Genomic DNA, 286779 nt, shown 5'->3' with positions numbered 1-286779 from the left:
TTCACTAATGAGGGATATATAAGGTTGTTAGTAAAGGCAAGTCATTTTAATGTCTTCTTCAGAAGACATTGTAAATGATTACTATTGATATCATGTAACATGTCAGAATTTAATGGGCCTTGTTGACACTGTTTATGTTGTACATATAGGTCATCATAATTTATGGAAGCCACACTGTGATTATTCTAAAGAGTTAAATGGTTGCCCAACGGCAGAATGTGTTCTATATTCCTTTTTAATGCATCCCCTCCACTGGTAATTCTGACAGCTAGTAGCTCAAATTGGTTATATATAAGAAAAATACCTCTGTACTGTTGTTTATATTTAATAGTAAAACAAAAGTTTACTTACAACAAATTAAACATGAAGATTAAACAAGTAGCTTCTACGAATGAATGACCAAGGACAATTCTGAAGTCTGAAGCTAAAGATTTACCATATCCATGCACATATACGATCGATGGCAGGATTCTCCCCAGGATTTTCAAATAGTGCTGTATTCAGCGCGCATGACACAACATTATTGTCTCGTGTCGAAACATGCCACTTAGTATTTAATGGATTATATTAAGATTGATCAGTGTATTAAAAATGCACATTTGTACATTGCTGTTTATGTTTACATGAATTATTTGTAGGTAAATATTTTACATTTTTTCTTCTTTTGCTGTAATTATAACTTAAATACCATTCTTTATTTTTCCTTTTTAGATTAACAGAATAATTTAAGATATCCTATCAAATTATGATAAGAAATTCTTCATAAATATTTCCTTTAATTCATACACACCCAGTGTTCTTCAAATTTTTGCTGACAGCAGACCCTTGGAAATTACAATTTTTCATTTGTTTCGGTGCCTCAATGGCTCATTTAAATGTGATATTCATTTGATTAGGAGCAATCTCTATTAAACTCTCTTTCTAGTCTTAGTAACTTTCAATCAGGTAAAAGACTACTCTGGTCTTAATATTCATGTTTCCAAAAAATTTCAGAAGTAGTGTGGAGTTGACCTAGTTTTACCAGGAAAAAAACACTAGTTGTTTTGTTTTTCTTTTAAATATTAGGTAGTTTATCCACGACAAAAACCCCATATCATGATTTACAAAAAAAAAAAAAAAAAAATTCTCCCACACCTTTAATACGTTCCTTTATAAGGTAAATCAGCTTCTTAATGTTGAAAACATCAAGTGATAGTGCAATTATTCAACTTTGCATTTATAAATAGCCACGTGCTTTTGGCCAGGGTTGAGTTAATTTTTACCAGTCAGTTTTGATTGGTTCAGTATCAGATATTAATATCTGATCGACACCTTCATTAAAATTAATTTGTGGCCAGGTGTGGTGACTGATAAGTGACAGTCTCCAATGTCATAGGCTTCAAACACCTGTGCAGTCACGCAGTGATCAACTGAACATAGCGTGTTTACTGCTAATTACCTTGTAGGATGCCGTAAATGACCTTGGGGCACACACGTTTCCTGTCATAATTGATTTTTAATCCTCAAATTTAAGTTAATAGCACAGCGCTGGTAGCAAGATAGCACAGTACCGATCTCGATAGTGCAGCGCTCAATCTCGATAGCGCTGTAAAACGCAGCTCTTTAGGGACATGGGGAGAACACTTGATGGAAAGTAGGAGATAAACATGATCTCAACAGCCTCTTCAAAACAGGTCCTACCATACCTTCCTAGAAAAATCTGAACAAGCAACCAAACCACTTAGCCTTTCTTCTCACTGAAGAAAAGCCTTACGAACACTAGGTGAAGAAACAGGTAAGCCATTTCTAAAATCTAATTTTAGTATTAAAGTTGAACTTGTTAATTTTTACCATTTTTTTTCCTTAGTTCTTGGTGCCACAATTTTTGGGAGTTCCTTTACATTATATTAAGTGTTATCTGTCTAAAATTCATTGTGCAATCAATCAGTTGGATATCTACTTCAATCTGCAGAACACTTCATTTCCACAAATTAGCTTTTCTCCAAAGGAGAAAATTTTTTTGGTCAAGTGGAAATGGGAGAGTAGCTCAGATAGACGGATCTCGACTAATGACATGCAGATGTGACTTAATGAGTTTATGCTACTTTTAAATAGCCTGTAGTCAGCAGCTTAATAAAACAGAAGTTGAACGCGAAAAATAGGGCATCTACCAAAGGCACTTCAAATGCAATCCTGCCAATTGTGCTGTTTCAAAAATCCAGACATTTTAAATTACAATTCATCACATTAGTATAACAGATCCAACTTTAGAATCTTTTAAATGCATCTCAGAAGAACAAACTTTCACCTTTTTAGCATTCCATGAAAGATAGTGGAAAAAATAAATGAAAAGTAATTTAAACTTAGAACCCCAAAAAATAATCAAGTTTCACAATTCTTGAATATTCCAAGAGAGACAACTCTCATTCATCAAAACAATTTTTTTGTGTGTGTGTTGAGGGGGTGGGGTAAAAACAACTTAAAAATGGTTGTCACTTTTTTGTATATAAGATCATGAAGAAAACTAGACTTGATCTGTATTTTAAGATACACAGTAACTGCATTAAGTTTGAAAACGATTATTCTTAAGTTTTCACCTGGAAACTGTTGGGTGACAGACAGACACTCAACTACAATATTTTAAGAGAGTATCACATAATGCCTTGCCACTTCTTGCAGTTGAATAAAGAAGTTACAGACAAATGCCACTTAACAATAAAAAAGACACTGAAGTCTTGTTAATGATCATTATGTTTTACTGTTAAAAGCATGACACCATACAAATTTTATCACATATAAACGTTGTCTAGGGTAAACAATGCCTAGAAGTTGTCAAAAGTACAAGAAAGGAGAATAAGTTGATCACAACATCAGACAGATAATACAAATAGAAATATGAATGATATAAAATAATTTTTTTCTGAGTCATATACATTACAATTCTGTCATAAATTGTCAGATCATTTCAGCACTACATTCAGAAACTTAAAATAAAAACAAAGTAATTATGCTAAAGATTTTCTTTCAGAATACTGTATTTTTTTTCATTAACATGCTGTGTCACAGTAACTTAACGACAGAATGAACACAAGAACTGAATAATGGTTTGTTCAAATTTACATAATACCAACAAAAAAAATAGCCTTTTCTTTTCAAAGCATTTTTTGGTAAGTCTACTGGAGAAATTAGATTTATTCACACACCAAAGGATACGAAAATGACCATTCGGAAAATTATTTTCATGTTTTTTCTTTGAATAAAATATGACTTTTTCCATTGAGTGACAAAAATCAACTCAAAAATCATAACTCATTGATAAATTCTTCAACATTAATATATGTTGAATATATAAGGTACTGACTCCCAAGTGTAAACACAACATATGCTTTCACTGTTGGTGCAAATAAGAAACCGGTACATCAAACATGAAATACTGTCATATTAAAAGAAGATGAAAGAAAAAAGTTAACTTCATCAATAACATTCTACAATGAAACAAAACAATACATACTACTATCTATTGCAGGTAACAAGACAACTAAATTTGATGTTAATTCATATCTATGGGCTTTGTACTTTGTTGAAACATCCTTTTCCCCAAAGACTTAATTGGTAGTACAAGTGATAATTTAAACATTGTATATATTTTGGGGCAGTTCCTGAAATAAATGTATAGGAATGAATAGGCACTTTTTGTTTGACCCCACCATGCATATAATTCAGATTGGTTATTTCCTTTCATTTTTTTAGGCTATCTATCTAAAAATAACAACCACCACATTTTAATTGAGGTGCTTCTGACTCCACCTCGCTATTAATTCCGGAATAGCCCCAAGGCATACATGAAAAGGGAGCACAAGAGTTGTCAAAATTTACGTGTCTTCTTACCTGGAATTACTTCTCTGATAGTGTCAAAATAAATACATGGTCACATATATAGCATGCAGTTGACAATATTGCAAAATGTCACAAAAATCTGAAATCCATGAGTGCAAATCCTGAAATCTTGGCAGGGGAATTGGAATTATGAGCATGAATCTTATTTATGACCATTGGCACAGGAAGTATGGAATTAAAGAAAACTTTTCACCCATTTATTTACCAAACGTTATGTGTTCAAGACGACACAAGACTTAATGACAAAATGAGTCTAAAATGGAAAAGTTACTATGTTTGGTCCTTTAACATTAATTGAACTTCTTGTTATTAATCTACTCCTTCGGTATTTAATGGCTTGAATAAGTGAGGCAAGAAAACAGGACTAATGAAGCTCTAATTTGTTAACTTCAATTTTTAAATAAAAAAATACACTGTAAAAAAATTAATGAAGCTACTCTCTTGTGCAAAAAATACGAAAGATAATCACAGGATAACACCTTTAAACAAGGATTTTTCTATGCTTCCCCTATGCCTCATTTAGGTCAATGCAGCAGGATGTCGAGTAAAGTACAATAATATACTGGAACTAGTCAAATCACTCTACAACCTGCATTGATTGTGAACTAAATTTATTACTAATTTTAATGTCAGCAGGTGATCCTTTCACAATTAAATCTTCCACTACATATTTCATCGATCACACCATTTATCATAAAATTATTGACGGTACATTTTCTAGGTCACTGTATTCTTATGATCCATCTTCTCCTTCTATGTCTTGTACCTGGTCCTGTTTTTGTTCTCCATCTAAAATCAAATTAATAAAATTTTGCATTTAACTGGTTTAAGCCATGGAAACTTTTAAATTAGCCTTCAAGACTACCTCCATTTGAATTTTCAAGACATCATATTATGTACACTCTTACACATCACCAAGAAATTCCATCCCAACCCCTTTCCCTTGAAGTAACTAAAAAAGTACATCTATGTTTAGGATTGTATGATTTGAAGAACCAAGTATCTGAATTCTCAAAACTTACTAGTGACAGAAATTTCTACCTGAAATTGATAGGAAATAGATCAACTTCTGGAACATTTTTTCATGATTATCAGACAAACCACTTATTTCTGATCAAAATGTTGAATTATCACTATGATTTTTTACCTCTTTATGATATATACCAATTTACACGTCCTTAAACCAAACCACAAAAAATTAATACCAGAGTTAGAAATAGCAGCCTGCCCACCAGCCCAAGACAGGCTATTTTTTTGCAGGTCTGGCTAATTTTAGCAAAAATTTATATAGCCATATAGTAAATTTATTGAAAAATTGTATTCAGGACTGGCTAGAACTGGAGTGAGTTTCCTACCCTGTCAATACCCACTACACATGTCATCATATTTTAAAGAAATAGTATCTCACATACCGTCTCCTTGCATATCTGATGTCCATAGTGTTAAATTGTCTCTAAGCAACTGCATTATTAATGTTGAATCTTTATAACTCTCCTCACTTAAGGTATCCAATTCAGATATAGCTTCATCAAAAGCTGCTTTGGCTAACCTACAAGCTCTGTCAGGTGAATTCAGGATCTCATAATAGAACACAGAAAAGTTCAGGGCCAATCCCAGTCGAATAGGATGAGTGGGTGCAAGATCTGATTGTGCAGTATCACTAGCAGCTTTGTATGCAACTAAACTATTTTCTGCAGCATCTTTTCTCTCTTGTCCTGTAGCAAATTCAGCTAAGTACCTATGATAATCTCCTTTCCTGAAAACAAATGTAATAAAATACTAAGAGACCAAAATTATAACAATCATTGCATCTAAGTTCATAACAGATAACATTATCAAGCTTTGTTACAATCATGGACATTTAAATAGTCACAAGAAGACAATAATATTTTCTAAGTCCGATTAATTAGTAATGAGTAGATAATAACATTTTTAACTCTGATTTGGAAACCAACTAAAAAATGACATTTTATCATGTATCCATAACAAATCTTTTTGCATCTATCTACACTGTATTTGCATTGTGCAGTGCATTGTAAATCTCGTTTTTTCATTAGTGACCACCATATTACCATTGCTCAACAACTATATGGTACTTATCATTACCATGAATTTGATGAAAATATGTGAATCTTAATCCCATTACTTACATTTTGTAATAAAATACTTTGGACTCGCCACTTCCTGCCTGTGGAATCAGGTGGTCATCCAAAATCTTAAGGACATCACCACAGATATTTTTTAATTCATCCTCTATCTGTATGTAAAAAAAAATCAAAACTACTTAATGCTGCTAGAGCTATGCACAATAAATATTAATTATACATTAATTACTTACATATTATAGTATAATAAAATCATAGGCAATTGATAAGAAATAACTATTGTCCATCATAATTTATTATAAATTGAGACACTTGCAATGAACTCATAATAGGATATAGCAATACAATTAACATGTCCAATTAAATCTTATCATTAGCTACCTTTTGTTTGTACTGTTTCATTTGTTCTTTTTTCTCTGATTCTCCCTTAGACTCTTCTTTTTGTTCTAAACTGCTCATGATTCGCCATGATGCCCTTCTTGCTCCAATAACATTTTTGAAGGCTACTGACAGCAGGTTTCTCTCTTCAACAGTGAGATCAATGTCCAGACTTGCAACTTTAGTCATTGCTTCAACCATTTCTACAAAAAAGGGAATTTGGCACTTTTTGTAAAAATTGCTACATGCTTGTGAACACTACCATTGTCCTGAATTTAGATGATGTGAATCAAATATATCTTACAAATTAATTAAAACACAACTTTAATGCAAGAATGTACAGAAAAGGTAAAAAGGAGCTGTAAGTTCCATGCAGGTTGATATATAGTGATACAACTACAAGGCCTTGAACTTTGACCCAACACCATTAACAGTACAAATTGGAGAACTTAAATGTTTGTTGAAGTCTTCCACAAATGCTACATGTACCGGTATATCACTACCAGTGCAAAAATTACAGCCTGAACAGTCAATGTTTTGTAATACAAAATTTTGCATTGCCTTGCTAAAATCTTGGGTAAATGTTGATACATGTGCATTTTTTTTTATGCTAACAAGTACATAATTGGAGTAATTTTGTGACAGTAAGTACACTCACTATATGTACCAATTACAAAAAGTGGAACGAATTATCCACAAATCCAATTCTACTGCTAAAGCAGCTTCAAGCTAATGGCATTTCACCAGGCTTATATAAAATGAAAGAATTTGTGAAAGCAACTAATTCATGAAAAAAAATGCAAATGTTATTATAAGTTAAGCAATATGGCATCATGCTTTGGCCCTATGATTTTCTAATAGGTTACATATGAAAAATTAGTGTTGATACCTTATTCACAAAAATGGAAAGCATTTCCTCTTACTATCACAATTTCATGATCAGAGAGTAATTACAACTATTTCACAAAAATTATGAGTGGTTCTGACTACCTGAACAAGTTGAGCATGCATGCATGTAGTTATGCCTCCTTTTCAATTACTTATTTGATCTAAAATGTTCAGAAATTTTTTCATAATTCAATTTTGAATACCAAAATAGATTACAATTCAAGATTTCTCCAGCAGGATCATGTAACCAGGACCACACATGATATATTATTAAACCTACAAAAACTCAATGCATTACTTACTTGATACAATTGGTGTGGTCCTGCTACTGGATTCCACTGGAAGCCTTTGTCTTCATTGAAATTTGGCCGATTCTACCTTATGTTTGATCAACTCGTTATCTACTTTTCTTATTAACGAAATTCTTATTTTGTTTGCATTTAAGATTGCTTTTCCTATGCATTCTTATCAAAACTGGGATCACATGTACTTGCAATGTAAGAAATATTGGACACAAATTACATTTACATCCAAGTAACGCAATGTTAATGAAACTCATAATCACATGCCATTAAGATTTGAGAATTTAATTTAGACTACACCAAATGGTATATGACTTGCAAGGATTAACAACTTTCAATCATTAGCCCACCAAAGGTCAAAAGATGATCATGTTCAATCTATATGTACATACATGTATACGGTAGTATATTTTTTTATCTTACTATATAGTCTAGATTAATAACAATGATGAACTTCTACGAATATAGGTTTTTTTTGTCCTAATTACTGTTTCTTTGCAAGAAATTGTGTTCCACACTATACTTAAGGCAATTTGGGTTATTTAATGTGGTAAAGCATTACAAGATTTGGACCAACTTTGAATGTTGTTAAGGTCTAGGGAAGGTTTTCAACAAGTACCATTGTAAATTCTAGCACATGTTGAAAATTGAGAAGGAAAAGTTGGAACAGATCTAATAACATTAAAACAGGTGCCAGCTTATGATTAGCATTTTCTATCATATGTTCAGTGTAAAAAGGGATAATTATCTACAAGATCATTACACACATAAGGTCTGTCCCTTTTTAAGAACGATTGAAGTTAAATATACATCCCATCAAAGCTCTTCAGTAAGCAAAGAAACAGCACTGACAAGACATGCAAGTATAAGCAATAAGGATCTATATATATAAATCAAAAAATTAAGTTAACATAAAAATTAAAACTGTTCATAGCTCATTAGAATGGAATTTAAGGGTGCAGTCAATTGTCAGTTGAAGCCTAGAGAATTTCGTTATAGTGTGTGACAGTTCTTACGTTCAAAACGCGGCAATTAGAACAACAGACGTTCCTGTGTCCTAAATTGAAGTTAAAATCGCAAACGCTTCATGACAAGAAGATAATTTTTGTATTTCTATTGAAGGGAACATCGCTCAAAATGGCGACTGTCATAGTTGGTCGATATCCATGGACACAAGCTTTTGCAGGTTCGTGTTATGAAAGAAGAGGACATATTCGATAGCAGGAGAACAAAGACAAGCAGCGAAATGTGTAAAAAGCATGAAAATTGTAATATGCAGCGGTGAAACATGCTACACCGCAACTGCTTCCTCGTTAAATTATGCGAAAGGAAGTGAGTATACGAATCGCCGACATTGAGGGATTTGCAGACGTTTCGAATCACAAATGATAAATACCATCATATCTTTCGGCCTGTTCTGCCAATTTGGCCAAATATACATTCTCCTCTCTCTCGGCTGCCATGTTCGATGACCAAAATTTCTGGAAGATTTAGACGGATTGGAATTTCTCCAGAACGGATGTATCAAATATGGCCGATGCCGCCAATGAAAGTAGTTCCTTACTTACGCATTGTATTCATACGCGGGAACAAGCCCATTCATGATTAATATTCATTTTACGATGAAGTTCTATGTTGTATATTTAGTTTGCCCTTGCCTCGAGAAATATACTTATCAGTGTGTACTGTTGATTCAATGCATTGTGTTTTCTCATCAAAATTTGGAATTAATATTATAGATATTTGCTAATCATTTTCCTGAAAGTAGAATTACGTGTAAACGAATATCGGCACGATCCTCGCCAGAATAATATTACAAGTTCTACAAATCAAGGGTTTTAAAAACAAAGATAAAGATATCATATTGTTTGTCGGATATGTAGTCCCTGTGTATAACTGTTTAAGTAGCTGTCTTCATAAAAACCAGACAGTAGGCGATTCATGCATGTCAAAAACCCACCGAATTCAGTTTTATTTCAGAATTTTAAATTACAGATCATATAACCAGTCTGCGTTTTTCAATTATATATAGCATGTATAGATAGAAAAAAGGTATTGTTTGTTCAGCGGGTTTTCCTTCACCATGAATCACTTTAGTATGACAGTGTCTGAATTTTATACGCGCAGGTACTTAATAAGTTCTTGGAGCATATACACAGCACCTTTTTGTTACTTGTATTTCCCCAGACAGTATGCCTCCATTGGGCCAACGTTGGCTGATAGTCACAGTTGGAGTTGGCAAGACAACGTTGGCCCACTGTACCAGTGAGTGGTTACGGAAAATATCTTCCCTTGATTTATATTTCCACAGTGAGTTCTACTGGACAAGCCAATGGCAAAACGACATTTTGATTTTTTTTTTAAATATTTTCATTCTATTAAAAAATCTACGTTGGCCCAACGTTGGTCCTACTACATTCAGAATAACAATTGCATTTTACGTTTCTTTTCAGTAACTTGTTTTAGTAGCTACTTGTACCTAAGAGTATTGTAAAATTTTAATTATTAAATTAAAACTATGATTACATAATATGCATTTTTTCTACATTTGTCCAACCCAGAGCCAACGGTGAGCTAACATTGAACCGACATTGAACCAACCTCGAAACAAATTTGGTAAAACACATGTTAAAACAGACTTCATATAATTTTGGATGCGAAAATGTATATCGAAAAGAAAAGTAAAACAAGAAAGCAATTCTAGACATATGAAAGCAAATATTGTGTCGCATCTAAACTGAGATATTACGTTGGCCCAACGTTGAAACACAACAAATATATATTCTTTTACGAAAAAAAATCTTTTTTTTTTTGTTGGATCTTTTCACATATTCTGTTAACTGCATGTTTAATATTTATGTAACAAGTATTCGCGTTCAATATTTAGAACGTAATAACTCAAAAAACGTATTATGAATAACCAAATCTAAATTATGATAACAACAATAATATACCTGATTAACTCCCTCTTATGCAGTTTGTAACTGAGAGTATAGTACGTCTTTTTTTGGGGTTTTTTTTTTTCAAAACAAAAGTTGTCTTTAAAATTGAAAGAGCAATCAAGGGAACCAAGGTTATAGCGGTAATCAAACGAATGCAATCAAGGCACAAAGACCAGACATGGAAAACAGACAAACACAACAAAGAACATAAAGTAACTAAAATCATACATACAAAATAATAAAAGCAAATGACTCGGCAACTCGGACTCCACTAAAAACTGGGAGCATGGATCAGGTGCACCGGTAGGATAAGCGTCCTCTGCTTTTCTGAAAACACCCGCCGAGTTGCTCATAAAAAGTCAAGTCCGGGGTAGACAAACGAGGAAAGGAAATTTATGACCCGTTGAATAAATCAGCTTTCATGGTGCAGATGGATACACCATAACGATCCACGAGTTCATGATGAGGACCATAAAACTTCTGTAGTGATGACTTCAATCTTGTAGCAACATAACCCTGTTCCAAAAGCCTATTTGTTAGAGTTCTAGCGATACAAAAAGTCTGCGTAGTTTCGGCACGCTCTGGCATAACGTATGAGTTGTGATATGAATACTCCACACGCAGGTGCTGAAAATGTGTACATATTTTCAATGTAAATGCTACCTAAACACATAAAAGTGATAAGCATTATCATTTTTCTATTAAATGCAAAATTTTGCAAATTTTCAATATCTAATATATTAATGCGTGTAATATCTGCAAATTTTATAATATATTTTCTTTTTTTTTTAATTTTGTAAATTGCAATCAGCTTGTTATTAATATATTGTAACTGGAAGGAGTTTATATGATAAACTGAGTGGAAATTTTATTACTTACTCTATAAGAGAGCATAATATCAGCGCTCTGCAACATAATAAATTATAAAATTCTGTATTAATATCTTTAAGAATGCCATCGTCGGATCGTGGCCATTTGGTTGGATTAACGTTGGCATATACGTTGGGCCAACGTTGGCCCAACTAATGTTTGCCTCTGTTGCGCCAAAGTTAGCTCTCTTTTCACTTTTTGCTCAGCGTAAATGACTGTTGAACCAACATTGGCCCAACGTAGGAATGCTGTTTGGGGAAAAGCTGCATGAAATCGTAGGCTTTAATTTTTTTCTTCAATACTTACTACGTATACAGACCTGCTAATATTTTTGGCAGCGCTCTTAATTGCTCGGACACAATTTATAGTAGTTGATGTTGCACAGGAGAAACTACTCCACTATCGGGCATGCTTTTATTCACGTGAAAAGAAACTTAAGCCTATCAAAATACCCCCAAATTGTGTTTTTGTTTTCAAAATAAGTGACTTTATTATCAACTATATTTGAGCAAAAAAAAATGAGATGAATATCGATTTTGATTGCGTCCCTTTGTTCGCCGATCTCAAAAGTCAGACTTAAACGCACATCTAGTTCACACACTGAACATAAAACCAACACTAAGGAACTAAAAAGTACACACAAAATAGGAATCGTAGTAAAAACCGAGGATGATCTTACTTACTTTGGAGGGACTTAATAGTTTGAATGTTTGCGGGACAGGCTATTATTTTCGTTCTCATCTGCTATATATTAGCAACTTATGATTAGAATTGCAACCGAATTATCACATCTATACATAGTTAGTTTTTCCACAAACAATTGGGAAAGTTACTATATTGAATGAAAACACAACGATTTTGTCGCAGAGCTGAGAACTTTCTCTTTTAAATGGATAAGTTCCGATACAACGTTGATGAATATGACGAGTTCTGTTCAGGTTCGCAGTCGAGAGCATACTATGTGTCACGTCTGGATTTTAAATTGTGTGCTAGAACCGACCTGTAAGTGACTGTCTTTTAACATCGCTAATGAAACTTTTAACGATATGAACTGTCGTGGGAGCCCCTGTATAAAAAAAAAATACAGCTGATGAGTACCCTTGGCTGGGACGAAACATGAAACCTAACTGAAAGATTTTTTTTTCGGAAAAGCTGCAAAAGATTTTTGGAAATGGAAAAAAAGTTTCGGAAAAACAAACCTTCGTTTAAATGACATAGAATTCCGACAATTAGTGATGAAACGAGACTGAATTGATATAGTATGTCATTAAATTAATTGTTTTTTTTATATCAAGTTGGTTTGTTGATGTTTTTTTTTATGGAAGATGGAAGATGATTTGAAGATACCAAAAAACTCGGAGATCGTTCTAGTGCTGCCAATGCGTTGCCTTTGAATTGCAAAATGCAAAATTCTTGATGTGTGTATGTATCATATGGATGAGGTTATCTTTTTCCACTAGGAAATTGTGCCAACAAACCGTAACACTACAAAATAGTGAGTATGTACTTGGAGTTAGCAACTATGACCAACTATGCTACCCGATTTTCTTTGACCAGACAACAGAAACAATTAATGAGATAAAATTTTGCCGAACACATTGAAAAGTGTCACATGGAGTGGAAAAACCAAAGGTCTTGGTGTTGTCTTACTCATAAATCCCCATTTCATATATAATTGATATAAACTCCAAAACTAATTCTTATGTGCAAGGAGATTTTCTTATAAGTCTGTTTTTACTAGCATTCTTTAGATTAAGAATATCTATAATAAATGTATTATATTTTAGGTCATCATAAAAAAATCATAGATTTTCAACCAACATTTTTCAAAATTAGGTGCGGGCGAATATTATTTTTTTTATCAATTTAAGTGAACAAAGCCTAAAATGGGAACAATCAAAATAATTCGGAAAGGGTGAAAAAAAAAGGGTCGGAGGGCACGAGAATCTAGAATATTTTATATTTTGGCCTTAAATCAAACGTACTTGTAAAGAGATTTCTGATGTAAATGTGACTTTTAATTAATTAAATTCTATAGGATTTTATTGTAGTTACACATGATTAGTGTACTACAAAAAGATGGTAAAGCTCGATATAGCATAAAAGCATATACTTTTGTGGGAATCAAAAGTTGTATAACTTTTCATACTTATTGAGGAATTTTTCGTCCAGACAGGTCAATAATTGTCCAGTCTAACTTTCCATACTACACCTTCTAACAGCCAATCTGATTTCAGATTTCATGGTTTAACAGAAAAAGCCAGAGGATTAAGAAAAAGTCATTTGAACAGAAAGTAAAACAATGTCATATGATAGCACCATTGGACATGAAAATTTGAGAAACAATTTTAGATAAAATCAATAATTAAAACTGCTTTGCAAGGTGCAGCTTAATTGATATGTCGAACTGAACAATTGGGGCAAATATGGACACATCATGAAAGCTTGATAAAGCTTGAACTTGGATTGTGTTAAGTAGTACTCCAGCTAAGAATCATGCAAAATGTGATTTATGGGTAAAAAGCCTACATATTTTTATTTTCGATATTTTGTTTGAATAGCCATAGTAAACAGAAATTTACATTCAGTTCTTCATATAACCCGTGTCCTTAGGAGATAAAAATTATATAGAATACACTTTAGATTTCAAAATTAAGGGAGGTAACTCTGTAAATGCCACTCAAATACAATAGAATCTATTGAAATTTCAATGTTGATTATCTCCAAAGAGCAGGCAGATTTGAATGAATAATTACACATTTCATATTTTGCATGGTTCTTATGAAGACTGTTATTTAAATATTTGACATGTCAAAAGATTTTGACCAGAATAAAAGTGGTCAAAGAACTTAAAAAATTGTAATTAAAAAATTAATATATAAAACGAAATATCCAAAATTTGCATACAGGGGATATATGGGAACCACCTTGTCGATTCAACCCTCTTTATACCATTTAAGCAAAATGTCTTTTTGTGTCTTTTTCCTAAATATTTGTTCTTTATACAGATCCCTTTGGTCCATTGTCTTATCTTTTTGTTTACTTCCCAAAACAGTTTTGGTCGTTATTAGTGAATAATTTTTTTTTTTGGTCTAAGATCATTCTTTGCCTTATTTAGCTATCTGATACTTTTGACTTTGAAAAAAACTTCCTAGATGGTTTTCTTCTTGTTGAAATGTTCACAAACAAATATGTGCTAGTTAATGTTTAATATTACAAAAACAAAAAGTAAAACACATCTTATAAAATAAATATTTATTTTCTTTTTCCTTTTCCCCTTTGTTTCCCACCCTTTTTTCTATCCATCATTTTTTGTCTTCTATTGTCAGTTTTCATCCTTTTATCTACAACTTTGTATGGCCCCTTATGTCCAGGAGGGGGTCTCGCACTTTTCCCTTGTCCCTTCTTAGCAACAACATATTTCACTTCTTTTTTCTTTGTTGACAGAAGACCAGCTTTCTTGTAAATTCTGAAATTAAAAAAAAATATGACAGTGATAGTTTTTTATCCAGATTCAAGTAAATTAAAGAAAACATTTACAAAAATATACCTTTCCTGAGAAATGACATGTAACCTCTAATAAGGAAAGTCATATATTTAAACCATAAATTCTACAAAAATGAAAGTTAAATAAAGTGATAGCAGCCAGACACAAGAGGTTAATAATTTACTCATTTGTCCGAAAAACACAATAAAATCAAGTACCAATTTCAGATCCATTTTTTTTTTCATTATGCAGATTCAAAGCTCATAATATGCTGTTTTCTCTATAAAATTTGACCCCAAACACCAACGTAAAACATGCCTACAAACCTAGAAAATAAATTGAATATGTCAGATTTTCCCAATTCATTGAAGGATGCTGACATTTGTGGTGTTCACATGGATGTTCCACAATGATGGAGGCTCCATGTCAATAATTTTATGCCACTGGTATTAACTTACTGTTTGATTTGTTGCATTTTATCCCTTTCACTGATGTCCATTGTATCAGATATTGCTTCAGCCCTTTTCCTTGCTCTATCCAACCTCTTGGTTTCCTGGAAAATGTAAAAAAAAAAACACCATGCAGTACATATGCCAGTATATTGATTCCCTCTGTTTATGTACAATTTTTGGCAACATTTGTCAAATAACCATTATCTTTCATGGTTTCAGTTTTCAGCATACACATGAATGGAAATATCCTTTTTGTTGGGAACCAAATTTTGTGGTTTGGCGTACCGATGAAAACCATGAAATTTGATACCAAATGAAAAACAGAACTTTCATAGTTTAAAGAGCACGTTCAACATAATAGTAGAGACTACCAATTTTAAAGTTTTTTTCAAATGGAATGACAAGTTCTCTTGATATATTTTCAATGCACCACAATAAGTCTGCATTTTAAACCTTTAAATGGGTCCTGTGTGGCATGTAAGTACTGCAAGGCTCCTTTAAAGAAGGCATGAACATTTATGCTGAAACATGTGACTTTAAACTTCTAAATTAAACCACTCATCTTCAAACAGTATACACAGGAAAAATTACAACATGTTTTCATGTATTTTAAAACATATGGAAACATATGTTCAGGAAAATCTATATTTTTGCACCTAAAAATCAGATGGAAACACAAGTCTTTCTAAATCACATGAAAACCATACCATTTCATATATAAAGTCCAATAGAAGAATTTGATTTTTATTTACCTTTTTTTTTCATGAATTAATTTCGTAGTCATAAACATATGTTTTTCATATTTTTTTAATGGTGGTCCTAAACATATAAAAACATATGAGAAAAATATGTTTTTCAGGTGTTTTCAAAACAGAAAAACATAAGAACTTGTACATTGCAATTTTTTTTGTGTAAGTATGAAAGAATTATATTTCAATATTTTACCTTTCTTTTCTTTCTAGCTTTAGCTTCTGCTATCTTTTTAATGGGTCTGGCATCAATTTCTCTCATTTTAAGTTTATACTCTTGAATTTCATCCTAGGACAAAAGACAAAATGAAGTTAGCTATTGTTACAAAATGCTATATCATTGACATACATGTACAATCAAGTAAAAAGCAAGGGAAGCACGATAAAATTGAGGAAATGGATATTTATAATCCTTGGAAAAAGACAAGACTAAGAAAAACAGACAAACCACTACAAATACCACAAATCAAGTTAAGGAATACTCAGGAGTCGTAATAAACACCAAAACCTCCTGCTGGCTTGTGGCAACCAAAATTCATTATGGGCAAGTCAAAGTGAAAAATACATTAAGTTTTTACAAAAATAACTTAAATTTGGTACAAAATTAATCATTTTTTCAAATATGTGATACCCGTGCCAAAGTAGACCCAACAAATCGTCAAGAATTCTGATAAAATAAATATGTTTAAGAATATAAAAAAAATTACTTGGGTCTACATTGGCACAGACACTTGTATTTCAGGTGGAATAGGTAACTTACTTCCTAGTTTTGTAAAATTTAATAAAATCGGCTATTTTGACCAATGATTACGATTAAAATGTGCAGTGAAAAGTTTATAAGTATATAAGGCAATTAAACTTTAGGTTTAACTTTCTTTCGTTCAGCAAGTGCAAGTTTGCTGTGACTCAAACATCGATTTTCAGGAAAATAAAGGGCCAATTTCACCCATAAATGTACCTCAATCTTTAAGTGAAATCTTTGGGTTTTCACCATGTATCAATCACCTCCTGTCAGATCTTTATAAAGACTTACTTTTAATATCTAATTTATTCAGGCATTTGATTTGTTTCTTGAAATTAGAAGTAACCAGTACAATTACATTGTACTTTCTTACCTTAGTTACAGGTAAATCTCTTTTTGTGTGTTTGGACTCATCTTTCATGAACCATTCTGGCAAACCCTCATCATCAAACATGTACCTGTGAAAAAATAAAAAATTAAGCTAGATGATTAAAAGTCATACAAGATAGCCAAAATTATCCCGCTGAGAACTACATGTATGTATGCTTGTCATTCTATACTCGGCGTCACATAAATAACATACTGTTAAAATTTGAATAAAAATATTATCTACGACTTTATTGACACCTACCGTCGTTTAAATGGTCTTAAATGACTTGCTCATTCGTTTAGCCAAACGGCTTCTCCCTAAACATTGAATCGTTAAATTCCGGTCAGATTTTAATTCTAGGTGCCAATATTTACATTGTAAAAAGTCGGCCATGTTTACAGTGATCGGGTTGCTAGGAGATGTTGTTTACGTTTAAATGGTTTGTCCAAAAACCGAAGAACCCAGAATGCATTTCGGCGTTATTTCGGATATCTCGGATTTATTTTACGTGAACAACGTACAATACCGAGAAGTTAATCAAGCAGACGTTTGTCACCGGAGTTCGACGGGAACTTACGAACTTCGTTTGTAAACAAATCGCCCCGTAGAAACCAACATGGCGGATATTAGTATGGGATTTTCCCGTAAGGATTTGTTACGCATGATTTAAGCTAAAAGCGACTTGTTCAGGGAGAAGCCGTTTGGCTAAACGAATGAGCAAGTCATTTAAGACAATTTAAACGACGGTAGGTGTCAATAAAGTCGTAGAAAATATTTTTATTCAAATTTTAACAGTATGTTATTTATGTGACGCCGAGTATAGTAGCCTATTAAGTATTTCCAAAACTAAGAATGCTAACTAAATAAACGAAAAGGAAAAATTCCATATAAAAATGAACCAATCAATTAATTAACGTTGCTTCTTTGATATAAAAAAAAATCTGTCTCACTTCTTGTTGTGGTGATACATACATCTATATAAAAGTTGATGAAGTATCTGCACATAACAATAAATGTAATAAAGAAGATAAAGCATGACAAAAACTTCAAACTAGGCTTGATTTTACGGAGACAACAAAGAAGTCGATCTTTTGAAAACAAAAATAAATCATGTCTAACAAGGGAAGAGAAATCTTTGGTCAACACAGGTCCCACTAACCACTTCCGGGTCAAATGGCCACCCCCCTATGTAGTACCAAAAACACACTGAACCTAGACATATGCATTGTAAGTGCATTATTTGTGTGTATTATGATTAAAAGTAGTCAAAATAAAGCTGAGAATGTGTACTTTAAAATCATATATGTAATTAACTACAAAAGTGCATGAATATTGTTTACATGTGTGAGTAATTTTCCTCCATGCTGTCAGTTAGCAGAACAGGTAAAAATGTGGATTTTCAGCATTATTTATTCAAGTAAATTTTGTGAAGAATTTCTACTATCATCGTACCATTAGCATAATGATTTTGGAAGCCTTATTTTCCAAGCTTCGCAACGGTATGCAGCTTTAAGATGTCATTTGTCCTGGGAATTCACAGTGAGACTTTGAAAATTACTTTTTTAACATGTAAAGTAATGGAAACGTTAGAAGTGGTTAGTGAGACCACAATGATTGGAACACCAAAAGGATAATAAAAGAACGGATACTCACCTATGATACCCATCATCAATTATGTCCCTTTTCCTCTTCCGTGACGTCACCATGGCAGCACCAATGGCCATCCCTACTGCATTTAGTTTTGAAATATTTTCTTCTGAAAAAGTAAAACAGTAAACATCATTAAAAAAAAAAAAAAAATTAAGAAGCATCATAAAGGTCATGGGAGACATGGTATTTGTTCACATTAATAATAGCCTTAAATTAGAGCTTTGTGTCAACATTTTCTAATATACTGAACTGTCCATTCTTTCTTTAACTTGAAATAATTCTACTTATCAGGTAGTTTGAATACTTGATTTAATAAGGTAAACATGTCAAGAGTATCCTGTCTTATGAATTGTACAATACTAAATAACATTTCAAACCAGTAGTAGTATATATAGAGAATATCTCTAGTGCTTTTTTAAACTACTTGTTCCTGCAGTAGGGCTTTAACTTTAATTTGATATGAATTTAAAACCAATTGTTCCAAGGTCATGATATTTTCATACCCAACAGAAAGTTAAATAGTAGTAAATGAATTTTTGATGAAGAATGAGTATCAGTACTTATTTTTTAGAAACAGAAAATTAATCTATTCATTAAATACCTGAATTCACAGGAACAGTTTCAAATCCATCTTTTTTTGCCAGAGCCTTTTCTTTCTTTCTACTTTCCTTTTCTTTCCTATATAGTTCAGATGTGTCATAATCACTATCACTAGTGTCACTGTCACTGCTACTTTCACTTTCACTATCACTGTCATCAGAAACACCACTGTCATCTGAATCTATTTTTGTCTTACCCTTATTATTATAATCACTCAATATTTTACTTTCATTTTGAGTCAAGCTTGATTTTTTATTTGTTTTGTTTGTTTCTTCTGTTATTTTTTCATTTTCTTTTCTGTCCTTTATTTTTCCTCCTTTTTTAACATATTCATCTGCCATTTTCTTCAATTCAATATCTTCATGATCATCATCAAGCATACCAGCAAATGCATCCTAAGTATCAGGAAATATACAGGATTAAAGCTTAAGACATTTTAAATTATTAAAATTTTCCATTTTATCTCAAGTGGATATAGTTTTCACACTTTAATACAAATGTACTAAAGTTTACATTTTTGTCTGCCATTAAATATTTAGAAATAAACCTGCTTGAACATATGTATGCCCAATAAACAATCATTAACCAAAACTCTGAGTAAAAAAAATCTTCATTTAATGCCAGTATGACAAAAGAATAGGTAAATTACACCATTCCTAATCACAATACAAATGTTATACTTCAATTAGGCAAAGAAAAAAAAATACTCCTGTTTCTGCTAACAGGATTTAAACCACTACGGTGGGTAGGTAGGCAAAACATTTTATTTTTTGGTTTGTTATGGAAACACATACAGACTTTTGTAGTGCTTGTCAAGAAATTTCCAGATGACTTAAGGGTTAGCAGAAGAAAGAAGGGTTGGTAGGGTTAGCAGAAATACTGTTTTTTTTTATAGGCCTTATGGTGTTAAAGCACTTTTTTCAGTGATATCCATTATGTTTGTATGCTTGTTTTTTTTTAATATATAAAATTCAGTCACCTTAAGGAGCTAGACCTATAGTAATGGACATAACTCTTGAAATCAGTGATATGTTTGTATCATATTAAACTTCACCAAAGCCTATCAAGCTTTCATTTGAAACACAATGAAATCAATTCAAGTTACTTTTATGCTTACTCGAGACTGATGTAAAATGCAGAATACAAACATTCAAATGATTTGTAAGGGTTGTGTCCTTTACCCTAGATCTACCTCCTTCATAGACATCATATAAATATCAGCTATCACTGGAAGAAATTTTACAAAATTTAAAACTTGTTATTTAAAATCATCATTTGATTGAACATCAATTCTGTGTTAGCGGTAGAAAGTAGCCAAATACCCATATGCTAGTTGTGCTTGAATGTGGCTTGTCAACTGTTGAATAAAACCCAATAATATCCAATTATTTGTCTGTGCATCTATTGTAATAACAATTTGGCAAAAAAAAAAATGGTCAACTACTGCTAACACATAAATTACCAAGAAAATGACAGCATATGGAAATAAAAAATCCTTACCTTACTGAACCAGCTATTTAATTTTTTCTGTGTCCTTTGATCTTTATCTTCTAATTTGACTAGTAATGGGTTGTCTTCATCATCTACTTGTGCATCCCTATACAAATAAATGTTCTTTGTGATAAAATAATTGTAAAAAAAAAAATCACTATTTTTAAGTAAATCAATAGCACTAGCCCCCTTCCATAATGACACTTGAAATTCTGGTCACTTTTTTATTCATGATATGTAGCTTTGTTATTTAAAGCAATATTTTTTTTTCAGACCTGTTTGGCAGCATATACACTTTTAAAAATATCACTTTTACATGATTTTTTGCACACCTTTCTAATGTTCTACTTAGTTGAATGGTCCTATCTAAATACATATATTCAACATGATGGTTTGTATGGTGTTTTTGTTTTCAGGCCCTTGTTGACACCTTGTAATCAAGTTATGTCAAACAGGAGTTCACATTTACTTTCAAGGGTGAAATATCCTGGACTTTTCTGCATCCCACATTAAGGTGGTAGACCTAGGGTAAGGGACACAACTCTTAAAAATCACTGGAACGTTTGTATTTAGCATTTTACATCAACCACTTGAATGCATCTATGTAACTTGGGGTCATTTTATTCTGCTTCAAAAGAAAGCTTGAAAGGCTTTGATGAAATTGATTATGATACAAACATATCCCTGTTTTCTAGAGTTAAGTCCCTTACCCTAGGTCTACCTCCTTAAACATCTATCAGAAGAAAAGGATAGGTCCTCAATAAGAGTAAATTTAAGTCCTGGACCTAGTAAATGAAATTTCAATGGCCCTACATCAGAAATTGAGGGTCCCAAACCTTAGACCAGCATCAATTTGAACCCTTTGTAAAAAGCTCAATAAATGAACATGAAGTTCTAAAAAGATCTGAATTCTGAGAGGAAGTTGATACCAGAACAGAAAAACCCTTACAATGTATGCCCCATCTATATAAAGCAACACACCAAATTTAAAACCAATCAATTCATTCGGAACTGAAATTTTTGTGACAAATATTGTCTCTACCATTCCATATAGCGAAAAATGTCGAAGTCCCACTAAACAGAAAGCTGATATTAGATAACATCCAAAATTTTTATTGAGAAGAGTCAAAAACTTATATAATAGCAAAAAGACATACATGTATATTCTTCAAAAAGTGTTTCTATTTTCAACGAAAATTTATCATAAGCATCAACTAAATGTTTTACTTAGCTTACAAGATAATCAATTATATATACATATAACAAAAAGGAAAATCTGCCCTATATTTTTATTTTTTGGTTCTGATACATGTACATGTATAGGATTGGCAACAAAATGTTGGTCCCAAAAACTGAAAACTCCTACAATTTTATCTTAGTCTTACCCTTCATTTTCATCATCTTCAAATTCCATTTCATCAAAATCTGGTTCCTCCTCTCCCTCATCCTCTGATGAAAATCCATCTTCATCTAAATGTCCTTTGTCTTCCCTGTCAAATGTTACTCTTTTCTGGTGTACATTCAGATCATCAATTTCAGTGTCTTGTTCAGCAGCATATTCATCAGCCATCAAATTGTTGCCTTCTTCAACATTATCAAGTTGCTATAAAAAATAAATAGTTCTTTGAAATAGATATTTGAAAAAAAAAACAGACATTATTACAATTTTTGGTGAAATCAACTACTGGTCTTAATACTGAATCCCTTATAACAATATTTTCATCTTTTTTTGTAACAACAAATTTATTCCAAGGACATTGTGATAACATAATTGTCTAAATAAAGGTTGTTCCCACCTGGAAGGTACTTTTATTTCATATAAATGAGTGCTGAGGTTAAGTTTGTATGTAGCCAACCATGACTTCGTAAATCATTTAATGTTGTGGTGGATGGGGTGGTATACAAGTGTCATCCTAGAAGGAGAGGGACATAGTATTTTCATGAACAGAAAAGAGAAAAGAAAAAGTATTATTTGTTCTTCAACGTAAAATGTGTTTTTATTTGCTGTTAACCAGGATTCAATCTCATAACACAAATATTTTTTCTGATGACAAGTACATTTGCACAGGGTATGATGTTAACATTTTATGAACCTTGTCCTATTCGGCAAGTGGATGAAAATTCTACTTGCTCGAATTGAAACCTAGGTTGTCCTTCAGTATATGAATAAATATTGGTTGTCCTCTGGATAAGTATAAATTAACTTTTACTTGTCCCCAGCAATAGGACAACCTTTAACTTCACACCCTGTTGCACATTTAATTTAAACATATATTTAGTCAAATAAAGTAGACTAAGGGGCATAACTCTTACAAATCATTATAACCTTTGTGTTAAGCTTTTACTTCAATCTCGTGTAAGCATCTAAGTAACTTGGATTGATTTCATTATGTTTCAAATGAAAGCTTCAAAGGCTTTGATGAAATTGTATATGATACAAACATATCACTGATTTCAAGAGTTATTTCCCTTACTCTAGGTCTACTTCCTTAATCATCATCCTATTGTTTCTTTACTTACTGCCTTGTTCTTGATTTTCTTCAGGTTGAACAGTCCTACATCATCTACAAAGTCATGTTTATCTCCTGGTATTACCATTTTCATATCAATTTTCTTCTGTAACTTGATCTTTTCTCTTCTTATCTTCTTAATTTTTCTGTAATAATGAATACATGTGTAACAAAAGATTGGAGACAGTTTTTCTTAGTGTCACTGTCAAATGTGTTATATCAGGGTTAGATTTTGAGGTTTACCTGTCATCAAATACACTTAAAGAAAATAACATTTTCCCCACCACTCCTAAAATTCAAAGGAATATTGAACAGGAATTTGATCTTACAACATATGGAGAATTACACAAAATTGTATTATTTATACTGAAGCTTGTCAAGATCAAATTTTAAATAGATATAATAAATTATCTTATTAGAATTTCAAATAATTCCTATGAGGGTTAAGCCTTGAAATACAAATATTTACAGAACCCTAAAAAAAAAACCTTTTAGAAAGCAGGAAGTTTATTTTTCTTCAGAAAAGGTAGAGCTTGCACTACTTTGTAATGTCACTTGATCTCAAATGACAATTACACATTTTAACTTTACCAACCTTTTTAAAGTTTTTTTCTCATCTTCCTCAGCTTTGGCAATTTTTTCAAGTAATTCTTTCTCTTCATCTTCTTCTTCGTCACTTGCACTCTTCTCCTTTTTCCTTTAAAAAAAATTTGTTAAATTAGATTTAAACATAAAAATAAAAATTAAAGGCAATAAAACTGTTAGGTGTGAGATCTCAAAATAATATTGGCTGTGTCAAGAGCTTTCTTGTTAATTAAGGTAATGAAATCAAAATGTAAAACTCATGATGAGTCAAGGGACTATTATACTACTTTCTGCAGAACAATACCGTTAATTGAATACGAATAATACTGTAGTACAGGCCGATACTGTTAATTGAATACGAATAATACTGTAATACAGACCAATACTGTTAATTGAATACGAATAATACTGTAGTACAGACCAATACTGTTAATTGAATACGAATCTGTGCTTCAAATGGAATCTTCTGCACAATAAAAAGTACCTCATTTTGCAAGGTACAGTATGTTTCACCCAAATGTACCTTGTTCCTGATATGTTTGTACTTCAGATTTCTCATCAAGCTGTTTGCCTACTGCTGTGAAAGTACTAATGTTCATGGGGAACCAACTTTTGTGGTTTTCATGGATGAACCAGACCACGAAATTTGGTTCACAACCAAAAAGTGATTCCCATTATTATATATACTGAAAACCTCAAAACCACAAAATCTAGAATCCACGAACTAGTGTATCTTTCCAAATCCCCCAAAATTGGTATCCACATATTAAGGTACTTTCACAATAAAATTATCATCAACAGATTCCTAAACAACTGGTTTTATATCAAAAAGCCAACAAAGCAAAATTGGCAATATCAAATATTAATGTACAGTTGAGTACACTAAAGGCTCCTATGGCCTAAAGCACACATCTGGTTCACTTTTTGCCTTTCAAGGTCAATATAACTAATAAGGTGTCATCATACAACTTCGACTCAATGGATACTTTTGAAGGCATTATTGTACAGATCATTTATCAATTTAAAGTTTCAAATTTTCCATAATAGGTTTCAAGATATTGACGAAAAACTGCAAAAAATGTCATTTTCTGTGCCTTTCAAGGGCAATAGGTCTAATACGAAGTCATCCTACAACCTAAGACCCAATGAAGTCTTTTGTAGGCATTATCATAAAGATCATTTTCACTAACTATCATGGTTTTCGAGATATTGTTAAAAAATGCAGCATTAACTAATTTTTTTTACTTTCAAGGGCAATAACTCGAACAAGATGTAATCCTACAACTTTGACCCAGTGGAGAATATAGTTGAGCTCTTTGAGCCAAAGAAGGAAGGTAATCTTTATTTTTCTCTATCTGTTATAGTTACTGAGATATACGTTGAAATAAGTGACTTTACCCCAGTGTTCTATAACAAGGCATAAAAATGATGTTTTTAAATGAACCAAAAATTCAAATGCAAATTGTGCAAGATAACCTAAAGAAACATTCAGGTCAACTTTCATTAAAATCTGTCAAGTAGTTTCAGATAATAAGATATTTGAAGAAAAGTTTACAGAATATGCCAACATTGATGAACACTAAGTGATGGCACTAGATAAAAAGAAATTCAAAAACTGAAAGATTTAGCTCTGTAAGAAGCATATTTTTAACATCCCATCAAACAATATTCATTGTTTGCATCAACAGGCCTTACTTTCATGACAGAACAGAAGAGAATAGTTAAGTTTGGTAAATACTAATTCTGGCATTATTATAGCAACAGAATGTTCATTAAATACTTTCAATTGTACACATCCTTTTTCTGTAAATTTAATTGTACAAATAACTTACTCAGCTTTCTTAGTCTCTTCTTTCTCTTCCAATTTAAAATCTTTTCTCAGTCGTTTTCTCCAGTTGATTATATTTCTATAAAAAAGTGTAAACACAACATGTTTAACAGACATGTAAAGATGAAACATTCAATCTAAATTATTTATTCTGTCAGATTCTATTTCCCAATAAAACTTTGAAGTCTTATGTCCAAACATCATGATTGTAAAAAATCAAGTAAAACTTGAAAGAATGTGAAGAATGTCAAGAAGGTACTTTCCGCTCAATCATATTTTTTTCACTTGGACATTCAGTTCTAATATATTAGTTTTGACTTGTTCTATCTTCATAACCTAAAATATGATACAATTAACTTGAACCGTATACAAAGCTCACCGAAGGATATTCCCCAATGGCCACTTCAAAATATTTTAAAGATTGTCAAGCAGGATGTTGCTCAAGTCTGAAACCAAAACCCATAATATAGCATACATACACATTTATACAAAGCCTCTGCAAAATTATCAAGTGAATGTGATAAGTAGCTGCAGAGAAAACCAGCAGGAAAGGAGCGGATGAATAATTAGACAGACAAATGGATGGGCACCATGATCACTTCACACCTCCCCTCTACAAAGCGGTGGATAAAAGCTTACTTTATGTCTCTTTTTCCCAGTACTTTGATATCTTCCAAACATGTTTTCATTTCATCTATAGTGGCTTCATGATTAGCTATTCTATCTTCATCTAGTACAACCTATAGGTTAAAATGAAATAAAAATATTCTGTTACAGTTTGTTTTCAAATGATAAGTTAAAAAAAAACATTGATCTGTTCTCAAGTTATCAACTGGAAATTGCTTGGGGCGAACAGACAGATGGACATGCAACTTTCTGCAGGGTATCACTTAATACCTCCCCACTTAGTGTGGCTTGGTATAAAAATACAAAGAAACAGTGTTCTTGCTTACAAAAACTGCCTGATTTCCTAATGTAACAAACTTGCTATCCTATAACCAAATATTAATACCTGTGAAGCAGCAGCTAATAGTTCTAGGTAATTAGGGCTCTGTAGGAATTCTGATGCATTTAGTGTATGAAACAATGTATAGTCGCCTTCAGCATACCCATCTCTCTGTCTGAAATCAGATTAAATAGGAATTATAGTTCCCGTTGATCAAGAAGTGTATTTTGGTACCATCGATTTTTTTGGGGAAAGGGGAGTGAAACAGATCATGTTTTAAAAACAGACTTCATGGAGCAAAACTTACCCAGTACTGATTTTTTTCTTATTTGAGACTTTTTATTCTAAAAAATGTACTTTCAAATCCTTTTTATTTAAAACAAGAGGGAGAATACTATCTGTGTGTAAATCCAGCTGCAGAAAGTTTATGACAGACCTTTCTAATTCAGTTTTTACTTGTATATTTGGTCTAATTTATTTTCAATTAAAATAGTTCATATGTCTATGCAAGCAAAGAATGAAAAAAGACCAATATAATATCTGAAAAGCTACCTCCTCTTTTTCTCAGGATGAATAAGACTAATTGTTTGCTTTGGCTCACTTTCCAACTCCTGGAATACATATTTAGGATCCAGAAACTTGGGGTCAATCTTATCAGGAGCCAAGAATTTCTCACAAACAACAAATATTTCAGCTGACTCATTTCGAGAGGCCTGCGGCTTGGTGGCATGTACTTTCTTGAACAGCTGTTGCATGACCCATAGAAAGGCATTGTAGTCTTTGGATCTGAATACTTTTGTTACAAACCATCCTCCTGGTCTTAGGAACTCTGTTGCTAGTTTCAAAGCTTGCAAAGCCAGTTGAACTAAAACAAATTAAACAAGAAGTTGAACTAGTTAAAGAACAAGGCAAAAACGTCTATCTATCTATCTATCTATCTACCAATATATCTATCTATATCTATATTTCGAAAGTAAAAGCTGTGCTTTGCTCTCTTGAGATGCTCCTGCTCCACATCCCAACAACCATGTGGTCAAAATATAAACAAAGAAAATAGAAATAAAGCTTCAAGTTGCTGTGATAAGCAGTCACAGAAAAAATTTGTAACTGAAAAAAAGGTAAAAGTTACAAACACCATGATCAGAATATATCTCTGCAAAGTGAGCAATAAAATAAAACAATTATTCAACTCATTTATACAAAGATTTAAAGATACTAACCCTGTTGAAATGCATCATGCAACCAATTTTTACCAACATTAGGTGCTCCATCATTCAGCACAACATCAGCTTTCCACTGATGTAATTCCTTTGAAAGAGCCTGAAAAAAAGATAAGTCAAATGCTGACTTTTAAATTACATTTTTTTACAATTTTTTAAAACTTTAAATGTACATATAGATCAGGTAAAAGACAAAACACTTGAGAAATATAGTGAATCAGTTTTATGATGGGAAAATTAGAAACAGTCAACAAAAGGATCAAATAAAATAAAAATGACTTCATTTTCATTTCATGAAAACTGATTTATTCAACAGGTCATAGTTTTTCTTTCCTTGTTTGTCTACCCCGGACTTGACTTTTTATGAGCAACTCAGCGGGTTTTCTGGAAAAGCAGAGGACGCTTACCCTACCGGTGCACCTGGTCCATGCTCCCAGTTTTTAGTGGAGTCTGAGTTGCTCATTTGCTTTTGTTACTTTGTACGTATGATTTTAGTTACTTTATGTTCTTTGTTGTGTATGTCTGGTTTTTGTCCCTGGATTACATTCTTTTGATTACCGCTATAACCTTGGTTCCCTTGATTACTCTTGTACATGTCAAGTGATACAAATTTATTATTCATTACAATATAGGGTTATTGTATGAACATTGGACCAAACAGTATATCATATTGCACAAGTTTACCAGTACTAGTGCAATATAATATACTGCAAGGTCCAATATTCCCACAATATTCATGCAATAACCCTTTTATTATATAGCAATATTTTTCTGTGTTCCTTATACAATGTTTTTTTTTTTATAGAAGTGATTTTTCATATATTCCAATATTGCACTAGGTCAAATATTTTCATAATTGAACTAGTGCAATATATTTTTTTAACTGTCAGAGGTAAAAATTTTGGTTGTTCCTGTTACTCGTTTTTTTACCGATATATTTTCAATCGATCTCAATTCATTCTTGGCAACAAGCCACTTGTAGAAAGTCCTTTTTGTGCAATTAACAGTCAACTGTTTCTTCTGTTGATCAATGAAATCTTTCACAAGTTCATTTGCTTCTGATTCAATGGTTTCTGACATGTCTCGTTGCGGCATCTTTGATTGTTTACCAGATGACGAGAGTGCACTATGAAAATTGACATTCGGAATACACCATATTTTTACCGAAATTTATCTGCGAAGGCCAAGGTACAGAGTAAAATATGGAAATATACTGCACAATTTGTCAAAATGGACTAAAAAGCGAAAAAATTATTACCATATAATAATAAACAATAAATCAAAGATTAAACCAGTCTCTCAGGTCACTGAAACATTTTGACCTATGGATAGCCATCAGGGTCACAGACATAGAGATTGGATGAATACATTTCACATTTACATTTTTTGTTTCAGGAAATTTAATGGTTTCTTCTTCTTAAATTACTAATAAGTAAGATCATACTAAAGCAAAAACATAAGTAAATGATAATTTGATCTGAAAGAGTAATAGTATTGGGAAATCTCTATTTGTGTCATCTGTCACCATCTTTTACCTGTCTACAACTCTCTGTTGTAATATCTTCCTGAAGGGAGGTCACATTGGGTATGGGTCTGATGGAAACCAAGTCAACACCTGTAGAGTAACAGAAACAAAAAATATGGTAAAAAAAAATAAATAAAAGACTTCTTTTAGTTTTTACGCTATAAATCAATGAAGACTTTTATTTCTACAGGAAGTTTTTTTTAACACAAAAATATAAATTAACATTCATTTTATTTTTTTTTTAATTTAAAGGTTAGGAGCAAACAAACTTTTGTATCACTGAAATATCCTGAAGTACTGTTATGAAATAAACGAGATATAAAAAGAAACATGATTTAAAATATGCATGGTCTACAGACAATTATGAAATATAGCATCCACAAAACTTACCAACAATTACACTTGAAACAGGGGTATTCTCTGCACAAACTTGAAGCCAACCTCCTGGTGCAGCACATAGATCTATAATAACTCTAGACTTCTGAAGAAACTCAAATTTTCTGTTCAACTGGATGAGTTTAAAAGCAGATCTTGCTCTGTATCCTTTAAAAAGAAAATATCTTAAACATCTTAGTTTAAAAAAAATTATAATTAAGTGTAAAATTTCATTTATAGAACATACTTAATTATTGTAACTCAGTTATGTATATAATTTTCAGTTGAATGAAAAAGAAAGCTTCTAGCCTGAACAGTCAACTTCAGTAATTTTTCTTGAGAACACAAATGAAATTCTTAGATTTTTCACTAATCCAAATTGATTTTTACTAGTCTCAGGATTCCAGCTGAAGTGGCTAATGCACAGACTGTAGATTGTATGTAGTTATACATGAAAATAGCACTCTCAAGACCGGACAGTCATACTTCTGTGTCATCCATAGGACATGTGGACCATACATTGTAAAAACATATTATCCATACTTTTAATTATTTAATTGTGTTTTTAATTACACATCAAGAATATTTATTAAATGCATTTGTATACCATAAGAATGATCTTGTAGTATGTACAAATCAGTGATTTTTCTGTATAAGAATAAGAGTTGAAATAACACTGTTTGTCAATGCCAAAAGCAAACTACTTTCCCCAAATTCTTCCCTTAAAATCCCCAATGCCTGCTTTTAACATTTTTCAATATGACATGTCCAGTGAGGGCTCACCAAATCAGATATAGTACATGTTGTATGAATAAATTTAATCAATATGAAAGTAATAAAAAGTAATGATGAGCAGCTACACACTGAAAATACTTTAAACAGAATGTATCTATCAATTTTTCTAACAAAAAAAAAACAAAAAAAAAACCAAACAACTGATGCGTCTTCACAAACTGTGGAAGGTCTTATCTCATGATCATTAGGTACATATCATTTTCTTCCAGATGGGGGCCCAGGATTTTATGTTGAGTTAAATAATAATTTGATTTTCCTGTCCATGGGCATGGCTGATTAAATTATTTTTGTGCTAAAAAATTTTGAATGATTTCATTTTTTTTCTTCAAAATAATCCCAGCCCCCCAGTGTAAAAATGGAATGTGCATTATAACTTTTCAGAATATGGTCGATACGTTCTATGGACGATGTTTCAGTATAGCCTTTAAGCCATGTATCCAAAAAAGCATTAAACAAAAACACTCGCTGCAGCGCAGGGAAATGGTGATACACCTAACAAGAAAACAAGACGTTTACTAGCACAATCGTACACGTCATGATAACAAGACAACTACACACCTGTTTCTTTGGCAAGTTTATAAAATTTATCTTTTCGGGATTTTCCTGTTTTACTCTTTTTTCCCATTTTCAATTGGCAAAATAGTTCTGAAAAACGTGGTGCTCCTCTAACTGTGTACTACGTAATTTCCGGTTTATTCGTTGATTCTAAAAGTTAAAACAAAATACTGAAGTGGACATACTTGATTTCCGTGCAAAAAAAATCCGAACAAACAAGTTTCATGGTTTATTTCTTGCTATTGCAGTGTTACTCAATTGACATTAAGGAATATAGTAAAAAGACTTAAAAAAATATATTAAATACATTCACGAAAACCCAAAAATCCAACCCCACAGGAAAAGTTATCCCCCTTTATTGAACGCGCGTTGCAAAGAGAAAGCGGCATTTTTTTCTCAGGAAAATACCTTTTTTTTTTAATTTTCAAAGGTATGCTTTTTGTTTTGTATCGCCCACAGGGTAAATTCGACCATTAACGCCAAAAGCATCGGGAGTTGCAATGAAAAAAAGAAGGGGATTATACTATTTTTGAAATGTCTTATAAACCAGTTTAAAGGAGTTGGATTATTTATGTAAAATTTATTCTCTTATATATAAATGTTCATCGTGTTAAATCTACTGTTCTAAGTTTACTGATATAGAGGCTAATTTTGCTTGGTCCCCTCCCTTAGCTTATTGAGGCATAACAATGCATCAGCGAACGTCTGCATCGTGATTATCTAGACTGAGTGTTTTATTTTCTCGTTAGGGGGTCTAAGCCTATGGATTTTCTTGGACAAAATGTGTTTTAACTGTCAGTTTTCAATAGCTGTAACATTACAATTGGTCAATAACCCTTCCCGAAAGTCGTCACGAAAATCAAATGGTTGCAGTCTAAAAATATCGAAATATGTGTAGTTCAACCTATAACTTGAGTAAGCGTGCAATCCAAATACCTGTAAGACCACGAGCATTATAACCTAGCATTTAATCTACTAAGTTTTGCGAAAAAAATATTTTTTTGATGGGACAAATAATATAAGTCCATCTTTTTCACTTTCAGATGTCAAGACTTTGTTTATTTGCTCTCATTACCTTGTCATTGACGGCTGTTGTAACAAAAGTCACCGCAAGCTGTTCCTCCTGTTTAGTTCATGACCACGCCCATTACGGCAACATTTTGACCTTCACCGGTGGTCAACCTTTCACCCTGGATCTTCCATCGCAATGCCGTAGTTACACATGTCAATGTAGTTGTGGTGGACAATATGAATGTGATTATTCGAACCCAATAAATATGTTTGGCTGCCAACAATCTTCAAACTGGGACTGGTGATTCTTGTTGAAAGTGGCCCTTCAGACATGATTTAGATCAAGGTTTAGATATATCAACTATTATGAACATTCAACATATATATACTTGATTTTTCAATATAATTTGTAATAGTGTACTAGATTAAACTAAGACTAAAAATTAAAAAAAATGTATATGTGCTAAATATATGTATTTTCATGCATATACTGAATGCTTTGAACTATTCCAAGAAAAGATTAACCACTGAAATAACTGTAATCACAAGAATAAAGTTGTAGAGGTGTGTTCATAGTATCAGTATGTCACAATATTAGACTATGCCCAATTTGATAGGGAGTCCATTATTACCCCTTTTTTATGATATCTTGTAATTACTGGATTGTCTCGCACGCCTGGGAATCTCGCTAGTCTCAATAAAATGTCAAGGATTAAGAATTATTGATTTAGCGTTATGGAATTAGAAATTAGGGTTGAGAATTAAAGATTAAGTATTACGAATTTAGAATACACTCTTTTGTGCGAACTATGCGATAGACGATGGGGATGCGTGGATGCTCAATTTACACTTTTGCGAAGAAAATTCTTTTGTTCTACCCAAGACCTACCTCACGGAAGTGTATATTGAACTTGCTCACCAACTGACCACAAAAGGGTCTATTGCGAAACAGTAATCAAGGGAACCAAGATTCCTGCTGATATCAAAAGAATAGAGGAATAAGGATTCAGAGGTCCCCTCTGTGGCTTTTGTAGTATATATAAACCCGTTTTGTGTATATAAAAATAAGAGAAAAAGTAATCAATGCAACCTAGATTCGGACTGAAATCAAAAGAATAAATTCTAAGGAAAAATACTAGACAGCGAAAATAGACACGGACAAAAAGTACACGAAATAACCAATATAACATGCAAAGAAACTTAAGTAAATGAGCAACGCAGACTCAACTGAAAAAAAACTGGCAGCATGAACCAAGTGCACTGGTAGGTTGAGCGTCCACTGCTTTACTAGAAACGCCCGCTAAGTTGATAATGAAATATCAAGTCCAGGGTGGACGAAAGAGGAAACGAGAATTATGACAAGTTGAACTAATATGTTCTCGTGGTGCAGATGGATACAGCATAACGATCCACGAGTTCATGATGACGACCATAAAACTAACTTTTGTTACCACTTCTCATCATTCATCATTTATTACTACATCTTTTGATCTGTGCGTTGTTAATATTGTATTTATTGAAGAAGCTCCATTTTTGCATTGCAGATTAGAAATTATTGATTAAGAATTTCAAGGATTAGATATTAAGAATTTATGATTTAGAATTAAAGATTTAGCATTTTAAAAAATGATTAAGCATTAGGAATATCAGACTAAGTGTTAATACTGCTAATGATATGAGCGATGTCTCCCCATATATCTATTATGTATGATATCTACCTACCTTTCCTCTTCGTTTCCATTGGAGCATACTTTATGGGCGATGTCTCCCCATTTATCTATAATGTATGATATCTACCTACCTTTCCTCTTCGTTCCCATTGGAGCATACTCTATGAGCGATCTCTCCCCGTTTATCTATAATGTATATCTACCTACCTATCCTCTTCGTTCCCATTGGAGCATACTGTCCACTCAGCACTTTTCTTTGCCAAAAACTTAACCCATGTCATTTTCAACTCTTTTATCTCATTGTAACAGTCCTTTGCTATGTTGTTTTCGGTCGGCCTCTTGCTTTTTTTTTACCTTGCGACTATTTCAGGAGGTATGATCTTTGCATTCTCAAAACATATGCCATAACCACCGGAAGTACTTTTGTATGATTTGGTCTATTATGCAGGTGGATTATGTAGTTTTGAGTAAGTTGTTATATGGCCAAGATATTCTGCAAATCTGTCAGAGGCAGCTGTGGTAGAAACTGGAAAGTGATCTTCATGTCTGTTTTTAAGACTCTCTGACACAACTACCATATAGTAGAACTGATTTTACGTTGCTGTTATGTTGTGTTACTTTGGTTTTCTTGTTGTACTGTTTTTATTGCCAACTGTTTTATTGGCTCGTAAAATGCTGTTCTTGCTTTTGTCAGTCTGTTTTAATATCTTTCTGGGTGTTGTCTGAAGTTCTAATGAGTGTCCAGGGGTAAATGAATTCGTCTACTTGTTTAGTTTGAGTTTCCTACAAGATCAGATGTTAAACCTCATTTCTTCTGTTTTCTTTACATTGGGTTGGAGTCAAGCTTGACTTACAAAGTGGCTGAGGCTGTTCGTCTTTTCTTGTATCTGAGCATTCCTAGATGTCAGGGTCAGGTTTTATTGACAAAACCTTCCTCAACTCAAATTTCGACCAATCAGATCACTTGAAATTAAAGATTTAAGGAAAACACAGGATTATAGGAAATTCTCAACTTGAATTTTTTTTTTAATGATTTTATGAAACCTAGGTCAGGTCTCCTAGTGTTGTGAATTTGGATCATAAAATTCCTCTTTTCTCATCACTTATGGTCATCCTCATTACCCAATCTATGACAACTAGGAATAAGATCGGGAAGATAAGATTGTCTTACACAGTTATTCCGAAGTTTGATTGGTACTTAATACGATTTGTGTCTCTATGGATGCTGGCTGTCAAAAGCCTTCTAGAAGTTGATTTAATTTACTATTAGTGTTGTCATTCTACTGACTTCAATAATGTTATTAAGGGTAAAGATCTTGTCAGTGCATCCTTTCCAATTTTAAATCCCACTTTTCCATTTTTTAAGATGTAATCTAGTTCATTATCAATTCTGTTAAGAAGTACACAACAATTTTTAAGACCTTACTTGGAATTAAGAGTAAGGTAATGCCTCTCCAAGTCCACCTTTCAATGGAAGCTTCACTACGAGACCTTAAGCCCAAGCCCATGCTTTCGGAATATTATCTTCTTCCATAATTGTTACAAAGAGATTGTACATTGCCTCGATTGTTGTAGCGAGAATAGATTTGAATAGTTCTGCTTTTTCTGTCTAAGCCTACAACTTTTCCATTTTTTCGTTGACTTAATGGAAAGTGCTATTTCTTCTCTAGATAGACGATCACTACTTACTAGTATATAAAGTTTAAATGTCAATTTGCTCCTTCAAAAGCTATTATTGAGTCAGGCTTGTTTGGAACATTTATGAAATGTTCTACCCATCGTATAGACTGATCTTCTGATGTTATAGTTTTACTTTTGTCCTCAACTAGTACTTAGCTGACCTATCCACTAAATTATTTCGTAATTTTGTATGTTAATATGACCTCTCAAAGCTGTTTTCTCTGCTCCTCCAGCACGTGCCTCAATAAAATTTCTGTTGTCCTTTGTTGTCGATCTTTTGCATTATAATTATTCTTTCTTCAGCTATTCTTTGATTCTAGGTTATTTGGTGTTTATGGCATTTTCTTTGAGTTTTCTTCTTTCTTCAATAATTTTCAGGTGTCTTGTGTTACCTCCTATTTGTATTGTTTGCTGAGAAATCTAATGGTTTTCCCTTTTTATAACTATTTCCAAACTCAGTTGAAATCCCGAGTCAAAGGCATTAAACATAGTTGTTAAAAATATACTAAGAAAGACGGAACACCTATATACAAGTTTGTAGTACTTGGTATAGAGTATCCATACTTTATAAATAAAAAAAAGATTCCAAATCATCTTCCGAATACCCGGTATACCGAAGAAGATGTTATCAAAATGCTTGAATTATTTATCAGCGATATATTTGTCCAGCGTTTTTTTAACAGACAGTTGTCATTCCAATGGAAGCAAATTGTGCTCCGCTACTTTTTTTGACATTTTTTGTACCTTGTTAGGCTTCTTACAATGAGGCTTCTGAAACAGGGTTATGTTTCTACGAATTAGACCAGGAATTAGTGTATAAATCAAAGTCGTGGGTAAATGAATTGGAATATTTGAAAAAAAATCAAAGTTCATAGATACATCACAACGATTAACCAAAATAAAGTAATAGATAGTTCATGTATTCACACATTCATTGAAATTCAAAGTGGATACGATGCAGTCACATACATTCGACATATGTACTATAGAGGATTTATATCGAACAGCTTTGTTGCTGCAAAATCAAAGGTGGGTAGTTGACTTCTATTAGTATTTCACGATTTGAGCCGATGACTGCTATTTTGGGATTAACACTAGCGCTTTCCATCAGACGATGGACATTTCGCAAGAAATCAGTAACTATAAGGTCTATTATTCATGTAACTGATAATATATTTTATTTAAATCCATCAACATATTCGCGCTGAACAAGAATTTTACGTATTTGTAAGTAGGTCAATATATTACATGAGAACTCTAGACTTACAAAAAACTTGCAAAGAAAAGGAAATGTATCAAAAAGGATGAAATCCACGAATGCGAAGCACAGATAATTCGTGATGATTATAGGACGCTTACCCTACCGGTGCAACTGGTCCATGCTCCCAGTTTTTAGTGGAGACCGAGTTGCTCATTTATTTTGTTACTTTGTATGTATGATTTTAGTTACTTTATGTTCTTCGTTGTTTATGTCTGTTTTCCATGTCTGGTCTTTGTCCCTGGATTACATTCTTTTGATTACCGCTATAACCTTGGTTCCCTTGATTACTCATATCAAGGTTAAAGATAAACAGTTATCCACTAATAATTGACTGTCTAATTTTAATCCGTAACTATGGACATATGAGTTTTGATGGGTGACTTGCGTATCTAACGTATGATACGAATATATAACCCAGAAAAACCTATTTGAAAAGGGTTACAATATAAGTGGATTGGTGATGTCTGCAAAATTTTGGATTATTTCCGAACGAGAAGAAACAAGACATCGTGAGATTAAATGTAACGAGAGTCGAATGGAATGAGGAAAAACTGGACAGTAAGGTAGAAGAAATTAACAATCTAACTCCGCTGAAAATGCAAGGCAGGGAAATCTCTTAATTTTTTTTACCTTTTGACCTGCAAGTATTAAATTTCATACTTTTTGTAAATATCTTATCTATTTCAATTTGTTTTCTTTTATCCTGAAAGGCAGTGCATGTTAATCACAAAGTTAACAGAGAGTCGTAATACAAAAATGAATTTTCATTTATTAACACATTTGATTTCATTTTTACGTTTAAGGACTTAAACATTGATTTTATTTCTTCGTTTCAAAACTTTACTTCAAAAGTGTAATAGCACTTGCAGATTCTTAAATATAAATAGTATAGCCCCAGTTATTTTTAACGGAAATGTAATCTATAAAGTACATTTTTTCAACAACAAAAAATCAATGGAATTACCAAGTGCCCTTTATAGATATATTCTATTCTTGGAATCTTGTTTCCACAAATAGAGATATACAAACTCTAACTTACGATCCCTACGTAAAATTAAGTTATTTTTTAGTATTGCACTACACCCAATACTTGATGTTACTACTCCTAATCAAGTCAAATGTTGGTAGTTTTGATGTATTGTCATTCTTTAAATTGTTCTGAGCTAGCTTTCAGTAACTGTTAGCGTTCATCAAGTGGATGCCTGATTTTGTCTAAACGGTGTATGTTGAGGTATTCCATGGCGACAGTTGCTTTTTTCTGTTGAGTGAATTTTATGGTGTGTTTGTTTTTTGCATCAGTTCATTTTAACTAAAGGGGGTAGTTCAGACCTCTTAAAACTAGTCGAAGATCGAAGATTGCATGCACCTGTCCACTTTCAGCAGATTGTGGTAATTAATGTGTCTTCGTATTGTCATATTACTTTTTAGTTTTATTTTGAATTTAAAAAAAATATATTGCCATGCTATCGCGGATTTGATTACTTTTGTTGTTCGGACCTTTCAGTTGTTGAAGAGCTTTTCAGATCTCTAAAATTATTTAATATTTTGTAGGTTATACGCTGGTGCATTTGTTGCGTTTCAGCAAATCCGTTCTTTTTTTCTATTGTAACTTGCATATGCTCCATTGAATACCAGCTCCGTCTTACTTCCATAATGATTCGCATTCTTTAATGGTGTTAGTTTTGAATGTAGTCAAATCCAAGCTGATATTCGATGACTAAATTTTGCTAGAAGACATGCTAGTAGGATACTAGGCTGTCGTAAGCCTGGAGTTTCTGGCCTTTGTTTGTATTGTTTCGTTTTGTTTTTGTTTTTTTTTTTTCACTTTCAATTTATTTTATGTTGCTAGATTATATGGGGGAACTATTTCGCTTTACCTGTGTATATTGTTGTTTTGGGGCCAGCTGCAGCCTACCCTATGGTGCGTGGGTTTCCTATTTGATGTATTCACCATAACCATTCTTGTTATATCAAGAGAAAGAAATAAAAATTTCTATCTTTTGAATCTTAAAGATTTATTTTCAAAATGTATGAAGCTGTCAATTTTTCTGACGTCAGCTTGAACAGTAAAATTAAATTTCTCGATTATCATAAAATCGACAAAAAAAGTTGTAATATTCGATTAATTTTTTTTGGGTTAGCATCGTTGCAATTGTACACAGCTCACAAATCTGATTTTTGTAACTTTAAATAGATAGTTTTTGCTATTTTGCTATGAAGTTTATATTACAAAAAGAAAGAATAAAATTTGATTTACATTTGAATAACATATAAAAAGTCAAATCGACCATGAAAAGGAAATGCATATACATCTTTGTCACAGTACTGTTCATCGATTTTTTGTTATCATTCTTACGGAAAGGAAACCGCCTATGTGGTATAAACAAGTATTATTTTACATGTTTGCATCCTGTTCAGGCAGAATGAACCAATAGCTGGTGGTATATTTAATATGAAGGAAGTGGGTTTACCACAGGTAAATAAAAACTCAAATATTGTATAACATAATATGTTTATCTTAACTTGATGACGTCTATGTCAATATGAACATTGGTTTAACCAACCTCTTTGGACAGGAATGACAAATAATACCAATGGCGCATCCAGATAATCTGAGATAAGGCCTACATTGATTTTTATTTTTTACTAGTGTAGTCTGTTTAATAAGAAAGAGTAATCAAGGGAACCAAGATTCTAGCGGAAATCAAAAGAATGTAATCCAGGAATAAAGACCAGACATGGAAAACAGACATACACTACAAAGAATATAAAGTAACTAAAATCATACATACAAAGTTACAAGAGCAAATGAGCAACTCGGACTCCACTAAGAGATATTCGTTTCTCAGCAATGTTACCAATTTATTGTTAATATGTTTTTAAAATGCTTTATTTTTCTGTATACCTATGGGATACATGGGTTTTTCGGAATAAATTATATACTATATAATCAAACAAAATTTTGGAGCTTAAAGGGTTCCACGTTGATCCACCTCTGAATATATTTCAAGAGCGTAGGCATCGGATGACTTGTAGAATATCCACATGCTGGATGGCAGATACAAGAATGTTTCAAAGTGCCATGAAGTACACCAATAAGTGTTTATTAATTCTGTTGATGAGAATGGGATGCCGTATTTCATAAAGACAATTACGTCGTGTTTAGGAGAGTAATCAAGGGAACCAAGATTGTAGCGGAAATCAAAAGAATGTAATCCAGCGACAAAGACCAGATATAGAAAACACATCTTATGATTCAGATTCGACGAAACGATCTATAAATAGGCTGCCATTTATAAAAAACAACATGGAAATTGTGAAAGCAAAACAGTTTCAATGAAGTTATCAAAACGAAAGACAAATAATTTGATAAAAAAGAAAACAAGCAAAAAAAGCTGATTGTTTGGATTTTTTGTGAAAAAAATAAAAGAGTAATCAAGGGAACCCAGATAACATCGGAAATCAAAAGAATGTAATCCAAGGAAAAAGACCAGACATGGAAAACAGACACACACAACAAAGAACATAAAGTAAAATAACTAAAACAATACATACAAAGTAACAAAACTCAATGGACAACTCGGACTCCATTAAAAACTGGGAGCATGGACTAGGTGCAACGGTAGGGTAAGCGTCCTCTGCTTTAGCTCATTAATCGATGGTAATTAAAATGTCTAATAAAAACGTAACGTGCCAAAAAATAGAATTTATTACCATCATTTGTTTTTTTGGTTTGTTTAATCTGTTTGCTGATATCAACTATTCACATCACAATTTTCACATTATTAGATAGAACAAATGCCTGAAAAATGAAAATATCAAGATGTATAGTGTACGATATAAAAATATTTCTGAACTGAACTTCCTCGCGATTTATTTTATCGAACTTTCTATTAAAGCTATATATTAAACTGTTTCCTTCAAATATTTATCCCTATTTACGTGTTTTTCTTCCTCAGAAAATCAAAGCTCTATGCAGCAGCATGCTCTTTCACTATAATTGCTGAAGAAAGACCTTTCGGTGTTCTACGACATAACGTCGTTTAGCATTCCGTAACTTCGAGTAAAATCAAACTTTTTTTCTAATGTCCCCGTTTCTTGTGATTTCTGAAACGGTTGGAAGCTGCGAGTAAGTTTTGATCTTGAGACGACTCACTAAGGGCTACATTATAAGTTTCTTATGTTACTGTAGTTATTGGACGTGCCAAGGTGTTCTGATCGATATTAGCATGAAGTTAAATGCCAATTTTATACTAAAATTACGTAAAAGCTTTTGTTTTAACAGTTTTTCTTCTTTTACTTACCACGTTGCCCTATTGGTACCTCATTAACCCCGGTTCCGGTACAGACAAGATATTTTTGACATGGACATACTTCAACATACAGCCACGGGTGAATTTGAAAGGGATTGACAAAACAGGCTGAAAAATATATCCTTTTGTAATTGATGAATCTAAGGTATATCATCTATCATTGCACACTATGAGTTGAGGTAGTAATAAAACGATGTTCTAATTGATTTCAAGCTGAATCTTTTTTTCTTTTTCAGATAATGATATTTTTAGAACGAGACATCATTCGGTGCCAAAAAATATGATAGAAATATCGAGAGCAGACAAAGCATATGTCTCCCTTTTAATTGAGTTTAAATAGAAAATCCTATCTACTTTATCGGCTTGACTGTATAGAAATCAATTTCGCATCTACTTCCTTTTTTTTGCACTTAATTCTATTCTCCATCACCATTGACTAAATGTGGTTTTTTTTCACAAATCAAAATACCTGTTTTGTGGCCAACTTACCTGAACCTGCGGCACCATAGGGTTTGCATGTTCCTTCTTGTTCAGTTGACCGGCGTTTTCTGCCTTTAAATGTATTCGGGACAACGCAACATTTTCCACTTCCACATTGTTTGGAGTTCTTACAAGATCTTTCCTGTTAGCGTATAGAACTCGTATAAAATATTGACGCTCAAAATTTTTCTAATTGATAGATTTTGTTTTTGTTGTTGTTTGTTTGTTTGTTTATTTATTTATTTACTTCAAAGGGTAAAATACATATTATTTAAGAAACAAGGGGCTTGCCTTATACGAATGACTAATTACCTTCAGTCTGAGTGCGTCCACATCTACAAAACCAAATACAATTAGAAGTAATTGACATTTCTCGTTTGACTTGCAGATTATCTAGCCAACAATAATTTGTAAAAACTTTTCATGCAAAAATTTGGAAGATAACAAGCATGCTTTATCTTCCTCATTCGGGATAAAGAAAGCTTCATAGCTGTAATCTTGAGCAGAAAAATACGAATTAGTTTTAATAAAAATATATAGATAGGAGCTGTGGTATGATTGCCAATTAGACAGTCACCCATCAAAAGCCAGGCAACAAACTTCTATTGGTTACTAGACAGTCTTCAATGATGGGCAAAACCCATACCATAAAGCAAGCTTTAAAAGGCTCTAAAATAAATGAAGTGAAATGTCTCTCTACTATTGACATTAGTCCTATCTCTTCATTTGAAGCCTACAGAGCAAAGGTGGTCACTTCCTTGTTATATACTAAGTGGCTAGACAACCATGTTCTGAAGATCACATACTTCAATTTGAAAAAAAGGTATAAAAGGAGAATTAATGTAGTCTTTATGTATTTTTGAATCAATTTATGAAATAAAAAAATCTACACTAACCTGAAAATACTAGAACAACTATGCAAATACCGAGCAAAATAAGTGACGTCCGCATGTTTTCTGATGCAGTACCAAATACTACGAATGTCTGGATAAAATTTAAGGAAAGTTATTTTGCACACGAACACGATAAGGAAATAATTGTTCAGATGATTTTTCCGTCTGGCAATATGTTACACGTAATATTCATACGACATAGATGTAATCTGTACGGTGGTTATAGGGGTTTCCGATCATCTAACATCAGTTATTTATTTCATTATTTTGCATTACCACTTATTGTTTTCTGCTGATTAGTATTGATGCATGTGATTGTTGTTTTTTTTTTTGTATTCATACTACACAGACTTCCATCAAACGTGTTTGAATACTGCTGACAAGTGAATTTGATCACCCTGGAGAAGTTCCGATAAATAGTCACTTAGGCTTTAAAAACAGAATAATTTGTAGAAATGTTTTATGTTTTATTTTACATTATGAACTTGATGTTGCGTTAATTCATTTGAAATTGCAACGTATTTGTATTCAATATGCTTGATATGTACAAAATGTGAGTCTAGTAAATATCAAGATATATATGTGAAGTTGCCTTTTAATTCGTTTATACTGTTAGAAAGATTTTGTCTGAAGTTTTGGTATTTCTAATTTAAGATTTTTTATTGGTTAAGATAGGAACAAAGGAAATTTGAATGATATTAGGAAACTTCGCTAAAATAACGCAATGAACGTCAAAAATCAAGTTTGATTTAATATCAAATCCTACCTCTTTATATCCTCGTTGAATAAAGAAGAGTTACTGGTAAGAACGGTCACATAATGTTATGACCCAATTACCTAAGTAAGTTTGCAGACGAACAGAGGGTGAAAGTTCAGAGAATCAAGATATGGGTTTTCAGGGATCACAAATTTAAAAATAGAATCGGAATAGGTAAATTAGGGTAAAAACACCTTAACAGAATAAAAAGAAAGTGTTTTACTTGTTTAATTCTAAAATATTCTCTGGTATAAACATAAAGTACCTCTGCTGAATTACAGCGTTTTCAAATGTACGCAAGTTAGCGGAAGTAATTCAGCACGTGCTCTTCATGCATTCTTTTTATTAAATTCGTGATCGATTTTACAAGCCCATCGAAAACATATGCAAAAACAAAATGAAGAGAGTTGAATTTTGGGTCGACTCTTATTATTTATTCATTGTTCATTTGACATATATTTTTAAGCCACTTTTGTACAGTTGTTACTATAGTTCAGCAAGACAAAGTAAAATAATCGTCTATTGGGGATTTCGGGTAGGAAATGTGGAAAAGTCCAACCGGATCGATCAGCCTTTCTGTCGTCCGGTTCTAAATTCACTTTTGAGTATTCGATCGTGCATCGTTCTGTTGCCGACTCAATTGGAAATCCTCAGCTTGTCTCTTTACACAAAAGAAAAACGGTTATTATTTAGTGTCGTGGAAATGGCGGAAAAATTCCGATTATTTTGCCAGTGTGTTTCAAATATATAAAATTCAATCTACGGATGAATTTTGAGAACTCTACAAGGATTTGAAATAATAGTCTTTTTATATATTATTTCTTCCACCGCGGCTTGCTTAAAGCCTACCTTAGACAAAAAAAGGTCACCGAAGCTAAACCGCTTGACTTAAGTTCGGTCATACGAAGTGGCACTTGTTTGACAATCAATGGAGTTACTTCGTATAAAAATCTTTATTTACATCTAAATAAATCGCTCAAAAATTGTCATTGCGAAATTTGTCTGAGAAAATTAAAGAGCATGGCAGAAATTTCGGACAGTTTTTGTTTTATTTAAACCAAGGATTTATATATAGCTGTATTTAATTTCCAGCTTGAACATGAAGGATAAAAATCAATTTCGCCATAACTGTCCGACATCGTGTGTGTGTGTGTGTGTGTGTGTGTGTGTGTGTGTGTGAAAAATCAAAAGGGTGTCATTGGCTATATTGTAGTAAATAAATGTTTCGGGGTAAGATGATCCTCGAGATGAATTACAAAAATAACAAAACTAAACTAGAAATGCCTCGAGATGAATAAAAAAAAAAATAACAAAAATAAACTAGAAATGTGAACTACCACAATTCATTTAGGATGTCCACAGACGCACACGTACAAATGTAAATGATTACCCAAATATATTCATTTATGGACATATGGGTAAAGAAACCATATATTTATACCTTTAACATTCTTACACTCAATTACAACACATCAGGTTATGGGTGACTAACGAACTTTTTCTTGTATTTTTTTTATAATTATGCCGCACGACGTTGTACATTATCACACTTCGTAAAATGAACCGGTAACTAGTATCCTATGGTGAATAAATTTGGAACAAAATCGACTGAGTTGGGAATAGTTCGTTTTTTAGTAAAAAAAAAACCTCCAGTGATAAGAATAGGAAAATCGAATGTTCACAATAAAAAGAATCAAGTTCAAGAAAAGAGAAGAAATTTGTAGCATGCTTTATTTTTAATTGGTTTTTACATCAGGTTGACTTGTTATTTCAGTTTTGTGTTTATCTATTTCGAACGTGTGCAGATACCTGAAAACAAAATAAATTTAAACAATTAACAATGCTACAAACACTGTTTTACCGTCCATACAGTAACCACTAACCATGCTACAGAAACAAATGTTTCTATGTTCATACAGTAACCATTAACCATGCATGCTACAGACACTCATGTTTCAATGTTCATACAGTAACCATTAACCATGCATGCTACAGACACTCATATTTCCATGTTCATACAGTAACCATTAACCATGCATGCTACAGACACTAATGTTTCATTGTCCATACAGTAACCATTCACCATGCTACAGACACACGTTTCATTGTCCATACAGTAACCATTAACCATGCTACAGACACTCATATTTCTTTGTCTATACAATAACCATTCACCATGTACAGACACTAATGTTTCATTGTTCATACAGTTACAATTAACCATGCTACAGACACTCATGTTTCATTGTCGATACAGTAACCATTCACCATGCTACAGACACTCATGTTTCATTGTCGATACAATAACAATTCACCATGCTACAGACACTCATGTTTCATTGTCCATACAATAAGCATTAACCATGCTACAGACACTCATGTTTCCATGTCCATACAGTAACCATTAACCTTGCTACAGACACTCATGTTTCATTGTTCATACAGTAACCATTCACCATGCATGCTACAGACACTCATGTTTCCATGTTCATACAGTAACCATTAACCATGCATGCTACAGACACTCATGTTTCAATGTTCATACAGTAACCATTAACCATGCATGCTACAGACACTAATGTTTCCATGTCCATACAGTAACCATTAACCATGCTACAGACACTCATGTTTCATTGTTCATACAGTAACCATTAACCATGCTACAGACACTCATGTTTCAATGTTCATACAGTAACCATTAACCATGCATGCTACAGACACTAATGTTTCCATGTCCATACAGTAACCATTAACCTTGCTACAGACACTCATGTTTCCATGTTCATACAGTAACCATTAACCATGCATGCTACAGACACTCATGTTTCCATGTTCATACAGTAACCATTAACCATGCATGCTACAGACACTCATGTTTCAATGTTCATACAGTAACCATCAGCCATGAATGCTACAGACACTCATGTTTCCATGTCCATACAGTAATCATTAACCATGCATGCTAAAGACACTCATGTTTCCATGTCCATACAGTAACCATTAACTATGCATGCTACAGACACTCATGTTTCCATGTTCATACAGTAACCATTAACCAAACTACAGACACTCATGCACTATCGGTTTCAATGTCTCGATAAAGTGTCACATCTCTCACATTCGGTATCAATGTCTCGGTAGAGTGTCACTTTTTTTCACTACAGGGGTCAATGTCTCGATAGAATATCAAATCTCTTACTGTCAGGATCAATGTCTCGATAGAATATCTCATCTATTACTATCGGGATCAAAGACAATTAACATATATTTCAATATCCTACGTTTTTCCAGGTAGGTTTCATAAACAGCAAATATGGCAATGTTATTGTATATACATGGATTAGTTATTTGCAAGGTGCCATGCCAAAAACCGTATGCAAGGTCACTGTTTTTGTGTCAAATCATCGGTAAAACATACACACTAGAAACAAGATTTATCAAATAATAATGTAGAACTTGTTTTAGAAATGTTGTTTTCAGTCGCTTGACCAATCAAATATAAATCGGGAAAGTAGGCCATAGTCATTAAATGCCACTTTAATTGTGAAGTTGAAAGTCAATAAGATATTGTAAGAAGCTAAGAACATCAATAGAAACCGTCATGCACTTAATATACACCTATAGACGTGACAGACGCAAAGAAAAAGGTTGTCAATTGCTCTCAATTTTGTAGGTTTGGCATATGAATTTCATCAATGTACTTTAATTCGGTTTTTAACTATTTCTAATATTGTGGCGTAAACTTGGCCTTCAGGACAGCAAACTACTATTTAAAATGGGATATGACAGTAGCTAGATTGAAATGTAAAGAAATTAACCGTACAGAACTACTACATACCCATTTCTCCTAAAGGCTGATCATGCACATTAGTTCCCTTGCAAAAATATGAACGCGCACAATAACATTCAGCGACATTCAATCCATTGTCATACCAGGGCTCTACGAAGCAAGCTGCAAAAAGATTAAGACTACTATAAATGAATAAGCATAGTTATCAGATCTTACTGAAAACAACAGCAGCTGAAACACTTTAATATTAGGGGGAACCATTAAGGGATTCGGTAATCTAAAAGAACATAATCCTAAGATAACGTCTAGACAGGAGAAATAGGCACACAAAATAAACAACATATTAGAACCAAAATAACGTGCAGTTAGAAACAAATGTAAATAGGCTACCCAAAAAAACACTAAAACTGGGTGCATGGACCGGAACCGGTAGGGTCTTCTACTTTTCTAGAAACACTAGCCGAGTTGCTCCTTGTGGTTCACTCTTTGGACATATCATGAGAGTGTAATATCACATGGTACCTATTATACTTATATTAAAGTCATTAGAATACACTGAAAAAAAAACATAGATTAACTATAGCTACAAATGATGGAAGGTGTGGAAAATTCTCTCGTATATTTATCAAATAGATGGTGCTGGTTTTGATTATACTAAAAAATGAATCTAAATTATAAGAGAGAAAAAATGAGAGAAATAAATGACGGACTTAAACCAACCATAGCCAGTCGACTGCTAACCGGAACTAACGAAACTGCACTCAAAACCAAAATTAATATTGAATGCATACCTGATCCTTGAGTACCAAGTTTCTTACATATTCCTAAAGCAGCCTCTCTACGTTTCCTTCCTTTAGGTCTCCAACGACTCACGCAGCATTCCGCATCTGCTGTGCAATCTTTTTGAGAGTTACAAGGTTTCTCCTACATGCAGAATTATTCGTGGAGTATGGATATTATTAGAATATACTTTTTTCAAACTTTCGGAGCATGCTTAGTTGATACATGTACTTCCACGAGGTAGGTTCAACATTTTTCTGTACAAATTTGTTTTTAAACTGTTTCAATAAAGGTTTACCTCACCAATGTAGGGGTTTCTTTGTAAACCAATGCAAATTACTATTTTTTTTAAGAACTGGTTACGTATTATTCAGGAGACATTTAAATTTCCCCCTTCTGTTGACTTTTTCAATACTAATAACGAGAGCTATAAATCAAAGGTTGTAGCCCAAAATGTCTAATTCCAGAGAGTCTAAAGGTAAATTTTACCTAATTATCCCTTTATTCCAGCAACGGCTAATCACAAATTGAAGGTAATTCCCAAAATGTCTAAAGGTAAATTTTACCTAATTATCCCTTTATTCCCGGAACGTCTAATCACAAATTGAGGGTAATTCCCAAAATGTCTAAAGGTAATTTTGTACCCTGATTTAATGTAAATCATATAGAATTTATTACTTAATTGTGAAAGACTATGTTTTTACAACAATCTTTTCCCCATGTGTTTTATTCTTTTGCTCAATTCAACACTTTATTATTTGTTTGCACACCAATATCCCATTTGTCAATGTTGTCAGACATATTTAATTGGTTTATTCCGGATTGTTCATTTTAAAATTATGGAGTTCTGATTGTCCAACAACAAAAGTTCTGATTGTCCGACTTTCATTGTTTCCAATTAAATAAGTATGATCATCATTATAATTTGAGGGTAGCAAGGGGTTTCTATTGTAAATAAATAATAAATACATATTTATATAAATTAAATATTTTAAAAAATCTTAAAATATATGAAGATAATTTTAATTTGAAATACATATTTATTTTTTTATTATATTGTTTTGGATATATTAATCTGAAGCAAACAATAATATCGAAACAAATCATACTTTTTAAATATCCAATATTTTTAATGCTTTATGAATCAAATACTATATGAATTAATAATAATGATTTTGATTTGAGTATAAATTCCAGCCATGCAAATTATTTAATAAAATCATGATTAAAATATAATATATAAAGAGTACTCTTGTAATGAGTTGTAGCATTTCAAGCTAATTGCTTAATAATATGCTTCATTCAACAAAAATGACAAATGATTTACATGTATGATTTCATATCTATTTAATGAAACTAAAACATATGAATATTACATGTATAAAAATTAAAGTGCAAATATGATGCCATTTTTCCATAAAAAATATCTGAATACATGTACAAACATAAGCTATCGAAAACAGAAACAGAATTGATTGATTGTTGATGTTAACGCCCGAGAAATAGAAAGAGGTGGGTAGTGTCGGACAATTTAGCCTCCTGTGACAGAACACAGAGGTTCCTACTCCTAATGAATACCACAGAAGGATTCTTTAACGTGCAAGGAACGTGGCATCTTTCAAAACATTGCACTACTATGGTTTTCGGTCAGGTTTTCCTTATTACTGCCTGAAAACCCCAGTATGTAGAATTCCAGGGTTACCCATTCAACTACTTCGTGCACACAATCCAGTTGCTCTGGGCATATTGCCCTAGCCCCTGGTCAGGGTACTATTTAGCCGCCTTTCCCAAGCTTAGAGCTGCTACAGGTCTCCTCTTTGATACTTGGACCCGTACGGGGCAATACAGGAACAACAAACCAAAAGGACAATCGAGATAATCAGCCATTAGTTATAAAGCAATCAGCTAACAAATACTGATGCAAAAAACCAAAACAATAAAAACTAAGACAAATAGAGAACAAACTTCACAAAGCTAAAGTAACACACAAGTATTTTTTTTCTTTCAATGAACACCCCGTATAGAACCTCAAAACTCTCTTTATCGAAACATTTTCTAATTAACCAACATGTATATTCCTTATCAAAACATTCATAATTGTCAAATATTTTTTTAACTTTTTTTACCGGTAATTTTCAGATGTTGGACAGTCGGGAAGACACTATTTAATTATGAAAAAAAGGGTGTCAATTCGTAAGACCAACATGAAAATCTTATAAAAAATTTGTAATGGTGTATGGGTAATATATATATGAAAAAAATATAAATAAAAATTCATTATTTCAATAAAAAATCATTTATTTCTTTTATTATTTTTTTTTCTTTTTAGACATTTTGGGAATAAAACTGTTTTTTCATTAAACATTCTGGGCACAATTTCATTTGCCATCCTGGGATTAGATATTTTGGGAACATTCCAACATTCCAAATTAAGGTACAGTTGCTGAATACTTACTTTATCTCCCAATTAGACTTAAAATATGTGAAAGACTTACCGCTGCATCAACACCTACAACCGAATACATTTAAACGTTTTAAAGAAGTTTTAAACAAGCAAAAACAAAAAACAAAAAAAACGAATACATCTTCTTGAAATATAAAGGGCACAAAAAATTACAAATATAAGAAATGGAAACGAGAAAATAAATACCTGAAATAATGACAACGTTGACCAAAATCACAATACTGGAAAATATAAGAAATGTCTTCATGTTTTGACGACGAAAAAAGAACTAGCTTTGTCCCAATAGAAAGTTAAATGTTATTTTAAAAGAGATCCGGGACAGACTATATTATGCTCGGTATAAATGCTTCGTAACACTGATGCGTGTACAAATATGTAATTTGTCAGAGGTCATTATTGTCTTGTTTTGTACTGTACATTTAAGTTCCGGGAATTTTGCTGTTGACATGAATTTAAGTGTCTAATTTACTGTTGTGTAAATAACCTGATGAAATATATATGTTTATTTCATAGAAACATAAACATTTTTCGTCCGCGTCAAAGAAAAAAAATCAGTATTGGGAAAGAACAAGGCTGTATCTAAACACAAACTTATTGTTGTACATGGTTAATATTGAACTCCTTGATTTTATTTTTAAATTCATCATTCTGATCAAGGAGTTAAATATAGATAAATCCTTGTTCTGATTATGAAGGCTATTTAATAAACGCACAACAAAATTTGCGATGCATCGAAGCATGCTGTGCGCCATTTTGCGAAATATTCAGGTTCGACGTTGGTTTACATGGGGCAACTAGATGAATTAACACAAGACATCCAACATATTGCATAATTGAACTGCTGGTTGTCCTTTCCCAGTTTCTAAATTTTCAAGTCAAAATTCAATTTAAAGATCTCCAAGTCGAAACTGTCTGTAAAATCATTCAAACTTTAACCTAAATCATTGAAATAAAGCATGCCCTTACATACACGTCAATCTCAACAAGCAACATTTCTCAGTTGAAAAGCTATATGTAGTTCAAGTCCTACAAGTTATCGCATAGACACCTGCGATCGTCTATAAACAAAGTTTCATTTTTATTTGTCATCTCCGGGCTTCGGATATCACGAGGCGTAACCGTAATATAGGTTATGCTACCCTTTTGTTACAAGTTTAGCAAAGAGTGAGCGGCATATATTAGCCTGGAACAGGGAGTGTAGTCACTGCATGGAACCATTTTCTTTATATAAGTTTCCTGATCGGAAGCACTGTCCCTTTTTTGTAAATATAAGGATTCACCAGGCCCTGCATGAAATATCTGAAGACAACTCTTCTAATTGACACTCAGCATTGCTCTTTGTCATGTCTATGAACGATGACTATTTATAATCTCGAAGGCTTTTCATCTCTAGCTAAACATCAAATGGTTTATTATGCGTCTAAGAATATTGCATTTGTAGGCAACTTAAATATATCGACATAATGAATATAATATAATGAACTATTGGCTTATTCGAGTAAATGCATAGAAATAAACAGGTACTGATAAGAGAGTAGAAGTCAATTACATGTATTTTTAATTGGATCGTTGTTAATACAAATCAAATTAATCAGCATATTTAGTTCGCAGTGAAAGTTGTTTAATGGATTTGTTTATTGGTGTAAATAGCATAGAATTAAATATGATATATTAAAAACACCTATGAATTAGACCTAACTATCTGCATTAATAATTTTAATGGGGTATGCTTGTGGGACTATTTTCCAGCGGTAGTGAAAAACAATTTCAGATGCTAACAGGTTTTACAAATCTGAAAGTGCTGGCGACTGCTATATCGATTCTGATCTTCGATCTAAATTGATAAAAATGGTAATGATATGAACCACATCATTCTTACTACCACTTGATTTAAGATAAATCATGTAGCTGAAACCATAATTATTTTTATTTGCTAACAAGTATAGGAACAGTCAGCTGATGATCAGCGTCACTCATATTGTGCAGTTGATTGGCTAACACTGTGCTACGAAAGGGGATTTTAGTGGTTTATTTCCGAAAAGACTTACAAATTATCTGCTAGAAGCAACGATGTCCTAGCTTTATAATGCACGAAATGAAGGGTGTAACGGATATACGGAGAGTGCTATCTTTTTCAACTTTATTGTTATAGTGTTATTTAAATTTATTTCATATCAGTGAAAAATCAGTAATTTCAATTAGATAAAATCTTTTCACATCGCAGTAAAACGTTGAACCACTCAATACCATGCTGTGATAATGCGCGGTTTCGAGTTTGGAGTTACATCCCATTATTCAAAGACATTTATGATCAAGCAGTTGTCAATGTAAATATTGCGAGCTGCAAGTCTGCCCCTGGTGCAGAAACACGATTTGCATCGCTTTCTGAAACAAATAAATTTAAGGATATGGTTTCTCAATGAAATAAACATAATAGTTGTTGATAAACTTATCAATATCGTGATATTTAGACTGTCCGTAGACAGTCTATTACATTAATATTGAACCGTTATTTATATTTTGACCATTCAGTGAAACCTGTCTATACCGAACCATGTATAATATGAAAACCTGCCTTTACTTTACTCTTACTGAACAGCTGTCTAAACCGAGCAAAGTCCGAAAGGTTTCATTGTATAATCAAATTTGTTATTTTTTTAATTCTTTTTTTTTCATTTAGTTATGGTACATGTATGTTTCTGTTCCATCCAAGACTATCATTTTCTTCAAATAAACAGTGTTTAAAGTACAAAAATACCAATTATAAAATATTGCATATACGTATTTGAGGAACATTTAAAATTGGATATTGGTCATACTAATACTGACGAACATTCGAACTATAATACTTAAACATGCTTTACTTATGAACATTACATTCCTGTAGTAGTTTTATTGGAAAAAAAGATTGTTAAAACCCTTATTTATTCAAATGTTAAAAGCTTTTGATCTAAAAGTATTCATATTTCTATGGTCAAATCTATTTTTTTATTTAGCACTTAGCGATGTCTGATGAGCAGATAAGTCAATCATCGAAGAAATTATGATTTAAGGAGTTTTTTTTCATATCTATAAAGAGTGAATAAATTAGCCAGGGACGTATCTAGGCCTGTTTTAGTTGTACGCAAAATGACGGCGAGGGTCTTGGGGGGGGGGCGGTCGCTCAAGGCCCCCAGTGAGTCCGGCAAGGTAAAGCCTTGAGGGAAACTCCTGAATTTTAACGATTTTGGAGCCAGTTTTTCAGAGCCTATACTACGTTCATGGTATGCATATGTGATAAATTTTGGAATATGGAAAAGTACAAAATTTCCGGAATTGATGGTTTTGTTATCACGAATTACTTTATGGTGTATATTGGAGTATCATTATGTATTAAAAAGGATTTGTCATTGCATAAAACCTTTATTTCATCTTTAAAATTTGTGTTTTTATTTTTGTTACTTTTTCCGAAAGTACGCAACTGTGTATCCACATATAGGCAGCTACGCCCCTGTCAGCAAGCAGGTGACATGTAAAAGTTTTTAGAATTCATATTTTCATGAGATATATGAGCTTTCGTAGTCATTCTTGTTTATTGTTTTATATATTTTATTTCTTTAACATTTCAAGACCTTAAAAACTAAAATAAATCTTTGTATCGGAATATTTTTTTATCCGTCTTTGTATTTTACTCGAACTGTCCAACAAATTCCGTAAATATTTCGTAACTTATTCCGACTTAGTATTTGGTTTAAATTTTAGGATTCACCCACAAAATCTGATGACATAGCACACAACCCATGTGTGCATTTGCTGGAAGCCGCCATTCCAAGACCCGGCGAACATATTGCTCAAGTGTTAGGATAATTTCATTACATTGATTGCAGGTCCAATAAGTAAGACCCGTGTATTGATTATTAAAGAATATACCCTCAAGATTGTCTCTGTAAACGGACTTCGTATTCGCATTCCTCCGTTGAATTGGACTCTAAACCTGTATTCGTATGTTCCTGTTTCAATGACAGATTTCATTGTTGACAAATTTGATAATAAACGTAAATTTTTGGAATGTAGCATAACATGCAATTACAGAATCTGTAATTATTATTTAATTACAAGTATTTTATTGTAGAATAAGAACAGCCGTAGATACAAAATATTATTCTTTTAAATCTGTCATTAATATTAATAATAATGTAAAAACTTCATGATTTGTGCCAAATAAGACATTATATTTTCAATCTGACCAATAAGGCCCTTTATATTTTACACTGGAATAAACACTACTTTATTTGCACTTACAAAAAAGAAGGATCTGTCTTTATGAAATTACTTTGAAAGACTGTATGCTTAATCTCGTCTTTTTCTGCCTTTTCTGGTCTTAAATTATGTACTTCCATCTATGGAAATTAAAAGCAGCAGGAGGTCAACTTCAGCTTTAAAAGGGGCTGTAATGAATCGTCAGACATGTAGATAGTAAAGTGTGTGTGATAATATGGCAAAATTGAGGACATCTATTCCAGTGTATGAGGCCAGGTGCAAAAAAAAACCCCAAAAAAACAAAAAGCAAACAACTAAAAACTATATTGCCCTCCTGGTCACATCTATGCAAGAAAAGGTTTTCCTGATGATGAATGAAATTAATTTCTAAATGTATAAGAATGTCGGAAATGAAAACTTATTTTAAGCACAAATTAATATAGAAAATTCTTCATCAACTTAGATGAGGGTTTCTTTCAAAGCAGACAGTAGGCAGTATAAATGATTTTTGTATGTAAAATGGTATCTTATGCAAAATTTATGATTTCTTTTTTTTTTTTTTTTTGTAGATAAACCAAAATGTCGAGTAGGTTTTTTATGGCATCAGACTCTGATTCTGATGAATCATCAAGTGATAATGAAATCGCCCCAAAGGCGCCAACCAGACCAGCTGTGTAAGTATGATATGTACTAAATGATCCCTTTTGTTTTTCAATGTTTTAAAATACCAGGGCTTCAACAAAAAAAATTAAAGGGTAAGGAGACACAAATGTGGAAAAGACTACTCTACAGTCCATTTAACAAGACCAAAAAGGCACTCATTACATTTGGGTAAAATAATAACTATGCTACTGTAGTTTGAATATTTTATTTTGTTTAATCATAATAAGACCATTATGATTGAGGACATTTTTTGTGTTCTCTATATTTTTGCTACAAAATATAGCAAGACAGTTCTATCTTCATTCTTGTCCAGGAAAGGTCATTTTATGATTGAATGTTTCTTTAATATTTTTAGTGCATACCAATTCAGTGATGATGAAGAAGAAACTAAACGTGAGGTTCGCAGTGCCAAAGACAAAAGGTATATATTGTGTTTTATACCTCCACTCAACAAATGGTTGGTATTTTGGAATAACCTTGTCCTTCTGTCCCAATTTTGTTACAGTTATATGGACTCTCAGTAGATGTATGACTTTCAATTTTTATAATGTGGCTTTGTACAGATGGGACAAACATAAGCGATATTGGATATTAACTTACTTTACAAGTGGTGGTATACCTTGCATGATAACATGTAAAATATTGAATGTTTTATGTCTGTGTTCCAGGCGCTTGGGAAAACTGGAAAAAGTCTAATTTACATTATGGTGCTCCCAGGGAGGGCCAGTAAGAAAACGAAAATATGAAAGATTCTGGGGAAAATCCATGAAAATTTTCAAACCTGAAGTGTACAAGAAATTTAAGAACTTCCCTTGTGACATAGTTGATTAGTCCCTTAATGCTGACATAATTGTGAAGTCATAATAACATGAGCATGCATTTTCTGGGACGATATGCTAGGGACAATTTTGCAGAGTTGAATCTTAATCTTGAATAAAAACTTGATGTGAAGCTTCTAAATGTTAAGCAAAAGTTATTGATTAAGCTAAATTTTGCAAGAACCAAAAAAAAGCATGGGGACCATCACTTAATGCAATAAAGTAATGTAAAATGTTTGTACACACAAATGAGGGAAAAGAGAAAAAACTAAGTGCATAACCAAATGCATTTACATCTTGAACTCTGCATAAAATTGTGTAGAATTAATAATTAGTGTTAGCCAGAAGACAGAATAAACTGATGTAGAAATATATTAATGAACAGTTTTTTGAATGTGGTGGTTTTGCACAATTTCCACTGGAAAAATTACTGAAAATCCTGGGGGAAAAAAACCTGGAAAATTCTTGAATTTCATGTTAGAAGAAATTTTGACAACAGTGTGTCTTTCTTGTATTTAGAATGAGGTTTTGCACTTACCTATTAACACATGTCCTTTTTTTCAATATTTGTACATGTAAGCTTAAAAATATGAAATTACTCGAAAATTGAATGCATAGGTGTGGACTTAGGGACTTAAAAATAAGTTGTTTTTTTTTCTGAAATAAATTTCTAGCAGTCATCGATAGAATGTTATTACTTAAATCGATGAATATCCTGTTTTTTTGGTTGTTCACTGTTCATTGTATGTAGTACATGTACATGATAATTGTTGTTTTCAGATTTACACTATTATTTATGTGTATGTGTTTTTCAGATTTGATGAACTCAAAAATATTATGAAGAATATGACAAACCATAAAAAGATTAAAGATATGGCAAATGTGCTTACTGGTAAGTAACTTAATTTGACTTGATGAATGTAATTGTACATATTATTAAAATGTCCCTCTGCAGATTTTTAGCTCACCTGGCTGTAGGCCATGTGAGCTATTGCCATCACTTGGTGTCCGTCGTCGTTAACAATTTCTTCAAACATCTTCTCCTCTGAAACTACTGAATAGATTTACATGAAACTTATAATAACTGTTCCTTACAGTATCCTACACAAAATGACCATTTGGATTTTTGATCAGTTAAAAAAACATGGCTGCTGTTTTTAAAAATAGAACATAGGGGTCACTGCAGATTTTTGCATATACAGTCGACTCCACTTAATCGCATATCGCTTTATTGCATATTTCGGTTATTAGCATGATTTTCTCCTGCACAAAACCATTTCCTATTATTCTATTAGGGAAAAAATCGCTTATTTGCATAGGCCTTGGAGGTGCATTTCGGTTTATTGCATAGAGAATTTTGCCTCGTCCAGGTAAAGACAGGTTTTCCTAAATTCTATTTTAAGCCTTCGGGTCATAAATATGTCAATCATATTTATTGTTGTAAAAACTAGATTATCATCAATCAGGAGTTGTTAATAATGGATTAAAAAAATCATGGACATAAAAGACAATATAAATGATTTCTAATTACATTAAAATAAACAAGCACCTAGGTGAACAATGACTTCTGACGACATGCCGAACATCACCTTAGGTTCGGCTTGGGGTATTTTTTGTCCCTATTTAAATTCTTCCGACTACAAATGATTATCAATGTAAATTTAATTTTCTTTAATGAGCTGAACAGTTTTGAGTGAGCTTGGGTTACTAGGCATAAATATACGAAAATTAAAAGTCATTCATTCAGTACAATGTCTAATGAAATTCAACTACCCTAAGGTGCCCCATACTATCCACACTTCATAGGAATATATCGAGGTCAATGACGCGTATAAATTATAATACACAACTATCAGTGTACAATGAACAGAGGAATAAAAACACACAGACCATTTCAAAAGCCCACAAACTGCAAACATTGATGAATATTACACTGAATCCTGGCTGAAATATGAAATATGGGATTTGCTTTCGTAGAAAGGTCAGGAAATTACTTGACTATTTATAGATGAGAAACACATGGTTTTACTTATAAATACACACAACGTAAAGAAGGTCAATAAACAAGACAAACACAATATATATTATTATTTATTGATAAAAGAACAATACAATGAGAAGGTCTATAACAATTAAATACCAGATCAGAAATGTTGAACAGTGATATCCCTGGTTGATCCACAGTATCGTCGTCTTACCTGAACTCACACTTCCGGTAAAATCGTAATTTCGGTTATAAGAATAGCCCGGTTATTTGCATAATTTTTACTGGCAAATAGGCTATGCAATTAAGCGGAATCCACTGTATCTCCAAAACGGTTAGGTTTAGCCAAATTCTGACATTAGGGTAACAGCATGATGAGAGCTATCTGTGGTCAAATTTTGGTGAAAATCTGTCGACCCATGTTGGAGTTACTGCCCTTTTTGGTCATTTTTTTGCTGTTTTTGATGTTATTACTTACCAAAATCTTCTTCTCAATAATTACTGTACAGAATTCAATGAAAGTTGTAATATTTGTTTTTTGGGGTATCCTTAACAGAATGATTGTTTGGATTTTTGATCGGTTAAAAAATATGGCCACCGTTACTGAAAATAGAACATAGGGGTCAGAAAGCAGATTTTTGCATACATCTTCAAAACCCTTGAAAACTATAATAGATAAAATGAAACTTTCAATTGATGAAATGATCCTTATGATAAGTCCTACCAAAGTCTCCAGGGATCAAAGTTGTCAGATGACTCTATCTTGTTTTTCTACCCTTCAGAGTCATAGTTATACCCCTGCTCTGAAGCAGAGGGGGTATACTGTTTTACTCTTGCCTGTGTTTCCATCCGTATTGCCCCGTGCAGGTCCGGGTGTCAAAAGAATAGGCCTGCAGCAGCGCTAAGTTTGTTGTAATTTTAGAAAATTTTAGAAATTTGGAAAAACTAAGTTTTAAGATGGACATCAGATTGTTTTTGAAATACTTAAATTTTGAAACCTTTTGTTATCACTGAATTGGTCTATTTTAGATTTTGAAGACTTGACCAAAGCATATGTGAAAACCAGGAAAGTAATTGAACAGACAGGAATTCCCAGGTTTTACATTAAATGTTTGGTAGAGCTGGAAGATTTCATCAATGAAGTAGGTCGAACTCTATTTAGGAAAACTCAGCCACAGTAAACTGCAAATTTGAGTTAAAAATATCACATTCAAATGTTACACAATTTTAGATGATTTTTTTTTAACTGAAATTCAGGGATTTTACAAATGATGTGCAATAAATTACTATTTTACTCATTAAGATGTAATAAATTTAAACCATATGTATGCAAGTAAGATGATACCCTCATTTATGGTATTGTTAGTTAATACATGTATATGTGCTTATGGTATCAAACAAATTGATGTTTGATGATGTTCAAATTCCTTTGACTCTAGTGAGAATTCAGTATATTGTATTCATAGAAGAAAAATAACAAAATTTACACTCTCAGTTTAAAAGAGGAATGAAAATAGTGAAGCTAACAACATTATGATAATTTACAGATTGAGTAGATAGGATTCTGAAATACTCAGATGTTGAATTTATGTCTGACTTCAAAATCATGTGAGATTCTATCTTAGAAATACAGTTTACCAAATACTATTTGGATGCCCTAAGGGCAATTTTCTCCTCAAAACATGTAGAAGTTGACCTTTAGAACTGGGTAATGAACCCATTATGTATTAGTACAGTTTGGACATGTCTTTCCTATTGTAGATGTGGGAAGATAGAGATGGCAGAAAAGCAATGAGTAAAACCAACAGTAAAGGCTTAAGCTCACTCCGACAGAAACTTCGAAAATACAACAGAGATTTTGAAGATGATATAAAGGCATATAGAGAGGTATAAGTTAATTGGTTTTGATGGACATATTTGTTATTTATGTAGTAGTCTTCATAAGAAACATGCAAAGTCTATATGATGTGATACACCTAAAAAAGACATTTTTTTATTTTTGTTATTCCACATTGAAAATCCAACATTTTCTATTGGTCTCAGCCTTGTATTCTTTGCCCTATAGGCTTCTATAGTATACCATAAATTTTCATGATTTTTTAAAAAATAGATTAGGAGTTTCAATCTATTTTTAGACCATGTTTTTCAATTAGGGTAATATCAAAAATAATTTTTAGGTCCATTTTAGAAAAAAAAGGCACGAACTTTGGTAGACCAGGACAGGTCAAACTAAAAATAGACTTTTTCTATTTCTATTTTAAATTAAGAAAATAGACTCCTTTTATGAAGCATTTTTTAGCCTCCATGTTTTGACGTACACCCGCTCAGGAACATATCATACAAGACTGTGATACCTACTGTATTTTAGTGTCATTTACAGAGTTGTCTCCCTTAATTTTGAATTTTACTGTACTTTCTATATAATTTTTATTTCCTCAGAGCACAGGTTGTATGAAAAATCACATGTTAATCTCTGTTAACTATAACATTTTAAACAAAATATCAGAAATAAAAGTATGTAGGCTTTCTCCAACCATGAATCACATTTTGCATGATTCTTACCTAGAGTGCTACTTAAGTGAATTTTACTCACATTGTAAAGTAAATCAAAATCTTTTTGGGAAAATCTTGTATTTTGGGGGTTCAATTAATAATTAGGATTAAATTTAGCCTTGGCCATATTGAAATTCTGAGAAATCATTAAAAATGATCCACTCTACAAATTTTAATCCCAATGACTGGTTCAATGTTGGTCTTCGTGGATTGAATCTCTCTTTTTTCTGATTTACTTATTATTCTACTTTCCAATTAAAAATCATGATTCTACAAACTTTGATCCATTATTATTCATAATGCAAATAATTTTACCAATGGTTATTTCTATAACAGAATCCTGATGCTATAGATGAAGATGGTGCACCAGGTAAGATATCATCTATAAATGATAGTGATGAAGGGGGGAGAAACCAGACAGACAGATTGACAGATCATTTAAAAAGTACCCCTTGAAGGTGGTGGGACCATAATAATAATAATAATAATAATATACTGAAAATCTTCTGTGAGCTTAACTAAAATACATGAATAAAGAACATATTCATGCAAGAATCTGACAGCTATATTCTGTAGTAATACATGTAAGGATTTCTTTGATGCAGATCTTTCAAAATACATAAAATAAAATCATTTTTACTTTACCAGCTGAGAAATCAGATGATGAAGACAGCTCAGATGAACTACAGACATCCATCAAACCTAAAGCCGCTGATGGATTTCTTAAACCAATTGTAAGTAGAGATATACTCCAAATTTCTGATTACTTTCTACTTCAAGTGGAAGTTTCTCCTTTCTTTAGAATTTTTATTATTTTTATTTATTACACGTATATAGTTCCAGATTAGTCAACATATATTTTCCTCTCAATAAGCCCCTATACTAAATATTTGTCAGTTTCTTGAACCTGCAATGCAAATTCTATTACAAGTCTTCTTCCGTCATTTAATACTTGCAAGTCATGACTTGATTTGCCTTATTCTTAAACAAAATTATACTTTTATAAATCTTGAGGAAATTTTAACAAATCAGCTTTAATAAATGTTAATTTGAAGTTATGATATTTCTTGATGACTTATTTCTTACTTTGAAAGGACAAGGATGTTGGAGGTGCTCCAGATGATGATGACGACGATGATGATAGTTTGTTTGGCTCAGGTGATGAGAGTTCTTCCAGTAGTGACGATGATCTGCCTGCTCTTGGTGGACTCAGACAGTACACAGCTGCTATGTTCTTGAAGAAGTAAGTGTTCAGTATGATTGTGGCTTTTGAGGACCAGTAGCCTTAACCTTAGAAGGATATTGACAGATAAAATGGATGGTCTTCCATTTAAACATAAGTCTACATCATTTATAGGCACAAACTTCATCAAAAACAGATTTTGCATTTTGAATAAGTTATTAAGTGATTCATATAGAAAGTAATATTGAAGTGTTTGTTTATACCAGAGGGTATAGTTATATTTCACTCAGATGACTCAGTCATTGACACTAAATGGGCTCATGGATTAATTTATAGTGGGTCATACGCATGGATGATTTTTTTCTGCTTTTTAGTGAAATTCTGCTAATTGAAATACAGATTTACCATTACGATTCTTTTATTTACTGTTCATTTATTTCCAATTTTACCAATTTCCGTTTTGTTTGATGACCTCGTAAAATCATCCCTGCATACGTCAAATTCCTAAAAATATGCTCTGGTGTCTGTTTTATAAATTTATACATGATCATCCAAAATAAATAGTTGCCTGCCTATTAGTTGATGTAATATGTCAATGTTGTCTAGAAAAGTTTTCATTTTTGTAATGCAGACTTAGGAATGTCTGTTACATAAATGATTACATTAGTGAGACTGACTAAAGGAATGATTTTGTTGTTTAACTATAGGACTGGTGAGGAAGCTAAGAAAGAAGAAGAAGCCAAGAGATTGAGGAGAGAAGATAAAGAAAGAAAGAGGAAACTGAAGAAAGATGGGGAAGGAGAATGGACAGATGTGGTCAAAGGAGCTCCTCATGTTGTTGTAAGTTATGTGAATTTATAACTAGGCCAGCCTTATAAATGTATTTGGTTCTCATGCCATACTTTGCCTTTATTGAACAGGTTAATGATTTTAATGCTCTTGATATAGAAAGTACAATGTAAGTAAGAAATTGACTTCTATTTCTGTAGAAAATAAATCCATAATTTCAGGAGAAAAAACTGCAGGTCCTATTATAAATATGTATGTGTTAACAAAAACTTAACTGAAATCTTATTTGGAGATCGTATATGGTGGATTAGTTGAAATTCAAGGTTTTTAGGAGTTCCTTTTGGTGAATAGGGAAATTTTTTTCAGGCAGTTATTACAGAATTTGATATAAACAAAAAAATAAACAACCGTATATACTCGCATATAAGTCAGATTTTTGGGAGTAAATTTTGAGTTGCTAATAGGGGTTCCGACTTATAAGCGAGATCTTGACTGTGGGTTAAAAATTCTAGTTGGAGCAAGTGGGAGAATCAAGGTATTAAGAAGAAAATGACACCTACATTTAACAGTCAGATTGGTGCTGTACTTGTGTATTGTAAAAGTTGACCTATATATCATATTAGTTATAGTTTTGTATGCTTATAAAGTGATGAAATAAATGAATATTTGCAGTTTTATTTTTATTATGCCTTACAACTAAACTATCTTTAATAAAATTTGTATTTCCTGTATAGCTTCTTGTGTTTGTTATTTACACTTGCATGTCACATGGTTGTTGAATATATCCGAATACCAAAAAGATGGCATGAAATATGACTAAGCGATGTATCATAGTCTACAAGTAATATTAGCAATGCTAAGAAATAATTAAAATTTGATTTTAAATTGTAATAAAAAGACGTTATCATTATCTTGATTGGTAATTTCATTACAATATAACGATAATAGGTATAGTGTATATGTCAAAGAGAACTGTCTTGATGGACTTGATTGAAAAGAAAACAGTGAAAGATGATTACCGGGTAAACATTGAAGAATGATGGCAACTCAAATGGCTTATTATATTTATTATGTAAATAATTTCAAATATGTACAGAGCCATTTGCTTTATGAAACAAAACAAAAAAAACCTACACGTGTTTATGTTGATCCGACACAACGTACACCCTGGATGTAAAAACTTCACAGCACAAAAAAAAAAAAAAAAAACCACAAACACATTCTTCACATTTTCCACCAAAAATTGTGCCCTTCCTTACAATTTCACTGATTGTTGTACCTGTAAAAATTCAGTCCTAGTTCAGTCCGACTTATAAGCTAGATTCCAGAATTTTAGGTTTGAGAAGGGGGTTTGGACTTATACGCGGGTCGACTTATATGCAAGAATATACGATACTGATTTTTTTTGTTGAAAAATAAAGTGTTAAAAAATTAATTCTCAATTTTTAGGAGAAAACTGTGATGTTTGCTAAAGACACAGAGGTTAACCATGAAGCAGTAGTAAAGAAGTTAACAGAAATAATCTCAGCCAGAGGAAAGAAATCAACTGATAGGAATGAACAGATTGAACTTCTCCATGAACTGGCAACCATTGCCAATACTAATAATCTCGGTCCCGCTGTACAAGTGAAAATTATGTTTAACATTGTTGCTGCCATATTTGATTATAACCCTAATATTGCTACCTGTATGAGATCAGAAATGTGGGAGAAGTATGTACATGTTGAATCCGTGATCATTTTCAGTTTGATTAAATGGATATTAAATAATGGTATATTCTGATGAAAATATCATTGGCTAATTCAGACCTGATTTTTGTCTGCTTTAAAGAGGAATTTCACATCTTAAAATCAGGAATTTTACTATTTTGATTATTTTATTAAATGTATTATTTACCTCCAATTTGTTGGTTGAACTTGTGAAATTAGTTTTGTGCTATGTCCCTCACTTGCATGGTATAGTCGGTGATATTTGATGTTTAAAGGGGATAAAAAAGGGTAGATTGTGCATGATAAACCAAATTTTGCATTTGTGTAACAAAAGGGTGATGAGTTTTCTAGAAACTCAGAAAATCTTTAGTTAAAAAGAATTTTTCTCTTGCTGATACTGGAAGGTCATTGGTCAACAACGTTATTTAATTACTTTATTTACACAAGCAAAATATATTAGGAAGATAATTGTATATGTTGTGTTTCAGGTGTTTGAAGAATGTAACAGATTTGTTAGATCTGATCACCAGTAACCCTGATATAACTGTCAGTGAAAATATCATGGAAGACAGTGAAATTGTTGATGTAAGCTTCTTATTTCTATATCATTTTTAGGGATGATTTTCTTCTGTTTTTTAGAAGATTTCCACTATTTCAAATCCAGATTTTACCGTTACGATTCTTTTTTTTATTGTTTATTTATTCCGATTTGCCAATTTCTGCTTTGTGTTTTGACCTTGCAAAGCCAATTTCCACTTTGTTGACCTCTTAAAATCATCCCAGATTTTTACATACTGTAGTATTATTGTGATGAAAGTTAGGCTAGATAAAAAAATATTTCGGTATAGTTCAAGAATATGGTACATGTACATTTATAAAAAAAAATCTGTTACTTTTGTTGTAAAGCCAATTATTGTGTAGTTTGTGAATTTTTACTCGTACTAGACATTTAAGAACAAGAGAGAGAGATTTTATTTCATCAGGACAAAGTAACTCCTCAAGCCACTTTTCTTCAACATTACAAAAAAAAAAAACAAACAAAAAATCACTGTAGACCAATAAAATATGCCTGTGTGATTTTCTCCAGATCTACAGTGGTTTGATTTTAATTCTTCTGATAGTTAAACATTAGTTCTACCTAATATCTGGTGTGTAAATAATGAATACTGATATCTATAGGTTTATACTGGTTCATAAGATTCATGTAACACAATTTATTGCCTCAGCTATTGTACTGCTAGTCTGAAGGGCTAGTGAAATAGTTTCCTTTGTGACTATGGTATATTACTCTTCATTGTCCCTACCAATACACCGCTAGTCTGAAGGGCTAGTGAAATAGTTTCCTTTGTGACTATGGTATATTACTCTTCATTGTCCCTACCAATACACCGCTAGTCTAAAGCGCTAGTGAAATAGTTTTTTTTGTGACTATGATATATTACACTTCATTGTCTTGACTTATGCTTTGCCACTCTAAAGGGCTAGTGAAATAGTTTCTTCTGTGACTATAGTGTATAACATATTGCCTCTTCATTGTTTTACAGGCATCACCATACAGAGTGAGAGGTTGTATCCTAACTGTTGTAGAAAGACTTGATGAGGAATTTACCAAAATGTTACAGGCCTGTGATGCACATAGTACAGAATATGTAGATAGGTAAGAATACTGTTTATCGATATTTTCTGCAACTTTATTTTTTTTTCTATTGTTCTTACTGCCTGATAAATTCTAATTCATGCTACTGTTGTAATGCTGAAAAATATTGGTGATTTCCAGTGACAGTGTTATATCAAAACCAGGGGTATGAATTAGGAAATAAAAGCTGGTAGCCTGGACCATATTTTTGTTAAATATTTTCTATATATTCACCTAAGTTTTACCCAAAAGTTTGATTGCCCAGCTCAAAATATAGTAGCTACTGCTGGGCAACTCGAACTCGTACCGCTGTAACATCTATGGCAAAACCGCCTGCACTATAGTCCCAGTCACCTCAGATTGTTTGCGTTTTTTTGCGTGTATTTTTGTAATTACTCAACGGTTCCTTTCAAAAACTTGCCATTTTATTATTGTCGTTCTGTACTACGATTCCCTTACAATTATTTTTTGTTCTTACCTCCGAGATTGAAAAAATTCAAAATTTATTTTTCCTACGAGAATTTTGCATTGAATGTATTGTTTATCCGCCATCTTGTTTCTATGGATATTTTGAAATGTTCCCTATTATCTCACAATTGAAGAGGTGAAATAACATGATTTCCCGCCATATTTCTGGTTCCCTGCTAATTCATTACTTTATGTGGTAAGACTCTTATTAAGTACCAGTTGTAACATTTTCATTCGGAACTTCTGGTTTTGTCTTTTACTAAAGGTAAAGAACAGAAATATGGCAGGAAATCATGGTATTTCAGCTCTTCAATTGTGAGATAATAGGGAACATTTCAAAATATCCATAGAAACAAGATGGCGGATAAACAATACATTCAATGCAAAATTCTCGTAGGAAAAATAAATTTTGAATTTTTTCGATTTCGGAGGTAAGAACGAAAAATAATTGTAAGGGAATCGTAGTACAGAACGACATGAATAAAATGGCAGGTTTTTGAAAGGAACAGTCGAGTAATTACAAAAATAAACGCAAAAAACCGCAAACAATCTGAGGTGACTTGGACTATAAGTCCAGCGCCCTAGATCACTCGGCCAGCTATGCTATCAGCTGCTTATTTTTATCCCTGAAATTGACTGTTGATGCTGCTGATAAATAAACAGAATAACGTCAGTTTTGGATGTCACAACAAAGCGTTACATCTCGCCTAATGGGTTCACTGTGACATTTCTTGTCTCGATTAAAAAACTGTCATTATTCTGTATATAGCTTATTGGTGTGACATTGATAAGCCCATTGCATTGTGTATATGAAAACTAGTAGAACAGATTTGTTTTTGCCTCAGGCTGTGTTATATGGCTGAATCCATTTTTCAGACTTAAAGATGAAACAGTGCTGTGTGAATTGATAGAAAAGTTACAGAGTTATCTTGAGGAGAAAGATGTTACAACGGAAGAAATGTGTAGAGTCTTCTTAAAAAGAATTGAACATACTTACTACAAGGTATGCCAGTCACATTTAGATTTTAGTATTAGACTGTTGATCTGTTGACCATGACTAGTAGCATTTTGGCTCCTTTTTTTTCATTGTTGGTTCAAATATCTTACACTAACTTTACTGATGTCCTAAAGACAAAGTGTTCCTTAGGTGTTATCTAAATTTGTCTAAATGGAACATGTCTTCTCAGGAAGTTTCAGAAAGTATGATGTTCTCAGGTAGTTTCAGCAAATATGATGTTCTCAGGTAGTTTCAGCAAGTATGATGTTCTCAGGTAGTTTCAGCAAGTATGATGATATTCTGAACAGAAAGCTAAATATAATAAGTTATATAAACCTACCTGCAAAGTTAAGGGATTATTTTTATGAGGTTCAGGCAGGATTTTCTACTGCTTTATTAAAGCTGGATTTTACTGTATATGTACTGCTGATTTCACATATTTTCATATTTTTTGGTTGGGTTTGTAAAATCATGTTTAGGAGGTTTGGCTATTTGTTTAATTTTAAGCTTAGGTCTTATATAATTAGTCCAATTGAATACTTATCACTGATTTGGAATAATAGTAACAATTGTAAATCATAGAATATGATTGAAGTATTAAGTAATTTCACAAATTATGAATTTTATATTGTTATTTAATTATTTTCAGTTTGACCATAACATCCTAGATGGCAATGTTGAGGTTAGTAGGCTTTTTTTCATTAAACCCATTTTTCTGACATTTCATATCTTTGCAGGGAAATAGTTACTGCAATCCATGTGTAAAACCAAATTCTAGCCCTTTAGGGATTAGAGAAAAAATTAAAATAGTAAAGTTGATCATCAGAGATTTTAGAGATTGGAGAAAAAATTGAAAAAAAAAGAAAAGATGATCATCAGAAGTTTTAAGCTTTAGTGTTTATTACTTCTTACCAGGAATTGATTTATGACAAGAACAGTTTTTATTGTTGTGTATAAGAAGTTGATTGTCAGGGCATCTATGAAAAAAAGTATTAGCAAAAATTTCTATCCAAAGTGACAAGAGAACTACAGAAAGATAATATTAATGAACTTTGTAAACAAACATTGTTTTTGCCAATATTAGGCCTTACTTCTTCCTAACAAACAAATGCATTTGCAGTTTAATTTATATCTATAATGGTATTATAGGTTGACAAAACCCGAGCTATGATGGAAAAATTATGTAAATATATCCATGCCAAGGACAACAGTGATAGATTAAGGACTAGAGCAATGTTATGTCATATCTACCATCATGCTCTACACAATCGATGGTTCGATGCCAGAGATCTGATGCTGATGTCTCACTTGCAAGATACCATCCAACACTCTGATATCCCTACACAGGTTTGTTTTAAGTTGTTGTTGGAGAAAAGATACTTTTTCATTGTCTGTATTGATTCAGTCAGTGCTTGCCTTTAGCCACTTATCTGGAGCCTGGGTCTAGTAATAAAAATATTTTCTTGTGAAATGATGTATAGCTTTCAACGTTTTGGGCTAATGGAAGCCTTTATTTTTTCTTTACAGATATTATACAACAGAACTATGGTTCAGTTAGGTTTATGTGCCTTCAGAGAAGGAATGATCAGAGATGCACACAATGCCTTGGTTGACATACAGAGTGGTGGACGAGCTAAAGAACTCCTAGCTCAGGTATTTATTCCAGCAATTGTTGAGTATTAAAAATATAGAAGTTTTCACCATTGCAAGTTGTTGTGAGAAATATTGATAATGAGGTTGTCTTGAAACTTGCTTAAATAAGAATATTTTGTCATCTAGCCAAACCATGAAAGAATTAATTGGGTAGATTTTATCAGTATTTTTCTTTTGAAAGAAACCATATTCATGTTATAATAAGGAACAGATATACCCTTTATAAAAATAGTAAATGCTTACAGGGATCACCACAAGGTCTTCATTGAGTGTAAACACACTTTTAAGTAAGCTGTGAAAGGCCCAAACAGCCTAAGTAATAAAATCCATGGAAGGATGGAACTTCATCAATGTACATTTTAAGTAAATAAAACAAGAGTTCAAATTAAATAAAATATATTAACTGCAATGGCAGGGACTAAACCTCTCTAAAACCAGAATTAATAACCTAGACTGCAAGATTTGGTAGATTTGTAAATACAGTGTGTATATATGTACTTAATATTTTAATTAACTGTATGTAATTTTAGGGTCTCCTTTTACAAAGACAGCATGAGAGAACTCCAGAACAGGAGAAGATAGAGAAACGCCGTCTCCTGCCATACCACATGCATATTAACCTGGAATTATTGGAATGTGTCTATCTTGTCTCTGCTATGTTGATGGAGATACCATACATGGCTGGTAAGAGATTAGAAATGGTTTGAAAGTATCTACTCATGAAGAATTAAATGGGATTCTTATGAAGATTTTATCACAAGTACATTTTGTGGATATGTGTTATTCAAGGTTATATAGATTCTAGGAAGTGGTGAAAAAAACCTTAGTTTGTTCAATAGTTCAAGTGGAAGGAATAAAAAGATTTGCAGTGTTTTATGTTTTTCATAGTTACCTATGTAGTTGAAAGATTTAACCAACCATGCAGAATTTGTATAATTATTATACATGATTGATTGATTGTTGGGGTTTAACGCTCAAGCAGCAATATTTCAGCTATATTCAGGCAGTGAACATGAAATGAATGATAAAATTAACATGAAATGATGATAAAATGGGATAGGGCACAAGGATAATTGGGTCGAAAAAATTTTATTGCCACTGAAAAAAGGGGGAGGTAGGGTCGGGCAATTTAGCCTCCTGTGGCAGGGCGTAAAGGTTCCTACTCCTATCGATTACCACAGTAGGGTTCTTTAACATGCTATAAACGTGGCATCTTTCCCAACACGGTTTACCACTATGGTTTGTGGTCAGGTTTTCCGTACTATAGCCTGACAACCCCAGCATGTAACATGCCAGGGTTACCCCATTCCACCACATGGGGCACACAACCCAGTTGCTCTGTGGGCAGAGTTCCCTAGACCCCGGCTAAGGCTCTGAGCACTATTTAGTGGCCTTTTACGACAAGCTTAGCGCTGCTGCGGGCCTATTCTTTTGACAGCGGGCCTTCAAGGGGAGAATAATTATACAAGAGTAATTATATAGGTCTAAATTCAAACATTGATGGTATTATTTGTGTCTTTTAGCTCATGAGTTTGATGCTAGGAGGAGGATGATCAGTAAGAACTTCCACCATGTGCTCCGTCTGAGTGAAAGACAGACCCTGCCTGGCCCACCAGAAAGTATGAGAGAACATGTTGTTGCTGCATCTAAAGCGATGAAGAAAGGCAACTGGAAAGATTGTGAAAATTTTATTATCAATGACAAAATGAATGCAAAGGTATGGCTTATTCTCATTTGATTAACAGCAAAAAGGTCATTGTCTTAGAGTCGGTGTTTATGCTTTTTGATGTTCCAGTTTTATAACTGGAAAATAACTTTAGATGAACATTTCTAATTTTGAAATGTTGCATACATAGAACAGAAGAAGTTACTTGTTAGTTCTTTTATTAGTAATCAAATTTGACAACTGTTTTTATCATTGTGGGTTTGGGATTTGTTTTCTGAGATGGGAGTGAAAATGTTCAGCATGATGTGATCTGTCTAAGGTCAAATTTTTGTGTTAATCTGTTACACCATATTGTTATTGCCTTTATCAATGTTTTTTTTGCTATTTTTAATGTTATTTTTTCAAAAAATCTCCTCTGACGCTACTTGACTTATTGGACCCAAACTTGGTATGAGTGTTCCTTGGGGTATCCTGTATAGAACTGATGTGAGGATTTTTGATCCGGTGAAAAACATGGCCACTGTTACTAAATGTAGAACATAGGGGTCAGACAGTAGTTTTTCGCATATATCTCTTAAACTGTTAGGTTTAGCCAAATTCTGACATGGGGGTTAAAGTATTCAGCATGATGAGATCTATCTGAGGTCAAATTTTCATTTTAATCTGTTAAGCTATGTTGGAGTTATTGCCCTTTTTCAATATTTTTTTACTATTTTTTATGTTATTTCTTTAAAAAATCTTTTCCTCTGACACTTCTTGACCAGTTGGAAACAAATGTTAATGTACAATACTTTGATTTTAGACATTTATTTTATAATCCCCTTTGCAATAAAATTGCTACCATCTGTTTGACTCTTTTTCTGTCCTGAATCTCAGTGTTTTTGCTTTTTGATGTTCCAGTTTTATAACTAGAAAATAACTTCAAATGAACATTTCTAATTTTGAAATGTTGCATTCATAGAACAGAAGAAGTTACTTGTTAGTTCTTTTATTAGTAATCAAATTTGACAATTATTTTTATCATTGTAGGTTTGGGATTTGTTTTATCAAAAGGACAAGGTGCGGAATATGGTGACACGTAAGATCCAGGAGGAGAGTTTACGGACATATTTGTTTACATACAGTAGTGTATATGATTCTTTAAGTCTAGTCACTCTATCTGAGATGTTTGAACTGGAAAGGAGTGTGGTACATTCTATCATCAGTAAAATGATCATCAATGAAGAACTTATGGTAGGTTAATGGTTCTTATATGGAAATTCTTTAAACATTTGCCTTTGTTATCTATGACAGAAATGAACAGAAAAGATCGCTTGAAATCAACATACTAATGTTTACTTTATGTGTGATTGAAAAAAAAGGAAAAAGTAATATCCTTATACATCAGTCCCTGTTACAGTAATTAGGAATATTTTAAGAAACTATTAACACTTTGCTGTTGCAGAAAACTTAATTAAAGGACAGAAAGTATTGATATACTAATTCTATTTTCAGCACTGTGTATTTTTATGGTTCTTACACAATATTTAGCTTTTTTATTAAAGTTGTTCATGCAGAATTTTAACACATATTTGCATCTGAAATTTGCTCCAATTGCTTAATGGAAGCAAGGGCACTTTTTATAAGTTGAATAAGATCGCCCTTTGCTGCCTTCAGGAGAGTAGTAAATCTATCCTATCCATTCATGTCATATATTTTCCCTTTCTTTAAACTCTAGGCTTCATTAGATGAGCCTACCCATACTGTAGTTATGCACCGTACAGAACCAACACGTTTACAGTCACTTGCTCTACAACTGTCAGAAAAAGTTTCATCACTTGTCGATAATAATGAAAAGATCATGGAATTCAAACAAGGAAATTTCTTCCAGAAAAACAGTAAGTAGAAGTAATCATGGGTTATTACCTCTGTTGATAGTTGCACTTAATTGGAAAGTAATTCAGTATTGTGGTAGTTGAAACGTTTAGTTTATTTGGTTCTTTGCGCAATTAACTAAATAGATGATAGATTTGATAACACTCTGTTTTCTTGCCGTTAGATTTGTTTCCTATCCTTTCACAATTACCAAAACTATCATGTGATATTGTCACTCTAAAGGATTTCTTGTTGGTTCAAAGATAAGATTATTTTTTAATTAAATTAAAAGCAAGTTTTTAAGGCTGCAGAAATTTGCGAAATCAAGTACATGTAGGAAGAAAATTCAACATTAGTACATGTCTGGAAAATACTCAACATTAGAATGTAGGGAGAATACTGAACATTTGTACATGTAGGGAGAATATTCAACATAAGTACATGTAGGGAGAATACTCAACATTAGTAAATGTAGAAAGAATATTCAGCATTTTCAACTTGCATTTAGGAAAAATTAAGAATGATTTATAAGAGCTCAAATTTTTCATCTCATTTAAATAGTGGGTCCTGTGATAAGTAAGACTTCATTCTTTTTTTTAATTATTCTGCTAGATCACATTGTGGTCATCTTAGACACAGTCAATATACCTTCCTTCCTGCCTTTTACAATTTACATTTGCTTCACTATCTGTAAGTGCTGTAGGGCTACTTAGTCCATATAGTACGTGTATATGGACAAAAAATATAAAGCTACATGTAGGTTAAGGAGGTAGACCTAGGGTAAGGGACATAACTCTTGAAATCAGTGATGTTTGTATCACAATAAATTTCACCAAAGCCTTTCTAGCTTTCCTTTGAACCAGAATGAAATCGGTCCAAGTTACTTTGATGCTTACATGTGATTGATGTAAAATGGTGAATACAAACATTCCAATGATTTGTAAGAGTTATGTCCCTTACCCTAAGTCTACCTCCTTAAATGCTTTGCAAGATTCAATGTACTGTTACAGGAGTTTAAAGTGTTCATGGCCTGATGAAATGTTTTGAATTTACAAAATGTCCTTTAGCCCATTGTCATTTGAACTTGTCATTGCAGACAGATTATTTTCTCTTGTCTTGCATCCACTGACTAATTGCATCAAATATCTCACCTGTAAAGAAGAAAAGTGCATTTTTGATTAAAGTCCAGAGTATTTGTACTCAGAGAGCATGTTTTATATAACCAAGATTTCCATACTAAATTAATAATATAGTTTGCAAAAAAATCTTATGTTGTAATAACCATTCAGATATTGTGATAGTACCAGAGATGATTTTTAACAGATTTCTGCTGTTTAAATCTGGATTTTACTGTAACAGTTCTTTATTTTATATTTGTTTCTTGTTCTTTGGTAGATCGTCCCTGAGTAAATTAATTGTGGTTTTCTTATTTGCTCCAAATTGTATGGTTGGAAAGTTTCTAAGTTCTTGAAATTTTAGCTTTGCCATTTAGTATTTTGTAACATTTATTTTGCTACGATATTATTTTATTTTGCATTATCAGCTGCTTTTCTGCTTAATTGACTTAATATTATAGATTATTGTATGTTATATGTTGGAAAAACTAGTTGATTTTTTTGCTGAAATCATAAACAGAACATTTCTTCATGTATGTTTAAGTGAAAAATATATTGTTGAGCAGCAAAGTACAATAAGTTTTGAGTGTTAAGGTCTTTTGAATGGGGTTCCATTTATAAAATATTATCTGAAAGGTGGTTCAAAGTTAATTTCTTGATTTTCAGACCTTTTTTTTAATGAGGCACAAAAATAATGTCTGTTTCCAGCTACCCTACCTACCCAATTTTTTTTAGGGGGGAGGGGTTTGGTGCCTACCCTAAAGGTTTTATGGCCATTTTGGCTCAAACACTATTAAAGTCTATAGTGTTTCTCATGTAAAATATTTTGGAAAATAAAATAATTTCCCTGCCTACCTACCCTATTTTTTTCTTGCTGGTAGCAGGAAACAAGAGCATTATATTTTTTGGCCTGAGGGAGGAAATATAGCTTTTTATTGTTCCAAAAAGTGAAAAAGTGATTTTTATTGTGTCCAAATAGTTAGGAAGATTCTTATTTGTTTTCAATTGGTTTGTGTGATGATAAGAACTATCACGAGTGATTAAGGAGGGAAAATTGTTGTTGGTTGGCAAATGGGAGTTAATATTTTTTCTAAGCACCTCTTAATTCCACTGTTGAATGATGTTTAGAGGAGGCCTGTGCTTGTGGTTGCCACAATATTTCTAAAAATATGTGTCAGAGCATTGTTGATTTTTATGGTAACTCCAGTCAACGCCGTTGGAATTAGTGAATCACAAACCGTTTAAAATAATCTCAGGCATGTTGTTTTTCAAGTTTCATGGCACCAGGGCCTCAAAACAAAAATTCCTTGTATTGTTATGTTTTATCCTTAAATTAAGTAGAATATCCCATTGCTTTTTATTTTATTTTCAACCATTTTATTAATCTTAGCTGCACCTTTAATTTTTGTATACTCACATTAGGTTTGGGTTTAACAAATTAACACTGGTGAGTACTAAAGTTGGTGACAGACTTACCATGTTATGTTTATGTCAGGTGAATAGGAATGGTATTTAGGGGTGTATCCCAGCATGCTTTGTGATGGATTGGGGTGGTTAAGTTCATTTGTTTTTACAGGTTTGTGGATCATCTTAGTAAAGTGACAATTTTGGTAATATAATTGTATTACTGAACAAAACAAGATTTAGCAGTAGAAATGCACATGATGACTATTGTTGTGGAAATGATACCTAGTAACAAGCAACACTAAATTACCTTATCTTGTAGTGCATACAGTGTCTTGCAATGTTTTTTTTTTGTACAAATATACAATATTTTACTTTATCACTTTTTTTATCACCCTGAAGTGACTTATTTAAGGTAAGGGTACTCCTAATTAAAAAACTTGCACCATCAGTAACTATGAGTGAAAAATTCTATATTGTCTTAACAAAAGGACACCCTATCTTTAAAAACTCTTACTGGCTTCATATGAAATCATACTGAACAAGAAATTGTGTATTTTTCTCTTGGAAAAACTTAAAACTTATACAGGTTACTTGTACATGTATTAAAAGATTTTGAACATTTAAGATGTATATTTTTCTTTTAATCTTTGATATTCTCTTTTCAGCTCAAAATTACGGATATAACAGAGACAACCAAAACAAAGATACTTGGCAAGGTAATGTCCAGAGCTTTTAAGAAATTTCACAATATGATACCCATCATGTTTTCTAGAAGCAATACAATAGTATCATGATACGTATTGCCCTCTTAACACAGACAGCGTACAATCTTCTTTTTATCTTTTTTAGAAATCCAAACGACTTCTAGACATTTTATTTAAATGCTTAAGGGCATTTACAATCACTTTTTCTCAGACTCATGATCTTCAATGACCCTGGCACTACTAAAATGAATATCAGGATCAGAATCATACATTTATTTGTGGGTTACATCATATTTGATATGCTTGATTAACTTCCTACATGACCAGAATTAAAGCTCCCATTTGCATTGACACACATGTATATTGATTTTGCAGCAACAAATGTACGAAGACTATTCATTAAGTGCTTAGTCAAGAACAAAATTTTATCCATGTTTATCAAATGTATTTCGAGTCTTTTGTCAAACTTTCATATTATTTCGTATAATTGCTTCATAAATTTTAATGGTACATGATGAGGTCTTGTATGTAAATTTTTTTTTCATTTTCAGGTAGACGATTTCAGAATAAACAACAAAGAGCCTATTAATTAAAAGTTGGGTCAGCGTATATCAAATATCTCACTTTACTTTGTGCTGAAGAATAACATATTAGCAGCATGTGGGTTACCACACATGCGTATTTGTATATTATCTGTATGAAATTCTGTGTGTTGGGCCATTCCAATTGTTTTGAAGTTGTTTCATGACAAATCCTGTGATACTAAGTATAACAATTTGTTTAAAAAAAAAAAAAAATTATTCATGTCAAAGTAATATTGGTTTATTTTTTACTGAGGGATGTAAACATTTATATGCAGAATGCTATTGACAGGCCATTGTAAAAGGGGATTTCTTAAGAAGTTAAACAAAATTAAATCTGGATTTATTTGAAACTTCATTTTTTATTATATGTACACATGTAGTTAAGGGAAGGTAGTAATTCAAATATTGTGCCTTTTGTTTGTCATGTTTTAAACTTCAAAACAGTTGGAATGGCCAAACATAAACAAATCTGAACTAGGATAAGGAAATTCCACACAATAAAAGTGCTCAATTTGGATGGAAGTGCTTATTGGTTTTGACTATATACACTGTATATTTGTCTTTTAATAAGATTTATTATTTGTCAATATTTGTGTACTTGTGGGATTCAACAAATGTAAAATTGTTATTTATGAGTTATGATATATAATTTATGACATCATTGTGATAAACTTTTGGGAAATCATGAATAAATTTTGGCTTGATTTCTTTCACTTTATACTTTGGGAGGTTTATCTCCCTTGGAAATTGATTTTTTTTTTTAGAATACATGTGGTAAGCACTTTTCCCTGGACTTCTGATATAATTAATTCCAATAGTTTGAAAATGAACAATGACCAGATTATATTTTTAGAATCGGACAAATTAAAAACAAAAATTAGAAAATACTATTTCAATGACAAGCATGCCCTTTTACTTCATTTTTTTTATGGGGGAGGGGTTTTGATTTTATGCAAAAAGAGCAAATATTAGCTTGGAACCTCATTTTTCAAAATCTACAGATCTGTCCTAGATGTAACTTTACATGTATTTGGATGTATATAGTGCAGATGTGCATGTTTCACTGATAATATGATTCACTAAGCATAACATCTATAGCTTAGACAACAGTGGAACCATATGTTCACAAAATACTCCTTGTTAGAAATTATTGAGACCATTCTGTGAAAAAAAACTTGAACTTTTATTTGTAAGCTCTCATGTTATTACAATAGTGCAAGTACTAGGTGCATCAACAGCATCCATCTCAAGTCAGACAAGCAATAAAGAAATTGAAGTGATCATTTGTACATTGTATAGATCAGCTTTTCATTGAAATAATGCAATTAACTCCATATCTTGCAGCATAGAATAAGTTACACGTATATTAATAGATTTAATGCGATTGCCAGAGAGTTATTAGTTTGATCAACATCAACTCTTATCAGGATGAATTCTCCTATAAATGATTTCCGTCCTGCCTTCTTTCATTGCTGCATACCTTGCAGCCGTAAATAGAAAATCACTCAACCTGAAAAAAATAATTAACACTGATTGTAAAATTGGGCGAAACTAAATATCGGCAAAAAACAAAGTAACATCAGAAAACAGGAAACAGAGACGATCCACACGAAAATACAAAATAAATACAATAGAAACCTTGAAGTGTAAGATATTTATCATGGATTTGAATGAAATTTACAATGGGGGAAGTTTAGCCATTTTAAGCTCTAAAACCACTCTGTGAATTATTATCAAGCTGGGTCACCAGAATCCTGAGGGCATCATCTTTAATATTTATATCCATTATAAAAATCAAGCGTAATATGTGGCTATTGCTCTTTTTAGACATGGGTCAAGTCATTAATTTCTACCACAAACACTACAATTTTAATACTATAAGAAATATTGGAAAATAAATGACATTCATTCTTCAGATTAATTGAAGAGTTCCACAAAAATCTCCATTGGGTCAAAGTTGTTGGGCGACTTCTTCGAGTTATTGGCCTTGATGAAAGGCAAAAAAATTATGTTATTTGCAGTTTTCTGCTAATAGCTTACCAACTATAATGGATTTTGATAGAAGAATAATTAATTGATGAAATGATTCTTATGATAAGGCCTACTAAAGTCTCCATTGGGTCTAAGCTTGGCCCTTTTGTTGTATTAAAATTTGTGTGTTCTTTAAAATGCTTGGTTACTTTTTAACATACCTATTTAAATATTTTAAAGGTTCAGGTCCTATTTCTTCTGCTCTTATAAGTGGTGTAATGCTAAAGATAAAAGGAAAATTAATGTATTATTCCTTATACAAAGTTCTTCATAAATAAGAAAGAGTAATCAAGGGAACCAAGGTTACAGCAGTAATCAAAAGAACGTAATCCTGGTACAAAGACCAGACATGGAAAACAGACATGCACAACAAAGAACACAAAGTAACTAAAATCATACATACAAAGTAACAAAAGCAAATGAGCAACTCTTGACTCCACTAAAAACTGGGAGCATGGACCAGGTGCACCGGTAGGGTAAACGTCCTCTGCTTTTCTAGAAACACCCGCCGAGTTGCTCATAAATAGTCAAGTCCGGGGTAGCAACACAACCCTGCTCCAGAAGCCTATTTGTTAGAGTTCTAGTGCGATACAAAAAGTCTGCGTAGTTTCGGCACGCTATGGCATAACACATGAGTTGTGAAATGAACACTCCATATGCAGGAGCCGGAGGAATGTTGCTACAGATGAAAGGAAAGTTGACAATTCTGAATGAAAAGTCATCTTTTAAGACATATTTTACAATATTTTAATTTCTATGAAATTCTGTAGAATATTATTAACCAACTACCCAAAATACATTAAAATATGTCATAAACTGATCAGTTGATATGAATTCAACCCTGTCATATATTTGGGGCTAATATGAAAAAAAGAGGGCCAATATGGATCAAACCAGGGCCAAAATGGCCTTATAACTTCCAGTCGTTTGACACCGCCATATTTAGTCAGAATTGGATTTCATGAACTCTGATCACCAGGTCTAAACGTGCAGAAACACCAAAAAAATCACCCATTTTATACAAAAAGGATATTTAAGACGGATTAATGCAAAAAAACCTACATGTTCTTGGTAAAACTCGAAAATAACTGTTCTACAAATCATCTAGTTGAGTTGGTTAATAAAATTGTCAATATGTAATTTCTTATTGGCCCTGTGATAGGTTTCAGTCAATCATATTGGACTCAACAGCCATATTGGCCATCGGCGATGCCCTAGGACCAATACGACCGCCTTGACCAATATGACAGACCTCAAACCTACCACAGGGCCAATATGAAATTACACATTTATTAACATATAGCATAGTGTGTCCATTTCATATGACCTTGATATCATAGCAACGCCCTCTAAACATGGAACTATTTTACGGTATTCCAATACACAAAAGCATGCATGTAAATTACAAATTGAATGGAATTGAATGATGTTGACAGTATTAATCTGCATTATTGCTGTTATCATATTTTGCAGTTTATTCGGTGTCAACTACCCAAGGTTGTTTATATCCAATATTGTAACAAACAATGAAATCAATTTCTTAATTGTAAGAAAATTTCATTACAATTCTAATATCACCATTAACTAATATCATATCCAGAAAACATCTATTTTTAGAAATATGCAGTTTTGTCACTTTTGAATACATGAACAGAAGATAAAATTAAACAAGTACTATCTTTAAAAAAAGATAGCCGACGCAGTAAAATTTGTTCATTTTACTTATAATTTTCTACATTTCGTTCAGAAAATAACACATGGCATGCAATTTCAATTTTCAATAGTTTTTTTTAATGCCCCTAAGGTATCAGTATTTGGCCAATCAGGAAACAGAATTGTGATCAGATGACTTGCGTTTCCATGGGAGAGCGTCTTTAAGGTCAAAGGGTAGAAAGTGAAACTATACAGACTGCGTCAGAAAAAAAGACATTTTACACATTTTGGAATAAAGGAAATTTTAAACATTTTTTATACATGAATGGTTATTAATACATACCAATAAGAAGTATAGATTGTTTAGGTAAAGTAAGTTCTTTCACAAAAGTATAAATAGCATTAAATTTTATCATTTAAACCTACCTTCTCTCTGCCCTCCTACATATAGACCTAGCCAGGTGTAGATGTGTGGCTGATTTACCTCCAGACTATAAACAATAAGAGTCCAGGTAAATAATTTTTATATATTATTTGTAACATTAACACACTTTAAAATTTGTAACTGATTATTGATATATATCAGGCCCTTCAAAAGTTAAATTCTTGGTTCTTGGGCCATTTTTTCATGAAAATGTGGAAGGGGTGCATTATTATCATACCACATTTTTATAGCTTTATGTTTCTAGAAAAGCAGAGCTTGCTTACCCTACCGATGCACCTGGTCCATGCTCCCAGTTTTTAATGGAGTCCGAGTTGCTCATTTGCTTTTGTTACTTTGTATGTATGATTTTAGTTACTTTATGTTCTTTGTTGTGTATGTCTGTTATCCATGTCTGGTCTTTGTCCCTGGATTACATTCTTTTGATTACCACTATAACCTTGGTTCCCTTGATTACTCTTCCATATATGAAATAAGTTAAAAAGTGCTTTTTACCTTATTAAGTGTACATATTTGTAAGAATCAAAGTCATAAAAATCAGGAATATGCATGTCAAAAACACACTGATTTACAATATGATTTCACTCAAAGACACTTTTTCTATTTGAAAAGACCATTATTTGATCCATGCATCACTGGATTTCCTAAAAAGTATTTCAATAGATTGTTAGAAAAATGTTCATTTAACAGTGCATTTCAATGAAATTGTAACTAATTTTACCAAAATAATATAGAAAATCTTGTCTTTTTTCACTGCAAATAGTCAAATTAAACTTTCAAAATGGTGTTTTTTTTTTCATACTATTTTTCAAGTACTGCCTGATTCTTACAGAGACTGACACTTAATGTGAAAAAAAAAGAGATGAAGGTACTTTCATCATTGTTCATAGACCAAAAAATAAATATTAAATGAGATGCTTTTTGTATTTAAATAATATGGCAATATAAACTGATAATGAAGCAAAACAAGAAGCTCCCAGGGGCCTGAATTGCTCACCTGGTTCAATTTTGCCTTTCAAGGGCAATAAATTTAACAAGAAGTTGTCCAACAATTTTAACTCAAGAAAACTTAAGGACTTATCATAAGGATCATTTCACTAATTAAAAGTTTCTATCTTTCTATCATAGTTTTCAAGATATTGGCTGAAAACTAAGAAAAAAAGTCATTTTCCCCTTTCAAGGGCAACAACAAAGAGTCGCCTGACAACCTTTACCCCTGAAAACTTTTGTAGGCCTTATAATAAGGTTCATTTCAGCAATTAAAAGAATTTGGCTAGACCTAACCATTTTTGAGATACATGTATATGCAAAAAACTACTGTCTGACCCCTATGTTCTGTTTTCAGTAGCAGCGGCCATGTTTTTCGACACACCAATTCTATGCAGGATACCCCAAGGAACATTCACACCAAGTTTAATTCTAACTGAAAAAGTAGTGTCAAAAGAGAAGATTTTTTAAAGAAATTACATTAAAAATAGTAGAAAAACTCTCTGAAAAAGGGCCATAACTCCAAAACATTGTATTGGATTACAATGAAAATCTGACCACAGATAGATCTTGTCATGCTATACATGCTTTTACCCTGTAAGAAATTTGCTATACCTAACGATTTTGGAGATAAATGTGAAAAACTACTGTCTGACCTCTATGTTCTATTTTTAGTAACGGTGGCCATGTTTTTTTCGACAAATCAGTTCTATGCAGGATACCTCCTTAAGGAACACTCATACCAAGATTGGTTCTAATTGGTCAAGTAGTGTCAGAGGAGAAGAGTTTTGACGACGACAATGTATACCAAGTGATGGAAATAGCTCACATGGACTTCAGCCAGGTGAGCTAAAAAAAACAAGAAAGGCCTGAGAATTAAGTGAATGATTTAGTGACTTCTTATATTTGTGTATAAAATTTAATTTTAATACACTAAGGTCAAAGAATATAATAGTCTTGTTTCCTTCTACCAGCAAAAAAAAAAAGGATAGGGTAGGTAGGTAGGGAATTATTTTATTTTTCAAAATCGTTTTACATTGAGTTAATGGTGCTCGAGCCGAAATGGCTATAAAATGTTTATGATGTGCACAAAAAACTAGGGTAGGTAGGGTAGCAGGAAACAGACATAATTTTTTTTTTTGCTTAATAAGAAACACATATCAAAATAATTTTGAATAAAATACAGAAAATCTATAGCACCACTTAATTCCATGTAGAAGTTTAACTAATGTGTTAAATATGTCAGAACATGCTTGTTTTGTTATTGCAATATTTATACCGGTAAAATAAAGTTTTCTAGGGGAGGTAATTCTTCTGTATATTCATCTATCCATTTCTCAAGGTCTGTTACATATTCATCACTAAAAGTTGTGTTTTCTGAAAGTAAAACCATATCAAATGATGTCATGAGGTGTATGGTAAAATAACAAGCATGTGATTTTAAAAGCCTATTTTAAGAGGGAGATAATTGGCAGAAAATGTTCTATTGAAATGTGATGAGAATGTTAGTTTTCCGAATATCGCCAGAAAAAGGTTTGGTGACACAATTTTACAGTACATGTATGTTCATCCAATGTCGTCTTTAGAGAAAAAGTAGGAAAATTTATGAAAAAAAATATAAGGTATGATCTAACAATCTTCAAAAATAGGACTGCATATTGGTATTATGGAGAATGTTTTCCTTTTTTGGAAAAAAGAAATCCAACATTTTAGGAAAACACCACACTTGGAATATTCAAACTGATCCAATAGACACCATAGGCTAATATATAGCAACTGATGACTAAAACTAGTTTAACTAGTTCAAGAGTAGTAATAATTCCAATTGTTGGACTGTTTTGAATACGGCAAAGGAATGCAATCTGCAAAAAAAGTATAGAAATGCATATAAAGATTCTATCCTTATGACCATGACTTAATTATTTAAGCATGTATCAGTTATATATATACATGTACATTGAGGTGAAGTATACTTTTCTTGCTGATGTGTGAATACAGGTACTTACTAAGATGAGCCTCTCTAGCTGATGTGTGAGGTGTTGCTATTGCTGAGCCAACATCCTGCAAGGCACACTGAACCTGTCAATTAAAATAAGCCTTATTTTAAAAAAGAGAGAACTATGCTTAGACCTATCTACAATAAAAATCACAAGACTAAGATTTTGTTAAGTGTCCTTCACTTACAAAAATAGTTTTTTTAAAACACCTGCGATAAAGTACATGATGGGGTCACCTTCCTCACTTTCATGTTACAATTAAGAGGGTGTATGCAAAAACCAGGCAGTGGGTGGCACATAATTTTTTTTTTCAAAAAAATGTTGACCATTTCACATCACAATTGCATCGGTTTTGGATTAACTGCAATGATAAAGAAATAAACTACATAGAATGCATTGAAATTTATTTTATAAAAAGGGAGATAACTCCTAAATTTCAGCAAAATGTTTTGCTTTTTTAAGGAACTTTAAAATAATTTTCTCAGCCATCTATTGTCAATTCAAAACAAATTTTATACATTTTGTCATAAATATGGTATACACATGATATTGGAACAAAAAATTCAGTGGGATAAAATTTACCCTGTGCCACTCATCTCATAGGATCTTCCTGATTTTTACATGGACAGCCTCTTATCAACCAACAAGTGAAAAGTCCAAAAAGGAAGCTCCAATCAATAAAGAAAAGCATTGTACTTAAGATGATTAAAATCCTCCTCTAAAGAATATTTAACCACAGTATGACCTGTGGACAACAGACAGAGGTACATCATAATATGATGCTTTAGAAACAGATTTGAATGGCAGATACATTTGTTGAACAATGAGCAACACAGTTAGGGAATGTAGTTGGTTTTCACTTGATTGAATTACAATTACATGATGAACATCCTTAATTGACAAGAAAATTTATACTTTCTGTCATTCAATAGGTATTTAAATATGTGTCTGTTAGAAAGTATAAATCTCTTTGTCAATTGTCATGTTAACCACCTAAGACATTTCATTCAATCAAAGGAATATAAATTCTATTCACTGAAGTTAACTATGTTACTTGCTGTAAAACAAATGTACTAATACCATTGTGGTAGTTATAAGAAAAAAAAGCTCACATCTTTACCTCTTGCAGTCTCACTGTGACAGGAATATTAGCTTCATTACACATTTCTACAGCAACTCTAAAAGAGAAATTATTGTTCCATAATCAAATGTTTTTGTACAATGAATTGTTATAGAAGTTTATATTTAGTTTATATAATATAGTTTATATTCTTGTAAAGACAAAACTTAAATTATATCTTTAGAATGTACAATTTGCCTAAAAACAGAATAATATGTAAAATCAATAAAACAGAACCTGCTTTGAGCTATTCCAATATGCCGAGCCAGAGTTTTATTGTGCTAGCTCACAGAAGCAACAGCCCCAGGTAAACATTCTCCCAACCCAGAAACATTATTTTGACCCTGAGTCAACCAATTGTCAGTCTATTTCTGATATGCAGAGCACTTGGCAAAGAATTAGTGACCATCAATTTTAAAGCCGTTGGTTGGACTAGTTAACTGAGGATCAAACCCATGACCTTTGGCCATGCAGGTGAGTACACTATGAGACCATTGACGAATAAGAAAGTAAGGTGGATATCTGCAGTATGTACAACTCTGAATACATATCAGAAAGTAAGTTGCTTTGGATATGTACAATATTTTGTGACAATATAACATTATATAATTGAAGTGCAGTGAATTAACAGTAATTGGATAACTTCACCCTATTGCACTAGATAATTCATCTGTGGAACCCAGAGCATTGAAAATCATGTCATCTTTAGATCTTCTTTCTCCTGTGTATAGAGCAGATGTACCTGAAAATATAGATCTTAACTAAAAGTTACTTTTTTTTTATCATTAAAAATGTAAAACCTATAAAGTTAAAAGTTTTTAAAAAGCATTTGTATAAATAAAGAAAGTTCTCCAAGGTAGACGATGATTGATGTCACATCAAAGTAAAATGTTCAAGAGCAAAGAAAAAAGTAGTTCTGGTGTGACAAATCCAAGCATGAATAACAAAAACAGAAAATATAATACATCATCATAAAAAAGTACATAATAAGTACCTTTATCTCCTGTCTTTGTATATATCTTGGGGAACTTAGTCTTTGAATCTGTAGCACTAAACAGGATCAATTAGAAAACAAATCAATTAAATGTGAAAATAGGCTTTAATGCAATACATTTTGAAATTATTCTTACCTTTGTTGGTACAAATAGTAAAACTACATTTTCATAGTTGCGTTTTTTGTGACAAATCCAAGCCTCAATGATACTTAGGTGAACAAATAATTATGCTTGCAGATTAAAATAACAAAGCATGGCTTACTTCTTAATCCACCAGGAGCTGTTTCAATAAAAACAAACACAGTCTCTTCTATAGAAAGAAATCAATGTGGAACAAAGGATTGTTTTCATAATTTATCGGTAGGAGTTCAAATCTTTTCCTTTTAAGTTTCCAACATTGACTAACTCTAAATTTTGTATTAAATAACGTTGGAACATCTGATTGTGATTGTACATTATCATGTATGCATCAGTGCTCTAAACAACTACAAAACAAGCATTTTTTTCTTTCCCAATTACACTGAATTTTACTAGAAATGGTTAGTGGTTAAAGGGAAATTGGAATTGTGTAGCCCTGATTTAGCTAGTTTATATGACTATTTTAATCATGCAATGTAAACATCTTTATAAGACATAACTATTTTTTATTAGCTATGAAAAGCCCCGTACTTATTCTTATGAATTCACAAACAAGGGCATTCTTATTCAGTATAACTCCCAATTGCAGCTAATTAATATAATCGAATAAAATGAAAGTAGGATCTTCTACTTTCACTTTAAGGTCGACCTAACCTGGGTTTTGGATTATAAATGTTTCTCATGCAAAACATCTTATTTTTATGTGTCAAGTGCCTTCTTTGAAGAAATACTTCTCATATTACAACTTACAGTAATCTTAATACCGTATTATATCGAATTAAAGTAGTTAAATTGCGAAAGGTGACTGAAAACTTTGACATTTTCATCAACCGGAAATAAGCACAATTATTGCCTTCATCGCTGAAGACTTCATGTAAACAACAGCACGTGGGCAAACATCCTGATGATGAAAAATCGAAGGCAATGGAAGATATACTTATATCTGCTCCTGGGAAAATAATTATTCACGGGGAACATTCAGTTGTTTATGGAAAGGTAAAAAAAATCACAGTTTGAGTAATACCTTTGATGTTGACATATTAACACTATTTATTACAGTTCGTGCAAATTATATTATCAATATCATCTCTTCACACCGAACTTACAAGAGGGTTGTTTTATATATATATATATACACACACATATATATATAGAAGGGTCTGAAAAATTCCCAACGATGTTAGAACTGTCAAATTTGCGAAGCAAATTTTTGGTCGTTCCCTCCGCGGGACTCGAACTCGTACCGCTATGACATCTATGGCAACACCGCCTGCACTAAGTCCAGCGCCCTAGACCACTCGACCAGCTAGGCTATATAAAAATATAGCTTTCGCTGGCCGGGTCATTCCTCCTCGTAGGATTAATCTAGGGCTGTAACTTAGTACACGATGTATGGTAGTACGGGACAGTTCATCTAGGTGTTAATATGTAGGATAGAGGATCAAATTAATGATGCATGTCATAACAAATCAATATTATACAACGTCTCAGAATGTGACGACTATTCGCTATACTGCTCCATCGGATCAAATTGATACAGGGAAGATAACGTAAACTTATAGAAGGGTCTGAAAAATTCCCAACGATGTTAGAACTGCCAAATTTGCGAAGCAAATTTTTGGTCATTCCCTCCGCGGGACTCGAACTCGTACTGCTGTGACATCTATGGCAACATCGCCTGCACTCAATTTACTCAAATTACTCAATTTTAGGATTCAGTGTCTGGAGCTGTTTTCTGATTTGGTCGCCCACTGAGGGTGTGTGCCCAAATCAGAAAACAGCTACGGAAACTGAATCCCAAAAAGGATTACAGTAAAATATGCAACCATTTTCCTCTATCATCAGCTGATCATATGGGTAATACATGTAAACCATTCAGCTACAGTAAAACGGTATGTATGAAGACTTTGTAGGTATTGTCTGTTGTCAAGTTAGCTACAGGTTTCTGTAGGTGAGTTCTTCGTGATGTCATCATTTTCCTGTGATTTGATTTTGTTTGTCAAAAAATCCATGGAATGGCATGGAGTATCAACTTTTATCATCACTGTTTAATTTTTAAGATAATTGAAAAATTCCTTTGGTTCCATAAACTGCAAATGAAATTCTTTTTTTTTTAAATAACTATTCAGTAATTGACTATTTGAGCATAAAACTTAAAATTATAATTTTATATGAACATAGAGATCATTACTAATTTATTTTTTAAGTAAAAAAGTTATAAATTTGCATACAAATTAAGAATTATTTTATCTAAAGGAAACATTTTATAGAACTAAAATTGGATATAAAATAACAAAGTTATTTAAGTATTGGCCATAATAAAAATTTTTCAATAGACAAAATTTTTATTATTGCCAATTCTTATAAATTAATTTTAAAACATATTTTTATCTTTAAACATGAGAAAAGTAGCTCTGAATTTAACTGAATAGGGGCGTGTCAATATTTTTTTATCCATTGAGATATAACAAAATTATTCAACCAATCAGATTACAGTATTTATCTCAAATTAATTTATAAAGTTTTGTAAGTTGGAATTCTTATCGTTGAATTGTCAGTTGTTTACAATGTATTTAGTTGTGTTTTTTTTCCGCCAACTAATTTGACACTTAATGATATGCAAATTAGTGAATATGACATCACTAATGAGATTGGCAAACTCTCCTATATTTGTCTTTGTAATAATTTTCCATGTGTATACATATTTGAATTCTTCCTAACACATCTACATATATATCCTTATTCAAATAGTTATTATGGTTGTACAGATACAGTGGATTCCGCTTAATTGCATAGCCTATTTGCCAGTAAAAATTATGCAAATAACCGGGCTATTCTTATAACCGAAATTACGATTTTACCGGAAGTGTGAGTTCAGGTAAGACGATGATACTGTGGATCAACCAGGGATATCACTGTTCAACATTTCTGATCTGGTATTTAATTGTTATAGACAACTAATTCAATCTTTGAAATTGACCACTAGACCGACAGCCATGGCTGGTAAAAATGCTGGCGGGCTTGCAGAATTTGGCTAACATGCCAATAATTATAAAATACTATATAAGTTCATTAAAATTTTTGTGTTCATAGACTGCGAATTACAATATTAATTGTCATGCAGAACATTAAATAAAATGTATTGAAAAGGAACTTATTATGGCTGAGATAATTGTAAGCAACATGACCATGGTCATTGACAAAAAGAAAAAATAATATGTTGTTTCCAATTGTAACTCTAATAATAATAGGCAGAATATTTTATATGCTCTGTGGTTTGTATACACATAAATAGATAGCAAGCAAAATACTTTTTTTTACCCTACCGGTGCACCTGGTCCATGTTCCCAGTTTTTAGTGGAGTCCGAATTGCTCATTTACTTTTGTTACTTTGTATGTATGATTTTAGTTACTTTATGTTCTTTGTTGTGTATGTCAGTTTTCCATGTCTGGTCTTTGTCCCTGGATTACATTCTTTTGATTACCGCTATAACCTTGGTTCCCTTGATTACTCTTTATACAACAGACTGAACTGTTGTAAGTTGTAAGTCATACTCCCAAAACATTTCAAAGGTGTATGAAAATAAATATTACTTAATTTCATAAGTGCCAACTGTTTTTACTGACATAACTGTATATAAACATGATGTCCGATTCAAGCAATATCCAATAGAGAATTATGCCTCTCCTCTTCTATTGTGTCTTTTCTACATCTCATGTTCTGAAGCAGATTCTTCTTTATGTATCTTGTTTTTAATGTGATTTGAGTACTGGCATGACAGGTTTGTTGGTAAACTTATTGAAATGTACCTTAGTCATTTTGGTTAACATCCACTTTGCTGTAGTTAGCAATTAAATGTGCATATGCATGTGGTTACAATGTACCTTAATCTAATTTTATACATTTACAGTCTGCCATAGCATGTAGTTTAAACAGAAGAACTTACCTGAAATTGAAACAGACTGAGAACAAACATGTTACCATTATTTTGCCAGATATTAAGGTAGACAACTCGTGGAGTTTGGATGAAATAAACAAATTTGATCAACAGCAGGGTAAGAAACAAAAATTGAGTGCCGATCCAAATATTTTGAAAGCAGGGTCAGGGGGTTCCAGGGAAATAGGAAAAGAAGGGGAGGGGGTTACAGACGATTACTTTCTCATTTTTGTCTAAATTTGTAGACAAATTTCCTACAAAGGTTGGGGAATTCCAACCCCAGAGAACCCCCTCTAGATCTGCCATTGAGCAAGCAGATTATTTATTAGATAATATGTACAAAACAACAAGCCTTAACATTGTTGATGAAAGTTAAACCAAAAAATTGCTAATAACATAAAGCCTTCTATTTTAAATACATGAAACATCCCCATATTCACAAATGTTTTAAGTAGCACTCCAGCTTAGGATCATGCAAAATGTGATTCATGGGTGAAAAGCCTGCATATTTTTATTTTTGATATTTTGTTTGAAATGTCATAGTAAACAGAAATTAACATGCGGTTTTTCATATAACCTGTGCTCTTAGGAGATAAAAATTATATAGAATGCACTGTAGATTTCAAAATTAAGGGAGATAACTCTATAATTGGCACTCAAATACATTAGAATCTACTGGATTTTCAGTGTGGATTAACTTCTAACAGCAGATTTGAATAAAAAATTACATATTTTATAGTATAGACCCATAAAACAACTTAATTACAAAATAAAAATATGTAGCCTTTTTGGGGGTGTATCACATTTTTCAGATTTTGCATGATTCTTACAAAGACAGCTACTTAATATGACTGGCAAATTATCAAATATTTACAGTATATACATTGTAATAATGGTTTCTATCTGATTCTAAGGGTTTAACATTAATTAAATCAATTTGTTCTAAATCTCTTGTTTTCAGATGTAGATGTAAAAAATCCACAGCCTCCATCAGATGGCTCTCTTTGTAAACTGAGGACATTTTTGTCCATTGATGGTAACCACATTCAGCCTAAAGATACAGCTTTGGTAGCCTTTCTATTTGTATATCAATGTCTCTGTAAAAACAGGTAATTTTTATTAAGGATATTTATCACTGTGATCATGCTGGTGATGAAATAAGCAAGATATGATGTGTTATTAGCAGCTTGTTATTTTTTCTTTTGAACCCTAATTCCTAAACTATAGGGTGGTTGGAGGAAGGTTTAACTTTTTGAAGGTCAGTTTATTTTCTTTTGAACCCTAATTCCTAAACCATATGGGGATTGGAGGAAGGTTTAACTTTTTGAAGGTCAGTTTATTTTCTGTTGAACCCTAATTCCTAAACCATATGGGGATTGGAGGAAGGTTTAACTTTTTGAAGGTCAGTTTATTTTCTTTTGAACCCTAATTCCTAAACCAAAGGTGATTAGAGGAAGGTTTAACTTTTTGAAGGTCAGTTTATTTTCTTTAACTTGGGTTGGCAGTTGTTGTCTTTTCACCCTTGTTATTAGCCATAAGGCCAAAAATTTGGGCCCCTTTATTCCTGTAATCACATTTGGCTACTTTTCTCTTACTTATCATTCATATTTATGGTCACATTTTATATTATTATGTATAAAAAAGTCAATTCCTTAGTTATGTCAAATTTTCATGAATTCATACAGATCCATTCAAAATTCTTGAGTTATTGTCTAGAAACTATATATCTTTGGGTGATGATGACAAGTTTGGGAACATTGACTATGTCATTCCAGAGACAAAAAAATGTCTTTTACCCTAGAATAAGACAGATAGGAAAAGAGTGCTGGTTAGTTTTGAGTAAGAATAAGAAATGAATATTTGATTCATATTTTGATAATGTCCATCTTTGCATCTGTGCATCTTCCGAAGTTTGTGAACGCAACTACTCTGTAACCACTTGAAGGATTTTGTTCCAATTTTGTTGGATTGTTAGATACATTATGTAGTTGGTCATACCACTTTGCCATTTTGTTTCAAACAATTTTATGGGAGTTGTAGGACAACTCCTCTGTAACTGCAGGACAGATTTCCTTCAAATTTTGTAGCGTTGTTAGATACATTATGTAGTTGGTCATATCACTCCACCATTTTGTTTTGACCAGTTTTATGGGAGTTAATGGACTTTGACCCTTTTTTTTTGTTCATTGCTACATGAAGAAGATTTGTGAACACAACTCCCCTGTAACTGCTTGACGGATTTCTTTAAGGTTTTGTAGCATTGTTAGATACATTATGTAGTTGATCTTATCATACCACCATTTTGTATAGGAAAATTGACAAAAATATGAAATTCTTGGGCAAACCTGATTTTGAAGACGGTAATCCTTGGTTTTATGATTCAATATTTTAATATTCTAAATTTCTGCTGTGACTACATGTAGCAAATTTGTTTATGATTAAAATAATGCTTCAAGAATTCTGGATGCTTTAAATCTTTCATTAAATTACCAAAATTAATTTGATTAAATTTAACAGTTCCCTTCTTATTCAGAGAACAAGGTTTAGAGATCAAGTTGAAATCAGAACTTCCTGTTGGAGCTGGACTGGGATCCTCTGCTGGATTTTCTGTCTGTCTGTCTGCAGCTTTACTGTTATTAGCGAGGCTAGTATCACACCCATCCGAAGGTCAATGGAAATCTGATGACCTTGAACTCATCAACAAATGGGGCTTTGTCCTTGAGACATTAAATCATGGGAAGCCATCAGGAATAGATAACTCTGTAGCAACTTATGGTGAGGTTAATTGGAATGCTTTAATAGATTTAATGTAACTTAAAAAAAATATTAAGTGATTTAGCGCTGTCGTCATAAGTGTCTTCTTGTTTTCAACCTAGATACCTGTATATGATTTTAGGGCAATTTGAATTAAATTGATCCTACTTTTAACAAGAACGTAGGTAGGCTTTTGAATGATCTAATTAGCTCTCAAGATAGAATTGTGCTCTACATTATACTAGTATGTGATTTTTTAGACACATTCTTTCTAGTCTGAAAACACAAATCTGATGATGCTATTTTGATGATCACATGATTTATCCTATGATTTTCATTAATCATTTTGAATGTTTGCTATTTACAGGTAAAGCATTGAAGTTCAAGTCAGGATGTATTGAGAGACTTGACAAGTAAGTATGTTATAACTTTGTGTATAATGTACTAAATGGTTCGGTCTTATTGCCATGACCTCATGACCTCGTGAATCTTTATGGTATAGTCATAGGTATGCTGATAAACAGCAAACCCAAATTTTTTTAAGGTCAGCCTTAGGACTTGGATTTTTTCCTGTATACTGAATATCTGTTTGAGTTTTAATAATTTTATAATGTTAACTTAAACTTGGGAACTGTAGGAACGGCCAGAAAATTGGTATGCATTTTCAGCAGCATGAGTTATACAGTGTTATCTTTTCTTTTCTGTAGGTAGAATGTCCACTTTCTATTTATATGTTTAAAATTGCTTGCAGGTGTATATTTGCATCATGGCCAATATTCATCAAATTTTTTTCAAGTTTTTATATGTATGTAAAATTTGGTCATATAATGGTATCACACTGTTGATTTCATTGTTGTTGTCTGTTAATGTTCATTTACTTAATGTTCATTTACTTAATGTACAATTACATGAGCAAAACTCATCAAATATTTTTGAAATTTAAAAACATTGTTCCTAAGCACAAGGCTGAGGAAATTTTGGCCTATGATTTTCAATCAGATTTCAGATATGCCTTAGTGTTTTCAAGTTATGGAGAGCCAAAGTGTGCAACACCCTTAAAGAGATTGTAATAAAATGTTATTGATAATATTTTGGGCTCATCTCATTGTGTTGTGATTGATTAGGAAATTGCTTTTCTCAAGTGATAAGAATCTAACCTTAACTTATTTTCAAATTGTTTAAGAATGCCAGCACTACAGATTCTCCTTGTAAATACCAGCGTTCCACGCAGTACTAAAGATTTGGTTTCAAGTGTGAGAAGAAAATATGACAAGGTACTATGGCATTCAGTGATGAAGTCTTTACTTTATGCTTTTATATCTTTTCAAATGAAAAATAATCTAAATGTTTCATAATATTTTTCACAATCATGTGCATATATTTTTCTTTGTAAATTGAAGTAATGTAATTTACAGTCAATTTAAACAAAAGTAAACAATTGTTTTTATGTTATTATAAAAAATTGAGGTTTCACAGTTTTATCTCCCTTAATAATTTTGCAGTACCAGTCTGTTGTGGAACCAGTCTTAAACTCAATTGAAGCAATTGTGGAAAAAAGTAAAGAAATATTCTCAAAGATGTGTGACGAAGATTGTGATGCAAAATCTTGTTTTGACATATTACAGGTATCAGTTAAAATTAAAGTTAAATTAAAAAAAAACATAACTCCTCATTAGCTGTTTGAAGAATTATGATGAATGTTTACACACTAGTTTAACCCATGGTGGTATGCATGATAACAAATAGTTTTGGTGTGATGTTTTTGAGTAATATTACGGTACGATATTTATATTTATAATGTATAAGTGGTAAGTGCGACTTATCTCTCTTAAAATGAATGGTAAATGAAACTGAATGCAGTGTAGCTTGATCTGGACAGAAAATGCACATGTACATAAATTTCCAAATGAAATTTATGAAAATTAAGTCATCAAGAAAGAGTTTAAATCTTGTTTGTCATTGGAAAATATGGAAATATGGCCATAACTTACAGAAGGCCAGAGTTAGAAATAGTAGCCTGCCTGCCAGCCCGAGACTGGCTATTTTTTGGCAGGGCTGGCTAATTTTATCAAAAATCTATATAGCTATATAGTAAATATATTGAAAAATTGTATTTAGGACTGGCTAGAATTTGAGTGAGTTTCCTACCCTGGGAAGGCATCAAATTTACTTGCACTGGTAATGGTTTTGAATTAATTTTTTTTATTTATACCCTTCTTTTTGAGAGGGGGTATACAGTGATAGGGGTGTCCAATTTCTTCCTTCTGTAGAGGGTAAGTTATTTCTAAACTATATTGTTAGTGGATATCACTCACAGATCATCTAGTTTTCATCGTTTTTTTTTTATTTTTTCGAAACCAACTTGAGGGAAATTTACACTTCATGAATCATGAGGCTATTATGAAGAAGCATAAACAAACTTAGAAAATAGATTTTTGATCTTCCTGTCCGAATGTCACATATTTACTTTTTGTCCTATATTTTAAACAGGAAAATGTGAAAATTTATGCTAGATGGAATGAAATTCTACCTGACATTGCTTTCCATCAGACATATTTGCCATGCCTGCAAAGATGTCTCAAAGTTGGTTATGCAACAGTCCTAATAGATCCAAATTAGAAATAAGACTATTTGAACGACAGACTTTGAACCAATGAACACTAAAGTTGTCAAACACCAACTAGATTATATCAAATAATGTAGTTTACCCAAAAAGAAATAACAAATCAGAAAGTCAAATTTAATTCTTTAGTATTAGACTCTGTAGACCATGGCATGTTACTGATTTTGTGTGGAACCATGCTTTACAAAAAAAAAGCCTTGATTTTTATGCCTTAGATTTACCTGTGCTTTTCTTTGTTACTATGGCTTGATTTTATGCTTGATGTTATTTTTTTTTTTTTGCAGGACACAATGGATATGAACCAGGACCTCCTGCGGTTTTTAGGTGTTAGCCATCCATCTTTGGAGGAAGTTTGTAAACTTTGTCTTAGTCATGGTCTACATGCTAAACTAACAGGAGCTGGTGGTGGCGGCTGTGCATTCTGTTTAATAACACCAGGTAACTTTCTTGCTTTGAACCAGAGTTTTGAATACATGTGTATAAGGTCATTATATTTTTTTTGCAAAATGCTATCAAATATCATTATAGATCTAGGAATGTCAATGGAATATGTCACATTTTCAATTTGGAAATTTCTGACCTCACAATATTTTCTGAATACATAATATTTTTTTAGTAGCAGCAAAGTGCATGTAGAAAAAACACAAAAGCAACTTATTTTTGTCAATTTTAGATATTAATAGAGTAGATTTGGAAGCTGTGAAACAGAAGTTGAGAAAGTGTAACTTTGACTGCTGGGAGACAAGTATTGGTGGGAATGGGGTAATGTGCCATAAGTCAGATGACTACAACTTTGAGTGATGGTAATCTGTGTTTTGTTGGAATGGGGTAAAACATCATGTTGGTAGCCATTTTACAACAATTTATTCCTTAAAATATGACTTCTCAATAACTTATGTGATTAATTGCATGAAATGCCAAGTGTATTTTATATGCTAAGGAAAATATGAAGGCACAATTGGAATAGTTTATTGTAAAATGTTTTGTGATTGGTGACTGCAGCACTGTAGCTATGACTTCTGGGAAACATAGTTGATGAGATTCAGGTAATGTGCCACATAATTACTGGTATTGTGTTATATTAAGCAGAGCAGTGTACCTTGAAAAGAGTATTTGGGAATGTTGTTTGTCTAATTTTATACAAGAATGAAGTGTACCACTATTATAAATAAAAGACCTACATTGTTATCACAGGATGCTTTTTGTTGATCAACCAATATTGGAAGTGGTTTGGTTGTGTGAATGTGGACAAGATCACATTCTCTACCTGCATACATTGCACCAAACTGAGTTGTTGTCTGTGTAATAACCTGGAAAAAAACAAGATCTATTTACACTGAATCTAAAAATTTAACAATATTAAATGAAATGTGAACCATCTAATAATAATGTGAAGAAGCTACCATTAATTTTTAGTTGGGGGGGGGGGCTAGGATGGAAATTAAAAAAAAACAAAAAAAAACAAGCAGACCAATAGTTTTCGGTAAATCAAAATGCAGGATGAGCATCAGGGCCAAAAAATGGTTAATTTAACCTAGAAAATCAGTGAGTAAAGCTCACTAAAGGATACCTCCACTCTCTTACCAATTATTAGAAAGCTTGTAATTAAAATGTAAACAAAGTTGCTTCAGTCTGAAATCTGATCCCACTATATAGCATACATATTTATAATTTCTGTCAAAGTATCAAATGACTGCGATAAGTAGCTGCAGTTAAAAGCTTATTGAAATAGCTACCACATAAAGTCAAATGGTAGCCTCCTATTTACAGACATTATATTTAAGCAAATGAATAAAAACTTACAAGTAATAGCCTAATTGTAATCACTGGTAGGATATATGGAGATGGTTTTGGGAGCTGGAAATGCTTATCTAAAAACAACAGAAATCTTGTGACCAACTTGTTTGGTTTAACAGACTTAAAAAATGAATGATTTGTATAGATCATCCCTACATTTGGTAAATGTTACCTTCAATATATACACCAGAGCTCAAGATAAAGGAGACCAAAGAAACAGCTTGTTCTGCATCTTTTTGGACCTACATCTCGAATTTGACAGCAGTGGTCAGCACAAAGATTTTCCTTACCTGTGCAGCAATATATCTTCATCTCCTGCACATGGTGTTAATATTTCACAATTGATTTGCTATGCTAGATTAAGTACAAAATAATCTGATTTCCTTGAACAGCATACATATAAATATCTACATAACAGACTCTTGAGGAAATGCGTCTCAAAAGGTCTCTTACCAAATTCTTTTTTAGATATCAGTCCTTTGTTGAAAAATACTCAGTTTCTTCTAAAATAATAAGTAATAATTGTTTTTTGTAAATTGTTCTTTGTGATTTTGATTCATGTTGAGATACGTTTTTCATGGGTAGGGATGGCAATTTTTCACCTATTTGGACTTGGAAAAGTTCAAATATTTATTACTTGGGCACATTAAAAGGCTATGACACTATATAATTGTATTTGAATGTACAAAAGCTTGTTTAAAGTACGATATTTGAAAACAAAATTGTCAATTATAGGTGAAATGGAAGAAAATATGAAATTCCGAAAATTTCCCATTTGATGAAAAACTCATTATTGTCACATTGAAACTGACAAATATGGGCCCGAAATGAGAAGATATGTTGGATACATCGGTAATTAAACAATAGTACCCAACATGTCTATTGTACACCGTTTATATGCCAAAAATTAACATTTTAGTTCATGTTGAGGCATTTTTTTTCATGGGTAGGGGTGGCAATTTTCCACCTAACTTGACATGGAAAAATTTAAATATTTATTACTTGGGCTCATTTTGAAGCTAAGACGCTATATTTGTGTACCGTATCACACAAATGCTTTTCTAAACTACGGTATTTAAAAAAAAGACAATAACTGGTGATATAGAAGAAAATTGTGTAATTCTGAAAATACCGATTTTTTCCGATTTCATAGTAATTGTTACCCCAAGAAGAAAGTCTATCCGACTGAATTGATCAGATAGGTTTGGTACATCATTATCTTAATTATGAATGCCTAAAATATGACTTCTACACTGTCGGTTTGCTGTTAATGAGAAACCTGTTTGATGTTGAGACCAGTTTTCTAGGGGTAGGGGTAATATTTTTAACATTTTTGAAAATTCTTTCTTGAAAAATAGTTTTCGTGGTTTATTTAGGCGCTCAAACAACTGAGTCACAAAAATCTTGCCTTTCTGACCAAGTGGGGTACAAATATAGGCTTATACTGAACAAAGAATCCGAGAATATAGTTTGGCGACAAATTGAAACGGCAATGGGAAATATAAAGGTACCTAAAATCACCATGAAGTTGATGAGTGGGGGGGGGGGGGTGCACGGTGCACCCTCCCAGCCCGTGGACTACAAACTTGGCTTTCCAAATATGAACACGATATATGAACAAAATCTAAGGAGGAACCATTGATAAACGTTGTTAATCACTTTTGATACACACCACTCAAGTATTCCTTTAACTTCGAAACCTAGAGTAAGCACTGATATATAACATGGTCCCAAAAATGCTTCACTAATTGCAGTTATATGTAAATGTTCATGTTAAATAAATACAGGTCACTACGCAATATCTTGTCAATTGTCTTATCTTACATTAAGTAATTGTTCTATCGCCATGTTGATCCTTGTAGTAGCCTGTAAGTTTCTTCTCTCTGGTGCTCTAAATTTTTTACTTCAGGGCTACAAATTTATTCCGTTGTTCTGTTTTCTGAACATGCTAGTAGAGACATTTTATAGTTTTAACTTTCATAAATGAAGCCTGAACTAAAGATAAATTTTTTAACCGTTTAGTGAATGCAATATCTACAATAATGTAGGTCAGCTACATAAAAAGTAATTTTGGAATAAGGCCAGTTTTCACTGTTCCTTAATACTTGTGCTTAAAATTCAATTCTATTGTCCACAGATGTTCACTTTTACTTTTCACAGACGATGCAGTTTGCAAAAGTAAATGTTCTACCCGGTAAACCATCATGATAAAACATATTAAGATTGGCTCAAATGCTACATACAATTAGACTGTTATACTGAGATGTTTTTTACAATGTAGATAGAAAAAGTATTTTATACTCGATTACGAAATTTTTATTTCATTCGTACCTTGACCAAAATGTCAGGGACTGGACTATAAGAACAGATTGGTCGAATTACAATGTCTGTAAACATTCAGATATTTATAAGCAGGACCAGTCACCCCTTCATCTACCAACACAAAACGATGGGATATTGTTTATTTTGCATGGAATCTTGATTTCACACAAATTTTATCTACAAAACTTTTTTAAAAAAATATACATATATTTGCTTTAAATAGTGATTGTCCTCAAATTTATCTGAAATTATAAATGTCGCTTATGCTTATACCCCCTAACCTGAACAAGGGTCCGTTCTGAGGTCTTGTTACAAGACTAAGATAGTGGACTTTAAAGTCCTAGTTCGATATTTATGCTGATATTTATGCTGATATTTATCAGACGATTGAAAGAAGAAAGACTATATACAAAAAGTAATAAAAAAAAATGCTGACATCCATAATTGATATAATTTGAGTACTTTTTCAGTCGTATTAGTTCATAATGCGGTGAGCATACTACCGAATGGTTGCACTCCACTACAAGACAGACCACTTGACACAGCTGACCCGGGTAGCATCTTTGGCTTGAACGATGAGCTCCGAAACAAAGCACCTCCACAAAGAACCGGAAATCTAAGATCACAAAGACCACTCCCTACACATCACTTTGCAACAAACTCAATAAAGGGAGACCCCATCCCAATGGTTTTATTTCCATATGAAGGTAGGATAAACTTTTCCTTATTGGACGTTTTAACAACTATCAATAAAAGTCTCAAATGCGTGTAGTAAAGCAATCAATATGTGTTCGACGATGTTCATTTCATAAACCCACGGGTACAATATTGATTTATGCCTGTTCAAATACCGAAGGGAACTACGTTTCAGTCTTGTTTAATTATCTTCATGCAAATTAGTGCGATATAAATATATATATAATTATATCAGAATCTCATGAGTAAATCTACAAAGGAAGAAGGGTTTTTCGTAGGTTACTAATTTGTTGTTGTTTTTGTAGTTTGGTCGAACAAAGAATAAGCTTCTCTACAAAATGAAAAAATGTCGATTGAGAACTCTAATACTATAATGAAATCCAGTATATAATCCTGAAATTTGTGGTCATATCGTATTTTTTTGCTGTTATTAATGTTATTTCTTTCAAAAATATTTTTCTAAGAAGCTACTGTACAGAATTGATGAAAGTTGATATGTTTGTGTCTTGGGATATCCTGCACAAATTGATTTGAGATTTTTGATCAGAGAAAAAAATATGGCCACCATAACTAAAAGTAGAACATAGGAGAACAGACAACAGTTTTTGTCATATATTACAGAACCGTTAGATTTAATCTAAGTAAATAAATCCGACAACAGAGAAGTGTTCATCATGATAATAATTATCTGTGATCAAATTTTCGTGAAAATCCGTTAACCCATATTGGAGTTAAATGCCATTTTTTGGACGTTTTTTTCTATTTTTATTCCTATTACTTTCGAAATTCTCCTGTGAAACTACTAACCAGAATTCAACGAAAGTTGATGTGATTGTTCTAAGGTATGAGCCTGGGATTTTTATCCAAAAAATATCGTGACCACTTTTAACAAAAAATAGAATACAATGTAGCTAATCAAGCCAGGTGAGCGATTCAGGCTCATAAGAGCCTCTATTAACAAATGCCCATCCTCTGTCATAAGAAAGATGTTAAGGTAGGAATTGCTTAGCCTTCTGGAGAATCACAGTTCTTCCTTGGTACGCGTTTGTACTGATCGTATGCTGCGTACTTTTTTGTTCCGTTATTTCCATTCGGGACTTGTTTTCGTCTGCTATCTTTTGTGGGTTTCGAATGCTTTTATCTTTTTTGATACCATTCGATTTTTGGACTTCTTTAAAGCCATATTTGTGAACGGTGGAATCGTTTATGATGCCTACACAATGGACAGATGGTCAGATCCCGACAGATCAGACATGATGTTACAACAGTCAGCTACAGTCGCCGGACAGTCATGGAATAAGCTGTGGAGTCTTGGAACTAACATGAAGCAGATGACTTCCGGCCCAGATGGAAATAAAGGAGGGATATTCACGGGCAAGATTAGCATATGAATTTTTAAAAAGTCGAATGAGCTAAGTACTGTGCTGAAGAAAACATAAAATATATAACAGGTTAAGAGAGGTTTCGAAATAAGATAAAAATGAAAATAATGAATTAATCATTTGGAAAAAATTACAAACGTGCTCTTAAAAGCGTGAAAGATTCACTAATGGAGCTGAACTTCAAATCCTTGAAAGTTTGCTAGAATTTTCCATCCTAGCTAGCTCAACATGAAATTGATTTGGGTAAGAAATAAAGGGAACCACTTCTTTTTTTAAGTTTTTTTTTATCGAAATATGTTTTAAAGTATGAACTTTAACATTAAATTGGAACTGTGTTTTCAAGTTAGAAATCATGTGGTGACAAAATCTTTAACAACAGCTATAAAGATTTGGAGATGCTAATGATCATTTATATTTTATACTGAAATTGAATAAAAGAAAGCCACCGATAAGTCAATAAACGAACAATATGAAAATCATACGAAACATAAACACAACATTCATTTTTGATAACTTTGGAGGCTAATTCTTTTGTATAACGTACAGGCAGGTCAGGCGTGCGTATTGGTATGGATGGAATTTCTGATGCTGAAATGACTGACTTCGGAGATTTGTATGCGAACTTCGAATATCACGGAAATGGCGGCTCAATGGAGGTACGAGGACATAAAATTTGCATAAAATAGTAGTCTGTACATTTTTTATCTTTCAAGAATTTCCGATTTTTTTTCCAGTTATGCTACTCTTTTTAATAAAAGTTTTGGGCGTACCAATTGGTTCACGAAGTGTTAGATCGTTACATGCTAATTATTTAGTATTATAGAAGGCTTTTTTTGTTAAGTTATATACGTTGCCTTCCATGTCATACATTTTAAACTTCTACATCTTTATTCATTGTCTCTCTTTTACTATCTATAATACATTGGTATACAATAAAGGTTCCACTTGTGAGAGGCGCTGCTTTGCTGACCCACATTTTTACGAATGCGGACCCAGTTGTCAAACCATTTTGTTTAAGCAACTTCAATGGTCAACATGTGAACTTTGATTGCCCAAAGGAGCGGTCAGGTACTTAAATTTCATATTTTAATGTAATATTCCATGAAACAATGGAGATTTTTCTTAAAATTTTGAAAAAGTAGTTTTATCATTGTCCAGTAATATTATCTGTAAGTAATTTTAAATTATAAGTCAAAATTGTTAACGTTTTCAGAATACATATACGTGTAGTTATAATTATTACTTAGAAAAAAATATTCACTAATATCAATCTTCCAGTTACTTACAGAAAGAAAAAAATATAGAAAAAAATAGACTCAGAAGTAAAGTAGTCTTTTTAGTTGAAAGCCTTCTTATAACTGCAGCTGTAGAATTCGTTTACACGTTGGCCGGACGGTCAAACTTCACTTTTATTGGGTTTTAACGACCCCATTGCACGGACTGTGTTAAGAGTTGATAAATTAACGTTTGTTGAAGAAAAACGTTTGGGATACCATACCCTGTTAGTGACTGGACTGCTATGTCTACGCTCTGTCCTATTCAAAATTCACTACTACTGTGAGTGTTTTTTGGTCTTGATAGCTCTGTCGGTCTCCCACGATCGCCCAGTGCGCGGGATTTTGTTATTATCTGCGGGTGTTAGTGGATGACCAACAGATGTCGATGGGAGAGCCCAGCCTTTGGGATACCTGATCGAAGAACTCGGTCAGAGGATGTCCTACTAGCGGCTGGGATGCTGTATTGACGCACTGGCCTAGACCCCTCGTGGGCCTGGGAACGTTTTTCCACTCTATATGGGAGTACGTCCACTGACGTGTCTAACCCCAAACGCATGTTTTTACCCCGTCGTATCATAAATGAAAAAAAAATAATTACCACAAGCTGACCAGTTTTCATAAAAGGTCAAAGTAATGCAGATTATGTTTTCCTAATCATGGACCTCAATTAACTTATACTGGCTCCGCCGCTTTGGAAAAATGTTGAAAAATTGTTCAAGATACCCTCAGAATGCAGTATTTGAGGTTTGATATTTCAAAATTTTCTTCGGAGGCATGCCCCCACCCCCTAACTAATTCGGATCATGAAGGATCACTTCGTGATCCTCACCGGGGATCCTGTCAAGATTTATTTTTGCCCCCCCCCGGATAATACTCCGGATCCGCCACTGAACTGAGACTGAAGTATTGTGTTCAAACCAAAAACTGTCACACTGCCAATACTACATATTTCGTACAAACATTTTCCTGCTTAACCAATACAATCATGGTCACACCGCTCATTTGTCCATGTCCAATTTCTCTACATTTTTTTCTTCCACTCTAGATCTAACTCAAAATAAAGACTAACTTTTATATCGTCGAACGATGTAGGCTATATTGTAATCACCTTAGCCAAACGTCCGTAACGATTTTAAAAAGATTTCTCAACTTCAGCTCCCAAAAAACAATGTTTTGTCTGCGACATACTTTACATCCAATGTTTGTTATCTGAGGTAAACGTAAAAATATAATAGCAGTAATAAGTCTTATACTGATACCTCACTTTCCAAAAAGAGAAAGTGGAAACCTTAAATCCGTTCTATCCTATTTTTGTCTCTCTACTACAGACGATGATTGTGATTTCCGGTCAAGGTATTGCTTTCCTAAACTCCACAAATACCCAAACAAACAACGCTTCATAGTTCACTTCAAAGCCTTTTTTCGAAACCATTAACTTCTATACATAAAACTGTCAAGGAGGGTCTTGCCACGACACTTGTTACTTCTGTATTAGCATTCAATATGGATCCTGAAAAATTCGAAATGTCTTCTGGAAACCCTCAATGATAAATTATAATCGGAATGTAATAGCATCAAGACCTTTCATCCTTTTATACTACTATTTACCATTGTCAGTTGACTTGTTTTTCAACAGAATCACCATTCCAATGGGAACAAATTGTGCTCTGCTACTCCTTGACATTCCTTTACTCATATGAGGCTGACTTTATATCTAATACGATTGTTTACCGTGTCATAGTTTTTTGTCTGTTACTCGTTTGTCTACCCGAACGCGACACTTTATGAGCATTTTGGCGGGTGTTCCCGAAAGGCTGAGGACGCTTGCCCTACCGGTACACCTGGTCCAAGCTCCTAGATTTAGTGGAGTATGAGATGCTTATTTATTTTTGTTTCTTTTTATTTGTTAATTTTGTTCTTTGATTTGTGTGTCTATTTTCCTTGTCTAGTATTTATCCTTGGAATATATATTTTATATGTATAACTCACGAATCTTAGTTCCCTTGAATACTATTTCTATTGGAAGGAATGCTTAAATATTTGGTTTATTGCTTTTGCATAATGCCCGGTACCATGTCTTCCTTTTCCAAGTTCCTCGCTCATCTACTTTCTGTTTGAATTTTTTATGTGAATGAGGTACATTTCTTTGAATTTGGCAGTGATACATGCTTATATCTATTGGACGCACTTGCGTAATGACGTAACGTATGATAATTGTTTTGTTGTTGTTGCTTTTTTATTTTAATCAAATGGCCTTCCGCTTCAAGTCGTTCAAATAACTCAATTATGTTCCTGTACAGCAATGGATGGTGGTAGTGGTCACTTATCTGCAACATGTAGTGGTGGTACCATGACAATTACACTGGAAAGCACAAAACCAATCCATGACATCACTCGGTTACAGTACGCATACAACAGTCTTGCTGCATGGCGGTCAGGTTCACATGGTATGCGCAACTGCAATGCTCAAATATGCAAGCTTTCAAATGGGGATCGACGTGTCACTATCACAGTTCCAAACGCTCATGGTAAGTTGATCGTTTGTGAGTTGATTCATATGTATTTGCGCAAAAGTAGATAGAACATACTAAAATACAGCGCTGAAAAACTGCATCATTTGAATTCAACTCTATATTGAACGCAGAATTTCTTGAAGTTTACGTTGTAGACATCAGAATACCAATTTCTTCGACTGAGTAATCCAAGTTAAACCTGTCTCAGAAATACACAAGACTTCTTGTCTATTTGAGAAACAATATTTGTAGAAAAGTTTAACTTGCAACGGCTTCCAAAAATGTAAACGCCAATATCCAAAGTAGGTAAACGATTTTTAGTCAAGCAATGATAATGTAATGATTTCAGTGTTTATTGTTAAATCGTTAATTGATCTTGAATTTAAACAAAAAGAATTCTTAGAGTTTATATAAAAGACACGTATATCACTGAACAATTGTGCATAAATGCTAATAGTTGTTTGAGACCTGTATTCAGTAGTTAACACGAGGATCAGAGAGTTATTATAACTGGTTGGGAATATATATTTGAAAGGTCGAATGGCTTATGCGACTAATTACATCGGGTATTATATTGTACCTGGAAATTGGATTGACCACCCGGAAGAGGTTTCTTGTAGCGGAAGACGTGATACCGGCGAAGGTGAAGGTGCTAGAGATAGGATGGATAAGAGATTGGTCTGTCACCCTAACAGTCTTTCTTTGACTGGAAGTTGCGACGAAAATGGAAACATCGAACTTGTTGTAAATCTGGGTGCAAGTGATATTCCAATTGAAAAGGTAAGTTTCATTTACGCTTATTAAAAAATATTAAAAATCTTCTCTTTCCAATGGTACCTCCCCTGTTTCGCCTGCGTCCGCTTCTAATTAAAAATATTGGACAAGACGAAAAATATTTCTGCAAAACGATATTTAGACAACTCAATAAGTAACAAAACCTGAATCGATGTACCGATAATTCGTCGTGTTTAAAATTAACATGTCCAGGCGCAATGGCTGTTATAATTTACTTCATATCACCAATCATACTAAAAGCAAATTCGTCGCCTTAAAATGAAATGTTTGATAGACATAGAGCAATTCATATCAATGTTATGTTTGTCAAATGGTTGAAACATTCCAATACGTTGAGACAGGGAATGTCTTGTTTCTTGAACGTCGATGATAAATAAATATCAATTAGAAAACAAGTACACTATTCTTATTAAAAATGTAATTATTTTAATATTTTTAGTAATAAAATTCTGCAAGATTAATGGAAACGTCCTAAATCTTCCATTTTGTTCATTTTTTATATTAATCAAAGCACCGAAGGTGCTGAAACTCGGGAGTCGTTTGGCGTGCAACCTGCAAGATAGGTTCCTGATGTTTATTTTTTTAAGCAATGTGCTAGAGTGCCTGTCATGACATGGACCAAGGTTTAAGACTGTTTTGGTGTTGAACCCATATTTCTCTTGCAACATGAAGCAAAACAAAACGAAGATGTACACAGATATCGTGAAAATAAGATTGTTGCATTTGTTTACGTTTTTGAGATCTTAAACTTCAAAAAAGGAAGCTGATGATGTTGAATGTGATGCTTCTTGATAAAATGATTTTGATTATAATACCATCCACGGGCTATAGTTAAAATCCAACACCACCCAAAGAGAGATAACTCCAATTAAATTGGATAAGCTTTTAACTAGACTGGTTCCCGATCGCAATATTCAGTAGTCCCGGGGACCAGGATAGCTTTTAAATATCTTCTTTGAAATTACTACGCGGCCAAGCGGCAAAAAAATAGTTTGGCGTCTCGATTTACCAGTTCGACAATATTTAGCTGAAAATTAACGCTTAAAAATGTTTGAAATATCATTCATTTGGGATATCGGTGAAATATTTAAAGTTTAAAAGAGAATCACGCATTAATTTGAAGACAGCATTTCCGTCCGTGAAGTTATCGGCCGGAAGCCCTTTTGTTATTCTTATACTTACAATACTCGAAGCCACTCACGTGACTTCCGAGTAAAAATTAAAGAAACTTGCTCGAACATTGCACTTTAGTGTTGATTTGTCTAAATTAAGCAGTTTGTTATATGTCCGATGTCTTTAAATGAAACTGGAGTTTAACAAAATAATGATTTACTTTGCCACATTTTTTTTATCTTTCTCAATACAATAGAAGATTTCATAACTTTATATCGGTGTAAAGAAAAACACATTTAGTTGTTCAATTCAGTTGAATGCAAGCTGAACAATTAGATGTAGATCTACAAAAAAGACATGTTTATAACAACAAATGCAAATACTAATATTAACAAAAAGTATAAGAAGGCCAAAATGACACCATGAAGCTCCCATTAAAAAAGTGGCCATTGCTAAAAACAAATAATATATTAATATTATTTTATAATATATATAAAGCGCTTTGAGAACAAACATACAATTCCCAAAAAGTGATACGAACTCATATTTTTTATCTATGCCTTTTTGGTAATTTGCTGTTTGACAAAAGTATCAATCTTATCAAATTAGATCTATCAATCATTTGATCTAACAACACTCCAGTCTACTTTCTGTTCAGATGCCTTTTTCAGAATCCTCGGTTTTTTCCCTTTGGATAATGCTGTAAAAATCTTGAATGGTGAATTTTGATTGGCTAATCAGGAAGGTCATTTGAACAGAAAGTAGAATGGAGTGTTGTTATTTCCTGCATGCAGTGACGGAATGGAGCAATTGATAGGTCTATTTTTAATTAAATTGACAATAATATAATCTTACAAAGTAAGCGTCAAATGTCATATTACACTGGTAGAGGTCTTGGGTGCTTGATGCTTTTATCTTATTACAGATCCAGTATGCTGTTGAAGGGTCAAATGTGTGGCATAACCCGCCTGCCATGATAACCTGTAGAAGCAGTAATTGTCAGCGTATAGGTCAGAATGTTTATATACGGTTACATACTAGTAGTAGTCGCATTAAGTAAGTATAAACAACTTAAGCATAAAACTGAATATACATATATTTAATTCACCTAGCCCAAAGGGCCATGTGAGCTATTGCCATTATTTGGCATTCGTCCGACAATGTTCCTTAGGGTATTGAAAACAATATTATAATTGATGTGGGGATTTGCTATCCGTAGACAAACATGGCTGCTGTTACTGAAAATAGAACAAAAGGATCAGACAGTAGTTTTTTGCATATAACTCCAATACCGTTATGTTTAACCAAATTCTATTGTCCAGCGTGATAAGATTTATCAGTGGTCAAATTTTCATAAAAATCTGTTAAACAATGTTGAAGTTATTGCACATTTTCTTCTGCTATTTTTTATGTTATTACTTTTAAAAATCTTCTACTTAGAGACTAAAGGAAGGATTCCATGAAAGTTGAAATGAATGTTATTTAGGGTATCCTGCAATAATGCTTTATAAGCCCCATTTCATTATTGAAAAGCGGCCATATTTTTTTGACTTTGACAAAACTTCCTAACGTTTATACGTAAGTTACAGTTATATCAACTTTCATTGGTTTCTGTCTAGTAGTTTGCCACAATTATACACCATTAATTCATTGTTAAGACACGATAGTGGTGCCACAATTTTACACCATTTAACAAAAACTGCTTACAATTGTAAATTTTGTTGTTTTTTTTCTGACATATTTACATCTCATTCAAGAAAACTATGTCAACATCCAAGATTCACATATGATAAACTATTTAATATGAACCTATTCACTAAATATGAGGTTGTGTCATGGATGTGGAACAATTTCCTTGCCAAAAATAGTTTGTTTCACAGCAGAAGATTTTTTTTTAAAGTGATAACATAAAAATTAACCGTCGAAAAAAAAGCATTAACTCCTAGAATAGGTACACAAATGTTCATAAAAATTTGACCACACATCTAAAGAAGTCACCATGCTAAACACGTTTTCTTAAATGAGAATTTTGCATAACCTAATGGTTTTGGAAATATATTTCAAAATCTGCTGTCTAATTCTATGTTCGATTTCTAATAACAGCGGCCATTGTTTATTTTACACAGGTACAAAATCCCAATCCCAGTCACGAATATTGGATCACAGATATATCTTATCATGCTAAACTGGTCGGAATTTAGCTAAACTTAACGGTTTTGGAGATATGTGCAAAAACCAAAGCTGCTGTCTGACTACTAAGGAACATTCATGCCAAGTTCGGTTTTCATTCATGTAGTTGTGCCAGAGGAGAAATAATTTGAAAAAATTGTTAACGACGACGGCTACGATGATTTACAACGACAACGGACGCCAAGTGATGACAATTACCCACATAGCCCTTCGGGGCAGGTGGCTAACAAGTCGGGAGTAAACTTCATGAATTGTTTCGCAATTTGATGATTGAAAAAAGGAGAAATGATTCTGAACATTATCTCTTTTATTCATTTTAAAAGTAAAGTGCCATTTAGCTTTGACTAGGCCGTCTTTATCATCTTTTTATTTTCAATTGCATATTCTTTCCTGTAGAACTGAAATCAGAGTACCATTGCTTCATAGGTCATAGGTTAATTTCGCATTTATTACCGTTATAAGGACTTAGTCTTCTTTCCTCAAAAAAATAAAATCAGTTAATTTTTCAGTTATGCTATAAACTTTATCGGCTGTGCTGTCTTACCACACACACACTGGATCAGCCAACCGTATACAGCAACTTGTACAGGTTGGTAAAAATAAAATAATATTGGTGACTTTACAAGGTTCATCGTTTTAATGATCTTGTGCTTTTCATTAAGAAAGCAAAATCGGAGTATGCCCAATGTGTTCCACTGAGTAAAGGCATGTTTTTTCCCAAATAAGATCTTTACATAAATCTAAATGAGATAAACATTTTCTTAATAACGTTGTAACTTGCTTTAAGAACACACAAATACATGTACATACTTGTCTTACTGATGGATAAATAGAGAGTACTTGTTTTAATCCTTTTTTGTTGTCTTACCTGGTTCTATTTGACAGGATACTCACTGTTGTATTGACTTCAAACATTTACCCATCTTAGCTAATTATATTAAATCAAAGAATAAAAAAAAGAAGTACACCATACTTCTTTAAAATTAACTAAAATTGACTATTTTACTTCATTATATTCTTATTTCACCTTGTTTTAGGATTACCACAAACTCAAACCCCAACAACACAACCTCCGTCAAAGACTGATGCCCCTCAAACACAAACTCCACACGTGACACACAATACAGTGACAGATGCCCCTCACACTCAGTCTCCATCAAACACTGGACATAATGGCTCTAAGTTCATTATGGAACTCAATGAACCAGGGAACGACCTCCCAGGACAAACAAGAAAGTTCTTACTATTTTTCTCTCAACCAGTAACACCACATATCAATAATGGTGACAATACTATTAAATTTACTCCAAGAAACGGAGGGCGATACAACGGAATTGTACAATTAGCTTATCTAGGAGCTGGTCCGCGTGGTGACAAATCACATAATAACGACTTGGATGAGTTTCTCGGAGTTTATTCTTATAAGCCGTCTACAGCGTATTGTGTTTCCGAAGCGGCCGATAAAACTTTTGCAAGTTTTGACTGGAACCCCAACAACCAATATGCAGTTTCCGGTATGGGTAAACTGATGATGATTACGATACCACACCAGGTTGGTTAAGTAACATCTTTTCATATGCGCACCCATGGGTAGGAGACCCGACCGTCGTATGAAATTCAAATTGTTTTAGAAGTATCTTTTATCTGAAAAAAAGAGAAAAACAGTAAGCAATATTGTTACTGTTTGCATTGTAACGTAAACAAATGGCATATTTTTTTCACATATTTTGAAGGAGGCAGTTTTGGCCATTGGGTGAGGCTCTCAGTTTTTGTATATCGCTGGATCAACTGTCGGCTTTGAACCTTGTGTCAAACGATCCATGGTTTATTTTGATTTTTAATTTTTTCTTTCTAAAGTATTTTGATTTCATCCAATCTCCTCTGATTTTTCATTTTTTTAAATGAGACTGACTTTATTGCTGATCTGATCCGAAAGAAAGAATATCGTTTAGCTAGATTCTTTAATCTCAGTTTCCGCTATATGGATGATGTATTATCTTTAAACAATCCTAATATTGGGGATTTGATGTATTGCATCTACTCCAAAGAACTTCAGATAAAAAATACTACAGATACTGTGACGTCGGCCTCATATCTTGACCTTCACTTATAAATCGATGGTAAAGGAAATCTATTGACCAAACTTTACGACAAACGTGATAACTTTTCATTCAGAATTGTCAACTTTAATTTTATCTGTGGCAGCATACCTTCAGCAGCTGCGTATGGAGTGTTCATTTCACAACCCATACGTTACGCCAGAGGTTGCCGAAACTACACAGACTTTTTGTATCGCGCTAAAATTCTAACAAGTAGGCTTCTTGAGCAGGGTTATGTTTCTACAAGATTGAAGTCATCACTACAGAAGTTTTATGGTTATCATGACGAACTCGTGGATTGTTACGGTGTATCCATCTGCACCATGAAAACTGATTTGTTCAACGTGTCATAGTTTTTCTTTCCTCTTTCGTCTACCCTGAACTTGACTTTTTATGTGCAAGTCGGCGGTTGTTTCTACAAAAGCAGAGGACGCTTATCCTACCGGTGCACCTGGTTTATGCTCCCAATTTTTAGTGGAGTTCGAGTTGCTCATTTGATTTTGTTATTTTGTATGTATGATTTTAGTTACTTTATATTCTTTGTTGTGTATGTCTGTTTTCATGTCTGGTCTTTGTCCCTGGATTACATTTTTTTGATTACCGCTATAACCTTGGTTCCCTTGATTACTCTTAAAAAACTTTCTCCTTTAAGTAAGTTGTATTACTTCCATAAATTATATAAGATGCGCTTGTATGTGGGTATGAAATTTTGGAATGTCTTTGCAAGAAAAAAAACACGATTTTTATAACATCAAACCAGTATGAGTAATCTTCTAGAAAAATGTGGTGCATTTGATATGCTAATGCTGAATGCAAATACCCAAATTCTATTCTTTACAGGAATATATTCTAAAGAATAAGTTCAGCAGTCATTTGAGACCAACGGTATATGGGTTTAAAGGATATGTTGGCAGTAGTTGGTTGATGGAGATGTACATGCCAAGAGCAGCAATGGAACCAGAACAAGTAGCAGTGGACAAAATTAAAGCAAATACGCATCAATTTGAGGTTTCAAAACGATACTATCTGTTCATGTCAATAATTATTTAAGTAAAAATACTATAAACTAGCTCACAAGAGAAGTCTTAACCGCTTCAAATGGACTAATATCATATTTAACTTGTGCTTGGGTATTGTTTCCTTGGTAAAGGTAAGATTTTTCGTAATGCGCATCTGCATAAGATACCTAACTGTTCTTTTAATATTCATATTTTTAAAACATCCATTGAGAAATTCAGGGGGAGCGTTGCCAATACGGGTTTAAAACATGAAAAACCAACTACTAGAATAATTACAAGCATCAGAGAAACGTTATCATTCTCCACTTACATATACATATGGTGCATATACCCGATTAGGGATTTAGGTCTTGTGCTTACGAAAAATGAGGACAAACGTACAGTAAGATGGACAGGATATTTCATATATACCCAAAACGTTAATGAAAAAGAAAATTTGCGAATTGCCTCTTTGTATCATCCAAATATCTTAATACTGGAAATGGACATTCTTTCACGACCGTGTTTTGACAGATGTGCTGTGATATACTCGTCGAAAGATAGGTTGTTCACTCAAAATACTTTGAAAGATTCTCATATTTTCTCTGTTGCAAAGTTTGTATGGAAGAAAGCTCCTATTTGTGTTGTTTTTTTCTATTGTTTTTCAAAGTTGTAGTATTTAAAAAAGAAACTTAAAAGGAAGAATCAAATCATAAATACTAGTATTGAATGGATAATTTTGAAATGTGCTTTTGTAATGATTTATACGTTTACTACATCTGTTATGCTTGAGATTCCTTCTTCGTAGAAGAAGTTTAACGGCACTGACTGGTTCTTTGATGCAGTATATTCACATCGGAACTTCCATTACCTCTGCACACCTGAAACCGCTTATCGTCTATGCTACACAGAATGTGAAAAGTTTCACATAGCATGAGCACTAGGCATTACAAACTACTGTTACTATTAATACGCATAAATGACTGAGATTTGTAGACATTGTACCAGAGGCTTATACATTCTGGAATGACAAAACAGTATACACTCTTTACATGAGATTTTACACAACTAAACAAGCAAACAAACTCGATTTAAAGGCGGGATTAGCTTTATCTTCGACAGAAGGTTATGAACGCAATTGAAAGATTTAGCTTGATTATAGAGAGTAAACGCGGAGTGAAGTCTTAAATTGAACGGAGAGCGTGCAAGAATCCATCCACCAAATTTACAATTTGATATGTGTTTCAGGACATTAAGAATGCAATTAACAAAGACGCTTCTGAGACTATCCTAGATCAGATTTGTGGTCGGGTTGATAGTTACGGTGTAGGAAAGGAAATCGGAATGGTAGCCAGACTTGCTAGTATTTCTAGGGCATTTGGTACCAATCATTACCATCAGCTAGATGCAAGCATAAAGAGTTGTTTGGAAAAATGGCTTCGTGTTCAAGGTATGTTTACGGCATTGTACGAACACATGCGAAACCAGGAGTCCAAACATTGTGAGGATAGTCTTAAGAGTGAGATCTTGTAAGCAATGTTTTTTTAGAAGGTGCATTCGATGTAACTTTAAATTAAAATAACGATTTCATTATTATTGTGTTGTACAAACGATCCCTTTTAAATATTTGACATATGCATGAGTTCGAAACAAATACCTGTTTGATAATTTAATAAGCTAAAAAACGAATAACATTCGGGCGGGGCGATGTTACGAGGTAGTTTGCATGAACAAATTAAGCATGTACAAATGAATTGTTCATTATGAACAATGAGAATTTGTCATTTAGTATTTGTAACAGTGTTTTAATATTTTTTCTTTTCTTTTTCCTTACAAATGCGTTTTCAAACTTTAAGATCATAAACAGTAAACTACAAATTTATTGAAGATACTTTGTATGAAATGTGGAAGATAAGATACGACACAGTATGGGGAGGTTTGTTTATGAGAGCAACAAATAGGAGAGATTTAGATTTTGGCGCAGACTTTGGTTTCACTTTCTACAATGATCATCATTTCCATTTTGGATATTTCCTGTATGCGTTGGCATATTACGCACGGCACGATCCGACGTGGGCGCAACGTAAGTTTATGGATATTTCTTGAAGGGAGTTTTACAGATTTTTTGGCAACAAAGTGGCAAATGCAACAAAAACAGTAACCAGTAATAAAAGCAACCATCTACTTAGGAGCGAGCAAGAACATTAGGAAGAACAAAATTCCTGCAATGTTTTCTTCTAAAGTTGAAAGCTTATCGATTATATATTATATACAAATTTTGAGGCATTGCATTAAAAAAAATAAAGAAGTACCTAAGCAAGAATCTTGCTTTAAAAGATTTAAACCTTGATGATTAAAATTTATTTAATTGGGTTGTAAGGTGTCTTATTACCCTTTCCTTAATATCTAAATTAATGTCGTGCACAATAAATGTTTAAGAACATAAACACCGCATATATGCAATGGCTAGAGACGTTGGAAACCTTAGCTACAAGGACAAACACTTCCCAGTGGCAAGGCATAAGGATATTTATACTGGTTTCTCTTGGGCATCAGGTATTGCCCCTGGCCATAGACAAGAGGAATCGTCATCTGAGGTATGTATTTAAAGGTCGAAAATAATATAAGAACACGTATGTCGCAGGTTTTTGGTATACCTTAGCGGACTTGCTAAAAAGATATTTAACGAGATAAACCAGGCGTAAGAGGCATAACTATTAAGCTTGAAATCAGTGTTACGTTTGTATCATATTCAATTTCTTCAAAGTCTGTACATGTCGAGTATTCATTTGAGACAGAATGAAATCATAAATTAGATCTATGTAAAATGGCAATTACCCAAAATCTATGTTAATTTAGTAAGAAACCAAATTACAAATTAAAAATATTAAAAGGTTGAAAGTGTCTCCTATGATTCAGGTGAAATTGTAACTTTCACGGTTTAAAGCCACTAATCTGTAACGTGCTCGACATACAAATGTTAACCATTGATGTAAGTATGCATTAAAATGTAAATAAACGAGAAATCGCAAAACAGCATGCAAAAGTAAATAAAGTAACTAGCAAAAATATCACTGTATATCTCAACCACTTACACTGTTTAAATGCTGACTGGACCAATTTCATCTTCCCCCTCCAGAATTTTTTAAATCTTTTTACCTACATCAATTTCAGAGTTTGAACTGTTATCATGGCTTAGCAGCCCTGGGAGATGCCTTAAACGACGCCCAGCTTAGACGTACCGGTCAAGTCCTACTAGCAATGGAAATTTCATCGGTCAGAGAATACTGGCACGTCAGGGACCACAATTACAACAACTTCCCACCCCTGATCCAAGAGTCCGGCGCTGTAGGCATGATTGGCGAGGACAACTTTTACGCATACACCCTTAACTGGCCATGTGATCCGAACGTGTTCCCTCAGAGACATGCTTGTCTTATTGGAATACAGGTTATACCTATCACATCGGTGTCTAAATACTGGATGGATAAGGTATGTTTATAATCCAGAAGGCAGGTTTTAATGAGATTATTTCAACCTCCCATTTAAGGAGGTAGACCTAGTCTAAGGGACATTACTCTTGAAATCAGTGATATGTTTGTATCATATTAAATTTCAACAAATCCTCATAAGCTTTTATTTGAAACAGAATGAAATTAGTCCAAGTTGCTTTGATGCTTACATAAGATTGATGTAAAGTGTTGAAAACAAACGTTCCAATGATTTGTAAGAGTTGTGTCCCTTACCCTAGGTCTACTACCTTAACCCAAGGTAATGGTATGTATTTAAAGCATTTTTGGGTTGTTTTTTTAGTTATCTTCGTTCAATGTTTGTTGTTTATACTGCAAAAGACATATTGTTGTATATGAATGCAGTCATATTTCTATACCACAGGCGAATACTAAAAATGTCATCTAAATATAAGACAATATTCAGTAGCACAACTAAGTGTTCACTCGGCAGATTGTAAAACAACTTGTATAACTGTATAGCATTGGAAAGAAAGTTTGTGCTAGAAAATATGGACTAGATCACTACTAGAAAAATTCTCCTCATTGAGCTATGTCCAGAAGTAAAAACCAAATTTGTCAATCCTTAAGAATATACTTTTATACAACAGGACTGGGCAAAACATGTTTCTAAATCCTGCTCAGAAGCCATCACCCCTTCATTGGCCAGGGATTACTATCTGACTTCCGGCAGCCGAGATCTAGCTGCTGTAAGTTAAATTTTAGAACTTTTATGATCAAGTATTTCTTCCGATCAAATTGAATATTGACATATCACATTGAAATTGATTGATATTCACCGCAAGTATTTGCAGTTTTGAGCACTTCAAATCTTGCTTCCAAATATTGTTTTTGATTTCCAATACTAATTTAATAAATGTAAGAAAGACATTTGTCTCCTATCACAACACATTCTAAGAAATAGAATACTTAAAATAAATCATAAACGTCTTTTATTTTTCTCCAATGGCCAGAAAGGTTGTACTATTAAGTACAAGAAAACCATCGATTTTAGCATACTCCTTAACACTTTAAAATTAGTTATTAGATAAACTAGTGTAAATAACCGAATTGTCTCTATAAGAAAAAAATGATGACGAACTTATAAGGTTGAACTCTTTTGCATGAAAATAGTTCTGTCCTACGGTTTAATCAATGTTTATTAACACTCGTGTAAATATTTACGATATTTTCTATTACCTGAAGTTGAGCCAGCATTTTCATTAAATCACTTGTAAAAATACACTTAGTTCCGATTTTTGAATGAATTATTCTGTTCTCTATTGAATCAGGGATGGAAAGCATTTTGTTATGCAGCCATGGCACCTTATGACCAGGCACATGCAACTGAGGCAGCTAACTACATCAAACAACAATCCCCCCATTCACTGGTTGGAGGGACTAGTTCTTCCAGTACACTCTTGTTTATATATGGACAGACTTAGACCGAAAATGTGCATGCATTAATGAATTAATGTAACAATCATTTTTGCTTGGTTCAGGTTCATTATAACATTGATATTGGTGCAGATTTCTTACACTTGTTTTGAGTTGTGCATGTTGTGTTTTCGATTTTCATTTGTACGTATTTTTCTCTCCATTGTCCTGTTTTCAACACTAGTAACGCAATAATTCCAGCGATGGTAAATTTCCATTTTCTTCTGAGGTCTAAAATATAACGCAAAATACTTATATGTTATCTGTTAAGCCTTTTAATTCTGGAATCAAAGTTGATGAGAATGAGGTAACATGTCATGTGATTGGTGACTGTGATACTGTAGTTATGACTTCTGGAAAACATTATTGATGGCAGTGGGGTAATGTGTGGGTGGTTGCTGACTGCCAAATAAAACTAAACAAAGAAGAGCAGTATTTCTTGAGAAATGATGTACAGAGGGAGCCTTTTGGATTGTTGTCAATATAAATTTAAATCAGAATGAACTGTACCGTTGTTATAAACGAAACGCCTACACTGTTCACAGGATGTGTGTTGTGGAATTATCAATATTGAAAGCGTTTTGATTAAGTTTAACTTAATGAGCTTTTTTACAATTTTACAATTATTCTTGCTTTCATATGTAGGTTCAAAGACAGGAGTTTATCTTTAAAAATTGGCCAATCAAAAGCATAGCATACATTTTGATGGTTTTTACCCCCTTGTTAGAAAAGTGGGAGGTATATAATTATCCCACTTTCCGTCCGTCCATCCCAAGTTCTAATCTGTAACTTCTCTCAAACCACTAATAAGAATTCAATATCGAACTTTCACACATTTTTATCACATGATTCTACTGGACACCACCTATTTTTCCATCTGAATGACTTTTTGGGTTGGTTTGTAAGGAGGTATCACCAAGAGAGATTGCTCACATTTTTTTTTCGAGTTTGCATAAATAAGCAGAAAGTTTAGTGAGTCCTTTAAAAAGGGAACATATACATTTGTAATTGTAATTAAGGAACCTGAACAACTGTGTGTAAAAAAGTTTTTACCTGGAATACTATTTAAAACACTCAGGAACCTACCAAACTTTTCATTTAAGGTGGAATCAAATCAATTCAAGTTGCCATGATATCAAATCTACAAACAAAAAGACATGTATCACAAAATGAAACAAAACAACATCAAAATCAAATATAATAAATTAAAAAAAACATAAAGTTCTTAATCATAAATATAAAAAAGACAAAAAAATTAAGAAAAAGTGTGCATTGATATGCGATTTTTATCCGAATTTTATGGATTGAAATTTTTGGATATTAGAAAAAAAAAACAAATTAGATTGAATTATTTTAGTGATGATTTTGCGAATGAATAGTGTTAACTGTATAATTATAAAGGGAGAATATATATTGCAATTATAATTAAGGAACTTGAACAACTATATTCATTTTAAAATGTACATATGCATGTTTAAAAGTTTAATATCATCGCTCAAGTCATCTGTCAGTTTTTCAACTTCATGCACGTAGCGGAAAAGACTTTCTATTCTATTGTATTAACTTCATGATTAACTCTATCACCATACATTATAGTAATACAAGTGACGTATTAAACCATTTCATGCTTCTCGATAACTTTAGCTATTTTTTTGTGATCATTGGTTACATGAGAGAATGAGATTACCGGTAAAACACTTCAATCACAAACTGGACGTAATCGTAACTTTCTCATGACCATTGGTAAACCCCTCACTCACTCACTCACTCAAGCTTACTATTAAATATTTTAAATATCCTTTGTCCATATGTCCATCGGTATTACCCCTCAATCACGCAAACTTGCATGAACTGATTGTAACTCTCCCATTTCCACCGGTTTTTAAACATTTTCCACATTTTAAAAATTATTATCTAATTGATATAATATCTTTTAAACATTTTTAAAGAAAAGTTTAAATTATTTAAATCGCACGACATATTGATATATCTTTTCGTCTGTTTTCATGGCATTTGTATTGTGATCTAACAAAGAATTTATTTTTTCCGAAAGAAATAAAAAAAAAAATCCATTAAAATTACTATGCTCTAATGAAGTCCTTAAACAACCAAAATGTGGGTAAACAACGAAAATTGATACCCACCAATGAATGTATCTTCACATTATAGATCATTGATTTGGTTTAAATTAAACCAATAGACAATAGACAAACAATGTGATAGATAACGAGGACATCATATGTAATTGTGCATATTACAAGGAACTTTTTATCTCCGATGTTTTATGCCCTTTGAACTAAGAAATTTCCCAAGGAGCTTGTACAACTTAGCTGAATGTTTTTAAACTGCCAGTAGGGAGGTAGCAAGGACACAATACGTACAAGGAAGTCCCCACAATTTTGTGGGAGTTGTGCCTTTATGATTTTCCCATCAATTTGGTACTTAAGTAGCTTGTCGACGCATCACCTCTGACACAAAATTCAATTATAATAAGTTCCTGTAGAGTTGGCATTTTATACATTAATACAACTTGATATACGAACAATATCTATGGAGGAACCATTTATAAGTGTTGTTGATCCTTCTGATATATCACTCAAGTATTTTTTGAACTTCTTTGGAGACACGGTAGATTAAAAAGATATCTTTAAGCAAACCTAATCTATTATCTTTCAGTTCTGAAATATTCACATGACATGACCCAAATAATTTTACTAATGCATGCATGTGTACATGTTAACAAGTATAGGTCACCACTCAATATCTTGTCAATCTTCTTATCTTTTAAACTTTAAATAGGTGTTTCCTATCGCCATGCTGATCCTCTTTGTGGCCTGTAAGTTTCTTCTCTTTGGTTCAGCTCTATGAATTGTTTACTTCAGGGCTACAAATTTATTTTGTTCTTCCTTCTTCTTCTGTTTGTCAGACATTTCGTAGTGTAGTATTTTTTCACAAATGAAGCCTTCATAAAAATGTTTAAAAAATGTATTCGTTTATTTAGTGCAACACCAACAATAGTATAAATCGGTCATTAAATATAGAATTTTTGGATTTTAATATAGATTCTCCTTCAGTAATCAGTGGTTTATTTTTTTTCTCCACTTGAGATGGTAAAATATTAATTTTATCACAGAGAATGGAGAAAATTCTCGCAGAAATGTAACCCGGTGGTTACCTGAATTTTTAATCCCCGACTGAGGATGGGAGGAATCATTTTGCTGTCAACCAAGAAACAAATCTTAAATCTATTTCTAACGTTTAAACTGTTCATTACTTTTTGCAGACTATTCAATTTGCAAACTTTAGTATTCCAAAAAGATATAAAAGTTTTATTTTGGGAAATCGGGATAATAACATGTTTATTACTTAATTTTATACTCAAATAGAATTTTGTATGTTAAAATGAGTAATGGTTATTTTCACTAAATGGTAACTATTTTTTTTTATTGAATGTAAGAGTGTAGTAAATGACCATCGCTCTTCACACTTTACGAAACTGGAAAAAAACATTCCTGACTTGGTATACTTCGATTAAAAAATTATTTAACAAGCATCTTGGACCTCAAGAAAACAGATTGGTCGAATGACTGTTAGCATTTGTATTTGATGCTGATGGACAATTGAGACATCTCACAAAAGAAAAAAGGAAATATATACTTTTTTACATGAAATCAATTTCCGATAATTTTACTTTCAACAAGTCCTTATATTAAAAAACAGTATATTTTAGTTTTGCTTTGAAACCATAATTGGCAACAAAATTACTCCCCTTTCCCAGCCCAATAAAAACCTCGCTCCTCAGGCTAATGGTTATGTTTACACACTTTAACCTGAAATATTGGTTCCGCCTCTGAGGCTTTGGCTAAACGGCGGAGAGAAAAAAATATAAAGTTTAATAGTTACGCTCTGAAGTCAGGAGATTGAAAGAAGAATTGTGGTATATTAAGGTCAGGTCTACAAAAAAGGGAAGTTGACATCCATATTTCATTAGGTTGGGATACCTTTTCAGTCGTATTAGTTCATAATGCGGTGAGCACACTACCGAATGGCTGCACTCCACTTCAAGACAGACCACTTGACACAGCTGACCCGGGCAACATATTTGGCATAAACCATGAGCTCCGAAACAAAGCACCGCCACAAAGGACCGGGAATCTAAGATCACAACGACCACTTCCAACACATCACTTTGCAACAAACTCAATAAAGGGAGACCCTATCCCAATGGTCCTATTTCCATATGAAGGTAAAGTTATGTTTCCTTAACTGGACGTTTGAAATACGGTTGGCAATGACAGTTTCTATTGCTCCTAGTAAAACATCAATACATTAACTGTGTTTTATTTGTGGATAGGGGGAAAACTTTCTAGAATTATATAATTCGTGGTGTGACGACTACTTCATATCATTGTATTTGAAATGTCCTTTTAGTTTTTAACCATATTTCATGGTTTACCATACACACAAAAACCACGAAGATCGGTACTCCTCAAACAGTGCAAGTTTGATGATACATGTTCTCATTTTATAAACTTTTGTGAAATATTGACCAGTGCCTACTTATTACCATAGGTAGCTTGAGTTCAGTCCTATTAGATTATCTTCCAGTAGTTTTTTTACAGTGTAAGCATTGTCATTCATTGGAATTATGTGGAGTTAAACTACTGTTGAAAACCTTTATTCGTGGGGATCTGTTGTGGTTTTGTTGTTGGCTGAATACCGAATTAACATTCCAAACTAAATGAAAAAGTACATTCACAGGATATAATTCTCAATTTGGTGTTTGTAGCTTTTCTTTATCTCATTCTTGAAATAGATACTTGAGGAAAGCTTCAAATATATTAAATGTTAGAATATGATAAATATGATAGCTGCATCGGTTGAGGTGTTTAGTTATGGTCATTACGCTCGTCAACAAGTCTTAATTGACAAATTCCATTTTTACAAGTTCTTCATTTGTCAAAGGTGTATTGGTAGGAACTGCTAAAAATTCTAGAGCATGATAGTATTTCTCTAGGTATAGGTTCGAGTTGATCGCATTTTATGTACCCTCTGTTGAACATGTTCTTGATTTGTTTTATTCTCCCAATGGGTTACCCCATTTAGTTACTTTGATGTTTTGTCTTTTTCATTAAAGCCATATTGGTGAACGGGGGAATCGTTTATGATGCCTATACACTGGACAGATGGTCAGACCCTGACAGATCAGACATGATGTTACAACAGTCAGCCACAGCGGCCGGACAGTCATGGAACAAATTGTGGAGTCTTGGAACTAACATGAAGCAGATGACGTCCGGTCCAGACGGAAATAAAGGAGGGATATTCACGGGCAAGTTTCATATAAAAAAATGAATAATGAATTTCAAAAATATTTAAGCAAAATAAAGTGCAAAAGGGAACATGAAATATTACATAACGGGATAGTGGAGATATAAAAATACACGTGAGTTTTTTCGGAATAAACAATACGGAAAGAGTTTTAGAAAACATGTGGCTTTATTTTATTAAAGCGCAAAATTTCTAAATCCTTTAAAATTTGCAAGTTATTGTGATTGCGTAGCAACAATATAAAAATAGGAGATGTGGTATGATTGCCAATGAGAGTGTCATGCACCAAATACAAACAATTAAACTTCTACAGGGTAAGCCATTTTAAAAATTGAACTAAAAGGGTTCACTTTCGGCTGGATTTAAATATTTATTTTAGATAATAAATATTCTTCTTAATGAATATCTTTACCATCTTACTTTATACATTACATAAAATAACAGAAAGCCAAATTAAAAGGTTTTTACTAGTCGAGTTGATTATCTTGATAGTGACAATGTCTTGAACAACAACTATTTATCTGTAGAGAAGATGTTGATTATTTAAAACAAAATCAAACATAACCACCACTAAGGCTTATAATTCAAGGAACGATGCAAACTAAACTTATGTGAAAACTGATTTGTTTAACGTGTTATAGTTTCCCTTTCTTATTTCGTCTACTCCAGACTAAACTTCATATGAGCAACTCGACGGGTGTTTCTAGAAAAGCAGAGGACGCTTACCGTACCGGTACACCTTGTCCATGCTCCGATTTTTAGTGGAGTCCGAGTTGCTCATTTGCTTTTGTTACGTCGTATGTGTTATGTTAGTTACTTTGTGTTCTTTGCTGTGTTTGTCACTTTTCCATGTCTGGTCTTTGTCTCTTGATTGCATTCTTTTGATTTCCACTAGAATCTTGGTTCCTTTGATTACTCTTAGACAGAAGTGTATACATGATGGAAACTATATGATTGTAAATTTAAAAACTTCATTTTGACTATTCAGAGAGGCTTACTCATATATAATTGAGGACATTCGTATTTATTACAGGCAAGTCAGGCGTCCGTATTGGTATGGATGGAATTTCTGATGCCGAAATGACCGATTTTGGAGATTTGTATGCAAACTTCGAATATCAAGCAAATGGCGGCTCCATGGAGGTAAAAAACATAACTGTAGTCTTAGTAAAAATATATTTACATACTATTTCTAGTGTTGTAAGTGTTGCATCGTTATAAGAAAATTATCAAGTCTTTCAATGTTACTCATTTAATAGTACTACCATAGGAACGTATAACCGTTAAATACAATTCTTCTGTCCGTCCATACATAGGATGATACCTCAAAAATGCTTTGACGAAAGTTTATGATTGTTTTACAATGTAAATCATTATGGAAGGAATTTCCGACTTTCATTTCAGTGTGGGCGTATCGTTTCGCACGCGTAGTATTGCTACACGATAATTAATTAGAATTGCATTATTGCATTGTAACATCCTTTATTGGTAAGCGTTACATGCTACCTTTCTGCCTTATATTGTAACACTCTATTTTTTATTCATACATACTCTCTGTAATAGTATTATATGATTTATTTTATGTTGTTAAGGTTCCACTGGTGAGAGGCTCTGCTTTGCTAACCCATATTTTTAAGAATGCGGACCCGGTTGTCAAACCCTTTTGTTTAAGCAACTTCAATGGTCAACATGTGAACTTCAATTGTCCGAAGGAGAGCTCAGGTACTTATTTTTTAAATTTATTTTTTGAAATAATGTAGATTTCTATAACCTTATCTTAGAAGTTACCTTGGAATTAAATCGCGTTCTATCGTTGTCAATAAATACATAAATTGTCAATGCATTTTAGGTACTACTTCTAACTTTAAAATAAGTGAAGCATTTTTGCAATCTGAAATAGAGTTGACAACTTTTGTTTTAATCCATTGCACTACCACGTCTGACAGCGATCAATAACCTTTCGCATCAATGCTTCAAATGATTCATGTACTTTTCATCCACAGCTATGGATGGTGGAAGTGGTCATTTATCTGCATCATGTATTGGAAGTACCATGACAATTACCTTGGACAGCACGAAACCAATCCATGACATCACAAAATTACAGTACGCATACAGCACTCTATCTGCGTGGCGGTCAGGTACACATGGTATGCGCAACTGTAATACTCAGACATGCAAACTTTCAAATGGAGATCGACGCGTCACTATCACAGTACCAAGCGCTCATGGTAAGTTTTTATTTTACTTCGAAGCACCAGCGTCGCGTCGCGTTGTGGTGTTGGGCACAAAATATGTCAATGTGGAGTAGACTTCAGAATGCTATTATTTCGATACAGTAAACCCACCATTAATCAGGGACTTTATGCACAAGGCTGTAGTGCTTTGGAGTTCGGACATCCTTTCTATGTTGGCAAATTGTGTCGATGTTTGTCTGTTTGAGAACTATAACGTCATCAAAGGAATAATTTTGAATATATAAAGGAACATTTAACAGCCTTGTATAAAGACAAGCAAAGATACACGATTAATTCAATGAACTGTCGGAAACTCTCATTGTATAACTCAGAACAACCACATTCAATACTTACATGGTAAGTGTCAGGTGTCAACTGTAGAAAAAAGTTGGTAAGGGAATCTTAAATGATACAACAACAAAAATAGTTTCTGTTTTTTTTATAGGAAATGATATGAAAATGTTTTGCATTTTAAAAGGTCGTATGGCTTATGCAGTTAATTACATCGGATACTATATTGTACCTGGTAATTGGATCGCCCAACCGGAAGAAGTTTCTTGTAACGGGAGACGCGATTCCAGTGAAGAGGAAGATGCTGGAAAAAGTTTGGACAAAAGATATGTCTGTCATCCTACCACAATTTCTTTAACTGGAAGTTGCGACGGATATGGAAACATCCACCTCGTTGTACATCTGGGTGCTAGTGATATTCCAATTTATAAGGTAATTATTGATTACATCTTGATTTTTTTCGCCTGCATCAAATTTTGCTTTCAAAAAATGTCGAAGAGAACAAAATACTGTTTTTGGCTGCAAGAACTTGTCATCTTAATCAGTCACCAACTGTACATTGGCATTATATAACGAAGTATTTAAAAAAATATATTTTTGTAAGATTTGTTCATGGAATGAGAGTATAACAAAACTACCGAACCGATATAACCTATACAGTAGAAAAAAAGAATAGTCTAAAGGGAAAGTCCGTATAACAAATTGAAGTATCAGGGTAAAAACCGAAAAGTTGGAAACCATCGCAATGGTCCTGACAGAGCGCTTATTTTCCCGCTTTCGTTACGGTTCATTACTCCGGGAAATTTCAACATAAATGGGCAGAAAAAAAATAACACCTGAATTGTTTGTTTCGAAATATTTGGCATATTATTGATAATTAATCAGGCGTTATAGTCGCCGTGAAATTGAATCGTAGCACCAGTATCCTCAGTGGCAAATATATGCTTTATATGTCCCAACTAATTTCTTGGTAGTTTACAGCTGTTGGATTTGATAATTTTCAAAATTTCAAAATGTCATAAATATCTTAGAGTATGGGAGAAATTTTCACCCTTATCTTGATTTATGAATGTGAATGAATGACCAAAAATCCCCAAAAATGCGGATACAAACTGTAACTGTAAATTATGTATTTTGTTTAATCCACAAGAAAGAGTAATCAAGTGAACCAAGGTTATAGCAGTAATCAAAAGAATGCAATCCAGGGACAAAGACAAGACATGGAAGAATAATCAAGGGAACCAAGGTTACAGCGGTAAACAGACATACACAACAAAGAACACAAAGTAATTAAAATCATACTCACAAAGCAATAAAAGCAAATAAGCAAATCAGACCACTACTGGGAGCAGGAACAGGTACACCGGTAGGATAAGCGTCCTGTGCTTTTCTAGAAACATACACCGAGTTGCTCATAAAAAGTCAAGTCCAGGGTAGAGGAAAGAGGAAAGGAAAACTATGACACGTTGAACAAATCAGTTTTCATGGCGCAGATGTATACACCGTAATGATCCACGAGTTCATCATGACGACCATAAAACTTCTGTAGTGATGACTTCTAACTTGAAGCAACATAACCCTGTTCCAGTAGCCTATTTGTTAGAATTCTCGCGCGATATAAAAAGTCTGCGTAGTTTCGACAAGCTCTGGCATAACGCATGAGCTGTGATATGAACACTCCATCCGCAGGTGCTGAAGGGATGCTGCTACAGACGAACTAAACGCCGACAATTCTGAATGAAAAGTCATCACGTATGTCGTAAGGTTTTGGTCAATAGTTTTCTTTTACCATCGATTTCTAAGTGTAGGTCAAGATGTAAGGCTGATTTCACAATGTCTGTAGTATCCTTTATCTCAAGTTTTTTAGGGTAGATGCGATGTATCAAATCCCAAAAATTATGATTGTTTAAAGGTAATACCTCATCTATATAGCGTAAACTGAGATTAAAGGATCTAGCTAAATGATATTCGTTCTTTCGGATCAGATCAGCTATAAAGTTAGCCTCAAGAGTGAAGGAATAGATCAGCAAGTAGAGGAGCACAATTTGTTCCCATTGAAATGCCGACCGTTTATTGAAAAACGCGTCCACCACACTAGACAAATATGTTGTCGATTAAAAATTCCAGTCCAGCATTTTGTAAACATCTTCTTCTGAATATTTGGAAGATGATTTGGAATTATGTCTTACGCAGTATGAGAAATCTCTACCAAGAACTATATGTTTGTATCTAGGTGTACCATCATTTTTGAGAGAAAAAAACAACGATGTATAATGTTTTAAAGTCGGGAATTTAACTTAGTATGGGGAATTAAAATATATAGTGTTGAAAAATCGTAGGTTTTAATGCTATTATATTCTGCTGATAGTCTTGAACTGATAGTCTCCAAAAGATCTTTCGAATTATTCAGGATCCACATTGAATTAATACCACTACGGGAGTAACAAGTGTTGTGGTAGGACTGCAGACCTTCTTTGACAGCTTTGAATATAGAAGTTATAAGTTTTGAAAGAGGTTTGGTAGTACATTTTGCAGATCCAGCTGTGTAACCTTGGTTTGTATGGATTTTTGTGGAGTTTAGGAATTTAGTACATAGACGGTAAATCACAATCATCGTCCTTGGTAGAAAGACCAAAAGATGATAGCACGGACTTATGGTTTTCCACAATCTCTTCTTTGGAGTGTGTGGTAGCAGTATAGGTCTTATCACTGCTATTATTTTTCTACGTCCACCTCTGATAATAAACATTGGATGTAAAACGTTTTGTCGACAAAAAGATTGCTGTTTTGGGCTTTATCTGCTGGTACGACAACATATTTGTCATGTATAGTAGACAATGTTTTTGCTACATCGGGGTCTTTGGAAAACTGATGTAGCATTTTTGACAAAATCAAAAACTCCTTAATTTCCCTTTTTAGTGCGCTTATTTTGGCTTCAGTACTGGAAGATAAAATTAATAGTAAGTGAAAATGTGACAATTTCCTACAGAATCTATAAAATGTTTAAAAAAAATCGCAAAAAAAAGAAAATTTCAGGCTCAATTATCTCGAAATTAAGTTCGATGGTTCTTTATTTTAAACCGTTCAAGGTTGTCTTTTAGAAAAATTAGGAAAACTATCTGCTTAAAGTATTAAGTCTGATTTACCTTAATTAGATTTCTGTTTGATTTGTTAGTTATTGTCATGCCTATTATTACCTGGGTGGTTACTTTGAATATTGTGTTGAGACTGACTGTTTTCTGTTGCATGTGCTCTCTGGTGCTTGATATAGTCATGATCTATACAGCCTCTTTGTTGTCTCCGAAGCCTGTTTGTTCTTGTTCGAGTAGAGTAAGTTGACATTGTGTTGAGTCTGATGGTATGAATATACTAATGATAGAATAGCGCGATCATTCAATCTGCAATATCCAATTAAAATAGATTTCCACATCCGTTTCTACAAATTATTCTTTCCACACCGGTGTTATCAATTCCCACTTTCGCATTGAAGTCCCTTTTTCGGTATAACATCATAGACATGCACATTTTCTAATACTGCCCTAACTTTGAATGTTTTCATTTCTGCATGAGTGAACTCTGTTCTTCGGCAGTTTTCTCGCAACCTGTCCATCTTTTGTTGTAAGTTAATGCTGATGGGGTTAATGTTAGTATTAACAGCAATATAATTGTAGATAAATTAAATGCAATCTTAACGGTTTGATTTGATGTTCAAAAAAGCAAGTCATTCTTATTACAACAAAATTAAGTATAATAAGTTAATGCCATTAAGACACTGTCTCTTTAGATAAGGGTGTCGTTGCTAGAAACTTTTTTTGTTTTTTTTGTTTGTTTGTTGGGGTTTAACGTCCGAGCAGCAATATTTCAGCAATATTCAGACGATGAACATGAAATTGATGACAAAATGAACATGAAATGATAATGAAATGAAAAAGGGATGGGACACAAGGACAATGGGGTCGACAAATTTTGATTGCCACTGGAAATAGGGAGAGGTGGGTAGGGTCGGGCAATTTAGCCTCCTGTGGCGGAGCCCTATGGTTCCTACTCCGGGAGAATACCACAGTAGGGTTCTTTAACGTGGCATCTTTCCCAACACGGTGCACCACTATGGTTTGCGGTCAGGTTATCCGTATTATAGCCTGACAACCCCAGCATGTAACACGCCAGGGGTACCCCATTCCACCACCTGGGGAACACATCCCAGTTGCTCTGTGGGCAGACCGCCTAGCCCCCGGCTAGGGTTCTGAGCACTATTTAGTCGCCTTTTACGACAAGCTTAGCGCTGCTGCAGGCCTATTCTTTTCACACCCGGACCTGCACGGGGCGGCTAGAAACTAACCTTATATATAGTGCTTTTAGAAACTGCATATCAACCTTGGTTCCAAGTGGTTCTACCTTTTTCTTTTCTTCTTTTCAATGACTACACATTAAAGCTTTTACAGTAAGCATCCATGTGTACGTACCATATGAGTTAATCACATGGCGATCTAGAGTGAGTTATCTTTATCTTTTTACAGATCCAGTATGCTGTTGAAGGGTCAACTGTGTGGCACAATCCCCCCGCTATGGTCACCTGCAGAAGCAGTAGATGTCAACGTATCGGCCAAGACGTTCATATACGGTTACGAACAAGCAGTAGACACATCAAGTTAGTAGAAATACCTTCCGCATTAACCGAAATAATGTTTTGGTCATTTGTATGTTGAGTTGAAATAAGAAGCAAATTTGATGTTAATGTTTGATTAATGAAGCCGTTGTAATCTTAAACAGGAGTAAGTATAAACCAGAGAGTCCTTTTGATAGATATGCCACTTTTGGAATGAAAATTACAAATGTCCGTGACCGCCAATTAGTGTTCGATTCTTACTCTAATAGAGGAGTAGACAAAAGTGATGTTAACCGAAGTATATACTAACTTAATTTATGACCTTTGAAAATTTGAAAATTGGCGAGCCTTGACTTAAGTCTGATTTGAGACAACACCTACCTTAAAAATAGTAGTATTCAGTATAAAGCTCGAACGAACTTTCATTTCCGATCCCCTTAGTCAGCCCTAATTAAATATCAACGGTTCTAGCTAGTTGGCAATCACAGAGCAGTCATTACACTTGTACAGACATTGATGACACTCTCCATATTCGACCGGATGTTTTCGACTACCAAATTGGTCTTATGGTCGTCGACCTAGCCCTGGAAACAGTCGTTTATGTTCACATACAATGGAAACAACTACTCGAAGTTCCATGCAACTACAAAACAACGAGATTTTTAAAGTAAAGCTATACATGGAACTCGTTCGAGGGCAGCCTTAATTGGCTAGTCAAGGACGTTAAAAACGATCAGTCCGTCCTAATTTTCAAGTTTTATGTTCCCTTTTGTGCTAACGTTGTGGTAGTCGATGAGCATGCGTAAAGCATGCTCAATATCTACTTCCGCGAGCAAAATTCTTTTGTACTACCCAAGCCCTACCTCGCGGACGTGTGTATTGAGCATACTCACCAACTCACCACAAAAGACTCTATTGGCTCTTATTATTAAAACCGTTCTATGGTATGAGACTAGACCATATGCTATAAAAGGGTAGATCGTGGGTAAATATGACTACTAAGTGACCAGTCTTGTCACGAGGATGTTCAAACTCCCACCTATTCGTAGATTTATTTCTTTTCAGACAGAATCAAACTCTCCCTGATTCAAAGGTAAATTTGTATTGACTATCGGTTTGACAATTTCGTCGTCTATCATAAAAGCAAGACTTCTTCATATTTCAGTATTGCAATTAACGTTATTGGCTGTGTTGTCTTACCCCACACACACTGGGTCAGCCACCCGTACACAGCGACTTGTACAGGTTGGTAATAATAAATTGATTTTACTTGTGTCAACAATGGTGAAGGCAGATTATGTATCCGCTCGACTCCCTCCATCCGTCCATAAAGCTTAATTGGTACATATTTTATGTAATCTTTAACTTAAAAAGTATGTATCCAATATAATTTAAACACTGCACAGTGTTAATATACGCATCTGTAACTATGCATTCAACCAATGTTATTCAAACAATCTTTAAATACATTTTGAAGTTTCACCTTTTCTTCTTTGATTTTTCCCCTACATTTTCAGCATGTTGAACTAAGTTATTTTTTTCAGTTTTCAGCAGCATATGCTAACATTAGTACATGACTTGTTTTATTTACCAAATGTTACTTTATATGGATTTTATATTCTGAAGTTATTTTCTTAATGACCGTGTGTTTTTGATAAAGAACGCAAATTAGGGGGCCGCGGCCATGCTTTCTATTGCGTAGATGTGTGCTATTTATCCCTTTGAAAAATATCCAAACAATTTTTTTAACAAACGGTCATTGTACAAGGATTTAATGTTCCGAGTTTATTGTTTATAATGAAATTAAGTTTTTTTTTTAATAAGAATACTAGGAAGATGACCATTTGGTATAGGCAGGTTGGCCACTTTTTTTCGAATGAAGTCCCTGAATAATACCAAACTGGTAAACTTTCTATAGCTTAACTCACTGCAGGAATGTTGACAAATGGAACCAGGTCAGACATTATTTTAATCGATTATCAGAAATAACCTTAATAAGATAATTAATTGTTATCAAAGTCCACATGGTGGTACCCCTCACTCCCTTGCCCAGAAACCATAAAGGAAACCCCAAAAGTCATTAAAATGGGGGAAAACAAAAATGATGGTGCACAAAAGCATCATGTGATGACGAACTTGTAAACAAATCCATTCAGCAGTTTTAGAGGCGTTCCAGACTAGGAACGGACGGACAACATATATCACTTTATGCCTCTTGCTTTACGTGGGGTATGATAATTAATCGATTCTTAATGAAACTTCATTGTATAGTTGCAAAATAAACTCATTAGTTGAAAAAAGTTTAAATTACAGAACTTCTTAATAGATAGGAAAATAGATTAAAAACCCTTTCTTTTGAGTTACATGTTACATATACCCGTAAAAGAAAGTTACATCTTTTAGATTATGAAAGGCAAGATCAACTGAGACCAGATATGAAGAAATATGTATTAAAGGAAATGTATTGTTTTATGTATGATATTTATTCATTATAATTAGTATTTAATTAAAAGTGCAGTTAGCAAGCTCACTAAGAGAATATCACCGCTTTAATTGGACTTAAATGTAAAAATAAACTTGTTGGATTATCTCCTTTTGAAGCTATCCAACAGAAATGATATTCCTTCATGCAAATCTAAATATAATACCAAATTTTCTTATAAAATTTCTGCAAAATCCCTTGAGCGGTTTAGGAGGAGATACACTTATTAGGTTTTACCATGTAAAACCTTTAATTTGGATTATCTGCTTTTGGAGTTCTCCGACAGTAATTATACTCCTTCATGTACATCTAATACAATACCAAATCTTCCCGTCCTTTAAGCTGCACTTACGAGGGTTTAACATGTAAAACCTTTAATTTGGATTATCTGCTTTTGGAGTTCTCCAACAGTAATTATACTCCTTCATGCAAATCTAATACAATACCAAATCTTCCTGTCCTTTAAGCTGCACTTACGAGGGTTTAACATGTAAAACCCTTAAATTAAATTATTTTCCTTTGGACAGTAATTGTATTCCTAAATGCACATCTATATAACCAACCTCCGTATAAAATTTCATCAAAATTCCTTGAGCAGTTTAGGAGGAGTTGCACTTACAAGGAATGTGTACAGACAGACGGACGGGGTGATTCCTATATACCCCCAAAACTTTGTATGCTGGGGTATAAAAATACTTAGTAGTATATGTAGACCTTTCCGGTTATATGACCGTTTAATCGTTATATCAGTCCAAAACTAAGTGTTAAGTGGCCCAAACCATGTTATTGAATATAACTATTAAAAAAATAGGAATTAGTAATTTTTAACAATTTTATAATGGACGACAGACCGTATATTACCCATTAATTCGTAATCAAAACGTTATTCTGTTTGGGACTATTTGAATCACAGAGTTTGGACCAATCGACGTTATGCAAAATAACCTGGTTTGCTTAATCAGACCATTTACTAATGCAGAATTAGCTAATTGAGGCTGTTTACGTTGTCTTGTGTATATTGACTTCCTGAAAGATAGACCAATATTCTCCCAAACGTTTTCATTTGCTAGACCGTTCTTAGTTTGCAGAAATTCATGGGTTGAATTGACCTATTTTTTTTTCATGTAAGGTTTAAAAAATTTTCTTAGAATATTCGGAGTCATTTTTTCTTTATATCATCTTCTTTCAGGAGTGTTGCCACATACTCATGCCCCAACACAACCTCCACCTGTGACACATCGTCCATGGACTTATGCACCTCATACATACCGACCAGTGACGCATGCCCCTCAAACACACGCTCCCTTCGTGACACATAGTCCAGTGACACATGCCCCTCACACTCAGTCTCCGTCACACACTGGCCATGGTGGCTCTAAGTTCATTATGGAACTCAATGAACCCGGAAACGATCTCCCAGGACAAACAAGAAAGTTTTTGCTCTATTTCTCGCAACCAGTAATACCGCATATCAATAGTGGTGATAATACAATTAAGTTTAGTCAAATACATGGAGGTCGATACAACGGCATTGTTCAACTAGCTTATTTAGGGGCTGGTCCGCGTGGTGACAAGTCTCACAACGACGACTTAAACGAGTTTCTTGGAGTTTATTCTTATAAGCCGTCTACAGCGTATTGTGTTTCCGAAGCAACCAATAAGACTTTTTCAAGTTTCGATTGGAACCCAAACAACCAAAATGCAGCTTCTGGAATGGGTAAATTGATGATGATCACGATACCACATCAGGTTGGTGAAGTAACACCTTTTGAAATTTGCTCCAAAAGTTTTTAGTTTCATTACATGTTACTGTCAAAAATGTATATAATGTGTATCTATACATGGTAATTTGAGACTCTAGCATATGCCTCCTCAGTGTTTCATATTTCTGAAGTTAAATTTCTTACAGCCCTAAGATTTGCTTAATAGTGGCTATAAAAGTTTAGAAATCATTTTCAAATTAAGTTTGTTTTAAATGGTAACCTCTTAAATAATTAGTAACATACATTGGAAAATACACCACATTCAATATACTTGAGACATGGGTGCTGAATGTACATACAAAAATATTACTTTTGTTCAGGAATATATTCTGAAGAATAATTTTGCCAGTCATTTGAGATCAACCGTATATGGGTTTAAAGGATATGTTGGCAGTAGTTGGTTGATGGAGATGGACATGCCTAGAGCATCGATGGAACCAGAACAAGCAGCAGTGGACAAAATTAAAGCAAATGCACATCACCTCGAGGTTATAAATTGTTTAAATCAATTTTAAGAAAGGAAAATATTTCCATGGCCACTTTATATCACCCTCAAATCTTTCCTGTAAAACAGAAAAAGAACATTTTTACAGGGCCATATTTTTTTACGGATGTGCTGTGATATACAACTTTCCGCCCGTTGACATGTCGAAAGATACATTGTAAACTCAAATATGTTTTGCGATATACCATCATTTTGGGTGAAATGTTATACAGAAAGAAGATTTCGTCGGAATCATACGATTTGAAAAAAGTCTTTGTGAACACAATTTTGACCTTTCATCTGTGGCAACATCCCATCAACACCTGCGTATGGAGTGTTCATATCACAACTCATACGTTATGCCAGAGCGTGCCAAAACTACGCAGACTTTTTTGTATCGCGCTAGAACTCTACCAAATAGGCTTCTGGAACAGGGTTATGTTGGTACAAGATTGAAGTCATCACTACAGAAGTTTTATGGTCGTCATCATGAACTCGTTGATCGTTATGGTGTATCCATCTGCACTATGAAAACTGATATATTCAACGGGTCATAGTTTTCCTTTCCTTTTTGTCTACCCCGGACTTGACTTTTTATTAGCAAATCGGCGGATGTTTCTAGAAAAGTAGAGGACGCTTACCCTACCGGTGCACCTGGTCCATGCTCCCAGTTTTTAGTGGAGTCCGAGTTACTCTGTATGTATAATTTTAGTTACTTTATGTTCTTTGTTGTGTATGTCTTTTTTCCATGTCTGGTCTTCGTCCCTGGATTACATTCTTTTGATTACCGCTATAACCTTGGTTCCCTTGATTACTCTTTGACCAAATTTGAAATTCAATTAATGGTGAAAGAAGTTCTGCTTCATTGGTGTCTATCAAAAACATTTGCCCTCGATTCTTATAACTTGATTACCGTAAGAGATGTCCGAGGAATCATGTGAAACAAAATTATAAAATTGGACCACAAATAAAAAACTTAAGTTGGGTTTTATTTTTTGGCGTGACCCATTTTTTTTCCCTTATAAACTAAAAAACTGGAAGAAATTCATCTGAAATATGTCAGATTGAAAAACGCAGACAAAATTTTTCATGAGGAATCTAATAAATAAATTCAAAATCAAACTAAAAATAAAAAAAACGTTGATTTTTTTTAACGTAGTCCCATATCGTACCCCTTTAACTCCGAAACAGTTTTAAATAAGTCTATCCTAAAAAAAAATCCTCTAAATACAGACTTTCGAAAGAATCATGATGACACCAGAATCATCAAAATCACAAACTATTCCATCAATTCTAAAGACAACACATATTTTCCCCATTTTAGCACCATATTTGCAAAAGGATTGGGGGGTGGGGGAAATCCCCTAAAAACTACAGGGTCTTTGGATGTTAATAGGAACAATATGTTAAAATTTCAAAAAGATATGATGATATTTACTCAAGTTATTGTAAACAAAAATTAACTGGCACCAAAGAATAAGACAACGACTACGACAGGGTGATAACATTATATGTCCGCAAATTTTTGTTTGCGGTCGTATAAAAAGCTACGCGTTTCTATCTGTGCTTTTCTCTTAATGATACAAACCATTGTCATAGGGGCCATACATAATTGTTTAACAAAATTTTATGCTGACTGAAAATCCATATGCTGATTGAAGTATTTTTTAAAATGCGGAATGCATAAAGTTTTATGTTGATTGTAAGTTGACAAATGTAGAGGTTATTTTATCTATATCATAGAGATGTCACTTCACTCATTGAAACGTATTTCAGGACATTAGGAACGCTATAAAGGTAGATGCATCTGAAACTAAACTGGATCAGATTTGTGACCAAGTGGATAGTTATGGCGCAGGAAAAGAAATTGGCATGGTAGCTAGACTTGCCAGTATTTCTAGGGCATTTGGTACTAATCATTACCATCAGCTAGATGCAAGCATAAAGAATTGTCTAGAGAAATGGCTTCGTGTACAAGGTATGTCATTAGACATTTAAACAATATCAGTGCCTTTGAGTTGTGTAAACTTGCACGCACACATTTGGACATACCATTCCTTAAATAGTGATGATTGTTTAAGGGCGTTTTTTGTTTCATATTAATTTGCAATGACAAGATCATATTCTATGTAACTTTCCAAGCAAATAAAACTCATTCTTTAATTGTATTGAAGTATTGAAGAAATACAAGTACGCTCGAGTCTGAAACAAAAGCTACAAGGACTTGTTTAGTAGGAATAAAAACTGCATTTTACTATAGGGCTTTTTTTATTTATTCGGGATGGATTGAGTTGGGTATGGGATTTGTAATGTAAACTAAGCATGTATAAATAAATGACTCATAATACTCAATGATATATCGTAATTCGGAATTGTATTAATTGTAAGTGTTATATAAATGAGCTTTTTTTTATATATATATTTATATCCAAACCTGCAAATGGGAAGGGAAGGGGTATATAATGATAGGGGTGTCCGTCCTTAAGTTACACAAAGGGGTATCCTTCTCTTATTCTCTACTCCTCCTACACCACTGAATCTAAATTTATGAAACTTTTACAGATTCCTTTTAACATCAAAGGTATGCATCTACTTTTGATAAATTATAACATGAAACTACAAATCTATTGAAGATACTCTGTATGAAATGTGGAAAATAAGATACGACACAGTATGGGGAGGTTTGTTTATGAGAGCAACAAACAGGAGGGATTTAGATTTTGGCGCAGACTTTGGTTTCACTTTCTACAACGACCATCATTTCCATTTTGGATATTTCCTGTATGCACTGGCATATTACGTACGACACGATCCGACGTGGGCACAACGTAAGTTCATTTAAAATAAGCAATACAGTGGTAAATGCCAAAAAGAATTCAACCAGTAATAAAAGCAACCTTCCACTCAATAGCAAGCAATAGCAATAGAAAGAAGACGATATCTGCGAATGTTGTTCTTTAAAGGTTGTGCCATTGTATGCATATTGGGGTTTGTACTGTATTTATGTATACTGTTTGTTTTAAGCATTACCTTAATCAAATTTAAAAAGTTTTTGTTATTTAGCGCGAGGCTCGGTTTGTTAGATTTAAGACAAGATGATAAGAATGTTACTCACTTACCTGATTTGCCTTACTCGTTAGTCCATACTAGTAATCTGACAGATAAATGTTTTAGAACATAAACACCGTATATATGCAATGGCTAGAGACGTTGGAAACCTTAGCTATAAGGACAAGCACTTCCCAGTGGCAAGACATAAGGATATTTATACTGGTTTCTCTTGGGCATCAGGTATTGCCCCTGGCCATAGACAAGAGGAATCGTCATCTGAGGTAAGTTTTGGTAAGCAATCAGAGCATTTCATAATTGTAGGTTTGTAATGTCAAACACTAAACGTCATAGAGTAATATACAATTAATTAATACTAATTCTTTTAGTATAAAGAAGCTGTTTATTTATCAAGAAACTAAAATTTATAATGCACACTCAAAAAGATATTGACTCGTCTTCTAAAATACAGATGTTTTAGTTACTTAACTTATTTGTGGTTTGTTTGTTGTTTCAGTTAACTTTTGACCATACATAAAAGGGATGGTTAAGACTTTATAACACTAATATAACCCCACCGCATATTTCATGCGCCTGTCCACATTTAGATGTTGGTTATTAATGTGTTTTATTTTGAAGAATTGGCATCGTTTCATTACCGTTTCTTTCATTACTTTTGTTGTTGGGGCCTTTCAGAGCTTATTTCAAGGTGTGTTTACACTTTTGGTGACCTATGAAAGCATTTACTATTCTGTATTTAGGTTATACGCTGACGTATTTGTTACGTTTTACCGTATCATTTTTCTATTGTTAAAAAATTAACCATTGCAGTAGGAATGTACGTTGGCAACTCGTATTGTGCCAATTGTGTTTAATGTTTGGGTTGCCAAGAAAAAGCAAAAAAAAACAAAAAGCAAAACAAAACAAAATCTGGCTGTAAAGAAGTAAAAAATGAATCCGTGAAACCAGTACATTTTACCCATTATAGTCACTTAAAGTGAATAAATACTTGGGTAATTAATATTATATCATGCAGCTTTTCCATTTAAAAAACTTTTTTTGCTAATCTGACTTTTAGAGTTTGAACTGTTATCATGGCTTAGCAGCCCTTGGAGATGCCTTAAACGATGCCCAGCTTAGACGTACCGGTCAAATCCTACTAGCAATGGAAATTGCATCTGTCAGAGAATACTGGCACGTCAGAGACCACAACTACATCAACTTCCCACCCCTGATCCAAGATTCAGGTGCTGTAGGCATGATTGGCGAGGACAACTTTTACGCATACACCCTTAACTGGCCATGTGATCCCAACGTGTTCCCTCAGAGACATGCTTGTCTTATTGGAATACAGGTTATACCTATCACATCGGTGTCTAAATATTGGATGGATAAGGTATGTCTTTTACTCCAGAGAATAATTAAAAGATCATTACTGCTTTTATTTCACCACAAATATTATTCACTAAAAGCATTGCATGCCCATAATTCAAAATTATGTTTGGACCTGAAACTCCTTGTTTCTGGTTTATTAAGGAGGTAGACCTACGGTAAAGGACACAGCTCTTACAATCATTTGAACGTTTGTATTCAGCATTTTACATCAATCTCATGTAAGCATCAAAGTAACTTGAACTGGTTTAATTCCGTTTCAAATGAAAGCTTGTAGTGAAATTGAATATGATACAAACATTTTCCTGATTTAAAGAGTTATGTCCCTTACCTTAGGTCTACCTCTTTAAGTTAATCTTGTTCAAAGGTTGTAGCTTATACTTTCAATGACTGTAAATATAAACGGGGTCATTTTTTTTCATTTTTCATCGGCAAGTAAACGATATGGACTAGTTTACTACCAGAAACAATGATCATTGGGCTAAACGTCCAAAAGTGGTAACAGAAGTATTATAAATTATAGAATGGCCTTTTATACAACAGGACTGGGCAAAACATATCTTAAAATCCTGCTCAGAAGCCATCACCCCTTCGACAGCTAGGGATTACCGTCTTACTTCTGGTAGCCAAGATCTAGCTTCTGTAAGTTGAATTTTAATCTCGTACACATTCCTTCCATTACCATGTTAAATTTTTGTTCTCATTATTTAGAATTCAATTTAATTATTTTAACAGACTTCTGCAAAAAGTTCCACACAACGTTTTAATTTGAGAAAAGCAGACAACTCTACAAGGATATTTCTTTGTTTGAGCAGAGACAGTTAAAAATTATTTTTAACAAAAGTCATGTCTCTCTTTCTGGGAATTACTTAAAATACAAACAGAATGCATTTTGATAAAGATGAATAACATATATTTATACATGGCTCACTTTACAACACATTTTTTGCCATGTGCTAACAAAATCGTGTCATTTTATCACATAACTGTGCTTTTACTTTCATATATTTTCAAGAATAGAATTTTTTGTATGCATAGTGTAAAATTACAATTTAATTTTAAGAATGAATTCTTGAGAGGCTTCTTGCCAATATCCAAAATCAATAAATTTATGAAAAGTTAAATTGTCATCAATTCACAACAAATTCAAAGCTTCAAATCTTAAAATATTCTCAGTGTCTATACAAACAAAATGAAAAACAAATATTTGGAACCAATTTAAGGCATATTCATTATTTGTTCTCAGAAAGCTAACGTTATTAATATACAGCTTGAAACAGACATCTTCAAATATTTTGTACTACCAAGTATGAGAAAATTAATTGATATGAACTTACTCCATAACACTTCAAATCCATTAAAATCAAATTATTACATGCAATACTAGTACTAGTTGAGCCCTTATGAAATCAAAGGAATAAAGCTCACCAAGTTAAATTATTTCAATGGATTCTTTCACTCTCATTCATTCAGGGATGGAAAGCATTCTGCTACGCAGCCATGGCACCTTATGATCAGGCCCATGCAACAGAGGCAGCCAACTACATCAAACAGCAATCCCCCCATTCACTGGTTGGAGGGACTAGTTCTTCAAGTACACTCTTGTTTATATATGGACAAACTTAGATTGAAGAGCTGCATAACAAGCACATATTCAGGCTTTGCATGTTGACAGCCTTAATAAATTTATATTGACATTTTTTACATTATTCATATTTTTTTATATCAATGCAAACTTCATACAAGAATAATGACTTTGTGAACGATAGCCACGTTTAAAAGGTAAAACGAAACTAAATATGAATAAAATATGAATAAAACGTAAAAAACAAATTGATAAATGTTAGCCCAAATTTTCGGCCTTTCTCGGGACAAACTTCATATACCCGTGTTGTGATGTGAATGGGTACTTTAGTTTGTTTAATAGCTCTTTAGTTCACCTGGCTAAAGACCATTTGAGCTATTGCATCACTTGGCGTCCGTCGTCTTTCAAACTCATCTCCTCTGAAACTACTCAAATTTGTACCTAAATTTGTATGAATGTTCTGTAAGTATTCTGCATGGAACTGATGTGAGGATTTTTTATCCGTTCAACAAGCTGACCACCATTACTAAAAATAGAACATAGGGGTCAGACAGAGGTTTTTCCTGTATACCTCCAAAACCGTTAGGTTTAGCCAAATTCTGACATAGTGTAAAATTGTTCAGGATGATGAGATCTATATTTAACCAAATTTACGTTTTAATCTATTAAGCCATGCTAGAGTTATTGCCCTTTTTCGATGTTTTTTTTCCCTATTTTAAGTGTTATTTCTTTCAAAAATCCTCTCCTCTGAAATTACCAGGTCATATATAACCAAACTTTTTATTCCTGGGGATTTTCACCTGTCAAAAACCATGGCTGCTGTTAAAAAACAGAAGTTCAGACAGAAGATTTTTTCATACATCTCCAAAATCGTTAGGTTTAACCAAATTCTTTCAAATGCCGAAATGATAATTAATATAATACCTACAAAAGTCTGTATTTGATCGAAGTTGTTGGGCCACTCCAAGGCCTACAAAAGTTTGCAAGGTTCAACGATGTTGTACGACTCCTTGTTAGAGTAATTGCCCTTTAAAGGCGAAAATTGATGTTTTTCAAAGTTTTCAGCCAATACCTTGATAATTATAATAAATAGAAACTTTCAAATGATGAAATGATCCTTATGATAAGTCCTACCAAAGTCTTCATTGAATCAAAATTATTGGACAACTCCTTGTTTAGAGTTATTGCATCGAATGGCAAAAAATTAGCCACGTGAGCGATTCAGGTTCCTGGGAGCCTCTTGTTTCCTATTTTCATTCATGACTGATAGCAGCCTGGTTTCAAAACTACAAGAATATACATGTAACTATTATCAGACATTATTTAGGTCATGACTTGCTATTTTTACATTATGGTGAACCAGTGTCTGTCCATCTTTCTCGTAACTCCATATACTAATAACAGTACAATGGGAGGGAGAATTTTGAAATTATTTAAATGATAGTACAGTATCTATATGAATTGCAACTTTAAGAACTTGGAACAATATGCTCTCGAAGAGCCTGAATAGTTCACCTGGTAAACCATAACCTATTAACTAAGAACTAAGTAAGTAAAAGTATCATGCTTTGTAACCATGTTTGACAAAAAATAATGCTGAAAAAGAGTATGTATATGCTGTCACTTCAAAAGAGTACCTAAGGCACTGTAAATTGTTAGAACTGCCTTGAAAGTGTTTTCAGAACCTCTGGAAAAAATCTGGGTAGGAGCCCCCTATGCCCTGTCATTCCAACGGGTCAGAGGGGGAGGGGGCATTAGCCCAGTATATATTAGCTGAAAAAGAACATAACATGAAGTTAAACCATGGCTATCCAACACTTCCATTATTACCATTCATATCAGGAGACCATGTTTACTATTTAGACCAATTATCTTTGAATTCAAAGCAAGCATAAAATTTAGCTGGGAGATGGCCCCCAGAACGATCTTTCATCATCACCATTCAACTTCAACACCTAGTTTCCTAAAGAAAGAATCTGAGCAACTGGTGAAAATGGTCGTAAAATGGCCGCCTAAAAAAATAATTTCAATACTGCCAGTCAACTCAGAATATCATGTTTCTTGTGGGTACCTTTCTTTTTTTATTGTTCATCTATAGTAGAGGAACAAATCGCAAAAAAGGCATTTTGACCCCTATGTTCTACTTTTAGTGATGACGTCCATATGAATTGTGAAAAATTTTAAATGATAATAAAAAATTATGCCAGTTATTATTAAATTTTGTTTCAATTGGTTTCAGAGAGTTGCACACATTAAAACGACAAAACATTTTGTTTCCGGGGTCACAAATCCTACAACAGGTAACAAATCATTTAAAAAAATTCAGCAAACATATATCTTCTGATGGTGAACAATATTACTCTCCAACAGAATTTCGCTAAATTCAAAGATTTTTGGGTTATTGCAAAAATGCATTTCGACCCCTACGTTCTACTTTAAGAAACAGCAGCAGCCTTGTGTTTTTACCAATCAAAAATCCAACCGATCATTTTGTGCTGGATACCCTTAAAAAACAATGATACCAACTTTCAATTAATTCTGTACTGTAGATTTTGAGGAAGATTTTCAGAAGTAATAACATCAAAACAGCAAAAATAAAAATAATAATAATAAAAACAGATCTCATCCTGCTGAACACTTTAACATATGTTTGATATTGGTTAAACCTAACGGTTTTGAGATACAACATGTATATGCAAAAATCTGCTGAATGACCCCTATGTTCTATTTTTAGTAACAGCCGCCATTTTTTACAGGATACTCTAGGAAACAATCATGTCAAGTTTCATCCAAATCTATTAAGTAGTTTCAGAGGTGGCGATGTTTGAAGAATTCTTAATGAAGACGATGGACGCCAAGTGATAGCAATAGCTCACGTTCTATGGCAAGGTGAGCTAAAAAGAGGCTAAATATAGAAAGACCCAGTTTCTTGTGAAATTTAAAAAAATAGGACTGCTCTATTTTGATTTGGTTTAATAATAAAAAATGGTTAGTTTCACTACCATGTATTTAGTGATAACTCTGGTAAAACTTGCTGAATGAAACTATGCAGTACAATGTATACACAAATTTGTGACCAAGGTGTTCCTGTAGTGTCACATCAAAGATATCCCAATTTTAGTGGATTCTGAAGTTGCTCGTTTGCTTTTGTTACTTTGTATGTATGATATTAGTTACTTTATATTCTTTGTTGTGTATGTTTGTTTACCATGTCTGGTCTTTGCCCTGGATTACATTCTTTTGATAACTGCTACGACTTTGTTCCCTTGATTACTCTTCCATATGGGTACATAATTTTCATGATTTTGTTCGTAAACATAAATTTTCCATATGATTCTCAGGTTGGTACTAACCCATAAGCTTTATTTCAAGAAACGAGGCAGTACCAAAACAAAACAAGTACTATCTTTATAAAAAAAAAAAAGATAGCTGACGCGGAAAAATTTCAAAGTTTCTACATTTCTTTCAAGAAAATAACACATGGCACGCAATTACAAGTTTTCGATACAGTTTTTTTAATGCAATTTCAAATTTTCTATACAGTTTTTTGAACGCCACTAAGTTATCAGTATTTGGCCAATCGGGAAAAAGAATTGCTATCAGGTGATTTGCGTTTCCATAGAAGAGTGTCCTTAAGGTCAAAGGGAAAGAAGCTAAACTATACTGGATATGTTGGAAAAAACGGTTTCACTGTGTTTCTTGGAAATTGTAGTCCCTTTAGAAAAGGAAACATATAAGGTGAAACCCAACAAATGTACCATCATATATATAAAATAGTAAATACTTAGAGATCACTGAAAGGTCTTGGATTAGTGTGAACATACCATTTTTTCATTTCATCATCATCATCATCATTTCATGTTCATCGCATGAATATAGCTGAAATATTGCTGCTCGGGCTTAAACCCCAACAATCAATCAATCAATCAAGTAAGCTCTGAAAAGCCATGACTACTCCTGCTTTTCAGATGTTTCTTTTTTAAGGAGGTAGACCTAGGGTTAGGGACACAACTCTTAGAAATCAATCTTCTGCAAGCATTACAGTAACTCAGATTGATTTTATTCTGTTTCAAAGGAAAGCTTGAAAAGCTATGGTGAAATTGAATATAGTATAAACATATCACTGATTTCAAGAGTTATTTCCTTTACCCTAAGTCTACCTCCTTAAATATATATTGCAATTTTCTAAATATCAAGTTTCAGTAGAAGCTAAGGAATAAACAAGCAGACTCCTAACACTTCAGGAAAACAGTTTCATAATTTCATGTTTTATTTGATTTGAAATATTAATATCTAAAAAAAGAAACATTCCTTCAACATAACAAAAATTGTAAAAAAAAAATAGTAAATTAACAAAAAAATGATCAAATCACACCATACAATGTACATAATTAAGACACATACACTGCAAAGATACATACACGTAGTACTTTATTTATTCATACAATACATGTACATGATCAGCATGATACATACTATATACTGAAAATATATTTTGGACTTGTTTTTATGTAGGTATAAATCCTTTGTCTCCTATATATATGTATGTGTGTTTTGCATTACTTCAAGAAATAGAATATGGACTTAAAAATCATCTGTTATTCTAACTCTTAAATTCTGAAAAGATATGAGAATCAATTAAATTTATTAATTGATTATTATCTCCCTTATGTTCATAACTTTGTAAAAACTCTCTCATTGTTTGATGTTCTGTCAACATTAACATAAATGTAAGGCCTAACTGTCTGATTGCTGTCCAGGTCCTAACTGTCCGATTGCTGTCTGATTGCTGTCCAGGTTCTAACTGTTTGATTGCCACCCAGGCCCTAATTGTCTCATTGCTGTCCAGGTTCTAACTGTCTGATTGCTGTCCAGGTTCGAACTGTCTGATAGCTGTCCAGGTTCGAACTGTCTGATAGCTGTCCAGGTTCTAACTGTCTGATTGCTATCCAGGTCCTAACTGTCTGATAGCTGTCCAGGTTCTAACTGTCTGATTGCTGTCCAGGTTCTAACTGTTCTAATTGTCTGATTGCTGTCCAGGTTCTAACTGTTTGATTGCTGCCCAGGCCCTAATTGTCTGATTGCTGTCTAGGTTCTAACTGTCTGATTGCTGTCCAGGTTCTAACTGTCTGATTGCTATCGAGGTTCTAACTGTCTGATTGCTGTCCAGGTTCGAACTGTCTGATTGCTGTCCAGGTTCTAACTGTCTGATTGCTGTCCAGGTTCTAACTGTTTTAACTGTCTGATAGCTGTCCAGGTTCTAACTGTTCTAACTGTCTGATAGCTGTCCAGGTTCGAACTGTCTGATTGCTGTCCAGGTTCTAACTGTTTGATTGCTGCCCAGGTCCTAACTGTCTGATAGCTGTCCAGGTTCTAACTGTCTGATTGCTGTCCAGGTTCTACTGTCTGATTGCTGTCCAGGTTCTGTCTGATTGCTGCCCAGGTTCTACTGTCTGATTGCTGTCCAGGTTCTAACTGTCTGATAGCTGCCCAGGTCCTAACTGTCTGATTGCTGCCCAGGTCCTAACTGTCTGATTGCTGTCCAGGTTCTAACTGTCTGATTGCTGCCCAGGTTCTACTGTCTGATTGCTGTCCAGGTTCTAACTGTCTGATAGCTGCCCAGGTCCTAACTGTCTGATTGCTGCCCAGGTCCTAACTGTCTGATTGCTGTCCAGGTTCTAACTGTCTGATTGCTATCCAGGTTCTAACTGTTTTAACTGTCTGATAGCTGTCCAGGTTCGAACTGTCTGATTGCTGTCCAGGTCCTAACTGTCTGATTGCTATCCAGGTTCTAATTGTTCTATCTGTCTGATTGCTGTCCAGGTTCTAACTGTTTGATTGCTGCCCAGGCCCTAATTGTCTGATTGCTGTCTAGGTTCTAACTGTCTGATTGCTGCCCAGGTCCTAACTGTCTGATTGCTGTCCAGGTTTTAACTGTCTGATAGCTATCCAGGTTCTAACTGTTTTAACTGTCTGATAGCTGTCCAGGTTCTAACTGTCTGATAGCTGTCCAGGTTCAAACTGTCTGATAGCTGTCCAGGGTCTAACTGTTTTGACTGTCTGATAGCTGTCTAGGTTCTAACTGTCTGATTGCTGTCCAGGTTCTAACTGTCTGATAGCTGTCCAGGTTCGAATTGTCTGATAGCTGTCCAGGTTCTAACTGTCTGATTGCTGTCCAGGTTCTAACTGTCTGATAGCTGTCCAGGTTCTAACTGTTTTAACTGTCTGATAGCTGTCCAGGTTCTAACTGTCTGATAGCTGTCCAGGTTCGAACTGTCTGATAGCTGTCCAGGTTCGAACTGTCTGATTGCTGTCCAGGTTCTAACTGTCTGATTGCTGTCCAGGTTCTGTCTAATTGCTGTACAAGTTCTAACTGTCCAATTGCTGTTCAGGTTCTGTCCGATTGCTGTCCAGGTTCTAACTGTCAAAATGCTGTCCAGGTTCTAACTGTCAAAATGCTGTCCAGGTTCTAACTGTCTGATTACTGTCCATGTTCTGTCTGATTGCTATCTGACTGCTGTCCAGGTTTTAATTTGTTGTTTGTTAAATTTATTTGTCATTGCATGACCAAGTGCTGCCAAGGACTTTATATTTCAGTTTTACCAATCTCACCACCATTGTAAGACAATACCCTTTTGTTCACGTCTGAAGTGCCTGAACAAGTGAAGCATATGTTTGTCTGAAAGAAGAAGCAAAAAAATGGGTCAAAGCAGAAATGGCTGGGTTGCAGTAAAGTTGAAGAATACACAGAGTCAGTAAACAGGAAGTAGAAGTGTGACAGACTTGATACTAATATGGGACCCCATATTAAAGTTGCATACCATTAACTAATGGCAGTAATACATAGTTGTTGAGAAAAATAATGCAAAAATATTATCCCCACCTGCCTGCTTGACCTACATTCACCCTTCTTTAAGGCAATTTTGCGCAAGTGAAACCTGGCCAAAAATTGTAACCTCAAAACAACATGAAATAATCATTATGTGAGCAATAATGTAATCAGTGTGACCAAATAACAAACCAATTTAGATTCACATGTATATCTATATTATCCTGTTATACAGAAATATTATCCATTGTTTTTTTCTGAAATCAGTGTATTAATATTGAGTTGTTTTTCCTGAAATCAGTGTATTAATATTATGAACAATCTTGCTTTAATTATCATATGTATCATTCTTACTGAAAAGTGATGAATCTCAACGATAAAATCATACTAACAATTTTTTTTTTTTTTTATTGAAGTCATAAATTCATATCTTTTATGATGTTTATCATTCTCAAAACAAATCAATGAAAATTGGCCTCTTGTCAACCTACTTCTATCCCACTGTTCCAAACTTACATGTACCTTAATCTCTGGTCCTGTCCAGTGCCTTTAAAGGATTCAAATTCCACAATAATATGTTCTATCCTGGGTAAGGCTTTCTGTACATAACAACTGCCTGATCTAGGTAACTTCTCTAACGTCTTTATGGCTTGATTTAGTTTTATCTTCTTAAATTTGGTAATAAATTGCATTATTTGTTCTCCGATTAACTCTCTGCAAAAGATTTAAAGAAATGAATATTGAAACATGGCGTCTGAGATAGAATTATGGCCTTAAAAAATGTTAAATGAGTGTAAGTTTAGAATGTTGACTGTATGTTCCTGCAATTGATTAAATCCAATTCAAGGTATAATTTTACACTTTTGCCTTTAAATTAAAACTTCTTTCACAAAAAGTTATGCTGCAACAAAAATCAATGATCTGTTTGTGAACGATAAAGTAAGAAACTACAAAGTAATGTAATATTTATAAGGTAGTCAGTGAAAACTAATTTCACAAAAAAAAATGCCTTGTTAAATAAATATTATAGCAATTAAAATCCTTACCTTGTGGCAATATTTTGATGAGAGCTGCCAGCATCAACCATCTGTTGTAGTATGGTTGTACATAGCTGCTGTGTAGAGATAGATTCACACTGTAGGTGTATGGACAGCATTGGGAAAACCAATGTATTCAGATCACTGCAAAATATCAAAAGCATCAGCATTTAGCAACAGGCAATTTAACTTAGGGGGACTGGTTTAAACTATTTCTGGTTGGTCTAAATTGTTCTTGTTTTGGTGGAGTTGAAATAATATTGGTATTAATTAAAGCATGCAAGTTGTTATCCTCTTTTAACAGATGTAGTATGGTTAACCACTTCTTGTCCACCAACATGTCTGCAATCAAAAATACTGGGAGGACTTTTAACTTGTTTTAACAATGTTTGTACCTATGCAAGAAGTTGTTTTAACAATGTTTGTACCCTAGCAAGAAATTGTTTTAACAATGTTTGTACCCATGCAAGAATTTGTTTTAACAATACTTGTACCCAAGCAAGAAATTGTTTTAACAATGTTTGTACCCATGCAAGATATTGTTTTAACAATGTTAGTACCCATGCAAGAATTTGTTTTAACAATGTTTGTACTCATGCAAGATATTGTTTTTTTATGTTTCATTGTTTTCCTAATATTTTTTTAAAAGGACTGGAAAATTGGACCCTTGAAAAAAAGGGATGAGCCTACCATATATTTTAGTGTAGCTATTTGTCAAGGATGCATAAATCTTTGAATTATTACTCTGATGAATAATAGTACTTCCATAGTACCATTTTTTCTATGTAAAAGCTGCCATTTTTTCCACACAGGTTAAAACTTATTTAACATGATTGTACTCAAAATACCATAAAAGGAAAATGCCTCACTGGTAACAAATTGTGTTAACAACTTTTGATTTCTCTGAACTTCAATAAATTAATTTTTACAAATACTTTTAAATAGTTTTATTGAAAATGTGATAATCTTACAAATTCTGCTAATATTCATAGAATTTTTCAAATGATTGTAAACAATTAAAGTTGACAGAACATATGTTAAAGGCCAATGTAATATCTGAACAAGGGCAAGTCACATACAATTTTAAATATTATTTCATTATGTTACTTTCATATTTTGTATAATAATATAAAATTGCAAAATTGTCATTTTTGTGTTGCCACTACAAAATGCACTAGACGACAGATGGATGAACACTGAACTAAACTTTTCTGGAGGCCATCAAAAAATACCTTGACACTTTGTGTGGCAGGGTACAAAAAGTGGTCACATAATTACAACATGTTTGATGACTAAATGTATATAATATTATATAAGAAATAGGAAAGAACTGAGGAATTGGAATATCTGACAAATTAAAGATGTGAAATACTTCAAGTGGGAAATTCGTTTTTAAATAACATGCGATTATTAATGGCAAAAATGTGAGTAGCAGAGGATTAATTGTTTTTATTGCATCTCATTGAGATAGTACGGATTTAAGTAAAGATGGAATTGAAATAAAAAAGTCAACAAACCAAGTCTGCTGGGGTATATGCATAAAACTCGCATGATTTTTTTATGCAATGATGGTAATGCATCTGTACACCAAATATCACTGACCTAGCATAAGGGGTTTATGTTTAAATGAACATTAACTATGTGGACGCTATCACTGCCATCACCTGAAAAGCAAAGCCTAAGTCTCGCCTTCCACGACTTTCGTCGTAGGCGAGACAAAAATTAGGCCTATCAGTTGTTCCATTCAGTCACTGCATGTAGGATCTAACAACACTCCATTCTACTTTCTGTTCTGATAACCTTTCTGAACAGCCAATCATCTTTCATGATTTGAAGGCATTATCCAAAGGGAACAAACTGAGGATTCTGAAAAGGCCATCTCCACTGAAAATACTGTGGTGTAAGATCCTTCTTGCAGTGACTGAATGGAATAATTGATAGGTCTAATTATAATTGTATAGTGTTACATATGGATTTATCTCAAATTTTGCATAAAAACTTAACCCTTCACTCCTTATTAAAAGGCATTTTTAACAAATATCTCTTGATAAATGAAATGAATTGGATAACTAACATTGTAAACATACCTAGCCAATACTTCTTTGTTTCCTGTTCTGTTCATAACATCTCTAATAAAATACAATGCCTGAAAAGATAAAACATAGACCTCTTCATAGTTTGTGATGATAGGGATGAAGGGTAAGTGACATCCTGAATACATTTTTTTCAAAAGGAGGCCTAAGGCATGAATGGCTCAAAATTGTTCTCTTGAAAATGGATTAAATAATTCAGAATTGTTTGAACAGGTACTTGCAGGGTGTTCTAGGTAGGCTTGCATGTGTTTCGGGAAGCCCTGTTGGTCAAGATATAATCCATAACAACATGGTGGTGCATCATCAACAGAGTTGTTATTTGTGTTCCTCATAGGCAAAGCCTTCAATCTAATATATACTGGAAAAACTGTGAGCAAACGTCACTTGGTGATATCCCCACATCCCTCCCCAGTGAACCATTTAGGATACCCCAGAAGTGATTTAAGCATTCAGATGGAAAAACAAAATAGCAGGTGCACAATGGACTCATGTAATAAAGTATCTGTGAAAGTTTCATCAAATTCCATACAGCAGTTTCAGAGGAGTTGCAGATAAGAAGAGTGGACAGACGCATGAAAAGACTGACACCATTATACTCCTGCTTTTCAAGAGGGGGAGGGGAGGGGGTAACAGTAATAGTATTATTTACATCGGTATCAGTATTTGTGCTTTGTAAGAATTCTCTTAGTTCAATAGCTTCTTAATTTGTTGATACAACAAAATGGGTATTCCACAAACAATAGTTCTTCCACAGTAAATTTGTGGCCGTGTAGTTTATGATCATATACTAGTACAATTTGAACTTATCAGCCATCTTTTTAATCACAATTTTCTCTTTTTTTTTAAAATAAATATCTTTGAGATGGAATCCATCTCTGTGGCAAAAATTCTGAACACCAGCCATCCACAACACAATCAGTTTATCATGAAAACTCATAACAGTAAAAACAGTTATGCAAAAATTATTAATTTGATCTTGAGGTAGCATTTAAGGTTGAAGGTCACCAACCATGGTTCAAAATGCATCATCTTGAGCTGATTTACCCTCATACCAAATATCAAAAGCCTACAACAAAAGAAAACAAAGTAACAGCAAGGACACAATTTGTTACAGACGAACAGACAGAATGAGCACTCTATAGCACCTGTCACAGTCACACGGACCATAATAGTTTTACGTTTTCTTATATTCAGATGTTAAAAATCTGTCTTACATCAAAAACATTTCAGTTTCTAATAAAAGATATGATTATATTACCATTTGGTAGTTTTCAGGCAGGTTATAGGTCTGTGTAACTGTCATAAAATTATCTTTTACAATCTCCAACATATACTGTCTAAAACCTTGAGATGATTCAGATGGCTGTCGTACATAACTTCCTTTCAAAGATGTCTGTAAGGAAATGTATACACTACATTTCAAAAATTGAAAAATTAGCAAAACAAGTTTATGAAAGGGCACTAAGTATTACAGAAAAAGTTTCGCTTAATTTTTTATTGAAATTATATAATGTGATGAAAATTTTCACATTCATTGAAGCATAAACAAGGAGACAATGATAAGAACTAGGATATTCATAATTCTGGGAGATAGACTAGATCAACAAAACAGACAAAACACAGTAAATAAAACAAAACCCACAGAAACTTGAGTAAACTCCAGTAAAAGTTTGGAATATTGACTTGGTAGGTTAAGCCTCCTCTAATTTTTTAGAAGCATTTGCTGACTTATAATCCTATTAAGCTTGTAGAACTAATAATCTCATCTACATTGATATTATGAAATTATATGTGTTTAACAAATACCATACTCACCACCAAAGGATGAACAAGTGATGATGTACTGCCTGCTGAATTCTACAATGATGAAACCAATGGTAATAATATCACATGAATATGGGGTCTTATAATTTGCATTTTCAGCTGACAAATACCATATGGAATCAGGAAATGAATTGACAAAGGAGACAAAGTGTTACACAACAAATTCTGCTTTATTTTATGTTCAATTATGTAAATCATTGAAAATTTAAACTTGCATGGGATATGTTTTTGCTTTTTCAAATTATTAATTTAATGTAAACCTACAATGACATGCATTCATATGAAACTACACCTATATTTGTAACTACACGTGGTTAATGGTTATAGAAAAAAGTTGATGTACCATAACATTGGCCTTTTGATACAAAGAAAACAAGAGGTTGCATGTGTTTTTGTCATGCCAAGCAAACCCCCTATTTGTAGTCTGCAAACATGAGCAAAAGCTAAAGGAAAACAAAATACACATCACCAAGCCAAAGCCATAACCAAATACACATCACCAAGCCAAAGCCATAACCAAATACACATCACCAAGCCAAAGCCATAACCAAATACACATCACCAAGCCAAAGCCATAACCAAATACACATCACCAAGCCAAAGCCATAACCAAATACACATCACCAAGCCAAAGCTATAACCAAATACACATCTCCAAGCCAAAGCCATAACCAAATATGTTCATTACTCTAGTAGAAGCTGAAAAATCTGTTGCAATATGTGAACAGATGGATGGACTACATGTAAGTTAAGCTCCCTTTCTCACTGAGTAAAAATGGAAGGGGTGTAAAAGCTATTTAATACCATTACAATGTAAAAATGATATATGTACTTACCCAGAATTTTGGAAGGTAAATTGTTACAATATCCTTTAGTCTTCTCTGTATAAATGGATCACGTCTAAAATCTAAATTTGACAGACCACTAACAAACTGGAAAAGGAATAAATAAAACATTTAGGGTTTTGTATCGCACAAAAATACCAGTCTACATCTTAAGAGTATTGTATGGGAAATAAACAAACCGCTGAACAGAAACACATCTGCTTAGAGACATTCCTGTTTTTGTGAAACCATTGAAATAGAAGGAAAAGACAAGTACTCGTTCAAATTTATCAAGGGCTACTCCAGGAAAAAGTATATAGGGGATTGGACAGGACTTTTTAAAAATTGTATTGATGGGAGTAATTCAAAGCATACATTATGAATTTTTTTTGTAATTACATAGTTAGTGGGGTACTTTAAAAATGTGCCATCCAATCCTTCCATACATTTTTTCCTGAATACATCCTCAGGAATTTTGGTAAGATTTGAATTTAAAAATTTCATCCAGTCTTTCATACTTGTACATACCAAGTGAAGATGATCTCTAACCAAATCAAGGAAGACAGGACTAGTAGGTTTATCTTTCTTAAACAGTGTATGAGGTACTACCATTGTGTTGATAATATCAGGCAGTGGACAGTTCGGTTTGGACTGCAAGGTAAAAAAAAACAAACACTGCCTAAGTCAGCATGTTCTCCTTGCTTTAGATAAGGTCTATTAACACAGCTGCACTTAATCACATGATGCAACTGATACAGCCAATCTCATGATAGAAAACTCTAGGAGACCTTAAAAACATCGTATCCAAAACTTTTTTAACCTATAAAGTGTTTTTGTTTTATTTCCGTACAACATGTGGATGGGTGGACTACATTTAATTAAGTTTTATGCCACCTTGGAAGTCTTGGATGCTCTGAGAATTCAAAATGAATGCTATTGACAAACTAGAAAAACTATAAAACAGCTAACAAAAAGAATACCCCCACTTCAAACAGAGTTGAATGATCAGTCTTCATTTGAATAATCTTCCATAGCAGGCATTGGACAATAGGTATATTCTATATAAGCCTGGCCTTCCATAAAATTAGATTGACTTCCTTTAGAATCCTCAGACAATAAATATACTCCTTTACTCACATCTACATATGATGTCCAACCTTTTTACAAAACTACGTAAAAATCTACTGTTTGGTTTAGGAAAAGTTGTGTTTATAATGTTTTAACATGTAAAACCCTTAATATGGATTATCTCTACAATAATTATATTTCCTTTAACAATCAATGTCAACAACTATAATATACAATGAAAAATCATATGAAGGTTCCGTTATATTTTGTATACTTCAAAACTACAACAAAATTATAAAAAAATGCAAAATATTAAAACTGAACTCTCACCTTTACATACAGAAGATGACCACAACATTTAACAAGATAACCAACAACAGAATAGGCAGTACATAACGTCTCTACTGGTCTCATCGTCTGGAAGTATGGTGTCAGATGTCGATGGATGTCTCTCACATATTCTGTAACTTGGTCTCTCAGCTGAATCTTCTCCTTCCAGTTCTGAAAATATGGGAAGCAGAAGCATAAATGACATATTCTGTCAAGATTTAGTTTTATTCTGTTTCTTTTTTTAGAACATCTGGATTGACAAAGTTGAATCTTTAATTATAAACATATTGAATAACAAACTTTAAGTATGGTAATGCATAATGTAACTCTAATGAGTTGGCAATGTTTTAATCAACCCATTATGAATTAGCAATGTTTAAATCAACCCATTTATGATGTTTCTGAAAGGAAGATTTGAAATTTAAAACATTGTGAATTGTGTTAATACACACTTTAAATATATGTACAACCACTATTAACCTTGACTGAAATTATGAATTGTTATTATCAATATTTTAAGTATAAATTTAAGTGATCCCAACACAATAAACATAACATTAACTTTCTCCGAACCTCTAATTTATCATACAGATTTTGTATTGCTTTAAACACATGGTAGATAATTTTATCTGGTTCCTGTGGAATAACATAACTGGTTCCATTCAAAATAGATTTTATTTCTGGTAGGCTCAACACACTCCTAAAAATAACATACAATTCTGTATAGAATGATAACAAAAGTTAGTATAAAAAATATGGAAAAAGAGACTTAATTAATCCATTTCAAACGGAATTTTATAGCAATTCAAAATAGTGATACCGATTTAAATACAAATAGAGCCAGGCTTCAGAGTGACTTAAATAGCTCTCTAGGTAGAAATGTACCCTCATTTTACCAATGAGTCCTACTTAATTACCACTGAATACCTGTGAGATTTTTTGGACACTGTCTTTCAAGTTTGAATAGTTGTCAATTATGATACACCTGTCATAATTGACAGCTATCCAACTTTGAATGATAATGTCCAAAAATCTCACATGTGTTCATTCCATATTAAGTAGACTATGATGCAAAATGTCCTTCACAGTTTACACTAACTCTTTTTTTTTCTAAATAAAAGAACAGCGTTCCAATGTCCCTCTGGAAAATAAAATGTGGAAAACTTAAAATTCACTGAAATTGTCTTAGTCCAAGGGCCATAACTTCTGTAAAAATCATTCAACTGTAACCAAAGTAAAACTTAATCTGTAACTTCTCATAGTTAGACTACATACAAAATATAAAATCAATTGGTAAAAGCACCACAAAAAAAGTGCGGAAAACTGTAAATTCACTGAAATTTTTTAAGTCCAAGGCCCGTAACTTCAGTAAAAATCATTCCACCGTAACCAAAGTCGAACTTAATCTGTAACTCTTCATAATAACGCCACATACTAGAAACTTATTTGGTAAAAGCATAACAAAAAAAGTGCAGAAAATGTGGATGGACGGCATTTCCATGTCTCCTCGCAAAGCGTTGCAGGGGGCAATAAAGGATCAATATGCAAATTATGATTTTATTCATATTATCTACTACCTGCTTAAAGCCTGCAGCTGCTTTGAGGAGGCTGGAACAAATACAGCACATCTTATCCAAGTCTGTGTTAGGACTGTCTGGAAGTTGGACATGTGACCTGACAAAAGGTCAAGGGCCATATCTATGGTAACTATGTTGCTAAGGTATCTGCATACAATACTACAAAAACAATTTTACTGTCACTTGACTCTTACATGGAATATCAGTATTAAACAATTCAGTCACTAAGTATTAACACTACCATGTATTTAAATCAATGGTGTAAAATTTTGTTGCTTGAAGGTTAAAGTCATCACTAGAAAGTCTTTATGGTCACCATCATGATCTTTTGGATTGTTGTGGTGTATCCATCTGCAACGTAGCTGATTTGTTTACTGTGTCATAGTTTATCTTTCCTCTTATGTCTACCCAGATATGCACAATTTGGCAGGTGTTTCTAGCAAAGCAGAGGATGCTTACTTTACCAGTGCACCTGGTCCATGCTCCCAGTTTTCAGTGGAGTCTTGGTTGCTCATTTACTTTTGTTTCTTACACGTTATTGTGTTTATTATATGTTCTTTGTTGTGTGCGTCTATTTTCCATGTCTAGTATTCTTGGAATATATTCTTGAATAACGCTCGAATCTTGGTTCCCTTGACTACCCCTTGACTACATTTTCACACAATGAATATGTATGAATTTTAAAAATACAAAATGGAGGGAAACCTTCATTAGATCTATGGATTCAGAAGAGAAGATTTATGTAAAATAACATTCAAATGTTTAATGTTAATTTTCAGAAAGATTAGGATGCCAAACAATGGCATAAGATCACATGGACCTTTGGATAAGGTTGGCAAACAAGTGAGAATGAAATCATTATTATAACTTACTTCTTGTTAACAGCTTCACTTTGTAATATTAATTTGACAATAACAAAATAGTCATCAGGTTTGCTGAAATAAAAAATTAATGTTCAGTATTCAAGTGTTTCAAGCATCAACTTGAGTGCACTGAGCCTTGTGTAACAGATGGAACTGAAGTGATACATTTACCAATCACAGTGGGATATTTTTGTGTCAGAAGTCTACAAAACATTAAATCTAAAAAAATTAGTCTGAAGAGTGACTTTATCAAACATGAAAAGACGGCTAAATAAATACCTTGATTTAGGATAATTTGTGAAATTTAACATCCCTGACAATAACTTGGGCATTCAGACTTTATACAGAGTATACTTTATTGGTTTTTATGATAGAATCCAATAATAACATCTCCAATGAGATATTATTTTGAAACAACTACTGAAGAATACCACCTTTCACAGTATAGTGTGAATGAGAACTCTCCATTTTAGTCACTTGTCATTTATATCATGTATATATCTGCATAATCATTGACAGTAGTTCATTTTTTAATTCTATTTTGTTTTTCTTCCTCGGTTTATGAACAAGAGGCTGCCATTATGTTGGATATGAATGTAATTTTGCATTTAACTTGTTTTACTTATACTGTAAGGAAACATAAAAAGGTTGAAAAATTGTAATCATTGATAATGTAAGCCTTATGAATTTGAAAGATATTTCTTGATATTTGTTGTAATTTACTTCTGTTTCGATGTACATGCTATTTGGTTATTCCATGTTCTAAGTTGTTGTGTGTTTATTTTCCCTGTCTAGTCTCTATCCTTGGAATATATTCTTTTGATTTCCGCACCAATCTTAGTTCGCTTGATTACTCTCACAGACATAAGACTAGTTGACCTGTGTACATAATACCTACCAATGAATGGACAGTAATGAGATTTCAGCCAAGATGTCTGCCAACTGTACCTGTGCTGTCTGGCTCTGACATAACTCTCTGATGGATGGGTAAATATTGGTCATAACAGCTTCATAAAACTCTGAAATTGAAGGATAAAGACTGAATACAATGTGAACATGATATTGTTTCTATAGGACCACTAAAAGGTCCTTAAAATTGACAAGAACTCCATCAAACTACAAAATTAAAGTTTAAGAATACTCATGGAGAACTTACCTTTAATCATTAATCAAAATAAAACAAATTCTACCAATATTACAAAACAATTTTATTGCTTTTTCATTGCAGTATAAAATAACAAAGAAATGGAATGGTAGAAAAAGACAGCCTGTCAGATTATTAGGCTGCAAAATGTGAGGCTTCATTTAAAGCAGTTGCAGATATCACGAAAAGTCTTAAGTATTCAATTGATCTGAAGTAAAATATGACATCACAATGCTATTTTTTATTTTGACAATTTAACTTACAATTTTACACTTACAACTTTTTGTAAAATGGACCACAGAACTGTAAGGATCAGTATGTCTGTTTGTCTGTCTCACTTTCTCATTCATGCTTTACAGATTTCTTTGAATTTGCTTTAAAAATGACTGGGATGGAGGCATATTAAAAGTTCAGAACTTACCATGTATATAATGTTGATTTTCACCATTCGTTGTACAATAATCTGTTTTCTCAAATGTTAATGTTGACCTACAAAAACATCATACAATATAAACAAAAAGGCTCTAAAAAGCAGAAGTCGCACACCTGGGTTGTGTCTTTACATTAACCAAAAAGAATCAAGTCAGTAATAATGGTATAATATTGATTCAAATGAAACATTTTAGCTTTAAAAATTGATGACAATTTTCATAATGCACTTGCATAAATTATTCAATTTTACAGGAAAAACAATAACTCTTCAGAGGCATTTCCACATGACTTGGATTCTATTGAGTACCATCCAGTTCTTAAAATTCTGTACATATTCTAAGCAGAGGACGCTTACACTACCGGTGCACCTGGTCCATGCTCCCAGTTTTTAGTGGAGTCCGAGTTGCTCATTTACTTTTGTTACTTTGTATGTATGATTTTAGTTATATGCACAATTAACATATTCTGTTCTAATTACCTACAAAGTTTTATGAAATTTGGTGCAGTTTTTTCAAACGAGTCAACAAAGTTGGGGGAGAAACCAACATTTCATTTTTTTTTCCAAATTTATAATAAATGAAATCAAGACAGGAATGATGCTCTTTGTTTTTAAGTACTTTTTCAACTGCATGTCTGGGAAAATTAAACAAAAAAAATTACACAGCAACAAGTTATAATAGCTAATTCAAAACTTACTAAAAGATATCCCACTTTCAACCCTAAATAACCATAATTCAAAACATAAAGGTCAATGAACAGGAAGTTGATACTGCTTCAGTCTAAAATCAAACACCACGAAAAATTATGGCATACCTATATAAACAGTGGTTGGGAAGTAAATATTGAGACCATTTTCAAGTATTTTCAAGATTCTAAGAAAAATTAAGGGGCCATTTGTTAACAAACCATATCCATTTCTTTTAAATGAAGGGGCCATTTTCTGTCAGAAAAAGCAAATGGCCCATGGCCTCCTGCCTTCCCAACCTCTGTATAAAGCTCCCGTTAAATATCAACTGACTGTGATTACAGAGAAAACTGTAACCAAAAGGTTGTGGATGGACGAACTGACTGATTTACGCCATGACAATGCCAACAAACCTGGGGTACAAAAACATTTATGATTCCACAAATTGTCCTACCGTATTTTACCAATAATATCCTGCATCCCAGTAAGAATTGTTGGTACTTCATTATTTCTACACACTTTTAACAATTTGGCATATCCTTCTCCTAAAATAATCAAACACATGATAAAATTAGTTAGGGGTTAAAATTTACTTCAAACACAGGAAGTATACTTCCAAGTATCAAATCAATGGTCCATTTGAAGTAAACCAAAAGTTTTCAATATAGCGACAAGGGTTAAAGGTCCAGGACCTAGGGAAGTCAAATTTCCAAGGTCCTAAATCAGAAACTGATGCTGCCAGACCCTGGAAGACCACTAAATCTAACCCCTCATCAATGTCCAAAAATATGACCTTGCATTTTTATTAAGTAACAACATTTTTTAAACAGGGCCTTTTAATCCTGAATCATCACTTATTTAAGATTTCAATATCATGGATTAGCTTAAATTTCCAATAATATACCCCAAAAATTATGTCCTATGTGCTCTAATATTGCTTCACCTGAGTTAATTTCAATTTTTCAGTTTTGTCCATGAGAGGTATATTTAAGAAATAAATCATGGAAACTCCATTTCATCATTGTTTTACCACAGGCTGGTCATTCATTTCCCTTTTTAAGCCCTCTCTATTGCACAGGGTGAAATAATGTGACATAAATGGCAAGCTCACAGTAAAACAATGGTACAATGGAGTTGGGTGATTTATTTCGATTCTAATAGAACTAGTTTCTTCATATCTTTTAAAAGATGCACCCTACAAGTTGCATAAAATGGTGATCATTACAAACCAAAATTTTTTTGTTACTTCAGCAAACTTGGGTAAAACTTATCTATGATGTCAGAAATAAAACTGTCATGACATTGGGCATTTGTTTATCAAAGTTTCACCACGGCTGCGATATAATGACCTCAGAAGCATGTCATAATAGCATTATTTTATTCTACTAAACCAGTAAGTTTGATTAAACCATCCATCTTGGTTCTCAAGCCACTTTTCATGAACTCAATGAGGGAGGGAGGTTGATTATTTTATTTTAATTGTACCAAAACATGACAAGGGTACTTTTTACAAAAAAGTAAATATTCAAAAAGACTGAGAATTACAAAAATAATCCATTGAAACTGGTCATGAGGTATCCTAAACTATAGGCTGTAGATAAATTCTGGGAGCCATTTTGTTTTAAAAAAAAAATCTTAGATGTGCAGAGGTTACTTCTTTTATTATTTCTGCAATGTCTGGTTACTATTGGCTCAGTATCAGAAGAGGTAACAAGCCAAAATCTGTTTGAATTGTTTGTTGAGGGTACCGAGGTCATCAACCCTATAGAGTTCCAAAAATAGGCATCTGTTGCTAGATTTGTTAAGTTTAAAACTAAAAAGCACCGAAGTAGCAAAAAATGTCAAAATGGACAATTACACCTTCATGGATCAACAAATTTTCATGAAAATATCGCCATCATAAGATTATACCATGCTGAACACTTTTACTTCAATCAAAATTTATATTAATTTAAAGGTTTTTGAGAAATAGCATGTTCATGTTTGTTGACAGTCCCCCATCAGTATTTTGCACAATATCCTAAAAAAAAAAAACAAACATGTAAATGTATATAAAAAAAACATCAGAAAGGATCGTGAAAATTTTTAGAAATTACACAGAAATAGCAAAAAAAATGTCAAAAAAAGCTCCACCATGAGTCTACAGAATTCCACAAAAATTACAGCATGGATAGATTTCATCCACTTTTTTCCCCTATGTAAGAATTTTTCTTAACTAATGGCTTTAGAAATATTTTCAAAAACATTGTTGTTTGACCCATACATTCTATTTTTTTGTAACAGCAGCCATGTTTGTCAAAAATAATAAATCACAAATCAATTCTCTGCACAATACCTCAGAAATATACATACCAAATTTGGCTCCAGTTGGTCAAGTAGTTTCAGACCAGAACATTTAAAAAAAAAATAGTTACAGTGATTTTCCTCTGCTGAACAATACAAAGGATTTACAAAGCTAATGAGACATTAAAACTGACTAATTGCTTATGTAAGAGATGAATACTCACCTGTAAAACTTTTCATAATCAGCTCCTGGTTATTCAAATCTGAAGCAGCTACCTGGCCTATCAAGGGCAATAACTCAACAGAGTTATTCTACAACTACCATCCTTAAAGACTTTATAGCTGCCTTTATTTTTTTTATCTGTCATCTTTCTTAGATTTTAGTTACGTGATTTGACCCATGTCAAAGACATGGCCACCATGTTTGTTACCCATTGAGCATAATCCACACATTTGAAGCGAACCCATTCAGAATGATGTTAGGCAAAATTTAATATTAATCTGCTTAGTGATTTAGAGAAAACTTTTTAATAAGTTAATGACAACAGACAACGAAGGCAGACACCAAATGATGATCACAGTTTACTTGGTCCTTTTGTCTAGGTGACCAAAAAGAGGATGGAGGGCCTGAGAAACAAGAAATCCTTATAGTTTGCTTTTGCCTAAAAAAAATGTATGTCTCTTCCTTTTCAAAGTTCAGAGGGGTCAAAAATACCACAAATTCAGTGGATCATAAATTCCTGGTAATATGCAAAACAACAAATCATGCCCTGACTACCTACAAAGATTTAAATTAAAGAACCTTATTAAGCACTTTCACATACCCTATATGTCCCCATGTTGGATACTCAAGTGTAGAAGGACCCTGATAAAAAAAGGAACAAGAGTATTTTTTAGGCTTTATACCTTCATCTTCTAACTAAATTTTGTTACTCAGAATGGTAGATTCAAACTCCAGACTGTAATTAACTTTTAGTTAATCCAAAGTAAATAACAATGTAGCGGAACAAAACGTACAATTGACCTGTAACTTATGATGGTGAACTTATATACCAAAAATCATGTCATAATCTGCAAGCGTTTAGGAATAAAAGTCCAAAAAATTGTTATTTCTGTAAAAAATCATTGGAGCAGAACCAACTACAAACTTGTCCTGTAACTAATCATGTTGAATTTCTGTACTAAAAAATCATGTCAATATCTGCAAGCGTTTAGAAAAAAGTCTGGAAAATTTTTTTTCTGTTAATTTTGCTAAGTTCAAGGCCTGTAATTTCGGTAAAAATCATCAGAGTGGAACAAAATGTAAATTTGACCTGTAACATATCATGGTGAACTTGTATACCAAAAATTATGTCAATATCTGCAAGTCTTTAGAAAAAAAGTCCGGAAAACTGTTATTTTTATGAATTTTTCTAAGTTTAAGACCTGTAACTTTTAACTATCATGGTGAACTTATATACCAAAAATCATGTCAATATCTGCAAGCCTTTAAAAAAAGTCTGGAAAACTGACGGATGGTTCAAAAACTTTATACCCTTCGCAACTTTGTTGTAATTTTGGAGGAGTTGCATTTACAAAAGTGTGACAGACAGGGCAAAAGCAATGTCTTCCCACCAAAGTGGATTGAAGACATAATTTTAGTTGCCCTAAAACTTATATTTTACAAGATGTTGCAACAGTTGTGAAACACACCTTTAACACTTACCAATGAGTATGTGTTGAGACAAACCAAGATTTACAGAGGTATCAAAAATCTCCTGAACACCATCTAAGTATACATTAATCAGTTTCCACAGACCATGTCTAAATCCTGGGTCAGAATCAAACACCTCAAATTCTCTGCAAATAAAATAGAAGTTTATAACAGAATTCAAACATACATTGTAAATTAGAAAAATAAGAACCATAATCAAGGTTAGAGATCAAAACAACACATCATCACCGTTAAATCAGGTATATGTTTGTTTGTTTGTTAGGGTTTAACGTCCGAGCAGCAATATTTCAGCTATATTCAGACAATGAACATGAAATGGATGATAAAATGAACATGAAATGAAAAAAAAGGATGGGTCACAAGGATAATAGGGTCGACAAATTTGGATTGCCACTGGAACAAGGGGAAGTGGGTAAGGTCGGGCAATTTAGCCTCCTGTGGCGGAGCGCAAAGGTTCCTACTCCTATCGAATACCACAGCAGGGTTCTTTAACGTGCGAGGAACGTGGCATCTTTCCCAACACGGTGCACCACTATGGTTTGCGGTCAGGTTTTCCGTATTATAGCCTGACAACCCCAGCATGTAACATGCCAGGGGTACCCCATTCCACCACCTGGGGCACACATCCCAGTTGCTCTGTGGGCAGAGCGCCTAGCCCCCGGCTAGGTTTCTGAGCACTATTCAGTCGCCTTTTACGACAAGCTTAGCGCTGCTGCAGGCCTATTCTTTTACCATCCGGACCTGCACGGGGCTAAATCAGGTATAAAACAACCCATCATCACCATTAAATCAGGTATAAAGAAGTAACCCATCACCACCGTTAAATCAGGTATCAAGAAACAACCCATCACCACCGTTAAATCAGGTATGAAACAACCCATCATCACCATTAAATCAGGTATGAAACAACCCATCACCACCATTAAATAAGGTATAAAGAAGCAACCTATCATCACCGTTAAATCAGGTATAAAGAAACAACCCATCATCACCATTAAATCAGGTATAAAGAAGCAACCCATCATCACCGTTAAATCAGGTATAAAGAAGCAACCCATCATCACCATTAAATCAGGTATGAAACAACCCATCATCACCATTAAATCAGGTATGAAACAACCCATCATCACCATTAAATCAGATATTAAGAAACAATCAAAACAAGAAGCAAACAAACCAGTTTGAAAAACATTCAATAAGCCCTTTTTCTCAGATTTTCTGCTTACTTAACATATGTATGTAAATTAGCCATTCTAATGAAACATACATAGCAACATAAAAATCATATATTTTCAGAGAACACAGGCTATTTTTGTTCACAATATCTCCAAACCTATGAATAAAATTCAGTTATCTCTTAATTGATATACCTCTGTTATTGAAAGTTTATGTTCACTTAATAAAAACAAATATAACAACCATAAGGCCAAAAAAATATATATGTGTTTCCAATTGCCTAGGCAAAAAAATACAAGTATGTATGATGGAATGTTTTTGTTTGCTTCTTTTTGTTTTTTGTTTTTTAATTTCAATGATTATGATCAGCTGCACTTTGTTTAAATACTCCATTATTAAAGATACACTACATATGAATTGCTGAATTGACTTTTCTTCAACGTTAACTGCAGTACACCGGTGCCTGCTCCTCCAATGGGAGTTGCCATTTTGATTGTTTGGGCATAGTAGAATGAGGATCCAGATCGTACAGGGAGGGAGCAATCAGGACCTGGATCAGACTGGTAACATTTTTTTTCCAGAATTTAAAGGAAAAATATCCATATAGGGGGTTTTGAGTACAGGTTGGTCAGACGACAGGAAACAGACATATATTTTTTTTGGCCTTAAAGATCATGAAACTTACCTATTAAAGTTCATTCCTGAACTCCAATATAAAAAATAACAATAAAACTGGTGGTAATCAACTTGATATTTCAAAATTGTTTTCTTTTTTGTAAAGTAAGCAAACTTACAAACATATATTACTGAAAGCTGAAGTTACTTTATTAGCTATTAACTTGACATCCACGTCTTTCTCCAGGTACAACAACATCAGAGCAAACATCCCTTTCCAAATCATCTCTAACTTCCCAATATTCTGTCTGTTAACTTCCACCATCTCATAAAATCCACACAGTTTGGTTCCCTGGGTAGATCAAAACACATGTAAATCAAAACATTGATACATATTTAATAACATAATATATATGTTGTTGAAAGAAATAAGTGTAAATTGGGACATTTTTCCACCATCATGGTCTTCTTTTTTAGGTTTTTCAAATCATTTTACTTAAGCATAAGGTTAAATTTGCAATGGTCTGCCAAATCATCACCTTCAACAAACAATATTATCAGCTTTTTTTTATTTTTATGTTACAGGTCTTACTAAGAATATGGACAAAATAATAGAGAACCTTTTAGCAAAGTTCACCTGGTGATACTCCCTGCTCTCTTCCATAAAAAACCATATAGAAAACCTCCATAGTCATTCAAATGGAAAAACAAAATAGGAAGTGGACAATGGCATCATGTGTGACAGCTTCATAATATTTCCATTCAGCAGTTAAAGAGAATTTGTAGATTAAAAAATTGTCTCTCTGCCTTGGTCAGGCAATTGCAAAATTCAGTTTAAAGCAGGGGTATAAAAATGAGAACTGCCTAAAAAATTTTCCAATTTACAACAAAAAAAGGCAAATTATCTTTGCTCATCCACAGGTTTCCCTAGTATTCAATATAGATTTAAGTAAAAACATACAATATTTTTAATAGTCACTACCAACTATATCAAGAAACTACTTACAACATCTTCTAGATCAGCAGTAAGAGCCAGACACAAAAACAAATTAGTAAAGTTGTTCAACCCTGTCTCTGTTAACTCCTGAATTCTTCTCAAATGAAACTTGGAATATATCCTGGGTAAAATATAATTCATGAATTTTTTATAAAATTCCTTCCACAACTCAAGTTTTGATCAATCAATTTTTTTACAATTGCAGTTTCGAGGAAACAGTCAAGAATCTGAGGAAATTCTCAACTTCAGATTTTTCCAACACCCTAGCCAGGGGATCTGTGATCTACTACTTACTGAGTATACTTACACTTTACCCCAAAAATGTATTCTTTCCAAAGTCAGGAAACAGGAAGTACTTGTTGAGACGGACCATAATATATAAGTGCAGTATATGACCATTAACTGAGGCTGCATACCAAATATCAAGAGGCTCTGATCAGTAATTCCCAAGCAAAATGTTATGAAAATTTTTATATTTGATCAAATATGTCGAAAACAAACTAAGTCAGTGAACAGGAAGTATTTGACCGACAGGACAAATATCAGTAAACGTGGTATAGGACCACTAGCTGAGGTAGCATACCAAATATCAAGTGGCTATGATCAGAAGTTCCCCAGGAAAATGTTAAGTTCTGGTTACAGACAGAATGATGAAAGACCGAATGACAGAATGAAGGAGAGAGCTAAAACAGTTTACCCCCTATCTTATTGGAAACAGAGGTATAATTAGTGCATCCCTTCTTCATCCATTATTCATTTATAAAGCTTACACAAGGGATGACCATACCCTGAAAAACAGGGACACAGACTTTGGCAAAATCAAAAGTAAATACACAGTAAAATAGAGAATAACAACAATTCCAGTTTTTAAAAAAAGTTAAAATCAGGTTAAATATTGGGGAAAAAAGCCTTCTCACATAATTGATTGACTTGTCAAATCATATATTGATCGTTTTCAGAAATGTTCCATTGTAAATGAAGGTAACATGTCAATTATCACATCATAGGCTCATTAGTCTAAGAATGAAGGTAACATGTCAATTATCACATCATAGGCTCATTAGTCTAAGAATGAAGATAACATGTCAATTATCACATCATAGGCTCATTAGTCCAAGGTCATTCATATCAATTTGAGAGCTGCAACCCTAGCAAGTTCATACATGACCATGATGTGGCTATATGATGTATAAAATGACTTTTTATGAAGTACTTTCATTACCCTAAAAAAAAATCCCTTAACATTACATGACTTTACAGAAAATTATGCAATAACATTTCCATTTCTGTCAAATGAATATAAAATCTAATAACAAAAACAAAATATCGGAAATTCTATTACATGTACTTTATCATAATTAAATTATTTAGATGATTTTAAGCTATTTTGAGTCATTGTCTGATGAAGGACAGGTCAGATGTGTGGACAGATATACAAAATGCCAGTCTTACAATCCTTGAATAATTTATGTTTCCAACTTCAGCCAAGCATTTTGTAGTCGTTTAAATGCACTATATTTTTGTAAACTCATTATTTGCTTTTTTTCAATTATCATTTTTACATTTTTCTTTTTTATTTATATGAAAAATATTTTTTCTTTTCTCTTTCTGCATTAATTGTAAGTATTATTATTTGTCATCGTATGTCATAGTGTGTTTCAACGCACGCTGGAAGCATTTGTTTATCATGTGTTTCAATGCAGGATAGTAGCGTTTTTTGAAATATTAACAATTAAAAAACCATGATTACCTCCCCTTCATCTGCTTCCATTCCTGCATTGATGAGGTGTCTACCAGCTTTCTCAAATGGTTACCCATCAAACTTAAATATAACTGAAAACTAGTCTCATTCTTATTTCTGAAAAAAAAAAAAACAACAAAAAACATCAGAATTATGTAGAATAGATTTCCTTTGTACAGCCAGTACATCATTCCATAGGTCTATACATGTAAATATAAGTCTGATAGAAAGCTATAATCTCCTTGTTAACTACCCAAGACATTTCATTGGGTAATGGTCACTCAATCAAGGAAAGAGTAACTCAATTCAATGAAGTTAACTATATTACATGTTGTATTTTAAATCTTCCACAGCTATCAAATATTATCTGCCATAATTGCTATACTCCACACTACAAATGACTAGTGCAGTAAATATGTTTTTCTTTCATAACATGAGAAACATTTCACATATACCACCTTAAGCGAATGGTATTGGTTTAATAATAAAATGGAAATTAAATAATTAAATAAATAAATTAAATTAATGGAAGTAGTCTTTTCATTTTTTGTGGATTTGAGGCATATGAGCTCACTCCCTTTTTCAAAAGTCAGGAGAATGTAACAATGCTGTCCATTTTTTCTCGTCTTCATTTCCTTAACCAAATATTTTAAAAACAGTTACAATTTTTCACTTCGAAAGTTTGGAATGCATTGTTATTTATTATCACTGGATCAACTTTATTAAGCATTGTTTCTACATCTTTGCTGAAAACAGTATATACTATTAATGATCTTTTCTTTTATTAATCATGTTTCTTATTTTCAAAATATAGAATCTACAACAATGACGTGTTGATTATTGAAATTCTCACGTCGAGTGAAATAAATCTCATAGTTTTGATCGCAAGGCTTGCCAAGCTATTCAAACTATAAAATTTATTTCACGAGATGCGAGAAATTCACAATCAACAAGCTTTGAGTGTAGATTCTGTTCCTCTAATGCCCTAAAAACGTCAAAAATACCCAAAAATGAAACGCACGCAAAATGATATGATTCCGTTCGTAGGAAACATGTTGACGTCACACAAACACAAACATTCCAAACAAAAGAAACCAGACGGTTTCAAAGGTTTTTTTTCACTTCAAATCTTCCTGAGTCCCTTCATAATTCTTATTTAAGGTAAGAAATCACCAAAATTTTTTAACTGAAATATAACTACAATGGCAATCGAGGTGATTCAAGATGGAGTACAAGGCAATTGATTTCTAAGCCAATCGAACTCTGAGAACAAAAAAGTCACTAGTGATGAGAACATTTTTTTTTTCCTCACTGGTCAAGTGGTATGAAAACTGAAGCAAAATTAGAGAATAGTACTTTAAAAAACTACTAAACAAAACCTTTTCATTAAGAGTGGATACTGTATTTACTGTTGTGAACTTTAGTCCCCTTTTCACAACAATTTGGAATGTGACGGTCCCTGTGATAATATGATAGATTTTTATTTCATTTGATATTTATATAAGTATATTAGCAAGCTGTCTTACTTCAATTTCTGTCTGCAGTATCCCTTGCATCTCTCAAGAAAGTCAACTGCCGTTTTGCTAGAAAATAAAATAACCTACAGTGCAATAAATAAAATAAAATTACTGGTTATAAATTTAATCCATACAGCATCACTCCTACAAGACAGTTGGAAAAAGCTTCCAGCAGCCCAGCCTCTGTTATAAAGACAGAATGAGTTCTCAGGTGAGGTATCCAGAAGGCTAGGTTTTAACAACAAAATTAGTTGGTTTTACTAATTGTCAACTACTAACAAAACTCCTTAATTAGGAAACCATGCAAGATCCTTAATCAGGAAGTCAGGGTTGTAAAAAATAACACCATATCAACATGTTCAAAATAGGAAATATTTTAAAAATTGTATAAGTAAGTCTGCTAGTTTCAAAATTCAGTTCTGATATAGCCCATCAACATATATAAACATGTAAAACTGCACTTAATCATAACATAGTTATATATTCATATTTGGATGTGATACAAATGCAAAGCTAGTCCAAAATCATTTATACATGAAACAAATAAGCTTGGATAGGCATCTCTAAGAACCCTGAATAATAACATATATATACCTGACAGTTTGTAGGCTGTCTATAGAAACTGTTTTCATCTGGAATGTACTGTTCTATAAAATAATAAACATTGACTATTAGGCTTGTGTGATATATCCACAGTCTGTATTGGAATAGTGAAGTGATATCCTCTGCTCTTTGAAAATCACGAAATATAACAACTAGGTTGAAAGGTTATGTACCAGGCCATGTGGGAATTTGGGCTGCATCAGGCTAATCATGTATATATGGTACAGTCCAAGGAATCTGTATCAAGAACATTTACAGTCCAGGGAACATTTACACATGTCTCTATACAGAACAAAAAGTTCAAAAAAAAAAATATTTCATACATTACGCATAACATGCATAAATTGATTTCACAACCTATAGTACACTGCAGTGCTGTGATTTTCATAATTTCACAAAATTGTATTTTTGATCCATTTGAAAACCCTTCCATTTCTAGTAGAAAACTTACCATTCTTTTATAGAAATAATCCCAGAAAATAACAAGTAGATTGATATTAGGTTCCCATACAGAGTTCACCTGGAGACAATACTTTATATAAAATCTGAGGTCAGATTCACTAACATCCCCCTGTAACAATAAAAGCATCATTTGGTAAGAATATATGAGACAATGTAAACCCATTAAAATCACACACGATTCTCTTAGTACAATACATGTATAACATGCAGTTGTATGTTTTGTGATATTAAGTATACCTCCACTCATATGGCATACTTCAACAATACAGACAACACCCAAAATCCCTTACAATGTCTGCCCCACCTTATTACATACAAAATTTAAAATCAATCTAATCCCTTACAATGTCTGCCCCACCTTATAACATACAAAATTTAAAATTAATCTTTTCATTGGGAATCCAGAAAAATGTGATGAAATTTGGTCAAACAGGTTAACAAAATTAGGAACAAAACAGGTGACTCCAATATACAACCCACTGGGTGATTGTGGGTATAATTGAAAAAAATACAATTCTGATTTCTCATTCTCAACAATCTCACAACATCCTACTACTAATGTCACTATCTATACAAATAACAATATGTTTAATTCTAATACAGAAATATACATCTCGATCCTCTTTCAAAGTAATCTTAATTTTTTTCAAAATCCCTGAATTTCTTCTTTTATTTTGAATTATAAACTAGCTGATTAGTTGAACTATACTTTAAGAAGGACTTACGGAAATCCACAGTTAGATAATTTTCATGAAAACAGGCCAAGAAATTTAACCCACAAATAATACAAGTTGGACACAATGCAGTGGCTTATTGGTTAAAAACAGCACAGCAATTCATCATGTTTTAACTTTTATATTGCCTGCCTTAAAATTATATACAGGAGTGAAAGAGTAGAATTGCACTATAATTGCCTCAAATGTATAAACATATCTTTCGAAATAAAATCTACTTTTCATAACCAGACATGATTTTACAAAGCAAACAAAAAAAACCTGTAAATTAACAAAATCAGAAGTAAGAAAAAAGAAAACATACAGCAAATTCTGGTTTAAAAGAGGAGGAATTCCATTTCATAGCAGAAAAAGAGTTATGTCTGTCATAATATTACCTTGCTTAGAACCTTCTTGGAGACAAAATTCAAATCATAGTAATTACTTGCTGGAACAACCTGAAGTGTAAGAAAAAAAAATAACAGAAGGAAGCACCAGTGATAAAACAAGGCACTTTCATTAAAATTCAGAACAGAAGTCATTCAGACAGGCAAAAAATAGGAAATGCATGTGATAAACTTTGTGAAAGTTTTAGCAAATTCCATCCAGTGGTTTCCAAGGAGTTGTGGAGACAAAAGAACAGACGAGAGCATATATACCTCCCACTTTTCAAAGCATGGGATTTAAAAGTGGTTAGAATAATAAGATAATTGATTGGAAAAGAGTGAATAATAAAAATTTGATTTCAAGTGCCAAAAAACACCCAGATTTAAAGAATGGGTGAAATTTGTTCCACACATAAGTTAAATCTTCAAGCATTTTGTATTTAGGTTATTCACCATAGCAAATTGATCATCTTTTCTTTTTTTTTTTTTATTTCGATTTTTTCCTCAATTTTTTGCTATTTCCAATTTGAATTTTAAACTTGTGATCAGCTTATTGATATTTCATATTGTGACATTTTGGAGAGAGAAAGTCGGGAAGTGAAATTACCGTATTTTGGTGTGTATAATGCTCATATTTTTACAAAGAAATAATTTCCAGAGTATGGGGTGCGTATTATGCATCAATATATATATTTTGGCAAAGAAATAAAAGATTTTTATAAGAGATTGTGTAATGTAAACAAACAAATCAGAAGTGAAATGTTACTGAAAGAAAGTTTATATAATCATCAATTACATCTTTAAGTATTGAATTTTAAGTGACATTGCCTTCAAAGCAAGTTTAAATGTCTTATTAACATGTTTCAGACATAGGTTGTACAATATTTCTTTCTTATAAATCAGGGTTACAGATTAAAATGAAACAATAAAAAACCAAAAAGTAACGAAGTCCTTTTTTGTCAAACCCTCCTTATTGAAGACTTTTGCAGCTGAAAATGATGATTTTGAAACTTTTGTTGATTGTTTCTAACAATTTTCTTTCTTTAAAGAATGTTTTAAAATAAAAAATTAAGAAATTTTAGTAACAACCAAGACTGGAAATATCTGATTTTCCAGACTTGATTTTGTTTTATCTGCCTTTTCACACATCGTATGTCAATTTTATCATGCTCCGAAATTAAAATTATCCAATTTATGTAGATATTGATCTTAACCTGATGTTTAAGTTTCTTTCCTTCACATTTACGTAGGAAATACTTGACCAAGGTAAATAAATGGACTGACCAAGTGCAAATATTGATCTTTTGTCTTACAAAATTCTACTGCAATCTATGTCTAAAACAATTTCTTTTCACATGTTTTGACCTTCAAAATTGCACTGCAGACAATACATAAATACACATTATAGACAACAAAATACAACACTGAATTTATTTCACAATGTGAATTATCAAGATTTATTACACAAGGATCATTTCTTATCACTGCTGTAGATAAAAAATATGATAAATTCGTGACTTTTCTAGAAACAATTTATGTTTAATTGGAAATGGTTTCATTCAAATTTTTTAATGCAGGTATTCAAAAGCATGTTACTTATACAAAAGAAAAAACAATTCAGCCCCAGTTCAATTTACTATTAAATTGAAACTGTCACAACTTATAAACTTGATCACAGAGATGTGAAAGACTTACATTTAACATAAATAAAATGTATAGGTGGACCCATTTACAGGAATGCATCCAACTTAAATTAAATTCAAAAGTGAGTAAAATGTCTGTCAATGCCCATTCCCTGTATAGCTAACTAAAATATAACAGACAACTAAAAATAATTATCATTCCCATGAACTGGGTCTGGAAAGGTTTTATTTTTTAAACCACGACCATTTTAAAGAAAGTATTGTAAAAAATGTCAAACAGGCAAGAAACCGTCTTATATGTTCTTCTGCCAACACATATAACTATACACATGTAAAGTATTTTTTTTTCATATTTGACTAATATCACACAACACAGACCTGATTTTACAAGGTCAACAAAAAAAGAAGAAATAGGCAAAATCAGAGGGAAGAAAAGATGTAAACAGCTGACCCCAGGGCTACAAAGATTAAAAAATACTTAAGTCTGAGAATATACTTCACTTCCACGGTAACTCCAATTAAAGTCTTTGAAATTGATGACATCACAAACAGTTAAGAATTTTCTTTGATTTAAGTATATTTTCAAGTTTTGTGGCACTTGGACCTGAATTTGAAAGTGGAATTCTACTTTAAAATGGAAGAAAATTAGGTCTGACAACACTGCTTAATTGACAATTTACCTTCTGTTCAGAAGAGTTCACCAGTAAGGCCACATTAGTCAGAAGCCACATACAGAATTTACTGTTGTCATTGAGTGTGATGTTATCCACAGGTGGGTACATATAAACATCGCTATCTAAAAAAAAAAAAAGAAAACAAATATGGATGAAAGCAATATGAGAAGTAGGCATTATATTTTTTTTCCTTTTTATTGTGCCAATAACATGATGAGGTTGTCTTTTTTTTACTTTAGTAATAAACAAAAACAAAGAGGAAGGAGTTCCCTTTTCTTATTTTATTTAAAAGGCTATTTAATCGGTCAATGAGGCATCTTCAAAAGAGACATTGAAGAGCCCGGGAACAAAGAAATTATTTGACTTGGCCTTAGATGTTTTTTTTTATGTATATCATAATACTGGTACCATGTATTACTACACCCAGATTATATAGTTCTGATGTGACATCTCTCAGCACCTGTGTATGTAGTTTTCACGTCACGTCTCATACTTTTTGCAAAAGCTTGCTGAAACTAAGTGGATTTTGTGTACTGTACTTGACTTCTTACAATTAGGCATCTTTAACAGTGTTATGCTGCTACAATATTGGAGTAATTACTACAGAAGTTTTATGGTTATCATCATGAACTCGTAGATCATTATGGTGTATTCGTCTGTACTATGAGAACTGATTTGTTCACCATGTCATATCTTTTCCTTTCTCTTTCGTCTACTGTGGACATAAAATTTTAGTTTTATTTTTTTAGTGTTTCTAGAGAAGTAGAGGATGATTACCCAACCAGTGCACCTGGTCAATGCTCCCAGTTTTGAGTTTGAGTCTCATTTCTTTGTTTCTTTGTAGATGTCATTTTGGCAATGTCATGTTCTTTGTTTCTTTGTAGATGTCATTTTGACAATGTCATGTTCTTTGTTGTGTGTGATTATCTTTCCTGTCTAGTCTTTATCCTCGGAATATATTCTTTTGATTTCGGCTTGAATCTTGGTTTCCTCGATTACTCTTTTTAGAATGAATTTAGGTAGATACAAATATGTTTGTTTTTAATAGAATTTAGTAAGTTTCCTCTCATAAAATACATTATTTCTTCCTAATGTTACTTCTTAACTAAATTAAAAAAAAAAAAAAAAAAAACTAAATAAAAATGACTTTAACTAAATGAAAGTTACCCATCTCAAGTTCATCTGGAACTTTTATTTCTGTGTTCAGTAAAACTTGAAAGACTTCATGTAAACAAATCCAAAATGTCTGAAATGATAGATAATACACAAAAATAAAACAGATATAGTTTAAAATAACGAAGAAGACACATACTTGTGCCATCATAAAAAATAATCTAAGTATTAAAATAGCTAATGAATATTCCAGAAAAAAATATATGGGAGGGTTGGACGGCAATTTTCCTTTACCCCACCACCTGAATAATTAAAATGTTTGCAAAATAAATACCCCCACCCATACAATTTTGAATAAGTGCTGTCCTACTCCCTTGTATATTTTTTTTTCTGGAACAGCCCTAAAAAATGGGTAAGAAGCTACATAATATTGTAAGCAATAGTTGATTCCATGACAATCTTGTAAAAGAGTAATCAAGGGAACCAAGGTTATAGCGGTAATCAAACGAATGTAATCCAGAGACAAAGACCCGACATGGAAAACAGACATACACAACAAAAACATGAAGTTACTAAAATCATACATACAAAGTAACAAAAGCAAATGAGCAACCTGGACTCCACTAAAAACTGGGAGCATGGACCAGGTGCACCGGTAGGGTAAGCACCCTTTTATTGGTGTCAAAATGTCATGTCTTAACTTCACACAACTACATTCAAATCTCATTTTACATTCTGGATATTGAATACTAAAACTAAATAATAGAAAAAGTAATCTATCTTAAAATACTGTAAACATGTCAATTTTGTGGTTGACAATTTTCATAGAATTTTTCAAATGAACATTTTCACATGCATCAAAATTTTTTTGTATTGATACATAGTAAGTGTTGTGTAGTGTTAAAATCCAATTTGTGGGTATTATTTTTCTTGCATTTTTTTACCATCAAGAAAAAAAGCAAAGATGAATACACAGCAAAAATTATCATGTTCACAGTAATGAAACAATAGTACAGTACCTCTCCTTTATGATTCAGTAGACAAGCAAGTTGTTTCCACATATCCTTTACACAAGAACATTCAAAGGGAGAACTATGCAGTAAGTCCTGACTCTGGAGTAAAAATACAACCAACAAATGGTACAAGATTTGGTATGGATTCAATAAGACAGTATACAGGATAAAATCCTTATTGATTAATTTTCTATATTTGCAGTAGGTATTTATGAAGAAAAAAAAGATCATTAAATTCGTTTTACAGAACATAAACAGTAATGACACATTAACAATTATCTGGTTAAAAATATAACTGCCCATTGTGCTTCCCATTCTGAAATTGGCAACTAATACCTGGCATGGTATTTTATATATTAAAATAATGTCTTAATATTTAAATGCATGTTTCAAGAATATGCATGAAATCTCATTGTTCATGATCATCAATTAAGAAGTCAAAGAAATCTTATGCCGACTGAATTGTAACTTTTGAGCCAACTTAAAAATTCTTTTAATTTTACATCAAACAAAATATGTTAGTATAGACAACAAAGATATTTACAACTTACTTTCTGAAACTTATTTATGGCTATAGCAACCAGTTCCCATAAAACTATCTGGACCATCTGAGATAACAGTGACCTACTTTCATCTTCAACATCAGTAATACTTGAGCTAATCTTCTTTAGTGGGAAAGGATCTGTGAAAACAGTTTAAAAAAAAATAAACCAGAATTGTTGTTTGAGAACTTCACTTCAAACAAATTTAAATATAGTTAAATGAAAAATATTTAAGGTGGATTAACTCCCCTTGGAGACCTTAAATAATAATTTGCTTTTGTCTGAAAGTCTACATATGCCCAATCTTCAAATAAAATTTCATCAAAATCCTTTGCATACCTATCGACTATTTAACACCAGTGATATACTATTGGTCGTAACGCCTTTATTAAGGGGATATGCCAGTCCTGTGAAATTGGAGGAGGACTTTAAAAGAATAGAACAAAGGCACAAATTCATAAACCCTCATCATTGTTCAAACCAGATAAATGTTCTATGTGAATATTTTCATGTGTTTTATTCACTCAATTCTTGCAGAATTTGTAAGCATTGTGATATCAAAGGCTGACTTCATAAAGAATCTCAACAGCCATGACTTTGAATGAAAAACAAAGATCTAGTCTCTTGTATCCAGCTATGTTCAGTATCCACAGGTGGTTGAGCTTTTCTTCCAAAGTATATTTTCAATAAATAGTAACCTGAAGCTCTGAGATCAGGTGTACAAACTGTAAAAATGTAAAGTGTGGGCACCCTAGTGTGAAATTAGTCTCATGAATCAGTCAGAATAAGGACTGGTACTCGATGATAAAAACATCACCAGGTATTTCAAATTACAAACAAGATGTGTTACCTTTTAATCTGGTTGCAAAAAGTCATTTAGGTCTTACTTTTAATTGATTTTAGTTAGTGCAATGTGTGAATGTGCTTCGACATACCATAAGTGGGCATAAATTTGCACATTGAAGAACCAACAACTCTGGAATGCTCAATCCAATGATGCTCTACCAGTAAATTTTGTAAAACATGTCTTTTATATCTTTGTTTATGTATGTTAGGTGTTTTAAAGTTGTGTATTTCAATTAGCATAAAGTTTTTCCAACAACCTCAATTGAAAGTGGCAAAAGTCAAGCTGACAACTTTTTAAAAAAAAAATCTATGGAATTTTAGTCTTTTTAAAAAAAAAAAACAAAAAACGATAAATAAGTAAAAAAATTATTTAATTTGCTTATAAAATACATTATATATACATAACAAACGTGAAATAAAACTATATAATTGGTGCATTTATGTACCAGTACATAACATAACAAACATATGAAATGCTAAAATTGGTCAAACCTCTTATGAGAGTATGAGAGGCCACCACACTTATGTGGCCAATTTGCAGTATGGGTGGCCACATAAGAAAGGGACTATTGTACCACACATCCTACCTCGAACTAGATTTTGATAAGATTGTCAGAAATTAAAGATATGACTTCAACTCAATTAGAGACTTGTCAAATAACCAAACCAAATACCTTTATATCTATCCTCAAGTAAGTACATCAACTCTAGTGTATTCCAGTAAAGGTCAAAGTTCAAATGATACCTGTTATAATCACATGGAGATGTCTGGAAAAAAGTATGCTACTATGTATTACTAAAATTATTTTATTATTATTATAAACTAACTCAAAGCAAGAGAAGTTTTATACTAAATTTATACTCATTCTTATGATTGGTTTCCTATTTATAGCTAATGAAATTTATAAAAGACATACTGACAGTAATATAACTTTTTCATCTTAAAGACTCCTTGCTAGACAATGAAACATGCAGATGTAATATCAAAATACCTTAGCAGCTTACAGGGGAGTTGTAGTCTATACAGGAGAATATATAACTTTTTGTATTTTAATGTATGGTTCTCAAAAACACCCGTAAGTCAAAACAATACCAAAAGGCAGCTATTATCATTCAGTTACCATCTTGTAATGTTTTTTCAAAATTAAAAATAAATATCAAAACAATTTGTGAATTTTAAGTAAACAAGGGAAACATGAAGCATTTTGACACAATATCAAATTATGTTCTTGAAAATCAACCTTTCATCATGGACTTATTTTGTACCAATCTAGAATATTCACAAAGGCAGAGGGAAGGAGAAATTCAAATATCAAAATAAATTCTAAGTTCACTGTATATACATGTAGGTTTTTGTGCTCAACTTACAGATAGCATCACATCAAATTTCATGTCAGTCAGTCTGTCAACATACATAACAACACTGTGTATCTGGTTGACCAAAGTCTGTAGAACATTCTCAGCCTCACTGCTCAGGTCTTTTGGCAACCTATCAAAAAAAGGAAAAAACGAGTTGTTGTACACTAGGCTATGCTATGGATACCCCACTCAAATGTAGTGGTATGGTAAAGTACACTAGGCTATGCTATGGATACCCCACTCAAATGTAGTGGTATGGTAAACATAAAATTAGATAAGGGAAGAATCTGTAAAGGGGAGACACAGTCCAAGTCATCATGCAAAAGCAATGTACCAAATATTTAAGCATTCCCTCCAATAGAGGCTGAGAAATCTGTTACAGAAAGTGTAACCGACGTCACTGATAGACAAAGTGACTGCAATATAGCCCCATATTTATTATATAAAATAATGATCCATCACATGACACTGCTTTGCATTAAGTTTCTTATTTTCTTCTATGAATGAAATTTTTAATTTGAAAGGTAAAATATGAAATATAGCAATTTGAAATGAACTGATACTACTTAAATCTAGCTCAAAATTTTTCTCCATAGAAGTGAATAGAGGTTGTGAGTTTCTAATTATAGCCAATAAGAATTTTTTAATGTATTCTTTTAAAATACATACCTAAGTATGAACCTCTTCAGAAATGAGTAAAAAAGTACAACTTCTTTCCTTGAATTGAAGAATTCAACATCTACAAGAAAGTCATAATTGTAAACTTTAAAAAAAAAACTAAAGATTTTAATGTATGACTGAAAAGAATTGATGAAAAGAAAAAGAAACATCAATGAACATGTCCCATCACTGTGGTTGCGATAAAAGAGCAACTGTAAATAAACTTAATTTCAAAACTATTTGCTAATTTTGAGTACATTATCATTTCAGTTGTATAAAACATAGATAAACATTCCTCACACAACCTAGGACCTTCAGAGCTGATTTCCGTTAAAAATTTTGTACATTCTGTAAGAAATCTTTCTATAAAAGCTTTTAAATGATATTCTCATCAATAAAGCCCCCAAACTAAAGGCCTTATAAGTAATATCTGTTGCCGATACAAAATTAATTGCTAACAAGATTGCTACGCATAGCCATATGCTCCTCTCCCTCGGCTAAAAAAGTTGCAGTGCAAAAGCCCCTTAATTCCAATTAAAAAAAAATTGTCAAATCAAAATGGTGGTGCAATACAATTAACCACATATATAGTGACTAACAATCCTCCAAAATTTGAATGAAATCTGTAGAGGGGTTTTGTAGGAGTTGCATTCACAGCATGTTCCTATAGCGTAGCATGTACGAATTCAATGACGTCCTATATCTCCTGTAAAATTTGTCAAATCATAATGGCGGCACAATATGACCAAATACATTTGGTGGTTAACAATTCTACACAATTTGAATAATTTCAATAGAGCTATTTCCAAATAGTTGCATCCACAATGTGACAGAAGGACACACTGCCACCAATATATGTATGCCCCCTTCTGTGTTAAAACAAAGGACAACAAAACTAGAGAAAGTTAATCTAATTTCACAAATAAATGTATCCTGATAATCTTTAAGATGTATAATTGAAGAAAAAAGGGGCATAACTCCTAAAAAGTAATTGTGATATTCACAGGCTTGATTTTACAAAGCCAGCAAAAAAATTGGAAATTGATGTAATTAGAAGAAATATACAGTAAAAAAGAAACAGAACTGTAAAATCCTGATTTGAAAAAAAAAAACTGATTGCCAATTTAAATAACAAAAAATTATGTTAAAATTCTTGATATATATAATCAAGAGAAGATATTACACAAACATACCTGTTTCTGATAGTCCTTGATTAATTCTAGAAACTGTCTGTCTGTAATTAGAGGGAATATAATTCTTTTCAGGAAAAAATAGAAATACTGTAGATGAGCAAACAAAAAATTATCAGGGCTATTCCATTTGAACATAGCTCATATTTGCAGTTGACACCTTATTGGAGTGCTGCTTTTAACCTGGTATTCAGGCAAGTGAAAAATGGTTCCTGTCTGTAAAATTTCTTTCATTTTGCATTTAAGAGCAAGAAAAAAAAATTCAATTTCTTGAATTCTGGCAAGTAGAATAACCCTCACAACCCTAAGTATCCCATTCATAATAAGGAAACGTCATAATTTCTCAAATTTGTACCAATGAAAACCTATAAAAAAGTTTAGAAGGAGTTGCAGTAACACGATAAACTAGAACCAGATTTTCTATTCATGGTTAAATTTAACATACTTACTTCAGACTACAAAACAGACTTGTGATCTTGTCAGGAAAAGTATCAAAAACTACCAATTCAGAGAAAATTTCTATTGTCTCATTAGCAACTAACATAGCTGCTGGATCATCTAAAAATCTATAAAAAAAAAAATAAAAAAAAAGAATTACATTGTGCAGTATGACACAAGTGCACAGGTTAAACCAAGAACCATTTTGGCAATTACTGACAATACATTCAAGCTTGATGCAGCTCTAAATTTGGATTGTGATTAAATCCTGCAAAAGTATGGGTCCAAGAACTTTAAACTTACAAGGCATAAGAATTAAGCAATTTATATGAGGCCAAATAAAAATGATTACAGTTAAATTTTAAACAAAAATAGGGTAGTTAGGTCAGCCTTTACATTTTACTTTTTCAGCACAGATTAATCTTTAATTCAACCAAATTGTTAGTACTGGAGTAAAAGTACATTTGTGTTTAACATGTCTTTTAGGAACCACTGTAATAACAAAGCCATTTAATGGTTCCAGACATTTAAAACCCCCTTTTGAAAACCTCAGAAATAGCCCTGAAGCACTTTTTACCTTCTTTTGCTTTGTACTAATTCTGGAAAAGAAGTTTATCGTGTGGCTGATTTAGGACCAAAAAGTTCATACGGGAGCACATATCCTTTCTGATTGCTAGGTTCGGAATTGGGCACAAGTATCCCTTGGTGTAGGCAAAACTTTGGTGCACACAGATCCCAACCAATATTTTATTTCTAGTAAAATACTCGAATTTGTCACATACGAATTTCAGGCCCCAAACAATTACCGTATTTTCCTGTGAATAAGGCGCACCGGACTATAAGCCGCAGGGTCGATTTTTGTGGAAAAAAAGGATAAAATCCACATATAAAGCGCACCCAAATTGACGATAAATGTGGCTATTTTCAGATACATATGATACTATTTACGTTTCTTTTTCAGGTAATTTGACAAAAGGGAATGGGGAAGTAAAGGTTTATAGGGTTTTATTTTCAATAAAATTTGATATTATGCATTATAATTGTCAATAAAATTATGATTTTCTCGTATATGTCGTCTTATTTGTTGTTTGAAGTTTGCGATTTTGACTTTCACCCCACGCTGTACTCATCCAAGCTGTCGCCCATTTTGGGGTCGTTGAGTAATAAATTTGTTTTGTTTACATTTAAAAGGAATATGATGGCTTTCTATAGTTATTACAACAATTTGTCAGTGAGCTGATTAAAGGTTATTTGTTGTTTGAACATTGTGATATAAATAATTGTTTGTGTCACCCCACGCCGTCCTCACCCCAAGCTGTCAAGTTCGTTGTGTAATAAATTGTTTTGTTTACAGTTATGATTGAAAATACATCAATTAACGGTATTGGATGGGCTGATTAGAGGTTTCAATTTCTACAGGTGTCATGTTTTGAACAGGTATAGCCGGGGGAGAAATTTAGATTTTAACAACAGTGGAAAAATCAGTGCACACGTGCACACAATACCATACACAGTCGGCTTTATTCTGGGGAGGATTTCAAAATAACTTCAATAATAGTTTTAAAAATACATAAACTTATGACCCTGAAGAGAATATTTTCGTTCTGTTTACTCAGTCTTTAATTAAGAAATTATGTTGATTTTTTTTAAGGAAAGAAATAAATTTAATTCAATGTACAAATGTAGAAAATCATTGAAGATTTTGAAATGTCCCCCACTAATCTTGATTTTTAGAGAAGAGGCGTCCTTAGGGTATATTAGAATATCATGATGTGATCAATACATTTTATCGTAAACTTTTTTTTTTTTTTTTGTTTAGTTTCGTTTTTTTTTTTTTTTGTGAAATGGGATTAAAATAATATTGACAGTCTCAAGAATAAAACCAGACACAAAATCTAAAAAAGTGAATGTGCTGATTAATAGGGGAAAAAAACAAAACTCCTTTATTGTACCTCTTGATAACTCTAAAAATACTTAACAATATATCACCACGTGACCAAATTATTGATCGTAAAGACACAAGTCATGAAAACTTCGTCATTATTATACATTTTATTCTTTTTAATCAAATAAGCAACAAAACAAAACATAAATATTTATTCAGATGAAAGCAAGATGTATACATTGCAAGTTCCTGTCATAGTCGGCTGTTCAGATCGTATAAAATAATGTCAACAATGTAATATCCGGTCAAAATCAGATCAGCTGATCTGGTCTGAAAAAAAAAAAAATACACATATAAAGCGCACCTGTGTATAAAACGCAGGTAGAAGTCACCTGAAAAAAAATAGCGGCTTATACACCGGAATATACGGTACTACAGATTACTGAAATATTTTGAAGCTTAGTTTCGAGGTGAAAAAATGCAAAACTGTCTAATGGGCTTATTTTTGCTTCTTCTGAACCTGCTTCTATTACCATTGCCACCAGTTTTGGATCTAATACCCCTTTTTAAAAGACCTTGGTCTAATATTGACTTGAACCAAATTTGGACTTGTATGGACTGTTTGTTTTATAAAATGGTATTAATTTCATTTTCTGCCACATTTTACCTTTACACCTTTGACCTCTTAAATTTTACCTTTGACATGCTTTAATTCTATCAGCTGATAAATGCTTCCACTTCTTACAACAGAATGGCACTGGTTTGTAATCAACTGAAAAAAAAAGAGTGCTTTTGATTTTATGTAGTCAAGGACATTAAACCCGTCACTCACTCCCTCTAGACCTTATTTGCAAATTGTACAATATATACAAATGAAACTCCACCAATTGAAAGGTTAGAATTTAAAATCAATAAAACCTATAATGTATTTTTCCCCTTCCCACTGAATTTCATATTCAGTATTACTGTCCACTTTTGTATAAGCAGATATCTCATATAAATATTTGTCAAAGGGAAAATCCTTAAATCATTGTTATGCAAGAATAAATGAGTTAATCACCTGACATTATCTCCCTTTGTTCCTTGACTACACTACTGTCTGGTATCACAATATCTGTCTCCATAAGGGTAAGAGGTGATGCCTAAAATAATAAACTGATACAAGAAGATTGCTACACATTCCCTGCTGCCACAAAAAAGGTTATTAAATTGCGAATATTCCACAACTCTTGTAAAATTTGTTGAATCAAAATGGCAGTTGAATCCACAAAGTGTCCTGTACTGTAGCATGTCCACATTCAAATAAGTTCCATAAATCTTGTAAAATTTGTCAAATCAAAACAGTAACTTTCCACTAGAATCTTGATTCCCTTGACTCCTATAAAATTTGTCAATCAAAATAGCTGTGAAATATGGTCAACTACATATGGTGACTAACTTTTCTGTAAAATTTGAACAAAATCAGTTGAGTGGTTTTCATGGAGTTGGGTCCATAAAGTCAAGTGTGACAGAAAGAAGCAGTAATGGAAGTACAGACACTGGTATTTCTATGCCCCTCTCTGCGTTGAGGTGGGGGACAAAAACTAATTAATACCTCAAATGAGCAAGAAACTGTATTTTTGTACTCTTTCAATATCTATTTTGTTCGAATATGCTCCTATCACTATAGCAACCACAATTTTGAATCTAATACCACTTTTAAAATTTTTTTTTTTTATCAACTCATCCTGTGGCAGCCAAGATAATTGCGACAAAATTTGGACTGATGGAATGACATGTAATTTCCAATATTCCATCCACTTATTGAGTGGGGGTACAATACTGTAGTAATAGTACTCTTTCAGTGATTGTGAAAGGCAGGCCCATGGGTCATAGGCCAATTTAACTTGAAAATGGCCAATAAAAATTACTGGAATTTATTTGAATGTTAAAAAATGGCCCATTAAAATCTTGAATACTGTAAAAAATGCTGAAAATGGCATGTTTGAAAAAAAATCTTTCAAAATCATTGGTCATTATTATGTACCTGTCCATCATTCATATCATTCAAGTCATCAATCTGAGTAGAGCTAATGACAGGAAGATCCTCCAGTAGATCATTCTCTGGACCATTATAAAGGTCACCAATGTCACTCAACTTGGATGGTGAATTATCTATAGCTGTATCTTCAGTCATTGGTACATGTGGCAATGGTAAATCTAATATGAAGAGGTATTGATTTTAAACTGTGTATGATTTAGTGTTCTGTAAACTAGTTAATTTTCCCAGACACATTTTTTTATATTTCATGAAATCAAAAAGATATCTATTTTTTGTCACTAACAGTCTGTTCAACATTTATTCCATGTATTTCATTTCTGGTCTTTGTCCCTGGATTACATTCTTTTGATTACCACTATTACCTTGGTTCCCTTGATTACTCTTTCACAATTATTTATTTTAATGATTTTTTTTTCTCTCACAATATTAGCGAAAAAATTAAAGAAACTTAGTGAGAATGCTAGAAAAACTTTGGTCACTGTGACTCACAATGCCCAAATAAAAATGTAGAATGCCTAAACTGATTTCTGTGAAACAAATCCCTTCAAAGTTTTTATTGTCATATGGATACACACCTCTCACCAAACTTTGGATGAAATCCATTAAAAAAATAGAGGTGCCATACAAGTCCAAATTATTGATTTTCCACTAAATGTAAGTCTCCATCTATAGAAAGTGGTTCTTATTACTGATTTAAGTGATAATCAATCCAATCCAAGTTTACATTGCTACTAATGACCAATATTTGAAAGAAATCCATATAAAAGTAGAGGAGCTATCCAGGCATCAAAACTGGCCACCTTGATCATTTTTTGTAAAAATCAATACCCATACTGGATTTTGTTGGTACTAACCATTCATCAAAGTTCAATGGAAATCAGTAACAAAAAAAATGGAGGCACTATTCAAGCAACAAACAAAAATCATTATTTTTTCCCCCGTCCCAAAAAGTGCCCCCCTTCCTGATCCATTTCACTGAAAATCAATCTCATTGAAGATTCATATACATGTACATGTACCTATGAAGTGGTGGGTCTTTATATTTAAGTTCCTAATGTTATTCAAACAAACTAAGGAAAATTCATGTAAAAACTTCAGAAGCAAAACAGATAAATTATCAGCTTTTAAATAATTACAAATCAAATTTACATGTAGTGATATTCTAGTCATTTCAGATGTATGTATTAAAATGATTTATTAAATATGTTTAGCCTCAAGCTAGTTAAATAAATATTTTGTTATTTACTTAAGGAAAGGGAATAGCTCTACCTTATACACTTAGCATAACACTAATATTCTTAAATTACCATCCAGTTGAGTTTCTGGAACTTGTGAAGGACATGTATCTGGAACTACATCCATCTCCATGGCAGCTATGATAGAGGGAGAGACAGGAGGGGACCAGTCATCCAGTGAACTCATAGTTCTATACCACCTGTGGAAATAAAGTTCATTCTTAGAAAAGTTCTACGTTTTCTGTTTATTGACAGTATCAAATTAAAAATACCAACTTTAAATTCTCTTCATTACTTAAAAATTAAAGAATCATAGTGTCACAATACCCCCCTACAGACACATTAGCACTTTACAGGAAAACTTCAGTCCCTATACCCTAAGAAGAAAGTAGTCCTCTTACCGGGTAACCAATTTCTGTAAAAATCACATGCAACTTATTACAGCTAGCTATCATACACCAAAGCTAAAATTAAATTAAAAAAAAGCAATGGGGCTATGCAAGTATCACTATCAGGCTTAATTCATGAATTTTTCACTAAGTCCCACTTCCTGATTTCTGTTAAAAACAATCCCATGTTTTCATAGCTACATATCATTTACTACACTGACATTGGGGTTCTAATTAGTGGAAGTTCAAGGTCAAAGACACTCAATTTCTCTATCAATGAATCCCAAAATGAAAAAAAGGTATAAGACATCATTCTCTTGAAAATTTCAATGTTAACAAAAATTATTGATTTTAACTCATAAACTTGGTGTGTTGATCACAGGCATCTCATTGATTCTGTCAATACACAAAAATCCCCTTCTCTGTGATGATACATAAACCTATAAAATTTAGAAAATAAATGCAATGAAATATTTCAATGAACAAAAAACATCAAGATAAACTTAAAAGATAAGTTTTATTCACCAATTAAAATTCTCTCTTGAGTAGAATGTTTGTTGGGGTTTAACGTCTGAGCAGCAATATTTCAGTTATATTCAGACGATAAACATGAAATGAAAAAAAAAGGATGGGACACAAGGATAATAGGATCGACAAAGTTTGATTGCGACTAGAAACAGGGGGGATGGGTAAGGTCACGCAATTTAGCCTCCTGTGGTGGAGCGCAAAGGTTCCTACTCCTATCGAATACCACAGCAGGGTTCTTTAACGTGCAAGGAACGTGACATCTTTCCCAATATGGTGCACCACTATAGCTTGCAGTCGGATTTTCCATATTATAGCCTGACAACCCCAACATGTAACACGCCAGGGGTACCCCATTCCACCACCTGGGGCACACATCCCAGTTGCTCTGTGGGCAGACCACCTAGCCCCCAGCTAGGTTTCTGAGCACTATTTAGTCGCCTTTTACGACAAGCTTAGCGCTGCTGCAGGCCTATTCTTTAAACACCCGGACCTGCACAGGGTTCTTGAGTAGAAAAATTTAATACAATGATTACAATGATTTTAGAAAAAAATGTACAAATGTACAAATATACAAAATTATCATAAATAATCCTCAAAGCAGATGGGAATGTAGTCTAAAAAAGTATTCTTGCTCAATCATACATAATGATAAGAATACTTATACATGTACATTATGTACTGTACTATAATTCTGGGAAAGAACATGTTGACCAGTAGCAGACACATAATTTCCCACCGGAATTAATTAAAATTCTAGCAGATTCCGGTTAATCTAAACATGTCTGCTCTGTTCCATAATAATAGTAACAAGATCTGCCCACTCGTCTTGAAAATTATCAAAACTTCTTTAATAAAAAATTATTTTTTTGCAATGAATTTTGAGTCGATATACAGAAACATTAATCCAGAATTGAACTAGGTACATTGTTGTAGGTGTGACATGTGCAATTTCAACCTGAAGTGTTGGAAGACACATATACGCTGCTGTACACCTAAACCTCCAACTTATTATATAGAATATCATTCTGATCCCAATATGACATACCAATATCCAAATTAAAGAAGGATTGCAGAGTCAGAGGAAATTCTGACTAGTGGAGTAGTGCATGCACCAAGTCCAAGATTACAAAAATCATAAGAAACATTAGTGTGAAGCCTGTTAGTCTTAAAAAAAATAAAATCTAAATAAGAATGAGGAGGGTTGGGGTGTGAGGAGTAGCCAGTAATGATGGAAACTTCAGACCATGAGACGTACTCGGTACCGGCGGTCGACTGTCATGATTGTCAGCAGGTCTACTTCGGAGTTACGGTTAATCCATGCAACATACCTCTAGCATTGGTATTAAATAAAGGTTGTTGGTATAATTTTAAATACTCAATGACTTTTTGTATTTCCAGTACTGGAAAATACTGGCAGTAATAACTTTGTTTACCTTTTTCTTTACCGATTTGTAAATTTCCCGCGTTTTCTGTATATAATTTACGAAAGTAACATCGGTGTGAACAATTATCATATTCCGGAAATTAAAATTGTTTCATTTTATGAGAAGCATAAGGATTATATGCTTGGGTGTTTGACACATACAGCATAATAAATAACTTTGATGAGCACACCCAATGTTAGGATACCACTTTCACCTTAAACCTGGCTTCGTTTGTGCACAGATTTTGATGTAAATAATTACATACCGAATTGCTCTTCATGATACATATTTAGTGAACAAATGATTTTTTTCGTTTTCTATTTCGGTAGTGTAATTAAAAAAAAATATGGTCATCACCAATGTGACAAAAGTGCAATAATTTGATACTTTCACCCGTGATATTTTCAACTTGAAATAAAAAACATACAAGTTTATGAAGTATTATAAAAAAAAAAGTAAATATTTTCGTCCTGAGATTGGTAAAATAAAACGATTTGCATCGCATTATATAACAACGCTACGTAAAACAGGTGCAGATCGAAAAACCGGGGTTCCAGAGTATTATTTGGCACTTCTTGTTGATAATGAATAGTGTTAACAAACTAAAACAGAGGTCCCAATCCTCGAAACCCTATCTTGATCCGCCACTGCAACTGGCCACTCTCATTGGCCACTTGCTTACACTTGTATATAATGAGTAGTACGCACTACTTTGAGGATTATGGAATTTGACTGTGTACTCAGGTGCGAATTCGATGATAGGGGCGAAATTAACCGGCACCCCCATCCAACTTGACACAGAAAAAATACATTATTTCTTTTTAAATTAATCCAAAACGTTAATTTTTCACCTAAAAACACGTGACAATGTGTCTGCTTCTTTAGATTGCAGAATGAATAAACATACATTTTGGAAGCAGGAGGTTGGCGCCCAATAAAACCTAATTTAAACCACCATTTCTCTCGAAAAATATACCCTGATAATGTATATATCGTCATTTATTATTATTATACGGACTTACCTTTTGACCTCTCCTTTTGACTATTGTCTAGAGTTCATCAGTTCGGTAACTACCCTTCATAGCAACAACATGAGAGGTGCATGCATAATTAGAAACCCTGAATAGAATAGTTCAATTCAAAGCAGGGACTATATACATTTCATGGCAGGACACTGATCCAGTGGTTTCTACAACTACTTTGAGGAAAATTACTTATCCCATTTCAAGGGAGCATTGTGATGAAATTGTCTATTTTCATCTGGGACTGATTGTAACTATTTACTAGTCCCAGATTTAATAAACAGTTCACTACAAATTATCTCAAGATTATACACAATTTTACACTCTCCATTTAGAGTAATGCATTTCCAACGATTTTTGTAGGTAATTTTTTTTTACAAATATGCATTTAAGTAACATTTTTTTCTACAAATCTCAATAAATAAAATCAGGCGTTCAAACCGTTTTTAAAATTGGCCCTACAAGTGGTCAGTATCCTGGAGGATTTACCCCAGGGGTGGGGTTCTCGAAGCTATCCTAAGATAGGTCCTAAGTCACGTCATAAGGCCAACTTTAGGATGGAGTTAGGATCATCATATGACAATATTAGGTTGTGTCTCGAAGCTATCTCAGACATTTCTTAAGTTAAGTCGTCATAAAGACATCCTAAGTATATTCTGTCAAATGTTTAAATTATCATTTATATTATGTTTTATTAAAAATATTAAATACGGGCAAATGGTTGATATTGTTATATCAAATATACAAAAATACATATTATACATGTATGATAAGGCAAAAACCATTTCCTAATTATATGCATGTAAGTGAATTTGAAAACCGAATGAAGTTATTGATTTTTTATTGTTACGTGTATGTATTCAAAATAGAAACAGTAGCATTTTTTTTTTAATAAAATGTCACTGAATCGTGAAACATTCAGGTCATAGTTTAAAAGGCTTGTTCCCATTTCGCCTTAGCTCTGAATTCTTATACTAAAAAATATTCCCATTTCGCCTTAGTACAATTTTGTATAAACTAAGGCGAAATGGGAACCTATGTAAACATCTAATCAAGAGTAATTAGTGTTTATACGACTATATAAACATAGATTTAATTTGTTAATTTGTTGTTTAATACAAATGTAATTGTATATTTTTGTGTAATGTTTATATGTTTTTTAAGTGTTCAAGATTTTATTTATATCACCATATCTTATTCAACTTCATATAGGCACAAAATAACTAAAGTAACAATTTCTATGCTTTATTGGCATGTAATTAATGTGATAGATAGCATAACAAAATCCATTCAAAAGCATACATCATTCTCATACTCATTCATAATCATAATTGAACACAAACAAAATTACATCAAAACTTGTCATTGGAAAACAATAAGCTAAATAAATAAGCAAAATGGAATATTTTCACAAACAGTGACAAACGAAAGCAGAATAGTTCATTACTAAAATCAGCACAATATTAGTTTTTAAATAACACAATAGTGTTTACTATTTTATAGTGCATTAATAAGCATGAAATGTTCATCTGAATAAAACAATATCACAATATGATCACAAAACTCATAAACTTCATAGCACTAAATTGTCACTAAACTGTTATCTAATCAAGCTTCAAGATGTAAGATGCTGCGTCACCATACTCCACAAAGTTCTTCTCGCCAGTCGTACGTTGGTTCTTCAAGCGGTGTAGACGGTCTTCTATGTCACGGTACTTCTTCTCTGGTAATCTTCTTTTGCCACCTGCTGCGTACTGCTCGATCTTGATCTCGTTCGCTGCCTCCTCCTTCTTGAAGGTGTCGATGATCTTGTAGATGCTCGGGTATGGTGTCTTCACTCTCTTCTTAAGTTTGTTGTGCCATCCCTCTAAGTGGTTGTTGGTTCTAGGCCCGTCAGTTTGGTAGTGGGAATCTGCCTTCAATCCATGTCTCTGTAACGTAGTCGGTGAGTTTGGTGCAGTCATCTCGGTTTGGTGCATTCTCTAGTGCGTGTAACCAGTAGTCTTCAACCTTGTCGAGTGGTAATAGTGGGAGAGCTGCTGCACGACGGACTAGTTTGTTAACATCTGGTATGTCTTTGTAGTCTCTCTCTAGACCACAATCTTGAGTTTTCTTCCATATGGCTTTTGAGTAGTGGAACAAACAACCCATATCAAAACATGCCATAAATTAATAACTGTGTTTTTATAATGGATTTATTGTAAATTCTCAATTCGCCTTAGTACTTTTTTTACCTTTTTTACCTGAAATTCACAGCTAAGGTGAAATGGGAACACACCGTTGAAAATCATGCACATTCTTTAAAAATATGTTTGAACCGACGCGTGCCGGTCATTCTGATATAATTTTTTCGATAAGATGATCCTAAGACACCTATTTAGTCGTCCTAAAGTTAGGATGAAAATTGCGACTTGTCTTAACTTATGATGGCTTCGAGAACACGACTTAGGACTGAGACGAATCCTAAGATAGTCTTAGGACACGTCTTAACCCTAAGATAGCTTCGAGAAACCCACCTCAGGTCTTTTTATAGGAACGTATAGGATGGGTTTTCAGATTGGTAAGACGGAGGAACACATGGAATCACTAATGCTATTAATTGTGTCTTTTATTTTATATATATTCCAATAAAACCCCATATATTATATATATATATATAAGGGTCTGAAAAATTCCCAACGATGTTAGAACTGTAAAATTTGCGAAGCAAATTTTTGTCGTTCCCTCCGGGGGACTCGAACTCGTACCGCTGTGACATCTATCAGCGCCCTAGACCACTCGGCCAACTAGGCTATATAAAAATATAGCTTTCGCTGGCCGGGTGATTCCTCCTCGTAGGATTAATCTAGGGCTGTAACTTAGTACACGATGATGATTGTCTCAGATTTTTTGTAGCCTTACAGATTTTAATACATGTATAATTGTAAATTCCGGCCATCGTAAATCAATTTTTTTATTTCACTATTTCCAAACAGCTTAAATGTCAATTCTGACCACTGAAATCAACTATTTCCTATCCAACTTGAATGATACACACCTAATTTCATAAATTAATCCATTCCCTAAAACAGAACTACCAAAATAGCATAGATCCATCTCATAATGTACATCTTATTCCAAATCATGACCCAGTTCCATTTGGTTGTGGCTTCATTTTAAAATAATGTCACCACAAACGAACCGAACGACTTAATATTCCTATGCATAGTGACTGTTATTGATCACTTGAAATGTTTCGGTGCACGGTGGTTTATTTCCGGAAGTGCATAAAAAATATTTAAATCCGAAAATTGTATTGAACTATGCAGTGGAACATGAACACCGGCGGATAACAGTCGTAAGTTTATAAGTAGAAAATATTGTAGAAAAGGATTTTAAAGAAATTTCAAAGAAATATAAGAAGTTTTAGAATTTTAGTAACAACCCTCATTAGAAATTGGAAAATCAATGATAGTTTTGTAAAACCCAGATTTGGAAGAAAGGTTACAGATGATTTAATATTTATGTTAATTTTGAAACCATAAAATAAGAACATGTATATCCCTTCTGTAAATGTCAGGCTAAAACTGAAACATTCCTTTACTTTTTTGAATTAAGCACATGAATTGAAGCAAGACATCAAATGCGATATGTTTTATGTGCTATGAGTGAAGCCGCCATCATATAAATACGCTTTTGATTTTTCATGATACATGTATCAATCTGTGTGTGGAATGATCTTCTTATCCTTAATATTAAACGTATTCCTGTAGGAACAACCCCGTCATTGTGCTAGAAATTGTTTGAATAATGGTTGTCATTGAAGAGTACATCTTACTGATTATGCACATACAAGCGTATGATAAAGGGCTCATAACGGAGCAACTCTACCCCCCCCCCCTATATAAATCAAATGGTAGTTCCATAACTGAATGTGAGAACCAGTTGAACATGGATGACCATTTCCCAGTTCAAGCAAATTTGAGTAAACAGAATCGTTGGACTGTAATGAACATAGTAAAGATATACATGTACATTTGTTTTGCCAAACTACGGATAAAATGAAAGTTACTTGATAATTAATGAGCAGGATTTCAATGTTAGCCCATAGAAGTTTGCAATCAAGCACATGATTCTAAGCACACTCGTGCAACAGGTTGTGTATTGCAAATCATTTTGCATTCTGTCTTTTTTTCAGTCACAAATTTCCTGGGCGACCGATAAAACAACAAAATGGCCCAACAGCAGTCTTCGGTGATGACACTCTTGGTTACAATCACACTTTTATTCACCTTGGACTATTTACCAATAGTGTGCGCCCAGTTCTACGAACGTCCGGAAGTACCCGACTATCTTCAACGTCCCGACCCACAAGATTTGGACCCACACGAGTATCACCCGGGATACGCCCCACGTCCAGCCCATGGTCCAGCGCCACATTCCCATGGCCCAGCTGTTCAATCGCATGCACCAGCTGCACCAGCTGCACCAGCAGGCGGACAACCTGCTGGTCAAGCTGTCCCATCTCGTCACCACCAACCACATGCCCCAGCTGGTCAACTAGGCCAAATTGCACAAGCTCATGACCTAGCCGGTCAACTGGCAAATCTACCACAACAGTTTCTTGGACAAGCTAACCAAGCTCCATCCGGCCAATATCAATCAACTCAACCAGGTTTGACCGACACTATTGGATCACTTGCCGACAAATTCACCAACGATATATTGAGATTGTTTCATCTTTAGATGTTGATATGTGTAATTTATTTTCTCCATTAAACCGTTCTATACTTATACGTCTATGCTCTTCGAGATGCAATGTTCACCTTGTATGTATCTAACAGCAGGCTGTATTTGCTCATTTCATGTCCAAAATATGCCTGAAATGAACACCCAATGCTCCTGCTACTGCTTACGTAGTATATAGCCAAAGATCAGGCATGACAGGTCATGAAACTGCGAAATTTATCCAAGTGAAATTATTATGTACATTATTGCACATTTGAATATAAAAAAGAACTTCCGTGGAAAAATCATTTGATGTATATACAAACTTAAACGTAGGCCAATGGAATAAGGATAACTACTATTATTATTAAAAAAAAAAACAAAAACTACTGTGGCACCAAGTTTTATATAACTGCAACACACATATTTTGAGAATAATTATACCAATGTGTAACATATTTCCTTAAAATAAACCTTAGGAAAACAAAAACCAAAACCTAAAAAGAATAGAATAAACGAGCTAAAACTTGACTGCTTCAGAATCCATATGAATGGTGTCCTGAAAAAAAAATTGATAACAAAAACAAAGTAGGTATTTGAGGTTGCAAATATTTACTATGGGTTGTTAGGAGTGGACAAAATTTCGGATGAGGGGGACCCGGTGTAATATTTTTGCACAAAATTATGATTTTTCACAAAATCTGCCACCCCAAAAACAAAACAAAAAACAAAAAACAACATTTTTTTCTTGCTTCGCTTCCATGTCCAGAAATTCTGATGTGGTGGTCCAGCGAATATCAGTACTTTATTCAGTATAATATCAACTTAACTCGTCGAGCGAAGGTCCAACCCCCAGACTCTTGCCCTTCGATTCGCCTATGGCTTCGCCTGGCTTGTAAGTCTATTTTCGCCCCTTAACTTGAAATTCTGTATGCGCCCCTATTTGTAGTTTCTTAACTATACCTTTCAATCTAAAAGTTAAAAAAATTTTAATCACACAAAATCATACCAGACATAAGTTCTGAAACAACTTATTAAACTAGAGAAACGGCTATCATCAAATATCATTTTAACTGGAGGTGCATGCTTCTCAACTAAATTCTGTAAAAGCATTATTAAATTGAAAGGGAAAAAGAGTGGAAGATTTGTAGATATAGATGTATGCCTGGACATGACAAAAATTTGTCAGCATTTTAATTGAATATTCGAGTTCCAGTATTATTTTATATACTTAATTATTTATGTGTTTATATATGTCTCCAGTTTTAATATTTTCAAGCCTTTCTCTTTGGCACAAAATATATGGTTCCACATTGTTCATTAAGTAAGTATATTGATCGAAGTTTATTAAACAAATACACAATAATGTAATTTCAAGAAGCAAAAATGCTGGAGGTACAAACGTGATATTCCATGGATAAAATAACGCCCAGAACGACAAAATGGCATCTGACGAAGAATAAATTGTAAAACACAGAGCACTAAAAAAAAAAACAAGCATAATTTAAATTTAAGACAAAAAGTTCTCGCGATGTATATGTACCTTCTGTATCATCTTTTCCAAAATATAAATTGACTGACAATACGAAAAAATCACAAATTAAAACCGTACATCCATCGTTAAGAAAGTATGACCCGAATTTTAATTAGCAATTTTCATAATTTGACCACAAATGAACCCAACGACTTATTTGTACACAGTAATGGTTATGGATTGTTTATGTACGTTTCGGTTCACAATAAACTATTTGCGTAGAGGTGCATGTACAAAAATTATTTAAATCTGACATCTTTATTGAACTTTTCAGTGGAAATTACCATCGACGGACAGGCTGTGTAAGTAGATCTTCATTGTTTCACGAAAAATGGCAGATGTCTATCAAAAGTCCGCGATATCATTCCATTACGTTTTTTTTAAATCTTTTTTCGTTTTCGAAACAAAATTTTATAAAAACCTTTTTTCCTTAGCACTGCTTTGTAATGGTGTAAATTTTGTATATATATATAATTTTACATAAAGTGTACTTTTGCTCGTAATTGACCGAGCTCCGTTAACATTTTCACAAAAAAATATACTTGAAGGAAACAGAGCAAAAAAACAGAAACAAATCTAGAAACCGGAGAAAGGAACATACCTAAGTCTATATGTACTACAATACAACCGGTTTGCTAAACTAAGTCTTTTTATGGAAGATCGGCAACAAATTCCAATATTCAAGATTACAAATAAAGGACTTCACAATCGTTTTAAAGTTAATACTACTATCGTAGATATATAACGAATCACTATTTGTAACCAACAGAGTTTTATATAGAGAAATGGTAATGCCCGTCTATATTTTTCAGTTTGATCAAAGCCGCGTGCCATATCAGCAAACAATGACAAAACTGGCATATTATTCCACTCTAGGAGTATTAATAATGTTCTTATCCATTGCGAATTGTATTCCCGTTGGTCCCGGATCAAGCAATGTTCAAGAAGCAGGAAATTATCCAGCAGGAGGTGGTGCAGCTAATCTACCCACGGGAGCCGGAATAGGCAAGATCGGATCAATGGCAGATTTAATGCAACAAATAGGACAACTATTGCCAACAGAGCATAGACAGTATCTGCCAAACTTTAATCCAGATCCAGCACATGGTCCGGATCCTCATCACAATCAGGGACATGGTCCGGACCCACACCATAGCCAAGGGCATGGTCCGGATCCTCATCACAATCAGGGACATGGTTCGGACCCACACCATAACCAAGGACCTGGTCCCGATGCACATCATAACCAAGGACATGGTCCCGATCCACATCATAACCAAGGACATGGTCCCGATCCAAACCAAAGCCAAGGGCATGGTCCGGACCCACATCATAATCAGGGACATGGTCCGGATCCACATACCCAAGGACATGGTCCTGATCCACATCATAGCCAAGGACATGTTCCGGACCCAAGTAACGCCTATCCTCAAGGCCCGGGTGCCAACAACCAACAAGGATACGGTCCAGCATTTGGAGGGAATTTATTTTCTCGTATAGGATCACTCTCAAACAAATTTACAAATGATGTTATGAACGTGTTGCAAATCTGAATGATTTACAAAAAATCGTTTAAAATTTAAAATTTATACAATAGAAACGTCTAATGGATAGTACAGAAGTTGCCGTAACTATTTGAACCGATATCGTTCTTTTTGTTACGTCTGCATTCTAATGTTTGTGCTGGGATTTGGAAGACAGGGATGTATATATATGTGTGTGTGTGTGTGTGTGTGTGTGTGTGTGAGTGTGCCAAAATTTTGATGCTCCAAAGAAATAAACAGTCGTCCAACCAAAGGCATATTTTAATACAATAGAGAAAATCGACAAGAACACATTAAAATCTTCATTACGTGAACCAATTGAAGTGAATACTTTGTAACCAGAAAATCATAAATAAAGTACTCACGAGTACGACGTTTTAATGGAATTTTCATCTATTTCTGTTCTTCCGTTTAATTTTTCATCCCTAGTCTTTTGGTTTTGACACCATAACGTTTCCTTAATTTCTCTTCACGGAGAGTTTTTTTTTTCACCTTCCCGTAATTTTAAAACAAATGTTTCCTTTGTTTAACCTAAGAAGAACTGTACGATCACAACGTAGCCCTTATTCAATAATCCCAAATAAAAGATAAAAATGTAAAAAATTGTTTTATGGCAATTGAAGTCAGTGGTACGTTAGAAATTGTTTGGTGACAATTGAAGTCCGTGGAACAATGAAACCAATAGGCACTGTGTCAGAACAACATTCGAAACTCGTAAAAACAAGTCAACATCAAAGCGACACCAAAAAAAAAAGAAAAAAAAGAATATATTAGAATATTTAAGAAAATCAAGACACGAGAAGTCAGCACTTTTTCTTATGAATCAAATTGTTCGTTCATCTGATGCTCATTGGAGATGTACACTTGTTATGCCTCAGTCGTTGTCGTTGTCGAAGCCTGAGTTACCCGTATGTAGGTGCCGATCGAGGGGAAAAGGTGCAGGGTGTTAAACTCCGACCGCCCCTTCAAATCTGGATAAATACAAATCATGAAAAACCTTTTCTCACAAATTTGACATACAAAATTATTCTTTGCTCGTTTCGCCTTACCTATAATTCGATTTACCCCACCACTTACCTGAAATCCTGGATTCGCCCCTGGGTTTTTATGCTGTAAGTCGTTAGCGTAGTTACTAACTTACATGTCAACCTAAATATCAGGCTGGTGGTGATTCACCTAAAAACGTTTGCGGGACTTGTTGAAATGCATTCAATACACACAGAAACTCAATTGACATAAATGAATAAAAGTTTTAGAATAGTGGAAGGAATACTTCAAAATGATTATATACTGAGGGGAAAGCTAGACAGTTTTGAGTTACTATTTATATGCACAGGCATTTGTCTCAGAAAAAAATCCTTGTATGGCTTATCACTTAAAGGACGAATAGGAGTAATATTTTTATGAGACAACTTGTTATGTTTCTTTGCCTTCCCTGATCAGTATAGGGAATGTTTCTAAAGTGTATTGAATGTATTTTTGCTAATATGTTGTCACCATTGATATAGGGAATGCCTGGTTCTCAAAAGAACTTGAGATAAAGGATACTACAGACACTGTGAAGTCAGCCTCATATCTGGACCTACACTTAAAAATCGATGGTAAAGAAAAACTATTGACCAAACTTTACGACAAACGTGATGACTTTTCATTCAGAATTGTCAAATTTCCTTTCATCTGTGGCAACATCCCTTCAGCACCTGCGTATGGAGTGTTCATATCACAACTCATACGTTATGCCAGACCTTTCCGAAACTACGCAGACTTTTTTTGTATCGCGCTAGAACTCTAACAAATAGGCTCCTGGAACAGGGTTATGTTGCTACAAGATTGAAGTCATCACTACAGAGGTTTTATGGACTCATGAACTCGTGGATCGTTATAGTGTATCCATCTGCACCATGAAAACTGATTTATTCAACGGGCCATATAGTTTTCCTTTCCTCGTTTTTCTACCCCGGACTTGACTTTTTATGACCAACTCGGCGGGTGTTTCTAGAAAAGCAGAGGACGCTTACCCCACCGGAGCACCTGGTCCATGCCCCCAGTTTTTAGTGGAGTCCGAGTTGCTCATTTGCTTTTGTTACTTTGTATGTATGATTTTAGTTACTTTATGTTCTTTGTTGCGTATATCTGTTTTCCATGTCTGGTCTTTGTCCCTGGATTACATTCTTTTGATTACCGCTATAACCTTGGTTCCCTTGATTACTATTTCACATACATGCGGATGTATACTAGTAAGTAACTTTTGTCTTTGTTCGCGACTTTCCTAAAACTGATCTTGTCATACCAACCATAAACATTTCTTTATTATATATTTCCGTTTTCAATATACACAACATTTTTAAACATTATAATATAGATCATATTTTTATGAAATCAGTATAACTCTACCATATGCTACTACAATATTAAACGTACTATAAATAGATTAATTTGGAAAAAAATCTACAGGTATACAGGCATCTGCATTGAATTAATAAGATTACTGGCAAACTGACTAGCAACACCTCTGTATGGACTAGTGTTTCCATGGTACCCAGGTCTATTTGACTGGTTTGAAACTGAACTTGTTAAAGGAGATCCCGCATCTATTCCTGGTCCATAGTTCATGCCAACACCCGCAGAAGATCCTGGAAGTGGTGCATACGACCCGGAAGGTGTGCCTAGAATTTCTCGATTTGACACGGCCACTAGGTTTCTGAATTGTGGTGGCAGAGAATTGTAAAGCATGTCTGCAACACTTGGCGGTATCATACTATTAACTTCATCCATTGCACTGCTTTGAGGCTGGGCGCCATAACTTCCAGAGCTACTGAGTGGTACCGGAAGCGAACGACACGAGGCTATCAGCGAAATCAAGGTGACTGCTATTAGCATTTTCGTTCCGATAGCACTTCAAACCTACCAACAAAGCAAAGGTATTTTAGAAAAAAAGGAAAAAAGTGCTATCGTGAAAGCTTATGTATACTCAAGGACTTGCTCTAAAATCAAATATGCAGTCAGTATAGTTAATTGAAGTCACTGGTGTTGTAGTATAGCCACGGTATATCGATGGTTGTCCGTGCTTTACACCGTTAGAGCTATGTGCAGTGTATATTATAGTTATAAAAAAACTCATGATCTTGTATTAGAACAAATCTAATATCAATGGCGTGGGATCAATCTATATTATTATTTTTCCACGGCCCTGGCCCTCCTCTTACAGGAATATTTCTCTAAAATTCGCTTTCAGTAGGTTTTTTTTTTACTTTTTCAGAGGCTTTTCAAACATGTCTGGGTCTCTACAATTTGATTTCAGTAAGCCTCGAAATATTAACTTCCCCAATTCGATCCCAGGACGTCCATAAATTCAAAAGTGCCAGGAATATTTGTAGAAGCCCTTCTGTAATCGAATTATAAGAGCTTCTGAAACCATTTTTGGGGTCCAGACATGAATTATTAAGGTCAAGAAATGTTCGAGGTATTGCTGAAATAACTCATTTATTCTTGAGGATCCTGAAAAATTACCCTGAAACTCTTGGAATGTAAATGCTAATTGATAAAACGACGCTGATACGAAATTTAAGTCATCAGAAAAAATATGACCGTCATCATGAACTCGTTGATCGTTATGTGTGTCAATCTACACCACAACAACCGATTTGTTCACCGCCTCAGTTTTTTTCCTCTTTCGCCTACCACATATGTTACATTTTTTAAGCTACCCTGTTGGCGTTTCTAGAAAAAAAGAGGACGCTTACCCTTACCGGTGCACCTGGTCAATTCTCCCCGTTTTTAGTGGGTGGAGACCGGGTTCCTTATTTACTTTTGTTTCTTTGTACGTTTTATTTTGGTTATTTTATATGTTCTTCATTGTGTTTGTCTATTTTCTCTTGGACTATCTTTATCCTTGGATTATATTTTGATTACCGTTCGAATGTTGGTTCCCGTGATTGCCCCTAGAGCTCCAGATATCAAATATTTAAGGCGACCTTTGGGTAACAATGATTTCGACTTATTCCGCGTCGTATGTCTATCTAAAGACCTTTCTATCAACTCTGGCACCACAAAAAGTGAACATTTTAAGCGGAGGATTCCTTAATGCGAAGGGCATTGGAACGGGGATTGTATATTAGTAATATAAAGTCCCTGATTGGAAGTACAGTCTTTTGTTGATCAAGTCTATGATTGTTTTAAGTCGTTCTGAGTGTCTTCTGAAGTCTATCTAATTTATAATAATTTATAGTAAAAACTCAACTCTCATTGATTACAAGAAGACTCAAACTTTTTAAACGTACAGGTATTTTTCATCTTCTAATTCGAGGAGCTATGAGCACAGAGTATAAAGTAGTAGAATTCGAGCCTTCAAACTGCACGTCCATAATTTTTTTGTCACAATACGTCCCAACATTTATTTTCACTATAAGCATAACCTAAATAAATTATGCTGTTTATCGAAGGGCTAGTGTCATGTCAGTTCAGGAGACATTTGGAATGAAGTAATTAAATAATAATATTGTACTATAAAAAATCAACGAAACGTAAATACTTTTGGTAAGCTCAGTGGCGGATCCAAAAGGGGGTGCAGAGGGTCGGCACCCCCTTTTTGGAAAATTTGTCATCTTCATGTGTAAAATTGACAAAAAGCTGACAAATAATGTTTTATCACCCCCTTTTTCGGAGAAATCTCGGCTCGCACCTTCCCTTTCAAAGTGTCTGAATCCGGCCCTGAAGCTAAATCTTGCGTTAAATGACAAATAACGGCAAAAACTTTCCCCAAAACAATTTTAAATTATATTTTAACAATATAAATTTAAACGTTCGCGTTTAAGAAAAGTGTTAATTGAGTACAACTGAATATTTACGGTGAAGTATAACCACATTTTTTATGCTTACCTTTCACCAGAGCTCCTATTAAAGAGAGAAAAAGTTAAGAATATTCAAACCTAACCATAAATCACTTCTTAATTAGGTCATAATATATACAAATTCCTTTGTCATCAATATATATCAGAATTCATTGTATGTTTGATAGATCAATTTGTGCTTTCTGACTTCAGATCCATTTCAAACGTCCAATATGTATAAGCACCTGTACATGGGCAATTGAAATGTTAATTTAAAGAAAGTTTGAAAAATTAGCGAAAATGATTTATCCTGGATGTTTAACCTAGTTGTCTGTCTGTACTTCTGTAACAATTTTTGCTTGTGTAAGTTAAGCTTTAGACAATTCCTAATGAGTCCACCTCTTGTGATAAAAAAACAAAACTAAGCCAAAAACAAACAAAATAACAAAACAAAACAAAAACAAAACAAAACAGGACCAAAAAAAAAGAAAAGAAAAGAAAAAACAACAAAAAAACAACAAAAAAAAAAAAAAAAAAAAAGAAATCACTAACAAAAACAATGGTCTGATTTGTCTGTCTTTATGTTTTCTTTTTGCATTTAGAATCTTGTTCATTAGGTTTAGTTCACAAGAAGTCCGTCTTTTTAAGAAAATTCCAACGCTTAGAATCGTCTGAATATGTCCGTCTGCCTGTAACCATTATTGTGCCTTTATAAGTGAATTAAATAGGAACATTCCGTATGAAAACCCTAAAGCTTAGAATGTCTCAGAAAACATCATTTTCACAACTTTTTGGTCAGATAGAACAAACAGTGTAATTGTTACTGGTACAAATAAAGCGAGATTCTTGGTAAACATTTCTTAGTCATCTATTAGCTTACCTGTTTACCTGACCGAATTATGGCTCACTGCATTTTAAAGCATGGAAGGTACATTCACAGTTCTTTAAAAGGTTATTGAAGAAGCTTTGGTGCAATGACTTAACCATAGGGAGGGGCTCCACTACCTTTTTGGAAAATTATGCTAATGTCATGCAAAATTTTGAGGGAATGAGTAATAAATAGTCTGGAGCCCCCTTTTTTGTCCCCTTCTTAAAAAATCCCTGGATCCGCCCCAGGCCTATGGTTCATTAAAAGCCAGCCATAAAAAGTAGACGGCAAGAATAGAAACAACAAAATATTAAAGACAGACAAAAAAGTACGACACCAAATAGCATTCACTACAGCAAATAGGCAGGAATAGAACTGTGTCAAAACCAACAAAATTCCTAACTCATCCATCATGATCCATCACTTTAAATTCATTAAACTGCAATTAAAATACAATCCACAATTCACCTGTGTTATATTGGAATACAGATAAAACATTTTTTCAGAAATGGGAATTTTAGATCGTTAAAGATGCTTCCAGTGAAATTCTAAAGAAAAAGTAGAAATGGGAATTTTAGATTGTTAAAGATGCTTCCAGTGAAATTCTAAAGAAAAAGTAGAATTGGGAATTTCAGATTTTTTAAAGATGCTTCGAGTCGAATTGTTATAAAACAGCAGAAATTCCGATGGTTTTTTGCATCACTTTTCAATTATTCATCTTTTTACTGTTTAACATGGAAGGTGTTGATTAAAGTTACCCTTTTCTTCTGGTTCTCATTTCATACAACCTGTCTTCAACCAATCGTGCAAATATGTTTTTTCTCCTAAAACCTAGGAAATTACATGTATTTTCGATTACTGGGTATTTTGTTATGATGAAATCAATTTCCGAATGGTATGTATGGTTAATCACTGCATGTGACATTGAGATCTATATTTTGTTTTTTTAGTAGTAGTTAAACATGCAGGTACTATTGAAAGTTGGAGTTGGAATATTCAATACATCCTATTCAGTTATTTTAGTATGGCTTAGGACAAGTTTGTCATTTAAAAAATGAGACATTTGTCCAATTTGCCTCTGTTGGGCTGCGCCCACATGATTTATTCTGGTTAGACAGGTGTTTGGTTTTACACAGTTAAAAATGTATTTAATCAGGTACTAGTATGTAAGGAATTCAGAAAATGCTTTCTTTTGAACAGGTTTCCTGTGTATAATTCCCAGTTTGGTTTAAACCGGTAAAGATTTGAAATTATAGTAAGCCATTTGAAAGGTAGAAGGGCATAATTTTAAAATAGCTAAGCATCTAGTTTGTGATTTAAGTTTTGTTCTAGTCTCATATTCAAAATGATTTTAACATTTTTCTCATTTTTATAACAGGAAATGGAATCTAGGACTTTTTTTTGAAGGCTCTTTGTTTTTTTTTTAATGTTTGTTGTCATTTTAATTCTATTTATGCATAGAAACAATGAAGCAGCCCTACAATAATCTTTTCAAATTATTTGTGCCAAACTGACTAAACAAACAAAACAAATTCAAGGCAATCCTGTAAACATGGATAAATAAGTTATCAGATACACAGACCTGAAAGCAAAAAAAAAAAACATAACAATAACTTTCACAAAAACCCAGGTGATGACCTTAATCTATCAGAGATGCCTTACATACAGGTAATAACTCGAATTCACCAGTTTTATGCTTTATTAATGGCTTCAATAATAACAGTATGTTTTACCTTATAATTCATCAAAATTCACTATGGTATTTTTGACACAGCTTAGATTTGTGTGATAAATAATGATAAATGAGAAGATTTGTCCCTGGAAAGATAAATTACATTTATCTAATATGTCTCAATAATGTCACATCAACAAAGATGTCTGTATAAATAGAAGCCTTTTTTTCAGAATTTGAAGCATGAAGTAGCAGTCTATAAATATCAGACAAGTGGTGATTCATGCATGTCAAAAAACCCAAATTTTATTTCTAATTCAGAAGCAGTTACTGACCCCATAATCAATCTTAAATTGTTATTTCACTGTTGCACTTTTGAGATAAATAAAGATATGAATTGTACATGAAATTGACACTTTGCAAGAGTTATTGTTCTTGATTTAGGTGATTTAAAAGGGAGATAAATATATGGTTTTCTCCAAAATACAGATCTGTATGCAGAAAACACTCTGTAAAAATATGGCATATATTGATAGAAAGAAAAAGCATCATTTTTTTTTCGGTGGGTTTGCCACACTATGAATCACTTCTACCATAGGTGGTGTCTTTGAAATGCATATAAATATTTGAAGAGATATTACAATATTTGATCTTAACAGTTGTGTAAATTGTACATTTATCAGAAAGATTTTCATAGAACCTATCCATAAAGTTGAAAAAAAAAACCCACTGAAATTCAAACATATGGCTCCTATGAGCCTGAATTGCCCACCTGAGCCTGTATCCATTTTGGAATGAAAAAGGGAAATAACAAGAAATTTTCAAATTCAATTTGAATTGTGAGAGAATTATAGCCCTTCTGATTCTCAAAAAATTATCTACAATGTTTTTTTTCTATTTAATGCTGCTTTTGATTTATGAGACAAAATGACTAAAAATCTTCAATTTAACAGAAAAAGCAATAGTCCTCAAATGACTTTGACAAAATAATAGCTTTCAGTGCTGCTTCTGAAGTATAGTTTTAATGGTTTCAGATGTTCTCATTTTAGATACAACATTTGTATGGTCTGAAATGGAAGAACACTTTACATGTTCTATTTATAGCTATGGAAGTCTTTTTGTTTTGATTACAAAAATGGAGGATACAATTTTGGAACAACATATCCAAAAGATGATTATGATAAAAAGTGAGCTACATCAGACCTATGGTTTGTAAGAAGATTCTAGTACGATGTTGACAGAAAATGATGGAAGACAACATACACCAAGTTATAGCATAAGTTAACATGAATCTTTGTCCAGGTAAACTTTTAACCCTGAAATTGGGTAACCATGAATATTAACTTGAATCAAGTGCACAGTAAAAAAAATACAAGCATGAGGTAAAATGACTTTGACAAAAACATTGAATAAGAAAACAAATGCTGCCTTTAAAAGATAACACAAATATACTGGTGAGGGACGGAAAAACGTATTATAGGAATGTTTTATTTTCTTGAAATATTAACCTGGTTCAACTACTGTTAACATTTAAATGTTTCATTTGTTTATGCTTTCAACCTTTTGGTTATTTGACTAATGAAACCTTCAGCCAGAACTGAAAGCATGTTTCAGCCCTTTCTAAGATGGCGGACACTTCTTTATTGCATGTTTTATCTTGAAACACCATTGTTGTCTTTTAAGACTTGAAACTGTTAAAGGTTAACAGGTTGATTTTCAAAACCCAAAACATGTTTGAAGAAAAAAAAAACACACCTTATATGTACAGTGAAATCTATCTAAACTGAACCCCTTTTGGACTTTAAAATTGGTTTGCCTTAGACAGGTGTTCAATTTACCCAGGTTAAACACACATGTCAATTAATACAAAAGTAATTTAAAAAAGTGTATGGTTTAGACAGGTTTTCAGATTATTTAAATTTGATTTAGAAAGGTTTCACTGTATATAGTAACCAGGTACATTTCATAACAATATTTCTATAACATCACAAGTAGTTTTCTTCTTAACCTTACCACTGACAGGTAAAAAGTACATATGAACAATTTTTTAGTAATTCTTAATGATCCAATATTTTATCTTTCCATAAATGGATTCTTATCATTAAATGATGTTACACATGTTTAACCCTGCCCCGACTTCATATCATTCATTTTTAAGCTCTGTGTCATGCTCAGGTTTAAGCATCAGTAAAAATCAGGGATTGGGCATAGGAATAAAGCCAGATTTACCCATCTTTTGGTGTAACTAGTTATAATTTTACTTATGTTCAATACAAATAAACAACTCTCATAGATAGAATGCTGATTTTTTTAACCTTTAAAAAAATATCAAATTTTCTTCAGATACATATAGGTATTGGCCAAAACATGGTCATAGATAATAGAAGAAATCATTTGGAGTGTAAATATACTACTAGTTGAATTGGATTATTTGCTTGATATTTACTGAGACCAGTACTTTAAGTAGTCCACAGTCTAAATGTAAACAACAGAGAAAATAGTGATACAGCATAAAACTTGTAAGTTATAAACTTTTCAGTCCAGGAAACTAAAATGTAGACAGATGAAAAGAAAAAATGTGCTACAAAAAAACTTTGTATAGAAAACATGGCATTGAAAATTTGACACTTGACAACACAGAAATTACATCAACCCCTACACAAAACCATACAGTTAACAGATGAATTGCACATGGCTGAAAAAGACCTGTGAAATAATATAATTATTTACCACACTGTAAGTTAGTAATTTATCTTGAAAATATCAATGTATATGTTTTCCTCACTAAAATGAGTTGCATGGTGCTGAGCTGGAGTCTATATTCTGTATATTCCTCATTCTGGGTCAAGGTGTCTAAATGTTATCAGGAGTCTAGCTCACAGTGTTTGTTTAGTATAGAAAAATGTATTTGGAATCAAAGATATAACATGTCACAAAGGATGTGAAGTTATATTTTCTTTTGTAGAAAACCAGTAGGTATTATGTAAACCCTTTGTTTGAGAAAGGTTCTGTCCATTGAGAATACTAAGTTATAATAATGTTGTTTGAAATACGAGAACACCATACTTGCCATAATTTGCTCATAATGTTTGGTTTGTCAGAAAAACAAAACTGAGTGACTTCAATCAATTATGTTGTGATGACATAATAGACCCAAGTCTGACCAAACACGAAGTTGCATGCATTGTTGGGCTAGGTGTACCCCTACTAGTACAAGAAGTTGATGTAAAAAATCAACCAAAATCTCTTCCAACATATGACCCATCTATAAAAAGCCAAATACCACATTTGAAATTAATTGGTCCATTGGGAACCAAGATTGTTGTGATGAAATTTAGAAGGACAGACAAGGTTATACCACCCACTCAAAATATATACATGTATATGGTCAGCCCATTACCAACTATTTAATTCAGTTATTTAAAAGATGTGTTGTCACAGTGATATGTATGTGTGAGATTCAATAAATTTGCATAGCTCTGATATTTTGATGACACCACTTCAGATTTGATCACATGGCATGATCATGTAGCCATAGTCACATGGCTACCACATGATATTCTAGTAGGTCATGTGACAGTAACATATTTAGATATTTTCATACTAGCACTAAAGTATCCATCATCCTTTTCCTTGTAACATTCTAATTAGTTTACTACAATGTGATAAAACTACACCACTATTTCCATTGTGACTATGGAAACTGTTTATCAATAAACTTTGAGTTTTTGAGGTTCGTGACAATGGTCGAGGAGTCTGAGCGACTGATATGGCATTCAGTTTGTCTACTGCCTTCTGATTTAACATCTCCTGTAAAACAGAAAAAAGTCCCTGTCACTCTATTCTAAACCATAACAGATACAAAGTGAGAAAAAAACATGATCTGTCTGAATACAAATAACTGAAAAATTATCGAATTTCAGCAATATCTATTGTTCATATATAGTTATTATCTTCTTGAAAACAACATGGTTGCCCTTTTTAATCATCTTTAGTTAATTCCTCTCTACACTAAAAAAATAATGTATCTCATCATTAGAATTCAAAGATCTCAGGGAGACCCCATCTATGATGTTAAGCAAGTGAAACAACAATTTCTATGATTCTAATTTTGTATTCTATAATTCTCATGCTGTTCAAAATTTACAATTGCTTCACAATTCATAAAGAATTTTGGATTGAAGGGATTAGACTATACTTGAATAATGATATATACCCTCTTGAGTTCATCTTGTTGAGACAATGTTCGTAGAGCAAGAATGGCATTAACCTGTACACCCTGATTGTGGTCATGGCAAGCTAAATCTAATAATCTGGAAAAAGCAAAAAAAATAGATCATGACTTCATTGAAGAAATAATTCACTATTGTGAGGTGTAAAATAATGACATAAAGACACCAGCATGTAAAAAAAAACTGACAAGCACTTTATCAAAGAGACTGGGAAAATAGTTATAGTCAAGAATAGGTTGAAGGATAATCCATTACCGAATGAATTTGAAGAAAACTAGGAAACTTAAAAATGGCAGGAAATCTCTTGCAGAAATTTAATCAAAGTCAAGTGGATGAAAATCCATTGACACCCCTCTCCAAAAAAAAAAAGAAGAAATCCTTCTTTTCAGACCCTCAGATGTAGTCCTGAAGCTTTTAAAAGTGTTTTTCTTTGAAATAGTTTTTGAAAAAAATTTTTTTTAAAGGGTTTGGGACCAAACAGATCTCGCTAGGAGGGTCCTATAGGGGGTGGGGGTGTGCATCGTCTGCTAAAGCTGGGGTTACATTGGGACTTGCATAATATGATGGCATTCATTTCTTTTTTTTGGTACACAAGGTTTAATAGGTGCGAACAAAGACTATATGGAAATTCTAGGTAAATATGGTGGAATGAAACAGTCTTATTCTTGTTATAAAGCTCAAAACAACAACAGTGCTACTTTAACTCCTCACATCGTATCTTAATTCACCAAATAAAATAGTAAAAATTTTAACTCCACTAAAAAGTTTTTTCAAACATGAAAAAAATAATTTAAATTTATTTTCTACATGTACAACACGTGTACATACCTAGGAATAACTTTGTTTTTCTTCAGTTCTAGACATAATGTATTGGAGTGTGCACCAAGATTGCCACAAGCACCTACAAATTAAATGTTAATGTAAATTAATATTTGCAAAAATAAAAACTTATTTGTATTATAATTTTTTTTTAACAGATTATATAATTTTAAATAAAAAAAGCCTTATGTTTGAAATTTATCACATTGCTCTGAAAGAAAAACAATAAAATTGCAATTAATGCCTATGACTTTAAGGAACTTTTCTCAAACTGAAAAAAAATCTGAAAATGGGTTTGTCAAGATAAAATATGATTCTCTGTACTTACTGGCAGCATTGCCTTTAGTTTTAGAGACAGGATCTCTCAGTAGTTCCACCAGGAGTGGTATACATGGCTTCAGTTTAAGATATAAGTCACCATTATGATATGCTGCATTGCCTATAGCATAACTAGCACCCTGAAATACATACTAAGGTTTTTATTTCTGATATACATTTTACTTTCCATCAATTTTATAGGATTTAAAACAGAAACACTAGAAAAACTGTTCGATACTAAGCTGATAAAATAATATCCGAAAATGTACTTGAATACTAATGATGTAACATCCTTGCAAATCAAAGGATGTCTCCGTCACAAGTACTCAAAGGTTTCTGAGGATGATGAGGTAAGACCTGTTAGTAGAATTATATAAAAAAATTTAAAAAAAAGAAAGCTTTTCACATTTATTGTGAATATCTCCCTTTTCCCACTGTAAACAAACTAAATTGTATTTTAATAATGACATACCTTTCTGACATTAGGATCTTCATCTTTTAATCCAGAAACTAAACCATTTAATAATTTCTCCCTGAAAGAATATGTAATGTTAAAACAACATTGTATATATTAATAAACTAGAAGATGTCCCCAATGACATACAGTGAAAGCATTATTGTTCATGGGGTACTAGTTTTTGCACTTTTCATGGATTTAGCAAACCACAAAATTTTGTTCCCAAAGAGAAGGAAATTTTCCTCTCATTTGTATGTGGAGCTTGTCAAATCCATGAATTACAAAAACTCGACATATTTGCAAGAAATTACTACAACTGGTGCACACAATCAAAAGGAGCTTAGAGTAGCTAAAGTTATATACAAAACTTTAAATCCTACCCTTAACAGTTTTTCAAGTTTAAGCTGGAAAATAAGGAACCCTAACATTCAAGTAAAGATGTCCTGTAAATATGAAGTTGCTGTGTAACCACATATAATAAACACATTTTGTTGAATTTTTATACCACCAGTAAATACCCATTTCAAGTTTTAGCTGCCAAAATAATTAGGGAACAAACATATGGAAAGTAAGAAAATATAATGTCCTTGATGCATTTCAGCAGAGAACTAAAAATCTTTCCTTTACTGTAATTGCAAAATGTATTTATAGACAATTGTAGTTAGCAAAATTATACATTAAATATAATTGTTTTACACCATGTAAATCATCTTCTATGATCAGCAAATGTAAAGAGTTTTCTTGTCTGATATCACAGTCAGTTTTTTCTCTTATCTAATCTAGTGTCATTTGCCTCTGACATAGGTCATAAAGTAAAATAAAATGCTTTGCAGGCCAGTTTGATACACCCACAGAGTACATAGCCTGAACAGTTGGGGCAATTATGGACACACCATTCAAATATGATGCAGATCTGAATTTTAATTATGAATAGATTTTTTAAACAGGATAAGAATTCGACTGGTCACTTTCTGTCCCCTTGTACCTAAATGGTTTCCGTCAAAACCTCAAAAATCAATCATAAACTTCCCATAGGGATATGAAATCTTGCGGTTAAGCAATCCATTTCCTTTTACTTAAGGTATTGTCATGAAATCAGACAAAATACTTGTTTCACAAACGGACCCCTTATTCTCACTTGGCTCTTGTCATAACCCCATAAACCATTATCCCAGTCTTCCTTTTCATAATTTGTCACATCGTAGTTAAATTTATATGAGATCCATTCACTTTTATTAAAGTTATTGCCTGGACACAAAGAAAATGCGAGTTTCCATTAACTTTTATCAAAGTTACTGTCTGGACACAAGGAAAATGTTAGTTTTAGGCCCTTTTGGCCCTTAATTAAAAAAAAAGGTCAATGTCTTAACCCCCAAAAATCCATCACTGTCTTTCTGTGGTGGTATGGTACCTTGTAACTAATAGTCAAAAACTTATCTGGAAATCAAGAAAATGCTTGCTTTTGTCCCCTATTTCATCCCTAATTCTTAAATGGTTGGAACCATTATCCCCAAAATCACTACTAACCTTCCCTTTGAGATTTGAAGCCTTGTTTTAAAATTTTCAAAACGATCAACCTACTAATATTCAAGTTATCACATGAAAACCAAGTGGCTACGGACGAGAATGACAGTGCTATACCAATATATGCTTGCAAAGTTTTTGTGGTCACATGAAAATGTGATTATCCAAATCATCATCTTCACCTTTTATCTGCTTTTTTGTTTTGGTTTTACCTTTTAAATGAAGCTACATTTTACTTATTGATTATTCATATTTATACATCCCTTGCTTTAAAGGTATTATTTAATTCTATAAAGTTTTTTTTTTCAGGTCTATCAAATATACCTCTGTTTGAGTACTCCATACATATGACTGTTGTGTTTCATCAGATTACCAAGTAGGCTGCAAGCTCTTGATCTCACTGTGGCTGAGTTGTGTTTGACTAACTTTAACAAAGGATCATAGTCACCTGAAAGAATTAAAAAAAATAATTCAATTTAATTTGTAAAAAGCCTTCTGATTGGTTAGTGCTCTTAGGGCAAGCCAGATTATTTTGTGTAACCTTAGGTCTAGTACTGTGGTGTCATAAATGTTGCTTAATCCAAAGTCTGGGATTGAAATACATGTAACCCAAAACTAAACCAAAATTAAAATGATTTATTCACATATGAAAACAAAGCTTCATCCATTTGAAGAACTTACTTTATGGAAAATATTTTTTTTTGTTTAACTATAAATACTATACCAAAAATGTAAGAAACAGTCTTGTTATTTCTCAGTACAATAGGATGAAATGTTAAAGTGTCTAGGAACTGAATACCATATTCTTCTGTGTATACAATGTACTGCACACTTTTTTTCAACTTTTTCTTTGCTCCAGAAGAGAGTTGCACTGTATACACCAAAGATATAAGATAGTAAGAACAATGAAACTATAAGACTAAAGCTCTCAGTAGCGACCTCGGCACAAAGGTAAAATTACACAATTCTTCATGTTTATAAAGAATATTAATGAAATGAACATTTATATCTTACAGTGTTATATTATATATGATCTGCAGTTCAGTTTCTTATTGCAGTTGTGCTTTAATATTTCATTATCTTACTACATGTAGTAACTTCAATATCAGTTAACAGCAGAGTTGGGTAGAGGAATTTGTAATAACTGAATGTTTATAAACAGGTAATAATTGAATATTTATAAACAAACTAAAACTAAGTGATGTTATTTAAGGGTACTTGAAGGTCAGAAGTTAGGTAATGATGATCATTATGTTACAAAATCAGGCCAAAATTAAACCCGTTTTGAACATTTGGCATTGTCAATTCAATAGTTTTGTAAAAACTGGTTGAAAATGCATAGAAATTGATTAGAGGCAATATAAATTCTATGTACTGATAAATAAATTTGTCTAAAGTATTTTGATTGTAATTTCCAGGTTCTAAAATGTTGTAATAACAATCCATGAGGACGAAAAATTACACAAAGATTCCTCAAACAATCAAGGGAAGAAAGGAAAGAAAGTTATCTTATATTTGTGGTTTACATGGCCTTGACAAAAAGTCTTAAGTTTAGAGTTTCAATTAACAGTATACCCTAATCTTCGAATTCAATCCTAATGTCAAACAGTTTCAAATAGGGAAATTTCATTTAAAGTCAAAAAATGTCCAATTGTTTTATAAAAATGAGTCCTCCAACAATTTTGGTCCCTGGCAAACTTTCGTAGGCCTTATAATAAGGATCATTTCAGCAACTGAAAGAATTAGGCTAAACCTTACGGTTTTGGAGATGTATGACAAAAACTTCTGACTGACCCCTTTGTTCAATTTTTACTAACAGCTGCAATGTTTTTTGATAGATAAAAAATCCCCAAAACAGTTTTACCGGTATGCAGGATACCCCAAGGTTCTAATTGGTCAAGTAGTGTCAGGAGAAGAGTTTTGAAAAATTGTTTATGACAACAGACAATAGACGCCAAATGATGGCAATAGCTCACTCAGCTTGGCCAGGTGAGCTAATAAGTAATAGCTTATGCACAATTTTTCACATTTAGAATCAGCTATTAAGCACCAAAAATTGACATCAAGGTCAAAGGTCACCAACCGCTATACCAAAAAAAGAAAAAATATTGAAAGACAGTAATTTTAACAATTATGCTTCATGCTGCTTCAAAATGATTTATAAACTAGAGGCTCAAGAAAGCCTGGATCACTCACCTGGTAAATTTGAAATCATGAGGCCATGTAATTTGATCATTTAAACAAAAGGTTGAGAGTGTTATCTATACTTACATCATTCCTGCCACACTCACAGCTTCCTGAGCCATACAAAAAGTAGACTGCTTGTAAAGGGCATTGAGGTCATTAACCCTATAAAGTTTCAAAACATTGGCAAATGTGGTTTCAGAGGAGTTGATCTTTGAAAATGGACTAAACAGAAGCTTCTTGCAGTTATGTTGTTTAATCAAGCAGAACCAAATTTTATCACATGTTTAAGTTGCCTCATTTTTAATTTTTGCCCAGTTTGGTGACTATTGGTTTCGTAAAGGCAAAGATATAGGCCAAAACATGTTTCCCCATAGGGTTTCGATGGCAACTTTAGGAGGCTGTAGCCACCTGCTGCGCCACCTGAGCCACATGAAAAGTGAATATTTTGTAAATGGGATTGAGTACAATAACCCATCAACTTCTAAAACATTGGCACCTGTAGTTCCACAGGAGCTGATCTTTGAAAACTGGCTAATGAGAAACATAAATAGCCTTTGGTGGCCATCTTGTTCGATCAAGCAGAACCAAAATTTTATCCCATGATTATGTCCCTTATATTATTTTTGCCGAAATGTGTCTCCCCATAGACTTTCAATGGCAATTTTGAGTGACCCCAGTCCCAGCTTATAAATAGCCTCTGAAGGCCATTGTGTTTAAATCAAGCAGAACCAAACTTTTATCAGATGGTCAAGTTGTCCCTTATATTATTTCTGCCTGGACCGGTCACCACTGGTTTAGTGAAGGCAAACATATAGGCCAAAATGTGTTCCCTAACAGGGTCTCAACAATATATACGGACGCCAAATTTTCTTTAGCCTTTATTTTGAATATGTCAATAATGCTGCCACTTTGAAGACTTTTCATTGGTTAAGAATGAGTTAAGACTAGTTTGTGTGACCTCATCCTTCACAGGTTATCTTAACACTCCAGAAGAAGACTGAATCTTGAACTCCAAAGGAATCTTTCTTACATTAATAGATTTTGTATAATTTTGACCAATAGCAGCTTTTAATATAATCTTTTAAAAAAGGTATATCTTGACATACACAATGGTAATGATGACAGTAGGTGAAAACTATTGCCAAGGAGTGTCTAAAAATCTGCTACAAATTTTAATGTGTCTTGAATTTAAGAGTTATGGTTCTTGGATTTAAAAAATTTTAATATTTTTTTTTAAAGTCTATGTACAACTTTAGTTGAACTAAATAAAAATCTGAAACATGCATATAAAAAATCAACAAATTCAATCTGACAGCGGAACTAGTGGAAAAGGTCTCTCACACTAGATATGATTGACATTTGATCTTTACAACAATGCAGAAAGTTATCAGTTCAAGAACTAGGCTTTGAACAAAGACATCTTTTGATAAACATGTACAGTGCTTATCACTTATTTTTGCAAACAAATATGGCGATTCTGTGCTTTACTACCTTTGCAAAGGCACATTAATTTCATGTTCAAAGAGTAATTAATTTCTTCTTTTTTGGAAAAGTACAGAAAATTAATTACTTTGACCAGTGATTATGACCCAATTATGCAATAATGACAGGTTATAAATATGGACAACTTATCTCTAGGTTTAATGCTTTTGTTCAGCAAATGAGTGTTCGCTTGAACTTAAACATCAACTTCCATAGAATATACAGACCCATTGTGTCCTAAAATGTACCTCCACCAATAAAGAAGTTAAATCTGATGGCATAAAAAGTGTAATTTTCTCATATACAAACAGAGCACTTATAAACAGACAAAAGAAAGACATGTCTTACTTGTTAAAGATTTGTATTTAACGTGAATGAAATATCACATTATTTTCATTAGGGTATGGTCAGTGTTAAAGAAGATAAAAGAATTAAAATACAGCTGTACAGGTTTCTGTAATAAAATTTTCACTATGTTTTCTTAAATTGAGGAACCTGCGTATCTGACTTAACAACAAATAAATCTTTAGAAAGACAACATGGCCAATTTCAAATATTCAATCAAGTTTTTTTTTGTGAAGCAGAAAATTTCTATGTACACTAAGGGTGACCATAATGGGAACATGTTACCTATTAAAACTGAAAAGAAAGCCTGGGCACAATATCATAAAAAATCTCAAATTGAGATTTGCCCAAAATCCTTCCTCAACTCAAATTTTTACCAATCAAATCACTTGAAATTGAAGATTTAGCGGAAAATGTCAGAATTTGAGACTTTTATGAAACCCAGGCCTGCATAGATATAATATCATATATACAACATCACATAGCCATAGCCATATTTCCCCTATCAGTGGATTAATTTGAAGCTCCTAACAAGTCAAAAGTACAAAAATGTCTGTCACACAATTGCTATAAAATTGGCCATATCAACTATTGTACAAACTATTTTACAAAGCTAATCAATGGTTGCAGAAGATGTTTTACAAAGTACCTTTGACAGAAAAAGGCACCAACCAACAAAAAATAAAGATCACTATGGAGTCCCTTCATCAGAGTAACATAGCACTTACCCTTGCTTCCATGAAAAACAGACTTGACAAATGGTGCATGTTGAGGAGACATTCTAACAAGATGGCTACAGATAGACACCACATCACTGACCACTGTGGCTGCAGTTGACTGTATACACTGGGAGAGTAAAGACACAGTCTGCAAAACAGAAGTGGACCTAAATAAGTTATCAGTACAACAGCAAATTAAAACAGTTTCAAGTCTTTAATAACAACACTCACAAATATGTGTCAATAAAACTTTCAACTTCTTTAAAAAAGAAAAAAAAATAATTCTATTATACATGCATATAACATCAGTGTTCTCCCCATAAGTTTTTAAAAGTACAGTGCTTACTGACATAGCACAGCTTTCTTGGTCTTCCTCCAAAGTTATAGCACAGTGCTCATAGTGCATTCAAACTAAAATTATTTACTAATAGCACAGTGCTAAAAATCATAGTGCTGCAAAGTACAGCCCTATAATGGCCTAGGGAGAACACTGAACATTAATCAGCTGAACTACAGTACATGTATACAAAGTAGGACTTAGCATCAAGGAATACATTCCTGAATCGTATGTTTAAATTTACATGAATATTAATTCATCAGTCAAAGGGAGACAATTCATATTTTATACCTGTCAATATTTATAACATGTCATGTAGCATTCTTCTTTGTTCATTGGTTATAATGATCACATGATGAAACAGATATTCCATGTACATGTAGCCTTGTTTTTATTTTAAAGTATATTGATGCTATGTTTCTATTTATGTGTATATTGATGCTAATTTCTAAATTTAGATCTGGATATAAACTGTTCCGTTCTGTAATTACTCCCAGCCAATCATGGCAGATGCAACGCAGACAAAGCAGACAAAAAGAAAATACATTATCTACATATGCAATATATAAATTAAGGACTTTCACTCGTCAATAAATTATACATTGACTGGGTTAGATTATATTGACCAAGGACAAAGGACAACGTACTTGTATATATAATCTGAACAGGTGCATATATAACATGTTGACTTCGTTAAAAGTCCATATTGATATATATTTTATAATCTAGAAAAATACAGGTGCTTAACATAGAAAATTAAAATATTTAAAATCTCAAAAAACTAATTACTTTAAAGTTAAATTGAAAGTTTGGTTGGGCCAAATGGAAGCTTATTGTAAAATATGATGAGGGCAGCATGGTATAATGTCTTGCTTAATTGGTCCAGGGAAACCTCTATAACTACCTTTTGTTCCTTGACACAGGTACAGAACTGTTTGAGGAACTGTTGACTACCAAGAACCAATCGTAACATCAGGTTGATTGGTATTTCTAACTGTTCATTTTTCAGGTACTTTGTACAACAGAATACCAGTCTCGGTAATAAACTGGCATTATATAAACATCTGAAACAAACCGTATAATATACTACACACAGACCTGATTTAACAAGGTCAACAAAGCAGAAATTGGTAAAATCTGAAGTAAATATTCAGTAAAACAAAAATTATAACGGTAAAATCCAGATTTGAAAAAGCGGAATTCTGCTTTAAATCGGAAGAAAATTAGGTTTGCACACTAAAAGATAAAAAAAAATGAAAAGCTACCAATACAAAACTTGAATTAATTTTTTAATTCTACAAATTGTACTGTTGTGTCCACTTAAGTAAATAGGAAACAAATAATCAATGGTATTTTGGGGATGGATTTTGGCTGTTATGGCCCATAGCTTGTTGATTTCATATCTGTACATGCAGGATCAAGTGTCCAATCAACAGGTTAAAACATTTTAGTAGACTGCTTTCACAAAAAATTGTCCTTTTATTTTGTCCCAAAAATTGGTACATGAATTCCTTTTTTGCCCTGACTGATTCCTTTTCTCTGAGTTTACTATGACCTACCCTTGAACTTGTTGTAGTAACTCTTCAGCAATATCTACAGCAAAAGGGAAACAACACAACTGTGTCACCTCTAATATCATGTCAGCTGTAAGCTGTGGACCGTCACAATGAAAGCTGTAATGATTAAGGAAAATTTGTGCTACATGTCATTCCTCAACTCAATATCAGGATCTCTTTAAGTATAAATATACCTCTACATATTCATTATTAAGGGTTCTTCAATCATTTCCAGATTGCCACAGCTCAGCTCCAGGACCTTTGCATTATCTTATGAGCATCACATAGAGAATGTTGAAGTTGAAAATAATTTATTTAAGACAATGGGAATTATTACCGGAAAAAAATATAGCTTTTTACTAAATAACAATATCTAGTATTCTTATGCAGGACAGGCAGTTGGGAACCCCAAAAGATATTTGAGACATAAGATACCAAGTTCTATAGTATGGTAGTAGACTATACCACTGTTAGTGAGTACAGTGAAACTTCTTAAAACCAGACCCTCAGAAAACTGGTCTTCCCTTCAAACCGGCCCTTTTCAAAAGTCCCGGCCGATATACCTTAAAACGCTGTGTGTTTTGTCTTCAACAGACTGGCCACCTCCTAAAACCTTACATCGGCCAGTTTTTCACAGTTTCAGTTACATATTCCAAGTGTAAACAACCTCTCAATTCCAGTTGCCCGGTAATTGTTCACCAGTAATAAATGTATCAGCAAAACTGTAAATGATTACTTTATATTACAAATTCATTCATTGACTGGTTTGCACTTCAACAGTGGACAGATAATTGAAGGGGACACACTCTTTAAAAACCATTTTGTCGGCAGTACTGTTTGTATAATCAAATCATTTACAAATGAAATGTTATAAAAGGCCCAAAGTATTGAATTGGCATTAAACATGTCTCGACCCACAAACTGACATGGTGTAGGGTTACAGAACACATTAATGGAAACAACTCCTAGAATGTATTGCTATTTCTCACAAAACCGGCCATCCCTATAAACTGGCCATTTCCTCTTATCCCAGTGGTGGCCACTTTGGAGAAGTTTCACTGTATCACTGTTGATCTCACATTGGATTTTTCTTGCTGCAGAATTTAAGACAGACAAAAATACTTAACATTCAAATTCCTTAGTGTACAATGTACTAAAAAAGGGCTAAGCAACAGATTTTAGTAACTTTTGAGATAATAACGTTGATTATACAATTTCCAGAAGCATATAACAAAAATGAAATATGTATTCAAAATAGACAAACATATAGCGTAGTATTAACATAAAAAATACATGTAAATAATTATGCCTAGTCATAACTGAAATTATGCGCAGCATTAATTAGAATTATGAAGTAGCCTTAGTTAGTTTTCCCTAGCCTTAAATAATCATGTATAGCCTTAAATCAGGCTAGGCATAATTCTTACATACCATGCATAATTTTAATTTAAAGTTAACTACTTATTTCAATGCTAATTCCGCACATGCTTAAATGTACTTCCAAACAATAATCCAATATGCTGACAATCAGACTTACCCATTATATACAGATGATAGGAAGTCTTTATGTAGTAAATGGATGATGGTCAGAAGAATGATACTGTCTGGTACAGCCAGATTAGGTATACACTGGTTAGTCTCCTGCAAAATAAAAATAGTTAAATATTAGTATTGTGTGGAAATGAACTTCTATTATTGTCGAGTACCTGGTCTTCCTTACCAGCATTTCGTGGAGGTGAAAGCATACCAAAGGATTACTCAAATTGAATGGCAGCTGCAGTAAAAAATATTCTAGTAAGGGTTGAAGAAATAATGACCAGAGCTTGCATGCCATATGGTACTAAGAATATTGCAATACTTTAGTTTCATAAGGTATCATCCTGTTCATTTAACTGGCAGGTCATTTGTAGCATAGCTGAATATGAGTGGTGACATACCAAGGATAACAATACTGGGTAGCAAATCTAAAAGTCTCCTCTTAAATAAAACTGAGATAAAAAGTGTCAAATTTTTATTGTTGTTCATCTCTTTTTTAACAAAGTCAATCTCCAACCAAACAGGACTTGGACAGAAACAAAACGAAGAAAAGGTCTACAACTAGTCCTTCAAAATTTGAGTACAAGTATAAAAATATTCATAACTATAAACTCAGAAAAAATATGCAAACAAAATCAAAGACAGACAAATGGATAGGGCATGTAAGTCTCTTCAAATGACTCTGTGGCTTCATCATAATCGATCCCAGTCTTCCATTCAAAAGCAAGGAAATTTGTCATTTACAGAGTATTTGGCTTAGTATTAAAAGCAAAACATCTTTCTATGTAAAAAAAGTGATGAAAATTAACACATGTAGTTATTTCTACATAATAAAAGTGTTAAGAAAGCAATTAATAGAAGATTTTGCAGTGTAATGCAGTGTCTCAAGATATTGGAACTTAGTGGAAGTAAACAATAAAATGCAGTTCAGGCTTCAGATTTTAATTCTTTCAACATCAGAAATTCTGGTAAGGAAATGTAACTGGAAAGAGTCTTCCAACCATATGGACAGACAAAATGTCAGTAGTGTACCCATTTTAATGAATGAAGTATCCAAGAAAATTGATTTTTAGCCTCCTTCCTTAAATGTGGGTGTTTAATATTTATTTTTAACCCAATTTTTTTTTCAGCCCTTCTAGAGGATTAGTTTACTGCATACATTTTTCACTGACAGAAAAAAAAATTAAACAAACCTTTGTGAATACTGTGACAGCCATTTGTAGCACAGCCATCAGACCCTGTGGGGAGACGAGGGTCCAGTCAGGAGGGTTAAACCCTACAACATGTTCTCCCTCTTGATCTATATCATGTATAGGGGTGTCTGTTTCTAGGTTAATCACCTGTAGGGCCTGGGCCACACGGTGCCATAAAGTACCCCATATACCAGTCTCTATATACATCTGGGCTACAGGTCCTTCAGTCTAAAACAGATAATTGTTGAAATTAGCATGATGATATAATACAGTACTGAAGTGCATTTCATGTACTGATCAGGGTAATATATCTATCTATCTATCTATCTATCTATCTATCTATCTATATATATATATATATATATATATATATATATATATATATATATATATATATATATATATATATATATATATATATATATATATATATATCCCGCGGAGGGAACGACCAAAAATTTGCATTTCATGTGCATAGACATGATTTTACAAACCAAGAAAATTAGAAATTCAAATATCAGAAGAAAAAAATTGTAAGAAAAACTGTAAAATTGTAATCGTTACAGCAAAAACTGTTAAAAAAGACAAAATTCTGAATCAATGTTTTAAAAAATCGCATCTGTCAATAAAAGTTGAAAATATGAAAGGGATACATGAAAATAAAATTTAAGTTTTAAACTCCTACCTGAGCCAACATTTCACACAAGAGTAGAAGTAAACCATCCAATACACCATAATCAAATGGACACCTCACACATATCTATATAATCATTAAAAATATAACATATATAAACTTCAGGGCAAGCATAGGTACCTTTAATCTAAATAGACATTTCAATGACGTTAAGTATCCTTGAAATACATGTTATAATGCAACATTCATTGTCACATTCAATTTCATTGAATAGTACAGAAGATTTCTGGGCCAATTCAACAATCCATACATATGCATATGTAGATAATATTTAAAAGATTTACAATTGAAATATTTTTACAGATTTATAAGACAATTGCATTGAATAGAGACAAGTAAATTGTGTTTGGATGATTTGCTGTAATCAATCTTAATTTGACACTCACAAATATCAGTTCACTGACTTTGGTTACAGCAGTTAATTCAATCGGCAAACATCAAATCCAGGATTGACAACATCATATCTTTTAATATTAATGCAATACTGTTATCTCCTCATTGAAGGTCAGTAAGTGTCAATGCGAGTCCTAAAAATCCTTATCTATATCCTGTTTGTAATGCTTTTGTTAAAAATAATGTATTCATACTAGAATGATGGACAAGATAAATTAAGGATACTCCTAAGAATGAATTGACATAATAATGTTAAATTATTGAAATGTTGGACAAGAAATACTCATTACACATCTTTTAGAAGTAAACTAAAAAGTGTTGAGTTTTATAATAACCCATAAAAACTTGAAGTTGTAGGTGCAGTTAAAGATTTTCTACACCTAAGAGGTACATGTAGAGTCTGAAATATACAGATAAGATTGACAACAAGAAGAGGTAATTTTTAAGGACTTTGCTTGATCATCATGCTTATAAAAATAAAGTTACCGTTATATACATGTACTTTAAGTGTGTAATGATTTAACCCCTCAACCCTGAATGCTAAATCAATGTAAAACATGAGAGTGTAGTAGAATAGTAGAAACAAATTCTACAAAGAAAAGCATGCTCCATAACATAGTCAAACCAAATGCCAATCATGAAAAATAAAAAAAAAGAAACCAACTGAACTTTTTTTCTCAAGTTTTTTTTTAAATTGCTGCAAGTTTTCCTTATAATTTCTACAGAAAAGAAAGCAAGAACACATCACATCAACTACAAAGTGTAATCATACCTCAGCCTTTAAAAAGTATATTTACAAATGATAAGTGATTTGAATAAGTGCTTAAAACAATAAAAATGCAAAAATAATGTGCAACAAAAAACAGAATTAAAAAAATCAAAATATGAGAATTTTATAACAAAACTTAAAATTTGCAAAAAAGACTTTCAAAAATGAGTGATTTCAATAAACAACAATATCACACAAACTGAAAAATAATAGTAAAGTCATAAAACAAAATTCAATAATATTTTTCTAAAAAATAGGATGACCCATTCTTTAAAAACATTCATACAAATATATTTTTATATGCATGATCAAATAAAAAGAAAGGGGTCAAAACCATTAATAGAAACATGACATTAATGGAACATTAAGTGGTACCCTGCAATGTAATGGTGAAAAAAGGGGGATGGCAAAATGTTAAAAATGGCTTGAAAACTACTTTTTGGCTTTTGAATACTGAACCTAACCTGTATTTTATGGTACTAAACAACAGTGCAAAGTTTTATGAAAAAAAATCAATGGAAACCATCAAGGGGAAGACACACAACTTTTCAGAGGGTATCACATAATACATCATCACTTGTGTTAAAATGATACATACATGTAAATTCATACCATTATGTATATGTATACTGAATGATCATAATGTGATCCATATACTGTGAAAGTACTGTTGTTCGTGGGGTACCAATTTTTGTGGTTTTCGTGGGTAGGTCAAACTGCTAAATTTGGTTCCCAATGAATAGTAGATTCCCATTGATGTATATACTGAAAATTTCAAAACCACGAATTCAAGAACCCACGAACTTGTGTTTCTTCCCTGGTCCACGAAAAATTGGTATCCACAAATTAAAGTACTTTCAAAGTAAATTTTACTTCTCTACTATATCACTCCTCTTACTGAGCAGTGAAAACTACTGTACTTAGTGTACAAGTCCTCACAAGTAGGATAAATGTATAACATACTCCCCAAACTTACAAACTTAGTAGGGGGTGAATTTTGACTATATTAATTTTCCATACCTGTTGTAGGTCAGTGAATACAGCCAGGCATGCCTGTAACATTTCCTCTGGTTGTACCTCTACGGTCAGACCACAGTAAATCATCTGGCTAAATACTAATGCTGCTGCTGCCTGTCGAATACAATCGAAAACATTGTACATGTTTTAAGAAAGCCTTTCAATAATTTTAAAGTAAAAGTTTTTGTAGGAATCAGGTAAAATGGGAAAAATCAGAAACATGCATGTCAAAACCTTACTGATCAGATAATATAATTTCACTCAATTATTAGCAGACAGTTTTTTGACAGAGTAATCTTTCCTTGAAATGTTCATTTTCAGTGCATTTCAATGACATTATAACTCGAATTCCCAACAGGATATGGAAAATCTTTGTCTTTTTTCGTTGATTCCGATTGTGCAAATTTCAAAATGATGGTTTTTTTTTATACAATATTTCACCTACTGCCTGATTCTTACAGAGACTGACACTGAACAGGTCAGTTTTTACAGTATCATTGTTAATTTATTGAAAAAAAACATTTTGATCTTCATGACACTGTCACAGACTTAGTTATTACTGATTCACAATTTCAGTCAGGTATTTTTTAGATATTACTGATTCACAATTTCAGTCCGGTATTTTTTAGAAACGGCCGACTGAGAATAAACGTACCGTATGACTAGCTATCGTTGATTCCAGAAATATTGAGATCATGACACTCGCTGCATCTGTTATTCTGCAAATAAATTCGAAGCATTGAAAAAGTATAAAATTAAAAAAGGAAAACAGTTATTTACAACAAACTGACATTACAAGAATCTAAATGTATGTAACATGGTACTACAGTCAAACCTTGGTAACTCGAACTCTAAGGGACCATTGAAATATGTTCGTGTTATCGGGAGTTCGAGAAATTGAAGTCCGTAAATTTCTAGATTTTTATTCTTGCCAGTCTGAGTTTAAAGAAATTGCTTACTTCCCCCAAAGTTGTGTTAGTTCTTGGATATTTTTCTTTTCCAAAGGATTCACCTTTGGAAGGTTTTGTTGATTTGTTGATATTAAAAATGCTGTGTTAGCTTTTAAAAAAAACTTTCAGAGTTCGAGTTCCTTGGGCAATAGTTTGTATCATCTGATTTTCTTTGATGCTCTCATTATGCAGACTTCGGAACATTCTCGAACTTTAATCAGTGCTTTATTAGATTAAAATTACCTAACTAATGATGACTTAAATACTACCTGTAATTAGGTAAAATGACACTTTAATCAATTATAGGGTTTATAATTCAGTTTTTCACTGAAAACTTAAAATCCCTACTTAAAAACATTACACATGGTACACCTTGATACAAATATCTAGTTCTTGGTAGAGATTCCTCATATTTTGTAAGAAATAATTCCAAATCATCTTCCAAATATACAGAAGAAGATGTTTACAAAATGCTGGAATTTTTAATCGACAACATTTTTGTCCAGTGTGATGGACACGTTTTTCAACAAACGGTCGGCATTCCAATGGGAAAAAATTGTCCTCCTCTACTTGAAGACCTATTCCTTCACTCTTATGAGGCTGACTTTATAGCTGATCTGATCAGAAAGAAAGAATATCGTTTAGCTAGATCCTTTAATTTCAGTTTCCGCTATATAGATGACGTATTATCTTCAAACAATCCTAATTTTGGGGATTTGATACATCACATCTACTCCAAAAAACTTGAAATAAAGGATACTACAGACACTGTGAAGTCAGCCTCATATCTTGACCTACACTTAAAAATTGATGGTAAAGGAAAACTATTGACCAAACTTTATGACAAATGTGATGACTTTTCATTCAAAATTTTCAACTTTCCTTTCATCTGTGGCAACATCCCTTCTGCACCTGTGTATGGAATGTTCATATCACAACTCAAACGCTATGCCAGAGCTTACCGAGAATACACAGATTTTTTGTATTGCACTAGAATTCTAACAAATAGGCTTCTGGAGCAGGGTTATGTTGCTACAAGATTGAAGTCATCACTACAAAAGTTTTATGGTCATCATCATGAACTCGTGGACGGTTACGGTGTATCCATCTGCGCCATGAAAACTGATTTGTTCATTGTGTCAGAGTTTTCCTTAGCGCTTTCATCTACCACAGACTTGACTTTTTATGAGCAACTCGGCGGGTGTTTCTAGAAAAGCAGAGGATGCTTACACTACCGGTGCACTTGGTCCCAGTTTTAAGTGGAGTCCGAGTTGCTCATTTGCTTTTGTTACTTTGTATGTATGATTTTAGTTACTTCAAGTTCTTTGTTGTGTATGTCGGTTTTCCATGTCTGGTACTTGTCCCTGGATTACATTTGTTGAATTACCGCTATAATCTTGGTTCCCTTGATTACTCTTTCACAACTTTTATTACCCAAGATGACAAAATGACTGATGAGTTCGAGTTAATGAGGGTTAATCTTTAAAAATTATTACCGAACGGACTGACTAGTCAAAAGTTCAAGAAATCCGAGTTCAAGTGAGTGAAGTTCGACTGTATTTGATGTCTATGGAGAATAAATTAGTTCCCATACATGTAGTTGGTAGTTCACAATGGCTAATTTGACTTCAATGAATTTGTTATCAACCCATCAACGAAGCAAGTAACTGCTATTTTTCTTAATATAAAGTATATACTAATAGGTAAAAAAGAGGTGATCAATAAGATTTAAGGCTTTGTCCAAGAAAAAAGCGTATTTATACTAAAATTCCTGTCGTTGACCTCAACACACAATGCCCCTAGATTTGCATGAAAGTTAAATGTTTTACATACGCTGTAGGCATGGTCTGTAACTGTATTACTATGGTGCTATAGATATGCAGTATCATCTCTATCACAGAGTTCACTTCCATGTCCTGGATTTCAACCTAAAGGGAGATAACTTCCTTGTTAAAATGTAAAATATTATTACTATCAACTTGAAATGTAACGTAATTCTTAATTAATTAACCTGTGATTTTTATTACAGTAAAATCTTGAAATTTTCATATCCAGTATGGAATCGACTTTTAATTGGTGGTTAATGGAATCGTCTGCTGGCTTGACAGAAAAGTAAAAAGTATGAAAGTATGATGCAAATGAGGCTGTTATTCAAAAAAAAAAAAAAAAAAGCCTCCCTCCCGCATCAATTTTTTTAAAAAGTGGCCTGAGAAACATAGACATTTTTTTTGGATGGCCGTAGCAAGTTTTTTTGATCAAAAAGATTATAAATAAAGTTAAATTATACCATCATAATTTTCAAAATGATTTAACAATATACATTTTCATTGCAAATTTAAACAACAAATTGTATGGGTTGTAGAAACTTGAATCCCAACAGGAAACCAGTTTTAGATCAAGTAACTGTTCAACATAGTAACATAACAAACTAACCATTAGGATAACATATTTCAACAACATTACAAGGCAAAGATAAATGTGATGCACATCATCTACTCTTTTTGTAAAACGTCATTTTCACATTTACCTGTAATCCAAGTTTTCTGATGGATGATGTTGTTGATGAATGGACAATATTCTAAACATATTTCTCCACAACCCATTAGTGAGTCCATGTGTTGCAGGTTAGATATGTATCCTTACCTCACCCTTAAGTATATCCATCAGTGAGTCCATGAGTTGTAGTTGGTTAGATATGTATCCTTACCTTTCCCATGAGCATTCCTATCAGTGAGTCCATGTGTTGTAGTTGGTTAGATATGTATCCTTACCTTTCCCATAAGTATACCCATCAGTGAGTCCATGAGTTGTAGTTGGTTAGATAAATAATCCTTACCTTTCCCATGAGTACTCCCATCAGTGAGTCCATGTGTTGCAGATTAGATATGTATCCTTACCTTTCCCATGAGTATACCCATCAGTGAGTCCATGTGTTGTAGTTGGTTAGATATGTATCCTTACCTTTCCCATGAGTATTCCCATCACTGAGTCCATGAGTTGTAGTTGGTTAGATATGTATCCTTACCTTTCCCATGAGCATTCACATCAGTGAGTCCATGTGTTGTAGTTGGTTAGATATATATCCTTACCTTTCCCATAAGTATTCCCATCAGTGACTCCATGTGTTGTAGTTGATTAGATATATATGAACACAGTGTGGTAGAAACTTGACAACAGGCATACATTATCTACAAAAAAAATCAGTTGGAAAAATTACAAATACAAAATTTCATTGGTACTGGTAGATAAAATGTGTCAGAGGTAAAATGTTTGTGAAAATATCTATGGGTATTCTACATCATCTATAGTTTCAATTTCAGAAAAATCAGTAAATGTTTTACTTATTTAGCTGACAGTCATGAATTTCATAAAAAAAAATTATTTCCAATTAAAATATTCTATATTGTACATGTAATAGACTCTCTATGTGGTAGTTTGTGGAAGGAACAGTCATCCAATTAAAACATACAAACAAGTTGTCTTTTTTTATGGACAAAAACTTGGTGCAAAAGCAGCAACTGTTTGTCTATAAAGCCTTTTGTTTTGACATGACTGGTGGCAAGAGTATTACATTTGATACATTTTGTTACAGCATCAGTTCAGATCAAGTAAATGTGTGTCAAGTTGCTTGTTCTGTAATTGAAATACAGGTAGCATCAACGTAACAGGCAGTACATTTGTACTAAAATACATGTACATGTACCAGGTACATTGTACATACAGATCATCAATTAGAAAATACTTACTTTCAGTACATTAGTACAAAAGAGAGGATGTCTGAGTAACATGAAGAATTCATCCGTTTGCTTTTCATTCCCTTTACTGGCCATCTTATCACCTAGATAATGTCCTATCTGAAGACAAGAAAAAAGATCATATACAAACTAGAAGAAGAAATTAAGGGAAATAACTTTGAGAATTCACACACATTTGAACATCATAATCCCCACTACAGCTAACAAGGATCAATCAAACCATTCATTCAAATTCCCAACAAAACATTCAATAAATACTGATGTTTCAAAAATCCAGGACTATTGAAACTTTGATCGACCAGGAAAATTGATACCATCAAACAAACGAAGGCATGTTCCCAAGTAGGTACCTATGAAGGATAAATAAAGGGTGACAATAGTCAGTTACTATCTACTTATTAACACCTAAAATTTGTATTCTAGACAAAGGTATAGGATACATGTGTTATTGTCTTACAATGGCTGTAAATTTTATTTTAAAAACAAAACTTTTATTTTAGCCATTTTAACTTTTTAATGTTTGATTTAGTATGCAAGGCACTAATATTGGCACTATATATACTGAGCTTCATTTTTGCCCATTCAATTACTACCATGTAAAAAGTAAAGAATGCATTACTGGTACATAGGGAAAAGAAACATGTTTTCAGTCTGAAAAAAAAAACCCCAAAACATTGTTCCACGGCTAAATCAGTGTTAGAATTGAAACTATTTTTAAATCAGATACCATGCTGGATGTCCAACATTCATAAAGATCTTTATATAGATTTGAACAGACTAAAGAACGATGAAAGATAAACTACCGACACTTCTACTAACTAGCTACGAAGTCACATGTAATTTAAAAGTAAGTTCTCTATTAAGGGTTTATACATGTACCTACATCAATGCATAATAACAAAGGCAATTTATCAAGAAATTTTTTTATACTTAATAAAAAATTATGAAGTTCACATTACAACTCTGACCTATATCATGTACTCAAAACCACACTTTAAATACAAACATGCTTAAACACATGATAAACCCTTCACTTTTTTGTATTATTAAAATACCATATTTCAGAAACCCAAAATTGGAACAATGAAAAATTGAAAGGGAGTTTCCTTCAATAATGACTAACAGAGTTCTTATTACTCCACCATAGCAATTATTATTCCTCTTACAATGTGTGGGTTAGACAGACAGATCAAAATACCATTACATATACATTTGTCCATCTATAGATTGATATATAAAATCAAACAAACCAGCTTAAGATCCGCTTGGTAAAACACTTTGGGTTACACAAATACATGCATAATCAAAGGCAAGGTTGATATAATTATTTATATGGAATAGTGAATATGACATTAGCATGTCAAATTTGTATTGTATGCTGCAGCAACTATGAACCAATATCACCCCTCAGACCATTGGCCCTTGGAGTTATTTTGGATACACAGGTTGATATGGCATATAGCACAAATTTTTGATATATAATAGTACATTGTAAAATTCAATATCAAGTATATAAATGTACATGTATTATTCACAAGGTGGTATTAGATATACACATTGTGAACTTTTCAAGATTCTATCAGTGATGATTATGATTACAATGCTGAAAGATAGACGTTAAGATGTTATGATGGTTACTTCTGGTTATATATAAACTAAACTCTGACCTTAGTCCGTGATGATAAAGGAGACTGAAATGAGATGTTTTACAGAACGATCTTAAATTCTTCTTGGGTATAAAATTTCTTTCATGAAGAAATAAAAATACTTTAATAGCTGTCAGTAAAATACTTTATAGCAGGTAATTTTCGTGAGCCCCAAATTTTGCAGTTTGCCCTATGAATAGAGGTATTTGATATTTACTATAGTAGATACGGTCTATTGGTGATAACTGTGAAATATCTGGACTTAAATTTGCTGAGCTTTCATTTTTGTGATTATTCAAACTAAAATTTCCTCCATATGTTACCATATTTTCTATGGTCATTGCAATGGATAACCAAAGCAGTTAATTTTTTGGCAAATCTTTCCTGCTTTGCAGGACAGGAGGATTTTATCAATTTAAGTCAAGAAAGTTTTCATTTTGTTTCAAAATACATATGTTATCCATATTTACACAATTTAAAGCCAAAAAAAAATCCACCTAAGGAAAAATCAAAAAGTGCCTGCATGCTGTTTTCTAATACTAGAATGAAAGGAGTTTAAACCTTAACTAGATGAGCAACCTATTTTCCCTTGGATAGGCTGATCAAAACTTTATCAAGTATATGAAATCAGTAGTTGTCAACTAAATGGATGCTCTATGGTGGATCCAAAAAAGGAGAGACCTCTGACTGGTCTAAGAGGAGGCCTGCACCAATTAATTCTAGAGATTTTCTACATTTTGTATATAATCAACCAAAATTTTCAAGTATAAGGAGATCTGTCTATGTAGCTCGTCTGTAACAGCCATACGATAACTGATATGCAAAAGCAATTAATTTTAAAAATTGTTTGCTACATTCATGTACTGTACAATATTTACTTAACCAGTGCCAATATCAGGATTTTTATTCGGAAACGTTCCGAATACGTTTTTAAATTTATTGCACCGTTGTCGTCTTCTAAAAAAATAGCTGAACGGGATATTGACAGGTTGTTATAAAAATGGTGATGACCTTTTTATATGGGTCAACATATTTCTGAGCTTGCGAGTGCATATAATATTCTGCGAGGGACAATATACACAGGAGGGTGCATCTTGCAATCTTCCATCAATCTCCAAGCTTGCAAGAATAGTTATTGAGGTTTCAACTAAACAATAAGAAAATAAATATCAAACTAGAGTTAGGGCTCTAGTTGCTTGATTTCTTTCTTTCTGCTGACTTACCTTCCTTCTCCCATCAACAGCATCATCTGCCGTCAGCGGTAAGTTGACCATAGCTGATACAAATGTAACACTCAATGATATTAACATATCCATCCTCTCTCCAGCCATGTCTTCATTACCATCAGCTAACTCTGCAAGAATATTATGTTTACGTATTATTGTATGTGTACAAGAAAAAAAATGTAAATTGGAAAAATAGATGTACACATATACTTTACAATTGTGATTTGGTGCTTACTTGTCATAAAATTATGAAATTTATAGTGAATTGCATTACAGGTTTTCGTTTTTACCATGATATTATGTCACACTAAGAAAGTTATATTGTTTGTAGGGTACCAATTATCTTGGTTTCCGTGGGTAGGCCATACCACAAAATTTGGTTCTAAACCAAAAGGAGATTCCCATAGATATGTATACCGAAAACCTCAAAACTATGAATTCAAGAATCCACAAATGTTTCTTCCCTAACCAACAAATAATGGCATCCACTAATTAAATTTTTTTCATAGCATGCAGTAAAGTGTACTGAGATGGAGTAACATGGAAGCGAAACAACACTTCCATGCAAAAGATTAGTGTTTGTCTCCAATAATAACATTGTCAGCAGTCACGACAAAGTACTACTCATGAAGTAATAACTACAGAAATTTGAACTGGCCTTTAAAGATACCATGCAGTCAAAATTTTGTCACCCGACCAAAAAAAAACCCCATCATTTAAGGATGGTAAAAGCAGTTTACACCATAAAATTTGACCAGTATCTTACATGTTTTATGGTCTAAAATGTTGTTGTCTTTACAATAAACCAATAGTCTAAAGTCTTAGGCTGGTAAAAATGTTGATGGCCTATGAAAATTCTAATAATAAGCCAGTTTTATCTACATAAAAAATTCTCCAAAATATGATCTTGTGGTTCAGAAAAATTACAGTGAAAATTGAACTGTTTTGTAAAAAAATGGTTGTTGAATTCCTTAAATATCATCCAGAAATCAGAAGTGTGACAGACAGACAGACAGACATGAAGATCACTATACTGAGAAGGGGGATGAAAAACCTGACCCAAAACCAGGATAAAGCTCCTTCAAAAGCATGCAGAAAGCTGTGCTCATACAAGAAGGTTTACTTATTTGAATAAGTTAGCAGGGAAATAAAGTGCTCTTATAATTGGAGACTATGTTGGTTTTTAATGAACATTCATATTTTACACAAGTACAACAAAAATTACAGAATTTAAAAAAAAAAAAAAAAATTGCGCACAACAGAAATTTAGCTCTGTAGAGTAATAACAGAGAACAAATATGAAAAGGAATCAAGAAGCATGATCAGCAACATACTTGCAGGTAACAAATGCAATGAATTTAATGTTTCAGAGAAAAAGAAGAAGTATTATAACCATTTCCCAGCCATGCATGTTTATCTGAGGTAATTAAATTACATTCTAGAAAGAATGGTGCAATTATACCTTACCCAGTGGAAAATCCCAAACTAATTATAGATATCAAATGTATGAGAAAGCATGTACACACAAAAGTTGATATAACACATGAGTAGAAGTTCTAGTAACAATTTAAAAATCATAGTATAGATAATACCAATTTTTTTTCAAAGTGAGTAGCTTAACATGAAAAATAAATCTAAGATGCTTTTCTTCATGGGATAAATTAAACACAACTGATTATTAAAGTACAATGCTGTGTAAGAATCGGGCAATGGGTGGCACATCATATTTCTCAATTTGGTCTTTTTTCCCCCTCAAATATATTCAATACGTCTAGAAAACAACTGAAAAGCTATTTGAATTTATCCTGAAGCATCTGTGATGAAAATATTTTTTTACTACTCATATAAGGAAGACGTGCAGGAAAATTTTCCTGCCATTTTTCCATACTGCATTTCAACTAAATTTGACCTATCAATATCTTAAAAAGGTAAATTTTACAAACACTTTGATGATTATTTTTGGAGGTTGTCGGGTATAAATACTTGATTAATGCAATAAAATCTCTGTGTTTTTTCCCTTCATGTGCCACCCCTTTTACAAATTTTGCCTGCTTCTTAGACAGAGAAGTACTTAAATTGTTCAAGCTTAACTCTACCAATTTTCATAAAAGTATTTAAGACAAATAAATAAAAGCAGTTTTCAGGTCATATCTTTGTAAATATTTTAATTAAAAAAAGATAAATGATAAAACAAATAGATGAGCAAATTGAAATACATTTCAAGCCATAGATAGAAAAACCCACACATCATATGCATAAACTTACCAATTAATTTCTTTAAGAGAGGTTCATCCAGCCTGCAACAGCCGACTATGGCATCTATAGCATCAGTCTGTTTAGTTGCTAAGTGGGTAAAATACTGATTGGCTAACTTAAGTTTGTCTCTTTCCATTGCCTCACATGTATACATGGAACACTAGTAACAGAGAATATGTGAAAGTACATGTATACAATATTATGTAGCACTATCTATTAGATTTTTTAAAATACATGTAATACCCTTTTTTTCTTTATTCTTTTCATTCGAGTTCTTCAATTAAGTGGCTGATTGTTGGTTGCTAATAAAATATTTAATTTGTTGCATTTATTACATTTAAAGTCAGTCATTAACCATTTGAAAAATGGAAAAAGTTTACAAATAAGAATTGTAAGTAATTATATCGTATTTCAATCATGGTTAAATTTTAAATTGCAAATTTTAATTTGTGGAACTACAATGAAGGCTTTACCTTACAAGAGGACAACCATTACTTCACATCCTAAGTTCTTTATAAATTAATGTGAAATATCAAAAAAACATTTCTTTCAAAGATCTAACAAAGGGGAATAACTCATTCTTGTACTAACCAGAAGAACTTGTTCCCTGAGTCTGAGATCTTCATCTGAGGTAACATTCAGTAACTTTGGTACTAAAGACATGAAATCTGTCATGGCATTAAAATATTGCTGGCAGCTAGAATGAAAAAAAAAATGGTAGAATTGTTATGTAATGTTCAATAATACATTTCAGAAATGAACCTTTGAGATTCTAGTTCATTGTGGTTTAAGCAAAGCAATTTATTCCTATTTATATCCTTGTAACGATTAAGGGATAAATAAAGACATAAATGGACAGCCCGTGGTAAGACAATGATAAATTGGACTCTCTGTTAATCATTTTATATTGTTATAATACAGTAAAGGAATTATATCTATTTTCTTGTAACCTTAGACTTCCAATATATCAGCTGTTAAATTTCAAAATAATCAATCTTATGATGTTATTGAAACATATTGATTTTTTTCATAAATGTACATGCTTATAAACACATTCTGACAGGAATATCTTTCAGAGTGTGATTATTTATCATTAACACTGAATTCCCTCAAACAATACAAAATAGTTCCATAATCTACCAATAGCTTACATATCTTTCTCCACCTCCTCATTCCAACTGATTTCACTGGCAAAGAAAGCATTCACTGCTATAACTAGATCTATAAGGATCTGTTGGCACCATGGTTGCTAAAACGTGATGAGTAAGAAAATAAATGGAAGACTACAGACAGTCAGTGAGCTTTTCAGACCTACAGTTTTCAGGTAAAAAAGCAGAAATTTACTTTAAAAAGAATTTTTAACTGGAGAACTTAAATTAGAAAAATAGGAATTATGCTTTAAAATGGAAGAAAATCAAGACTGGAATAACTTTTCACATGGATATTATTTTTGTTTTTATTGCATTTCAAGCTTGTGTTCTCTTTGTACATGTACTAAAATTTGACAAAGCTGTATGTATAGACTGCTGCTACACATGTATCCTGGAATATATCACATTTAGTTGTGACCATGAAAGTTTTGACTTATTTTTGTATCTATTAATAAAGACTACCTGTCTGACTTTTGGTTTTTCAAGAATGTTGTGTATCATCTTTAGTTGCTGTTGAGGAAGTGATAAGGCCTTAACAAAGGTTACAATCCAACTCAGTTCACTGAAATATTACAAACAAATCTTAAGTTTTTACTGGAAATTTAAAATTGAAGTAGATAAACTTCATATATATTTCAAAAATAGGTATCTTACATTCATGGGTTTCATTTATAAATACTCATTATTAAGTTAAAAGTTTGAAGATGTGGTGTCATATGATTTTTTTCTTCTTTCTTTTCAATTATTATTATTATTTATCATAAATTGAACTCTAATATGTAATGCATTGTGTAGTCTTGGATTATAAGTATTTGTTACATGTTACTGTCCAACACCCTAGTCAGGTGGTGGTTGTGGGAGGATAGTAAAATCCAGACTACTGAAAAATAAATAAATGATAAAAAAAAGTTTCAAAAAAAGTTAAAGTCTGATCAAATTATAAAATCAATAACTACATAGTTGTAATAAATACTCAGACTTGCAGATATGTGTATCAACTGGAGTTAGGATGAGTACACAGCAAAGGATTAAGTTAACTAACAGCAACTTGTGGCCCATGTCTTATCAGAGAAGGGGAAAATAGGTAGGTAGGTACGTAATGAAATTCTACTCGGTAAATGAATTCAGATGACCTTACATCTCTTAAAATATTACTACAGTTTTTTTGTTTTTTTCCTCAAATTTAGTATCTACAGAATGCCAATTGCCAAATGTACTTACCATTTAAGTGTAATCAGATTGGTTATGATTCTGAGTACAGACTTTAACTTAGCAGCTCCTTCTAACATCCCATCTAGTAGCTGTGTAGAGCTGTTCTGTATTCGTGTGTTCAGTCGAGCATGAAATTTACTGTCTCTAAGCATTAATAAAGCTTTCTCAGGATCCCCTTCTTGGTCTGTGGCATCAATAAGCCCCTCCCACTCATCATCACTGCATACTTCCTAAAAGTACAAAAATATTGCAATAAAATACATGATGTTGCATAAGTTGTTGTGCTTTGCATACCCCCACTCGCACAGGAAGTTGATATTGAAGAGCAACCAAATTGCTTACAACATATGCCTTATCTATATGATTTGAAATCAATCCATCCAATGGGTGCAGAGACAATTGTGACTTAAATTTTAACAGACTGACTGGCAGACAGACAGACAAGGTAGTTCCAATATATCACCCACTCAGACTCCTATAAATATAAATGAAGTAAATTAACAGGGGCCCATATTCACTTTCAAGTGTGGAAGGTCCTACATTTTCAAAATTGCAAATCAATGGACGAAGTTAGGAAAACCAAAAGTCATCAATGACGTGCCAAAGATAAGGTCTGTACATCCTAGATTAGAATTTATTGGTCTTGGAAACTGAACCACCCCTAATACGAATCCATGAAATATCTATGTCGATAAAATCAACAGAATACATTCATCTGAACAATACTATATTTGACAAGTATATACAACACTTCGGAACATGCAAGCCTTCTTAAACCTCACATCAACAGGCACATGATCTGCAAATCATGACCTGGTTTCGTAAAAAATCTCAAATTTAAAATTTACAGAGCTTTTTTCTAAAATCTTAAAATAGGTCAAATTTAGAGTTGAGGAAGGATTTGACTCATTTGAAAAAAAATCTAAAATAATGAATTCTTATAAAACACATACCAGTATAAGTTGAACATTTTAGACCTTACATGTATTTCTGCCATTGAATGTATGTGTTAACAATAGTAAACTTTTACCTCTGGTAATTTTGTGGAGAGACCTTTTGTACAGACAGCAGAAAATTAGAACTTAAAAAGTGGTAGACTGAATTAAAAAAAAAAACAGTGCAGGGAAATATTGAGACTTTGATCGTTATTATTTTTTCACTAAGTAATAAGCGTTATACCTCCCCATCTAGTTTGACGTTTTCAATAGTTTTTGTTTTTTCTTTTCGTTCTTTCTCAGGATATCTGCGGACTGTTGTCCGACCCTCAATCTCTATACTTGGGTACTCCTTCTCATAGTCTTTACTGATTCTATCTGGTCTGGGAGTGGGGCTTATATTCTGTGAAAGAAAATAAAAATATAAAAAAATATAAAAGGAACAAACACAAAACACACAAAAAAAAAAAAAAAAATATAATTGACAAGTAAATTAGAAATCAGTTACAGTAAGGAAACAGTAAAAGTTAGAGATACTGTATACGTACTAATTTTCGCGGTGGACAGAAAACTGTGAAAAATAGTACCCTTGAAATTGATTTTTAACACTACACAACACTAATCATTTTTAAAATTGATACCCACAAATATGTTCACTTGATAGAATCCGTGATAATTAGCAACCGCAAAAATTAGTATGTTTACAGTAAGTGAAACAATCTACTTGGATTGAGTCAATTTCAAGCTATTTCAATTTAAAAGAATGAATAAAAATCAATCTGAACAGCTTTAAAAGACTAGAAGCTAATGACTGCATGCATGAAGAACACTGTAATGATATGAAAATTTCTTTTAAATGTTTTGGAGCACAAACACAGCCTCTAACTCCCCTTTTAAAACTATGCAAAAAATTAGTGTACAATAATTATTCTTCATGTATATGCAGACTAAATTGATCATTTCACTTAAAAAATATTGGAAGAAGAAAGATGTAAAGTGACTATCAGACAAGAAGTGTTTAAAATAAGCCGACATTCTTACGAAGTCCTCATTAACATTCTTATGAAATCCTCATTGACATTCTTAGGAAGCCATTGACATTCTTATGAAGTCCTCATTAACATTCTTATAAAGCCATTGACATTCTTATGAATTCTCATTAACATTCTTATGAAGTCATCATTAACATTCTTATGAATGAAGTCCTCATTTAAAATGTGAAAATATAACATGTATAGACAAAAGTTTCCTATTCAATTTAAGAAACTGGTGCAAAGCCTTCCCTTGATGCCATTAGCCACACTAACTATTTAACCATAATACCATGCAATATTTTGTGCAATAGTTTAAAAATGCAATAAATCATTTCATTGTAATAAAGTGCATTTATGATATTCTGATTCATTTCTTAGCAGAAGCCATTCCAAAAACCAGTGACAGTGACTTACTCCATAATGGTCAATCTTTTTAGACTGAAAATGATTATATGATATCATTATGTTACAAAGAAAGCATCAATGTTTACACAACATTAAAATACAGATAATCAACAGCAACAACATCACAGACAAATTATATATTTTGACAAGAAAAAAAACCTGATGGTCTATAATTGTGCATAAGTTAAAAATTTTCCTTAAATTTCATGTGCAATGACAAAACAAAGGTAGTTGCATGTAGAATGTTACACGATTTTTCATTAGGAATCAGAAAGTTACCTAATGAAGAAGATATAAAATTGTACATAAACAAAACAAATCCAGGGTTCTACAAAAAACATGAAGGGAATTACAAAGCATGAAGCTACACTAATGTTACCTCAATTTCTGGTTGGTTTTCCTGTTGAAAAAATAAAATGCTCATGTTATGGCACAGCAATCATAAATTACTTCAACATTCTATTGGACCTTTCAGAAGTGCAACTAAATTCAGACTAAGCTAATGGTAATACTTTTACCAGTGTGTGAAACATCCATTTATTGTTTTGGTAAGTTGAAATAGAAGGTTACTCGAAAATTTGCCAAGAAGAATAAACAAGGGTAAAACCCCTCTCCTTTGGAGTGAGGTTATAAAAAACATTTTACACACGGTTTCAGGGCCTAATCTAGATACTGATGACAAGGAGAAGTTTTTGTAAATTCTGTTTGAAAAATAACAATATTGACATTTTTGTCGATGTAATCTATTACAAAAACTTCATACCCTCAAAGACAAAAATGGGAGAAGTAAGCATAAACAAGGAGAAGTTTTTGTCCATTTCTCCCTCTAGATTAGGCCCTGGGTTTTAATCTTTTGAATTTTTAACTAGTCCCTTTAGCAAGGGCAATGCCATATAGAAACATGGAAGTTGAATTACTGAAGTAGTCCATTTTCAGTTTACAAAGAGTTAATGTGATAAAGCAATAATTATCTAGAGTATCATAATTATGAAGTACTTCTTATGTAAAGCTAAGAATACGATTAAAAAGTAACACAACAAAAATGTTAGATAATTTCAATAGTTCACAAAAACATTAACTTTCAATTATAAAAACTGAATCTAAAAAATCAAAATATATGTATAAGGGTGTCAGTATACACTTATAACATAATGCAAAAGTTTGAATACTGTATGGTCGGTCATTTTCACGTGGTGCCAGTATTGGCATTTCTAAGCGGCCTATCTAATAACACCAAAATAAATTTGGCAAAATATTTACTCTGAGCGTAAGTGCTTCATGTACCACATAGCATCTGTAAAAATTAGAAAGGTAATTCTTTTCATATACATGTACCTTTTTGCTTCGAAAATTGCCAGATTTAAGACCTGCCAAAATAACCCTCCATACAGTAACAGCTAAAACAAGAAACAAAGTATCCTCTCTTTAAAATTTATTCATGTGATCTTCACCTATTAACAAAATCCACTGAAGGATGTTGATAGTAGGTTTTTTTCTCAACATCAGATAAACTTCCCTAGAGTGTACTTTGACACCCTCAATACATCTATTTATAGATCAATCCCTTCACAACTTACATCACTTAAACCAGTGTTCTGCCATTCCTCTGTGTGAGATCGTTCTTGCTCTTGTGGTTGAGGTTGTGGTGGTGGAGGAGTGGGCTCCTTTTCTTTTTCCGGAGGTTTTTTACTTGGTCCCCAAGCTTCTTTGTCTCCTGGTGAATCCTCCTTCCCTTTCTATAAAGAAAAAGAAAACCAAAATGCAACAATGAACATTTTAATCAGAAGGTTTGATCAAATATGAAGTTGCACATGTCATCCTAGGTATACCCCCACTCGTACAGGAAATTGGTATGGAACAGCAACTATTACTTCCAAATTATGTCCAATCTGTATAAACTGAAATCCATTGAGAGATGAGTTAATTACAACAAAATTTAGACAGATAGAATAACAAATGGCCAGAAAAGGTGATTCAAATATACCCTCACCCTTTGAGTTTAAAATGTTATGTTTTGTCAGATGGAGATTGCTATGTTTCATGTTTATGCATATACAGTACAAATCTTTACATTTATGACAATTTTTAAATAATAGCTCACACACTGACCTTTACATGAGTTCCCCCTTTTTGAAATTAAATAGATTTTCTGACCAGTGAAAAATTGTTACAAATGTAAAGATTTTTCTGTATCTCTTTAAATGACAAATGAGGGAAAGAAGACTAGTTTAATAACCATAAATTTTATGAACCTTTTTAAAAATTACTCCTTCCATGTAACTTTCGGAGAAAAAATTATCTCTTAGGGAACCAACATTGTAGTGGTAACCTCTGTTTATTGTAATATTGCATAAAGTGAACACATTTTTCAGGAGGTACCCTGCACCCAGTTGTCAAATAAGACAAATGATCACCCACACCAATAAAATAGTCTTTGGACTGCAGCTTGACAGGACCATATAATATTTGCAGTCATAAAAATAAGGTAACATTTCAGAGAAAGTGAAATGAGCTGACATTTCCTGATTGTCTTTTTGATATATTCACTAAATCCATTCTCATTGTACTTTTGATTATTTGAGATAGTATAAGAATTTAATCGATTCACAGCAAGAAAACTGATATTTTGTCGTGGCAATTTTCCATGTGAGCAATGTATTTAGAGAGTTAGCTAATAGATTTACCTTCTTTTCCTCTTCCATTGCCTTTTTCCTTGCCTTTGCCAGTATTTTAGAAGTTCCTGGAGGATGAGCTTTTTCCTGTGCCTGTTTTTCTTTCCTTATTACCATAGAAGCTGTCAGTGGCTGTGTAAATGGGCTGGGCAACTTAGCATCCTCTTCCTTGACTACAAAATTTGTCGAAACAAACTGTAGTTTCTTTTAAAGATCTTCAATTTACTGCTTCTTAGGTCACATGATACATAAATTGAATGACAATCATTTGTTAAAATCAAATTGATATGTGCATTTATAAGTAAACTACTTTTTCCTTTGATCCTGTTGACAGATATTTTTTTATATCGCGTATATGACAAGATATTCAAAAGTATCTGTCAAAACAATGGATGATTGTGATGTCATCAAATCTTCTTTTAAAAGATTTACTTATGAAAATGATATCACACACAAACCTATTGTGTGACAAGTAGTCCAAAAACTAAATGTACATAAAATTGACTTAAAATTCAATAATTGGAATACCAATTAACAGAATAATATTTTTTTTTATATTGATACTTACAATATCATATGAAATATCTCAACTTGTGCTCACACACTCGTCCAGATATTCCATATGACAATGTCAGTATCAAAATTGAAAGTAACTATTATTCTACATGTATGACCTCAGAAATAATACACACCATCCTTTTAAATGTACTTATACTTTTACAACATATCAAACTGAGTGAATATATCACAAAATACAAATTCTGTGCATTCAAATTTTATTTTATTTTATCCAAAAGAATATATCCATATTCACTGTCATTAACTGAACTTGATTCTTCTTAATTTACTCATCCATTTTGTAAACAAGTTAATTTGGGGGGGGGGGGCGGTACAATTTTTGTGGTGTAATATGTTCACAGAAAAAGCACAAAAAATACAGTGCAAGAGTGAAGATTTCACGCCTCAAATGATTCTTTACCCAGAAAAGACTTATGTATAGTCATTTTTTTCAACTAACCTGACACTCCATCAGTAACAAAAGGATGCATCAACAAATCAGGCCAAGCTAATCTAGATCTTGGGTTCTTGGTAAGAAGTCCTTGTAAGAAGTCTTTAAATATTGCTGTCATGTTTTTAGGCCATTTGACTGGATCCTTTATGATAAGACTGACAAGCTGGAAGATACTGTTAGTGTAGAAGGGAGGAGTACCAGTAAACAACTCATACAGAATGCATCCTAAAGCCCTGCAATGGGAAACAAACAAATCCTTTAGTAAAATCTAATCAAGTTTGTGTGCTTTTCTCTGTAAAAGCTATTCCAGTTAGACCAAAATAGTAATAGATGTTACCAATTCAAATTAAGTATGAATTTACCAATGTTACAATTAATAATCAAAAATAAAATATGACATCCAAGGCCTAACAAAGTTAATTACTTCATTCCATGACCCTATTGTATCTTTTGTATCTTTTCAGAGTGTCTCATTGCCCATTTTTAGACAGATATCCCTAATAACTTTTCTGTCTATGAAAAAAGCATTCTCATCACATTTTTGGGCAATACAAAGGCAATAAGAAATGCCTCCCACAAACTCTCTCTTTTCGAGAAAAAAATTGCCATAGAACCAAAAGAACCAAATGTTGTTCTAAGTTTATCATTCAACTAAATTTTAAACAATGCACTTTACTTGTATAATCTTCATCTGAGAATTTAAGCATTTAAAATAAATATAGTAATTAAAATAAATGTACTAATTTTTTAAAAATTATTGTTTCACAACCATGTCTAATCTTTGATTTTCTTATTACATATTTTTTTTAAGGTTACACACCACAAGTCAGCAGTATGGTCATATGGTTTCTCTTCTACTAACTCTGGTGACATATACAATGGGGTACCCTGAAATTATAACATTATAAAATCATAGATCATCTAATTACACTAGCAATGTAATAAATACATTAGCACCTTTTATTTTGTTATAGAACCATACATTAATGTGTTACAGTAAAACCTGTCAAGTGACCTTCCAAGTGACTGTATTTAAAAATTTTACCTTAATTGACGTCAAGACTAAAGTGTTAAAGCTCATGGCTCTAGCAAAGCCGAAATCACAGAGCTTGATGATGCCTCCTTTCCCAAGCAGTATGTTCTGTGGTTTCATGTCTCTGTGTAAGATTCTATGGGAATGGAGATAGTACAAGGCTGATACTAACTGGCAAGCTATTATCTGTACCTAAAATGGAAAAAAAATAAAGGCTAGCAGGCAATCTTTTTTTTTTTCAAAAAGTGAACAGCATCTTACTTCTAAACAGTTCATCATTTCTGCAGTTGATTTTTGTCTTTTAGTAGTACCTCTTTAGTCATTTATTGAAAAAAAAGTATACTTTTTAAGTTTAGGAATGTATTTCTTTCCCCTGAAATGATACTGTTCTTAGGTACATCTACATGCAAAATCATCTCCTACATCTAGTGTAAAATGACAATTCTACACTTGAGATACCATTAGTTAAATTTTCAACTTAAAAGCACTTAAATCATTTTTCTCAATTGTAGAAATACATCTTATCTGTATATGTATCTGATCTTGGTAACATCCAAACAAGTTGAGTTCTCTGTGTATTATGTCATTAATCATAACAAAAAAAACCAACTTGTTTTGAGGACAACACCTGAACATTATTTAAAGCAAAATATCCTCTAGAGGGGATAACTAATTTTCTCACCCAGGTCAGGAAGTGTGGAAATTGAACAGAAATCAGAAGGAAGACACATGTATCAAGTATGTACCAAGTTATGTAATCTCAGTTGTACATTGTTCTAACAATTAGTTGAGACTTTTGACAGTCAAGGTATTGTTTACTTTTCAAATACTGTACATCAGGAAATTTCTGTTACATTCGCAAGGTCTGGGGAATCATGAAAATAAAAGCTAGACAAATTTATATCCAGATATTTCACAGTTATCTCCAATAGACCATATCCGTGGACACAAAAAATAAAGACTGCAAAAATTTAGTACCCAATTCATAGCAAATCATGAAATTTGGAAGGTATTCTCAAAGTCAAATTTTATCATTAAAACTGCCTATTTCTTGCATTTTGATAAATTCAAAATGCAAAACAAAAAACTAATGCTTAAATTCCAATCCATTTTGTCTAATTTTAACTAGTGAAATTTACTTGTTCTTCAGGTAAACTACCATCATCTTCTAGAATCTGGAAAAGTTCCCCCTCAGCATAGTCAGTCACCACAACCACCTGTTAAAAGCAAGAAGACTTTAAATTTTGATGTATGCAAGAAAGCAGAAGATAAAGTCAAAGACAACAATTCATACACAAAATTAATTTCATATGGTAGATTTAAATTATACTAGGGGTTCCTTACATATGTTAAACACTCTTTGATTCAAGATTCTGCCATATTACACTGATACAATTCAGTATGTAAAAAAAAGTATTTTTCCCACATAAAAGCCATATACACATGTACTTACAAAAACAATGATAAAAACTTGATTACTTTAAAGATTCTCATACACAGATTATAGACAAAATACAAGTTTCTACAGTGACACAATCTTTTAAGTTTGAAGCTTTAGAGTTTTAGGTCATTCTACTTCAAAGCTATTCAAACTTGAAAAAATGTGTCCAAAAGATCATACAAATGTTTAGTAGTAATACAGTAGAACACACTACAATAGTACATGTATACTGGAGATTTCTGTCTAGAGAGCTAATTAAATCCCTCAAAAACCTACCTAAATTAATATTGACATTGGTATCAGTTCAATTCATATTGCCATAATTGTCAATATTTTTTGTATAGTTCAAAATATGTCAGTTATTGTAGTACAGTTACCTCTTTGTCTGTTTCAAAGCTATCTAACATCTCTATGATATTTTCATGATGCAGATTCCTCATTATCTCTATCTCTCGTCTTAAGTTCTTTAGCTCTTTTTCAGGTTTTCCAACTTTCGGAATAAACTTAAGGGCAACAACCTGCAGTAAGAATAATTGATTTTAAGTTGATACTGTCTTGCAGAAAAAAGAAAAATAACGCCAAGACGTGTACAGGTATTCTCTATGAAATCATTCACAACATGATGTGATATACATGCAGGGGCTGCTCTAGCTTCCAAAATTCTGTTGCCAATTTTCAGAAATTAGAGGTGGGGGGTGGGGCAAAAAAAAAATTATACTTTTTTTGAAAAAATATGACAGTATTAAGTCCACTGATGAATTATCTTTGTCAATTCATCAAAATAACCTCTCCATTCATGACATACATGTACACAAGATTCACTCTTGATGCATGAATGAAGCAGGTTTTTAGCTCTAGTCTGTCACTTTCATATGCATAAAATAATGTTTGTTTGTTTGGGTTTAACGTCCGAGCAGCAATATTTCAGCTATATTCAGACGATGAACATGAAATTGATGATAAAATGAACATGAAATGATGATGAAATGAAAAAGGGCTGGGACACAAGGACAATAGGGTCGACAAATTTTGATTGCCATGGGAAATAGGGAGAGGTGGGTAGGGTCGGGCAATTTAGCCTCCTGTGGCGGAGCCCTATGGTTCCTACTCCGGGAGAATACCACAGTAGGGTTCTTTAATGTGAGAGGAAAGTGGCATCTTTCCCAACACGGTGCACCACTATGGTTTACGATCAGGTTTTCTGTATTATAGCCTGACAACCCCAGCATTTAACACGCCAGGGGCACACATCCCAGTTGCTCTGTGGGCAGAGCGCCCTAGCCCCCGGCTAAGGTTCTGAGCACTATTTAGTCGCCTTTTACGACAAACTTAGCGCTGCTGCAGGCCTATTCTTTTAACACCCGGACCTACACTGGGCGCATAAAATAATAAAGTACTACTCCAGAAACATGTATTTTATTTCTATCAAGGACTTTATTACTATTCTCACATAGTCCCTGATTTTAAAGCATTTTCACCTTTGTCCTTCATGGTCTAATTTTTCTTACAATATAATTTGTTTTTTTTTTTAATTTAACAAACTGGATTCTTTTTTTTTTTCAAGTGATAAAATTTCTAACAAACTACATTTTGTACCATGGACCATTAATTGTGTCCCTGTTTAATTATCTTGATATCTGAATAGTATTTCCTTAATTAGATTTTGGGAATCCCCATTCTATTTGTTTACCAATTTTCCCGCCAAAAAGTCACATGGCAAAGTGTAAACAAATGTCATCCATTTTCTTTCATCAATTCTTTAATTTCTAAGTGTTTAGACACTTCCTGATGGGATAATCATTGTTAATTGGATTTAATTTATTCTGTTATTAGGTAAGTTTTTGTTCAATTCCAAAATACATGTACATGTATTTTGGAATTTAACAAAAAATATCCATTTCCTAGGCGCGTAGTTTTGCCTGCACTTAATTTTGCCAATTTTTTTTTGAGATAAAATACATCCACGAGAGGCATAAATGATGCTCTTAAACACTATCTCTGCAGAGCTTCGGGGGGGGGGGGGTGCTCCGCTTTGCCTACACTTCAATTTGGCCTCAGCTACGCACCTGTTTTCTGACTTCTTACCTTTATAAATATTTATTGAAACCATTAGATACAATTGATGATCCAATTTCAATTGTAAGTGTACTTTTAAAGGTCTTGTAGCAAATTTTTGGATGTTCCCTCCACAGGACATGAACTCGTACTGCTGTGACATCTATGGCAACAAGGCCTCCACAAAGTCCAGCACCATAGACCACTCAATATCACACTGTACCAATTTGATCCGATGAAGCAGTGTAGCGAATTCAGTCGTCACATTCTGAGATGTTGTATAATATTGATTTGCTGTGACATGTATCATTAATTTGATCCTCTATCCTACATAATAACACCTAGAAGAACTGTCCCATACTACCAAACATCATGTACTAAGTTACAGCCCTAGATTTATCCTATGAGGAGGAATGACACGGCCAGCGAAAGCTATATTTTATATAGCCTAGCTGGCCGAGTGGTCTAGGGCACTGGACTTTGTGCAGGCAGTGTTGCCATAGATGTCACAGTGGTACAAGTTCGAGTTGGAGGAACAACCAAAATCATAGGGAATTTAAAAGTTAATTTTTACCATATTAAGTTTTTAGTGAAAAAAAAAATGAATTTAACATCATAAATGTATGGGAAAACTAATTTATTTTTTATTTCTCATTACATTAAAAATATATGGATCTAGGTTGAAACTCTCATATGAATAAAAAATCTACATGTACATGTATCTACACATTTGGTCTTACCTGTGATGAGAACTTTTTCCTGCCTTTATACACTTTACCAAAGGATCCCTCACCAATAATTTCAAGGACATGGTAATTGTCCATCTTGTTTTCTAACCGTTTCTGAAAAGGACATTTGACATGCAATGACCATTAAAATTTATCAGACCAAATCCTAATTCAATCATCAACAAGACTGAGAAGCTAGGTGTAAGCAGTCAATGTGAATGTTGCTTTAATTTCCTAAGCCATTCTACCACCTAATTTACTTACTCTTATCAACTTTATATTACTTCAGAATTTCAGAGTCGAAATCTCCTCTCACTTAACATCCCTCTAAATTAAATTTTAGACTTTAAAAGTAATAATTATTCTAATGGATAATATTGGAGTTTTGTTATGACTTGACACTTAAAAGGGGACCGTCGAATGGATCAACCAGGGATAGGTTGATAATGGGACATGTCTACAAAGCAAGACATTCATTAATTTATTAACTTATATTTATATCATGTGCATGCCGCTACATGTGATAACCAATAAAACTCAAATCAGAAATTTCGTTCAAGAGTTTAGATTTCAGAAAAGGGGGATTTTAAATAGACAATTTATTTTTAGTTATACTCTTATATTCTGATTAAGAATGTGTTTGAATCATTTGTATTCAGTTGTCCATGCACAGTTCAAATTGGTTTTAAAGCTACCTTGGAAACATTACATCCTATCTACTGTTAACTGCTCTACCACACAAGGTCAGATGACATAAACAGTAAACTTGGTACTTAACCTTAATATTTAAGTTAATTTAATTAGGAATTGTAATGTCAGATATGAACATCAGGCATCAATTATTAGGTAGCAGGTTGATCTGTTCCCATACTTTTCCATTCCCAAGTTTATCCATCCTCAGGTTTTTCTGTCCCCTCTAATAATTATATTGTATGAATTGATGTGTATAAAATTTAGTGTCATATACCAAAACTTGTTATTTACAGACAATTTTATTTAAGACTGCAGTCATTACACTTTCAAGGTAGGTATATAAATTTTTCACTAAGAAACAAAGAAAAAAAACTGTCCTGGACTCCTTGTACAGTGTTGGCACCAACTTGTAGAAGTGTAATTTCTGATCACCAGCTTTTGATTGAACTTGCAAAAATCTTGATTAAAAACAAGTAAATGGAAAACAATAACCCTTTAATGATAAAAAATATTTAAATCGACTAATTACTTCTCATTCTGTAATGTAATCATATGTAATTACTCTAAAAGTCTAATATTAATAATATTTAATGGACTTAATCTATTCATTTATATTGTATAATTTAAGAAAAGACATATAGAAAAGGTTAAGATAATTTATTTTCAGTATTTATGTTAAACATTTTAATTGTATGAATTCCTTATGCATGATGCATCAAATTTATGATTGGTGACAGATCCACTAGGGGAAGGATCGTCATGAAATCAATTATTAGGCATTTACCATAATTTATTTTTTAAATGAGGATTAGATCTATTGAGCACATGACTTGTAGATAATGGGAGATTGGTGGTAGTCAAAACAATTATACTATCTTTGGAGCCTTATTTTTATCTTGCTTGGTTGACTCCATGGGGTGTAAATGTCAGATTAAAAAAAAATTAAGGTTTTCACCCAAAATCCTATTCGCTACTGGAGTCGTTTCGTCCTGTTTTGACTTGTGAAATCCTTTGCTGTGATTTAGCAGATGCATTTCTCAAGTTATTAAGGCCTAAGCCAAATCGGTAGGCATATTAATTATCATAGAAATAGAAAGCTATTTACGGGATGGGGTTGTTCAACGTTTGCAAACACAATTACACATTGGAATCTCGTAATTGACATTCAGTATGACTACTATCATTAATCCTTAATCGCATATGAAAACATATATGTCTACTTCAAAGAATCATGTACCATATAAATATAGGAAAGTACTCCTTGTTATAATAAAGGACTTTTTTCAGCGTTGTTTACATCGTTGCTGTCTTTAAAGTCGAAACTTCCGGAATTCCTACGCTTGCGCATTCGAGATAAGTACTTTCGTATATGTATTAAAAATGAAATAAAACCCATATATGTAACTGATAGAAAGTAATTATTGATGAAAAAAAGAAATCATTCAATGTAAAAAAAAAAAAAAATTTAATCAGAAACGTAAGGACGATAGAATCAAGCATCTCAGATACGAAAGAATGTGATATTTTTAACGCCCGACTGTTAACCAAAACAATGGCATGTGCAAGTGCTTGTGGTGAAATAAATGAAAATACTGGAGAACAATGTCATGCAGGATCAAAGCTACAGAAGAAACCGATATGTTTGATAGTCCTTGGGATGGCTGGATCTGGGAAAACAACTTTTGTGCAGGTGTCATACCCTTTCCTCAATTCTGTTTTGTGTCAATTGTGAATTATTATAACTTGAAAGAAAAAAAAATAAGGCCTGTCTCCATGAAATTGTGGTACAAGGTTTTGTACCACAAAATGAAGGTTTGGATGCATCCAAAATGTTAATGCGCCTAACATTTTGAGAATCATGGGCAAAGAAAGGTGTCAGAAATATATATATTTTTTACTTTGTGTAATTGCATGTACAAAGTTCTTTCACTATTTTCATTCTTTTCAAAAACTTATATTTTGTCAAACACTTTATTACAATCTAAATTCAAAGCTGTTTATATTCTGGATGTGTTCGTACTTGTTCCAACAGTTCAGGGGTTGATCTCTGTGACTGTTTCATGTTGCGCCCTTTGAGCATGTTATTAGCAGCAATGATTTATGATATAAGGAAGGCAATGGCCTTAAGTGTGAGCAAAGACCAAAGTCCAAAGCAAAAAGTATTAGGTTCCCTTTTCAACAAATTAGATTTCATGCCATTTATAATTTTTCAAAGTTTAAGATTTTTCATCAGTAATTGGTGGGAGACAGCAAAGGACATTCAATTGTAAAATTATCGGAAGAAGAGTTTCAGATTCATCATAGATTGCAGGGTTTTATCAAGATCCTTCAATGGAAAATTTTTTGGAAAATGTCAATTGTTCCAAATAAATAATATAGATGTCTTTAATACGTTTTGTTTAGCCGACATTTTTAAAATATTTTTAAAATTAATGTCAGTTAGAAGCAACTCCAATTTTTTGTTGTAGAGAATAACAGCATTTTTACATGCAAGAAAGAAACCACCATATGTAATAAATTTAGATCCTGCAGTTCATGAAGTACCTTTTCCAGCTAATATAGGTAAAGCAATTGTTACACCAACTAGGAACTGTAGTCTACTAATCAATTTATTATTTATATACACTTCTGGATGATAATAGGGTCTGTAAGTCTCATTGTAGTTTCCTATTCCTTATTTAAGTTTCTGATGTAGAACGTATTGAAATCTGAAGACCAATCTGCATTTTGTTGTATACTTCCAGGATCTTGATACACTGTGTTACATTACAAAATCTTCTATATAATGCTTTTTCTTAACACTTATAAAAAAATAGAAGTTTGTCATTTTGAAACAGCATTTTTACACAAAAAGATGTTTTGCTCTTAATACTGAATTCAGTGCTCTGTGAAAAATTTCCATGCATTTGAATGGTAGACCAGCACCCATTCTGGTGAAACCACAGAGTTTGATGATAAGACTTATATACTCTATAACCATCACAAGTTACCTTTTAAACTTATGAATTTACTGAATTTCATTGTCTTACTTAACTATTGGTTGTTACCTTGTCTTATGCATGGCTCATTTAAACACTTAGTATTGAAAGTTACAAGTTATTTGACTTGAAGTTATTTCCTAGTGTATCAATCTTCCGATTCAAATAGGAATTGAAATGAGTGTTTTCTCTTCTAACCTATTTCAGACATAAGAGATACAGTGAATTACAAAGAAGTTATGAAACAGTATCCTTTATTTATACCTGTACATGTAGTATGACTGTTCATCTAATAATATCTCCATGAACTTTTAGATTCTTCATCATATGATTCATTAAAAAATAAATGAAATATTATATAACCATGGGTCTTATATCATGTGGATGTGGCACTCACACACAGAGTATAATCTATCTGATTAAGCTTTTGAAAGCTTGTATACCATATAACCAATTAAACTTAGCTGCATACCTATTTCAAATCAATGTCATTAATGGTTGTTGCAATTTATATCATGAAAAATATGGGGGCAGGCATACAAATGTGCACACATATACATATTCATGTATGGACAGTAGACAGGACAACAAAAAAAAAGTAGCAGTCTTAAATTCTGCTACCAGCATGAAATAAATAGGGTAGGTACAATATACTATAAGTAGGGAAATATTTTTTTTTCAAAAACATTTTATATTGAGTTAATGGGGGAACTACCAGAACTCTAACAGTGCTTGAGCAAAAATGGCCATAAAATGTTTAATGTAGTGGCAAAAAGATAGGGTAGTAGAAAACAGATATATTTTTTTGCCTCAAAATGTAAAAGTCTTTAGGCATGGTACATAATAGATATGTGTTAATTTATTTATCATGTTTTTTTATTCATTGAAGATTCAGTAGATGGATACAAAACAAAATTTTCACTTATTTTGGGATTTTGGCACTTATAAGTCCTCTAGGTCTGTTTTCATATGCGTTTTAAGACTTCCCCTTTCCCAAGTATTACATTGATTACATTGGCGTTTATATTTGCGAGAATCAATCATGTTGTGTCGAAAACAATTTTATGGTTGAAAATTTGATAAAAAATGACCAAATTTGAAAACATGCACAAACATCTAAAATAAGATAAAATAAGTAAGAAACAGAAATTTAGCACTGATTCTACATGTATATAACTAATAATTTGAATCCTTATGCAGCTTAGATATTCATTAGGACCTAATGGTGGAATAGTAACATCTTTAAATTTATTTGCCACAAGATTTGATCAGGTAAGATTTAGTGACATCTCTGCAATATCTAACAAAAATGAATTGTCAAAATCTAAGATTTCGTGAGTAAGTGTTGGAAAAATATAAAATATTACACTGAATCCACTGTGAAACAGCATATTCAATTTTAAAGCCAAGGCTCACATAGCATTTTAAAAGTGTCAGTCTCTGTAAGAGTCAGGCAGTGGGTGAAACATGGTATGAAAAAACATCATTTTGATGGTGCAATTTGACTATTTGTACCAACAAAATAAAAAAAAAAAAATTAAAGAATAAATTTCCATGTCATGTTGGTGCATTGAGTTAAAATTTCATTGAAATTCACTGAAAATGAACGTCTCAAGGGCAGATGACTCTGTCAAAAATCTCATTTTTCAAACAGTCTTTTAAAAAATTTCTGAGCTGAGCCAGTGATGCAGAGATCAAATAATGATCTTTTCAAAAAGAGAAAGTATCCTTGAGTGATATTTTATTGTCACATCAGTGGAGTTTTGACATGCATGTTTCTGATTTTTTCCCATTTTGTCTGATTCTTACAAACACTTACACTTAAAGTCTAGAAATATATGTTATGAGTATTGTCATAAAGCAAAACAACTCATTACAATGGAATTAGAACAAATCATTTATTAAACACAAGTCTCCTAAGAGTGCACTTTTTCTCAAACTTCTCAGGAAGTGCAAATATTAAGCTGAAATTAGAGAAACTGATTATTTCTCTCACCCGATCTTTAATTCTAAGACATTATCTGGGGTTGTTGTCTCTTGGACATTTACACTGTCAGTGCTTTAGTATTTCAGCTAAGCATTATAATTATTGTTACTTTTTATTGTTTTGTCTAGGTTATGAAATTTGTGGATGATAAAAGTGGAGAAGTAGAGTAAGTCAATTAAGTATGGCTTGGTGAATATGTGGTAGTTAAGAAATAGGCATGGGTTTCATACAAAAATTTCAAACTGAGATTTGTCTCAAATCTTCAATTTCAATTGATTTGATTGGTCGAAATTTGAATTGAGGATGTAATGAAGAAAAACTTTGATTTGAGATTTTTATGAAACCTGGCCTTGAGATGTTTCTTGGTTTGAATCGAATCATAATTAAAAAAAACTTGAAAAGTGTGCCATATTAGTACTCCTGTCACACTAAAAATCCCAAATCATTTTGTTCAAAAGTGAAAAAAAAAAACCATTATGACATATCATACATCAAATCACCAATTTACAATACACCAAAATATTTATTAAAATCTTTGAACATTTAAATTGAACATGTAGAATGTTTTAAATAAAATAATGAAGAAGTTTCAGTATAATTCCAATCTCATTAGCATATGCCTGTGCAGGTCCGGGTGTTAAAAGAATAGGCCTGCAGCAGCGCTAAGCTTGTCGTATAAGGCGACTAAATAGTGCTCAGAAACCTAGCCGGGGGCTAGGCGCTCTGCCCACAGAGCAACTGGGATGTGTGCCCCAGGTGGTTGAATGGGGTACCCCTGGTGTGTTACATGCTGGGGTTGTCAGGCTATAATACGGAAAACCTGACCGCAAACCATAGTGGTGCACCGTGGTTGGAAAGATGCCACGTTCCTTGCACGTTAAAGAACCCTGCTGTGGTATTCGATAGGAGTAGGAACCTTTGCGCTCCGCCACAGGAGGCTAAATTGCCCGACCTTACCCATCCCCCCTTTTTCCAGTGGCAATCAAAATTTGTTGACCCTATTGTCCTTGTGTCCCATCCTTTTTTTTTCATTTCATGTTCATTTTATCATCCATTTCATGTTCATCGTCTGAATTTGAATATAGCTGGCCCCGTGCAGGTCCGGGTGATAAAAGAATAGGCCTGCAGCAGCGCTAAGCTTGTCGTATAAGGCGACTAAATAGTGCTCAGAAACCTAGCCGGGGGCTAGGCGCTCTGCCCACAGAGCAACTGAGATGTGTGCCCCAGGTGGTGGAATGGGGTACCCCTGGCGTGTTACATGTTGGGGTTGTCAGGCTATAATACGGAAAACCTGACCGCAAACCATAGTGGTGCACCGTGTTGGGAAAGATGCCACATTCCTCTCACGTTAAAGAACCTTGCTGTGGTATTCGATAGGAGTAGGAACCTTTGCGCTCCGCCACAGGAGGCTAAATTGCCCTACCTTACCCATCCCCCCTTTTTCCAGTGGCAATCAAAATTTGTCGACCCTATTATCCTCGTGACCCATCCTTTCTTTTTTTCTTTTCATGTTCATTTTATCATCCATTTCATGTTCATTGTCTGAATATAGCTGAAATATTGCTGCTCGGACGTTAAACCCCAACAAACAAAAGCATATGCCTTTTTCGTCCATTATGATTGGTTGTTCATCTTTTTTACGACCTCAGCGATGACGGTTTTTATAGCAGTGTAAATTCCATTTACATATCGTAAACAACATGACTACCATGGCTTTCACAAAAAAAATAGAACTGTTTAGATGTTCCAAATGGTATTATCTGCTTTATTCCATTCATATTTTGGCATTGTATATGCAAAACAATAATTTTGAAGGAATATAGTTACCAGTAGCCATTAAATACATGTACTTTGAATATAACAGAAATTGACAACTATGTTACCTTGTTGGCTGAATGGCACAATTTGCAATATCGATTTTGGGTGTCAATTTCACTGAATGAAAGTCTACAACTAAAAACTATTAATATTTCAGATAGTTAGGGATTGGAATTGTAAGGATTAAACACTGTTTTTGCAGAATTTATGGATGTATAAAATTGGACCATTCACTCACAAACCTGACATAAAAGTCCTTTGGATTTTACACGTCATTAAATTCTGGAAAAACTTGTGAGTTACACATCAATAAATTTTGGAAAAACAGTGTTAATCCTATAGTAATTTTTTTTGCAAATTAAAGCACATAGTATAATATTAAGCCAGTCAGTAGAAACAACAAACATTTTAAAGTAAAACTGTCTACAAATGTAAGGTGCCATTGACTTGTGAAAGTAGTATTGTTCGTGGGGGTACCAATTTTTGTCATTTTCCTGGGTATGCCAAACCACGAAATTTAGTTCCCAATAAAAAGGAGGTTTCTATAGATGTGAATACTGAAAACCTCAAAACAACAAATTCAAGAATCCACAAACTCGAGTTTTTCTCTAATCCACGAAAATTGGTATCCACTAATTACAGTACTTTCATAGTAGTCTAATTGCAATTTCAAAATTTGATAGACTATAAAATTCAACGATTTTCATCTTGTTTCTCTTTAGGAATATTATATTAGACACCCCTGGTCAGATTGAAGTATTTACATGGTCAGCATCAGGAACAATCATTACAGAAGCTCTGGTAAATATTCTTAAAAAAACACAAAATGTCAAGTAGCTTTCTTCATAAGAATCATGCAGAAATTTCTCCAAATTTCTGTTTGAAAAATGACTCAGCTGTGTGCAAAAATTGTGAAAAATTCATAGGCTGGACCTTTCATCCCCTTTTTCTAAATTTCTTAATGGGAAAACCCTTTTCTGCTTTCATTTATATGTACTTATATATCTACTCATAAGTGATAATTGTTTCATAATCCAATTTTAAACAGACATATTCATCTAAAAATCACATACAATTCATCAAAATAATAAAAAAAAGACCAAACTAGCATACCTATCTTTTTACCCTAATAGACTGAGCACATCCTCTTTGACACCTTTTTAAGCAGTATGTAATAAGAAAGAAAGAGAGTAATTTCAGTACTGTGACAAGGACTTGTGTTGAGGGCTATTTTGGTACCTGAGAAAAAGTCTTATACACGTTTCCTGACTTCATAATGCAGTTGCAGGGTACCTCTCTTAGGGGTCAGTCCTGTTGTATTAATGTCCAACATGTTTTACTTTATGTTTCTAGGCCTCGTCAATGCCCACTGTAGTAGTATATGTCATGGATACCTCTCGGAGTGTCAGTCCTGTTACTTTTATGTCCAATATGTTATACTTTATCTTTCTAGGCCTCATCAATGCCCACCGTAGTAGTATATGTCATGGATACCTCTCGGAGTGTCAGTCCTGTTACTTTTATGTCCAATATGTTATATGCCTGTAGCATTTTGTATAAAGCCAAGCTTCCATTTATTGTTGTAATGAATAAGGTAGGTATAAGTTCTTTTTATATTCTTCAATCTATCTTAAATCTGTTATGCCACTACAAGTAGACAACAAAAATTCACATAAATTTTAAATGAGTTGAATGTCACTGACAATATTTTCTTGAACAATTTAAAGTAAACAGTGGGTTTTAGTTAAGGGCTGAGGGTGGAGGCACTTTTATTATTCATATATGGGTGGGTAGGTCTCTTGACAAATTATAGAGTTAAATACAAAACCTCTATAGGACTTCTATGGGTGCCTGATGTCTTTCAATGGAACAGCCCTTATCATATATTGATATATGAAAAAAAAACAGGGAAAAAAATACAGTTTTTTTCAAATATATAGTAATGTGCCTGTAGTGAATTTGTTAAAAAAAATATACAAATGTAATTCATGCAGTTTTTTTATTGGAGTGATTCAAATGAAGCATTATATGGACAAGTAATAGATGTTACATTTACCACATGTTAAAAAGAGAATATTCAAAACACAAAACAGCATTGATATCATCAAATGATAAAACGGGATTTGTTTTTATTAGAATATTGTAAGTAGTGAATTTTTTTTTATATCATTTATCATTTTAGATTGACATAGTGAACAATAGTTTTGCTGTAGAATGGATGACAGACTTTGAAACATTTCAGGAAGCTTTAGAACATGAAACATCCTATGTCTCTAATCTAACCAGATCAATGAGTTTAGTATTAGATGAATTCTACAATAACTTGCGGGTAGGTCTGATTTAAATTGTCGATTCCTTTATGGTTTATATCTTGTAATGTATATTTTTAAATATGATAAAGCTAAAAATGCTGTATTTATATTGGTATTAACAAAACTTGCATTTTTATTTTTTTTTTGTAAAGAATGTTTCACATTGAATATCTTTTGTTTGATTTCCCAGACTTAGTTATTTTTTCTAAGACTACATATTTAATAATTTCACTATGCTGTAATTTGTTACATATTAATATATTTATTTTGGGCTAAAATATTAAATGCTTTTGTTTCCCAAATCCCAAATGACTCAGTCAAAATTTCCGTACCCAAAAAATTAATTACAATTTTTGGATAAATTTTTTTTATAGATAATTTACTGTTGTTTTCTTTTCAAAGATGTACATGCATTATATGCTTTTTATGCTTAAGTTTTACCTACAGAGAACAAAATGTAATTTATTGCCTAACTTTCATGTAGGGTCTGGTTCAGGGAAATAAAGAATTATTTTAGTAAGACCTTGCATAGATTGTTTCATAGTGGTTAACATATTCTTTTTGCCATCAGAATGGTTAATCTTTATCGAACTAACCTCTTTAGGAGTTGCAGGTTTGCTGTTTATTTGAGATATACATGCATCACATGCTTAATTTTTACCTACATTGAACAAAATGAAATTTATTGCTTAACTTTTATATAGGGTCAGGTTCAGGTAAAAAAATAATTATTTTATTAAGACCTTGAATTGATTGTTTCATAGTGGAGAACATATTCTTTTTGCCATCAGAATGGTTAAACTTTATCAAACTAACCTCTTTAGAAGTTGCAGGTTTGCTGTTTACATACCACTTTTTTGACAGAAAAAATGGTAGATGAAACACAGTTTTTGTCTTAAATTGCCAAAATCAACCTTAATTTAAAAATTGGTGTGCTTGAATAGATATTTAAAGAAATAATTTGAAAATAAGGAGAAAAAATGAGATAAGATTTATCAAGATTTTCTAATGATATGCTATACTGAAATGTTACATTGATTTTTAGAATGTAGGGGTGTCATCTGTAACAGGGGAGGGTATTGAAGAATTCTTTAAACTTGTGGATGAGGCAGCTGAAGAATATGAAAGGTAATGATTTGCTGTGGTGACTTTTTTTCTTCATAATCCAATCTTTTGTGCTTATGTGTGAAGAACAGTGGAACCTGTCTAAAGAGAACCCTGAATAAGCCATTAACCTGTCTAAATCAGACTCTTTTTAAAGTCCCTTTATGTCAATTTAAATTACATGGTGCTGCAATGTGTATACTTTTGAGTTCTTTTGTTTTGTGTGATTTGTTAATTGTCTATTGTCCTTTTGATGTTCCCAGCATTGATTGTCCATATATTTCTCCGTTGTCCTTTTGATGTTCCCAGCATTGATTGTCCATATATTTCTCCGTTGTCCTTTTGATGTTCCCAGCATTGATTGTCCATATATTTCTCTGTTGTCCTTTTGATGTTCCCAGCATTGATTGTCCATATATTTCTCCGTTGTCCTTTTGATGTTCCCAGCATTGATTGTCCATATATTTCTCTGTTGTCCTTTTGATGTTCCCAGCATTGATTGTGTGTATATTTCTCTGTTGTCCTTTTGATGTTCCCAGCATTGATTGTCCATATATTTCTCCGTTGTCCTTTTGATGTTCCCAGCATTGATTGTCCATATATTTCCCCTTTGTACTTTCAGTATTGCTATTTTTTTCTCCCAATTTTTTGTGGGGTTCATGTTGCAAGAACTTTAGTTTTTTGTGTGCTGTCTTGTTTTTTTTTCTTCAGTTTTTATTTGACCTAAAAAAATTGTCTCTTTCAAATTAAATTACAAGGTGCTATTCCACTAAAGAAAGAGTGGGATTGATTATTGGGGTAAAGACTTGAACCTTGTTGGAATTATGGGCTGAAAAAGGGGCATGAAACAAGCATTTTCCCTATGTCTGTAAAATGACTTAGTTGAAGTGAATGGATCTTATATGAATTTTACTACAAGGTGAAATACCACAAAAGGAAGACTGGGATTTATTTTTGGGGTTGTGACTTGAGTCAAGTAATAATATGGAGTACAAAGAGGTCAGAAACAATTATATTTTTTTTCTGGTTTCTGAATGATAACTTGAGTGAATCGCTTTAATATTGTACCACTTGGTGCCATATCCCCACAGGAAGTTTATAATTGAATTTGCAGGTTTTTGACGGGGACAGGGACTGTTTAGGATTAGGAACCAAAAGTGAACACTTTGGTTCTGGTCAAATTTTTACTCTGCGTCAAATGTCTAATCGTAATCAAAATTCAAAGCTGTGTCAAGTTTGAATTGTGTGTCCAAACTTGTCTCAACAGTTCAGGGTTTGACCTCTGTGGTAGTATCAAGTTGGGCTCTGTGGAGAATTTTTTATGTTATTGTTTTTCTTTTTTTGTTTTTGTTTTTTTTTTGTTTAGTTGTCTAAATTATGTATGTAGACCATCTCTGTTTCCTGTTTTCAGGTTTTGATCATGTCTTATGATTCTGATGTCTCTGAATTATCCTTCTGTTTTGATGCTTCAATATATTTTGCAAATTTGTTTGAACAGTTTGTCATTAAAACTATTTTTACATAATTATGACACTTTGTGCACCAAAGAGAAATATTAAATCATTTTGTTATTTTTTTTTTCGAAATTTGATGAAATTTAATTTTATAAACTTCTTTAGACCACGCTTTGGTTACTAGTTTAAAGATTTTTATGATATATTTCAAATTTTATAGAGATTACAGACCAAAATATGAACAACTTAAAAAAGAGAAAGAGGAAAAAAAACGAAAACAAACAGAAGAACAATTATCCAGATTGCATGAAGATATGGCAGAAAAAGGTCAGCATTCTAATATTTTTCATTCCTTTTACAGGTTGCTATTGTTGAGTCTACAACCCTTCTTATGTTATAAGCACATTTTATTGTACTGTTGTAAATATTTTAGTAAGAACTACACACTAACTTTTTAGTTTACTACAATTACATTGTTGATCAGGGGAGGATCCAGGATTTGAGTTTAGGAGGGGCGTTAATTTAATTAAATGCTGTGCAAAGCAAGGCAAAAAGTATTATGGTAAAAATTGTGTTGAAAAATTTTTTTCTTACTGATTTAGGGGGGAAGTGTACGCCCGGTATGCCAGTCCTTGGATCCGCGCCTGTTGATATCCATTTTGTGTCCTGCTTACAGAAAAGATTTATTTTTGTTAAAAAAATTTAAATCAACCATTGATGTTTTTTTTGTGTGTACATTTCTTAATATGACGTTAAGCTTTGTAACAGACAGAACTACATATATTTGTACTCAAATTACATTTAACTTTATTGATATCGTTATGTTGTTATATGGATGGTATCTCAACCAACAGGAATATGTAAGACTTCCTAGAACACATGATGTGTGTCTGTTTTACACACTTCAAATGTCACTTCCTAAATACACAAAGATCTGATTTTCTTCCCTTTTTCAAATCTGGAATTAACCTGGTTCTCTTTTCACCACATGTTACTTCTAATTTCTGCAAATTTCCTCTTTTGGTTGGCTCCATAAAACCAAGTCTGGAAAAATTTTGAACCATTAATGTTTTGATAGGGAATCTACATATGTAGGACATGTCTGATGCTCCATCCCTATAATTACATTTCATACTTCACATTGAAAACTTCTTACTTGTTAAATATTATATGTTTTTATACGAAGTAAAATATACCATTATTTGATCTCTGCCTCACTGGCTTTGTGTAGAAATTTTTCAATAGAATCTTAGAAAAATAAGGTTTTTGAGTTATCTGCCTTTGAAATGTTCATTTTCGTTGCATTTCAAGTAAATTGTAAATCAATGGTCCAGCATGATATGGAAAATCTTGTATGTTTTTCTTGGTTCTGATGGTGCAAATAGTCAAATTACACAATTAAAATGATGGTTTTTTATTATACCATGTTTCACCAATTTCCTGATTCTTACATGGACTGACAATTAATAACTACATTGTATAAAACAATGGTTATCAATTTCCAGGTAGTATTAGTACAGGTATAACCATAACACCAGGCTGTGAAGATCCTGACAGTGATGAAGAATTCGCTGATCCTATGGAGGAAGATGGTTTGTAGTCTTATAGAATTACAGCACTTCATGTAGTAGAATGACCATTACCTGATGAATTGTCATTGGAAGTTAACTAGACAATTGTCAAGATTCAAATTTTATTTAAGTACAAATAGTGTAATAGAGAATTAAATCTTGTTAATTGTCCATTTAACTACCGGTACCTATGACATTTTATCAGGTACCGGTAATGGAAATTCAACTGTTCTTGGGTACTATTTTTGTAATTTCATATTTTGGTCAAAACACAAATTTAAACTTCAAGTGAATGTAAAATTTCTCTTTAAAGCTTTGAGGTTCTACTGAAATGCACAAATGGATAACTCCACAAATTGACAAAATTTGGAGAAACCATGAAAATTTACAAAACTGAGAAAAATCACACTTCTTTCTTGTTAAATATTCAATTATTGTGAAAACTGAAATGTCTACACAATAATTTTTCTCCGCTTTTTAGCAGAATTCTGCAGTTTTATATCTGGATTTCCTGTTACAAATTTTTTTTACCGTATATTCACTTTTGATTTTTCCAATTTCCACTTTGCCTGTTGACCTCGTAAAATCATCCCTGTTACTGGTCATATTGATTAAATTTTGATATAATTAAGACAGTATTTCTTAATTTTAATGCTAAATTAATATAATTAAATATGTGTATTTCTTTATACCTTTTGATTGACTCATGATAAATATTTTCTGTTTGTATGGTTTCAGATGAAGATGAGCAAGCAGAGTATCAGTCATTTAAAAGGTTTTTACAATCGCACAAAGACAGGCAGCAACAAAAATATGACACAAAAATGGACAGTTCAAATAATAGTAAAGAAAAAACCTAACAAATATATTGAATTGTTAAATGCCTTTTTACCCCAATATATGTCTGCTAGAGTTTTGTGTCATTGTATGATGCTGCTGTTATCTTTTTTCTTCTGGTAATGGACACTTGGTATTGGAGCTTTTAATTTTGTTTGGATATTTGAAAATTGGATTTGATTTTATAGGTTGTGGTCCCAGGTGTGTCAATAGCAGACTTTTTATTGAACTTTGTAGAAACTGGATGTTTCTTGACCAATTTCAGTGCTGCTTATTATGTTCCCCCAACAAAGTTTGGAAACATTACACTCTTTCTGGTGATATAATATCTATTTTGTCAGATTTATTTTGGAGTTGACTTGATTATGAATCAGATTTGTGTTCGGTAATTTTGTTGTTATCCTTATTTACTATTTTTCTTTCTTTTAATTTCTGTCTTGTCTCCTTTGAAACTGCTGAGTGGAATGAAAACAAAAAAATAGACCACCATATGTGCATGTGCCCAACAATTTTGAAATTTCAAATCTGGCAGAAAGAAAAGGAAAAAAATTGTAGAAAGTTCATACTTGGTTTAAAAACACATTGTAAGGCACTATATGGGCAATTGATTACCCAGTTAACTGTTTTCCGTTTAAATAGTCCAGGTGACATTATGATCTAAAAGTAAACTTTGTTGAAGTTCTATTGTTTAATTTTAATAAAAGTTCTTTGATATATAGTTCAATGCTGCTCATTAACTTTGACCAGAGTCAGAAAAAAAAAGGATTATTAGATAGAATTTTAATTCCAACCCATACCTGAATTTAGTACTCGAATATCAGTGTCATTAATAACTCAGAGTGAAATGCGTATCTGAGACTTCAATTTGTTTAGAATGTGAGATATACACTTGAGAGAATTTTTTATAGTGAACCAAGTGGCAGTTTCAAGGATTATGGTAAAGCTTCGTAATCCTTACCCCGGGGATTAGAGATTCCCAAGAAAAGTGCTCATCCATTTGATATAGTAGAAATGACTGATCCATTTTGAGAGTGACATATTTGATTAATTATTGTGAACAATATTAAGTAGCAGTCATTGTAAGAATCATGCAAATTCTGTAATATGTGATACACCCCAAAAAAGACTACATATTTTTTTTTATATTAAGTTGCTTATAGGTCTGTATGATCAAATGTATAATTATTCAAATCTGTGTGTTCTTATGAGATAATCCACATTGAAAATCCAACAAAATCTATTGTATTTTAATGTCATTTACGGAGTTATCTCCCTTAATTTTGAGTTCTACGTACTTTCTATTTAAGAAGGGTAATATGAAAAACTAAATGTCAATTCCTGTTAACTATAACATTTTAAATAAAATATCAAAAAAAATAAAAATATGTAGGCTTTCAAACCATGAATCACAAGATTCTTGACTGGAATTCTACCTAAGCAACCTCGTGTTAGTAAAACTTATTTCATTCCTGGGGAGCATACAAGCACACGAAAGCTCAAGGCTTCATTTCGATTTTCTAGTATTTCAACTTGCTGTAATTGATGTGTTTTATTACAAAATTATTCCTCGAATAAATTTCCAACACAAAATATTTTTTTTCAAACTGATCAGGTAAGATCTTCCCGAAAAGATTTACAGTTGGATGAATCCTGATCTAATTCACATCTCCTTTATTGATATACATCTCTGCGATGCCGGTTACTATATCGTAGTTCGAGAGATGTTCTCTTTGGGAGCAACCAATTTATTTTTTATTGGGGTGGCGGCTAGGATTAAATTTGAAAAAAGGCAGGGTGGTAGCATATGGTAAAAGAAATCCAGGATGACTATTCGGGTGAAAAAAAAAGACCGGATGCATCTGAAAAAAAGTCAGTTTATTTTTTGTAAACACTTAATTTTGTCATATTTGTATAATTAAAAAAAAATCCAGGACTTGCCAGAATCAATTTTAAAAAGTAAGGATAGTCTTAACAAAAAAAGTATCCCAAGACGAAAAATTTAATTCTAGAGCCCCCGCCCCCAAAAAAATCAAATGGTTGCTCCCATATGATAATTTCGGTAGAATAACGAACGCCAGTCCGAGCCAACAGTCCATGAGAGCACCTTTATACTCCCGTGGAAGGACAGGTGAACATTCGGTTATATTTGTTGTAGCCTGATGCATAATTTGTCTTAGTAGTGTTGAAGATTAACTTTGTGCTTAATTGTGTGCTTTTAAGGGCTTTCTTCGTTGGATGTATGCAAAGTAAGCTATATTCTGTTCATCATTTATATCTGGTTGAAGATAAGAAGTGTGAACATAATTTTTAGAAAAAGAGTGCAGGCGTTCTGATCCAACACACACTTATACACACATTTTTTGGTGGGAAGCAGCATATGCGTAGTATGTCACAGTAATTAAACCCTGTCTGCATGAGTTATAGTCTCGAGTCAGTACGTTGGTAGACAGGTCTTTTTGGTGGGCGAGCTTCTCTTGCTAATTACTGGATCACTGTTCTGTCAAGGCCTGAGATGTCTGTAGTAAGTCAATTATTTCATAGATGTTGGGGTGTGCATGTCGGACTTCCTTCTTTATCTTGTTGTGCCAGTCCTGTAGATTATGGTAAGTAGTGCGAGGCCCTTCTGTCTGGTATTGGTTCCATAAAAGTCTGTTGTTCTTGCTAGCTTTGATGCTGAACACTTCAGAGATGTTTAACTTGCATCTATTTGTGAATGTAATTAGCTTGGGAGCTTGGCATTACGGAACATGATACATTTCAACACGTAATAATTAAGGGTAAAGTTTTCATTTTTTCATATATACATGTAAATGCATGTAAATAATTTTTGTACTAGAATCTCAATATTCAACAACATGTTTTAAACTATTAAAATATTTTATTTAAAACACCATTAAGTTACTAAATGATAACAAATACTTTTTTTCTAATATGTGCTTAGCTTATAACAGTATTTTTACAATTTTAACTACAATTGTACAGGTAAAATCCAGGTGAAATTTGGGTGATCAATAAAGAACAGACTATAGTTATTAAAACAACAATTTCTTACAAGTTTATATAAACTTGTCATTAAATGTATGCAAACCAGGATTAAACCACTCTAACTTGGTAGTAAGTATATAAAAGATGTAATCTTTTGTTATTTTGATCTTCATCACTTCGCCCATCTATCTGTCCGTGCGAATACACGTTTTGCGATAATTCAATAATCCAGATATGACACGTTAAACGTTGCAATATTCATTAAAAAAAAGTAGATTCATTCGTTATGTTCACAACGTACAAATATTTATGCAAAACTTTCCTAAATATATTCAAAATAAAAGTATAGGTTGTAAACTTACAAATGCATGTTCAAAACTTACAAATATATACTCAATATGTTTCTAGAAACATATTGAATATATATTTGTAAGTTTTGAACATATTTTAAAAATCTTTATAATATATACATTCATAGAAATATTTCTATGAAGTTTTGGACTTGTATTTTATTTTTTTAATATATATAGAAAACATTTGCATATATCCTGGCGGATTTTTATAATTGATGTTATAATGTTATGGAAGAAAGGGCTGACTTCTGTTTTTCACGTTTTTTAATGTTCGTTTTAACATTTGAAATTCCTCAAAAGAAAAAAAAAACCAAAACAACGAACAAAAACTAAAAAATTGGACATTTTTTGTGTGTTACAGCGCATTTGTATCTTTAAACCATTACTATTACATTAATTTTCCCAGTGGCAAGTGATTGTTTCCAATGGAATCTTCTAAGCAGATGTTTTTGAATATCGGTTTTCGCACAAATTTATGTAAAGCTGTTACCAATCCTTTAATATAATTAGAATAATTAATGACCATAATCGGTATGTAGTATATAACTTTTACACTTATTGACCAAATGTAATTTTTGTACACGTATTATTCATAACTATTATAGACATTTGAATTAACTTTATGATCCCTCCGTAGCGTTTAAAAGTTGTATCTAGCTCTGGAGAATTTGTTAGTTTATATAAAGTTTAAAATGAAGGATGCACTTACTGGGCTGACATATTGATATGGTCTGTACAAGAATTTGTATTGCTTTCATTTACTCGTACAGTCGGTCATATTTTTGCAGACCACAACGTGCAAACCATTCAGAATACTAGCTTCTTGCTAATCATCGTCCTCTATGCCATGTGTCACTATACTTATGTGTATGTAATATTAGGCTATATTGCCTTCAACGCTTTGATTTGGCACCAATTCAAGACATAATCTCTACGGACAGACTGACGTGTGAAAAACTTAGGGTTAATTGTTCGTTATAAATCTGCCAGTTTATTAACCCGAATAATTCAGCCCCTCTCTGTATCAAATTCTCTAATCTCTAATGGAGTAATTGTAGGAACTTAATATTTGGGTTCATCTTACCCGTAGTCTAAACTTGTTTGTTTGTTAAGGCTTTATTGTATCAAGAGATCAGTTAAATCTAATTGGCCCCACAGAATCTCGCTCTCTGAAGAAAAGTAAATAGCATACGGAATAAAAAAAACCATATACATTCGACAAACTTTTTAATGTATAGCATACCTAATTTTTGTTTAAGCATTTGTTTGTTATCAGTGATGATTTAAAAGACCGATCTTGGTCCGCATAGTCAAAATTATCATTCAATATCTATGGAGATCATCAGTTATTTAAGCATCTCCGTAATTCGATTTTTGGAGCCCCTCAAATATTTCAGGTTCTCCTCAATAATTACTCATGTACCTCAATAATTTGATTTCAGTACATCCGTAACTTAATTTCATGAGCTTAGAATGGAAATTTTTTGGACCTCCACAATCCAATTTCAGGACCACAATGAATTAGGATTTGAGGAGATCCTGAAATGGAATTGCTGCGGTCCTGAAATAATTATAATGGAACTTGGATCGAAGTGTGGAGGTCCTAAAATAATTGGTTTTGACTAATTCCGCGTCTTTACTTTGCATATCAATATTCAGGCCTCTTTTTGTTCTATTATTCTACCTAGAGCATTGACAGTTTAATTGGGGAATTTAGTATCACATGACTTTATAAAACAAATCTGTCTTTGTAAAACACACTCAAATTATCAGTTAAAAAATAATATCCTTTGGGTCGCTTGTAATATTGACCAGATTAGGAACTAGATATAAATAGCTGGCAATGAATATTCATAGATATCGAGGCCGTACTAATGAATGACCGTGTTTATAAAGTCTTGTAACGAGCCCATGTGCCTGAATCGGAAAATGGGTAATGTTCAATGCTAACCGATCAGTATTTAAACTAACCGTTCTCATACAAGCAAGAAACACACGTAGAGCACACGTATATGACATTTAAGAGGTACATTCTTATCTCGTATTAAGCTAGAACTATGACACCATGGCGGTAAACACGGCAAAGATCTACCGCATTACGTAGCGTATAAATATATAATTATGCAAATCACATGCGAATATAAAGTACTGAAATTTCGAGTGCAAGAAGTCGCTAACAATATTGGCGCCTTAAAAAGCTCTTACTTCACAAAAAGCAACAAATTCACAATACATAAAAAATGTTAAAACAAAAAAAAAAAAAAGGTTGTACACATAGGACCAAGAAAAATTAATAATGCCTGTTCAAGGTTACCTTGGATGAAAAAAAATAGGGTGGGTAGGAATTTAAGTCATATTATTACACACTTATAGGAGGATTTCTTGAATTTTTCTGGCGTAAAAATAATAACAAAGATTTAGTTTTTATTCCAAATGAATCAAAAGGAGTGGTTGTTAACGCTTTATTGCACGCTAAATTATTTCACGACACCTGTCACACCAATTAGGTATCAATAGAAAATGCAATCAATTATGTAATCTATAATTTATACAATAATTAATATAGGTTAACACCCCATAATCTGTAACATGTTGGTTCCAATTCACACATGTCTGCTTATGTTATTGTATGACTGTTTCAAAATACATTGTATGTACATTTACGCGCGGATGAGACATGAATTATGTTTTTATTTATTTCGCACACTTTTCGCAGAAAATGGTGGACATGCAACAATAGGCCACTAGTATACCTAAACAAGTTTGCAATGCTTCGAAAAAATAGAATGATAGATCATACACCGAAGTCGTGATACTGAATATTCGTTGAAACTGAATGACGACGATGTGATTAGAGGAAAATTTTATGGCATGTCTAGATCTATTGGCTAGGCGATATTGGATATGTTTTAGAAACGGATTCGTGTTTTAATACCTCATCTCTATGGAATGACGCATACATGTAAGATATAGAACACATCAGAAATACTCTTATTCCAAATAGTGGTTACCAATCGATGTCGTAATTCACTGCATTATTCAACCGTGTTGGAATGTAAAGTCGGATGCGTAATTAACTCCATATATAGGATATTCCATCATACAGGACGGTAAAGTACAACTCTTGTCAAATTTAAACAAAGTTGTGAACAGTCAGTTAAAAAAATGCGTAGTGCCGACAACTCTACCAGTTCTTTGGAGGGATTCCAAAGTTTTGTTTTTTCTTGGGCTATGATTCAGTCCATCATTATCATCACTGCGAACACAATTCTGCTGTTTTTCAGCTATAAAATCCCAGATCAAACCAGGAAACCGCTACATATATTGTATACAGTTCTTGGTGCTGCAGACCTGTTTAACGGAATAATATGTATGCTTCTAGCTATCAGATATTACTTTCAGATTGCTTTTTTCCAGCGATACTTTATTTGTTTTTGTCTTATGCTGATGACACACTCTGGAATTACAACAACGGGATTCACTCTTTTACTGCTGTCTTTGAAGAAATGTATCTCAATTGTTTATCCCTTGAAAAGTCTTCATTATATCACTCGGAATGTTGCAATAGTGTCGTCTGCCGGTGTATGGATTTTTAGCTTCACTGTAATTACGGTTTCCTTTTCACTGTTGAGGACCAGAAACTTTATTGGAATAACAGATTCTTGTAGTATGGAAACCATTCTCGGAGACAATCATGGACAGTATGTCAAAGTAGTTGGTTTTGGTTTGGGCACTATTTTCAGCGTAGGGTTTGCCGCTATGAATCTTGTCATTGTATATATAATAACTGAGAGAGGAAAAAAGGTAGGATCTTGGATTTCTGGACAAGTTAGGGTAAAAAATGAAGACAAACAACCGACCATCACTAATGAAAGAGAGAAAACTTGCAAGACTATAGGTACAGTTGTAACATCCCCTTCTGTGGCGGTTGGCCAGATGAAATCGAATGTACTGAACGCTAAATCTAGTGAAAGAAAAATCGACCAAAATAAAAATTCATTCCACAAAAAGAGATCTAAGAATTTTAAAGCGTACATTACTGTGTTGATACACATACTGGCTTACATGGTGTGTGGTTTGCCTACTCTAGTGTTGACGACAAACAAATCTTTGTCATGGTACTTTTACAAAGATATAAATGTAATATTTTTAGCGACTCTTTTCATGTACATGTCATCATTGATAAACCCGTTCTTAACAATTTTTCGTGTTCCAGTCTTTCAAAAAATTGCAAATAAAACAATAGGCAGAATGAGACGTGGTTGCAGGTTTAACTTGTAATGGCATATTACCAATCTTTCAACTCACATGCACATCAACTTACTATATTACCGTAATATAGTTAGTTGATGTGCATGCGAGTTGAAAGATGGGTATGTTCTCGAAGCGAATATAATCCGACGGAGGTGCAGGTTTAACTTGTAAACAACGGTAATATAGTTTGTTGATGATCAAATGCTAGCTGAGAGATAGGGGTGTTCTGGAAGTTCGCGAGTAAAATGTGTATGATTGGGGAAGTCTATAACTTTATAAATGGAGTTGCTAACTTGACAATAAAACTGAATTTACCTGAACTTGCATATGTCTGTAAAGTCGTATGTTCTTCTTATTGATTGAATAATATGTTTTTGTTAGATTTTGTCAAGGGTTGTTTATTTTCTTTTTGTCGTATTTGTGTAATTTTAGCGTTAGATTGTGTTACAATCCATACTTACAAGTTGATATTATATCATACATAGCATGTGTTATAGCATTGGTATGAATAGTACATATGTACCTACATGTATTTATTAAATATACTTATCATATATACAGACTTAAAGTTCCGCCATTATCTCGGACGCATGCATTGATGAAACAAAAATAATTTTTTTTTTATGAAAAAGAGGGGAATCAACAGTTGACCTTATAAACATGTAACTTCAGCTAAAAGTTTTCAAATAAGTAAAAAAATACCAGTCTTTATAAAAATCAGAGAGGAGGCGATTCATGCATTTCACAGACACGTAAGTTAACTTTTAAATCTTATTCAGAAACAGGTTTACAGACCACATAATCAGTCTTAGTGTGTTAATTTCTTGTATTAAAACATCTAGTACATGTAAGACCAAGAACATCTAAAACCTTTTGAAACAAATATTGTAAATATAATGAAGGTTTACTGTACATAGTGACCTGGACACATGGTAAAAGGGCCTAAAAGGCCTCATTATCAAAGAGTAAACAAGGGAACCAAGATTCTAACAGAAATCATTAAAAAGTAATCCAGAGACAAAGACCAGATATGGAAAACAGACACAAACAACAAAGAATATAAAATAACCAAAATGATACGTAAAAAGCAACAAAAGTAAATGAGCAACTCGGCCTCTACTAAAAACTTCGAACCATCCAGCATACCTTTATCTTCTCAGTTGTATCACAATAGAAATGCTATAACTACAAATCTGGACTGTCAATTTATATATCCATTTATTGGTTTACTCTCTCGAAATTATATAATTTGTCGAAAATGTGGGATATGTGAATTTTACTATACGTTCAAATGGAAGTCAGTTAAATATTCACCATGCATTTGCACATGTGCAATAGTATCGAGGGACAACGACAACGACACAACAGATAGAACCTAAATGAAAACAAATCAACAGAGAAGACATTGAGCAACGATCAAATGCACCGAAAATAAAGAAAAAAAACCAAAACAAAACAAAACAAAAACAAACATACAAATAGACAAACCAAACCAAAACAAAACAAAAACAAAACAATAACAAAATCAATAACAATAACAAAAGAAAACAACTAACAAAAACGGCAACAAACAAACAAACAAACAAATAAAAAACAAACACAAAACAAAAACAAACAATTAAAGCAATATACAAATTAAATATAAGACAAAACAAGATGATGATGGCAGAATGTAGAGATTTAAGGCACTTGAATAGTCTTTTAATTCCGTTATAGGTATAATGTATTTTATTTGTAAGGGCTCAGAAACTAGCAAAAAGTGTATTTTAATAAGATTTACAAATCTGATAGAAACAATTAAAAATAAATAAATAAAATAAATAAAAAATCTATTCGGTTGGAACTATCCATGCCCCAAGTCTCTGTGCTTGTGAACATGAAGTCTGTAATGTTCATTGATTATTACACGACTTTACATACAACATACTGTTTCAATCAATTACACTTGACGGTAGTTTTACGTCGTGTACGACGGATATTTCATACATTTCAGGATAAAACGATCACCATGCTTCGTACGAAACAAACACGCTGGGTCAATTATGTGTTGACACAGAGCCCTTTTGAATGCGTAATACCCATATAACCTAAAGCAAACCAGTTGTCACCCTATCTCCTTTATGCCACACGCTTGGCACGGAAGCAGTCACTACATGTACCAAGTGTTAAGTCTTTGGTATAACCCAGCCAGGGACTAAACCCATGATCTTCAGTACTCGAGGCGGCCCCTTTTTGATAGAAAGTCTCCACATAACTTTACAGATATGATACATTCTTAAGAAAAGCTAGCAATTACTAAAATATAAAATAATTTGAGATAAATACTGTTATCTGATTGGTTAAAATAATTTTGTTATATCTCAATGGATAAAAAAATATTGACAATCGCAATAAACAATATGCACATGGAAAATTTATGTTATTTTTCAATAAACAAAATTTTTATCATAGCCAACTCTTAAATAAACTGCTTTGATTATTCAAATGGTCCTACCGAATATTACCAAGAAATTAATATTTTGTGTTTTACTTCTGGGTAAGGATTATACACCACACACACTTGTACACGTCTGATGGCTCTTCGTATCGCTATACGTTATTGAACGATATAGTATTTTTAGGGAACGACATATCACGTAGTATCACGAGGAAACGACATAGTATCTTGACGGAACGACATATTTTCTTTTGAGGGAACGATATAACTATCTTGTGATAACCAAAAATTATCCCGAGGGAACAACATGAAAAATATCACGAGGACGCATTCTGCCACCGTGTTTATCAGATTTTATAGACGATCAACCGGTTTACTTGGGACACAGGTGCACTCTCACTCTCAAATAAACTTAGTGTTTATTTACTAGTCGAGCACCATATTTAATGGGTTTTTTTCCCGCTGAAACGCAGAGCTAGTGCTACATTTATTTTTTGAAAATAGGTAGAAATGTGTTTCTAATACACCAATAATGAACGCTCTATAGATTAAAAAAAAATCCTCTGGGGTGGGGGGAGGGAGTGGGTTATGCTGGCCCGTGGTCTATAACGACATTGTCCGTCGCTTAATTTTTCCACCATTTTTTCAATCGTTACACCCTTGTGAAATTTCAATAGGCAAGATAAACCAAATAAGTGAAAATCTGGTGAGGCCATGTTAACGTCACGATGAATACTTCTCATTATCCTACACAAACAAAAAATCACCATGATAAGTACACGTAATTAAAGGGAACGGATTTAATTGTTTTTATGTCGCTCAAGATAGTGTCTGCTGTGAAAGTTTTTTGTTTAATTTGACACATTCAAATAATCCTCTAATTTTAATCAATAATTAAGTCTATTGAAGGTATCTTTATTTTTTAAATGCCCGTTTACAACCGCCAAAAAATATATCATCAGCGTAAACGCCCCTACTTGTACAAAGAAATTAAAGCGTTTTATTTTAAGTTGTCAACTTATCTCGACCGTCACCATAGATTTTTTAATATTCAAAATCTTGTTTGTTTAGCAAAACCTTAAGCAATCGACTCCGCAAACCTATAAACGCGTCTACTACGTATCACCTGCTAGCTTATAGGCTCTGCTGTACACTAGTATATAGGCTCTGCTGTACATTAACTTATAGGCCCTGCTTTACACTAGTATATACAATGTAGGATCTGCTGTACACTAGCTTGTAGGCTCTGCTTTACACTAGCTTATAGACTCTGCTTTACATGATGTGAAAAAAATCACAGGACATGAGCATTTATTTATTACAAATCCGCAAAGATGTTTCTGGTGTTCAGTATTAACTGGCATAAAAGGAATGGAGCTATAAGCACTGAGTATTACAAAAGAGAAACCACCATCAGGCCTCTCCGCAGGAGATTGGACCTTTATTGGTATGTTGATCAATAGAAAGTTACAAGAATTATCACCTAGATATAAATGCTGATTAAATTGTTATACATCGTTACATCATCATAATTTCTATCTTTAATGTGCAATCGGTCTAAGCCATTAACGTTAAAAGCGACCAACTTGTTCTAAAATCAATATTGCGACAATGGCGTACTATCATTCCACCAGCAAGACTTTTGGCATATATATATATATAGAGAGAGAGCAAAACCGAAACATTTGTGCTGACTTAGATTCCTGACTCCAGACGAATTAAAAGTATTTGAATGACAGCAGCGAATTGCTAGTGAATATTAAAAGTCTGAAATGGAATAATTTAGAAAATGCATTCATATGTTTGGAAGGAGCGGCATAGTTTTCTGAATAGAAGTTTCATTTCTATATCCCGAAATACGATGACTTTAACGCAGCTGATTTTGATATATACATTATGTTCAAAACATTGCTTAAACGAGCAAGTGATGTATACTTTTGACAAACAGGACATGCTGAGCTGAATAAAGAATAAAACGAATTGAAGCATGAACTATTTGATTCATATAAAAGTTAGACTTTGTGCGTACTGCAGTTAAAATGAACGCAACCGAACGCGCCAGCTCACTGGAAGGTTTCCGGGATGTCATTTTTGTTTGGGCAATGACTCAAACCGTTTTAATAATCGCTGCAAATATATCGCTGTTGGTTTTCAGTTGCAAAATACCGGACCAGACTCGAAATCCGCTTCATGTTTTATACACTTTCCTGGGTGTCGCAGATCTTGTCAATGGATTCTATTGTTTTATTTTGTCAGTGTCATATTATTTTACAGAAATTGAATTGTATCATCATTTCTGTGTCTGCTTTTTTATTGTGACATTGCATAACGCAGGAATTACAACGACTGGATACACTCTGTTACTTCTTTCTCTGATGAAATGTATCTCAATTATGTACCCATTGAAAAGTCTGCGCTATATCACGCAACACGTCGTGATTTTTTCATCTATTGGAGTATGGATATTCAGTTATCTTGTCATCGTTTTACCGTCTGTCTATTGGAATGTCGGAAAATTTCATGGAACGGTTGACCAATGTAATATGAACACAGTTTATGATGAAAATCATAAAGACTTTTCAAATCTGGGTTTATTTCTCGGGATTGGCTTCAGTGTTTGCTTTTTTGGGGTAAACGTAGTCACTGTATATTCAATATCTAAACAGGGCAGAAAGGTAGAAAATTTAACTTCCGAACAAGATTCATCAAAAACTGAAGGAATACCTCCACAGAGCACTGATGACCTAGCGAAAACCAGTAAGACCGCTCACACTTCATCAATGTGTCCTACAACTAATTCACAGAAAGTGAAAACGTTCGAGTATTCTCCTGTGTTAAACAAACGACAGAGAAGAAACTATTACGACTTTAAAAAATCAAGAAATTTTAAGGCATATATAACTGTATTATTTCACACGTTAGTGTATATGGCGTGTGGGCTACCAGTATTAATTTTGATGGGATATGAAGAGTTATCTTGGTACTATTACAATGATAGAAACGCCAGATATATCGCGACTCTGTTTATGTACATGACATCATTGGTAAATCCATTGCTCACTATATTTAGGATTCCAGTCTTTCAAAAAATTGCAAAAAGTACGGCCAGCAAAATGAAACGGAAGTGCTTGTAATCGTTTTCATTGAGAACAGGCCAGCCATAATTAATAAAAAATTGCCTGACTTGGTACCGGCATATTCAATGGCAATGGTGGGTTAAACCAGGGTAAAACACCGCAATGGTCCTGACTTGGTACAGGCATATTCTATGGAAATGGTAGGTTAAACAAGGGTAAAAACACCACAATGGTCCTGACTTGATACAGGCATATTCAATGGCAATGGTAGGTTAAACCAGGTATAAAACACCGCAATGGTCCTGACTTGGAACAGGCATATTCAATGGCAATAGTGGGTTAAACCAGGTTTAAAAATACCGCAATGGTCCTGACTTGGTACAGGCATATTCAATGGCAATGGTAGGTTAAACCAGGTTTAAAAACACTGCAATGGTCCTGACTTGGTACAGGCATATTCAATGGCAATGGTGGGTTAAACCAGGTTTAATTCACTTAAACAAAAACTAAAACATACACCCATAAGAACGACCAGCATTAACCCGGCTTAAAACGGAAATGAACTCAGGTGCACCGGAAGTGTAAGCAGTTCCTGCTTTTTTAATAACACCAACCACGCACTCTTCGGATATCTAATCTGGTGAAAGAAGAACAGCCATGACAGATGGAGGAGAAATACTAGATACGCTTTAGTCACTGGGATTTCATTGCAAACGAAAAAATGGTTAAAAATGGGGAAATCAAATTCGTCGCGTATGTCATTAAGTTAATTGAAAGCTTTATTTTTTGCTCTTTTGACATAAAAGTCACATTGTCGTTTTCAATTCTAGTCAAAACATACTAATCATATACAGTCTAAATCACTTAACAGAAAGTTATTATACTGAAATCAGTTATGGATCTTTTTTCTTCTTCCGGCAATGACTGTTGAAGAAAGAACGTGCATGGTAACTAGATTTTTCAGTCGAAATATTGTCGCATGGAGAGATTAAATGGCTTTTACTATCGATACTAAATTGAAATAAAGGTTTATACCAAGCATTATGCTATTCTGTTCAACCTTTAGATAAAGATAGCAATTTGTCGTTTATCCGTGTTTCTCGTCACTTTTTAGCTTTGTATCAAACATGTTGGTCCTACTTTTGATTGCAGACGTGAGATAATAGTATACTGAGTTGACCGATCGAAAGTTATTTGCCCCTACACAGAAAAAAGGTTGATATAAGGTTCTTTATAATTTCTTAATTTTTAAAATTTTCTTGTAACGAAAACGTAAGTTTTTTCATGATTATAAAGGCAAGAAAAAAAATTGCAGGGCGTTTGATATTGAACCCCCAAAAATGTAGTTTTTTCACAAAATTTTTTTTTTTTCTTAAATTTTAGAGAACGTAGGAATATAACTTTAAAATGATTTAAGGTTAAATCAAACTTAATTAAATAACAATTTTGATATAATTTTGAAATATAGTTTCTTTTTAAACGTCATTTTTCTTTATATGTTATTTGATTATGATATACTCATTTTTTGTTGTTTTTGCAGTTTAAAAAATGTGACCGCTTCCCGCTTTTACGACCAAGCAATTCTTAAAATACGATAAAAGACCTTTCCAAAATATATATAATATAGCCGTGTGTTAGGTAGGTGAATTAAAAAAACCTGAAAATCCCTTGTTTGGTAATATATGCCTATATGCAGTGTAATTATCGTGGTTTGATTATCCTGATATTCTGTGAACAATTTCCCAACGAAGTTATAGAGCGCAGGAATATCCTTTGGCCTATATTCAAACGGGAGCAAAGAGCTGGTAGAACAGTCAGATTCAAGGAGGACAAGCTCTGTGTTGTTGGTCAACGTGTCTATCCACATGATGTTCAGCAATCAAATCAACCCTATTGCCCAGTGCCAAATATGGAAGGGGTAAATCGTCGTTTCAAAGACCCGATAATAGTCCAAAATCTAGGCGATTTATTTCTGCAAAAACAATTTGGACCACCCACCAATCCGATACGCGAACTGCATGGTAATCGTTACTAGGACAGGCTTACAAGAGGACAGTTCTCTGAATTAAAACTTTCTTGTCTAAATGTTTGTGGATTTTAAACTAAACTAAATTTTCAGGAGTTTCATGATATAATTACTCAATATGATGTATTTATATGTACTGAGTCGAAATCTGACAAGTTTGATATGTTTAATGTGCTAAATGGTTATGATTATTTTTCTAAACATAGAGAAACATGTGATAAAAAGTCTGAAGGTATAACTGTTATTTACAAAAGTGTATTAAAATGTAATTCATCGTTTGTTAATAATGATTCAGAGTATGTAGTTTGGTTGAAAATCAGTGACGTTGTTAATGACTCAAAACTGTTAGTAAGGTGGATATATATTCCTCCTGAGGGTTCGAAATATTCATCTATTGATATTTTTGATGACATAGAAAATGAAATTTTGAAATTACGAGAAGATAATATGCATGTATCTCCTATTGGTGATTTTAACGCCAGAAGTAACACGAATTTTGATTACATTGTACCTAATGATGATTTATTACAAATTTTGAATATTGATGGTATGGATGGGGTAGACAATTTTCTGAATAGTTATCAAAAGCTTGATGAGTATAAAATCCCATTAGATAGAACCAGTGAAGATAAAGGAAGATGTAATTCTTACGGCTCAAGGTTATTAATTTTTTGTAAAAATAACGGTTTGTTTATTGTTAATGGTAGAGTTGGAGCAGATAAAAGGCTTGGTAGAGTGATAAGTAATCAAACAAGCCTCATTGATTAGATGATCGTTTTACCAGAGTTATTCCCTGTTATTAATGAATTTGAGGTCATTGATTTTGACCCACTTGTATCAGATGTACTCTGTAGACTTCACATTGTTATTTCTACTTATACTGAAACTAATTTGAATAACAATTGTATACCTGTAAATACAATTGAACGTATTCCTATCAGGGGGAATGCGGATATGAAAGACCAATATGTTACAAATGTTGAAAATGAAATTATAGTAAAAAATGCAATGGAAAAGCTTTATGCATTAGATATCAATAGCGATAATTTTAATGTTGAACTTGACTCATTTGTTGAAGCAGTCTCTGATATATTTAGGAACTCCGTTCATGATTCATTTGGTGACAGATTCATTCGTCATAATTGTCCCAAATACAAAAATTTTTCAGCCGTGGTTCAATAATTTATGTTTCCAAAAGAGGGCAGAATTTCACAAAACTAAAAAAAGGCGCAACCGCTTGAAAACCGATGAAACTAGAGCTGAGTTAAAATTGAGTAGCAAAGCTTACAAAGCTGTAATAAATCAGGCTTTTAATGATTATCAATTTAAGGTTGGAAATGAATTACGTAACCAGTCATTCCCAAATAATGGGTACAATTAGATTGTAGAAACTGATAAAAATAAATGTCAACTGAACAGAGGGACAAATGGTATACCATTTTGTATCTATATCTGGTCTGTCAATTTCCAAAATTTCACTCGCACCATCAAAGCAGTTTTCAAGTTATAGAATTTTTAAGATGTTAAGGTAGATGTGAACGTTACGGAAGTTAGTGTTTTATAAAGTCAGCCTTAATAATTAAAGAAGAGGAACACATGATGTTTATCAAGGCTCATGTGAAAAGGCTTACATATACCACCATAACAAAATAATTAATGGTATTATTCTGCAATGTATAGAAAGAAATAAACAAATAAAATGTCTGAATCAAGAGAGTTTTTTTTATAATTAATTCATATTACAAGTTTGCAGTACTAGAGAAGTAATGAATTTTAACATATAAAAAGGTCTTATTGTATATTATTATAGTTTCATATTACAGCTTTCCAAAATGATCTAATAAATATGTTTTGAATTACTATTGCGCATGTTTCATGTGGCATATCCACATGCCCAACTTTGTTACGGAGGTTAAGAAAAAAACAGTATGCAAATGTTGATACAAAGTAACATTCAAATATTTATTGCGTACATTTTACAACAACTCACAGACAAGATACAAACTAGACAACTGTTTTTTTATATCAAATTATATGTATTTTTAAATTAAAAGGACCTTTTATGCAATAATCTCCGTAACGATTCATGAACATTCACGAGATTGTTTTATCTTAACTTAATATCGTTAATTTGATATTTCTTGTAACCAACAGTGATATTTTACTGGCCATATTAGACAAATTTATATAACTTGCAATGACATTAAGACGAAATATATTATTTTCAATTATATTTTCGTGTTACGGAGGTTATTTTTTCTCATTTAATTCACATATATTACCAAAACATCACAATAACATGTTTGGAATGACAAGTACATCAAAGTTTTTTAGGCATGTGTTTTAGCGAGGATCTCGATTTTCTTCAAGTCATCTAATGGGATGGTATAAGTTTTTATCCTTTTCCCCGATGGTTTAGGAGGAGACACAATAACACATAAAATGTGCTCCAATTTTATCCAGATTATGTCATCTTCCTTTGGCCATTTGAAGCTCTCCCCATATCGACCAGCCTGTGTCATAAACTTCACATTGACTTCTTCATCATTTTGATCTAAATCTATAACTTGTCCTATGTACCATTTTCGTTGGTACATTGCTGCAACCCAAGTTTCTTTCGAAAGTTTATCTAGCGCAACAGTCTCCTGCTGGTGTCTGTTTATTTCTACTCCTTCTAGATTTCTTCCTTCTCCTGTTTCTCCCTCTTGATCTGAACTTGCCAGAGCTTCTACAATGCCCTCGTTACCACTGTCCTTTACAAGTCGATGAAGCGTGTACCCTACACATGTTGATGTAGAAATATCAGCAATACATTCCTTACAATAGCATGACGTATTTCTTGTATATACTTCGGTTATTCCATTTCCTATGACATAGTGAATTTTGAATGTTCCTTTGACAGCAACAGGTGTAATTCTTTCCGACAAAATCTTCTCTGAGTTATCATAATCCTCCTGGTTGTAAGATATGTATTTCACTCTACTCCCAGATTCCCGAGCTCCAGTAGCCCATATCATAAAATCGTCTGCAGACTGAATCGACCTCTTGCCTTGCTTGACGGCATTATCCGCAGCTCTCTTGACACTTGCGCCAAGCCCGTCACATGGCCCCTTGCCATGACCACTTTCAAGGTAGCTCCATCGAGCTGACATTCCAAATTCCTGATCGTGCATTGCAATAAACTGGAATATTGTTTTATTCCTATACTGACTTGTCGGGGAATCGCTTAGGTAATGTATTCTTTTGAGGTTTGGATTGTCTTCTTTCACGATAGCTATCATTTTTTTAAGGATTGTGTAGACTGCTGTAGCATTGTGTGACAGAACATCTGAAGCAGCAACATAGCTCTGTATTTTGTTGTCCGTACCAGTAGGATAATAAACTACCATAGTATGCAGAGATATCATGGCAGCATTCCAGTAAGCTGATTGTACCTCTTCAACTGAGACACAGCCAAAGTTTTCCGCAAAATCCATCCATATTAAAACTTCATTCTCTGGAAGGTTTTCGCGAAGGGTTTTGAGCTGACTGTATTGGGTATGAACTCTATCAACGTGATCCCTGAATTCTGTCAGATCTTTATCAAATTTGACGCAGAAGTCTGCTTTTGTTACTGTTTCTTCTATTTCTTTAAACCTCATTTTCGTTCCATCTGGAACTCTCTTCCACTGAGTGAACTTGATTGTAGTAGATTCCAGCGAGTTTATCTGTTCTAAGATCTCCTCATTGATGGTGAACTCCTTGATGAGCATATCAGGATTTTTGGAGCACCTCAAGCCTACATTGTTTAGACCCTTTATTTTCAAAGCCAGGTTCTGATGTTTAGAGCACAGACAGGTTTTTCTGTTGGCAAAATCTGCGAGAATTATATGCGGTGGTCTTAACTTATAAAAGACCGTTCTCGACATCTGAATTTCTGGGTTTTCGAGCTTGAACTTTTCGTACAGGTTCATTACATAATCTGACAAAACATGCTTCTGCTTAGTTTCTTTATTTGTCGTTTTAGTGTCTTTTTTCCCTGGTAGTGTAGTGCTGTTATCTTCTCTCTCTAAGAATTCAATTACCACGCCCTTCACCTGTTCGGACATAGCTTTGCCTTTCCTCTCTTTTGACAAATCATTAACTTTCTTTCTGTTTACCCCAAGTGATCTACTCAAGGCAGATGCACACCGATATCTTGACATCAACCCGGACCAGACTGATTTAACCCCTTTCTTCTTTTTCTGCTGTACTGATGACCTAATGCTATGAAGTACTGTGTTAGAAAGTAAGAGTTGTTTTCTAACTTGTGCTGCCCTTTTCCTATCTAGCTGCAAGGAGTTTACTTCTGTTCTTGTTTTGCTTCTAGGGGTCATTTCATTGATAGGTATTCTTTCGTTATTGATAGAACTATCCAAACTTGAAATGTCTGCGTCCTCTGCATCTGTAGATGTCAACGTCATCGAGGGTTTCTTCTTGTTCAAACGCTCAATTCTTTTCTGTAACCTTTTATTCTTTCTTTCCAGTTCTGAATTCTTTCCTAACAGTTCATTATTTTTCCTGTACGCTGTTCTCAACGACCTCCGATATGTTTTTCTCACTTGTTTTCCCTTGTTTATGTTGTTGATTGGCAATTTGACTATCATTGTTAATGAGGAGGAAGGTCTTGCAACTTCGATCGTATCATTTTTGACTCTTTTTACTTTCTTGTAATGTCGCTTTGACTTCTTACATAGCTCTTCTCGTCTTTTCTTTAATGCAGCGGGGGAAAGTAAATTCGATGGAATATATGTTTCTCTTTTCCTTTGAGCTTCTTTCTTGAGATATGTAACTGGGTTTTTTGCTTTTTGTTTCTCCCTATAACGTCTCTGTCTCTCTGCATTACTCAGTGGCATTGTCTGAAAATAAAAATAGAACGAAATGAACAGGCTTGTTTTCATACACGCACATGCGCAACTAATCTGGGGGACATGCATAATACTCATACACTCGCGTGCCCGCACCTACATAGATATTATAATGTATTTATACTCCACTATGAAGCATAGGCGTCAATCGATAATCATATATTTTTTTTCTATCCTCCGTAACGAAATTAAAAACCTCCATAACGGCAAATTCGAGCACTTACCAACATCGAACGTATATATCACAGTTAGTATTTCAATGTAATGACTATCAAGACAATGGAACAAAAAATATTCTTCGATTATCGTAACCATAGGAGAATTAAGTCTTGCCTGGAACAAATGATTAATTTTTTTTTAATTTCTATCCTCCGTAACGTATATCAAAAGTGTTGTTAATGAAAGGCATCAATATTTGATACTCATAGGTGGTAATTGATTGACTAAAACGGGATCTGTAACAATGTAAACAAATTTTAATTGTTATTTTCGTGTATGCATGTTAAATTTTTTTTATTATTAGCATAACCTCCGTAACATTCATGAAGTCTCGAAAATCTGGATAATATTGGCTATACACCGCTATTGAAGTTGTGAAAGTCGTCGTATTTTAGCAAAGTTGTGTTGTAGAGTCTTATATATGAGAAAATGGCTGAGAAAACGTTTATTGTACGTTTTAATGTTTCTTGCATCATGGGGAATAAATGAGCAAACTTACCTTTCAAAAATCGATAAAAATATTCTTTATATCTTTCTTTTGTCGTGCTGTATTATTTTCAACAAAAGCTGTCTGCTACAAAAATGACTTCCGGCGGTGTCAACAGCCGTTGATACCGATAAAAAGGTCCGGTAACAACTGCGTAACGGAGGTTATTAAAACGGAGGTTAGGTTTATTATTATTAATTTGGATATATGCAACAATTTTCTTGATTTGCTTTCATAAAACTGATTCTTGAGAAGAATTATGTGTATTTTAAAGAAACTTTGAATCATATGAGTTGTCCCTGAAAATATGTTACAAAATTATGCGTAACGTAGGTTAGGTTCTTATATGCGACAATGGGAAAATACAGAACAAAAAGTATTTTTTTCAATTTTCATAACCTTGTAACAAAAGTTAGAGGTAGCATTTAAAAAATTAATATATCAACACTTCTTAAAGTCATATGAATCAGGTTTTCTTGTCATATGAATATTTCCTGCCCGTACCTCAACATTCGTTATGGTAGGTTATACGTTTATCGGCGACATTGATTTAGTTTCTTGGTCAAAGTGTATTCAACATCATGCGATGAAGAAAGTAATATATAATTAAAATATAATATGGTGTAAAATAAAAATGGAAAGTTTATATGAATTGGATGAAAAGAAGGATGTTAATTTCACACCTACATTTGGACTTTTTCTAAGCGACATTCGTATTTGGAGTGATTTCCGGATAATGGATGTTAAAATCACACAAAATTATTTACGATTTACATCACCACGAAATATAATTTTATGTTAGTATATATTCCAACTTCTAAGAACAAAAAAGAAACTTCTCCGAAACAAATTTTAAGCTGGTAATTTATGGAATATTGCCGGCGACACTGTAATTATGTAATTGTACCCATTATTTGGGAATGACTGAACACAGCAGTTAGTGAACCTAGAGAGTTATGGAAAATACTGAATAAACTTAATGATACCAGTCCTAAAGATTGTAAAATTCCAATTGATGAACTTTATGAATATTTTAAAGATTTGAATTGTGATAACAATTTGAATGAAACAGAAGATGAATTTGTTTTACCAGATTGTAATGATGATGTTGCAGATGATATTTTGAATGCTTGCATTACTGAAAAGGAAATTTTTAGAAGCTGTTAAAAAATTTAAATAATAACAAAGCACCAGGTTATGATGAAATCATAAATGAATATATTAAATGTACAATCGACTTGCTTTTGCCTTTGTATAAATCATTATTTAATTAGATCCTTGATTGTGGCATTGTTTCTGAAATCTGGACTATTGGAATTATCATGCTGATTTTCAAAAATAAGGGGGATCCACTAAATCCAGATTCTTGTAGAGGAATTACTCTTGTTTCGTCGCTTGGGTAGCTATTCTTAGTAACCGTTTTACAAAATTTGCAGATTTAGTTGAACTCATTCCAAAGGCACAGGCAGGGTTTAGAAAAAGGATATAGTACTTTGATAATATTTTTGTACTTCAAATGCTTATAGAATTCTATTTTCATAATCATAAAAAAATCTAGTGTACTTTTGTAGATTTCCGTAAAGCGTTCGATACTGTTTGGAGGTTGGGGTTAAGGAAAAAACTTATTTATAGTAAAATTACTGGTAAAATTTTGAGAATTATACATAATATGTATGGAAGTATAAAGTCGTGTGTTAAAAATGGGAATGATTTATCTGGATTTTTTGCTTGTGAAGTTGGGGTCAGGCAGGGGGAAAATTTATCTCCTTTTCTTTTTTCGGTTTTTTGGCAGATCTAGAGTCATTTTTTTCAAGTAATAATATTTCAGGTCTCCAAACATTATCCAAAGAACTTTTAGAACAAATTAATTGTTTCTTACTTATATTCATTCTTTTATATGCAGATAATACTATAATTATAGCAGAATCTGTTGAAAATATGCAAAATTGTTTGAAAGTTTTTGAAGAATATTGTAACATATGGAAGTTGTCTGTCAATGTTGATAAAACAAAAGTTATGGTGTTTTCTAAGAGAAAATACAAGGGTAATGATATATTTAGATTATATGACTCTAGTATTGAAATAGTTGATATGTATTCATATCTAGGTTTACTTTTTAACTATAATGGTAAATTTACTGTATCTAAAAAGAAACTTGCAGAGCAAGGACAGAAAGCACTGTTTGCATTACAAAGAAAAATAAGAAATTTTCCCATACCAGTGGATTTACAGTTACATTTATTTGATACATTAGTGGAACCGATATTATTATATGGGTGCGAAATCTGGGGATTCGAAAAATTTGCAAGTTTTGGAACGGGTACATTTAAAATTTTTGAAACAAGTGCTCTGTAATATCAAGTACACCAAACTTCATGGTGTACGGCGAAACTGGAAAGTATCCATTAGAAACTGATGTAAAACTTAGAATGTTAAATTTTTGGATAAAAAATCTGTTAAATGAATCAAATCTGTCTGGTATTATGTATAAATTAATGTACAATATGCATTGCTCTGATATATATCATTCTCAATGGATAGTTTTTATACTATCTGTACTAAATGACATAGTATGTATGGGATAGTCAGTCAGTTTTGTATGTATGGGAGAGTCAGTCAGTTTTGTATGTATGGGAGAGTCAGTCAGTTTTGTATGTATGGGATAATCAGTCAGTTTTGAGTAAATTGGAAATAAAAACAGTTGTAAAGCAAATATTACAAGATCAGTTTGTACTACGATCCTTTGTCTACTATGTCATGTCGATATTATGTACTATCGCTCATTCAGAACGTTAAGGATTATGCATATAGTAAAATGTTTTATATGTTTTTGTCTATAATGTGATCGCGCATTATTTAACCCCTTAACACCATTTCTATTCTATAGAAGCTATTTCTAAGCTTTACACCTCTGTCTATCACAGTGTTAAACCCCATAAGTACAGTACACCAGAAACAGCTTCGCGGATTTGCAATGAGTAGTGTTTTGTGATTTTTGTTCACATCCTGTATAGTAGAGCTTATATACTAGCGGAGTGATGGATACTAAATGGGGGAAACGGTTATGAGTCTGCAGAGAAGAGTGATAGATGACACAGACGTTGATTGTTTTTAAAGCTTCTGGTGGTTGTCATATTTTATTTACATGTTTTGTAAAATTGACGAGTGGTGTATACATAGCACGATAGCGCGTGCAGCTTCGTGTTTGTAGTGTTTTTGGTAGTCAAGTTTGAAAAATAGACTGTCTCTACCAACATTTTATTTCGTAGGCTTTTATTTCTAAGGGGAAAAGGGAGGGGGTCAAATTTTGTGCACTGGATTTTTTTTTCGGTAGACTTTTTGACCTGACTTTTTACTTTTTTACTCAAGCCTGTTCTAGATTTACCCAATTGTTCATCCTAGATTTTTTAACCACACACCATCGCTCTACCCTTCTCTTTTTTCAAATTTGATCATGTAATACTCCAATCAAAATAAAATTGTTGTTCCCTTCTCAAGTGATCATCGAAATTTGGACTTTAGTTGAACCATTGTGCATGTCTTGATTTTACCGCTTCGTGTAAAATACCCTCCAGGATAACGATTTTATATCAACAGCGATATAATAATAATAATTATTATTACATATAAAGTGTTCAAAGTAAATCAATTGATACAATTATAAATAAGTACTAAATAAATAATTGATATTATCAATAAACTCATTCACTTGAGGTTTTATTATGATCATTTCATGACTGACACAAAATTATCGCA

General features: G+C 33.0%; 14 protein-coding genes, 1 long non-coding RNA gene and 1 pseudogene across 25 annotated transcripts; 8 read left to right on the top strand and 8 right to left on the bottom strand.

Annotated features, from left to right (window-relative positions):
* Positions 1-2714: 2714 nt before the first annotated feature.
* On the bottom strand, positions 2715-9103 carry LOC148607646 (14-3-3 protein epsilon-like). The gene is made up of 5 exons (XM_088545738.1): positions 8946-9103; positions 6363-6562; positions 6027-6133; positions 5289-5632; positions 2715-4665 (listed from the first exon to the last, which is right to left on the bottom strand). The coding sequence occupies exons 1-5, from the start codon at positions 9010-9012 to the stop codon at positions 4610-4612; spliced, it is 774 nt and encodes a 257-aa protein (XP_088401864.1). The 5' UTR covers positions 9013-9103; the 3' UTR covers positions 2715-4609.
* Positions 9104-11915: 2812 nt separating this feature from the next.
* Positions 11916-32819, top strand: LOC148607644 (uncharacterized). The gene is made up of 5 exons (XR_015915481.1): positions 11916-12856; positions 16160-16211; positions 25250-25331; positions 30285-31671; positions 32285-32819. It is a non-coding gene; the product is annotated as an uncharacterized LOC148607644 (long non-coding RNA).
* On the bottom strand, positions 14602-31384 carry LOC148607645 (pre-rRNA 2'-O-ribose RNA methyltransferase FTSJ3-like). Its single transcript, XM_088546955.1, has 18 exons — positions 31245-31384; positions 29907-30059; positions 29527-29606; positions 27992-28091; positions 27324-27636; positions 26838-26946; positions 26465-26565; positions 25830-25904; positions 24008-24109; positions 23423-23558; positions 22288-22505; positions 20912-21008; positions 19413-19806; positions 18815-18917; positions 17165-17249; positions 16246-16338; positions 15307-15401; positions 14602-14830 (listed from the first exon to the last, which is right to left on the bottom strand). Exons 1-18 carry the CDS (start codon positions 31309-31311, stop codon positions 14617-14619), a joined length of 2535 nt encoding a protein of 844 aa, XP_088403081.1. The 5' UTR covers positions 31312-31384; the 3' UTR covers positions 14602-14616.
* A 7735-nt stretch (positions 32820-40554) lies between the features above and the next one.
* On the bottom strand, positions 40555-50685 carry LOC148607643 (uncharacterized). The gene is made up of 9 exons (XM_088543551.1): positions 50527-50685; positions 50372-50385; positions 47888-48020; positions 47145-47258; positions 45096-45115; positions 42553-42722; positions 41969-41991; positions 41168-41284; positions 40555-40665 (listed from the first exon to the last, which is right to left on the bottom strand). The coding sequence occupies exons 1-9, from the start codon at positions 50585-50587 to the stop codon at positions 40649-40651; spliced, it is 669 nt and encodes a 222-aa protein (XP_088399677.1). The 5' UTR covers positions 50588-50685; the 3' UTR covers positions 40555-40648.
* Positions 50686-54110: 3425 nt separating this feature from the next.
* Positions 54111-77066, top strand: LOC148607642 (eukaryotic translation initiation factor 3 subunit C-like). 4 transcript variants are annotated; one of them, XR_015915321.1, is made up of 25 exons: positions 54111-54215; positions 55149-55253; positions 55598-55663; positions 56876-56952; positions 59074-59186; positions 59806-59931; positions 60934-60967; positions 61246-61331; positions 61692-61840; positions 62488-62620; positions 64019-64281; positions 64767-64863; positions 65823-65935; positions 67259-67385; positions 68029-68061; positions 68529-68726; positions 68907-69032; positions 69563-69716; positions 70556-70749; positions 71728-71931; positions 72416-72575; positions 73114-73128; positions 75090-75114; positions 75740-75790; positions 76330-77066. XR_015915321.1 is itself a non-coding variant. In XM_088545984.1 (24 exons), exons 2-24 carry the CDS (start codon positions 55159-55161, stop codon positions 76365-76367), a joined length of 2652 nt encoding a protein of 883 aa, XP_088402110.1. In that variant the 5' UTR covers positions 54111-54215; positions 55149-55158; the 3' UTR covers positions 76368-77066. The 4 variants fall into 4 exon arrangements, 2 of the variants coding, with proteins under 2 accessions (XP_088402110.1, XP_088402112.1); XR_015915322.1 differs by lacking the exon at positions 73114-73128; XM_088545984.1 differs by lacking the exon at positions 75090-75114.
* A 455-nt stretch (positions 77067-77521) lies between these two features.
* On the bottom strand, positions 77522-86599 carry LOC148607641 (corrinoid adenosyltransferase MMAB-like). The gene is made up of 9 exons (XM_088545988.1): positions 86476-86599; positions 85587-85642; positions 85241-85334; positions 84593-84650; positions 83482-83554; positions 82755-82852; positions 80473-80537; positions 78555-78614; positions 77522-77872 (listed from the first exon to the last, which is right to left on the bottom strand). The coding sequence occupies exons 1-9, from the start codon at positions 86550-86552 to the stop codon at positions 77776-77778; spliced, it is 678 nt and encodes a 225-aa protein (XP_088402114.1). The 5' UTR covers positions 86553-86599; the 3' UTR covers positions 77522-77775.
* On the top strand, positions 86566-96228 carry LOC148607640 (mevalonate kinase-like). The gene is made up of 9 exons (XM_088545987.1): positions 86566-86721; positions 89637-89781; positions 90625-90772; positions 92197-92438; positions 92785-92830; positions 93601-93691; positions 93920-94042; positions 95325-95478; positions 95714-96228. The coding sequence occupies exons 1-9, from the start codon at positions 86650-86652 to the stop codon at positions 95839-95841; spliced, it is 1149 nt and encodes a 382-aa protein (XP_088402113.1). The 5' UTR covers positions 86566-86649; the 3' UTR covers positions 95842-96228.
* A 2395-nt stretch (positions 96229-98623) lies between these two features.
* Positions 98624-117269, top strand: LOC148607639 (uncharacterized). The gene is made up of 17 exons (XM_088545983.1): positions 98624-98705; positions 99630-99866; positions 101035-101229; positions 101784-101893; positions 102176-102305; positions 104815-105042; positions 105563-105807; positions 107861-107991; positions 109635-109714; positions 110163-110677; positions 112065-112232; positions 113471-113672; positions 114111-114305; positions 114662-114819; positions 115397-115714; positions 116343-116441; positions 117024-117269. The coding sequence occupies exons 1-17, from the start codon at positions 98684-98686 to the stop codon at positions 117174-117176; spliced, it is 3186 nt and encodes a 1061-aa protein (XP_088402109.1). The 5' UTR covers positions 98624-98683; the 3' UTR covers positions 117177-117269.
* A 2679-nt stretch (positions 117270-119948) lies between these two features.
* On the top strand, positions 119949-140511 carry LOC148607638 (uncharacterized). The gene is made up of 17 exons (XM_088545982.1): positions 119949-120004; positions 121178-121414; positions 122306-122500; positions 123533-123642; positions 124092-124221; positions 124503-124730; positions 125215-125459; positions 129545-129675; positions 130799-130878; positions 133305-133864; positions 134199-134366; positions 136139-136340; positions 136996-137190; positions 137537-137694; positions 138489-138806; positions 139346-139444; positions 140276-140511. Exons 1-17 carry the CDS (start codon positions 119983-119985, stop codon positions 140426-140428), a joined length of 3231 nt encoding a protein of 1076 aa, XP_088402108.1. The 5' UTR covers positions 119949-119982; the 3' UTR covers positions 140429-140511.
* Positions 140512-144440: 3929 nt separating this feature from the next.
* LOC148607637 (protein MMS22-like) lies at positions 144441-188328 on the bottom strand. Of its 2 annotated transcripts, none has more exons than XM_088545334.1 (37): positions 188290-188328; positions 186012-186139; positions 184690-184862; positions 183724-183805; positions 183360-183435; positions 180790-180906; positions 180344-180384; positions 179160-179229; positions 178500-178620; positions 177806-177899; positions 176295-176425; positions 175750-175842; positions 174785-174863; positions 173624-173739; positions 171313-171372; positions 170191-170310; positions 169731-169783; positions 169146-169202; positions 167629-167736; positions 165888-165999; positions 165061-165233; positions 163082-163215; positions 159548-159638; positions 158398-158465; positions 157731-157851; positions 156842-156904; positions 155970-156128; positions 154966-155092; positions 154393-154563; positions 153523-153645; positions 153007-153102; positions 152162-152203; positions 151605-151739; positions 150341-150399; positions 148263-148397; positions 147739-147930; positions 144441-147066 (listed from the first exon to the last, which is right to left on the bottom strand). In XM_088545334.1, exons 2-37 carry the CDS (start codon positions 186124-186126, stop codon positions 147027-147029), a joined length of 3747 nt encoding a protein of 1248 aa, XP_088401460.1. In that variant the 5' UTR covers positions 186127-186139; positions 188290-188328; the 3' UTR covers positions 144441-147026. The 2 variants fall into 2 exon arrangements, with proteins under 2 accessions (XP_088401460.1, XP_088401461.1); XM_088545335.1 differs by lacking the exon at positions 188290-188328 and adding an exon at positions 186685-187007.
* A 2563-nt stretch (positions 188329-190891) lies between these two features.
* On the bottom strand, positions 190892-191453 carry LOC148607636 (uncharacterized; annotated as a pseudogene).
* Positions 191454-192615: 1162 nt separating this feature from the next.
* On the top strand, positions 192616-194077 carry LOC148607635 (uncharacterized). The gene is made up of 2 exons (XM_088546523.1): positions 192616-192639; positions 193480-194077. The coding sequence occupies exon 2, from the start codon at positions 193515-193517 to the stop codon at positions 194025-194027; it is 513 nt and encodes a 170-aa protein (XP_088402649.1). The 5' UTR covers positions 192616-192639; positions 193480-193514; the 3' UTR covers positions 194028-194077.
* Positions 194078-195741: 1664 nt separating this feature from the next.
* On the top strand, positions 195742-197468 carry LOC148607634 (uncharacterized). The gene is made up of 2 exons (XM_088545366.1): positions 195742-195845; positions 196356-197468. Exon 2 carries the CDS (start codon positions 196389-196391, stop codon positions 197094-197096), a length of 708 nt encoding a protein of 235 aa, XP_088401492.1. The 5' UTR covers positions 195742-195845; positions 196356-196388; the 3' UTR covers positions 197097-197468.
* A 6997-nt stretch (positions 197469-204465) lies between these two features.
* LOC148607633 (serine/threonine-protein kinase 36-like) lies at positions 204466-249586 on the bottom strand. 7 transcript variants are annotated; one of them, XM_088543462.1, is made up of 37 exons: positions 249476-249586; positions 247558-247659; positions 245140-245280; positions 244461-244538; positions 243334-243513; positions 243109-243176; positions 242295-242521; positions 241289-241449; positions 240182-240340; positions 238984-239004; positions 238614-238637; positions 237410-237568; positions 236240-236460; positions 235481-235580; positions 235019-235116; positions 234459-234564; positions 233877-234027; positions 233079-233096; positions 231609-231739; positions 230407-230430; positions 228731-228838; positions 228074-228172; positions 226818-226912; positions 224690-224753; positions 224038-224148; positions 221847-221921; positions 221162-221389; positions 219970-220073; positions 218436-218549; positions 217781-217940; positions 216549-216687; positions 212131-212254; positions 210298-210358; positions 209836-209965; positions 209517-209589; positions 208673-208769; positions 204466-208266 (listed from the first exon to the last, which is right to left on the bottom strand). In XM_088543462.1, the coding sequence occupies exons 1-37, from the start codon at positions 249476-249478 to the stop codon at positions 208078-208080; spliced, it is 4143 nt and encodes a 1380-aa protein (XP_088399588.1). In that variant the 5' UTR covers positions 249479-249586; the 3' UTR covers positions 204466-208077. The 7 variants fall into 7 exon arrangements, with proteins under 7 accessions (XP_088399588.1, XP_088399590.1, XP_088399589.1 ...); XM_088543464.1 differs by lacking the exon at positions 230407-230430; XM_088543463.1 differs by lacking the exon at positions 233079-233096.
* A 169-nt stretch (positions 249587-249755) lies between these two features.
* Positions 249756-263023, top strand: LOC148607632 (GPN-loop GTPase 1-like). Its single transcript, XM_088543469.1, has 12 exons — positions 249756-249928; positions 250707-250800; positions 251424-251463; positions 252422-252488; positions 253332-253369; positions 255744-255822; positions 256475-256615; positions 257204-257350; positions 258379-258461; positions 260112-260218; positions 261397-261483; positions 262201-263023. Exons 1-12 carry the CDS (start codon positions 249791-249793, stop codon positions 262320-262322), a joined length of 1143 nt encoding a protein of 380 aa, XP_088399595.1. The 5' UTR covers positions 249756-249790; the 3' UTR covers positions 262323-263023.
* A 16738-nt stretch (positions 263024-279761) lies between these two features.
* LOC148607631 (uncharacterized) lies at positions 279762-283918 on the bottom strand. Its single transcript, XM_088543550.1, has 2 exons — positions 283036-283918; positions 279762-282308 (listed from the first exon to the last, which is right to left on the bottom strand). The coding sequence occupies exon 2, from the start codon at positions 282303-282305 to the stop codon at positions 279762-279764; it is 2544 nt and encodes an 847-aa protein (XP_088399676.1). The 5' UTR covers positions 282306-282308; positions 283036-283918.
* Positions 283919-286779: the final 2861 nt, after the last annotated feature.

The sequence above is a fragment of the Perna viridis genome, chromosome 9 (assembly GCF_037379345.1).
Source record: "Perna viridis isolate PV_CMFRI_1.1 ecotype Kerala chromosome 9, ASM3737934v1, whole genome shotgun sequence".
In the NCBI taxonomy this organism is placed as follows: domain Eukaryota; kingdom Metazoa; phylum Mollusca; class Bivalvia; order Mytilida; family Mytilidae; genus Perna; species Perna viridis.
Note: the sequence above shows the minus strand (reverse complement) of the source record. Positions and strands in the feature narration are given on the sequence as shown.

Bases quoted from the DNA above. Each gene is read 5' to 3' on its own strand.
- LOC148607641 (XM_088545988.1), bottom strand. From the start codon at position 86,552: ATGAAAATGTCAAAGTTTTCAGTCACCTTTCGCAATTTAACTACTTTA. The intron at 84,651-85,240 runs GTGAAGTTATCC...TTTCTCTTTTAG, and splicing joins GAATTATCTAGTGCAATAGG to AGTTGCTGTAGAAATGTGTA. The intron at 80,538-82,754 runs GTATAAATATTG...TATTGTTTATAG, and splicing joins TAGAAAACTTTATTTTACCG to TCTGGAGGTAAATCAGCCAC.
- LOC148607639 (XM_088545983.1), top strand. From the start codon at position 98,684: ATGTTGATCCTTGTAGTAGCCT. The intron at 102,306-104,814 runs GTACTTAAATTT...GTTCCTGTACAG, and splicing joins TTGCCCAAAGGAGCGGTCAG to CAATGGATGGTGGTAGTGGT. The intron at 105,808-107,860 runs GTAAGTTTCATT...ATCTTATTACAG, and splicing joins GTGATATTCCAATTGAAAAG to ATCCAGTATGCTGTTGAAGG.
- LOC148607642 (XM_088545984.1), top strand. From the start codon at position 55,159: ATGTCGAGTAGGTTTTTTATGGCATCAGACTCTGATTCTGATGAATCA. The intron at 69,717-70,555 runs GTAAGAGATTAG...TGTGTCTTTTAG, and splicing joins GGAGATACCATACATGGCTG to CTCATGAGTTTGATGCTAGG. The intron at 75,791-76,329 runs GTAATGTCCAGA...TTTCATTTTCAG, and splicing joins AAACAAAGATACTTGGCAAG to GTAGACGATTTCAGAATAAA.
- LOC148607640 (XM_088545987.1), top strand. From the start codon at position 86,650: ATGGAAGATATACTTATATCTGCTCCTGGGAAAATAATTATTCACGGG. The intron at 89,782-90,624 runs GTAAGAAACAAA...TCTTGTTTTCAG, and splicing joins CAAATTTGATCAACAGCAGG to ATGTAGATGTAAAAAATCCA. The intron at 95,479-95,713 runs GTAACTTTCTTG...TGTCAATTTTAG, and splicing joins ATTCTGTTTAATAACACCAG to ATATTAATAGAGTAGATTTG.
- LOC148607634 (XM_088545366.1), top strand. From the start codon at position 196,389: ATGACAAAACTGGCATATTATTCCACTCTAGGAGTATTAATAATGTTC.
- LOC148607638 (XM_088545982.1), top strand. From the start codon at position 119,983: ATGCTGATCCTCTTTGTGGCCT. The intron at 124,222-124,502 runs GTACTTATTTTT...TTTCATCCACAG, and splicing joins TTGTCCGAAGGAGAGCTCAG to CTATGGATGGTGGAAGTGGT. The intron at 138,807-139,345 runs GTATGTCTTTTA...TTTATACAACAG, and splicing joins CTAAATATTGGATGGATAAG to GACTGGGCAAAACATATCTT.
- LOC148607643 (XM_088543551.1), bottom strand. From the start codon at position 50,587: ATGAAGACATTTCTTATATTTTCCAGTATTGTGATTTTGGTCAACGTT. The intron at 47,259-47,887 runs GTATGCATTCAA...ATCTTTTTGCAG, and splicing joins ACTTGGTACTCAAGGATCAG to CTTGCTTCGTAGAGCCCTGG. The intron at 42,723-45,095 runs TAGATAAACACA...TACGTGTAACAT, and splicing joins GTATCTGCACACGTTCGAAA to ATTGCCAGACGGAAAAATCA.
- LOC148607633 (XM_088543462.1), bottom strand. The intron at 228,173-228,730 runs GTAAGTATTTTC...TTTTTTTTGTAG, and splicing joins TTTGTACTAATGTACTGAAA to ATAATGTATGCCTGTTGTCA. The intron at 216,688-217,780 runs GTAGTTATAGAG...TCTGTTTTGCAG, and splicing joins CCTGTGTCAAGGAACAAAAG to ACTGTGTCTTTACTCTCCCA.
- LOC148607646 (XM_088545738.1), bottom strand. From the start codon at position 9,012: ATGGCAGCCGAGAGAGAGGAGAATGTATATTTGGCCAAATTGGCAGAA. The intron at 6,563-8,945 runs GTATTTATCATT...CCTTTTTTGTAG, and splicing joins ACAGGCCGAAAGATATGATG to AAATGGTTGAAGCAATGACT. The intron at 6,134-6,362 runs GTAGCTAATGAT...TTTTACATACAG, and splicing joins TGAAACAGTACAAACAAAAG to ATAGAGGATGAATTAAAAAA.
- LOC148607635 (XM_088546523.1), top strand. From the start codon at position 193,515: ATGGCCCAACAGCAGTCTTCGGTGATGACACTCTTGGTTACAATCACA.
- LOC148607645 (XM_088546955.1), bottom strand. From the start codon at position 31,311: ATGGGAAAAAAGAGTAAAACAGGAAAATCCCGAAAAGATAAATTTTAT. The intron at 27,637-27,991 runs GTTAGTATCTTT...AATTTGTTTTAG, and splicing joins GCATGATGCATTTCAACAGG to TTCAACTGGCTTTGCAAGCT. The intron at 17,250-18,814 runs GTGAGTATCCGT...ATTTTTTCACAG, and splicing joins ATTGATGATGGGTATCATAG to GTACATGTTTGATGATGAGG.
- LOC148607632 (XM_088543469.1), top strand. From the start codon at position 249,791: ATGGCATGTGCAAGTGCTTGTGGTGAAATAAATGAAAATACTGGAGAA. The intron at 255,823-256,474 runs GTAAATATTCTT...TTATCTTTCTAG, and splicing joins CAATCATTACAGAAGCTCTG to GCCTCATCAATGCCCACCGT. The intron at 257,351-258,378 runs GTAGGTCTGATT...ATTGATTTTTAG, and splicing joins AATTCTACAATAACTTGCGG to AATGTAGGGGTGTCATCTGT.
- LOC148607631 (XM_088543550.1), bottom strand. From the start codon at position 282,305: ATGCCACTGAGTAATGCAGAGAGACAGAGACGTTATAGGGAGAAACAA.
- LOC148607637 (XM_088545334.1), bottom strand. From the start codon at position 186,126: ATGAGTTCACTGGATGACTGGTCCCCTCCTGTCTCTCCCTCTATCATA. The intron at 167,737-169,145 runs GTAAGACAGCTT...TTTTTTTTTCAG, and splicing joins TACTGCAGACAGAAATTGAA to AAATAAGAATGAGACTAGTT. The intron at 159,639-163,081 runs GTAAGTGTTAAA...TGATTATTTTAG, and splicing joins GTCTCAACACATACTCATTG to GAGAAGGATATGCCAAATTG.